Source organism: Megalops cyprinoides, chromosome 23, assembly GCF_013368585.1.
Source record: "Megalops cyprinoides isolate fMegCyp1 chromosome 23, fMegCyp1.pri, whole genome shotgun sequence".
In the NCBI taxonomy this organism is placed as follows: Eukaryota; Metazoa; Chordata; class Actinopteri; order Elopiformes; family Megalopidae; genus Megalops; species Megalops cyprinoides.
In genome coordinates, this window is record NC_050605.1 from 1323345 (window position 1) to 1611702 (window position 288358).

The following is a 288358-nucleotide window of genomic DNA, read 5'->3' on the forward strand; positions in this document are numbered from 1 at the left end:
TATCTACAAGAAAGGAGACCGGACTGAACCAGGAAATTATAGGCCTGTCAGCTTAACTTGTATCGCATGCAAAATACTCGAATCTATCATTAGGGATAATTTGGAATTATTCCTGGAACGAAATGTTGTTTTAAACAATAGCCAACACGGTTTTCGCAGAAGGAGGTCGTGCTTAACAAACCTCCTGGACTTCTTTGAGGAAGCATGTCTGGACTCAAACCAGGCTTATGATATTATCTATTTGACAAAGTTCCGCACAAGAGACTCATATTGAAAATGAAATCTGCAGGAATTACAGGAGCTATCACTGAGTGGGTTCGAAGTTGGTTGTCTAATAGAAAGCAGACTGTAACTGTAGGAGGAAGTGTATCAGAGCAGGGTCCTGTACGAAGTGGATTCCCACAGGGATCGGTGTTGGGGCCTTTGCGATTTCTTATATACATAAATGATCTTGATGCAGAGGTTAGAAGTAAAATGGTAAAATTTGCAGATGACACAAAACTAGGGGGTCTAGCCAACAGTATAGAATCAACTAAGGTAATACAGGAAGACCTAAACAGCACCAAAAGTGGGCAGATACCTGGCAGATGACAATCAATTCAGATAAATGTAAAGTCTTGCATGTGGGAAATAAGAACCTTAGACAAGACTACTTCATGGGTGGAAAAAAACTAGAATGTGCTCAATTTAAAAAAGACTCGGGAGTAATAGTTGACCCAAACTTAACAGGATCTGGGCAGTGTGCTGTAGCAGTACAAAAGGCCAACAGGATGCTGGGATATATAGCCAAAAGTATTGAGTATAAATCTGAAGAGGTTATATTGAAATTATACAATGCCTTAGTCAGACCGCACCTGGAATACTGTGTGCAGTTCTGGGCACCGCACTATAAAAAAGATATCGAAGCTCTAGAAAAGGTTCAAAGAAGGGCAACTAAATTAGTTCCTGGCATGAAATATAAAAGCTACGAGGAAAGACTCAAGTTACTTAACCTATTTAAACTAAGCGAGAGGAGGCTTAGGGGTGATTTAATTGAGGTATTTAAATTTATAAAAGGAATCAATAAGGTTAACTATAATAGATTCTTTAGGGTGAGTTCAATTTGTAAAACAAGAGGACATAAATGGAAACTAGTTAAGAGTAAGTTCTGCACTGATATAAGCAAATATTATTTTACACAAAGAGTTATCAATACATGGAATAGGTTGCCATGTAGTTGAGGAAGAGACCCTTGCTGTGTTCAAGTCTAGACTTGATGCAGTTTTGGATACTCTTTAATTAAGAAATGGCGAGCTTAGTTGGGCCGAATGGCCTGTTCTCATCATCATATGTTCTTATGTTCTTATCTAATGTTAGAGCATAGCCTAGGCAGAACAGTCAACAAATCTGAGTGAATTCTCTGTAGGCCCTATGGTTGTATTCCCCATATAAGACTTATTTCAGCCAATTAGAACTTATTCCTCCGTGATAAGTGACTGTGTTTCTGTCATATCTGATAGTCGGAGGGATAAGAACAATGAGAGCCTACCAGCAGTGAGTAACATTTTAGTGTCTACTAACTAGTGTCCTCTTTTTTGAAAACCAAAATATGACCACTCTAGGTAAATATTAATGTTATATATTTACCATGTTCACATATCTGTTGAACCGGTCTGTTCACTACCTGTGGGACAGCAGCGCTTCTGAATGACATTGTATCATTTTGTATCAACTAAAAGTTTTATAAAAACTGTGTCTGCTGAGAAAAGAGTGGGAGAGAGAGTGGTAGCAGGCAGCTGTCACACATCTCTGAAACAGCTTGCTAGCTTGTAACATTAACCAAACTATAACAACCTCATCAGTAATCACAAGCACAGCACTGGCTGGTACTCTGCTTCTTGTCAATGTGATTTCATCTTACAGCACTGGCTAGCCTCATAATTTTGAAAATTAACGTTACCTGTGCAATGTGGTCCAACAGAGTTACTACATGTTGCTATATCAACTAACATACAGTACTAAAGGTTAGCTAGCTAAGATTGGCTAGCTAATGTTGGTCACCTCGGGCTTTATTAACCCATTTATGCCCATAACAGAAACATCTTTGCTCACAAGAAGGGACTAGCCCACTGATTTTACAGGAATGGTACAAAATGCCTTAAAAGTGAGTTGGTGGTAAGAAAGAAGGGATGTTTGTTTACCCTATATTTTTGGTACAAAATTGCCTATTAGAATGACAAATTTTCCTGGGAAAAAAAGTTTAAAAAGTACAAATGTACAGCTATAAAATAAACCCGCTCTACTTATGCTTCTGGACCTCAGATAAAATTTTGCAAGCACAGTCAGTCAGTCTAACGTGCGAATGATCAAGCATTGACAATAACCAATAGTATTGGCGGCGCCGAGGCGGTGGGGGGCCCCCAAATCAAATTCTGCTTAGGGCCCGATAAAGGCTTGAGCTGACCCTGAGGCAGATCTCAGTCTCAGAAAACCCTGGGAGAAATAATCTTAAGGGTTCTGAAATGATCTCAGACCCTTATCATTAAAAGCATCCTTAAAAGTTAACACAGCCTGATTTGTCTATGGATGATACAGAAATAGTTTATTCTCTTTATGCAAAAGACAACTGCTTCATATGACACAAAGAATTTATTTATTAAAAACTCTGTATCTTTATTTTATGTTATAGCTAGTTTGTAAAGAACCTCCTAAAATAGGGCATGAAAGTGTCTTTTTAGGAGTAACTGTGAAAGGTGTCCAATAGTCCAATGTTTAAGAAGGATAAAAAAGAGCTGGTTCTAATTTGCACCATGGAACCAACTAGCTAAGTATGTTTGTTCAAGATCAGAGGTCTTGATAAGACAAGAAGTGTAATTTGAGATTGGGAAGGATAATCCCCCCATAGCTTTAACTTTGTTGAATGACTTCAGAGTAGATGCGAGGGCACAGAATTGGCTTTCTTTAAAAAGCTTGCAAAAGGAGACATTGGTAACGGGAAATGAAAAATTCCTGTTAGTGTTCATCTTGCTTGTTGATATTCTCCCATGTAGTAATAGACACAATGAGGACCATTATTGCAAATCTTGTTTGACTTTAAATTATTTTACATAGTAAATTAGCCTATATAGATGTGAGAGAGGCAATCACCACATGACCTGTGGAAATCCTGTTCAGTCATATTCATCTGCAGATGGTAGGCTGTAGTGAGACAATGTTCAGTATCCAGGGGCTTCACCACAGTGTTAAATATGCCACTAACAAAAGGAGATATCCCTCAGAGATATAGAGATTAGGCAGCTTGGCACACCATTACATTACATTACATTCATTTAGCAGATGTTCTTATCCAGAGTGACTTCCAGCACAATCCATTCCAGTTGAATGGACAACAGTGTCAGACCAGGCTAACACTCCTGGTCTGACACTCCCAGACCAGTGAGTGTGAGCATAACACTATTCAAGCCCTTCCCTAAAATAACTTGTGCAACCTGACTGGATAAGAGAAGACAAGTACACTGCCATACATCAATCGCTAAATCACAGACAGAAGCAGAGTGTGGAATGGGAGGATGCTCTGGTTGATTGGGGAGCCTCAGTAATGGAGAATAGGGCAGTCTCTGTGGAATGACCGGCTCTGAAGCCAGACTGAAATGGGTCAAGAAGGTTGTTTTGGGAGAGAAAGGAGGATAGTTGGTTGAGCAATAACATCTACAAGGTCGGCGCCCACTGCAATGCTTTCTGTGGCTTCTTTGACAGAACTAGCTTCCAGCCACCTGGTAAAATAATCAATAAAAACAATAATATTGGTATTTTCCAAACATGTATGAGATGGGGGTTAACAAAGTCAACACCCATGTATTCCCAGAAGTACGCTGCATGGATTGGAATCAGAGGCCCTGATGGTTTTCGCTGGCTTGGTATCACCAGCTGGCGTATGTTACAGGACAACACATACATCTTCACATCTCTCATCCCAGACCAGAACAAACATACCTGTAGGCTGCTGAGAGTCTTTGCAAAACCCAGGTGTCCAACAGTTGGGCTGTGGTGTAAGTAGGTGCGCAGGGCTGGGCAAAGATGGACTGGACAGAGTCATAGGAGTTTGAAGGGTTGTAGACCGCTCACTTTGTCATTTTGTCAAGAACACTTTGTCATTTCTCGTAGTGGTACAGTAACTTGTCATGCAGACTGAATATTGAACCATCATCATAGTCCTCTGAATCAATCAGAGAGTCCAGAATTTGCCTCATCTGTGCACTCACAATGAAGCTGTTGAAGCTGCTCATTTCTTTTTGAATCGCCGTTGGCTGCTGCCTGAGGTTCAAATAATGTCAAATCAAATCAAATACATAAATCATTTTACAGCAAATTAAAAAGTTGACAATACAGTGCTTTTTGAAAATATGTGAACCCCTTGTGAAAGTATAGACTTTTTTAGTTTTTACCACGAAACGTTTATTTAAGAAGAACCTGTCTTTTTATGTGACATAACAAGTTTATATTTACAAATTCCAAATTTTGGTTTAGAAGAAATCATATGTGTGGTAGAAAAAACAAAATTAAAAAGGAATTAGTGCAGGTACAAAATAAGTGAACCCCAAGTTGCATTGATTAAATCAAGTAGGTAAGTAGAAACAGGTGAGTAAATAATTAGGTACCAAATTAACCAATCAAAGGAGAGATCTTTAGGAAAGTTTTGGCAGGACTCAATGGTAATAAATGGAAATAATAAACCTGGTCAGTTTGGTGTTACCCATACAGGTAAATCCAAATGTAATCCACCTGGTGTGTGTTCCACCAACGCTGCAGGTATATCTAATGTCTAGGCTCTAAGAGGAGACTGGCGTTAACATAGAGCAGTAAAGTACATGGAACACTTTTAATCCTTCCCACAATAATTCACACCAACAACTGAGTAGTTTGAATTTGTTGTATTGTCTTTGTTGAAATGTTTAAGGGTTGTTTCACTTCTTATTGTATTCACCTTTAAGTTAACAATAGCTTTAAATATGTTCTTTCACTTCAACACACTCTTCATATTTGAAACAAAGACCTTTAACCCGATAACAGCTGGCCATGAACAAAATTCACAAATCTGGCCCCATTGCAAGTTAAATTATTAATAACAACAAATATGGCAACTAAATTATTCAGAATTTGCCATGAAAGTAGCTATACGCTTGTATTCAAACCCAATGTTCAATGTATAATTAAATGCTTGTTGGGACTCAACTGAAATAAAAAAACAAAGCCAAAAAAATAATTGAGATCTCAATGAGTATGTGAGTATGATCTCAGTGAGTATGAGTCAGTCTTTGGTTATTCAACCCAAGTTTGTGAATGTTTCAGTTTATTTTTTGAGTGCACTCAAGTTTCCTACCACCCTGTATGAGAAAGACTGTCCATCCTGGTTGCAGATGAAGGAGGCTGTGAGGTGAGTAGAGGAGATGAGGACTGAAGATGGTGGAGATGATGACTGAAAATCCAGTGAGCAGCGATGAAGGGGAATGATGAGGTGGAAACCAGAGGGCAGCGGGATGGAGGCAGCTTGTGCAACCCAAATTCAGTCTGTAGAACAGCTCAACAAAAAAAAACCCACCCGGGATATTCAAAAGCCACGTCGCTCAGACGGGTCGGCAACTCCGCGGCGTCGGAACGACTTCTCTTTCCACGGTCAAAAAACTCTTCTAATGTAGCCTTGCTACTTTTCTACTTGAGGGACAAGTAGGGAACTCTTATCTCTTGCTGCTAACAGCTTCCTGCTGACGCTGCTTAGCTCGACTCTCCACGCTCGTGTCGGTCTTTCTCTGACTGAAAAACACTCGCCAGTGCAATAATTCCTATCGCTCAGTTACACCAACTAGGCGGCAGCGGCGAACCACCAAAACTGAGAACATAGATATTCTGATACTAGGTAGCGAGTAGAGCGGAATGAAAACAGGAGGTTCGCTGTCCTCACTGCTCCTTCTATCCACCTAATACAGGTGACACATATTTGTTACCGTGGTGCTCAGTCTTGAGACCCGTAACACCATGAAAAGAAATATTCGCGCTACATTGTTTCCTCGTAGGCCTATTGCATATAATTTCCTCCAGGTTAGTACATCAACACCTTTCAATGCCATAATTTCTCAAAAACGGTCTTTGTCCTTTGATCAATGTTTCTGTTATTTTATGCTACGTATGTTTTAATGTTTTTGAGGTCACTTTTGGTGGCCAAAATAATTTATGTTTTATTTGCTCGAAAAAGAGAAGTTTTCACTTGGGAAATGTTGTTGTGGGTAGTTGTGCTCACTGGATATTAACTAATTGGCATTTCTGTAGTTATCTTTCCATACTGTCCTTTTAAACATAGCTTTAATTACCCTGTCATTCTGCACCTGTGCTTGAATCAGCGCGTACACTAGCGAGACGCAATTATAACTGTTTGAATTAGCAACGGTTTTCATTTTCATCGGTTTTTCTCAACGGTAACAACAAGAAGTGACGCGATTGTGTACTTGAAAAGTGTTACCGATTAAACGTAGGTATCATTGTATATTTACAATTTTATACTTTTTGAGAATAATGTCACACAAAATAATCATGTAACCATTTAAATTCACTTTAGTTTATATAGGCTACTTTATGGTATCTTCGTTGATCATGTTCCATAGTGGCATCTCATTAGTAGCAATACTGTTGTAGGCTTTAGTTGTTCAGTCATTGTGAAATGTTATTAAGTATAGTTCTATTTAAGAACCTAGGCTCTATGTGTGTTTTTACCAACATTTCATGGCAGTTATGTCATGTGATGTCTTCACTCCACACCATCATCACTTGTATCGCTCTTTCATTTTTGTATCGTTTGTGACAAACGTAATAGCCTATGTTTTCATCGGATGTTACAGAGGCATCCATAAGTATTAGGACAGTGAAGTAAAAAGTTATTTTTGTTGTGTACTCAAGCAGCTTTCTACAGACAGTATTCTTTTAACGTTATCAATTTGTTAATTGAAAATTATGTAGCCTGTGTAGCCTATGTAGCTGTGTCATCGCAATTTTTCATCCTGCATTTTAGCACCACTGGATTGTTGATCATAGGCATCTCATCACAACTAATGTAAATCTCTCCATTGCACTCTTTGCAGTTGCCTGTGATGTCGAGGTACTTTGATTCAACAAATGGATACACTTTTGCCCTTTTGAATACCAAAGTACAAGAGCTTTTTACTTTCTTCCATATTTCACTGTTAAGGACATGAGTCCAGGTTCCACGTTTCAAAATGGTGTACTCCCGTTTGTGTGTTCCTGAATACTTACTGTTGTATTCAACTGTCTCAAGTGAAAAAAATTCTGTCCATTTCTCAAAAGGAAGTGTGAGGTCAAAGGTCATGACATTCTTCATCCTGCACTGCACAGATGGACCAACACAAGGCTGATAAACAGTGTCATCCCTTTCTTCACTTGTGTTGTCCAGATCATCCCTTGTGCAAGCATTATGTAAGCCTGATGTTTCCCATATATTGTACCGGTTTAATTTTACAAATGTGTACAAAGCCTTGGGAGAAATTTTGCTCTTAAGTTACTGGCTCAATTCTTCCCATACGTTTTCAGAGGGCACTGCTATATACCCATTTTTGATAATATCCTCTCTTGCTGCACTGATGACTTTTATTATATCATCTTTGTCTGTAGCTGGCTTTTTTGGCATCTGATTAAAGAAAGAAAATATATAATCAGGATTTCTTACTTGTATAAATTTGGACATAAATTCATTGTAAGAGGTAACAAGATAACACCCACAGGTCACATATGTGTCTGTGTAAAAGCCATTTTTTGTTGTTTTGTTGTTCTAAGTGTCATTTAGTTCTTGATTATGCTTTTTTTTAACACATGAAATTGTCCTCATGTTGTACAGATGTGCTTTCTTTCAATTTATATGTAAATATAAAGTCATCAAACAGAAAAGATATAAATAAAAGGTAAACTAAACAAGTGGGTGGTAGCCATGAATTATTAGTATGAGATGGTAGTAACTTGTAATTTATGCTTGTCCTTTCCTGACTGTGGAGGTGGTATATGTCCATCTTTGTATATGCCAATTTTACCATATTATTGCACTGTATTAGCATTTGCATTGATTTATCTGGCAGTAAATACAAATACACAAGTAAGATTTTTTTTACTTTCATAATTATGCATTTATGTAGGTGTACTGGAATACCATGTATGTATACATTAATACATACATTAACACTAATAGACTTTTAAGTTAGAAAAGAACTGTGATTGATTCAGCACATTACCTTATCTTCCTGCTGCTAATCATCCAAAACTGTTCAAGATTCAAATAACTGGTTTCCAGGGGACCCTGAAATACCCTCTACACTTATGTTGTGCTCTTCTTCTGAGAAGAAGAACTGATTTAAGAAAAAAAGAATTTGAAAGTGATGTTTAAAGTTTTCAGAATGTCAATGCTATCCCATTGATGTACAGTACACTTTATGTTCTAAACTTCCTTGTTCCCAAAATGCCTTGCAATACATGTGATAAATTTGATACAATATTTTAGCGTTATCTCTGAAGAAAGTCTGCCTGAAGAATTCATGGAGGTTGTATTGATTTACTGATGGTGGTTGTAAAGCAACACTGCAGAAACTTCAATATATGTATTGTCAAAGAACCACACTGCAAAGGCTTAAATTTAGATAATTCTAAATCATTTAATGGTGTAATCGAGGGAAATGCAACACAAAGGTCTGAATTTACAACCGTTTTGAAACCTGATCATGGTATCGATAAAGCTCATCACATTTACATCAGAGTTGCTTTGCAATTTCCAGTTTTATGTGAATGACGTAGCTTGCATCTGCACTTGGAACTTCTCTTTCGGGGAAGGTTTGGATTGCGTGCGGTCCCTCTTGACCTGTAGTGCCGGGATCACCGTCTGAAAGGGAAAGCGCGTTTATTTTTTGTGTGTTTTATTGCCAGCGTTGATGTATTATTTTTACCTAACGTTAATGACACAACGTTAATTACCTTGACGGCTACTACGTAACTAACGTTAACCAGCTAATTAGCAAATGCAGCTCGGGCCTTGTAAGTAATTAGCTGGCTTAAAAAATAGCTACAAGTGCTTGTCATTTTTAAGTGTTGGATGACATGACATGAAATATCCTGTATCTCACATAGGCCTATCAGGAAATAATGTAATGTACGTTTTTTTTCAGGGCACCAACCAGCAAAACGTTGCACAGTAGAAGCCACTTTCTTCGTTATGGAGAAAGCAGCGTTCTGGAAGTTGTTACAGAATTTTTGCCATGAAGTACAGTGTTTATCCAAAGCATGACCGCACAAACGAAAACTGTTATGGCACAAACCAGCACAAACGTAGCACAAACGAACAAGACCATTTTGGAGCAATTCGGAGAAGCTTGGGGTGCTGGGTGACGTCATCGCCAAACGATGCACTGTTTATATCTAAAAAACCATAGCAGCACAAACGAAAAATTTTACGGCACAAACCGGCACAAACGAACGAGACCATTTTGGAGCAATTCGGAGAAGCTTGGGTGCTGGGTGACGTCACAGCACATACAATATAATTTGTTATATCTAAAAAACCATAGCAGCACAAAACGAAAAATTTTACGGCACAAACGAACAGTAATACCATTTCGAACTTTTTAAATACTTGGGGTGCCAATTTCACGCAGGTACTAAGACCCTCTGTGAGAAATCAAAATGAGACGAAACTAAAACAAAATGCAAGCATCAAAGAAAACCTGTAGTTAAGCAAACAAAAACAAGAACACAAACAAGCAATTAACCAACAGCAACAAAATTTAGCAATGGTTTCCAGTAAGAGACAGATTTTCAACAATTTGAACCATGAAATCAAAAAGAAAAAAGAAACAGTAACAAACATAAGAACATATGATGATGAGAACAGGCCATTCGGCCCAACTAAGCTTGCCATATCTTAATTAAAGAGTATCCAAAACTGCATCAAGTCAAGACTTGAACACAGCAAGGGTCTCTTCCTCAACTACATGACCTGGCAACCTATTCCATGTATTGATAACTCTTTGTGTAAAATAATATTTGCTTATATCAGTGCAGAACCTACTCTTAACTAGTTTCCATTTGTGTCCTCTTGTTTTACAGACTGAACTCACCCTAAAGAATCTATTATAGTTAACCTTATTGATTCCTTTTATAAATTTAAATACCTCAATTAAATCACCCCTAAGCCTCCTCTCGCTTAGTTTAAATAGGTTAAGTAACTTGAGTCTTTCCTCATAGCATAGCTTTTATATTTCATGCCAGGAACTAATTTAGTTGCCCTTCTTTGAACCTTTTCTAAAGCTTCGGTATCTTTTTTATAGTGCGGTGCCCAGAACTGCACACAGTATTCCAGGTGCGGTCTGACTAAGGCATTGTATAATTTCAATATAACCTCTTTAGATTTATACTCAATACTTTTGGCTATATATCCCAGCATCCTGTTGGCCTTTTTTACTGCTACAGCACACTGCCTAGATCCTGTTAAGCTTGGGTCAACCATTACTCCCAAGTCTTTTCAAATTGAGCACATTCTAGTACTTTTTTCCACCCATGAAGTAGTCTTGTCTAAGGTTCTTATTTCCTACATGCAAGATTTTACATTTATCTAAATTGAAAGTCATCTGCCAGGTATCTGCCCACTTTTGGATGCTGTTTAGGTCTTCCTGTATTACCTTAGTTGATTCTATACTGTTGGCTAGACCCCCTAGTTTTGTGTCATCTGCAAATTTTACTATTTTACTTCTAACCTCTGCATCAAGATCATTTATGTATATAAGAAATCGCAAAGGCCCCAACACCGATCCCTGCAGGACTCCACTTTGTATAGGACCCTGCTCTGATACAATTCCTCCCACAGTTACAGTCTGCTTTCTATTAGACAGCCAACTTCGAACCCACTCGGTGATAGCTCCTGTAATTCCCGCAGATGTCATTTTCAATATGAGTCTCTCGTGCGGAACTTTGTCAAATGCCTTTTGAAAGTCCAAATAGATAATATCATAAGCCTGGTTTGAGTCCAGGCATGCTGTAGCTTCCTCAAAGAAGTCCGGGAGGTTTGTTAAGCACGACCTCCCTCTGCGAAAACCGTGTTGGCTATCATTTAGAACACCAGTTCGTTCCAGGAATAATTTCAAATTATCCCTAATGATAGATTCGAGTATTTTGCATGCGATACAAGTTAAGCTGACAGGCCTATAATTTCCTGGTTCAGTCCGGTCTCCTTTCTTGTAGATAGGTACTACACTGCCATGTTTCCAGTCATCTGGCATTTCTCCAGTTTTAAGGGATTGCTTAAAAATAACTGTCAGAGGCTTGTAAACCACCTCTGCTAGTTCCCTGAGAACTCTTAGATATATTCCATCACGGCCTGCTGCCTTATTTGTTTTAAGTTTTTGAAGTTTATCTAGTACTTCTGCATCATTTAAATCAATTTCCTCCATAAGACTCTGAGAAATAAATGCACCTGAAGGCGTATGTGAAAACACTTCACTAGTGAAACTCTCCACAAAGTAACTGTTTAGGGTATCGGCAATAGCTTTACTATCATAAACCATAACTCCCTCCTTATTTTTTATACCTCTTATTTCATCCTTAACTATCCTTTTTGACTGTAATATTGAAAAAAGCGCTTAGGGTTGCTCTTAGCATCTAGTGCAATCTGTCTTTCAAAACGCCTTTTAGCTTCCCGTATGTCTTTCTTGACTTGAGCTCGCATATTACTGTATTCAACCTTATTACTCTCTGTGCTGTCCAACTTGTACTTTCTAAATAATTTCCTTTTTTGTTTCAAATTGTCCTGTAATGACTTATTCAGCCACTGTGGATGCTTCTTTTTCAGCTTCCCTTTTCTCACTTGCAGAATGCTTTATATTCAGAATAATTGTTTTAAATATGCTCCACATTTCTTTCACAGTTTCGCCACCTAGAAGAGGTACCCAGTTTATAATCCTTGTATAATCACGCATCTTAATAAAGTCAGCTCGTCTAAAGTTGAAAACTGTAGCATTGGAGAATACAGACTTAACTTGCCAAAAAACTTCAAATGTAATTGCACTATGGTCACTTGCTCCGAGTGGCTCCCCTACCTCAGTACTGCCAATTCTATCAGGATTATTACACAGAACCAGATCTAGAATTGTGTTCTCTCTCGTAGGTTGAGTAACAGACTGTATCAAAAATCAGTCATTTACAACATCCTAAAACTCTTCCTCACATTTACCTTGAACTGACACAGCTTCCAATTAATTGAAGGGTAATTGAAGTCTCCCATTACCATTGTCTCACCCTCCTGACATGCTAGTTTAATCTTATCAAAGAGCATACTGTTAACACTGCTGTCTGAGGCTGGTGGCCAACATACTCCAACATTCAGACACTTTTCATTTTCCCCCAATATTTTAATCCATCTTCACTAACACTTCCAAAATTTTATTTTTTATGCTTCTAGCGTTTAAACAGAGGAATTTCAGGGTACCACATGTGCATTTCCTGTCCTTCCCCTCCACTCCCAACTGCTCAAAACCACCTCTATTACAGTGATGCTCTGACTGATTTGCAATCATGGTTCCCTCACTACTAATAAAATATTTAGCCATGGTGTATTCTATTCTATTCTATCCCCCCCCCCCCCCCCCCCCAGGCCCTAGTTTAAATAATCCTCTGCTACCCTAAGCATACGCTGTCCCACTGCAGCTGTACCCCTCCGGTTCAGGTATAACCCGTCCACCTTGTACGGGTCACCCCTGTTCCAAAAGGAGCCCCAGTGCCCCATTAACCTGTACCCCTCTTTCCTACACCAGGTTTGTAGCCACATGTTAAACCTCCATATAAAGGCTTGGTTCCCTTTGCTTGCACATGGTACTGGTAGAATTCCAGAGAAGACTACTGTGGAGGTTCTGCTCCTAACCTTCCCCGCTAGCTCAATAAATTTGTCCTGCAGAACCCCAAACCTACCCTATGTCATTAGCTCCAACATGGACCATGACCACTGGATCCTCCCCGCCCTGTGTAGGACCTTGTCCGCATGCTCCAGGAGGTCTCCAACCTGGGCACCAGACAGGCAACAGACCATGCGAGACTCCTTGTTGCACGAATACACTATGCTATCTACCCCTCTAATGATTGAGTCCCCCACTATCACTAACTCCCTTTGCTTGGAAGATGAGGCCGCTTGGGTGCCCTGGGGCTCATCAGTCCTCCCACTTTCAGGATCGTGGGCCAACTCCTCCTGCAGTGGCACGAAACGGTTGGTCACCGCGATCTCTGGAGATGCCACCCCTCTTGGAATTGTGCACCCCTTTCTACGTCTACGCCTTACTGTAACCCAGCTCTCTCCCCCTATCTGGTCTGTATCTTCCCCCCTACCTGGCTTGGGTGAGAGCACTATTTCCCTATAGGGCGTATTAATCAGTTCCTGGAACTCTAACAATTCAGGATTACTGTGGAGTCCAGCTAGTTGGGCCTCAAGATCAAGATCAAGATCTTGTTTTCCAAGTGCTCAACGAGTTGGCAACGGTCGCAGATGAACTCATCCTGAAGGTCTCCCTCCAGAAATCAGATCATTCAGCAACTCTTGCACAGTTTTGGCCACATTTTTCTCCCCTAACTAAACAGCTTCTCCTAAATAAAGATTTACTGCCGAGACACAATTATCAGCTAAAAAGTGCTAAAAGCACCGAGGTGACTTAGAACAGCCAAAGGCAGAAATCAAGCACAAGAAATGCCACTTAGCCTAGATACAAAAACACTACGCTTACAGTTCAGCAAAAGCAGACATGCCAAGACAACCAGAATCAGGTTATCCTAAAAGATAACGCTGAAGAACAGTAAAAAAAAAAAAAAAAAACAAAGTAAATAAGCGAACAGGGCTAGCTAAACTACCCGACTAGCTAGCTAAAGTATGTTACTTAAATATTTAAAGATTTGCTCCCGAGAGGGCGAAAAACCACAAAAAAACCCATTGTCAGCTAGAATATGCCAAATTGCTACAGTTGCTAATGAGCTAGCTTGTTGGCCAATGCTTCAACAGAGGAAAAAAGGAAAATTCCCTCTCTGTCCCCTAATGGCAACAACAGATTCAACTTTAGGAGCAGATCGGAACTACCTTATTTAATAGCTAGGTAAATAGCCCCATTTTTTATTTTTATCCTAGTGAATGTGAGAGCACAGAGACCACTCCACACACACAGCACACACACAGCACAAACACAGCGCGAACTTGTCCAGACTAGCAATTGAGCAGGAACAAGAGCAAGGTTTTCAAATGTCAAATGCTTTGCAGAAATCTAAAATCAAAATATAACTATCATCACTGCCAAGATCAGCATAGTCAATAAGGTCTAGCACAAGCCTGATGTTATTAGATATATGTCTATGCTTCATGAAACCAGTTTGGGTTTCATTGATAATTTGGTCCAAGACAGCTGTTATTCTTTTGGCAAAAATCTGAGCTAGGATTTTGTAATCATTATTAAAAAGGAAAATTGGCTGCCAGTTGTCAATGGGATTAGGGTCCTTGAGATAAAGTGGGAGTGGGCTGCCAATGCCTGGAGATTTATTGAGTTTTAGTTTGATGAATGGCAAACAACTTCATCTAAAGCAGGGGTGGCCAAAGTACGGCCCGCGGGGCAAATGCGGCCTGGGGGCAGATTTTAAGTGGCCCGTGGCCTCTCTCCCAAAATATACTGCGAGTGGCCCGCTATGGTACCAGCACTGCAGTGCAATATTAGGCTATGTGGTGAAGATGTGAAATGTGCTATTCAAGTGGCCCACCACACGATGGCAGCACTAACAGTTTGTAGACCTGCAAAATAATGAAGAAGAAATTAAACTTGTCCCTTAATGAACTGATTGGTTATTCAGTCAGTAGCCTACCACTCATTCGCTATGACTGCAAAGAAGCGCAAGGTTGATAGCGAGGGCTGCTGCTTTCAATAGAGATGGAAAACAGAGTACTTTTTCACTGAAAGCTGAAATAATTGCATCTGTCTCATTTGCCAAGAGACTGTCGCTGTTATAAAAGAGTTCAATCATTGTGAAGAGACAATACAAAACTAAGCATTGTTTGTACCAGAAACTGTCCAGCTGTGAAGGGACTAACAAAAAAGTGACGCAACTGGAAGCTAGCTTGGCCTCTCAGCAACAACTCTTCTCACGGGAAAAAGATTCAAAGAAAAAAGGTACCAGAGCTAGCTACGAAGTGGCGATGCTAATTGCAAAGCGCGCTAAACCTTTTGCTGAGAGCGAGTTTGTGAAACACTGTGTAATGAAGATGGTGGATGCCATTTGTCCTGATAAAAAGCAGGAGTTGTCCAATGTTTTCCTGGCTCGAAATACCACGGCACGGAGAATAGAATTATCTACAGACATCAAGAGCCAAGTAAGTGAGAGGGGGGCACGGTTTGACTTTTTTTCACTAGCCTGCAATGAGAGCACTGACCAAACCATTACAATTCAGCTACTTATTTTTTGAGGGGAGTTGATGATGGCATGAACATTACTGAAGAATTACTTGACCTTCAGAGTCTGAAGGGCCATACTAGGGAGGAGGATTTGTTTCAGTCAGTGTCTAAAGATGTCAATGACATAAAACATAAAACTGCCATGGACGAAAATGAGCGAAATTGCTACTGATGGTGCTAGGTGAAAGGAGTGGATTAGCCGCGCTGATACAGAACAGAGTCCGTGAGCATGGGGGCGATGCCATTAAAATTCACAGCATCACTCATCAACAAGTGCTGTGCGCAAAATTTCTGAAATATGAGCACGTTGTGTAGCCAGAGGTTAAAACAATTAACATAATTCATGCAAAAGGTTATTAAACACCTGTGTGTAGCAAAAGTAGGCCTAGCCTGCAAATACATCTACAGTTGATGAATCATCCAAGAGAATCTGGCTGCAGGCTCCACTGGTGGAACATGTCCTACCAGTGGAGGTGGCAGTCAGTGGAGGTGAAAGTGACGTAACCTGACGTGTTTTTTCCGTGTTTTTCATCGGTCAGTCGTATTCTGAGGCTTGAGACTCTTGGTTTGCCTTGTAATAGCCGATATTTTCAATGTTTTTAATCGGAGATGAAGAGTAATTGTGCTTAATTTCTATTGATAGCCTGACTAACCATGTCATGTCTCATATAGTTGCTGGCTAGACATGAAGGATAGTCTCCAATGTTTTTATCGGTTAATTCGTTGAAAAGGAGCATAGTCGCTAGCCTAGCAATGGCTATCGGTAGCCTAGCAAACCTAGCACACAAAAAAACTGCCTGGTTGAGTTTCATGAGTGACAGATGGATGCATATCAGCAGGGGACATTTCTAATACATCCAGTGAGGAGATTCAGCCTGTGTTTCATCACATGAATTATCATTGTATATACACAAAATTAATGATTCACAGACTTCTGTCTTTATCATTTTTGTTTTGTCAGAAAGATCCTGAAATAAAATGAATGAATGAATTAATAAAATATGTTCATGTATAATTATGCCATTGTTAATTACTGAACTATCTTTTACATTGGGAAATCATGAAAAAATATATACCCTCATAGGACGTAGTCATTTATAAATGATGGCACCCCAAAAACAAGGTCAAAGGTCATTTTTGGAAAGTGAGCACAGGAAATTTATTTTATGCCTAAATACACTTAAAATTAAACGTCTTTCTATTTTTTTCAATTAATATCCGTAACAAATCCCATAGAGGCCAGCTCAGATTAGATGTGTCTATGTGGATATTTATTCACATTTACATTTACTATGGCATTGAACACATTTACATTTATACATAGTGACTTACAAGTGAGGTAGAGTATAACACGAGTGAAAAACCATAAGAAGTCAACAATACTGGAAGTACTGCATGACCAGGTTTCAATGGTAAAGTATACGAACTAGCTGGTACAGCTAATGAGTGCATTAAACCATTAGAATACTTTTTTTATTATTTTATTTTATAGTTTAGTAGGAAACAGTTTTGAGACATAAATTCCTTTAGGGGGTAGTGTTTCAGGTGCTCAGGTGAGAGTGGAAGAGCTGTGTCTTCAGATGTTTCTTGAAGACAGAGAGGGACTCGGCACAATGGATGAAGTGTGGAAGTTCATTCCACCACAACTGCAGAGAAAGTGCTGGATGGTAATTTTACGCTGTGATGCGATGGGACCATTTAAGAAGTACAGGTTAGCTGTAGCCAGGTGAATATATATTTATGCAGCTCAGGGAAACTGTAGCCAGGTGGACATTTATTTAATCAGTTCAAGTTAGCTGTGGCTGGGTGGAAATTCATTTAAGCAGAGTTAACTTCCCAGCTCAGAGTCTAAGCTTTTAAAGAGCTTTAAACATGTGCTGTGCAAATTTTCAAAGTTCTACTAATTCTGTGATAAGAACAAGGAACGTTAAAATCCAATTTATGGTCAAATTACCCATTGAATTTTGCTACCGTTCCAAGTTTAGCATCATTGGCTGTATTGGTACAACATGATTTGGTGTGGAATGAAGAATATTCACACCACAAATGAATCCATTCAGATACATCTGTAGAAAGTGTTTGTAGAAAAACTCTAGGTAGTAACAGTCCGATTGTACTGTAGTACAGTGCTGGCTATGGTAATGCACTGTAATATGAACACCACTGAAACAATGCAGGATAACAATGCTAAAACATCAAATCCTGAATGAGGCATTGTCTCCTCTCTCTTTCTGCATGAAGGCCCCTCATGTCATGAGCCTTTGGTCTATAAAGGCCTTTGCACACCAAGTCCGTACTTTTCGTCCGAAATTGTCGCACGTTTAAAAATAAATACGATTTTCCGCGTTTTTTCGCATCCGTGACCATGATATTGTATGTTACAGCGTTTTGAGGCAGTGCCCTAAATATCTGCGGATCCAGTCGAAAGGCTGATCACTTAGCGCGCAGTTTTCCGATGGCACAATTTGGATTGCCTATTAAACTCATTGTGTGTGTGTGTGCGTGTGTGTCCCTACCATACTGCCAGCCGCTGTTCAGGATCATTTGGATTGCGGAAATTGGTGGTCTTTTTAATGTGTGGTTCCAGTATTGCTAGCAGCGTATCAAACTGGACCACTGACATCCTGAAATAGATCTGGAAACGATCAGGATAATTCCGTATCTCTTTTATTAGCAGGTGAAACTCTCCTTTCTCTTGACGCATTCTCAGTATTGGATGGACCCAATATTTTCTTTTTCTACTTTCAAGCAGTGTAAGGACCACAAAATCATCCTCACTGCTTGACAACTCCATTTTGTCTCGTACTGCGAATTTCCGCAACGAATAGAATAATAAAACGCATCGGACTCAGTGTGCAAGGTTTCTGTGCGTAACGATTTTTTTTATCGGATGACGGATTAAAAAAAACGCACACGAAAAATACGGATTTGCTGTGCAAAGGCCTTAAATGTAAACTGGCAAGAAAGGCCTCAGATGTGTCTTTTTTTGAAATTTAGGCTCTTTGTACAGATTTTTATAGAATGATGCAAAGGCATCAGCTATTTCCTTTGGATGAGATACTATTTTTTAAGTATGGGATGAACAATTTTAGGAATGGGGTTGAGCGATATGACCAAAATCTCATATCCCGATAACGATATAGCACATTTTCTGTAAATTCAATGAATAAATAGTTTATATAAAATGACCACATGGAAAGGGCTATTTCTGATTACATTTTGATTTATACCCTAAACAAATAAAAGGTACTTACTCACATTTGATTATTTTTCTCCTTTTATTTAGAACCTTTGTGCAAATTTTCAATTTACGCCTCATTTCCATATAGCTCTGTGTACGTATGCGCGTCAACCGGAAGTCCATTCATTCCTATGGGAACCTCCGTGATCTCCGATGTGTTTGCGAAACTCCTCCTTCCGTTTTTTAGGGAAAGAATTTGCCTTCGAGTGCATTGAAAAAAATGAACTTTTGCGGCGGATTTCGGAGAGACCGTAGGTAGTGTGCCAGGAAGTTAATGGCATTGGAAAAACAAATTAGCTAACGGGCTATTTCTTTCAATTCAGTTGCTTGACTAGTGATCGCAGTTAAATAAAAGTGAGGATTCATTAAACATATTTTGAAGAAAGAATTTGCGTAATCAGGCAACCTTTTGCATCGACATAAAAACTGTGCTTTAACCAGTAATCTTAAGAAATACAGATCATCTTTATCACTTTGATATGAAAACTTTACCTCCCTCCCATTCTACCGCTGATTTCCCTCCATTATATTGCCGCTCATTTGATATATAAATAGAGGTTCCTTAACCGTTGCATTCATTCCATGATGACACCGACGCGAGTGAGAGTTACATTTACATTTATTTATTTAGCAGACGCTTTTATCCAAAGCGACTTATAAAAGTACATACAGCAATTATAGCGACAGTACGGGGACAGGATGTGTACAGTTCCACAATGAGACAGTTCTCAGCTGAGAGCAAGGTCTGTTTGAGGACACAGTACTATTAGATTACAGCCGACAGGGCAACTAATACGATACACTTCCAAACGGCAAACTTCAACAACTTCAAGAAACAATTTAAAGAGCACAGCAATTTACGACAGCACTGATTTGGGGGGGGGGCAGCAATTGTGTGTCCAGGTAGAGTCTGAAGAGGTGCGTCTTCAGGCCCCGTCTGAAGGAATGGGGTGAAGAAGCTGTCCGTAGCGAGACAGGGAGTTCGTTCCACCACTGGGGAGCGATGTAGGTAAAACGCCGATGTCTGGCAGAACGAGCACCTCCTGCCTTGACCATGGAAGGGGTAGGGCATGCTGAGCGCAGGGGTATAGCTGGATGAATACGTTACGTTTTGATCCATCTCCTTTTCCTTGCGTTGAACACTAGAGCGAATATTGCCTATATTATACTGAATTACGGACACTAAACAAAACTGTGGAAACGAGGCGTAACCCTTTCGTGTGTAGCGTAGCCTACAGTCACACCGGTGTGATTTGCGTTTAGAGCGTATGCTAAAACCGGTGCGATTGGAAAAAATTCTAGCTAGCTTCTAGCTTTGTGGAAACAGCCATTTAACGTTAAAGAATATAGCAAATGCTAACTGAAAACTAGGAGAAGCTTAATAACGCTAATGAAAACATAACGAACCATGTAATGTAACACACGCACTACATAGCATAAAAATAAGTTACGTGCGAAAGGGTTAAGCAAGTAACAAAATATAAAAGCGCCGTCCAAATGACGAAATATATTGCCGTAAAGTGTGATTTGCGACACAACAAAATAAACGATAGAGCATAATATGAGACGACAGACGTGTTTCTATCCTCACACGATATATCACGTCATATCGCACAGCCCTACTTAGGAACCACACGATTAGCCTGGGCCTTACGGAGTTGAAAAGCTAACAAGCGACTGGCTCTGTTCCCGATCTCTTAGTCTCTCTGTTTGGAAAATCTTAAGGCTTCTTCTGCTTTATATGTGAGGAGCTTATCGAAGGCCTTCCTAGTTTCTTTTAATTCTAGCAGGATGTTATGTGCTCCTGTAGTTTTATGTTCTATTTCTAATTGCTTTAATTTATTTTCTAGCTTCATTTGCTCTTAAAATCGTATTTTCTTTACTCTTGATGCAATTTGGATCAATTTCCCCCTTATGAATGTTTTAGCCCCCCCCCCCCCCCCCCCCCCCCCCACAGGATTGATGGTGTTACCTCTCCATTATCACTTATCTCAAAGTATTCTTTTAAGTTCTGTTTTAAATCTTGCAATCTTTAAACACCAAACAAACGTCAAGAACGCATGCAGCTTGTAAATGAACATGGATAAGTAAAACGGTCTTCTTTATTCTTCAAAGAGCATGATATGCTTTAGGCAAAATTACAGCTATAATAATAATAATTGGGCTATAGCCTGATTTGGCTTTTTCAAAGTGCAACATAAAAAGGGAACATATATATTGAGTCACTGTCGGTAAGTATGACTAGCCTATAAGTCGGTAACAACAATAACAAAGTACAACATAAAAAATGAACATACATATTTAGTAACTGTCGGTAAGTAGGCTAACCTGTGAGTCGGTACAATAAGTGCTTGTTGTACAACTACTCACTGGGCCGCTAAAGTGAATTGGCATATCCTCCTGGCTTATTTTTCGGTCTTCGTGTTTCTTGCCAGGAAAACCAACATGTTCACTTTGTCCGGTTGAAGGGAGGATCGATCTCAACGGAGTGACAATATTGCAAACGGTTAATTCTGAAATGTGATCTTAGATTAGACGTATTTCCTCGCAAGACGGATACTTTTTTTTCTACAAATGCGGCATATTGCCTCGTCCAAATTCGCCAGCTGCCCCTTTGGCTGGCTCAAAGCCAAAATGTGTCCAAATTGGCGACTTAACATTTGGCTTGGGAACTAGATTCGTGGCCATATCATATCTGCACCTCAAGTGCTCTAACGCCACCAACAGGTCAAAGTTGGACCTGCGTTTACACATGTAACTTTTGAACCGTTTGTCCGATATTCAAAAATGAGGTACCGTTGGAAACCTTGGGTCAAGCCGAGTTCAGCGCACCCTATGACGTCAATTTGGATTTTCTGCCATATTGGATTTTTTCGAAAACACGAAAAAAGTTTCACAGGTCGCACATTTTCTCCAATCTTCACCAAATTTGGCATAAGTGATCTTCAGACCAATGCTCACAAAAGTTATCAAACGGATTTCTAATTTTCGAAAACGTTCGCCTGTTATAGCCAATCGAAATCCATGGCGAAGCCACCAAACAGGAAATGAGCTCATATCTTGGCAACCCTTTCATTTAACAAAACCAAACTTTATATTTTGACTTGACACCCCATTGGGGGCAGACACAAATTTGGTGGCAAGCAAAAATGTACTTTGGCTGATAACTGTTGAATTTTTGGCACTTGAAACATACTAGTTGTGTCTGATAAAACTGTGGTAGGTCACAAGGCTGACACATGCAAGCTTGTGACATCATCCTACTCGATCCTGCGGCCATATTGGATTTAGTCAGAAAAATTAAAGTTTGAGGTCACAAACTTTATCCTTTCTTCACCAAATTTGGCACGCGTGATCTTCACTCCATTCCTCACAAAAGTTATTGAATGATTTTTTCATTTTCGAAAGCGTTCGCCTAACACAGCCAATCAAAATTGGCGGTGAAGCCGCAAAACAGGGAGTGAGCTCATATCTCTGCAACGCTTTCACATATCAAAACCAAACTTAGCACATGGACTCAGGAACCCACTGGGGGGACATATAAGAAATTTGGAGGCATTTGTCCTTTAGGGGGTGCTGCAATTAGCAGAAATGCATTTTGCCTGATAAGTGTTGAAGGACTGGGATTTGAAACATACTAGTTGTGGCTGGTAAAACTTGAACGTCTCAAGGCTGACACATGTCAACTTGTGACGTCAACCTTCTTGGTTCAGCTGCCATATTGGATTTATTCAGAAATGCGAAAAAAGTTTCACAGGTCACAAATTTTGTCCAATCTTCAGAAAATTTGGCACACGTGATCTTCAGACCAATCCTAACAAAAGTTATCAAATGGATTTTTCATTTTTGTGCTCATTCGCCTGTGACAGCTTATTGAAATCAGCGGCAAAGCCGCCAAACAGGAAGTGAGCTCATATCTCTGCAACGCCTGCACATATCAAAAACAAACTTGGTACATGCACTTGGGACCCCATTGGGGGGATGCACACGAAATTTTGTGGTATTTTGTCTCTAGGGGGCGCTGTAATTACCAGAAAAACTATTTTAGCTGATAACTTTATAAGTTGGGATTTATATTTCACATGAAACTGCTTGTGAATGCTTATAGTTATGCGTGACGTAATAACATCACATTGCCATGGCAACTCTGGCCTGCTTCACTGCTTCGCCCCCTCATTGCTGCTTGCAGCTATATGTGTTAGAATTGTTCACTATTATACTTTCTGCCATGGGAGTCTATGGCAGCCGATAGTTCAATTCGTACGATTTTTATGAATTTTTTTGCACACTCATAGAGGACAGTCCCAGCTGTCCATTCACCAATTTTGGGGTCAGTCAATCAAGCCCTCTAGCGCCACCATCAGGTCAAATTTCTGCTGACATTTTTTGCCATAACTCCTGACTCTGTTGGAATTTTTTCAAAATTCTTTTCCCCTAGATTCCTTCGGTCAAGCCGAGTCCAACGCACCCATTGCCGTCAATGTCCACCATATTGGATTTTCCGCCAATGAATTTTTACAAAAACTTTTTTCACTACTCCTACAAATTCTGTCCAATCTTTACCAAATTTGGTACATATCATCTTCAGACCATGCCTCACAAAAGTTATCCAAATATTTGAGATATTCCAAAGCGTTCCACCGTAACATGCAAATGAGTTTGACAGCCAAGACACCAAACAGGAAGTGAGGTCATATCTCGGCAATGCTTTTGTGTCTTCACACCACACTTGGTGTATGGACCTGAGAGTGTCCAAGAAGTTTTGTGTCATTTCACCCCTAGGTGGTGCTATAACTAAAACAATTGAATTTCTGCTCATAACTTTTGATGTCTTTAGTTTAGAATTATGATTCTTTTTTCTTTTGATTCCTGGGGCCATGTCAAGTTGAACAGATGTAAAATTTTCATTTCCACTGTATTTGCTTGTCCGCCCGCCATTTTGAATTTTAATTAAAAAAGTCTTTTTGCTACTCCCCTCACAAGTGTTCTCCAGTCTTCACGAAAATTGAGTCATGCCACACAAAAGTTATCCACGATTCTCTGTTTATGGAAAGCATTCGCTAGTAATGTGCTAACAAAGTCAACAGCGAAGACGCCAAACAGGTAGTGAGGCCATATCTCAGCAATGCTTTTATGTACTGACACCAAATTTGGTGCCTCTGTTTGCGACTATGTCCTGAGGGTGCCCAAGCGGTTTCATGTCATTTGACCACTAGGTGGCGCTATAACTCTTATTGCATATAACATATTATATTTATATTTTAACATATCTTTTGAATTGCATGGCCTAAAATCATAATTCTTTCTTCTGATTCCCTCAGTCATGCCAATTTACACACACATAATGGTTTCAATGTCTGCCATGTTGGATTGACTACCATTTTGAATTTTAATGAAAACATCTTCTTTCTGCTACTCCTTCCACAAATGTTCTCCAGTCTTCACTAAAATTGAGTCAGAGCATAGTGAGACTATGCCTCACAACAGTTATCCATAGATTTTTGATTACTGAAAGAGGTACTGTAGCAAAACAGGCCCTCATTGTGCTTGGCCCCTGTATTGCTGCTTGCAGCTATATTTTTTCATGTTCTCCTTCTGATAGGTGCATTTCCTGTAATAAAGCAATTGAATATTCCAATTTCTTTAGCTGACTATATATCTTTTTTCTTAATAGGATGATTCAATCCATGGACATTATAGGTGGCTCTGATCAGATTGTTCATATGCATATGGCAAAAGTGTATAATGTTGTCCTTCAATCTTGTTCCCAGCCCGAACTTCAACATAATGCACCTGTAAAGTATCTGAGACACAACATACGAAAAATAAGCATCAAATGTAATAAGAACAAAAAAACTTACACATAAGAAGAAACAAGAACTGACTTACAAACACCCAACTGATTGAACAAACATCCTACTAACCAGTTTCTGTAAAGACGGAGAGTTGTGACTAAAATCTCTCGGGGGAGACACACACAGTGCTATCACAACTATCTGACAGCAAAGTTGTTGTGATTAGAGTTGCCTGTATGCTATAGTGAAATAAGACAAAATTAAATTAAATTATCTTAGCCCTTCATCCTCTGAAGGGAGAACCCCTATTGTTTTTTTTCCATTTGTATAAACCAGCTGAAATCTTTGTTACAATAAAAACAAAGAAAGCAAACATATAAGCCTGGTTTATAACCAGGTTATTTAACAGTTTCTTGTCAGTCTACCTACATCTCAAAGTTGTTTGCTATTCATTTTTCACCTTGAACAAAAATCTGCAAGTCTGTGTTCGTCATCGTTGATAAATCTGCTCTATTTGATGTCGATGCCGTGACCCTGGGATTGCGCAACAGTTGCTTCTGGAGATTCTCCCAGTCATCCACCTTTACATGGATTCCCACCTTAAGGGTGAAGGCCGCATCCACGAAGGTCGTGAAGGTCTTCATGCCAGATTCCAGATGGATTTTCAGCTGGGCAGGGAACGGTGATTGAGCTTTCACTTTTTTCTCTTTGTTTTATTACCTCCTGTACCTGCTTGCATTTCTTCTGTACGTCCGATGTGTAGTCCTGATCAAAGAAGACTTTCTGTCCTTGGTATGTCACCCCTCATTTTTTGCAGGCTTATTGAAGTATCTTTTCTTTAACTCTGTAGTCAGAAAACCTGACAATAATGGATCTTGGAGGGGCAGAATCCTTTGGTTTCATAGTCAAGGAGCGATGCGCTCTCTCCACGTACAAATCTAAATCTTCTGGTTATTCAAGCGCATCAAGTTGGTTATAAAGTTAATCATATCGTTCCTTTCCTCCCCCTCTTTCACTCCATATATGTGCAGATTGTTCCCTCTTGCTCTGGACTCAAGGTCTTCACACTTGGCTGATAGTTTTGCTTCTCTATGAAGTAAATAACAAATGGCTCGGAGTACTTTATCCTCCGTATCGCTCACTCTAGCCCCTTTCAGACATGCACTGAAAGCCAGAACTTATCCAGCCATTACCTGGAGGAGCTGTATGTGAGAACGCAAATGTCCGAATCAGTCGGACTGGACATGAGACGGACTTCACTCTGCCAGCTCCCTAGTACAAAGTCCATCTAATGTCAGATTGAGTCCATGTGTGAATAGAAAAGGTCATTTTCCAGAGAATACACAGCGAGCCAGTGGTTGTGTTGATGACGTTTCTATCATGCGACTGGCGCGAAACCAGAAGAATACAAACATCTGCTTCGTGCTCTTTTCTGCTTGCTTGTATATTGCTTTCCACCCTTTCATTGATATTGCAGATACATCCAAATACATGTTATTTTGAGTCCAACAATCATTAAAGAGACGGTTAGCTATAGCTATACTGCCAACACTTGTCTCTTATGATGATTAATAACATTGGTTAGTAGTTTATTATCTGGTTAGTAGCTAGCTAAGGTGTAGCTAAGTAATAGTGATAGGTATAGTGAGATAGGTGAACTAGTGACCTAACAGTACATAGCGGACAACAAAAATTTACCTTCCTGTTATGATAAATGTATAATTAATAATAAATGATGTGTACTGGTAGCACCATTTGGATGGCTATGTGTTATATTTTTTATAGGCTACCCAAAAGTAAAAAAGCTATGTTCCCCTTCTCCTCCTCTGTGCCACATTGTGTGCCTGTATCATCGAACGGTAAGACATTGAAAATAAAAAACCTGAAAATACTTCAACTCGCAAATACTTTTTGTGAACTCGTCTACTTTTCATTCGTGATAATGCAAGTGGTGTCTGACTGGAAAATACCACGAGGAAATCTGGACATTTCTAAACTCGCAATTATTTCATTCGACAATGTAACATACTACAAATGTAATGATTAATGGTTGGATACTGGGTACTACACTGAAAAATAGCATGCAGAACACAGTATATACTTGTGTAGTACACAGTACACAGTATGCAGTGGGTGGTTTTGAATACAGCCACTGTGATTTCTGCAGCGTACTTTTTGCGTCATGTCCTGCCTCCTGCACGCTCTACCCAGGCACCGCCCCTCACCTAAACCAAACAGAATATTTCCAATAGGTGAGAACACGTCTGACACGGACAATCTCCTCTTGTGTGCTACATGTGTGAAAGGGCAATTCCGGATAATGTCCGGACCTGATTCACCGGACATTGTCCGGAGTTCATATGCGAAAACGGCTTCTCTGTTCAACAATCGCAACAAGCACATCACTAAGGGTGGATTCTACCCTGGATAAGGTAGCCTTCGTGTCTTGAGAGGCCTCCATGTGTTCCTTCCATAGGTTGCGCAGTTCTGTAAGCACTGCCGCCATGTTTTCTTCAGCGCCTGTTTCGCCTGTGTGTGAAGACGTGTCCGTTTGGTCTGGTTTATCATCTTTTTTGGTCACTTTGCCTTTCTTTTCTGCACCTTTTTTAGAGTGGACATTGCAGTTTTTGTTTTAAGCAATTTGTATTAATTATTTAGAATTAAATAGTGATTTGGCTAGTTTTTAGGGGTTTCTTCCCGCAGCAAGAGAATCAAGCTGCTACTCCCATCATGATGTCACCGGAAGTCACTAAAAATGTCTTTTAACCCTTAAAGCCCGACAGACACAGCCTGTGTCCAAATTCACATCCCTTCTTCTCGGTTGAATTGCTCACGAAGTATTCATCACTACTGATAGTTGCTTGTCTATGTGACGAAGTGTTGACTAGAAAAATAATTTTTAATTTACATCAAATTTAATCATAGTTACAATCTGCATACAGCTCGGCGTCCATCTCCACACCCATTACTCTTGTTTAAATTACTCATGAACTCATCATTGCATAGATGTGGAATGCATAGCTATCACAGGAGAGAGCAGAACCAGAGCTTTGTAATAATGCCTGTCACATATTTGTACATACCAAAGTCATCACATTACGAATACAGATCACACTTCTGCAAAGTAATATCTTTACTAAATTTCTTCACCCATTTTCACACTCCTGCTTCTCGGTTGAATAAGTCACAAAGTCCCTATCGCTTCACAACATACCGCATATCAAAATAAACAACAGAACTTTCCCTTTCCAATGATACTAGTGTGATACAAAGCGTTGTCGAGTAATCTGGTTTTGAAATCACAGCAAATTTCTGCATTGTCTCCAACATAGGGCATCATTTCCTACTTTGTTTGAAAAATAAACACAAAATAATGTATTTGTTTTTCATTGCAATGATTCAAAAGTTGTGGTCAAAAGACTTGCACAGGTTTTCATAAAATAAAGCACATTCTTCATCCAATGATGCAGTGACAAGACTTAAGTGAATAAAACAATGACATTTATTCCGTTAGGCACTAAGCACATTTTTTTCCAAGTTGCTAAGTCATAGAATATCCTACCATACAATTATTTATTTACTTATTTACTATCCACAACACCCCCCCCTGAAAAAACCTCCTGTATTTTGAAACCTAAATGTTGGCCAGTATGGGTAGGGAGAACCCCCTGATTGCCACCAGGTATTTCGCACACTGGAGATGACATACATACAGTGGATATAAAAAGTCTGCATACCCAAGACAGAAATGACAACAATGTAAATGACTTTTTCCATCTGTAATGTGATCTTCCAACAAACAAAAATGCAGAGAAAAAAAACAAACAGTTAATTATTAGGAACATTTTAAATAAAAAAATCTGCATAAGTCTGCACACCAGTAGTAGCATACACCTGCCATCAATGAAAGTAATTCTGATTAAACTCAGATTAAAGTAGGATTTGTTTGGGGTTGCATCCTACTGGGAGAGCCATGGTCCGAAAAGAGTTGCCAAAAAAACTGCGAGATCGAATTGTTGAAAAGTACCAATCAGGAGAGGGATATAAAGGAATATCGAAGGCACTGGATGTACCATGGAGCACTGTCAAAACCATCATCAATAAGTGGAGAAAATGTGGCACCACAGAGACATTGCAAAGATCAGGACAACCCTCCAAAGTTGATGAGAGGACAAGGAGGAAACTTATCAGGGAGACTACCAAGAGGTCAACAGCAACACAGGATTTTCTGGCAGGTACCGGTCACTCCTTGCATGTGACCACCATCTCTCATATTCTGCACATGTCTGGGCTGGCAAAACGGAAACTTCTTACAAAAAGGAACATCCAAGCCTGCCTAAATTATGCCAAAGGATTCATTCAGTCACCCCAAACCATGTGGGAAAATGTGCTATTGTCTGATGAAACAAAGGTTGAACTTTTCAGTCTAAATTGTAAAAGATATGTTTGGCGCAAAGCCAATAAAGCTCATCATCCAAGGAACCGACTTTGAAGCATGGCGGTGGTAGCATCATGCTTTGGGGCTGCTTCTCTTCAGCTGGGTCAGGGGCTCTTGTCAAGATAGATGGGATAATGAATAACTCCAAATATCAAGATATTTTGGCACTAAACCTGCTGGCCTCTGTCAGAAAGCTGAAGATGAAGAGGAAGTTCACATCCCAACATGACAATGACCCAAAGCACACATCAAAGTCGACCAAAGCATGGCTTCAGAAAAGGAAAATCAAAGTCTTGGAATGGCCCAGTCAGAGCCCAGACCTCAATCCCATCAAAAACCTGTGGAATGACATAAAGAGAGCTGTACACAGGAGATCCCCTTGCAATTTGAAGGGACTTTTTTTTGCAAAGAAGAAAATTCCAAAGTCTAGATGTGCAAAGTTACTAGAGACTTATTCACAAAGACTTGCTGCTATAATAAATGCAAAAGGTGCTTCCACAAAATATTAGTTGGACAGGGTGTGCAGACTTATGCAATCAGGGTATTATAGTTTTTATTTAAAATGTTCCTAATAATTAAGTATTTGTTTTTTTCTCTGGATTTTTTTTGTTGGAATATCACATTACAGATGGAAAGAGTCTGACATTTACATTGTTGTTATTTCTGTTTGTACATTTCAAAAACATTTTCAAAATTACATTTCAAAAACATTTCATAAGGGTGTGTAGACTTTTCATATCCACTGTATATAGATATAGCTATGAATATTTATGGCTAGATATATAGTAATTCAAGTAATGATGACAATTATTTCATACATTTCTTCCTCTACAAGAAGCCTGATATGTGCCTTACAGCTGAAGCAGGTAAATGACCTGTTCTTTCAGGTTTGAAAATAGCTGTACATTTCAATAAAACTTAATTACTATACTTTTAAACTTATGTACTCTGCCAGAACTCGTAAATAAAGTTGTTGAAATGCTGCCTGTTTTTAATTAGGGTTTTACAACATCACATGTAAATAGCTAATTAGTAGTATTGTAGATCACTTAAAAAGACGACATTCTGTTTCAGTACTGCTAACTTACTATCTTTAACAGGACTGCAAGCACCATCATTTACATAAGCAATACTTGACAGTAGTAAAACCTACTTGTTTTTCACTAATAATGTAGAATGAGCCTTACTGGGAGCCAAAAAACGGATCTCCTACATACTTTGAAGCTACCCATGAGGGGCATTTCAGCATTTACCAGGTGTTTTAAGCACTTAACAAGTCTATGAGGTGCATATCAATATTAATCAGATGTTTTAAGCATTTAACAAGTGTGTGAGGGGCAGATACTTTAGGTGCGATTAAACTATTTATCAGAATTTTTACGTGTTTAACTAGGCTTGTTGTGAGGTGCATATCAGTATTTATCAGGTGTTCTTAAGCATTTAACTAGTCTGAATAGCAAATGCATTTCACTATTTGTGACACCATATGTAGCAAAAGGTGAGAGCAGTCACCCCACTCAGCCTCGAACCTGAGTCTGCGGGGTCCAAAACCTGCAGCTTGACCACAACGCCAAAGAGCCAGGCTTGTTGGTAGGGTAGTCAGAGCGCATACTCAACCATAGTGAAGGCACTCTGTCACATTGCCCTCTCCTTCGGGAAGCACGCCCATGCACTTCACGCATGGTGTACCTTGTGCATTCCCCCACTGTACTTCTCCCATCCCAGGGTGCCCCACTCACTCACCCATCTCTGGGGTCCCTCACACTGGGGTCAACCTAACCTGGGGGTCCCTCATACGGCTCACACACTGGGCACGCCTCTGATGGCCTTGCGGCAAGCCATGCCACTCTGACACCATATGTAGCGAAGGGCAAGAGTAGTCACCCCACCCGGCCTCGAACCCAGGTCTGCAGGGTCCCAAAGCTGCAGCTTGAGGCTGGCTCTTTGGCATTGTGGTCAAGCTGCAGGTTTGGTACCCCGCAGATCCGGGTTAAAGGCTGGGTGGGGTGACTGCTCTTGCCCTTCACTACACTCAGGCTTTACTCAAGTCATCCACCCCCCCCCCCCTTTCTGAGAATATTTATCCTTGTTGCTGTTCCTGCTCTGTGAGTGTTTTTCTCTTATTCCACACTCCTGACAGATTACATCAGATGACTGCTCAGTTTCCCTGTCCTTGGAGGCCCAATGACCTTGGTTTGGGTCTGGAATATGAGAGTTGCTATGAATGTTCCATGGACACTCCACAGGGACACATAATGCATTCCATCCATAACCAATAAACCCAGCTCCTCTTACACTAGGATGCATTAGGAGAGTGGGGATGGGTGGTTGTCACTGTGTTTATAACCATGTCTCTAAGAGGCACTATTGTGTGTTAGTAAGTTTTCAGAAGTGGTGATGTCAGGAGTTTCTCCTGACAGCGGTAATTGGTCGCGCTGTACTCCCTGGGAGGGCGAGAGGGATCGGGCGTGCGGCAGGGCTAATTTAGTGACTGAATTATTAGATTTTTGATGGGGTTTGCTGCATGGTGCGTGCTCTGCACCTGCTGCCTATCTGGTTAAGGGGATGCCAGGGCTATTTAGGCAGATGAGTGGGAACAGCACAACAGAGATGCTGACGGAGGGTGAGTACATGGGGGATTTTAGAATGGGAATTACGGTTTGGTTATTTTCTTTTTGCATTTTGTTTGAGCTCCGGGAGTCGCGACCAGGGGTGGATTTTGAAGTTTGTCTGGTTAGTTAATTTCTTTTTCCTTTTTTCCTTTTGGCGTGTGTGGATGAGAGGTTGTTGGTGTGCGACAAGGAAAAGCAGTGACCAGAAGAGCTTACGCGGCGAGTCCCTGAGGGAAGAGGGAAGCAACTAACAGTTCCAGGATGCAGCCTGGACCGAAGACAGCCCTCACCCCATGAAAGTGCGTGCCGGGGAGGTGGATCCCCAGTTGTGAGGGAGGTGACACTGCGAACCAGCAACTGTGTGTGTGAGTCCCCAGCATGGAGTGGGAAGGAGAGGGCTGACCGGCTGTTGAACTGTCTCCCTCAGAGTGATCCTGCAGAGCCGGCGCAAGGTGCTAGCAAGGGAGAACATGTGGGTTGCCACTGGAGCCACCAGCCCATCCACAGGAGTGACAGAGAGGGCTTCATTTTTTTAGTTTTTTTTATTCTGGGACATAGGCGAGGCCCAGCATGGTGGCACGGGCCGAACTACGCCCCCCCCTTAATTCTGTTTTTGTCTTGTGTTTGTCTTGCATGGTGTGCGCGTGTGGAGCCTCCCCCACAGCGGTAGGACACTCCCTAGCAGAGAAAGGATGGTCCTCTCTCTCCCTGTGCCTGGGCGGCAGGGGCGCCAGACTACGGAGTGTTTTGCATTGGGGAACGAGTGCAGAAGGATATTGTGTTGTGTGGGGTTGCGTACCTGGTCATCGGGGTCCGGGGAGGGGAGGAAGGGAATTGGTAGCAGTGCGGGGGAAGGAAATCAGCCGTGGGTTGGAAATGTAACAGTGTCTCTATGTTTTTAATGAAATTTTGTGTGTACTTTATTTTACAAAAAAAAGAGCGTTGTGCTCCTACTCACCTTGTCCTGGTGTCCTTGCGGCGGGCAGATCCCTAAGGGGGGAACGATCCAGTTGGGGTGGGGTTGAGCATTCTGTCCACTCCTGACAGTGACACATAACATCTTTTTCTGATGTTAGCTGGGACTGAGAAATGGTGATCTGGCTAGAAAATATGGATACCTAGTTATTGCTACATTTCATAAATCTGTAATCCCCAACTAAGAAAATTACTTGAACACCAGGTTAGCTTGCATCTAGGGCAAAGTATTTTCCATAAAATGTAACTATATCAATATTGCTACATAACCTTGCTGCTTTACCTAATGAAACTTATGTATTTTGGATATACTGGTACTTGAGAAATGTGCAAGGTTTCCCTTCTTTTGTAAAACAATACCAAACAAAGAAATGTATTATTCTATAAGGCAAATTAGGCCAGAACAGCCAACACAAACTAACCTAGAATCTAGTTAGATATGGAACATGTTTTAAATGTTCCCATATTAACACTTGTACAAAACACACTTTGTAGTGCTCTTAGGCAATGGTGATAAGTAATTGTGATAAGTGTTATAATCACTTTACCCAGAGTTTGACCAGACAAGATAAACCTGTACTCATAGTACAGATGGTTAAGGGAAATATAGTACCTGAAAACTAACAAAACAATCGATTCTTACTCCCTAGCAAAAAGTGTTCACTTTTTGAGTTGCAAAATAAAAACTGCACCAAAAGGTTCTACAAGCACTCTGTCTCTTAGAAGTAGGCCTTGGACCTTGGAGACAGTTTGTAGGTTTGTGATGGAAAGACAATTGGTTTGATATTTTAATTCAGACCCCCTGCACCCAGAGACCAAAGAATAATAATGGGGAAACACAGATGGGCATTTCTCACGCTGTTCCACTGTTTACCTTTTCACCATCTTTGAGGAATCTCTTGACCATCTTTTTGCAGGGTAATTGTATACCTTTCCAGTTTTTTCACAGTTAGCTCTGGATCTTTGGCTTTTGATTCCCTCTGGGAAATACAATAGGTTCAGTGCTTTGTGACAATTTCCATTCTAAAAAATGTATCATAACAAATAAAATGTGATTAACGGACATGTTTTGGCATACGCCATCCTCAGTGCTGACATTTGCTATTTTCTAAATAATAAAAAAAAAAGCTTAGAGGACTGTTGTCCTCCTGTGTAATATCGACTCTGATTTGTCATACCTGCCCCAAACAGCCCACAACTACCCCACACCCGCCCCCGCCAGCCCACAGCTTCTCTACACCTGCCCCAGCAGGAAACAGTAACCCACACCTTCCCCGAACAGCCCACATCTACCCCACACCTGCCTCACACAGCCCATAGATTCACTATTCACTATGGGTATTAGAATTATTACTCAAACGGGTCCTATTAGAGGCCTTGTGCTAGGACGCACTGGTGATTTTTGTAGCATTACTGTAGGTAAACCCAAGCCCAAACCCGCACTGCCCACACAAGACTCGCTGTGGGCTATTTACTGAGAAAATGTACATCAACTCCAGCGCTTTTCATTTTACACACTGTGCAATATGTGTGATTATTTTAAAACTACAAATGTTATTTCCATAATGCTCCCGGGATTACAAGAATTAAAAACAATAAAGACTCATATAGAGAGCTGGCTTTTTGTCTTTGAAAGCAGAAGAAAACTTCACGACCCGAGACAACTTTTCTTACTGAAATGATTCTCCCACGGACTGGATCTGACAGTCTGCTGCCTCATTTCATTACGGAGTGAATCTGAAAGGCGGATCATGGAGGATACAGATTGAATAAAACGAAGGTTTTGTGATTAGCAAAAACGGGGACAGGAGAGGCGGCTGTCTCTGCCAGCTTGTATTGTGGTAATATCCCAGTAAATATTAAACTATGATAGTTTACCACACAGTGTGGTCGTCAGTTTTTTCTAGGTTCTTGACAAACTCAACGTTACAACGTTTTGATTTGTTTTAGTGAGAGCGTATGATTTCACTTACGAATACGAACATGTTTACAGCTGGCTGAATAGCATTCTATCTCGACTTCATTCCATAAAGTCCTAAAATAGACAAGTCTTTAGTGTTTTATAGTACAACATCAATAATGACTAAATTATAGCAGTGCGTTTACGAAGCATTTCAAATTTTATCTGATAATCCATTTTATTTGATACAGCGTCATTTTCTGTTACTGGAGAGCATCACTTAGTCGAATACACAGGAATAGTGTCGTGGGTGTTCAAAGCATTGCCAATTTGGAATCAAGCTTCTTTTAATTCGTTTAAAAGCGTAATACTGGCATGGAACACTTAATTTTCCCGATTATGAGCGAATTATCCGTAACATGTCCTCAAGCGTTCTTTTTTGTCGAATGAGTGTCAAAACCAAGACGTCTACCAGAGAGATTGTTGTTTTTCACCTTTACGGTTGACGGTTTTCCGCATAGAGCTGCAACAGTTAAACGCAATCTTAATTCAAAACCTCGAGCTGTCAATTTCACTGTGTCACTCCGGACTTAGGAAGGTAGCGGATTGGTTTCCTCCAGCTCCTCCTCTGCATAGTCCCTCCTCCTTTTGTAAATTGCTTTGCAGCGTATGATGCAGTCGTGTGTTATTCTGCGCGCTGAGGTCATTGTACGAAGTTGGGAATGAAAACAGTCGAATGACACATTTTTGGCAAAAACAACCAGACAACTGCCAGACAACAAATACGTTTTTCGGTGTCTAATAGGGAATCGAGTTTTATGACATAAAATACTCATCTCTCATCGCTGCAGGAAGAGGAAAAGGCGGTGTGCCTGGGAAGTGAAGCGGTTTGTGGCGTTTATTTTCAAGTACGCATACAGTATGAGGTGCAGTTATGGCAAAAAGAGGTAAGACGGTTGTCAGGACCCTGGAGGATTTAACACTTGATTCCGGTTATGGTGGAGCTGCGGACTCCTTCAGATCGTCCAGCTTGTCATTGTGCTGCTCTGAGGCGCATCTGCCGTATGCGCATGGAGGGAATTGCTGGCATCTGACTGACTCCATGCACAGTCGACACAACAGCTTGGATACGGTCAACACCGTACTGGCCGAAGACACCGAGATCCTGGAGTGCTCCGGCCAGTGTGCCAAGCTGCCCGAGCTCGAGGACGTGCCTTGGAGCGTCGGGGAGGTGGAGAGCGCGCTACAAAAGGAGGAAGAGTTGAGAGTGTGGACCCCATCGCGGGAGATCGTGGCGAAACTGTCGGCACTAGTCAGCCGCGCGCTGGTGCGGATCGCTAAGGAGGCGCAGCGCCTGAGCCTGCGCTACGCTAAGTGTACCAAGTATGAGATCCAAAGTGCCATCAAGGTAGTACTGTCATGGACCCTCTCTGTCAACTGCATCGCGGCGGCACTTAGTGCACTGTCACTGTACAACATGAGCACCGAGGATAAGTTCAGCCGCGGCAAGTCGGCCCGGTGCGGACTCATTTTCTCAGTGGGGAAGTTCTTCAGGTGGATGGTGGATAGCAGGGTGGCGGTGAGGGTGCACGAGCACGCAGCTATCTACTTGACCGCATGCATGGAAAGCCTTTTCCGTGAGGTGTTCTCCCGCGTGCTTCGTAGCGCCGCCGTTGAAAAAGACAACGGGATACCGAAGTTCACCACGGAATCTTTGGAGCAGGCTATCAACAACGATTCTGAGATCTGGGGTCTGTTGCAGCCGTACCAGCATCTCATTTGTGGAAAGAATGCCAGTGGTAAGTTATGCACAAGTCTTTCGGGTTTTTTTTTCAGTGCAGTCCACCGAGGAAGTGTGTGGATCTTAAGTCAATCAGGGAGTAATTATCACTTTAGAAGGAGTCTAAGGGACTTTTACAATCATACGGTACACACCGATGCCTTTTGCGGCACTATACAGCGGCTTATCGCAAGGTTTGTCCTTCTAAATAACAGGATATAGACTACACCACAAACTTCGTTACCTGTCGCAGTTTCTCGGAACTCAGGTGTATTACTGAAATTAACTTATGCAATGCCTAACTTGGGTGATTTATTTAACTGGAAACGCGGACCGTACATAAAGTCAAGTTTCCCTGATCACAGGGGCCTGAAACAGATTTTTATGAAAACATATGACCAGCAATGAGAGCACAACACATTTACGTCAGGAGAGTTTAACTGATATGAATGCAAAAGGTGTTCATTAGCATAACTAATACTGAGAAGAAATGCTCATATTGACACATATTGAGAGAATGTACTTTTATGGCTGCATGGCAGCGAACACAGGTATATTTCAGGTACTCACCTCACTGACGTGATTGAGGTCTACAGTTACTCTTTTGTTTTGCCTGTAAAGAAGCCCGAATATTCTGCAGTTTTGTTAAGAGTCAGAATATTGACTTGACTTGTTGCTCAGAAAAATCCTTCCCACCCAACCCTTATATTAAACACCTTTTCGAGGCGTTTGAACTCGGCCTCATTGGAGTGAAACTTCGAATGAAAACAACTATAAACATTCATCCGTAAAGGGGTGGTGTTCAAATGGACACCAAGAACCAGAAATATGCTTTTTCCATTGAGTATTAATTAAAATGCATGCAGGAGGCAGGACATGACGCAAAAAGTACGCTGCAGAAATCGCAGTGGCTGTATTCGAAACCGCCTACTGCGTACTGTGTACTACACAAGTATATACTGTGTACTACATGGTATTTTTTCAGTGTAGTACACAGTATTCGACCATTAATAATTACATTTGTAGCATGTTACATTGTCGCTTGAAATCATTGCGAGTTTAGAAATGTCCAGATTTCCTCGTGGTATTTTCCAGTTAGACGCCACTTAAATGGAGTTTAAGTATTTTCAGGTTTTTTCTTTTCAATGTTTTACCTTTCGGTGGTACGGGTACATAATGTGGCACGGAGAAGGAGAAGGCGAATATAGCTATTGTACTTTTGGGTAGTCAGACGTAGCCATCCAAATGGTGCTACCGGTACACATAATTTATTATTAATTATACATTTATTATAACAAGAAGGTAAGTTTTTGTTGTTCGCTATGTAATGTTAGGTCACCAGTTCACCTATCTCACTATACCTATCACTATTACTTAGCTACAGCTTAGCTAGCTACTAATCTAACCAACTACTAACCAATCTACTAACCAACGTTATTAATCATCGTAAGAGACAAGTTTTGGCAGTATTGCTATAGCTAACGATCTTTTTAATGATCACTGAACTCAAAACAGCATGTATTTGGAAAGCAACAGGCGGTAAAGTTACTTCCGGTCAACAATGGCTAGCTTCAATGAAGATGTCTGTTTCTCTCTCATTTTCTCCAGATCTTTGGCATATCTGCTAAACTTCCGGCTCTCAAAGGTTGCTGAAACAGTGGATATATATTGCAAAACAAAACGATCCAAACTGGATCGTGGATATAAACTGTTCCATAATCAGTTTATCTTTAATTATGAAGATAATGTCAGCTAGCTACGGAGAGATGGCTAACGTTACATCAAGCCACCTAGCAGCTTGTAAATACACATCAATAAAGCTGTGTAATGAAATGATAGTTTGATATTCATTCATGTTTCTTACGTGCATGTTCTTTTAGGTATAGTGTCCGACGTAGTAGACGGTAATGTCGTAATACGAGCACGGTGCTACAGGTCACTTAAAAAGAACGAGGAGCCACACCAACAAACAAAAGTGAAGGTAACATTGTTAAGGGGCAAAAGGAGCAAGAGCGCTGAGTAAATTATTATTTGCATCGGTCTGTTGAAGGAGATGCTTTGGCTAGCAACGCTAGCAACATCAACGTTTTCTCGACCACAGCAAGGTTTGACTCGACGAACATCAAACCCCAGTCTTTGTCGATCTGTCATAAACTTGACATCCTGGCTGGGGTTCTGTCAAAGACCCATGGAAAAATACAAGGCACCGCATCTTTTTAATTCTGTTTAGACTAGTAGTTGTTGTAAACAGGTCGTCGCTGCGAAAGTGCATGCTACAAACACCGGTGTCATCACAGAAATTAAACAGCTCTTCATGGCTTGAATCCATTCTCTTGCCAGTGGTGTACTGGCCATCGGGCATACCGGGACAAATCTCGGTGGGCCGATGGACTGTCAAAAAATCCACTAAGTTTTTTTTTTTTTTTTTTTACCGGCCCTCTCTGTGTGTCTATCTGATGAAATGGTTCAGTTGGGAGGACTGAGAAATGAACGTTTATTTCAATAACAAGGTACCATAATTTCATGAATGCATTCACTGTTAAGGCATGTTGCACAGCAGTTTTCAATGACACACGTTCGTATGTAATCATTTACTTTGACACTGACCAAGTCACGTCATGGTTAGTTCAAACAGAGCTTTGTTGCGTAAGCTTACCAACAACGCGGTCATCTGTCCTAGGTAGAATATTGCATAGTCACCGCTGTTTTTGTACTAACGCTAAATAAAACGACAAAAGTTTCCAATGTGTGCCGAGCTCGAGGACGTGCCTTGGAGCGTCGGGGAGGTGGAGAGCGCGCTGCAAAAGGAGGAAGAGTTGAGAGTGTGGACCCCGTCGCGGGAGGTCCTGGCGAAACTGTCGGCACTAGTCAGCCGCTAGCTGGCTACCTAGTGGGTTAAAGGGAACTTCAGGACCGCTGATGTCCAAGTTGTACCGAGCTAGCTAGCTAGCTGCATTAAATGTGATAATATAAAACTTGCTACGTGACGTAAAATCATAATAATATAAACGTTTGTAAAGTCCATGCACATTAATTAAGAGGTAGTCTCAGTTGTAGACAGAACTTCAGAATCGTAGCCAAATTTATACTTTAATTCCTTAGCACCCCCCCCGCCCCGATTCGCCAGTAATAGGGAAGATGGCTAACCGGAAGTAAAGATACCCCCTGTTGGCTCAGACTGGAAGGTCCACCATGTTTACGTGAAAAAGGCCCATTGAAGGCGGAACCTTTTCAATGACGCACACCTGCACACTCGCTAGACTGTTCTCCGAATGCTAGGAAGGAGTCTTGCCTAGCCTCGAAAGGACTTGACTTGAAAACACCCAGTGGAATGCAATATACAGGCATGCAGAAAAGAGTACGAGGCAGATGTTTGTATTCTTCCGGTCTCGCGCCAGTCGCATGATAGATACGTCATCAACACGCCCACTCGCTCGCGGTGGATTCTCTGGAATGTTACCTGCTCTATTCACACATGGGCTCACTCCAACATGAGCCGGACTTTGTACTAGGGAGCTTCACATACAGCTCCTCAGGGTAAGGGCCGGATATGTTCTGGCGTCCAGTGCGTGTGAGAAAGGGGCTTAACAGACATATAACGAAAAGGCTTCTGAACCTTCATTTATATAGCTCTGTAAAACTAAAAATCATTATCTTGCTATTAACCATAGTTAGTCAGAGTTAACATCTTTTTAATGAAAATGGAGTGAGTTTGCTGTTTTTATGCTACAGAAATGTTAAAAAAAAACAATCATACAGAGCAATGCAATATTGTCTACAGATAAAATTATGTTCTTTCACAAAACAGGAACGTTACATTTATGTTTGAAATAAAACCCAGCAAAAACAAATGTACACCAACACTACTTTTGGACGTTGAAAGTGTCAGGGCTCAGGCACGGACTCAGACGTGGACCACGAGTGCTCTAATTCCAGGCGTTTATTAACAGAATCGTCAAACAAACAGGCAGTCCAAAACAGGCAGGGTCAAAAAAACAGGCAGGGTCAAAATACCAGGCAGGCAGATTAGGCAATCAGGACAGAAGGGCAGGCAAAGATGATGTCAAGGAACAGGCAAGGCAAAAACTAGAAAATCCAAACAGGGGAAACACAGGCAGGACCAAGACAGACTGAAACAATCTGGCAAACAAGTCAGAGACAAGCAGGGTAGATATAGGGCTGGGCTGATGAGGTGATGGGAAGCAGGTGTGCAGGCAGGCAGGTGGAGACAATCACGTGGGTGGAGACAGGGTGGAGAGCGGAGCAGGGCTAGAACACAAGGAAAACAAAAGCACATGGACAGGGACAAACAAAAACACAACAGCTAGGGGGCGGGAGCCCTGACAGAAAGCCTCTGGAACTACATAGAAGCTTCTGGAACTCTGAAGTCTTCATGAAAGAATATAATTATAAGGAGGTAACACAAGGAAGAAATTCATTTGTAGCATGCGTCCTTATGGTTAAGAATTCACAAAAAGCTGAATCCAACAATTTCCCCTGTAGGAAAATTAAATTTCCATTATAAAGAAAATTAAGGCAACTTGTACAGTGGAAACTCTCCCAGGAAGATGATGTAACATGTATCTTGCTATCATGGGCTGTGAAGCAATTGCCAAATCTGTAAATTCAAAGGCAACAGTTCTTCAAAACAATGTGTCATCTTCATGTTGCCATGCATCAAAAGGTACTTTGGGGGGAGTTATTGTATAATGTTTTGCTTGGCATGTTGATGAAAGCATGCAGGCTATTTCAGGGCTATTTCAGTTTGTTATGAAAACAGAGTTAAGTTGGAAATGAAAAAAATATCCGTAAATCTCTCAGAGTAGCATCAGGGTTAGTTTGTTATATTAAATGGAGTTAAGTTGGAAATGAACAAATTATCCATAAGTCTCTCAGAGTAGCATCCTAGTCTTTGGTTGACACTTGACACAATTGGAACTGACTATTGGAAGTGGATGTTAAAGTTTCTTTCTCCCCGAATGTATCTGCAGCCTTCTTTAAGTGTGGCTGCATATAGGTTTGCAGTTCTTAACTTAAGGCACACTACCTTTGAACCACCAATACCTCAAAACTTGCTGATTTAGCTGATAATTAAAACCTGGAAAGACCAGTAAACTGGAGAGTACTTCTTACATTTTTCAGAAACCACCCTCTTTAAATTACAGGATTTATTTTTCAGTTACATTTCTTCTCTTGGCAGATGTGACGGAGCGCAGCGCGTCCGTCACTGGGATCGGCGGCTTTTCCGCCTCCGCATGAACAATGACATGATGAAACCACAAATAATGCTTTACCATCGGTTTGTATGATGTTAATGTGTTTGCTGGTAGGTCTGGGGTTTAGCTAGAGTCTGAGATAACAATTAAAAGTTGTAATGTAACAGAATCAAGGAAAGACGCAAAACACGGTACATTGTAATTTAGAATCGCAATTTATTTAAAGCGGCTATGTAAGAGTTCTTTTAGTGCGCACATTTAAAATCAGAACACTTGCTAGTTGGCTGTTATTTATGCTGTTTCTAAATGTATGTATCTACTTACTGGTGGTTCCTGTACTCCTGTTGTCTTGTGGGTGTGAGCGAGCAAACTGGGGTGCAGGACGGGGAAGCTTTTTCTGTGCTCTTTTCGCGCTCCGATAAGGAAGCGCTCATTGGTGCAGGGGTGCTCCGTGCAAATTTATTTTAATCGTTAAAGAAGTGTCAAAGGGCATTGATAAAATAAAGACCTGATTGTCTGTAAGTAAGGTGTTTTGCCTACGTGCTTTGATCACTGAAATATTGGGTGTAGTGGTTAATTGATTTATGTCTGTGCAATGGATGACACTGGGGTTTTATATGGTTGCTGTGTAGCTCAGACGAGGAGATGTCTCTGAAGTGAGAGGTCATGCCATGGGACCTTTGTAATAGGGCCTAGTAGAATATGGGTATTGTCTCAGTGTTCTTTTCCCTTTTTGCCAAAGTGTTTTGTTTGTTTGTCTTTAGTGTATGCATGCTTATAACCCTGCCGGTAGCCTAAAGTAAAATAAAAAGTTTTCAAATTGGAAACTTTTGTCTGCAGTTGTCCCTCCTTCAGTCTTTACCACCTCTCCGCTCGGGCACACTCCTTTACATTTGGTGGCAGCGGTGGGATGGCTTGCCGCAAGGCCATCGGAGGCGTGCCCGGTGTGTGAGCCGTATGAGGGACCCCCAGGTTTGGTTGACCCCAGTGTGTGAGGGACCCCAGAGATGGGTGAAGCACAGTGTGAGGGACCCTAGAGATGGGTGAAGCACTGGTGAGTGGGGCATCCTGGGATGGGAGAAGTATGGCAAGAGAATGCGTGAGGGATGCCATGGTGCGTAAAGCGCATGGGCGCGCTTCCTGAAGGGGAGGGCAGTGTGACGGAGTGCCGTCACCACGGTTGAGTATGCGCTCTGACTGCCATACCAACGAGCCTGGCTCTTTGGCGTCACAGTCAAAGTCGCATGTTTGGTACCCCGTAGACCTGGGTTCGAGGCCGGGTGGGGTGACTTCTCTCGCCCTTCGCTACAAATGGTGTTAGGAGTGGGATGGCTTGCCGCGAGGCCATCGGAGGCGTGCCTGGTGTGTGAGCCGTATGAAGGACTCCCAGGTTCAGTTGACCCCGGTGTGTGAGGGACCCCAGAGATGGGTGAAGCATGGTGTGAGGGACCCCAGAGATGGGTGAAGCACTGATGAGTGGGGCACCCTGGGATGGGAGAAGTATGGCAAGAGAATGCGTGAGGGATGCCATGGTGCGTGAAGCGCATGGGCGCGCTTCTCGAAGGGGAGGGCAGTGTGATGGAGTGCCGTCACCACGGATGAGTATGCGCTCTGACTGCCATACCAACGAGCCTGGCTCTTTGGTGTCGCGGTCAAAGTCGCACGTTTGGTACCCCGTAGACCTGGGTTCGAGGCCGGGTGGGGTGACTTCTTTCGCTACAGCAGATGCTTGTTTCCTGGGCAGCTAACAAAGCAAAGGTACATAAGTACATGTAATAAAGTTCCAAAGACATCTAAACATCTAAACAACAATCTAGCACAGTGCTGAAATAACCAGTGCTAACTTGAAAGGGCTGCAATCATGTATGATTTCAACAACAACTAATGCCAATTAATAAAACATAGATATAACAATGTGCATGAATTACTGTATAAAAAGGCAAGGTAGTACAAAGGGGAGATACAGACGATGCATTTGGTAAATGCATTAGTCAGAGGAGATACAGGAGATATAGTAGATACAGTAGACAAAGTAGACAGGAGAGATACAGTAGATATAATAGATAGGGGAGATACCACAGATACAGTAAACAAAGTAGACAGGGAGATACAGTAGAGAGGGGAGATTCAGTACATTGGGGATGGATATTCGGCCTTCGGTAGATGGTAGTCAGTGGCTCTGTTGTGCTGGCTGCCAGATGGAGCTCAAAGAAGATGGAGGTGTGACCTTGCAGGGGGAGGGGCATGTCCTGGTATTGTGAGGTCTCTGAGCAGCGAGGTGTGGCCAGGCATATCAAGTCTGATGATAGTTTCCCCTGGTTAGCACCAGCATTTTGAAAGGGTTACAGGCTTTTACAAGTGGCCAGTGCAGAGAGGTCAACAGGAACGAAATGTGTAAACACTTGAGCCAAACCAGCTGAACTTCAGCTGTGCTGTACAATAAATGAAAAACACATGCTGTTACTACCATAGCGGAAGGAGATTACACTTCTGGAAAATTCAGGACTGACCACAATAGGGCCTGTTCAAACTATTGGGAGTGTATTTCTCCTTGTTTCTTTTGCAAATGAAAAGGCAAATAATACACAGGGAATAATGACAAATGACTAAAAACGTGATACTAAAAACTGTAAAGTAAAGAAAGATCTGGTGAAACCTTTGTTTTTCCCTTTTGTGAGAAAGATCAGGGTGAGTTCTAATCTGAGGATGGATTCCGTAAACTGGATGGATTACTGCAGATAAATGACTACATCTCTCCCATTTTTGCTGTCATGGAGGTCCAGTTTGCAGTCACCCTGCATGGCAGGAATGGCTAGGTTAGTGTGTAGTTTCCCCAGCCATTCTTGCCATGCAGGGAGACTGCAAACTGGAATGTGACCCCTGTTTCTGGGTGTTGCTGATGTGTGTGGTATTGGTGTAACCGTGCCGCGGTAGATCTGATGGATGGGGCCTGTGTTTGCCAACACGCCCCAGGTGAGTGATGGCACGAACAGCTAATCCTGGATCAGCCAAACCAGCTCTCATTCTTACCTTGGCCATTACGTGAAAAAAATTTTAACTGATCCATGCTCAGTGGCTAAATTTATCCTCACTATGAGCTGGTGGCTGAACAGCTGTCCCTGTCTATGTGCAGATAACATCCCAGCAGTGTAATGTTGAAAGAACACGCATCACTCATTTCTCAGAACAATGGTGCAGGAAATATCCAACGTGGGCCTTCATGGCCCTGTAGCCATATCACTGGGAGCTGTCACACTGCTTGGGTTCCCTTGGGACATGATTTTGTGTGTCTGCTCTACCTTCAGTGCGCTCCACTGTTAACTTCAAAATTGTATGGTCTGTTTGTTTATACTGCAGGTCTGTTTGCTTGTTCAGTGGTCATTCTGATAGCAAGCTTGTAGAGCATGATTGTCTGTCTGTTCATCTGTTTGCTCATGTTCACTTTATTCCAGTACTGCATCTAAGGCCTGTTCTATTCCCTATAATCTGGTTTTGTATAGAGTATTAGGCAGTATGACACAGACCCATTCAAAATACTGATTACAAAGAACATTCTAATATTATGTAATTCAAAATAAAAAATGAATGTTACAAAATGAGTCATTTTCATAAATGCAGTTTTATTCATTAATATGTATTTGGACATATATATTTACAATTTAGTGCGTAATATATGCATCCATAGATAGCTATATGAAACTGGTGATATTTTCCCATAGACATTGTGGCTGGTAACATGTACTACTTTTTCCTGAGTTTGTCCTCATATAGTGTTCTCCATGGTGTGGAATATCAGTGAATATGTCTTGAGATGTCTGCTGTTACTTTAATCTATGTAACGGTCCCTTATGGTGTGGCATTAACTGAGCACAGTAAACGAGCACCAGCAATGTTTGATGTCATAATTATTTTATAACTGCAATGTTGCATTTTCAAGCTTGATGATTTGGGCTGTGTTTTTTTCTATATTTGCAGTTTGCACAATTCATTTAACACACTAAGAAGTTTGTTTTGAAGCACCAAATGACTGTGGTGTGAAGAACTGGCTCTTTCAAAGACTTAGTGCAGTCTGCCTCATTAAAGTATTAAAGTATTCCTGCAGCTCCTAGAAGTGGAGTGAAGAGACTGGTTAAAGGCATGGATTGATTCTGTATGAGAGACAGGTGGCCACATTGGTTCAGATCCACTCAGAGCCTTTACTCAGACACAGCTGACATTATACATGAGCTTCAGGTAACTGTGTCCTATATGTGCATCATGTTGAATCAGTATGGCTTTTCCATAAAATGACCCAGGTGTTGATTTCCTGAGCTTCAGGACCTCAGGGTGGTCAGACTGCAAGTTCGGGAGGGGTGCTGCCACTGCACCCATGAGTTAGACATGACTTGCACTGTGTGCAGCTCTACAGATGGATCATACAGTTCAGTCTGTGTAATTCATCCTGATTAAATGAATCTAGAAAGCAAATGGGTAAGACTATTTTCAATAGACTCTCACCAAATGCATTTTGGATAATGCATATTCCACTTTATTGCACAGTATGCAACTGGTCCCATTTTAATGCCACTGATTGGGTTCAGTTATGTGTAGGGTGGGGTATCATTTGAATTTTATTGATTCTGATTCCGATTGTGCTTATCGATTCTGTTTCTTATCGATTCCCCGTTTCAATTCCACAATGGTAAAAAAAAAGAAGTCAGATGTTTAGATAAGCCTTTTAAGCGTTAACTGAACATTCACAAACTAAACAGTATTTACTATTTACTAGTATTTACTAAATACATACAATAAAAATGTATGATCCACAGACATGTGCATTAAAAAAACTTAAATAATAGATAAAGATCAATCTAGAGCAGTTAATTACACTAACTGCTAGTTGTTTTGGAGAGACTATTTTAGTGTTCTGGTGACAAACACATGCATCTTTATTTGTCCTATATTTTACTTAGGATTTAGGGTGTTGGTCATCTCCTTGCAAATACAGATTCAACATAACAGTAACTGTTACTGTACAAGTACCCTATCATCATCAAACTTTTTTTCAACAAACTTTTTTTTTTAACCATGCCTACCTAAATGATGGAGATTTGACAGCTGAGAATGGATGTAGCCCTTTCACCAAAAATGTTATTACCGCTCTGTGACACTCCTCAGTTTTTTCTTTGGTCAGCTTTCCTTTTATTGCCAACGAGAATGGTGTGTCGCAGCTAGCTGTCCCTGGCTCTACTGGAGGTTCTAGTGAGGTGCTACTTGAGGGGGCAGATGACACACTCGGGCTCGGAGACTGCAAGGCATGAAACACGGTACAGTCTTTCAGATCGATGCCATGTCTTAAATGGTCAGATGTGATGTGCAACCTGACTTGCAGCTAATTAGCTTCCCACATGCATTGCACTTAGCCTTGTTGTCATTTTCTTTTCTAAAGTGAAGCCACACTTTTGACCATTTACCGCGGTCCATCTTTCACAACTGTTGTGATGTTAGCCATGCATGCTAGCTCGTATCTAAACAAATGGACCCGCTGTTGCTTTGATGCAGAGGTGGAAAACCCCAGCTTCAGAAAGTAAAAGTCCTGCCACGTATTTGTTCCACCCATGCACTACACCAGCTGAATTTAATTAGCACAACTCTTCAGCCAGGTAGAGGAGCTAATTAGTGAAATCACCTTGTTTCGTGAATGGCTAGAACAAATACATGGTAGGTCTTTTACTCTTTGAAGCCGAGGTTTTCCACCTCTGCTTTGATGTGTGACGTAGTCACATATACACAGGTCCTGGCAGATAGCTACGTACATCCTTGCAGATATGTAGCATTTGTTTGCAATAATAAAGAGTTATCTCGTTTAGGAACCAATAAGCAGAACCGAAATTCAATTTTTTTTACGGGTACCCGGTACTTGGCATTTTGGATTCGGTTCTATTTTGGAACCGAGTTTCGGTTCTCAACCCTTGTTATGTGCATGCTTTGGTTAAGTGCACAGTACCACAGGCATCTAGAGCAGTGTGTCCACAGCATGTGTGTACAGCAGTGTGTTCACAGAGTGTGTGTTCTGTAGTGCTGCAACTAACAACTATTTTGATAGTCGAATAATCTATTGATTATTAAAACGAATAATCGACTATTCGGATTATGAATTTCACAATTACTCAATGGCTCTTATTTATCTATCGGCTTTTAAATTTAGCTTGAAGGGAGGTGGATCTTATGGCTCCGTTCCTTTGTGTATTTGTGCTTTGGAACGTACCCTTCAGGGAAAATATTCTCTCTCTCTCTCTTTCTCTCTTTCTCTCCTGCTCCTTATCCACTATACTACACTGAATGTATTTAGAGCAGGCAGTGAAATTTGGGCGCAACGATAAAAAGAACAGCTCTCAAGTACGGCTTGGATCCCTTCGTTCATACCGGTGACCCATTCAAAAGACTCGGATCCGTCGCGAACGTAACATCACTAGAATGGTTACTAGGACTAATTCAGTGAGGACAGTTGCTTGCTGGATAGTACAAGTCTGCTTCCTTTGAAGAAAGCCATCCATGGAGATCCAACAAACCCGTAACTCATTCGAATTCATTCGAATGCAACCTACATTGGGCATGCACGCATAGACATGAGTTGTAGAAATATTTCGCGATTTATAAAGTATCAAATTCTCCGGTGTTCTCTAAACTTGTGCACTCCGTGCACTGTGCAGCAACACTATCTCCAGCCATAAACGTCGCCATGACAATGATGCAACATTTAAGCAGAGAATTTCTAAATAGCAGACGGGCTCTGGTTTAACATTAAGTTAAAGTTAAAGTTCACATTTGAAATGTGAATAGGATCGTTGTGAATAATAAGTTATTATTTGCTACACTGTATGTTCAACGTCATTGATAATTTATTGATCAAGAGAAAATGTATTTCAAATAGAAAATGTTACAGCTCATAACATGAAGTAACATGGCTTTTAACATTAACATTGGCTGTGCTAGCTAGCTAACTAACTTAACGAGACGAGTCTTCATCATCCAGAGAGCCAACGTGCCACCTGTTCAGATGCTTGAGCATAACTGATGTGCTCCCATGGTCAGGCAAGGTCAATGTTGCCGTTCACAACCTTCTTGGCAGAGTTAACCCTTTCGCCCATACGGTCACACCGGTGTGATTAGCGGTTTAGTGCGTTTGCTAAAACTGGTACAATTATAAAACTAGATTGGAAAAATTTGTGCTAATTTTAGCTTTGAGGAAACAGCGATTTAACATTAAAAATATAGCAAATGCTAACTGAAAACTAGGAGAAACTTTATAATGCTAATGAAAACATAAGAACTATGTAACATAACACACGCGCTACAGAGCATAAAAAATAAGTTACATGCGAAAGGGTTAAGAGTGAAATGCTGCCACACATTTGAGGTCTTTGATCGTGAAGGTGTTGCCATCTCTATTGTTCACTCCAGTGAAGCAACGTAGCTTAGTCTACATGTCTGAGCATTCCGAGTCAGCACGAAAAAAACACGTGATGACGTCACCAACCAATCGACAATTAAATTCGTTGGCAACTAATTTGGTCATCGATTTTAGTCGACTACGCTGATCATTCCTTGCACCCCTAGTGTTCTGCAATGTGTTCACAGAGTGTGTGTTCTGCAGTGTGTTCACAGCTTGTATGTTCTGCAGTGTGTTTCCAGAGTGTGTGTTCTGCAGTGTGTTCACAGCTTGTATGTTCTGCAGTGTTTTTCCAGAGTGTGTGTTCTGCAGTGTGTTCACAGAGTGGGTGTTCTGCAGTGTGTTTACAGCTTGTGTTTTCTGCAGTGTGTTCACAGAGTGTGTGTTCTGCAGTGTGTTCACAGAGTGGGTGTTCTGCAGTGTGTTTACAGCTTGTGTTTTCTGCAGTATGTTCACAGAGTGTGTGTTCTACAGTGTGTTCACAGAGTGTGTGTTCAGCAGTGTGTTCACAGAGTGTGTTTTCTGCAGTGTGTTCACAGAGTGTGTGTTCAGCAGTGTGTTCACAGAGTGTGTGTTCTGCAGTGTATTCACTGCGGTTGTGTTCTGGACTGTGTTTGTAGCAGTTGTGTTCTTCAGTGTGTTCACAGAGTGTTTTCTGCAGTATGTTCGTAGCAGTTGTGTTCTGCAGTGTGTTACTGCTTAGGTCTTGGCTGAGGAACAGCACAAGCTCAGCACCAACCCGTAGTCATTCTCCTACAGGCACAACAAGTTCCTCTAAAGGGCCACTTTCTGAATGCCATAGGCATAAGCACCACATTCAATCAAACAAACGCCCTACTGGGTACACATGTTGCTCTTTATTGACTGTCCCTTTGTTGTGAGTACTTCTGTCAGCTGATCCAGGATCAGCTTTCTTACTCCCAGTCTTAACCCTGCTCATTAAAAAAAAAAAAAAACTTTTTTTGATGACTCTACTGCTGCCTGCTCTGTTACACAGAATTACACTTTGTCTGTCCCTCAGCTCTGCTTTGGGCACTTTATATTCCCGGCAACTGATCCAGGATCAGATTATCCCTCCCCTAATCCTATTCTGAAACCCTCTGTGAAAGCTGGCAACTGATCCAGAATAAGTGTTTGGAGGCAGAAGCTGTTCCTAGCTACATCATTGCCTTTTCTTTCCTGTTACATCAGTGGAGCAGCAGGTGCTGAGCAGTTGCCAGCCCTGTCCCAGCTAATGCTGCAGTCCTGGCAGATGTCACACACACCTTCCCTTCTGAGGGCCAGAGCTGCACACATCCTCTCTGTTAATTGCTTTCGCCTTCAAGCTTCTACAACTGGGCAGTTGTTTGGAAGGCTGGTGTTGAATGTCTGCCGGCTCCCTGCCCACTCTAGGGTTGCTGGGTGGTGGCCAGGTCCACCTGGCCAGTGTTCCGTGGTGTGCAGTTTCACAGATGTCCACCTGAGGGGTTACCAGGGTGTGAAATGGGCTACAAGCTGATTAGTTGCTATTCGTGACACAGCATCTTCTGCTGTCTGAGATACTGCCCAAAGCAGTGATCCTGGATCAGTTTCAGAATAATTTAGACAATGGTTTGACAGCACAGGTTTGGTGCTCACACACCACTGTAAAAAGGGCAGACACAGAAGGGATGTATGATGTCAGAGGGTAACTTTTATGTATAAATAATGATAAGTGCGTACATTAACTCAGACTCCAAGATCAGTGTGAAAATATTATACATACCAACACAAATGGAAGAAAATAACCATGGACACTGGGCACCTTCTTACCTGTGAATAATTCTGTACTGAGGGTATATTATGGTGAGAGGGCAAAATCATTTGTATTGGTTTGGTTGGGTGTCAGGGTTAGCGTGAACTGATCTTGGATCAATAGTTGTCAGCAGTTATGGTGCGTTTCCACCAAGCAGTACAGTACAGTTCGGTACAGTACGGTATGCAATTATTTGTGTTTCCATCATCAAAAGTTGCGAACCATACCAAAATAAGCGTACCGTACTGTACTGGGTTTTGGTACCCTTCTGTTGGGGTACCAAGCACGGTGGTACGGTTTGTAAAGGATAGAGCTACACCCACTGCCGTCCGTTGATTGGTCTACAGAGAGTCGTCACTTCCGTGCGACAACGTGAATACAAAGGGCTGTCAACGTTAACGCGTTAACGCTTGTTCATGATTAATCTGGAAACTTTAACGCGTTAATGTTTTAACGCAAATTAATCATATTATCAAGTCTGACCGCAACTTCCTTCTGTAATTCCAGCGCAGATATTTACCTGGCTGAATTACTGAAAGGCATGGCAAACGCAGATGTGCTGATAATAATGATAATATGATTAATTTGCGTTAAAACATTAACGCGTTAAAGTTTCCAGATTAATCGTGAACGAGTGTTAACGCGTTAACGTTGACAGCCCTAATTACACAAAAGTTCATCAACTGTCTCTGCTGTGTTGCGTTGGCAGTGGAGACACAAGCCGTACCAGGGTTTACCGTACCAAACCATTACGTAACCAACCAAACTGTACTGTACTGCTTGGTGGAAACGCACCATTAGTGGATGGCGCTGCATTGGGGCCTAACGGCTGTATGGTCTGACGTCAATGACGGGCAAGTTGGTGGGTGGGGGTGAGTGGTCCCTGTGCCCACACCACAGCACAGCTCAGTAGCAGCTGAGTCAAAGCACCATCACGGCCATTATCTGTCATTTGCTTATCCTTCCCAGAGGCTGTAGGCCCAGCCAGTGCCAGACAGTGCAGTCCAAATGTGATGCAGGGGAATGCTTATTCAGAGTGTACGTGCTGTCTTAGCAGGCACATATACTCAAGGGAGCTCAATGAGCTGCTTTTCTGTAGTTTTCACTGAAGCAGCTGAGGTTGAGCAGAGGCAGTTTGTTGTAGTGCAGACTTACTTGGTAGAATCATGTCATAACTTCAGTCAGGGCAGGCATTAACTGCTTTTCTTTCCACACTGTCAAAATTGTGCAAATTCTAATTCCATTTGTGTTGACAAAATATACAAAAAGGACAAAGATGAAATTATGTGCATAACAGAGTGAAAATGCAAAAATAAGCAAAAATTACATAAGGAGCAGTGAGCTTGGTCTGGCTACATATATTATATTTCAGGATTGATGCATCGCAAAGGACAGGGTTTTAGTGTTTGCTTGTTTTTGAATATATTACATAAACTTCTAACATAGATTTAAAACTCATTAAACTGGTGAAAATGCTGTGGAAACAGCATGACTGTCACAGCTGATTTATTCACCACCGATACTGAATGTTCCATCTTAATTTGATATTTTTGCTGCCAGCAGCAAATTTGTTCACTAGTAGCAAGACAGCAGTGGAAAAAGGTGGCAGTTGTTATAAGCACATGCAGAGTGTTTCAAATGATTATAAAACATCAAATTCTCAAATATTATGCAAAAAGCTTCATAACAATTTCCCATGTGAGCAATGTGATCTTATGTCACACTGAAGTACTTAACAATAATGAATGAGATCAGCATAACCCTATATTTTGCCAAACATACAATATATCATTATATCTCAGTAACCTTATATCACCATAACCCTCTATCTCACTCACTTTATATCACCATAACGCTGTCTAACCATTACATTGCATTACATTATTGTCATTTAGCAGACATGCTTATCCAGAGCGACTTACATAGTTTACAGTTTTTACGTGCTATCAGTTTGCCAGCTGGATATTTACTGAAACAATTGTAGGTTAAGTACCTTGCCCAAGGGTACAACAGCAGTGCCCCAGCGGGGGAATTGAACCAGCTGGGGATTGGGAATTGAACCAGCAAAACCTCAACCTGTTCCACCCCTGTCCATGAAAACAACCCAGGCTCAGAGCCTGGAGGGGGTCACGCTAGTCCAAGCACAGCCAGCACGCTTCTCAGTTAACAACCGCCCTGCAGCGAAGAGCAGCAGGCATTTTTGTGGCCTGCGGGGATTCGAAGTGGATGAGCTCCCCACTGTCACCCCCTCGCCTCTCTGACAAACACCCATCAGATCAAATTTGAACGTCCTGAAGTGTGTCAGTGTAGCACCTCTTCTCAAGTCAAAATCAGTGACCCATCTCATTGGAGCTTGTAAAGTGCCTTTTGTTTCATGTGGCTGATGATGGTACAGAGGGAGGGAGACCTATCTACTGTATATTTCATGTCCACTAATTTAAGTGGACATGAGTCTCAAGAAAAGTGACATAGTTGCTGTTGTAACAAATCAGGTTCTCATTTAAAGTCACATTCTTTCTATTGTAACGTTGAAGATAAGATCTGGCTTCTTTGCCCTTAAATCTTACCTTATATCACCATAACCCTATATTTCACTAATCGTATGTCATTATAACCCTATATCTAATTAAATTTATATCCCCTATAACCCAATACCTTACTCACCTTGTATCACCATAACCTTGTTTCTCATCATCATACACACAAGATGTAACTGTGACCTATTAGTCTGCCAATAATGCCAATAGTACCAAAATGCCACTGCCTGCATCAGTGTGCTGTGGTGATCAGTGCGGGGTTTTCCAGGGGGGTGCCGAGAAGTTTCTGCTGTCCTGAAACAGGCTGAATGGAGACATGCCTCATCACCAGTGAAAAATGAGAGGAGTTCACTGTCATTTAGCGCCAGAACAGATTGGTCCTTTCGGGCCACTGTGCAAAACAGAGTGAGGTACTGCACATTTCTCTGACATAAGGACAGACTGTAGCTCACCATATGACAACAAATTGGATCAGATTTTACTCCTTTCTAGGGGTTTATGTAATTTCAACGAACCAGGTAGCATGCTGTTAGCATTCTAATCCTGCTTCATGGGCAGGGCAAGATACTTTGAGACTTCCATGATTCAGGGGATTTCTACTAATAAATATTTTTCATTGTTGTATTGCAAATATGCATTTTCTAATTCTCTTCTACAAGCACTGTGATTGGATGAAGGTGTTACTGTGTAAAATAGTGGATCTCTGGGTGATCTCTCTCCATGTTGAAATTGACACCACTGCATGAAGACATTGATTTGTTTAAGAAGTTGTTTTTACTTTTAGCCTTTAAAGGTTATGTTCATATCCTTGTCTATTAATATAAGAGCTCTATTACCAAACAGTGATTGTGAGCACTGTTGTTTTAGGTGTTCAGCAGTAGCGTTTTAACATTTATATTTAAATACATTAATAATTGAATCCAATTCCTTGCCTTTAATTCTAATTTTAACTTGGCTGGCAGTATTTTGCCTTGGAATTTTCATAGGCGATGCCTTCGTTGGCCAAGGCCAAATAATTAGTTCATTAGGAAGTTAACCTAGAGTCATTCAATATCACCCAGTTTGAGAAAAATTTCCCAGGTCACCCTCTCAGATTCCCCTGAAAAAAATTCACAGGTGCTCCTATACCAAACCTATGAAGTAATCCCAAATATTAAGTCTGTATCTCTAATAGTTTTGAAAATATGGTCCAACTTCTGACATTCATAGGTCCTTTGATATGGCATGTACAGCTTTGGAACTCTGTGACTAGGGCTAACTTTTTCTATAGAATTCAAAAATGTAATCAGATCAGGTGTATCTTATGTACTTTTCCTCCTACAAGGAGGCAAACTAGGCAATTTTGAGGAAATTTGAAAATTGAGCACATGTCAAAAAAATATTCTGACACTCTTATAACAGTAATAAATATGGTTACGACATACACATGGCCTAATATGCCATAAATGACAGAAAAAAACTCTTAGTGCTTTATCTAGCATACTGTTTGAGTGAGAAGCTCTCAAAGGGGGTGTCGTTTTGTTATGTTTTGAATTTTTGGCCATGTCCATGGCCATTTCCGCCCTGTAGGAGGAAAAGTACATACTGATCTGATTACATTTTTGAATTGCTAATACGTGATTGGTGATTATTCTGTGAATTATTTGTTTTATTGTTAATCAAGGAGGATAAAGGGGAACAGGCTGAAAGTAATGATAGATGTAAAGGTAATGTTCGGACTTCCCTTGTTTCCAGCTCACCCGCCGCCACTGGTGGTGATAGCATCACAATTTTGCACAATGCAGCCAAACAAGTTAGAGAGATTTTTTTAGCCTCACTGGTCCAGTATCAGTTGTATGTTGCAGTTCAAGCTTTTCATGGACCAGTGCTCGGGACTCTTTCTCTGGAGTTACTAGCCCATGGTGCACAATTGAACTTTTATAGAATGCAGTCAGAAGCATGTGGGTATTTTGTGTTCTTGTGTTTTAACACCGCTTTTTGACAATCTGGATTGTTTGTTGTGCATTATAACAAATAAAATCTTACTAATTAATTATATTCTCTGGTAGGAAAAAAACCACACATTTTCAGTTGTGTTGACCAGGCAGGGGGTCTGTTGGCCTTTTTTGCTGCCTGGCCTATTAAATAGGAGAGAAAACCCTAGTTTGCTTTAATATAAGAGACGTGAAAATGCAGATCAGTTGAAACATATACAGCTCAGTGGGTGAGCTTGTGTCATGCAGTCTGTGAGGTATGAATACCACATGTCCTTGCATCTGTCCTAGAGGATAGTTGGCTGTTGAGACTGTCAGAGCAGAATTTGCACATCCTGTTGCTGATTCTACATGTGTCAGATCCCCACCCCCCAAGTGATCCTTGCTGTGTCCCTGTAGCTCTTGGCTGATGCAGGCCTGCAACATCTTGATTGATGAAGCATAAATTCCAGGTCTCTGTGTACAGTTGGATTTTGTGTCCCTACTGCTTGCCAGTAATAAGGATGAAGGATAACGATATTGGAAAAAAATACCCTTATTTTATAATATTACATTACTTTTCATGGCAGAGGGCATTTTAAGAAGCCATTATAGATGGAATGAAAAGGCCCACAGTCACTTACAATCAAATGCTTTTAGTTCAATAGAGGTTTAATTTAATGGACTGGGAATCTGTGTAAGGGCTATTCGTTATTTTGGTTTATTTAATATTTGACACATTAATATAATATCTCACTTGCAAAGTCCTGCCTTTATTTTTGGTCTGTGACTGTTGTTTGCTTTAAACAATGTCTTTGGTGCATTGTTATGTGAGTAAGGCTTGTCTGTCTGTCTTTCTTCTCATTTGAGAGGAGAGCTTGATAAGGACTCCCTTGGTAGTGGGCCCTTTTTGAATAAGTGTTTTGGATTTTTCTGCAGAGAGAGGTAAGGTGTATTCAGGCATACACTTGAAGTTTCCAACTGCCATGTGACCACTAGAACAGTAGTCATTGTTTAAGGACTGGACAAGGTCTATCTATTAGATTTTTTTTTTCATTTGGAATGCCCAGTTGTATCATACAGATGGTGCTCTTTGCCACAACCCCCACTAACAATCTGGAAGAGCCCAGGCAAACACGTGCTCTCCTCTGAAACACGTGATGCTAAGCATGGCTTCTGCTCACACCGCAGTCCCCATGCCAAGCTTGCATAAACATGAGTCAGAAAAAGACACTTCATGTCCAGCTTTAAAAGGCAGACTTTGGGTACCTGACTGACCAGCAGGGGTGTCTGGTGTGTGATGATTCAGAGAAACCTGTGGCCGACCTACCCGTACCTAGCTTTGGTAGAACAAAGCCAAATTTTTCTGCTGCTGTGGGCCTCCGGTCACCATTGGCTGATGATACAGCCTGGATCGAATCCATACTGTAGAGCTTAGCTTGCATTCAAAGCAGACGCCTTGACTACTGTGCAATCAGGGAGCTGTCTCTAGTAGGTTTTGGAAATATTCCTGTGCATGAACTGTCTGTTTCTGAATTTCTGAACTGTCCCAAATTTTGTCAAAATGTGAAAAGTTATTAAAAGTGAGCTTCCTGCAGAATGGGTAGTGGGCTTAGGCTTACATTAAGAATCAGGGAACCATAACTCTTGAGTTCCTAACAGTCCTTTGCAGTCTGTATAACTACGTCTTGACCACATGCCCAGGGGCGTGTCTAGAATGTTTTTCTTTTGGGGGGGGGGGGGGGGGGGCAGGTAGGGGCACAGACTGTAGAAGGGTGGCACACTGAAATGACCAGTAAAATTTTTTTAAATGTCCTACAGTCTTAGATTTTACATTGTAATAAACGGTAGGCTAAGGTATGAATAACATAACTATTTATTTACACAAATAATACACATCGAACAGTGTAGCATAAAGTGTTTAGACATCCTATCTGACTGAATAAAATGTTTTTTATTTGTTTGTTTGTTTGGGTCGATCTGTGCTCCGGAAGTGTATACTGGTGCATCTAGTACTAGTAACCTAGTAGTAGTAGTTTGAGCATGATAAAGGCTTGTGTTTCTTAGGTATCTAAGCCTACCTCTTTGCTAACTTGCAGAGACAGAAACAACCAGTTGAGTTTGGATATGAATAATTTTATTGCAACTTTTACAAGCAAATGATCTTCTGCAAAGTAGGCTGTATATTAAGAGAATGCTGTTGTTTGTTTCCTACATGAGCAACAGATAGCCTAGTAAAAATACATTATGCATTTAACCAAAGGTCAAGACAAGTGATGACATCATTTCCAAGTAAGGTGTTTATACATTTATGACAACTATGTGTGTGGACACAAAACCTGAGCTAACCTGAACACAAATAGGCATGTGAATAAATCACAGTCTCACTGTACACCATCAAAGAACTAGTCTGTGCCTGTGCCTTTTATGTAAGAATTACATCAAAGTAAAGAGTTACAAGACAGGTTATGTATATTGTCAAATTGGTCTATAATTATTTATAAACATCAAGGATTATGACAGCTGTATATGTCTGTTTCGGTGCTGTTGGGCGAAGCGTTCAACAAAGTCATCTGGGTTCAACGACCTTGCCCTCCTTCTCTCAATACTAAGCACTCCAATATTGCTAAGCCTGTCATCATTCATTGTTGTTTGGAAATGAATTTTTATTAGCTTAAGCGCTGAGAAGCTGCGCTCGCAACTGGAGCTGCTCACTGGCAAGGCTATAGCTGTCCAACACAAGTGAAAAAGCTGATGAAAAACCTCTTCGTACCGTTCAAGGAAAGTTGTAAAATCCAGGATACTGGATAGTATATATATATAGTTTGGTTAGGCTACTTCAAGTCAGAAAATGACTTTCCTTAAACTGAAACACATAGGCTAGATATTACATGCAATTGTATTATCCACTAATGGTATGTTAATGTTACAGTACACCATACACCAACAAAACACAGAACGCACTGAACCGCTGGCATGGCATGTTTGCATTCAGTTAAAGAACGATTTTACCCGGCACAAAGTTCTCAACTAGCAAAACCATCTTGCTGTTGCTAACAAACTACAATCAATCAGCAACTAGCAATCTCCTTAACTCTATACAACTTACTTATCAACTTAATTTCATCATTTGTAAAACATTAAACACTACACACTGCAAACGACTGTTTACTTACCCTTGTTTTCTCGTTTATAGCCCAAAGAGTAGGTGTTCTAATAGTCCAAGAGGGTTCAAGTGCATCCCGTTTGAAAATTCTCTATCCGCCTCAATGCTTTGACCAGCATGTCTGTGACGTCACCCATTCACTTACATTCATTTTCAAAATCAGGAAGTTGTCCTAGGGACGGGAGCAAGCTGGTGCTCAGCGGGATTTTACGTATTCTATGGGAATGCGTAACTCACTGAATGGTTGAGCGAAATATAGTCATCTAGTTGGTTTGGATTAGCTGTAAAATTCACAAACTTTGGCGTTTGGTTGGGTATTTTGTTGCACAAACGTAAGAAAATATATTTTTGAAATTCTAATTGGACAAACTGATTGACAGCTGTGGTGGGGGTGGCCGGGCAGGGTGGCCACCCTGATGGCACATGCCACATAAGCTACAATACTTCAACAGGATTGTGGGGGTGCTGCTGAGCTCCAGGTCCACCCTGGCTGTGTAGCTGCGGGTGAAAATTCTACAGGGAATGTTTAACTCAGTTTCATATTAATCATCTCATAGTACGCCATTTATGTTGAAGTTCTGTTATTCTATGGTTTCTAAGTCAGCTAAACCCTGTGGTGAAAACCTTTAGATTTAGACCTTTAGCTAAATTTTGCGTAACTTAATTTTTTTTATCTTATATGCTAGTACACCCACGGGCTAAAAACTACACGTTCCATGAAACCACGGAGCTTTCTCATTCCCGCTCTCCAGCCTTGCTAGCTAGAGTGTGGCTAATCATCGCTATCAGCTATCACTATAGCAGCTAACTTGCAAGCTCGTCTTTAGCACTCATCACTATCAGCAATAGCAAGCTCATCTTTAGCAGCAATGGTGTCGCTTAGCCATATTCCCCTCTTCTGTAAGGATGAGACCCGAAGTTTTTAACGAGGTGAAAAGCATTATAAATCAGGGCATGTGGAGGAATTCAGTTGTTTTGAGGGCCATGTCAACGGTTTGGTCAGGGTGAGCATGCCAGGTTACCACATCATCACCCATCGAGCTTGCTAAGTGGACTGATTGTTAGCCCACAATTTTGAATGATGAAAAACACCCGAAGCCTTTGAGACATATCTACAGAGTCAGAAACACCTTCATGTTTAAGCAAAAAGAATTCTGCTTACACGTGTAGATTTGGGCACTCGACTTGAATGAAAATGCACATTCAGTTAGCTACATTTGATAGACGTTTCTCTGATGTGCTTACAGAGATAACCTTCACTAAACCATTTTATAATGATTACGGTTGTTTATTAGCCAGCTAACTACCAACTGTCATCATCTTTGCTACTGTGTCTTCCACTAGCAAACCTAGCTGGGTTCACAGCCAACGGTTTTCTAAACCAAAGATTATCGAATGCCCAGATGAGATGGTGGTATCTGATTTGCCAGGATGTTCCCCCCGCATTGCTCTGGAGTAGGTGGAGACAAGATTTGTGGAAGGAGGCTGGGTCTGTGGATAGACACTGGAAGTCTGATGGTGGGCAGGCCTGGGTTTTTGGATGGAGTCTGAATCTGAAGGCTTAGAGGTTTATCAATTAATTAATCAGCTAGTCATATATAATTCTTATATATTTGTTATGTTTACAGTATTTTTTTTATTGACAGATAAACATGTATAACACAAAATTATTGGTAAAAAAAAAACAAACATAACAAACATAACATACAACACAAAACATCACTGGGTCTAATAATCTTCAGTCATCAATCATAATATTAATGATAATAATGATAAATGATAATAATGATAACAACAGCAATAATAATTATAGCAATAATACTAGTTGTAACAGTACATAATCATACATGATGACAATAATAATAACAGTAAAAGTAATAATAATAACCATCATCGTTATCATCAACAACAATAATAATAATAGTAGTGATTTAGTAGTGATTGTGAGTAATAAGTGATAACCGTAACAACAATACTAAGAAAATATCAGTAATAATAATAATGCTTATAAGAATAATAATGTTAATAATATTGTTAATAATAATAGTAATAATAATAATAATAATGATAGCCAATGAATAGTGGTAATGGAGAAAAAAAAGTTAATAGGTAAGGAAGGAGGGAAAGAAAGGAATGCTGGGGGTTCAATTTGTCTGTAAGTTGAGGCTTACAAGGATGGGTTCCCAGGTATCACTGATTGTTTGGATTGTTTATTGTTTTTAGCTGAGATTCATTCCATTGAGATATAGTCTATTAACAGATTAAGCCATTGTGACATTGAGGGTTTGTGCCTGTATTTCCAGTTAAGGAGTGTTGTTTTTTTGGCTATGGTCAACGTGATGAGTATGGCTTTGTGATATTTGTGAAGGTGACTGATGGGTGTGAGATCTGCTAGAAGGCGAAGAGATGGGGATAGTGGAATGGTGTGGCTTAGAAATTTGGAGAGTTCAACTGTTACAGTTCGCCAGAAATTTTGGGTTGGTGTGCATTGCCAAAAAGAGTGATAACAATCTATTGTATTGAGGGTGCATTGTGGGGAGATATCTGTATCGGTGAAGCCAATGAGGTGCATTCTGCGATTGGTGATGTGTGTTCTGTGCATAATCTTATAGTGGATTAGCTGTAGTCGGGAGTTGTTAGACATGGAGTAGATACATATGCTACATATTTGTTTCCAGAAATTGAGATCAGTCTTGATTGTTAAATTTTTTTCCCAGTCTGTAATTGGAATGGATAGTGTTTTTTCTTTTGGTGATGATATGAGTTTATATAGTTTAGATAAAGGTTTCTTAGATGTTGAAATGGATGCTATGTTTTCTATTAATGGTAGTGGTTGCAAATTATTGTTGGATAGTTGTATTTTATTTTTAAGTGCATTCTTAAGTTGGAGATACTGTAAAAAGTTTTCTTGGGTGATGTCATATTTCTGTGTTAGTTCATGGATCATCAAGAATTTATCATTTTGAATAGGTGGTGTATGTGGGTGATTCCTTTACTTTTCCATGAGTTAAATATGAAGGTGGTCTTATTAAGAAATCTGGGTTGTTCCAAATTGGTGTGAGTTTGCAGGGATTACTTGGGTGGTTGGTGATTTTACTGATTTTCCACCAAGCCTCCAGTGTTGTTGAAATGGTGATGGTCTTATAGTAGTTATGTTTTTTGATTGATTGGGACAAGAATGGTAGGTCTTTAATGGTGAGTTCTTCACATAATGACTTTTCTGTTTCAAGCCAGGGGTCTTGTTGCATGTCTGAATATATCCATTTCATTATGTACTGTAACTGATGAGCTAAGAAGTAATGAACAAAGTCTGGGGCATTTAAGCCACCACACAGCTTGCTTTCTTGAAGTACTGAGACTTTAATTCTTGGTTGTTTATTTTTCCAGTAAAATTTTGTGATTATTGAGTTTAGAGTAGAAAACCAATTGGACGTTGGAAAGACAGGAGTTATTGAAAAAAGATTTGAAGAGTTGATTCTTGGTAGGATTTTTACTGCAGGCCAGAGAGTGAGAGTGGTAAATTATTCCATCGGTTTAACTGATTCCCAGTGGTTTTCAGAATTGGCATGAAGTTCAGTTCAAACAACTCTGAAAGATTGGAGGAAATATCAATTCCCAAGATATCGAATGTTACCTGTAGGGATATTAAGTGAGAGATTGGGGGACACAGCATTCCACTGGTCTTGGTTGACTTGGAGAATAATGGATTTTGACCAGTTGTTTGAATATTCCGAGATGGTGGAAAATGTCCCAATCAGATTGAAGATAGCTGGAAGTGATGTTAGAGGATTTTATGTTTTATGTATATAGTAATAGGTCATCTGCATATAGACGTGTTCATGGTGGTGATGCCAGTGATTTTGGTGTCTTGGCGGATGGCAGCTGCTAGAGGTTCAATACACGGGGCAAATAGTAGGGGTGAGAGTGGACATCCTTGTCTTGTACCCCTGTGAAGTGTAAAACGTGAAATTATACCATTTGTGATTACTGATGCTGTGGGTGAGTTGTACAAAATTTTGATCCATTGAATAAATGACTCCCCAAAACCGAATCTTTCTAATGTTTTTACATCTCTTGTGCCTGCGTCTACCTGCCCTATTGTGTGAACTCCTTTACGGGTTCCAATACATAAACTTCTCTGCACCCCTGTCCTGCAGTGGTTGAAGCGTCGGCTCTACAGATGAACAGAAACAGTGGTTGAAGATAGTTTAACGTCACATTTATTGGGTTAAAAATTTGAAGTGTTAACTTTATGAACGGCATTTAATTTAGTTCGATGTAGTTTAGTTTGATGGAGTTTGAATTTAGAAGTTAGATGTAGCTAACTGCGTAGTTAGCTAATGTTAGCCAAGCTGGCAAAAAAAATGCGCAAACAAAAAATATCTTTTTGACTTTTTCTCACTCCCTGCCCGTCCAAACCCAGCCTCATCTACATCAGATGCCGACAATGTCGAGACCAACTCGAACAAGTGGAAGTTCTCAAGTGACATTTGAGTCATCCCAGCCCGATTCAATCAGTGTGCAGTCCTTTACAGATGATGATAACCAAGCGCAGCGAGTGGAGACTTCCTCTCCTGTCCCTGTGGCTCCCATCCCTACAAGACAGTTTAAATCAGCTTGGCTACAAGAGTTTGCCTGGTTACGTTACAAGGGGAAAATGTACTGCACCTTTTGTGCTCAAGTAGGACAACAGATTGCTGGTAAAACAGAGTTCATTACTGGTTCGAGTCATTTTAAAAAAGAAACCGTGAAGAAGCATGGTAACAGTAAAAAACATAAGAACGCCAGGGATTGTGTCATTGCTCGGTCTGCCCCTCGTGCCACCCCAGTAGTGAAAGCAGTGCAACATGCTAGTGATAAAGTCGCAGAAAAAGAGATGAGGGAATTAAAAATAAAATTCAACGCAGCCTACATGATTGCAGTGGAAGAAATACACAAAGTTTAGCTCTCAGATGCTATTGATGAAGAAGAATGGCATGGATGTGTCAAAGACATATGATAATGATATAGCATGTAAAGAGTTTGTAGGTTGCATTGCAGATGAATTGAAAAGCAGTGTGCTGGAAGAGGCTTTGAAGGCAAATTACATCTCTGTTATAACGGATTGTGGAACAGATGTCTCAAGAAAAGACAATGTTATTGTATACTGTAGGTGTCAGTGCTCCGCCTCCTTAGCTGTGGTGTTTTTGTATTCCTTGTCCATGTGCTTTTGTTTTCCTTGTGTTCTAGCCTTGCCCCGCTCCCTGCCCGGTCTCCGCCCGCCTGATTGCCTGCACACCTGCTTCCCATCCCCTTGTCAGCCCTGCCCTATATCTTCCCTGCGTGTCCCTGTCCTGTTGCTAGTTCGTTACAGTGTGTTTTTCCTGTTTCGTCCCCGCCGTTTCTCCTGCCTGTTTTTTTTTTCCTGGTTTCCGATCCTGTCTGTGCCCGACCTGGTTTTCTGCCTGCTGCTTTTGGCCTGTTTGCCTGATTGCCTGCTTGCCTGGTTCCTGACTCTGCCTGACTCCACGATCACCCTCGGACTGCCTGCCTGGTTTAGACCCTGCCTGTTATCGTTTTCGCTACACTGTCATCTTCTTCAAATAAAGTCACACGGAACCTGAAACTTGCATGGTCCGCTCCTGAGTCGTTGCCTGAGCCGTGACAGTAGGCACTTATCTGATGGGACAGCTGTGACCCATCTAGTAAGGTTGGCCGAACTTGATCAAAGTCATGCAGAAGGAACCCTAAATACTATCAAGTTGCTGCTAGAAAATACAGATCCACCCAATTCAAAACTGGTAGGTACACAAAATGAGTGCTTTGGGAGCGGATGGTGCAAGTGTTAACATGGGTGCAACAGGGGGAATAGGGGCACGTTTCAGAGGTGATATAGGTGAACATGTCCTGTCCTTCCACTGTCTACCTCATCGTCTGGCACTGGCAATGCTAAGCACTCAAAGGTCAGTGCCGATGATTGAAAAAGTCTATGACCTTTTGCAGCTTGTGTGGAAAACATATCACTTCAGTCCCAAAAGCAAGCGAGAACTGAAGGTAATAGGTGCAGAATTGGGCTGTACAGTATGAAACCCTTCAGCTGTTAAAACTCAGTGCTGGGTGCCACACATTTATCGGGCACTCTCGGTTTTCCTTCAGTCAAATTATGCAACAGGGCAGGGCAATACACTGCTGTGCATCACCACATGGAGCACCTTGTAGCCACATCCAAAAGCACTGACATAAAGGGAAGGGCCAAGCACATTGTGCTGCAAATGGAAAGCCTGTCTGTTGTTGCCTTCAGTCACTTTTTGGATGATTTTTTCAGAGGTCTCAAAACCCAGCCTCACACTTCAGAGAAATCCTCTCACAACTGGTTGCAGCTGTTGAAGGTAAAGCCACTGAGAGAAGGGAAGCTCCAGGAAATCTTACAGCACATAGGGAAAGATTCTGAAGGTACAGAGAAGCAGGAAGTTCTGCCAGTAATCAAGAGGCGGAGAGCTGCAAGTAACCCCACTGTCGTAACTTTCCAAAATGTCAAACTTGGGGGCCCCCAAAGTCATGCCACATTCACAAATGATCTGAATGCAGTCATTGATAAAACCATTGATATTACTGTTAAAGAAGTAGAGATAAGATTTGGAAACATGCTGATGAATGTTACAGAGAAAGGACATTCAAAGGGATCAGAGGTCATCAGGTCCTTTTCAGTGTTCTGTCATGATACATGGCCAGATGATGTTGTTACCTATGGTGAGGAGCAGATCGACTGTCAGGACTCAGGCACGGACTCAGACGCGGACCACGAGTGCTCCAATTACAGGCGTTTAATAGCAGAATCCTCAAACAAGCAGGCAGTCCAAAAACAGGCAGGGTCAAAATACCAGGTAAGCAGTCCAAGGGCAAAACAGGGATCAAAAACAGAAACAGGCAGGGTCAAACCTTGAAGGCAGGCAGATCAGGCAATCAGGACAGAAGGGCAGGCAAAAACGAAGTCGAGGAACAGGCGAGGCAAAAACCAGCAAAATCCAAACAGGGTAAACAGGCGGGAAACGAGACAGGCAGAAACACTGAAACGATCTGGCAAACAACACAGAGACAAGCAGGGTAGATATAGGGCTGGGCTGATTAGGAGATGGGAAGCAGGTGTGCAGGCAGGCGGGTGGAGACAATCAGGTGGGCGGAGACAGGGCGGAGAGCGGGGCAGGGCTAGAACACAAGGAAAACAAAGGCACATGGACAGGGAAAAACAAAAACACAACAGCTAGGGGGCGGGAGCCCTGACATCGACACATTAGTGAATTGGTACAGAGAGCTCTTGACAAACAGTGGATGTGATGTTACAGCTGTCCAAACGGAACGGAGAATGCTGAAAACATTAGTGAAAGATCAGTTCATGGATAAGACATACACTGAGTTATGGAAAGTGATGCTAAGGAAGGAGCCATTCTGCACAGATTTTAAGAACATTCTTCACTTAGTTGAAATTGTGCTGGTGCTTCCCATATCTGCAGCTCAGAATAGAATCAAGTCAAAAGTGCGCAGTTTCCTAAGTGTTACAACTCTGGAAGACTTAGTGAGGATCAGTACTGAGGGCCTCTCACTTGAGCAGTTTGACTCAGAGCCCAGTGTGAAGCGCTGGTTGTCTACAAGCAAAAGAAAGCACAGACCTAACTACACTGGCTGGCCAAGTGACACTGACATGGTGGTGGTGGGAGATACAGATTCTGAGCCTGAATAAACAGGAAACAACTAATTGTACATAGTTGAATACAAAAATGAAAAAAAATAAAATAAGACTGGACATTTAAGTATTTATGGTAATATGATTGCACATATTGTGTATGTAAAGAATACATTGTATAGACTGTGGAAGGCAGAGCAAACAAAGGCAGACAGTACAGAGGGGAAAGAAAAGGCAATGTGAGGCAGCCCTTTAACAATGTAGCATATGACATCACTATATTTTGGCTCCTGAAAATGTGATTTGGCTCCTAACTATTTTGAGTTTTTTTTTTTTTTTTGCCTGGAGCTCTGAGTTTCCAGAGAAGGTTCAAACTGTGATTGGGAATTTTGATGAGTATGTGACAGTTGACTGAATCCTAGCAGAAATCACTGGCGCCTTACCCTGAAAACCCATTTTGCGCATGGAAACCCTAGTGTTTACTCTCTCCTGGGGTATTTAGTTTTTAATTACACTAGAAAGAGGTATTTTGCCTTGAAAACTGTATAATTATGTTCATTATGCCAGCAAGGACTGTAGAATATGCTGTAATAAGCAGTGCACACAGCTGCTGCTGTACAGCAAACATCAGCAAAGAGCCCACTAGTCCATGTGGCTAGTGACACCCTCTGCTGTGTATCACAGGATATGGCTGTCAGGGTGAGTATCTGCTGAGTATACATATCTGCTGTGTATGCCCTGTAAACACAGCTGTCAGGGTGCATATCTGCTGCTTGTATAGCCTGGAAGTGACAGGACAGAGGTCACACTCAGCCAGACAAGGGGAACAGGTACATGGCAACAGGGGGTGGTGTAGGAAACCCCAATGACTCTAATGTATCACGGCTCAGGCAAGGACTCAATCGCAGACCACGGGAGCTTCGGGGTTCCAGAAAGATTTATTAAATCGCAAGGCAGGATCGAATTCAGGAAGGCAGTCCGTCGGCAGATCCAAGGTCAGAAACGGGAGCAAGCAGGGTCGAGAACCAAGCAGGCAGAATATCGGGCGATCAGGCCAGAGGAGTAGGCAGGAATCAGGACGATGAACGGGTAAGGTCGAACTACGGGAAAAAGCACACAGACGAAAACCGGCGACAAAACAGGTGAGAACACACTGCTACGAACTAGCAACAGGACAGGGACACGCAGGGAAGATATAGGGCAGGGCTGACGAGGGGATGGGAAGCAGGTGTGCAGGCAATCAGGCGGGCGGAGACCGGGCAGGGAGCGGGGCAGGGCTAGAACACGAGGAAAACACAAGCGCATGGACGTGGAAAAACAAAAACACCACAGCTAAAGAGGCGGAGCACTGACACTAATGGACTTGTATTTTTAAACCCCATGAACATGGTCCATTGGTGTGAAATTGTAAGAGTGACAGACACAATGTGTTTTGTAGTGTTGATGAAAAGGTATAAAATGTTCAGAGGTGGGTGTGGGCTACATTGGATCAGACACAGTGGGTGAGTTTTGGGTGTGCTATTGAATCTGTTTAGCAAGTTAAATTTGTACAGTTAACTCAGATTAATCAAATGTTGTTAAAGGTTGTAATGGAACTACTTAAACTGCTACTTAAAAAGCTTAGCTACTTAAGAGTGTTTTCACCCAGCATTAGGATATGCATCAGTTTATAATCCTTTCAAATGAAAATATAAGGTGCAATTAATTGTATAGGTTGTTGTGTAGAGTTCACACTTTATTGCACTAGGAAATTTAGTTTTAAGGTATTTGAAATGCTCAACCTGTTTCTCCATAAAAGGCTTCTCCCAAGGTGAAAACATTTAAAAAATTGGAGGACTTGAACATCCATAGCCCCAGCCTCTACCCAAGGCTTCCCCACAGAGTGTCCATAATATCAGCGACTATCCATGGCTGGCCCGCAGAGTGTCTATAATATCAGCCTCTGGCGGAGGCCACCCCTGCAGAGCGTCCATAATATCAGCCTCTAGCTGAGGCCGCCCCACAGAGCATCCATATTGTCAGCCTCTAGCCGAAGCCGCCCCACAGAGCATCAATAATATCAGCCTCTAGCCAAGGCCGTCCTGCAGAGCGTCCATAATATCAGCCTCTAGCTGAGGCCACCCCACAGAGCATCCATATTATCAGCCTCTAGCCGAAGCCGCCCCACAGAGCATCAATAATATCAGCCTCTAGCCGAGGCCGTCCTGCAGAGCGTCCATAATATCAGCATCTAGCTGAGGCCACCCCACAGAGCATCCATATTATCAGCCTCTAGCTGAGGCCGCCCCACAGAGCATCAATAATATCAGCCTCTAGCTCAGGCCGCCCCACAGAGCATCAATAATATCAGCCTCTAGCCGAGGCCGTCCTGCAGAGCGTCCATCATATCAGCCTCTAGCTGAGGCCACCCCACAGAGCATCAATAATATCAGCCTCTAGCCGAGGCCATCCCGCAGAGCATCCATAATATCAGCCTCTAGCCGAGACCATCCCACAGAGCATCCATAATATCAGTTTTTGGCTGAGGACGCCCCTGTAGGTAGATTTAGGGCTATGGCCCAAGAGCTGGACTCATGATATATACAAGGTTACATTAACACTGTAACATGACGCTGCGTCCCCTCTAACACGACAACACATCCCAGGTAACACACGACACCTCTTTCCCCTGTAACACAGTACTGATTCACCTGTGACAAAACACTGCATCCCCTGTAACATGGCCACAGATGAGTACGACTTGGCTTCTTCCGCTGGGGAAGTCCTCCATTGCTGAATCCTCCTGTAAAGCCTCCAGTGCCATCACGTTACGACTCTGTGCCTATTTAAGATTTCAATCTATCCATTTTCACTCAGTCATTAAGAACATGGATTTAAGAAAATAACGTATTGGTTCTTAATCTTTTCTTCCCTGTAAAATCACCGCGGTAAGCTGTCAGGATCCGAGCCAGTTCCTGTCTCAATTGAGAATGAGCTCATCTGAGCCTGCAGTTTACTTCTGATGTGTGTTTTCCACCTCATGATGAAAATGGCCTCATGTTATGAAAATATAATTCCCATATGATTGGAAAGTTGTCTCAGCATTATCCACATGTTACTAATATGTTGAGAAAATTGAACTTTTTTCCCAAGAGTAATTTGATTGCAGTTTCTTCTCTTCCATTGTGCTGTGGATGATCCCCCCTGTGTGCTGGGGTGTGGAGTCTGACACACGGCCACAATCTTAGACATGCAAGTGTGCACACAAACACACACACGCACACATACACACACATGTGCACTCACACAAATGCGCATACACAGACACACGTAGACACACGGAAAAAAGTAACATGGTGACACGGTGTGAATGGCATAGCTGATGCTGTTTGAAATGTTTTCACAGCAGAGAGTGGTTTGTATTGGGGCAGCTGCTCCAAACATTACAGGAGGCAGTACTCATTATTCACGGCTTCCCTATGTTTTATGGATGCATCTCCATGTACATGCTTTCAACTCATATTCATAAGGTTAATACAGTGGAAATGAAAGTTATGCATAATTTACACAAAGCACATTAATAGTCTGGTCTGGCATAGTCAGGGAAATGCATGTTTTACACCAGGGGATGAGATCATAACTTTAGGTTGTATTTCACCTCAAAACTTTATATTTCACTCCACAATGATGTTGAGCTCTTACTCATTGGCTTAGCTGTAGTGAAAGGTAGGTGTACCTGCCTTTCTCGAGTGAGTAATATTTATCCATCCCTCTGTTGTATGTTGTAGTAATAGATGGGGTTTGAGTAATAGACATACTGAAAGTTGTTGAAGTCCGCCGTTTGAAAGTGTATCGTACTAGTTGCCCTATAGGCTGTAATTGTACAAATCTAATAGTACTGTGTCCTCAAACAGACCTTGCTCTCAGCTGAGAACTGTCTCATTGTGGAACTGTACACATCCTGTCCCCGTACTGTCGCTATACTTGCTGTATGCAGTTTTGTAAGTCGCTTTGGATAAAAGCGTCTGCTAAATAAATAAATGTAAATGTAAATGAAAGTAACTTTTGCTAATCACTGTTTGCGGTCCCCAATGACTAATCCTGGATCAGTTTTCTTGATACCAACTGTATAATCCACTGTGACATGAGTGGAGCTGACACTGATTTGGGGCTGTTGCATTTCTGAGCACTGAACCTTGGATGCTCCTGTGAATGCCCAGCTGTGTAAAAATATTGATGTGAATGATTGAAAATTTAAAGGTAAACTCATGCCTGTCTCCCTGCCTGTCTGATTGCAGCTTGGCTGATTCCCAACCTTTAAAAGTCTTCCGATTACCCCCCTCCTGATCTTGCCACACTGGCGACCAGTAGTTTCCTCATGCTGGTAAAGGTAACTCAGTTCACCTGCTGGGGAGTGAGGGGATGGGCTCTCCCTATATGCATTCTAGACCACTGTGTGTCTCAACCACTAGGCCACTGGTCACTCCACTCTGCAACCTCAGCATGACCAGGGCACTGTGTGTCCCATTCACCCTCCCTAGTGTGGTGGACAGAGCTTCCCATAGCATCCAGGGCAGGTGAGTGCATGTCTCAGAATGTATGGCATCTTACTGGTGTAATGTTTTTTATTAGTAAGGTTTATGTTGTATTGCAGTTTCTGAAAAACATTAGAGTGTGTCAGTATTCACAGAAACACTCAGGAATATGGGCAACTACAATAGTATAACTGGAAGTCTTCTGTAACCGAAATAATAAGGGGGAAGTGACACAATGATGACACAATATTTCATTATTCAAATATTCAGCAGCGATCACTAATCAATTACATGGGACAGTATTTACTTTTTAAATGAATAAGTCCAGATTTGTACTGTTTTTCATCAGTATAGACTACAAGAGGCCCAGACACCTTTGTAAAATAAGGGATGAGTGGTTGATTATTGCTCCCTGAAGGAGTGGGTTACTGTAGACATGCTGGCAGTGAGTCATTATTCATGGCTGCACTTTCTGATAAGGCCTATGGGGAAAGCGTGGTTTGATTGTTCAAATATTTTAATATCGATTGAAAATGCACACTCTTAAGGTTTCCTTTTCACGCAGTTGTTCAGGTACCTGAGGTAAAATATCTCTTGGAAGCTCCCGCTGTCAGGGTTTCAGATTTGACCTAGGAAACAGACAGTGAGTCCCGCTTGACTGACCTGCTGGAGAGAGACAGGAGGGCACCTCCGCTGAATAATACTGACGTTAGTGATGTCATGTGGAAATGACCCACAGGGATCTGTGCACCCTGTGAGGTCTGGGACAGCTGCGGTAAAGAATCCCTAGCAAATTGAACCTACAGAGCTGCGGTCAGGGATGGGGCACAATACCAAAAGGTCATTGGGGTCAAGGGTTCACATTTCTACCTGCCAGGACACGACTTTGATGCAGGAATGATACGCCAAAACCGCAAGCTGACCATTAGAATTATAACAGTGGTAATGATGTCACACGTGGCATGTTTGTGTATAAGCTCTTGAAAGGTGAAGTCAGGTCAGAGTAATGTGTTATGATGTGTGACATGTATGTGTCTACATAACACCATATAAAGTTATTCTGGATACTAGGGGTGTGCAAAAATATTGTTTTTTCGATTAATCATTTTTAACAATTCGTCCGATTTGATATCGATCTGTAAAATTTATGGATCGATCTTTTAGGCAAATATGCATTTTTTTCCGGTTTTCTGGGTTCATTTCCTAAATGGTTAAACATAGTCAGAGAATTAAGTAGACGGGATCTGACATAGCCCCCCCCCATTAGATGTCGCTCTCTCGTTTAACTTTTAACGTTTAACGACCTGCGAACGCATAGAGGAAAACCTGTTACATCTTTTTTTTTTTTTTTTTTTTTTTACTGTGATGCGACCCCTCAGCGTTCACCATGGCTAACCCTACGGTCACACGGACCACACAGGAGAGAGACAAAGCAACTGGCTGCCATTCATTTTCAATGAGAGCTCGCGATTTACAGCGACAAGAGACAAGTGGCCGTTGCAAAACCAACTAGGCGGGGCTAAAATAGACTAGACTCGAGGTCTGTTTTATGCAAATACTGAGCGATGCGACACGGCGAAGGCAGCGTGACACACGTTGCTGAAACAAATGATCCAACATTTTGGTTCCAGTCAAACATGGAGGAGAAGCTTATCGTGGCAGTGCCACAGAGATATAAATAAAAAAATGATGCGTGGAGAAGGGTGTCTGAAATCGTGAAGATACCTGGTATACATATTCATATATATGTGCACTGCAGTCACAGCGTTTTAGCTTTAACTTTCATACAGTGTACAACCACTACCTAACTAGCTAGCTAGCTAAACTGAACAGCAACACTTGCTTACAAATGCTATGTAATTTAGTGCAATTCAAGAGAAACGTAGTTGTTCATGTTCGTTAGCTGGGTAGCTAGCTAGCTAGTTGTTCATATTAGGCTAGCAAGAAAACGTTCACAATTGCAGAGTTGCTACTGGTAGTCAGCTAAGTTTTGTCAGTCATTGTAACTACCTTACAAACCAGCTTTCCCTGAGCTAACTAATGCAAGCACATTGCTGCTTCGTGTCATTAATAAGTAGGCAATGATACAGGTTGGTTTTGTTTTTAAGGAACTATACCCATGTGTTCCTCAAATAAAAAGATTTTGGCATACAGCCATGCGTCGCTTAACGTCCACGATGCATTCTGTGAAATAGGACGTTATGTGATTTGGTCGTTGTGCGAACACCATACCATACACTTAGCAAGCCTATATGGAATAGGCACGAGATTGGATGCTGCTGCTTACGAGGCGAAGCACAGGACACGCTGTTATACGGTAAACTTTTTAATTGTAAGTATGCAAAGTTCACATTAAAACGTCAATAGAAAGTACAGTACAGTACATACATAAAACATTAGCATAGGCGTTTATTATGACTATCAAGACGTTTTATATGGTATACTATGTACTGTACCATTATACGGCTGGCAGCGCAATCGCTTTATTTCCAAGAGACATGAGATACACGTGTTGCGTGCGGGAAGCGTTGCCTTCGCTACGTCAGGTTACGTCCACTACGTCCCGTTCTTCCCGTTAGCTTGTGAATCGGAATCGAATAGGATTGGGGCATCTCTGCCAATACCCAGCCCTACTGGATACAGTTTATGCTGTAGCTGAGGCTCTGGCTCGGGGCTGTAATTACATCATAGGGTTGCTGGGGGTCAGTCACTCTGAAATTTGAACACTCGGTCTTCCTCCACAAGGACTTTGACTGGTTATTTTATTTTACATTTACATTTATGCGGCTCAGATTATGACTTTCCTCTCACTAGCCACATATAATAATATAGTCCTTACACTCACCGTCACACACACACACGCAGTAGGTAGTGCTGTCTACAGTGCTGCTCCCTCCCACATACACACACACACACACACACAAAATAACATGCCCACACGCACACACACACACACACAGTAGGTAGTATTGTCTACAGAAGCAGACCAGGCAGAGAGCATATGTTTGGCAGTATGTTATAACTGCAGTGGTACCATAAAGGATACAAGCAGGGCCAACCCTGACCAATTTGGTGCCCTAGGCAAGAAAATAGCTGGTGCCCCTTGCATCGCAGCCAGTTCCACCACCACGGTTAATTGTGGTTTTAAACTATTCTTTATGGTCAGAACATGACAAACACTTGCCAAACAGCGGAACATTTCACAAATCTGAGGGAGAACATTCAAAACAATTACAATGATAAAATCTTTTTTCAACATCAAAATATGCATGAGTAGAATTAAGTAAAATCCTTTTTCAGTCCTTTTTCCTCAACAAAATAAATATCTTAATAGAAAAATTAACTGCTGCAGTGTGATACAGCACACATGTAAGATGACTCAGACTGCAAAGCTTAAAAGTATTTTAAAGGATAATGTCAATAAATAGACAGAGAAATCGTAATTCTGGTCAGCATGCCAAACCCTTTGTGGAGACGAGTTGAAACATTTTGTAAGTATTTTAGCTGACAAAGTAAACAAAATAAATTGACAAAAGAAAAATCTCAACTGTGCTCAGTATCTTCTGTACAAGTTTTAAACAAGCAAAGCCATTACCCTACAAGTTACGGGCAAGAAAGACAAGTCTGTCTACAGTCTCAGATTTTAAAGCTGCCCTGTGACAGCTGATAAACTTCTTGAATCCCTCATTTTCAACAGTGCTAATGGGAAGCATGTCTTTTGAAATCAATATGCAATTGCATTTGTGATGTCTTTGTGGTTTTTTTTTTGCTGCTGGGTATTCACACTGGGTACTGGGCTGGTGCTTGTCGAGGGTCCACTAACAACACTCATTTGGGACTGTAATTTCTTACTTTCTGCGTGTGCTAACGGGAGACATTGTTTCAAATTATGAAACAGGTTTGTGGTGTTGCCGTCTTTGATGGCACGTGTCTTCGGCACAGTTTGCCGTGCACGCTGCTCTGTTTTTTGTCGGATTGTAAATAGCCAAAATATCTCCAAACTACTGAAGTTGAGTGACCTTTCTTGTCGACGATGTCTTCGTCCTTTGAGCTGGTCATGGGCACCGCTTTTTCTCATTTCGCTTGTTTTGCTTATTCAGCTCCAACTACAAGCTTGTCAGCCACTGTGTCTGTAAACAATACCACATGCTAGCCTGAATTTATACCTCTCACCATGCAACCTAACTTGCGCAATGCATACCTCTATTCCTGCTGGCAGTTCGTGATTCATTTCTGTGCATGCTATCTAAGCATGGAAATTAATTATATCGAACATTTGTTATATTTCTATCGAGGAAAATTATATCATATATCATTATATATGATAATTATCATTTTATCGCCCAGCCCTACAGTTACAACTATTAATTACAAAAGGGGATGGAAAAGGAAAAGCATTTTAATTGACTATTACAAGCAGGGCTAACGTTGGCTAACTAGACTAAGATGTCAATAAATGCATGCTTGGTTTCTTGAGGCAGACAGTGGATGGTTCGTGCAGCACACTTAAAAGAAAAAGTATATTTCTCAAAATTTTGTTGTAGTTTATTCCCCAAACACCTGAATGGTCTTTTCAACTTTCCCTAATGAATTTAAGGTGGGAGTAACTGATGTTAACTCTATTTATTAAATTAGCTAATGTTACTGTCGCTCCAATGATAACTACTATGCAATAAAGCTGCTTTGTGACAACTCATGTTGTAAAAAGCACTGTGTAAGTAAACTGAATTGAATTGAAATATGCAATCCCATTACCTCTGTCTGCTTCCTTTTTCCTCCTCTTCTTCTTTTTCTTCCCTGGGCACCAGAGGAAGGAGGACTAGTTCAGATAACTCGCCCATCCCCCACAATTAGGAAGTCTAACTAAGAGCGGGGGGTGATGCTGTGGGCAGCCCAGAAAATAACGCTACATAGTTATGTTGTTGTAGGCTTTTTTGGTAATGTTTTGAAATAAATTTTAAGTATTAAAATAGTATTAGTAACAAATAGTAAAAGCTAACACAAGACAGAACCAGCAAGTATTCCATTTATCTTGTCAGCTGTACATTTATAAATTACATGGATTTGGAACATTGCTAGACAAAGTGTTTGTTAACAAATGAGTAACTCCAAAGTAGCATGTGCTGCCCTTGTGCATATCCACACAATGTTTGATGTAAATATGATCGCAGTAATAGCATGTTAACTATTGATAGCTGTTGGTTTCTGAAATTCATGGAAGTTTCATCTTTGATGGTTGATCTGAGAGGAATGGGCCAGAGATTCAGTATTGGTGGAGGAACAGAGTATTTTAAAGGAGGGAACATGCAGCAATTGCAATCTAAAAGCAGGGAGCTGAGGTAAAACAGGGCACACTTCCCCATGAGAGGGAAAAGGTTTTTCTCTTCCAAGCTTTACCAGTCATTAATCCCAGACATTTACTCACTGTGGGCTTGGCTCCTCTATGAATTCTGAATACTTACCCAGGGTTCCACTGTCAAGCACATGACTATTCAAATTCTTTTCAAGCTCCAGTCACATATGCATATTAAACAATTATTGAATGGTGAGCCTATTTTTAACAGCACTCCATCATCATTTTAGTCCATGGTGTAGTCCTATTAGTCTCTTAGTCAAAGAAGTACATCTTTAGCATTTGAGAAAGAAAAGTGTCTGGCTTTAAAGCTGGTTTTTGAAGTTTTCCAGCAGAGGAGGGTGTTTGGCTGGTGAAGTAATGCAGTTGAAACATTAGTAAAAGTACTTGGTTTGGTGCACAGAGCTGCACAATGCAGTTGTGAAATTGTTGTTGTGAAATCACTAGCCCTCACCACTGTGAATACTCTGCCCTTTATGGAAGTATGTTGTGTATTGTGAGATTTATGCATGGTATGCAGTTATTATGAGATTATTATGGATGCAGAACATGGCATTGTCTGTGGTGTGCCAGCATTAGGGCTGCAACTAACGACTATTTTGATAGTCGAATAATCTATTGATTATTGAAACGAATAATCAACTATTCGGATTATGAATCGCGCAATTACTCAATGGCTCTTAATTATCTATCGGCTTTTAAATTTAGCTTGAGGTTGTTTTAGGCATATTCTAACTAACAATTAAGAATTAAGAACTAACAATTAAGACAATAAAGATGAGAACTTCATTCAAAAATACATCTTTTAATGAATGGTTACTAGGACTAATTCAGTGAGGGCAGTTGCTTGCTGAGGAGTACAAGTCTACTTCCTTTGAAGAAAGCCATCCATGGTAGCATTATGAGATCCAACAAACCCATAACTCGTTCAAATTAATTTGAATGCAACCTATATTGGGCACGCACGCATAGACACGAGTTGTAGAAATCTTTCACGGTTTAGAAAGTATCAAAGTATCAAATTCTCCTATCAAAGTGTCAAATTCTCCTGTGTTCTCTAAACTTGTGCACTTGGCAGCAACACTATCTTCAGCCATGACCATGACAATGATGCAATGTTGAAGCAGAAAATTTCTAAATAGCAGACAGGTTCTGGTTTAACATTGTAAAATTTGGGCAAATTTGGAATGTGAACAGGATTATTGTGAATAATAGGTTATTATTTGCTACACTGTATGTTCAACATCATTAATAATTTATTGATCAAGAGAAAATGTATTTCAAAATAGAAAACGTTACAACTCATAATGTGAAGCTCAAGCCTGCATGAGTAGAAGTCTTGTGCAGCACTGTGAAATGCATAGTGCACTGATTCTCAATCCTGGTCCTGGGGCCCCCCTGCTCCGCACATTTTCCATCTTTCCCTGCTCTACCTACCTGACTGAACTCATCAGTGGCACTTTTGATTAGCTGAGCGCACCTGATTTAATTAAGAGCATGTTAATCACACAATCAGGTGTGTTTGGAGCAAGGCTAGATAGAAGATATGCAGGACAGGGGGGCTCCAGGAGTGTGATTGAGAAACACTGGGCCATACTGCATAGTGTGTAGCATTTGCCTGCAGAGTGGGTACTCTGAAATTCTGCTTTTGGGCACGCATATATCCAGTCTACAACTGTAGAAGTGCTGGTTTCTCTCTGTTCAGTGGTGAGGTCTAGGGCATATGCACTCTTATTTAGCCTGTTTGCTTTCACGCGGGAAAGTGGGCCAGAGGAAGCACAGAAGCAGAGCTGCCAAAATGACGACGCAGACCTGTGTCTGATAAGCAGTGTGGCAGGGGGACCAGCAGGGAGACAGGATATTAGGCTGTCAGAACAATGTGACACCCCTGAGGATAAGGCCACCCATGAAACAGCCCCAGAGGAAAAGCCAGTCAATGAAATGAGCCCAGGGGATTAGGAAGCCAATGAAGTAGCCCCTGTGGATGAGAGAGCCAATGAAATGGCCATTAACGATAAGTGATCCAGTGAGACATCCACTGAGGATGAGTGACACGGTGAAACATCCACTGAGGATGAGTGAGCCGGTGAAACATCCACTGAGGATGAGTGAGCTGGTGAAACATCTACTGAGGATGAGTGAGCCGGTGAAACATCTACTGAGGATGAGTGAGCCGGTGAAACATCTACTGAGGATGAGTGAGCCAGTAAAACAGCCCCCAGAACATTTTCTAACAAGGCAAGCATTATTGCAAGGTCATCGAAATTAACTTATGCTTTAAATTTACATCCAGACAGTTTTGTCAGTTTAGAGTGCAGCTGCAATGTGTGACAGTGAAATGCTAGCAAACTAGAAAAACAGCCTTTACTAACCAACTTTTACAGCCCCAAAGCTTGTTGTTGTTTTGCTACCTTTTCAAAGAGATTCTTTTCCAACCTTTGGTGAACCTGAGATTTTTCATCTCCATTGTTAACATTATCCTGGTCACATTTAACAGGCTAGAAGACACTGGCTTGTGAAGAAAAAGATGTAAATATGAGATATTCTCTGTTGATAGCTGTGCAGGGGCATAAAGAATGCACCAAGTTAAGATGCTGTGTGTCATTACTGTAGTGGGAAGTGCTGGCTCCAGCAGCAGCACACGCAATATCTGGGCCTCTCAGCAGCACAACAGAATGAGTGTGACTCATCTGCAATGAGGGTGGATTGTGGGAACCTGGCTGTTGAAAGAGAGTGATGTAGCAGGGACACATGAAAGGGAGTATAGCTAAAGGGAGAGATAGCTTTAATACAATGCTTTATAAAAAGGATGTGGAGTTGTGACCCTGTCATTAGATCAAGGTTGGGGGTACTGTTTACATCAAGATCTTGGGATTGTGATTTGGAGGGATTTGGGATGTCTATTTCTGGAGCTGTTTTTTGAAGTCATGCACATTCAACTTTCATATACTTACTTTTGTTTGTTAAACAGTGTGAAATGTTAGGATGGTTAAGTTGCCAGTGGCTCACCTCTATTGCATTACAGTTTCACTAACTGGGAATCTCTGGGTCACTTCCTTGCGCAAGTCCTGCTGGTTTTACAGTTAAATTTAGATTAGCAACCAGTCTTGAAATAAGTTGCTCTCAGTTATACTGTGAACCGCAATTCAACTGCTGATGGTTTTTCAGTGTGAAATTATAAGTAACTTCCCAGGCCTAGATTAAGACCTGGTTGCAATTAATTGATGCCTGGATCGTAGTAATTTCTTACCTCCTGTAAGCAGTCAAAATGGTCGCCATGGACACATGCACATAAGCCTTGTAACACAGTGGACATAAGATGGGAATCAGGACTTCTGTAGATAATTTCAAAATGGAGAAAACAACATTTCTAATGTATGTATCAAGGATAAAAAGCACTGAGGTGAATGTGGAAAGATACATAAAAGGGCATTTTTAACAGAAATAAAACATTGTTCTCTTTCAAGAGCAGTGTAAGCCTAAGGAACGTTCATGTTTTCAACATTAATATATCACTTTCAGGCTTCGTGTGGAGGCGAATCATGACTGTATATGAATTTTAATTTGTTCTAATAAGAAATGACCATACAATGCAATAAAATACCAATATTTAGCATTTTTAAGAAATGATTTTATAAATTTTTTTTCATACTGTATTTTTCATTGTTTGAAGTTATTTTATTCAAAATTGGGATTTCATATCTGATAGAATATTCAAAGACTCATATTTGATAGCACTGGCACTAATGGCCACAAACATATGTTTATATTACTGATTCGAAATAAATCAATTACAATATTCATGTTTGTCAGTGCGCAATTATATTAAAATTTGAAAATTCCATTTACCCGCAATGGAACGTGGTGTGACCAATATGAACAATGGATCAGAACTAACCATTTTATTCTTTGTTTCATAGCACTGCTGAGGACCAGTGGACAGAGTGAGTAAAGAAAATTCCACTCGCATGGTATTTTTGGACAAATATTACATTCAAGCCAGTTTTAATGTAGGTTACGTGATATTTTTATTTTGTGGTATCTTCTCCGGGCCATGGAACATTTTCTCATTTTCTGATTTTGTTAAATTTGATATTATAATATTTTGTCTCATGCCTAGTATTTTGGCTTTTGTATTGTTCCCTCTTGAATGCATAATCTTCTAAGACCTAATGGAGGTGTCTATCAGAAGTAGTAAGTGAAGGAAAATATTCCCTGGTTCCTAGTAGAGGTGTTCACGGAGTGCAGGCGGAGCTTGTGTGGAGGTGTGCTGGGGAGTGTGGGTGGAGTTTGGGTGGAGGTGTGCTGGGGAGTGTGGGTGGAGCTTGGGTGGAGCAGTGCTGAGAAGTGTAGGTAGAGCAGAGTAGAGTGAATGAGAAGCTAGCAGGAGAGACATCTTGCAGGGTAAATGGCAGCATCATGGACCCTAGCCAAGGCATGCTATGCATGTGGCCAAACAGAGGTGAGTGTGAGAGGATGGAAGAGCAGCTTTGATTGGCTGGCAGTGGTAGTGATGTGGAGGGATCAGCAGTGGGATCTCAGTAAGTAGAGAGGGGGCTTTGCTGAGCAGAGCTGAAAGTGACAGGGGCCTTTGGACACACAGACAGTGGGTGGGCCATGTGATGGACCTCATTAGAGCCATGTGGCAGGACTGTGGAAACACACCCATGGCAAACACAGACTGCTAAAACACACTCACACTGAATGCAGACAGGTAAAACACACATGTACCAAATACAAACTGTTAAAAGACACATAACAGTGGAAACACGCATATACACAAAACACAGGCTGTGGAAATATGCATATACTTAACACAGACTGTGGAAACATACAAGACAAGCACAGCTCAATTCAGTTTAAATTGCTTTATTGGCAACAAAGCATCATACATACATAAACAATGATATATCTAAACACACACTGACAATCATAAGCATACAGAGCTTTTTTCACAGTTTCCCTGCTTGTTCCATGAAGAGAGAATGCCTCAGATAAAGGATCCTTAAACACACCAAATGCAGATGAGCACAGGCAGGAAATAAACAGCAGTCCCAGCGTCCCCATGTCCTAGGAGTCCCCATGCCTGTGGCGAGGTGAGTGTAGGGCCAGGCTGTACCCAGGTGCTGAAGAGGAAGGTGTGTGATTGCGAAGTGGAGCAGGAACAGGCCCACAGTTGGCAGATGAGGCCAGGGTGACACACCTCCCTTCGTGTCTTTGGTATGGGAACAAGGCAGCAAAAGAGGACACAGATTCTTGATTGCACAAAGGACATCTTTAGGATGCAGGGTTTTTTTTTTACCTTGACTTTTCAGTGCTGTTTGGAGCCAAATGACAACAAATCCTCCCTTGCTTGGCCCCCATTCAAGCTGAAAAAAGCCCAGAAAAGGGCTACACGAGTGGAAAGTTTGGCGTCTGTGGCATACCGGCATGTGATTTAACATTTTACTTTCACTCTGCTGATACTGTGTCCACAGGTTGTAGTAAATGACATCTCTCACTGCCGAATTGGTTGTGGCAACATGCACATCAGACCTGATCTGGTGGAGCATGGAATCACAGGGGCTGGTGCGGATTCGGGTTCTCAGGGCAAATGAGGCTGTGCAGCAGTGAGGCTGATGGGATATGATTGTGTAGGCGGCCGGGCTGACAAGCATCTAACCGCTGAAACAGAAGTCACTCTGAGCTGTGGCTGGAATGGGGCCCGGGTGGGGATATAAATGGATGTAAATAATATTCATTTCTGTCCAATTCCTGAAAAGGCATTTCCTTTCCTGAAAAGTGAATCTCCCAGCATGCAGCAGGAGCAAACCAGCATGGCCTGAGAGAAAATGGTTCGGTTAGTTTTGCTACATCAGGCTTTGGGCGTAGACATGAAAAAATCATTCTGTTTTTGCACTCTGCAACTAGCACAAACACATGGAGTATGGTATATTACCTCCATCCCCCCAGAGCAACATTGCATGAGAAAAACAAGACACCTCCTCTATTTCCTTTTATCTACATTGGAAGCATGAAGCAATAAACCTCCAAGTCTCTTAAAACAAACACATGCAACATTAATTAGGTAACAGCAGGTAATCATCCTCTACTGCTGGCAAAAATTTTTCCCATGTTGTGAAAGGGCTTGCCTCTGGCTGGGGGCCAGAGGGTCAGGGTTTTAGTGCTTTTGAGCACCATGTACTATCCTTCAAAGGTTACAGCTGTATCCCAGTCTGCCAGAAGATTGGCTGGATGGGGAATGTAGAGAGTCATTATCAGTCATTTTGGGTAAGGCTGGTTGCTAGGCAAATGAACAATGTAAAACAAAGCCAATAAGAAAATCACCCACTTGTACCTGTCTCACTACTTAAACTACTGGGCTCAGCTTGGTTGGGCGGCAGTGTAGCATAGTGGTTAAGGGGCAGAACACGTAACTGAAAGGTTGCAAGTTCAGTCCCCGCTGGGACACTGTTGCTGTACCCTTGGGCAAGGTACTTAACCCACAATTGCCTCAGTAAATATCCAGCTGTATAAATGGATAACATTATAAGGAACTGTAACCTATGTAAGTTGCTTTGGATAAAAGCGTCTGCTAAATGAATAAATGTAAATGTAAGTACTCATGAATCATCAAGGAGCGAATCATTTAGACTGTGTCCATTGTGTATCACTAGTCAAAGAAGGTCACACATACATATGTCATGTGTGTTACACTATTAGGATGTAAACATGTCTGTAATATTTGTAGTTGGATAGTATGCAGTATAAAATGGCAATTATCTCCTGATTCATCAAATTATTCTTAAATTGCAAGGGTAATTATATGTTGTTTTTAAATGTAATGTCACTAATTTATTCCTGTTTTGCAAATACTGATTTTTGCTTTATTGTGCAATTCCTCTGCATGTTTTTAGGAGTCATTTGGTAAAGTGTTCTTTTATTGTGAAGCATTTTGAATGCATTTTAAATATGTTTGAAATGCAGACCATCCAGTCTGGAGATTAGTCTTGCTTTGTTTTGGTTTGTCCTCAATTTTGAGCAAGAAATCAAGAGGAGCTTAACGTCAGTTGTTAAATTCAGTGACTTCCAAACTCAATGATTTATTGCTAATGCAAAATGGTAAGCTTGGACAAGAAACTACAAACATACTGCAGTGCAGTAGATCTAAATGATTAGATGTCATATGTTTTTGAAGGCAAAAGGTGGTGAACATTCACATGTAAATTAACACACATTTATACTGCCGCCCCCTCTTTATCCTGGGGGTCTGTATGTTCTTCTTGCTATAGGGCGAAGAGTTCAGCCATTTCCACGATTCCTCAATCATCAAGACCTTATGCACAGTGGCTTATCTCATGTCGTGGGAGTTTGACATTGTTATACAGGTAGAGATTTGTTACGGCCCGGTCTAGGGTCAGACCGTAACAGGGGAAAAGAGGGGAGACCACGCTCGCGAACACTGGGGAAAGTGTAACAGAGTTTATTACACTTAACATTTAAAGACAAATAAAACATATAACATAAATCAAGTGGGTAACCGGGAAACAAACTCAGGAGTCGACAAGCCAAAATAACAAACAAAACACAAGCTAACTAACGAGAGAGGGAAACTAACTGACCTAACAAAATAAATCTCAAAACAAAAGATACAGTAAAACTTCCCTATCTCCCTTCCTAACGAAACCACGTGAAAAAGAGATGGAAAAGAAAATGGCATCGACTCCCTACTTCCCACACCCAACCACAGTGTTACGAAGACCAAAAAAACAATACTCACAGAAACATAAGGACGAGAACCTAAACATACGCACAACGATGTACAATCAATAATAACAAAATACAGAAACAAGTGGTCTCTTCCCTTGCGCGGACTGAGCCTCTTTGAAGGGAGCGGGCCGGCCAGGAAATGAGGGAAGGCTCCAATCACGGGCGAGGGGAGGAGACACCCAGCGAAGGACACACCTCGGGGAAGGGATGAGACGGACCTGGGGAAAACGTAAAACGACGCACGCACGCAGCCGGAGCAAAACACATATATCGGGGAAAACGAACACACACAAACACAAACAGTAACGACCATGGTCGTAACAAGATTACATAAAGGATTAGGGTTGATTTGTAATTAGATTTAGGGTTATGATGCGGTTATGGGTTTGACTTAGCTGTAATGTTGGTCAAAATTAGAGAAAGGGTTATTCTAATAAGATGACAAACCACACAGATCTGTCCTACTTTTAGTATGGTGTTGCTGCATTGTAACAATGTATTGTTGCCAACTAGCTCCTAAAATAACACCGCTACTTATATGGTTACGCTGGTAAAGGGCAACTTGATATTATGTGCTACCTTGGCTAATGATGAAGTTAATCTCATTAATTTTTTTATTTTTTTTTTACAAAAGTAAAGGTAGAGTCATTTCACCGATCAAATCACCATAACCATAACCTGCACCACTGCAATAGAGTGGACACTACCTGCAGGTCCCTGGCTACACCAGCAGAAGCTATTTCACTGTTGGCTGGCTACATCAACAGAAGCTATTTTATGGGGGGCTGGCTACACCAGCAGCAGCTATTTTACTGGTGGTTTACTATACTGGCAGATGCTGTGAGACTGGTGGCTGGCTACACCAGCAGAAAGTATTTTACTGGTGACAGGCTGCATGGCTCAGAAAGATCCAGACTATGTCATTGGGCTCACAGTCACATATGCTGCACGATCTGATTGGACAGCATGAGAGTGGGCACTGCAACCTTCAGTGAAATGCACATTTATAGACTGACTTTGTGTGTCCTTGTTATGTCCAGAATCAGGGGCGTAAAACACATAAATAAGCCCGCTTACAAAACTAATTCATCAATGTATTCAAAATACTAGCAACGCAGCAAACACCCTCTTATATTAAACTACGTTATGAAACATTTTCATGGCAGTGAATAAGTATCGCTTTTTCCAACGATAAACAGAGTTTAACACAAGATCAGCTGCAGCTGAGTTAAGCGTATTTACTTTCAGTGTTGAACGGAATCTAGCTTGTCAGTCAACTACGTTGGCATTTACAGATACAACGTTATTTCATATTGACAGTCATAATAACATTCGTTCAAACACGTAAACAAGCACATTTTGGATTTACAAATCTAGCTAGGTAGCAAGGGGGCTAAAACACCATTCGCTAGGCGGGGACATTAAAACGATACACGACGAGTACTGAAAAGAACAATGTAATCGTTCGTAAAGTGCAGAAACATTAACTTCGCTAGCTTGCTAGATGCGCGCAGAATGTTAATACAATAATGAGATGATTATAGACACAAGGATGACAACATATTCAACGTCCTATGATGCTAGCATGCCACAATATGTTAGCTGGCTTAGTTGAATTGCAACGAATTGAAATGAATTGCATATTGAGAAGAATGTAATCGTTTCTAAGTAGTTAGCTAGCGTGTACTAATATTTGTTAGAAGAATGGTAATACAGTAATAGTTCATTTCACCTTTCTATCAAGATAACAGTAATAAGAAGAATGTAGGCTAATCGTTTACACATTAGTTAGTTACAAGGTAGCGCAATGACTGGCTACGCGTCGATTCAAAGACTTGCAGTGTGTATTAAGGAGAGGAATGTAATCGTTTGTAAAGTACATTGACGTTAACCTAAGTACTTACCCCAATTGAAGACCGAACTTGAGATTCGTAGCATAATAACCCTAAAAAATCTCCCATTATATTTTACGTGCGCATCTAGCAAGTTAGCTAAGTTAATGTTTCTCTTTGGAAACGATTACATTCTTCTCCGCAATACATTCGTAATATCACCGGCTTAGCCGGTCTTTTTACAGCTTTGGGGCTTGGAAGCATTTGGGGTGGCTTGCGACCTCTAGTTTTTTTAAGTTTTTTTTTTTCTGGCAGGCCAGATGTATAGAAATAAAAGTCCGATTTACACCAAATTTGGTATGCATGTGTGTTATTACATAAACTTGTGCATGGAAACTTTTTTTTTTTTTTGGGGGGGGGGGGGGGGGTGAAGGCCCCCCCAACCCCAATATTTACAAAAACCCTTTTTTTTAGGGTTTTTTTCTAAGTGATAAGCTTAGAAGATGTTATGTTTCCAAAGTTTCTTTCATTATTCACTGCAGTGAAAAGGTTTCAGAATGTAGTTTAATGTCAAAGGGTGTTTGCTGCTTTGGAAGAATTGTGAATACATTGATGAATTAGTTTTGTAAAAACCAAAGCGCACTTGTTTCCGTGTTTGAACGAATCTTATTTTGACTGTCAATATGAAATAACGTTGTACATTGTTCTTTTCAATACTGGTGGTGTAATGTTTTATTATTGCAGGTTGAATTAAATACGCTATGCAAGATGTTATGTTTCCAAAGTTTCTTACGTTATTCACTGCAATGAAAATGTTTCATAATTGTAGTTGAATATAAGAGGGTGTTTCCTGCTTTGCTGGTATTGTGAATAACATTCATGAATGCTTTTTGTAAAACCGAAGCGCGCTTGTTATGTAAGAATGTATTCGAAGAAAGAAGTGCATGCATTACCTGGTTTGCTCGTATTATGAACACATTTATGAATTACTTTTCTAAAACCTAAGCGCGCTTGTTATGGAATAACGTATTTAAAGAAAGGAGCGCATGCATTATCTAAGCAGCGACTTAGTTCACCAGGTGAGTGTCGGGGGCCCAGGCCTAGAAAAATCATTACAGTTGAGCAGCATGAAGAATACAGTATGTAACCCCCCACTCACTCCATTACCTCCCAGCTAGGGTTGGGAACTCGGTTCAAAATTAGAGCCAAATCCAAAATTCCAGGTACTGGGTACCTGTCCAAAAATTGAATTTTGGTTCTGCTTATCGGTTCCTGAACGTGATAACCCTTGATTATTGCAAACAAAGGCTACATATCTGCAAGGACTTGTCTACGTGACTACGTCACGCATCAACACAACAGCATGTTCATTTGTTTAGCCCTTTTGCGCATACGGTCACACTAGTGTGATTAGCCATTTAGCATGTATGCTAAAACCGGTGCGATTAGAACACTAGATTGGAAAAATTCTAGCTAATTTTAGCTTTGAGGAAACAGCGATTTAATGTTAAAAATATAGCAAATTCTGAAAACTAAGAGAAGCTTAATAACGCTGATGAAAATATAACAAACCATGTACCATAGCACGCACGCTATATAGCATAAAAATAAGTTATGTGCGAAACGATTAAATATGAACTAGCATGCATGGCTCACGTGACAACAGTGTCAGGGAGCACAGGCTAGGACTCAATCTCAGACCCAAAAGAGCGTAGGTTTCCGGGCAGATTAACGAAATCACACGGCAGATCGAAACACCAGTTCACAGGCAGGGTCAAAACCAGAGAGGCAGTTCAAGGGAAAATCCAGATACGGGAAAGTCGGAACAGGCAGGGTCGGTCAACGGGCAGGCACAATCGGGCGAACAAAACAAAGCGGCAGGCAAAAACGGATCAAAAAACAGGCAGGTCGAAATCGGCAAACAGCAAAAGACGAAAAACGGCGGGGACGAAACAGTGGGAAACTACTGCTACGAACTAGCAACAACTACACAACAAACAGGGTATATATAGGGACAGTCTGATGAGAGCATGAGATGCAGGTGTGCAGGTAATCAGGCGGAGACAGGGCGGAGAGCAGGGCAGGGCTGAAACACAAGGGGAAAAACAAAAGCACATGGAAAAAAAGAAAAAAACCAAAACACAAGGGCTAGGGGGTGGGAGCACTGACAGTACCCCCCCCCCCCACGAACGCCACCAGGCATAACATTGGGTGAACCAGGGTGCCGGCGGTGGAAGTCCCGGATGAGGGCAGGGTCCAGGATGTCCCTGGCGGGGACCCAACATCTCTCTTCGGGGCCGTAGCCCTCCCAGTCCACCAGGTATTGGAATCCATGTCCCCGGCGCCGAACCTTAAGCAGACGACGCACGGTGTACGCCTCCGCTCCGTCGATCAGATTTTTGTGATCCGTCCACACCAGGAACGGCAGACTTGCCCCCTCCAGCCAGTGCCTCCACTCCTCCAGCGCCAGCTTGATGGCCAACAACTCCCGGTCGCCGATGTCTTAGTTTCGCTCCGTGGGCGAAAGGCGGTGGGAGAAGTAGGCGCAGGGGTGGAGCTTGTTGTCAGCTGATGAGCGTTGCGACAAGACGGCTCCCACTCCCACATCCCAAGCGTCCACCTCCACCACAAACTGCCGGGCAGGGTCTGGCTGAGTCAGAATGGGCGCCAAGGTAAAACGGGACTTCAGGTTGCGGAACGCCCCTTCAGCTTCCGGGGACGGAAGTTAGAGCCGTGAGGGGAGCTGCCACCGTGCTGTAGTCACGAATAAAACGTCGATAAAAGTTTGCGAATCCCAGAAAACGTTGCAGCTCCTGACGGGAGGCGGGATGTGGCCATTCCTCCACCGCCTGGACCTTCTGCTGGTCCATCTGCATGCTCCCTGCCGTGACGATGAAACCCAGGAAGGAGAGTGCTACGGTGGAATTCGCACCTCTCCGCCTTGACGTACAGGTGGTTCTCCAGCAGGCGCTGGAGAACACGACGGACATGTTGGACATGTTCTGACAGGGAGCGGGAAAAAACGAGGATGTCGTCCAGGTAAACGAACACGAACCTATTAAGCATGTCGCAAAGGACGTCGTTAACCAGGGACTGGAACACGGCAGGGGCATTAGTTAAACCGAATGGCATGACGAGATATTCATAGTGCCTGGATGGAGTGTTGAAGGCTGTCTTCCACTCATCCCCCTCTCGGATCCTAACCAGATGGTAGGCGCTGCGAAGATCCAGTTTAGTGAAAACGGTGGCCCCCTGCAACGACTCAAAGGCAGAAGACAGAAGTGGCAGGGGATAGTGGTTCCTCTCCGTGATGGCGTTGAGGCCCCGATAATCAATGCAGGGACGGAGGGAGCCGTCTTTCTTGCCCACAAAGAAAAACCCGGCCCCGGCGGGTGAGGAGGACGGACGAATAATGCCGGCGGCGAGGGATTCCCGGATGTACTTGTTCATTGCCTCGGTCTCCGGTGCAGACAGGGAATACAGGCGCCCCCTAGGAGGTGAGGAACCAGGCAGGAGGTTGATGGCGCAGTCGTAGGGACGATGTGGGGGCAGCGAGGTAGTGCGGGACTTGCTGAAGACAGGTTTGAGATCCACGTATTCCGGCAGCACAGCCGACAGGTCCGGGAACTCCTCAGGAGCTGGGGAAACCGGAGATATGGGGACCAGAGCGTTGCGAAGGCAGTTGGAGTGACAGAATCGACTCCAGCCCAGGATCTTGTTTCCTTCCCAGTCGATGTGGGGGTTGTGCTGGGCCAGCCATGGGTAACCCAGAACCACGGGAGCTTGAGGGGTGTCGATGATGTGCAGCACAATCGCCTCGCGGTGGTTGCCGGAAATGAGGAAATTCACCGGGGGAGTGGCGTGGGTGATGCGAACCAGCGGGGCTCCGGTGATGGCGTGGGCCTCCAGAGGCGAATGCAGCGGGATGCAGGGGAGACGCAGGCGGGTCACCAGGTCGGCGTCAATAAAGCTCCCGTCGGCCCCTGAATCTATCAGGACAGAGACCGCATGAGGCTGATCCCCGACGAGCAGGGAGGCAGAGAACAGGGGGCGGATTTCAGGGGACTGGCAGATAGGGGTAACGCTCACCTGTAATCCCCTCGCCTGGACAGGTCGCCACAAAGTGACCAGGCTGCCCGCAGTACAGGCACGACCTGGTGCTGATTCTCCTCTGACGTTCAGCGGGGGACAGGCGAGTGCAGTCAACCTGCATCGGCTCCGGGGAGGCAGGAAGCGGAGGTGCGGGGCTCGGTGCTGCGGGCGCTAACGGAAGGGCTCGAGAGGGACCAGGCAGTCCACCGGCAGCTCTCTCTTTTCATCGCTGCGTCAGGCGCTGGTCCACACGGATGGCCAGTTCCACCAGAGCGTCGAAGCTGGGGGGTAGCTCCCGGGTGGCCAGCTCATCCTTGATGGGTTCTGCAAGGCCGTGGAGGAGGGTGTCATACTGTGCCTCGGTGTTCCAACTGCTGGTGGCAGCCAGGGTGTGGAAATCGATGGCGTAATCCGACACTGACCGGCGCCCCTGGCGGATCAGCAGCATCTCCCTGGCGGCCTCGCGCCCGTGCCTGGAGCGGTCGAACACCTTTTTCATCTGCTCGGCAAAGGCGGCGTAGACGTGGCAGAAGGGGGCATCGGCATCCCAGACCGCAGTGCCCCACTCCCTGGCTCGGCCTGTCAACAAGGTGATGACGTACGCGATCTTGGCTTGGTCTGTAGGGAACGTGGAGGGCTGGAGCTCGAAGATCAAGGAGCACTGGGACAGAAACGACTGGCAGGTTCCCGGATCTCCTGCGTACGACTCCGGAGGTGGCAATCGGGGCTCCCGGCTCGGGGGCGCGGGCGGGACAGGCGGGGAGGCTGCTGCGGACGGAGGGGAAGAGGAGCGGCTGTCCAGGTTGAGCTGCAGCTGCTGCAGCTGAACAGTAACACCAGCTAGGCTGGTCGCGAAGCTCTCCAGGGATCGACCGATGGCGTCCAGCTGATTCTGATGTCTCCCCAACAACGCACCTTGTAGCTCCAGCGCAGCCTTCAGATGAGGTAGGTCTGCTGGGTCCATGGTGGCTAGTTCGTAATGTCAGGGAGCACAGGCTAGGACTCAATCGCAGACCCAAAAGAGCGTAGGTTTCCGGGCAGATTAACGAAATCACACGGCAGATCGAAACACCAGTTCACAGGCAGGGTCAAAACCAGAGAGGCAGTCCAAGGGAAAATCCAGATACGGGAAAGTCGGAACAAGCAGGGTCGGTCAACGGGCAGGCACAATCGGGCGAACAAAACAAAGTGGCAGGCAAAAACGGATCAAAAAACAGGCAGGTCGAAATCGGCAAACAGCAAAAGACGAAAAACGGCGGGGACGAAACAGTGGGAAACTACTGCTACGAACTAGCAACAACTACACAACAAACAGGGTATATATAGGGACAGTCTGATGAGGGGATGAGATGCAGGTGTGCAGGTAATCAGGCGGAGACAGGGGGGAGAGCAGGGCAGGGCTGAAACACAAGGGGAAAAACAAAAGCACATGGAAAAAAAAGAAAAAAAACCAAAACACAAGGGCTAGGGGGCGGGAGCACTGACACAACAGTGTGAAAGATGGACTGAGTTAAATGATCAAAAGTGTGGCTTCACTTTAGAAAAGAAAACAATGACAAGGCAAAGTGCAATGCATGTGGGAAGCTAATTAGCAAGTCAGGTTGCACATCAAAGGCAGCATGGCGTCGATCTGAAAGACTGTACAGTGTTGCAATAAGCAAGAATAAGCAGAATCGTAATCAGAATCGATAAAATCCAAACCATACCCAACCTTAGATATAATTTTTTTACATTTGCTTGTTTTGAAGGTTAAAATGACCTCTGGACGAGGTGTTTATTTGTTGATAGTGGGGATAGTGTGTGATGTACTTGACTAGTAAAATATAGGACAAGTAAAGATGCATGTGTTTGTCACCAGAACACTAAAATAGTCTCTCCAAAACAACTAGTTTAACTACACTAGATTGATCTTTGTCTATTATTTAAGATTTTTTTTAATGCACGTCTGTGGATCATACGTTTTTATCATATGTAATTAGTAAATACTAGCAAACAATAAATACTATTTACTTTGTGAATGTTCAGTTAACGCTTAAAAGAATAAAGATATTTTTGTTATCTAAACATTTGACCTCTTTTTTACCATTTTGGAATCGAAATGGGGAATCGATAAGAATCGTAATCGATAAGCAGAATCGGAATCGATAAAATTCAAATGATACCCAATCCTACTCCTAGCCTCAGGTCATTGGTGCTCTTTAAATCAATATTTGTTTATTCTGTGTTTGCTTTAAATCCAGTCTCCAAAAATAAGCCACTCAGTAGCTATTCTGGTTGGTAGTGGCAGGGGATGGAGGATGTGGGGGAGGTCAGCATAGTTCATTTATGCGTAGGGTTGCCACCTGTCACGGTTTTCCCAAGATTGTCCTCTTTTTTGAGTGACTGTCCCGGAAAATTAATATACTTTCCCGGGACATGAATTGTCCTGGTTTTTTGGGAAAATTTACTTCTAATTTAGAATTTCATAGTTTCAAATAAAACCTCATTTGCTTTCCTTCTACTGCTATTCTGTTTTCTTCCGGGTTATGTTTATACATCCAAGCCTGTGTCCGTAAATGGGTAAAAAATGGGTAAAACACAGCGACGATTGGTCATGTCTATACTTTTATTTGATTGGTAGCAGAAATATGAACGCTTACCTTATTGCCTAGAAACTGTCGGTCTGCCATGCGCATCCACATCCATGACCCCACCGTGATTTCAGTTGCTAGCTAGAGGTAACGTTAGTTTTTTTTTTTTTAACTTTCTATTTTTTTTGTCAGTTTTGTGAAATGGGGGGTAGGGAAAGACGGATGAGGAGGATGAAAAAACAAAATCGGATGAGTCACCAGTGTCAAAGAACTCAGACTGGGCGAAAAGAGAAAACCTTTATGAATGTGTGTTTTGTGTCCAGCTAAAATTTCAGTTAAATATGAAGGAAAAACAGCGCTGAAAAGTCATGCAAAAACAAAGAAGCACCAGAGTTTCGTATTAAGCAAACGCAAGAAATATAGTCATTGCAACTTTTATGACAAAAAAAGGTGCACCAGAGGAAGACAGGATAGCGGAGCTTAGCAGTGTATACCACAGAGTGCTTCACGGCCACAGCTACTTATCTACGGATTGTGGCAATAAAGTAAGTGCGAAAAAGAGGTGAGAAATGTCAGTGTTAGGTTGCCCAAATTCATTGTTAAATAGTCTATAATTTATTACAATACATCTAATCATGTTTTCATTGCTAAAGGGAGTATGCCTTTGGACATATGATTAGATTTTATAGTCGATTATAATTAAACAGTATATGTTTACATGTTAAAGTAAAAAATCTGTATTTAATGTAGAAAGGAACAGCAACAGACAAAGGAGTCCAGAGTGAGTGCATCCGCGTCAGGGCAAATGTAGGTAAAAGAGGCAATAGAGAGTCCTACAACTGATAACATAGTATTTTTTGCAAATATGGTTTAATCCCCCCCCCCCCCCCCCCCCCAAAAAAAATAAAATAAAATAAATAAATAAAAATACATAAATAAATAAATAAATATTGGTCCAGGTGTCCCGGTTTTTCACAAATCAAAGGTGCCAACCCTACTTATGCGCAATGACTCTGCGCTCAGAGATAGTATTGCCAGATTGCAGTCTCACTGGGACAAGAGTCATGCTCAGAGGCAATTACTGTGTACCATAATCCTGAGCACATGGCTCATAAAAATCCACCTCAGCCCCATGTAGAAAGAGCAGGGGAGCAGGAAAGTCATGCTTATAGTGGACTGCTGCAATTCGTGAGTGTAAATAGTGAGTTATTCTTAGTGTAGATAAGAAACTGACGAACACATTCCAGGTTATGGGTACAGTCACAGTTATGTGTGAAGCTATCATGGATTCATTGGTACATTGGCTTTGGTGCAGTGTCTTATGGTATTTTGTGGGAATTATTTTGTTCTTGGCTGAGGGACTTCTAAGGTTCTGTGATATTTTAATTTGAGCTCTGTGTCTAAATCGAGCTAAACTGATTTTTGAATCATAATGATTTTATATTTTTGGAAAAACTGAACCCTATTGCCAAGGAGATCACGCTGGAAAGAACAGTCCTGATATTTAACTGATGAAAAATCTGAATTCTTGCATGAATCTCATCCTCAGTTCACCTTGAGATAAATGACAGACCCAGCACCATCCTTCTGAAAGATCTTGCACAGTCCTGTACTGCATGGGACCTCTCATGATTCCTTAGCCCAAAACACTGTAAACTGTTTCAGGTGAGTCTCACAAAACACCCAACCAAATGGCATCACCTCTGCTGCATCTAAAATGACATGTTTAACTGGAAACTGGCCCAATGCCACACTGTGGGCACTTTCTGGAATGTTCTTGATTGTTGTAGGCCATGCTGAGAAGTCATCCGAGATTCACAGCCCCATTAATTGTCTCTTGGTTGGATGAGTGGATGACTGGATCTGCTGTCATTAATAAGGGGCTTTTTAAACAGCCCAGCTGTGAGTTTGAGAATGTTGAGATAGTGAAATAAGAAGGTGTTTACAGCCAATGTACTTTATTTAAATATGATATTTATTGTTATATTGTATATGGTATTGTTTATAAATGTGTTGCTTTGGCAGCCTTTATTTTTGGCTATGCCAGTGATCTCTGTTGAGTTGAATAGAACTGAACTGAACTTCTGGCCTCAGGGGCCTTGCCTTTCTGCTGTTTCTAAGTGCTGCCTGGAGAAACCAGGGTCATCAGATATGCTGTCAGGTCACATCAGTGTGAGATTCGCTTACAGCTGATCGATGGAAGGAAGCAATATCCAGGAAGCAAAGGGCTGGGTTACCCCTGGCCATGCTCAGCGGGGCCTGTTCCCCTGGGAGGGGGTTGTGAATAATACCTCACTCTGCCTCTCTCACGGGCCTGTCCTCAGAGGAGTGGGTGGCAGGGGGCTACATGGTGCTACTTCTCTTCCTGTCCTCAGATCAGTGGGCTTTGAGCTTGGAAAAGCCTTTTCTTGCAGTTGTACTCTGGGCTGATGGAAAGAACCATCTGGATGAATGGTGCATGTGAGTCTTGCAGGTGAGATGATGAAACGTCCCTTCCCCTGTCTCACTCTCCATCATATGCCACGGATTACCCAACAAAGACTAGGTACCTGGGAACAGTCAGCTGCTGATTGTAAATAAATCCACAGTAGCCCATTGTCAGGGCACAGGCAAGGACTCAGGCGCGGACCACAAGAGCCCCAAATTCCAAGCTGCTTTATTAAGAATGCAGGGCAGAATCATAATGACAAAACAGGCAGGGTAGAGACCAGGCGGGAAGTCCGAACGCAGGCAGGAATCAAAGATGGGAACAGGCAGGGTCAAACCAGGTAGTCAGGAAGATCAGGTGAACAAGGCAGGGCAGCAGGCAGGAGCAAGGTCGAAGCGCAGGCAGGGTCGATTCGGGGAACAGGATCGGGCAGAAACCACGGCGGGACCGAGACAGGTACGAACACACTGCAACGAACTGGCAACAAGACAGAGACAAGCAGGGTAGATATATGGCTGGGCTGATGAGATGATGGGAAGCAGGTGCGCAGGCAGGCAGGTGGAGACGATCAGGTGATCAGGCGGGCAGAGAGAGGGCGGAGAGCGGGGCAGGGCTGGAACAAGGAAAAACAATAAACAAAAGCACATGGGCCACAATGACAGGTGGGGAGAACACAAAAACAACAGCTAGGAGGCCTGCCAAACTGCACTGATCCACTGATCTTAACTGATCCAAGATCAGTTAGCCTAATGCTAATTGTAAGTCACTTTGCATAAAAGTGTCTGCCAAATGAATAAATGTAAATGTAGTAGAGGCAGAGGCTGTGTGACCAAGTTTGGTATAACTATTTCAGTCAGTCAGTGAGCAATATGCACTGATTTGAACCAATCAAACTGTTTTGTCAGAGGGAGTAATGTCTTTTGATTGGTTCATGCCAGTCAGTGATTGACTGCATTTGGGCGCTCCTCCCATTATGGGGTGTGTGAGGCCAGCCAGCTTTATTGACTAGGATAAGTTAGTGTGCAGGGAGGCCTACAACAAGTGAATGAACAACTAGTGTGAGTAACTGTCATGTCATTCATAACGTCCAGCTTGTTTCATGGACCTGCTTAATGTAGTGCAGTGTCATTATGACTGCAGAATGCCTCCCTTAGGGTTACAGTTTCTTAGGATGGAAGTGATATATCCATTATAAATCCATCCACATTTCCATGTTATTGCTACTCAGGGCTCATCTGCATGAGCATGACTGAGAGAGACAGACAGCCAATCCCATGTCTCCCTGTGGCCTTGAGCAGGACTGACAGAGGTGGGTAACCAGTCACAGTTCTGTCTGTGGCCTTGAACACGCCAGCACGTGCCAATGAAACATCAACATCAAGCGCTTCATAGCGGGGTTGCCAAAGCACACGACTGGTGTAATGTCTGATCTCAGAGAACAAGTTTCTGATAAAGTTACTGCTCCTCAAATCTGTTTGGAATGGTGGTACAAGGTCAGCTGTGGAAAATTTGCTTGTCTGTGATTTTCAGCTCACACTTGTATCAAATTCCAGTTGAGTTTGTCCGCCAGCGCTTTGACCAGTAGCGGTTATTTTTGCCATGAAAGCTGCTGATGGTGATGGCCGAAATACTGATAAAGGGGCTGTTGTTCTTCCTTTCCCGCTGTCACATGACCTGCTGTTCTCTAAGCTCCAGTACTTGTGCGTTCCTGCTACACCATCAGCGTCTAGCAGGGACGTTTCTGCTTGTGAACCGTGCCACCATTTTTTTTTTTTTTTTGAGTATTGCTTCTTTCCATATTCCAAGGTCATTTCCAGGAGAAAGAAATAATGTGAATCAGAAATGACTAAGAGCAGCTTGCCCTGTCACCCAGGGTTACCCTGATGGCTGCAGACCACCTGAATAGTATCAAGCCTCTCAACATTAGCCCCACAGCCCCTCATGTCAATCTGGTAAGTAATCAATCAGTCAGCCCATCTCCTTGTGGTATGAGGCCCTTAGCAATGGTTCCCCTCAGAGCTCTTTGCAAATGCAGCACATACACAACCATAGAGGAGGATATCAACAGATGAAAATAATACATTCGAATTGAAATATAGTTTACTCAATGTAGCATGGCTTGGTAGCAGAGGAGTTTTGTGTATATTATTCGTTGTTCTTGGTCTACAGTAGAATTGTCTGGTTTTAAAATATTACAGGTATTTTTGAAGAGGTGTCAGGTTAGTTTTATTTCATGCTGATACTTTCTTTTCTGTGTTAAACTAGCCTGTAGGTTAGCATGTAAACATCCAGGCTTATTGTCTTGAATTGAATGGATTTTTTTTAGTCTGACTTGCAACACATTTCCACTATCTTGAAAGTGTGTGTATATGTTTATCTGTGTTTACTAATGTAAACAAAACTCTAATTTTGTCATTTTATTACTAATAACATTTAACTACCATATTTATACTTATAATAACCATGTGTTATTAGCCATAATAGAATGTGTTAGCACTAAATCCAAGGCACGCTCAGTGTAATACAATTCCTGACAGACCTCTCTTTTCTCTTGTATGTCTTTTGGCCATCTCTGCTTTGATGTGACTGCTCATCACAGGTGAGTTTCCCTCCTTTTTAAGCTTCCGATCAGAAACAGTCTTCTTTTCTTATCCAGAGCAGTTCACTGCTTTTAACGGGGGAGCTGGAATGGTGGTGGAATGAATATCTGCTCCTTTCAGCCATGGGATTGAAATTCTGACATTCTGCACACAGTCTGTGTGTGCACCTGTGTGCAGGCCTACGTGCATGAGTGTGTGTGCGTGAGTGAGTGAGTGAGTGTTTGTATGCGTGTGTGTGTGTGTGTGTGTCTGTGTGTCAAATTTCTTTCTTCATTACCAGCTGTTGTGTTAATTGTAAAGAAAGGTTAGCTTGCATCCTCAAATAAAAGGGCAGCATTTTTCTTGCAGTCTCAAGTTACTTAACCTATTTAGACTTTTATTTATTTAGACTATTTAGCGAGAGGAGGCTTAGGGGTGATTTGACCGAGGTTTTTAAATTTATAAAAGGACTCAATAAGGTTAACTACAATACATTTTTAGAGTGAGTTCAGTCTGTAGAACAAGAGGACATAAATGGAAACTAGTTAAGAGTAAGTTCCACACTGATATAAGGAAATATTATTTTACACAAAGAGGTATCAATACATGGAATAGGTTGCCAGGTCATGTAGTTGACGCAGAGACCCTTGCTGTGTTTAATTCTAGACTTGATGCAGTTTTGGATACTCTTTAATTGAAATGGCGAGCTTAGTTGGGCCAAATGGCCTATTCTCGGTCATAATATGTTCTTATGTTCTTGTGTCAGAGTGCTCTGAAAGAACACCTCTCTATGGACAAAGATGTTGAGGATAATGACTGTCATTACACCGTGGGACCGTGTTTTTTCTCATTGTTGAACTTCTTTTGCTCACACCCACACCGATTCCTAAAACTTACCACATCTGGTAGGCAGGTAGGGACCTACATCATCCAGCAGCATTATCAGACATATGGTAGCACCATCACAGTCATTTGAAAATCTATTTCAATTAAAAAAAAAAATGTCACATCACAGAGATGTGAAACTTTGCGCACACAAGCCGCTTAGCATGACGTTTCCTTTTTACATTATATGGCTCTGTCAGAATTGGATTTTCTGATATTTGGAATAAATGCCATATTTGCAAAACAAATTCTTTTCATAAACTGCTGATTCAGTTTGAATAAAAAAACTGGGCACACATCATATATGGATACATTCTCTTAGACATCAGTTGTGTTAAATTCAGGTGAAGCAAGATGGCTGCCACAAGTTAGTTTACAGGTAATAGGCCAATGAGTAACCAGTGTCATTCACCATTTTGTCAATCTGTGATTTGGTGTGTAGATAGACTGGGGCAAACTTCATTGGTGTGTCAGATTTGAATGCAGTCCATTGAAAAGTGTCCCCACTACAAGCAATAGATTGTCACTGAAGCACTGAGGAACATCTTCCTATAAGCCACAGTAAATCTGAAGCTTTTAGATAAATAATAGGCAGTTCAGAGAACTTGCCTTTATTCCTGAATCTATGAATCTTTGCACTTTATTTTATTCATAACCAGGAAACTGGGTTCCATGAAATCATTTGATTATATCATAGAGATGGAAGGTGGGGTTTTTATGTTAAATCTGCCGCTGCTGCTAACAGAATGGCACAAAGGAAGAGCTGCCACATTCAATGCATTTATTCAAAAAGGAATCCTTGGATGATGGGCAATCCTTGTTTACATATGTGCGAGTTAATCATGCAAAATGGTCACAACCTAGCCAAGTTTCACAGAAATGCACAAGAGGTGATTCACCCCAGCCAAAGCCTTGCTGCTGACCCCATGATTTTACTGGGAGCTGAGTCTGGAAGTGGCTGAGACACATCTCCCTGAAATGTCAACTTTCATAAACTGGTGAAGCCTTTACCTGTTACATTATTCATTGGGAAGGCATTGGTCTGTGAGCTCTCTCTCACAGTGCTGCAAAGCGCTTAATTACGTAATGGGAATTGTCACAAGGAGGTCAAGTGCTGTGTGGCACTGGAGATGGAGTGGGCTGCACTGAATTTTAGTTTGATAGAAATAAATAGTCCTTACCCCAATGCCTCAGATTGTCTGCCTTTCTGTGTGAAAGTGGAGCAATAAAATGTAATAAAATAAAAAAACTAGCTAGCAGTAAAGCTTCCAATCAAAAATGGTGTGGGTCTGCAGTGTGTGCTTGCTCTCCTTTCGTTTGGCCCCACTCAGCCTGAAATCTCACCTTGATCCCTGGTTGTCTAAAGTGTGCTGGAACTTAAAGTTCTCTTTATTTCTTCCATTTCCTGAATGAGTATCTCCCAAACATGAATTTAAAATACACTAATATCAAAAAGATGAGTAGCAATAGTGTATAAATTAGAGTATAGTCTGTGAGAACTTGAGAAATGAAGTATGCAAAACAGTTTAGGCTGTGAGTACTGGAGGAATGCAGTATGAAACAGAGCGCAGTCTTAGTCTCTTACCAAAAAGACGTACATTAAATCATAAAATCCTAAAAGAGGAGCAATATCATTTTGATATATATTGCAGAATACACAATCACATTAGAAAATATGCTGGTTATGTCAGGGTTTGTAAGGAATGGACCCAGGTGCAGACAATACAGACAGTATAAAATGGCTATTGTTTAATGACAAGTCAAAAAAAAAAAGAAAAAAGCACACACCACACCCCACAAGCTTTCAGAGAACGAATTCAGAGAACTAGGGCTGCCCCCGACCAAAGATTTTCCTAGCTGACTAGTAGTCATTAGTTCAAGGCATTAGTCAACTAGTCGTTGCACGTTTATGATATTAAATCAATTATTTAAACATATATTTTTTGGGACGTCCAGTCCAGAAGTTCCAGGGCCGAGAAAGAATGTTATAAGTAACATTGTTAACACTGTGCTACGTTACAGAGAAATACAAAACTGTAATAATGAGCCTTTAAAACATAAATTTTACAAGCTCACCCACAAAGTGAGCTGCCTGTTAATGACAATGCTAACGGCAAAAGCGGTAATGATTCTGAATGTGTTGGAACAACCAGCAAGGGGAACATTTTTGTTGATTTATTTCAACACAGTATAACATTATGCAACTTATGAACTTGTAACACCAGCACAATAACTTATGAAACAAATGATGAATAAAAAACAGAACATGAAGTTAAACATGCAGTAAGCGAGGTAATTTAGTTTCCCCAGTCCCCATGAACACTTGGATAAGCCTAATAGCGCATATGGCAATATATTTATTTAGATGCATGTAGCCTTAACTTTGCAATTTGTTAATATTAATTAGGCCAATAATTATTTAGCATAATGGAATAACCCTTTCATGCCTATGGTCACACCGGTGTGATTTGTCGTTTAGTGCGTATGCTAAAACTGGTGCGATTAGAACACTAGATTGGAAAAATTCTTGCTAATTTTAGCTTTGAGAAAACAGCGATTTAATGTTAAAAAATATAGCAAATGCTAACTGAAAACTATGAGAAGCTTAATAACGCTAATGAAAACAATGAACCATGTAAAGTAACACGCGCTATATGCAAAAGGGATAATAACGTTAGGCTACTTACGGGAGAGCCAGGACGAAAGTAACACTTTTCAGATAAACGTCATTTTAAAAGATAACGTTACAGACAGAAACTAATTTTCGTTGTGATCAAGGGCGAGAGCAGTCACCCCACCTGGCCCTTCGCTACAAAGTGGTAGTGGTAGTGATGTAGGATGTAGGATGTAGGATGGCTGGCCGCGAGGCCATCAGAGGCGTGCCCAGTTTGTGAGCCATACGAGGGACCCCCAGGTTAGGTTGAGAAAGACCCCAGAGATGGGTGAAGCACTAGTGAGTGGGGCACCCTGGGATGGGAGAAGTACGGCAGGGGAATAAAATATAATGTGGCTCACAGTAACACAAGGGTCAGGATAGAGATGACATTTGGGGTCATCAAAGCACGCTTTGCTTGCCTGCAAGGCTTGTGGGTGCGTCTGGAGTGGGCATGTGAGATGGTGGCAGCATGTGTTCTATGTATCTTCTATGCAGGGTTCTATGTATCTTCTAATATTGTAACATGCTTCAGTTAGGAGTATAGAAAATGTACTGTAGGTGCAATAGAACCCTGGGCACAGTCACCCGTCATAGGCCCTCAGGCCCTCCTGTGTTTCCGTAGCAATACACCATAAACTCCATCCTGCAAAAATGGATAATGCTCTGTAACAGCTCATTGTGAACAAAGTGACCCAGGACAATTTGTTGGATCTTTTATGAGTGCCCTGACCTCCATGCAGACCTCCACACACAAGCTGCTCCACAGAGCTGCTCCCACACTAAGTTACTCCACTAAGGTGCTCCCACACCAAAATGCTCCCACACTAAACTGTTTCCACACCAAGCTACTCCCATGCTAAGCCCCTCCCACACTAAGCTTCTCCCACACTTAAGATGCTCCACTAAGTTGCTCTACTAAGCTGCTCCCACACCAAGCTGCCTGTCATTTCTGTGCCAGACGATTCAATTCAATTCATTTTTATTTGTATAGTGCTTTTTACAACACAAGTTGTCACAAAGCAGCTTTACATTGTTCCCAGGCCTGAGACCCCCTGAGAGCAAGCCTAAGGCAACAGTGGCAAGGAAAAACTCCCTATCAGGAAGAAACCTTGAGCAGAACCGGGCTCATAGGGGGGGCCCATCTGCTTCTGGCCAGCACTGGGCAGATAGAGTTAGAGACAAGTTATGCAATGTACTTTAAGACATTTACGATTGACAGACAATAACAACAGTTATTATATTACCATATCATACCATACCATATCTCACTCTGGAACGAGCGGAGGATTCGTTGTTAATGGAGACAAACTGATATCGTTCTGATAGATAAGACCTAAACCAAGATAGAGCCTGTCCACTTATGCCAACCAGGTTTTTGAAGCGGTCAAGGAGGATACAATGATCGATGGTATCAAAGGCTACACTTAGGTCTAGCAGCACAAGAAGAGAGATACAGCCATTGTTACAGGAGAGTAGAAGGTCGTTGAGCACTTTCAGGAGAGCGGTTTCCGTACTGTGGGGAGGCCTAAATCCGGACTGGAAAACGTCCAAAATGTTGTTAGAGTGTAAAAAGGCACAGAGTTGCTTTGATACTGCTTTTTCCAGAATTTTTGAGAGGAATGGAAGGTTCGAGATGGGCCTATAGTTGGATAAAGCTGTGATGTCAGTGTGCTTCATGTTAGCAGGCTTCATGCTGAGCTGGTGCTTTTCCATTCACCTATCAGCATTACTGCATAACCCTACCAACAGCTAGTGCTGTTCCATTTATCTATCAGGATTACTGCATAACCCTACCAAGAGCTGGTGCTGTTCCATTCATCTATCAGTATTACTGCATAACCCTACCAGAGCTGGTGCTGTTCCATTCACTTGTGGGAGGTTGTTTTTTGTATGTAGAGGTCCAAATCTTTGGTAGATCACTGCTGCTCTACCAGTGGAGCAGTTGTTCCAGTATAAATCCAGCTATTAGCGTTTTAAGATGAGCTTAAAGTCTGCTTAGAATTTGTACATTAAATGTTGGTTGGGTTCTTAAAAAACAACCCTTTTGACATGGCCTTTTTCTTTATGTAACCTCCTCCATTTGTGCGGCTCAGACAGCTAATAAACGGGGCTCATTGACTGGCTGAGAGGGAGCCAGAGATCCAGAGAGCCAGGGTCTTTGTGAATTCTAAAGAAACCTCAGTCTAAACAGAGCTGGCAAAGCAGTGAGCTCCTCAAACATGTCTCTTCATCCCTTAATCTTGTATGACAATGGACAAATTAGCATACCACATCCCCGTCATATTGCTCTTAGCCTGCATAGAGAGCCAATTTGATGTAACAGGAAATGCTGTGTTGGGCGTGGCTGTACTCTCTGTCAGCTCTGCTTTCTGTGTGTGAGCAGAATCACTGGCCATTGTCCAATGCAGACTGAAGACCCACCTTTTTAGACTGCATCTCGGTTTCAGTTTAATCGCCACCCCCAAGCACCTGCAGTTTGCACTAGTGTTATTTGTGGCTTGTTTACTGGTAGTATCACAATGTGTTATGGATACTGTGATCCAGTGACTGTGTGATGTATGGTAGTGTATGTACTTCCCTTAGTTTGTAGTCTGTATAGTTACAGATTAGCATGTTCACCACAAGTTAACGGGTGGCAGTGTTCACTGGTGTTGTGCACACACATGGTGGTCTGGGAGTGTTGTTTGCCTGGTCTGATATGTGCTCATTCAACTTGGTTGGATATGCTTCTGTTTTCTTGTGCTGGAAGTTGCTCTGCATAGGTCAGGGGTGTCAAATTCAAACTTACTGAGGGCCATGCTGAGGCTTGTGAATAAAATCAGGGGCCAGACATTTTTTACAATGATTTTTTTTTATTGAAGAAATATAAGTAGGCTAGTAACTGTATTAAATAAAAAAATATATTGCATGCATTCACAGTTCAAATATTATGGTTTTTCCATGTTTGTGGGTAATTCTTACCAGCAAAACTAATTAATGAAGCAAAATAGTATTTATCAAGTGCTGAACAATGTTTTTGTATGAAATGATAACTGCACAATTAAACAAACCACATTTGCATCACAGTACTTTTGTCTTTAACAAAACAACAAATAAGGTCTTTGTTGCCAGCAAAACTGATAAACTGATAAAGCAAAACCTGTCTGTACTCTCATCTGCAGCCAACGAATACGCAACAAATTCCTTGGTTTTAGTTTTTAGCTGGATCGGAGGCCAGCTCATCCACCCAACTGGCAACAGTATTTCGGGAGAGGCTGATATTCGCATGTCTGCTTCTTGTTGGGGCATACAACATCACATACCTTTTCAATGCAATTTTCAATAAACTCTCCTGTGAACGGCTTGCATGCTCTTGCTATTTCCTCCACTATTATAAAGCTTGCCTTCACAGCTCCCTCGCTCTGACTGTTGATGCAGTTAAACATGTTTTGCTGTTGTTGAAGCTTGCATTTTAATTCTCTGACTTTTTGCAGCTGTTCCATTTCCATGTTTCCATAATGCTCATGCTTCGTTTTGAAATGCCTCCGAAGGTTATACTCTTTGAAAACTGCCAATGACTCTTGACATACAAGACACATCGGCTTTTGTTTGAATTCACAAAATAAATATTCTGTTTCCTATCTTTCTTGAAATTGTCGATATTCATTGTCCACTTTTCTTTTTTGGCCATTGTTTATGCTAGCTACCTTTGGAAAGGCAGATAGCATTTACGTTGTTTGTACTGTAGGCTAATTCTCTGACAAAAGTGTGAGAGTGGAGCGTGGCAGCGCCTCCTGCATTTCAATGTTGTATTGTCATGGACGTAAATTTAAACACCAGAGCACGGATTGATTGTCAGAATTTATTGGCAGGCCTGATTAAAAGTCGTGGAGGGCCGTGTCTGGCCCACGGGCCTTGATATTGACATATGTGGCATAGGTGCTAAATGAATGTAATGTAATGCAGTGAGGTAAGGGATTAAGAAATTGAGGGATTCTCCCATGCTGATTTCTCTGCAGTGGGGAAACAAGTGCAGAGCTGAATATTTCCTGATTACCCACAATCCCCTGCCTCAGTAACAGAACACTGGAATTTTGAACCGCAGAAATACATTTCCCAGCCATCCTCACTCCAGGTGTGTGAATGACCTCAGAGTAGGGTTGTTTGTGCACTAAACTGATAAGTGATCTGGTTCTAACAGAAAGGAAGAATGTTTTGTAATTTTGTGTCAAAAGCTGAAAGAAGCATTTTATTATCACATGATTTCATTAGTAGAAATTCTGTTCAAAATATGCATTTCCTCCATATGTTTTTCTCAATGGCCTTTAAAAGGGGTCAGGACATTGCTCAGTAATTCCCATCCAGTCTCTCTAGACTGGCGCTGTGTACCTGATTGGAAAGTTCATCGGCGGTCACTCAAAGTCGAGTAAGACTGTTCTACTTCTGGGTCCTTGTGGATCTTCAGGTGGGTGTAGAGGCCGATCCTGGAACCGCATATTTTGGGCCAGTGTGGGCAGGGTTCGGAGGAGGAGTTCGAGGATATGGATATGGTTATGGTTTTTTGTAGCTCTCTCCTTCCTGAGTCTGCACTTGTTTTCGCACGGACATGGAGGTCACTGTTGTACAGTGCAGCACCCTTATGGACAAGGATTCTCCAGGCCTTCCTGTTTGCTGTTTGCTCCCAGATGTTAAGGTCGATGTGGAACTTTTTTATGTTTGCCTCGATGTTGTCCTTGTATCTCTTCTTTTGACCTCCAGAGGCACAACGTCCTGTCAGAACCTGGGAATATAAGACTTGTTTTGGAAGGCAAGAATCAGGCATGTGGAGAATATGACCAGTCCATCTGAGTTGATGTGTGATGGTGGCAGTGATGGTGGGCATGTTGGCCTCCTCGAGGATGCTGGTGTTAGTGTGTTTTATCCTCCCAGCTGATCCTGAGGCACCTCTGTTGGTATGTCTCAAGTGCCTTCGGGTGCCTGCTGTATGTGGTCCATGTTTCTGACCCACACAGTAGGGTGGGTAGTACTACCTCTTTGTAGACCAGAATTTTAGTCTAGTCTTCTAGCCTGAAGGTCACAGTTTTCAACGACCCTTTTTCGGAGTCTTGAAAAGGCCCTGCTGGCACAGCTGTAGCAGTTCACTCAAAGTTCACTATATCCAATACTTGTTGATTTATAGGTCATTTAAATGAATGCTCAACCACGTGAAGCACTGCCATCTGCAAATGAAAGAACACAAAGGGACTCAGGCTGGCGGTTTGGATCAGCCAACTTAGCACAAACATGCAGTTTGTGTACAGTATCCCACCACCCTGCATTTTACCTTCCTTGATGACATGTCAGGCGACAGTTGTGCTACAAGCAGAGATAATGTATACAGAAAGACTGGGTGGTCAAAAGCAGCATGTGATTCAGCCGCCCAACTGATGTGCAGTGCTCCCTGTCACAATGTGCTCACATGAAGTGGAGCTCATTGCATCAGGGAGTAGGTAAGGAGCAGTGCTCCTCCCTCTGGCCTGTGCATACCTGTCTCAGTTGAGTGCATGGACTGCACCGGCCCTGCTGAACTGGACAGAGGTGATACACGACTGGTAAGCAGGACTACCCTCCTTTATAATCAGCAGATTCTAGAAGGCCCTCAAGCTGCCTGAAGAAAGTGTTTGTCAGCAAGATACCTGCAGGTCTGATCACTTTGAAAATATGCTTAACTGCTCTTAGTGCCCTAAAAATGTCTGTTTGAACAAATAAACAATAAATGACAGTTATTTGTATGCGCTGGTGTTCAGGCTGGCCCCAGGGCTTACATCCCCCAACGTGAATGCATCAGTGCGATCACCGTGAATCTGCATTAATTTACTGCAAGGATCCCTGGGATGGAGCAGACATGTACTCCGGGCAAATTACTCCGGGCAAATGAGATTCTACCAACATGTTCTGTGCCAACCCATGATGTGAAATTTACCACTTGCACCAATGATGGATAGCTTTAATATTTCCTTTCACAGGCTGGGTATGAATGAGTTCATTTAAAGGATGCAGAGGGTACTACATCTAGATGAAAGTCAGAAATGGCCCAGTTGTTAAAGCAGTTCTACATCTGTTGACTTCACTGTTGAAGGCCTTCACATGTTGTAAGGGCTGCTTTTCAAAGGCTGCTAATGGAGTGATGTAGTGGATGATGCCATATCATCAGTGGTTCAGAGCTGACATGGCAGTCTAGCTTAGTACTTTGGGAGCCTAACTTATAATTAGAGAGCTGCAACTTTGATTCCAGAATGTGCTGTGCTGTAAAGTCGATATATCCTACATTATACCTGCAGAAACCCAGCAGTAATATACAAAATAAAGGTTCTCAACACTTTCCCATGATAATGTGAATATTTGCTTTGGGAGTATGAGACCTAAATTGCTTTTGTGTATAGCAACTCAAAAATTGACTTTCAAAGTTTTGACCACATTGATGATGGAACGCAGATCACTTCAGCCAAGGCACAGAGAATGCCACATAGAGCATGGGAAATGATCCACTCAGAGTGGCAAACTTACCCTGCTGACTCCTCCTCTCTGAGTGTCGTTACTCTGCCAGCTCCTGCTTTCATCCCTGTCCTGTGTTAGCTTTAAAGCTAAAGTCTTCCCCTAAATCCAGCACCTTTGTTGCAGAGTATTTCAGAGCAGACACTCAGTGGCCTGATCCCCTGTTTCATTGAGCTTTGGATGGGAAGGTTGATGGGGAGCACAGACAGTGATTAACAGCAGGAAATGGCCATCTTGTTCTCCATCAGTGTTGACAGATTGCCTTTTGGCTAAATGAAGCCACCTGTATATTTCACATTGTGCAAACGGGTGTTGGGGGTGTCAGATACATTCCGGGTGAGATCATGGCACACAGAGGGCAGGCATGCCGGACTTACGTTTGGATGTAACACTGCCTCATGCTTATATTCAAAGAGATTCAGGTGCACTGAGGGCAAAGTCAGCGTAGTTAACAGTTTCCAATCTTACCAAAAACATTCATATGGTCCTCCCACGTCATTATCAAGTCATTGTGCCCAGTTAAGTCTGTAACCTCCTTGTATGCACTAATCAGGTGGGCCAAATCAGACTAAAAAGGATTATGCTCACATTTTAAAAAGCACAAACCATCGTCAAGCTTTGACAGTTTTACTCAGTAATGCTGTATTGAGACTTTCATTTATATTCTGAGGCTTATTTTAATTTGTACAGAATCTTAGTCTACCAATCATTCTGGAACATGAAAAATAATGTTAGCAGGCTGAATGCCAAAGAGCCACAGTATGTAAACAACTTTTTGGACTGTCACCATTTTCTGTCATTCCCTTCATTAAATTTTTCTTGCTAGAAAAAGTGGATTGTGGAGATTTGAATTACAAAGTCAAAAAATGGCAAAACTTGTATTAATTTTTTTTAAGCTTATTAATCATTGAGACTTTGTCATACTGTCAAGACATCACTTCCTCTGTAGTTTTGTGGTGTGGGTGGTTTTTTAACCCAGTCCTGGATCAGAATCAAAAATCTACTCAATCACACATGGAAACATGGAAAATTTTGAGGTCTCACAGAGATGTTACCCTAATAACACAGGACTGGCCAGGGAGTCTCCACACCCTTTATCAGAATACAGTTTCACATCTGGGAGCACATGTCTGAATAGACAGTATCAGACCAGACTAGTGGAAAGTGTGTTTAATGACAGTTCTGAGCCAAAATAGAGGTTGCAAAACAGTCCAAGGTAAAAAGCCAATAGGGTTGTAACGCACACAACCAAACCAAAAAATGCAAGGCAAAATCAGAATCCTAGTACTGGCAGAGCTCGTCAACAGGAGACCAGAAAGGCAGACAGGAACAATGGGCACAGGCAGGAATTAAAGTCAAAAAGCGGGCAGAATAGTCCGCAACAATCAGGCAGAGAATAATCCAAAAGGCACACAGATACAAGTTTACACAGACTGGACCAAAACTGGCAAATATTTTGTCAATCTGACTGTAAAGGAATGGACGAGAGGGCGCCACTGAGGGCTCCTGGGTCAGGCCAAAAACTCAGAGCGCGAGTGAGTAAGATGGACAAAAAGTCATTTTTATTTTTGGCTTAATGTTAAAACTAAGCAATAAGAGTCCACATTCAAAGTTCAAATAACACAAAAATAGTTTTAAGTAGAAAAAGAAAAGAAAAAAAAAGCAAACAAAAAATAGCAATCTCTGAATGCAAAAAAACTACAAAACAAAGTACAAAATCTGCTAGGTCTCTTTTGAAAAGCAGAGAACAATAATACAGCAGCAGTACTCACAGTCCAACATCCAACACTAGACCAACGTAAACACACACACACGCTGACAGACGCCGATAAGAGCGATCAAGCTCAAGTAAATGCGATGCCGCTATTGACGGACTTAATGTTGTTGCCCACGAAATCGACGTTTTATAATGGTAAATGAAAATGCTAGACAACCTTGTGATTATGCTATAAAACATAGACTAGACAGACAGACATATCCCAGATGACCAGCACCATTCACATAAAGGGGGGGAACATAAAACAATCAATCAACACAAACAACAACATGACACACCCTGATGCAGCATCATAACACCCTACAACATTTAAACAGCAGATTTTAGCAAAAATACAATTCATCTAGATGACACGTGAGGATTAAAACGGAGGCGGCTTGATCAGGGCCGTCTCTGTCCCCCCCCCCCCCCCCCCCCATTTTGTCTGCCTGTCCGGATGTCAGACATTTTAAGGAGAAGTAAACTCGCTCACGCAAGCTTATTTTCTGCTTCAAACATTCTATACAGTTTGTAATAATATCATGCGCATTTGTCCATTCACCATCATCTGTTTTTCCATTAATTCAGATTCATGCATGCCTTAATTCAGAGAGGGTGTTTTGTTTATATCTTGAATCCTGTTGTTACCTACTTTGGTTAAATTTTCATCATAATTATGTACTGTTTCAGTTTGTTTATTTGTTTATTTAAATAATTGATTATTGTTTTGTTCCCTCTTTTTCTGTGCCCTTTGGTTTAGGCTATGGGGAGAAGGTAGCCCATACCTGTGTATATAAAGGGGGGATAGTTTCAGTTCAGGGGTTCTCTCACAGGGGCTAGGTTTGAGCTCGGGTGTACTGTGAGAGGAAGAGAGTTTTGGTCTGGTCATCTTGCGATGTCAGTACTTGGGCCAGTAGGGCCATAGGCTTGAGTTTCCCTTAACTTGTTCTTTTTTTTTTGCTCTTACAAGTGTTTTGTTTGATTTTGTTTTGTCACGTGTGCTAATAAATTTAAGCACTTTCTTGTGAAAATTCTTTTGTGGCTGGTTTACTGCCCCCTACGACTGCAACACCACATTACCTTTTGACAAGGAGTGTGTTCCAGAAAGCAGGATTTGCGAGTTAACCAGATCTTTTAACTCAAAATTCATGGAAATCTGGAATTTTCGATTCCAGATACAAAGATCAGAGTAAGTACAGTTCAGTTACTGTGACAACTTATGCTCTGAAACTAACCTGAAAAATGGCAGGTTTGTTTGAGTTAAACCTGAACACGCCTGCAGTATTTAAGTAGCAGAGAATTCAATCAGACGTTTCTGATCTGTTTTGATAATGTCATGCCCTTTCATTAAAGGTCCAATTGACATGGAGCCTCAAATTATTCGCCGAGCACTTCGCCGAGAACGAGTTATTAGACCTCATTGTGATATTTTGATTTTGATATTTTTTTTGCCAATGACAGCTTTCTATATAACATTGGAGATGCTGAACACATGGGGAAAGCAACAGTGTGCAGATCCATTCAAAACATGTGCCTTCCACTGAAGCACTTTCTGCGCATTTTCGTTGTTTTCTTGGGACATATAGCAGGAAGGGTTATCAAAGAGGAATTCTACAGAATAACAGGTTGGTTAATCTTATGTAAAAAATCTCTATGAAGGGTTTAGGTACTGAGCTGTTTGAACAATGAATAATCACGATCTAACATTTCAGGATTTCCAAATGTAATTGGCTGTGTGGATGGAACACAGATTCCTATTAAAGCTTCAAGTGTGAATGAAGGAGATTATGTGAATAGGAAATCATTTCACAGCATCAATGTGCAGGTAATGACAAAGGTTTAAGTGTCTAAGTCAAATTCAGATAGTAATGCAACTCATTCTCTATTGTCAAGATAATATGTAATGCCACCCACATCATCACAAATATGGAAGCCAAATGGCCAGGGTCTGTATATGATTCAAGGGTGTTTCGTGAGTCCACCTTGTAACTTACCCTGTTCAAACTTGTTGTACCTTTCCAATAGTGATTGATGCTTCAATTCTTACTTTTACGGTTTTGTATGTTAAGTGTATATCCTATGGTTACTTTTGTCATGTGATTATAGGACAGTATGATGGCCCTGTCCTCCTTGGGGACAGAGGCTACCCCTGCCTGCCCTTTCTAATGACCCTCTACCCTGACCCTGAGCCTGGAGCGCAGGGCCATTACAACCTGGCCCACTGCAGGGCAAGAGCCAGGGTGGAGATGACCATTGGCATCCTCAAGGCCCAGTTCCTGTTCCTGTGTGGGCTCAGGGTCACTCCAGAGAGGGCATGTGACATCATCGTGGCAAGTGTGGTGTTACACAATATTGCCACAATAAGTGGAGAAAGATGCTCTCCTGCAATCATAGAACAAGATGATGCACCCCCCTGCCACCTTCCTGACAACCGAGATGGCTGGACTGTGAGGGACACGATTTACAACAACCACTTCAACTAAGTGCAACATCACCCCAACTGCAGTTTTTTTATTCATTTATTTTTTTCATGCATGCTCAATGAAAACAGCAGTTTGTCAGCAGATTTCGCATTTCCTCTTTATGTCCTGCAAATAAAAATGAAAGGACATGCTTTGATTTATTAACACCATGCACACCAATGGAAAAATAAAATTATTATTTTTATACATTAAAAAAAAAATTAAATAAATTATTATTATTCATTCATATTCATTCATTATTATTCATATTATCATTCATTATATAAACCCACCTTTAACTTGTGCTCCAGTATTTCAATTTCAAGTTTTGTTTTTTTTTTGTATGTGGTCCATCTGGAGGTCACATTTTCTTATTTGCTTCTCCAGATGGACATCATATAGATCTTTTATTGGCTTCTGGGAAGAGAGACAACATTTTGTTAGGAAGTTGTAGTGTTCTTCTCATTTTATGATTTCAGTTAGACACATGGGTGATAAAGAGACATATGAAAAGCTATTCTTACTGTGCTAAGATGTTCTCTGGAGTTGAATGGGGATTCCTCCACAGGGAAGGGGAACAGCCAGCTGTGGTCTGACAGGACAATGGCAAGCAAGATTTTAATCTGGGTTACATCTGATTCAAAAACATAAAATGCATTCAGTATGATAGTGTACAGTGCAGGCAAAATTACATCCAAATTCTCAAAAGTTACTTTAAATACTGAATGCAACATAACTACTTTACACAACTTGATAATCTTACGCGTTAACTCGTTAACTATTTGCCGGTAGTCTTGGTATGCTGTCATGACTACTTCTTGCTCTATTGCTGTGAAAAACATTGCATGTGGTTTCTCTCTGTCAGAATCCATCATTTATCACATCTTCAGTGTATGACTGATGATGGCTTTTAAAGTTCACCGCGAACGCGCACAATTCAGACTCAGCCTATCAGAGGTTGAGTGAACTTAATCTCTGGATTTGGAATCATCTATTCTGGAACCAGAAATTCAGCACATGTAGTGTTTCGCTAGCTCAAATCAGAATTTGAGTTAAGTTTTAAGATTTTTCAAACCTTCTTTCCGAAACACACCCCAGGAGGCAGGATGGTGGAGCACATGGTGTCTGTAAACAAAAGCATATGCAAGACAACAACAAAAACACAGACAAACCCATAAGGACAGACAGGGGAAAATGCAGACAGACAGAGAGATTTAGTCCATTAGAAGTCACTTATTCCTGAGGCCAAGATGTCCTTCCATGGTGTAAATGAATCTGATGGATTTTTTGTTACAAGGAAATGGTGTGATAAAAGATTTATGTATTCTACTGCATTTTGTTGTGGGGGAGATAAAGTTGTAAAGATCAGTGAAACTGAGCAGCTGTGCCTTTTGGAGCAGTGAAACTGTGCAGCGTTACCTTTGAAAGCAGTGAAACTGCGCAGATGAATGGCTCATCTTTTTTTCCCAACCAATTAGCCATACATAATCAGTCAGGTTGCTTAATTGGCCATGTGCATTTACACTGATATGCTGCAGTGAGGTGTAAGTGCAGGGCACAAAAGTGCCACGTTCAGTTATAACAGACAATTAAATAAAGTAAAGCTGGAGGTTGCAGAGGTTTGAGTCCTGAGTGGGGTATGGTTGCTGTGCCCCTGAAAACAAGGCACTTAACCAAAAATTGCTTCAGCAAAATGAAGCATATATAGGCCAACAGCCCCAGAATTATCTCTGTGTCCGGAGTATGTTGGTAGACAAAATTGACAATATACGCTTTACAAGAGCAGCAGAGAAGGGCTGCTGCTAAATGAGTAAATGACCTAAAGTAATATAATGTGAATGTATAACAGCATCTAAATTACAATCCAACATTATAGTCTAAAGTAATCTAATGTGAATATACAACAGCATGTAAATTACAATACAGTATCATAACCTAAGGTAATGTAATGTGAATATGCAACAGCATCTAAATTACAATCCAATGTTACAGTCTAAAGTAGAGTAATGTCAATATATAACAGCATCTAAGTAACTTTAGATTTTAGAATTGTAGTCTAAAGTAATGTAAATGTAATGTATTCTGGCACTTGAGCGCGTAGCGGGGGTGATACACTCCAAATATGGGGAGGTACCAACACTCTTCTCCCTCTGCCAATGGCGGAGCCAGCTCTGCATGATCTTGATCGAAGATCCGTTGCTTGAAGGTGACAAAGTGTTGCTTTATCTTGGCCTTTCTTTCAAGAGTACGACAAAGAGTGTTAAAGCGACTCAGGGCTGGCTCTCTGTTGTTAGGCAGATGTGATCTTGACGTGTGGAAGGGGAGTGGGGCTACCCAGCTGTTTCCTTCATCGATGAACATCTCCTTACCCATTAACTCGAAGAACTGCTTATCCTCGATAGAGAAAGCAACCTTGTTGTCATCCTCTGTGCGCTGGAAGATCTTCCTTCCCAAGGAGTCATCTTCAGTGCATGGAGCTGGAACACAGGTGAGCTGTGAGGTTTGCAGATCGTGGGAACTGCGAGACCCTTGACCGTTCACAGTGAGCTTCTCTTTCAGAGTGAGATGGTTCAGACAGGTCGTGAAGTGAGAGTGGCGCCCGTTCTCAAGAATGTGAGTGCGGAACACCCTTGCATCTTTGGGTTTGTGAGCTGTGCCTAGACAGGCTTCCCCGATGATGACCCAGCCGAGATCCAAGCTTTGGGCATACGGCGCGTTATTAGGTCTGTTACGCTGGTCTCTCACCTTGTGGACCTGTAGGACATCATACCCAAGAAGAAGCAGGATCTGAGCCTCTGGGTCGAGTGGAGGAATGTGCTTAGCAATGGAGTTGAGGTTAGTGTGATGCTTTGCCACTTCTGGAGTGGGTATCTCTGACCTCTCTTCAGGGATGTAGTTGCACTCTATGAGGGTTGGGAGATTTATGCTGAGACTCCCATCCAAAGGTTGCGCTATGAAGCTCGTGGCTCTCCTTCCAGACATCTCAGTGAGACCGGCACATGTCCAGAGTGTGTAGAGAGCATTTGTGTCTTTAAGGCCAAAGAGGTTGAAGAACTCAGATCTGGCAAGTGACCGGTTGCTCTGGTCATCAAGAATGGTGTAGAGTCTTACTGACCTCTCTGGTTGTCCGTTAGGATGCACTGTGATGAGGCAGATTTTGGAACAGGAGCATGGGCTGTTATTTTCTCCACACACCTCCGTATACTTGGAGTTAACAGTAGGAGATGACTCACTTCTCCCCGCCATTCTCTGACTCAGGCGTCTGGCTGCACCATGGAGCTGGTCCAGGGTGAAGAGCTGCTATGTGCTTGTCGCTGTTGCACTCTTTACACTGAACCGCGATTTTACAATTTTTGGCGAGATGTTCACTTGAAGAACAACATCTGAAACATATGCCAGCTTCTTTGAGAAACGCCTTGCATTCTTCAATGGTTTTGGTTCTGAAGCCTCTACAGCGTTTAAGGGGGTGAGGCTTTTTGTGGATAGGACACTGCCTACTAACTTCCAGCCTAGCACTGGGGGGTCTCTGGAGTGTCAGAGCCAGACGTAGAAGAGACCTCTGTCTTGTGCTGGGAGATGAAGCTTCTGGAGCCGCTCATCTTCTTCACTGCGTTATCTGCCTTCATTGTTGTAGCAGCTGAAGAGGACAGAGATAAACTTGGGTCGTTGCGGATGCAGGCCTCTCTGCAAACAAAGTTGGCAAAGTAGGCGAATGGGGGGAAATGTACCTTGTAGTGTAGCTTGTAATTACTCCCTTGAGAGATCCATTTTTCTTGGATGCTAAATGGCAACTTCTCCACTATGGGGTTCAGGCCTCTAGCAGTGTCTAGGTAAGTCAGCCCAGGTAGGTTGCTCATGCTGCGCAGATACTAACTCCTGTAGCAGGTCACCAAGCTCTCTGAGCTTCTGGGGATCCTTGTTGCTGATCTTCGGAAACCTCTCCAATCTGTCGAAGAGAGCCTTCTCGATCATCTCTGGCGACCCATAACACTCCTGAAGATGAGTCCATGCCATTCTCAGGCCTAGAGCTGGGTTGTGGACGTGGATGGCTCGAATACTCTTGACGTGTGCTGAAGACTGCGAGCCTAACCACTTAGCTAGCAGATCGAGCTCTTCGCTGCAGGTAAGTCCTGTTCCTCGAATGGAGTTTAGGAAGCTTGATTTCCAAGCCCAGTAGCCTTCAGGGCGATCGTCAAATTTGGTGAGACCAGAGCTCAACAGTTCACGTCGAGCGAGGAATCTTGTGATGTCACCGAACTCTGTGCGGTCAGCAGAGGGAGTATGAGGAGCTTGTTTGCAGGAAGTGGAGTGGCTGACGTAACCTCATGGGGTGCGAGCTGTGAGGGTTACTATCAGGATGTGGCTCTGCTTGCTGGCTGGTTGAGACATATGATCTAGTCCCGTTAAGGCCACTATTGGAGGGGTCTGAAGCGGCACTGTTGAAGGCAGCAGGATTGCGTTGCTGAGGCTGACGATATGCTGGGTTGATGGATGTAGGCTCAGAGGCTGCTTTAGAATGACACTCAATGTACTCGCTGGTCCTTTCTTGTGGAGATTGGAATGGAAGAGCTGCAATGTTTGAGGCTCTGGAGCTCCTCTCCAATTCTGCTACTGTAGACTCGAGAGCTTCAGCCTCTGCTACTGCTGCTGCAATGTCTTTTTCTCGCTTTAGCGTAGCGAGAGCAACATCCATTTGAGCTTTTTCTAATAATAGTTTGTTTTCTTTCTGAACAAAGGCTGTGCAGGCACGCACATCCAACACTTTAGCCTGTGCTTTAGCTGCAGCTAAGCTAGCAGAAGACTTGTTTGAGCTTGAGCTGGAGACGCTAGCTACTGACCTGGTGACAAACGTCTCATCTGCTGACAGAGCTGTCTGCTGTTCTTCTGTGAGTGGAGTAGCGTCCATCTTGTAGCTTTATGGGAGATGAGGCTGGCACAACTGGAACGGCCAATTGAGAGTACTTCTCTTGTTCACGAGGGTGTCTGCTGTGTAGAACCCGCTGTGATGATGTTTTTTCACTATTCTGGCACCTGAGCACGTAGCAAGGCACACATCACCAGATAGCTAAACTCTTGACTGACTTGACTGTAGCGCTAGGTAGCTTCAATGATGAAGGAGCATCAAGTAAGATCTCAGGCACTTGTATGTCCGTATAATGAAGACACAGCACATCCATACAGCCAAGTTTTTGTATTGTGAAACTGTTAATAATATAATAATAATAATATAATAATTCAGATCAGGACTCTGGGCTGGCCATTTCATTATTTCAGTGTTCTTAGCTTCAAGGAAGTGCTTTACCCATTTTGCAGTGTGTCAAGGGGCACTGTCTTGCATAAAAATTGCAGGCTGATTGGGAGATGCTCGCGGGGAAGGAACTGCATGTTGCCGAAGGAGGTTCTGATAAACATTAGCATTCACCTTGCCATGTAGCTGTATAAGAGGCCCCACTCCTGCTGCAGAAAACATCCCCCAAACCATGACGCTTCTTCCTCCAAACTTAACTGACTTCTTCACACACTTTGGGTTCAGTCTTTCCCCAGTTCAACACCGAACATAATGTTCCCCATCTGATCCAACTAAATTAAACTTGCTTTCATCACTGAAGTGAACTTTGGACCAGTTCTCCTCCGTCCACACAACATGCTCCTCAACAAAGGTTAGTCTGGCCTTTTGATTCTTTCTGCTGATGAGAGGCTTGGTCACTGCGGAGTGGGCTTTCAGTCTGAATTCTCTCAGACGGTGAGACACTGTATGCCGAGACAGAACCTTGCCCCATTCAGCGCTGAATTGGTGAGCCATTTCAGCTGCAGTGTTGAACTGATTCCTCAGTCTAAGTCTCCGTATCATCCTGTTCTCTCGTGCATTTGTCTTAAGTAGACAACCAGCATTTTTCGGGGACTTGAATGAATTAGTGTCATTGTAAAGCTTCAATATTCTAGAAATCACGCTCTTGAAACGACCAACTTCACTTGCAGTGGCTGAAAGGGTCATCCCTTCGGCCTTCATCTGAACAACCTGCTGTCGCAGGGTTTCAGTAACCTTGGAGCGGCTCGCCATCTTGCAAAATGATTACGAGTGTTGCCAGATAAATAGGGTTTGTCAAATAATTAAGGAAATTAGCACCAGGTGCCAGATTAGCACCAATAACTGTGAACTGTCCCAAAGTTTTCTATAATTTTGATCACAGTTCTTTTTCAAATTTCTCATTTAAGTTTTTATATTGTGATATAAAATATTTTTAAATTATGAAATACACATCCTACATGAACTACATCCCTTCTATTCATGTTGGGATAACTTGGGATAAGCAGTGACTTTGAAATGTAGGAAAATGTAAGTTGTTCTTTAATTTTGACCTCTACTGTATAACAGCAGTGAATAAAGGGTACCAGGAAGATTTTCACCATACAAAAGGTGAGGGCTTTTGGTCTGGAACACTGTGGTAGTCTGGAATTATGATTTGACGTTTGAAGTAGATACTTGGATTCTGTTTGAATTCTACCTATCAGGAGTGTTGTGTTAAATGTATGGAGGGTGTGTTCTGCATGACTGCAATCCCACCACCCCAGTCTAGTCAGAGCCAAAGCTAGTCTTCAAATAAGACATAGCTGAAGAGATGTTTGGGGAAAGTTTAATTTTCAAATGGCCACATTGAGCACAATCACAGTCCTTCACATCTTGGTATCGTTAATCACTGGGGCTATGTCACTAAATAACACATCATCCTGAATGAGAACAAATTGGCTGAGATGGAAAAAAGGTTCCCTGTTAAATCAGCTCAAATGTGGTTTATATGAGTCTTATAGGGCTAAAATCTTCCCTTTTGAAGTTAAAAGTGCACAGCCAATTGTTCAGTTTTAAATTATGGATCTGGCCTAATTAGAACCCTCTGTATTGACTGGCTGTGACTGTATCGCTAGATAGTTGTGTCAGAGCACTTAGTTTGGATACGGAAGTTCATTCGATTGATGGACAAAGAAAGGATTGGGCTTGTTTGGAGACTAGTTTGTTCTAAACTGGAAAGGCCCTCTTTCTTAAGTAGGAGAAAGAATATGAATTGTTTCAGCACATTTCCAGCCTTATAAATGGATAGTACTGTATGTCAAAGTAAGTTATGTAATTTGCTCAGGATAGGGTTGACATCTAAGGTAATAAATAATGAAATATAGTTCATGTGAGGAGACTTATCACTGACATTTTGCAGTCACTACTTACAGTGCCATGTCAAAAGCAGACATCTTGCAGTCAGATCTACACAGCGATCTGTGTGTATGTGTAACAGCTTCAACCTGTGTGAAAACATGTTCTTCTTTGTGTGTGTGTGTATGTGTGTGTATGTGTGTGTGTGAGAGAGAGAGTGTGTTTGGGAGTGTGCATTTGAGTATGTGTATCCCCCATCCTACAGTGATTGAACAGGACTACAGTTATGAACCGTAAACTTAGAACAGAACCACAGTGATGAACCCTAACCCTGGCACAGAACTGCAGTGATGAACCCTAATCCTGGAACAGGACCACAGTGACAAAACCCTAACTCTGGAACATTTTTAAATTTGGTTGAAACTGAAAGTACTCCATCTCATGTATGTCCTGTCTGCCCCCAAGACCCAGAATGAATTGTGAAGCTCAGTACTTCCAATGGGCGTGTTAGAACAAGACTAGCATGCTGTTAAAATTGACTAAAATTGAAGTTAAAAAAGATTTCATCTTAGTTGCTAAGCCTCTGGAACTGTATGTACTTGTTTAAGTAATAAAGAATGCTATTGTCAGAAAATCTGAGCAGTGCATTCTGGATTTTATAGAGGAAGGGAACAACACATAAAATATTTTCAGTTGGAGGGAATTACCCTGTGCTGTGTTCTCAAACCCAGTGATGAAATAGAATCAAGACTTTGTCCCACATAATGGCTAATGTTTACATTTACATTTTACATTTACATTTATTTATTTAGCAGACGCTTTTATCCAAAGCGACATACAAAAGTGCAAAAGTTTACTTAGAGTTTAGGTGGGAAAAATGTGCTCACTACCGTGTGGTTTTGATTTGTATGTTTTTTATCGTAGGCTTGGCTAACATTATTATTTAATAATGTTCCTTATTTCCTGAGAAATCAGGTTGCACAGCAACTTCTCGTCTGTTCCTTGCCTCACCAACATAGGCTAATGAAAGCACAGTAAAGCACCAATAGGTAGCATAAAGTCTGCCTGCAGACTGCAGAACATGCAGTTGTACATTTAGCTGCACTGATTTGTGATTGCTCTGTGTTGATGTTGGAGTAGGAACACACAGAGCTAACTGCGTGGCCTGGAGCACAGGAGAATACAGGTCACTGGGAGTGTTTTTATGACAGAGCATCATTTCCCAGCCGGGCTTAGTGAAACAGAGTCCATTGTCACACTTGGGTTCACCCCCAGTTTGTCGGCACGCTGCACACCAGACAGGTCCTGCTCAATATCTGTCTGTCAGCCTCCCTGGAGCAGTAAACAGAGGTTACTGAAATGCTTTGTGGGGACAGTCAGAGAAAGAACAGAGAGCGCAGTACATTCTGGCTGGATGGAACATTCTTGCTCTCAGACTGGATATGTGGAAAAATGGGGTTCATAAGCATTCAGCAAGCATGCCTACTGGCTGCAAGGACAGCTCTCGATTTTCATAACCGAATGTAGAGGAGGAGGTTCCAGGGAGAGAAGACTTCCTTTCATTCAGGTCTCCCTCATGTAGAGAATTGCATTGATGCAAGCTCATTGTTGCAATCCACAATAAGTCAGCTCATTTGGATTCTGATTCAAATTTTATTAGCTGTTTCTCTTTAGCACTTGCTGTGTATAAGTTATTTGTGTTAATTTTATGTAATTTTAGGTGGTACTACTTTGCTACTGTAGGGATTGTACAAGTTGCTTTGGGGTGTTCACTTCACAGAGTGTAAGTGGAAGTGTAACAATAACTTCTGAAGCTCTTGCTGAGCACTGTTTCGCCCAGCAGTGTCACTGTATGTGTCTGTCATTATATCATCCTTTTAGCTGACTGAATAACATCTCGTCATTTAACAGCTCTGATTTGACTCCTCTGAACCCACACACTATGGGAGTCATATGGTCACCCCAAAGCATATTCCATTTAGACTCTGAAGTTTCCACCATTCATAAAAAAAAAAAATTAAGCACTATTTCAACAAACTGCACTAGGTCAGAGCAGTGAAGTATGTTCTTGTGATCATTTTGTTGTCTTTCATGTTTAATTGTAGACTTTTCTTTTCACTGTATTAATTTTAGTGCCTTTTATTTCTCTTGCTGAGACCTCTGTGGTGTTTCCATTGCAGAGGCAGTAGTGTCATTGCAGCTGCTATCTCTAACATTGTGTACTCTTTCATATCATTTCCACCATGAGATACTTCTACCCTGTATATAATGCATGTAGCTTTACTTAAATAAGCCTCCATTGCACTGAAATTTTGCCACTACCGTGAATATTACCTCTACATTTTGGTTTTAACTCCTTTCCTTTAACTCAATTCACTGAGACAGACAACAACCAAAATTCAACAGCTAGCCATACCTGAAGTAGCCTAAACTAAAGTTTGTTAATAAAGTGTGTTAAGCACATAAGCTCCTGGGTTGATTTCATACATCCACCCCCAGCAAAGAGCTTAACTCTGTAAGACTGACCATGTCTGTGTGTCCTGTGGTCATAAAGGTCATGGGTATGATCCCTCTCTTTGTCAATGCTATAAATCCGGGGTCAGCAACCTCAGGCACGCTTTCCACCATTGGCACGCGGCAGCGTAATCATTGGCACGCTGGCGATAAGGGCGTGAGAGAAGATTTTAAATTAATGTATTTTTTTTCTAACCCTTTTGCACGTAACTTATTTTTCATGCTATGTGGTGCGCGTGTTATGTTACGTGGTTCATTATGTTTTCATTAGCATTATTAAGCTTCAGTTAGCTCCCGCCGCCACTTTCTTCCGGATAAGATGACGCGCCCCTTAAAACTGATGTTCCACCAATGAGCGGAAAGGGGCAGGGGCGTAGCGAGCGCTGGTTGAATAGGAAATAAAATGCACTAAAGAAGTGCGCATTTGTGATAACCACAGTCGGTCTTTTTGACAGGGTTGCCAGTCTGATTTCAAGTGACGTCACATAAAAAGCTTAAATCGTGTTACACACTTTCAAAACCGATTCCCAACAAGTTTCGCTTTGGAAAAAGCACTAAAACAACACTCTGCCAAGTGTTTACTTTCAATAAACTGCTAACCGTGGAAACAAACCGTGGCTATTTCTGTGCAGGAACGAGTGTTGAAATTGATGGCTAAAATGCATGTTTTATTTTGTTTAGTTTGACCCGATCTCAGTAAGGAAACCAAACTATTGCTATTTCAGTCACACAAGTCAGTGCGAAATCACTACCAATTAGGCAAAATAATTATGCCAAACCTGACAGGTAGCGGATTCTGTTGCGTTTCCGACCAATAAGCTGTTGTTGGTGTTACTAGTTGCTATAAAACGAAATAACCAAATCGTTCCGAGTGACCCTGTGAATGAGAAGCTAATTTTCGTTAATACGTTTTGATATTGTGGCTCATTAGCTACCATATGGGGATATTTTGTGATGATGTGTAACTTAAACGTTGCTGAATGTAAATTTAATATCCAATATTGATTTGTTATTCAGTGCTGTCACAATGATGTTTAACTTTATATTTTTGTCAATTTTTCAAGCTGAAGTCAAATTTCCACTCTTGATCACAAAGATGGACAATACAGCTGTTTTCAACTTTTTTCTAAAGCACCTTGAGTTGCATGCACTTTCTGTCTTTCCTTTTAAATATGTTCATGCTCCCTAAAAGAGGCATATGGATGTTTTATGTTTTTGATAATCATCGCTGCAAATGAATAAAATTACTGTTAAGCAGATTAAAGAGTACTGTTTTTATTATTTTGAAATTTTATTTTAGATTTAGAATGCTAATTTTCTATAAAATATATTACATTTTAATGTAATTTCATATAATATCAACACTTATTTTTGGCCTGCGGCCCTCCATTCAGATTAATTTTTGGCCCTTCATAAGAAAGAATTTGGGCATTTCAAGGGAGCAGGGGAAATTAAACTTTAATTTCTCATAGTTATAATGTCTTATTTAAATTAATGTTCTGTTTAATTGGTTGGGCATTCGTGTGCAATTTGTTCAATAAAAGCATGTTCGAAATAATTTATTTCATTTCTTTATTCAGTGGGCATAGGCTATTCAATGTTTGGGGTCTACGTTAGCAGTGTACCTATTAAAGCAGAAAGACATAGGAACTGCATATAATCATCGCAATATTGAATAGTGTTATCGCACATCACAGATTTTCTGTCATATCGTGCAGGCCTAATGTTAAACTTAATGTTGATATGGCACACTAACTAACAAGAACATTTCAGACTGGCACTTCATGTCAAGTTGCTGACCCCTGCTATAAATCATACGATTATAACATGATTGTAGACAGACTGTAGACAGATCTACATGACTGTAGATTGTTCACATAGCCATGGTAGTGGGTTTAAACACAGCCACGTGTTTGTAGTGATAGACAGCAGGCTAAGTTCCTCAGGTTGGTACCGCAGTAAAACGTATGTTAGTGCACATCTGTACACTGAAAGAAAGGGAGGGGAAGCCTGGGAGCTGCCTGAAGTCTGCGGTGAGGCTCAGAGGGAGAATTTTCCAGCTCAGAAACATGACTGAGCTGCTTTTACAGGGTCTGGGAGGGACTGGCCCAGTTCAGGTTGCTCTTTGTTTGCTGGAGGAGGGTGAAGGTGGGCTCCCTACTGCCCACGCAGAGTCCTGGCGGAGCTCAGGGTGCCAGAATCATCTGCAGTCCAGATGTTCTGTGGGGCTCTGGTAGGTAAGCAGTCAGTTTGGACTGCAGAGTGGGCCACAGGATAAGCTCCATCAAGGCTAGAGACTAGAAAGCTGTCAAGCAAGATGTCTTTCACCAGCCATGGGCCCCTGGGACTCCCATGGGTTTCTCTGTGTTGCTGGAGAAAAAATGGAAGTTCGAACAGGACACCTCTCTTAATATTTGGCCGTGGCTTTTTCTTTGGCTTGTGATATTCCCTCTGCATTGTCCATTTTATTACTAAAATGCAAGTAAATGACTCATAAATTTATGTCAGAAAGTGGTTCCGAACTGGAAAGGCCAGCCAAGAAATTGTCCTCTGATGCAGGCACATACATAGACACATAAGCACACACACACACACACACACACACACACACACACACACACACACACAAACAAACAAACACTGCTGAGAAACTCATAGACAGAAAAATGAAGCAGGTTTTGGGTTCAGCTGTTTCTGCATGTAACATTGACCCATGTCCTGCTCCACCCTGTGCAAACCCTTGGTTTTTAGAGGCTTCATTCCCCCTTTCATAAACATACCCAGCAGCTCCTAGTTTTTCTGGCAGCAGACCCAGTGTTATATGATGAATAGGAATGCTTTATTACCCTGGTAAAATGACGTAAGCTACCGTAAAGGCCCAGGAACAGCAAGTACACAGACGAAAAGAAATGAGAAAACCCATCATTGAGCATAATACCATGACCTTGCTGAAAAAGGCAATTTCAAATCAGGTTTAAAAAAGAAAATGTTTCAATGTTCCTTAATATCAAACCTTCCACAAAGAGCACAGTGCTGGTGTTTTGTAGTCATTTTTAGAGTGAAAACCACACTTTTCAAAATCAACTCTAATGTCATAACTGATTACTGATGTGATCTCATTGAGCTTTTCCAACAGTCTAATTTAAAGCAGGAGCAAGGAGAGTGTGATGTTTATTTGCAAGCTGTGGGGGTGTGGCTCAGAACCTGGGGATAACGTTGTAGCAGTGGTGTCACCCCATGGGAATGTTTTTATGCATTAGATGGGAACCAACGATTGAGCTATGAGGTGCCTCTGTGTACAGTCCGGCATGTTAAAGTGGATCTGATCCAGTTTACACTTGCACTGGCTAACACAGAATCTCCTGCTGTCTGGAGATAGTGGGAGCATTTCCTTACATTTCATTACATTCATACTGCATTCATACTATGTTCATACTCTCCCATACATACGCCGATGAGCCAAAACATTATGACCACCTGCCTAATATGCTTTTGGTCCTCTGTGTGCCACCAAAACAGCACAGACCCGTAGTCGAACCAGCACATCACACAGATGCTCAATCAGATTGAGATCTGGAGAATATGGAGGCCAGGGCAACACCTTGAACACTTCATCATGTTCCCCAAACCATTCTCGAACAATGTGTGGAGTGTGGCAGAGCGCATTATCCTGCTGAAAGAGGCCACTTCCATCAGGGAATACCATTGCCATGAAGGGGTGTACCTGGTCTGCAACAATGTTTAGGTAGGTGGCACGTGTCAAATTGACGTCCACATGAATGGCCAGGCCCAGGGTTTCCCAGCAAAACATTGCCCAGAGCATCACACTCCCTCCACCGGCTTCCCTCCGTCGTCTTCCCACAGTACATCCTGGTGCCATCAGTTCCCCAGGTAAATGGCGCACACGTACACGGCCATCCACGTGATCTAAAAGAAAACAGGACTCATTGGACCAGGTGACCTTCTTCCACTGCTCCAAGGTCCAGTTCCGATGCTTGCGTGCCCGTTGTAGACACTTTCCACAGTGGACAGGGGTCATCATGGACACTCTGACTGGTCTGTGGCTACGCAGCCCCATACACAGCAGGGTGTGATGGACTGGGTGTTAAAACACATTCCTCCTGTAACCACCATTAAAATTTTCTGTGACTTGTGCCACAGTAGACCTTCTGTCGGTTCTCACCAGATGGAATAGCCTTCATTGCCCTCACGCATCGATGAGCCTTGGGCGCCCAACACCCTGTTGCCCTCCTCAGACCACTGTCGGTAGGTACTCACCACTGCTGACCGGGAGCACCCCACAAGCCTTGCCGTTTTAGAGATGCTGTGACCCAATTTGGCACTTGTCAAAGTCGCTCAGGTCTTTACTCCTGCCCATTTCTCCTGCATCCAACACGTTGACTACGAGAACTGATTGTTCGCTTACCATCTAATCTACCCAGACCTTGACATGTGCCCTTGTTTGGAGATGATCAACATTATTCGGTTCACCTGTAAATGGTCATAATGTTTTGGCTCATTGGTGTATATTTCATATACACACATTCCATAATATTACACATTACCAATATTACATATTCTTCATTCAGATGGGAGGATATTTAATGAAGATATTTAGATGATCTTATCATGATAGTATATTTGAACAGGATTTGAGCCTCTCCGGTTCCTTAACCACTCTGTCATGGTGCTGTGTTCTGGGGCTGGACAGAGAGATCTGGTGAGTGTGGTCTCATCACCTCTCATAACACACACTGAGGCAGACTGCAGTGTTGGGTCCGGAGCCACAATGCAGTTACATTCAACTAACGCAATATCACAGTGCCATTGCTCTGGTTCCCAGCTGTGTTCTCTCTGGGGCTTGGGTACATCTGGGCTCTACTGCTAATTAAAAGGGGGGCTAAGAGCAATAGCTGGACATGGAGCATGGTGATGTGACAGTTTGGGTCAGCTGTTCTCTGCCTGGCCTCCACATGCTGGAAGGACACAACCTGATAGCATCACTGGCTCCAGTCCTGTTGGGAAACAGGAGATAATATATGCACAACAATATATGGACTTTCAAAAGATTTGACTGAAGCAGGGTGATGAAAGAGAGTCTTGGAGGGCCCTGCTTGTGCCAGTCCTCATTTCAGCCAATTTCTCTGGCTTAATCAGAGTTATTAGTTAATTAGCCATATACGTTCATACTTCTCCCAGAACAGACTGTTGTATTGTTTCTTAATTGCTTGGCAAAAATACAATCTGCTGCAGTGATGTATCATTTGCAAGTGTTCAAAATGTCAAACTGAATAACTGCCTGGGCCATGTAACTATTTACATAATATATATTATATTAAATATGCATCATCCTGCACTAACTTTTATCTCACCTGCATTTTAGAATAGAAATGAATCACCTGACAGATTTAACACTCAGTCAGTGACCTCAGAATGTCTAAATATGCTGTGTAGTGGGGTTTCCTGAAGTGTTGCCCATATTCAGGCTGCTCAAGCACCTGATTTCACCACTGAAATCAATGAAATGCTGGCTGAGAAGTACTGAGGGAGAAGCCATTCATGCAGTGGCCTTCACCAGCTAAAAGCTAATTACTAAACTGTTCTCAGGGCTCATTTTGTGGGGCCACTCACCCTGCATGCTGCTCTGCTGTCCTTATCACCTGAATGGAACATAGTTATGTGTCAGTACTCCGGCCCCCTAGCTGTTGTTTTGGTGTTCTCCCTCTCTGTCAATGTGGCCCTGTGCTTTTGTTTACTGTTCCCATGTGTTCCAGCCCTGCCCTGCTCTCTGCCCTGTCCCTACCCACCTGATTTCCTTATCACCTCCACCTGCCTGCCTGCCCACCTGCATGCCATCTCCTCGTCAGCCTAGCCCTATATTTACCCTGCTTGTCTCTGTCTTGTTGCCAGTTCGTCTCAATTTCGTCCCAGTTTCGTACCCGCCTGCTTATTCACGTGGTGTTCCTGTCTTGACTTTCGCCTGACCTCTGACTTCGTCCCTGCCTGCCGCCCTGCTTTGGTTACCTGTTCTACCTGCCTGCCCGATTGACCCTGCCTGTTCCTGTTTTTGATCTCTGTTCCTCGTTTGCCCTGCCTTGGACTGCCTTTCTGGTTTTTGACCCTGCCTGTTCTGCCATTCTGAACCTGCCCTGCAAATTCAATAAAACCACTTGGAACCTGAGTATGTCTGGTCTGCATCTGAGTCAGTGCCTGTGCCCTGACAGCTAGGTATCTATCTGCTGTCATTACCTACCAGAATGGAACATAGCTCTGTACTGATCTATCATTACATACTTGAAGGGAACGTAACTCTATACTGATCTGCTGTCATTACGTACCTGAATGGAACATAGGTGTGTACTGATCTGCTGTCTTTATCCACCTGAATGGAAAATAGCTCTGGACTGATCTGCTGTCATTTCCAACTACATGAGATCACACACATGGATTCCTCTGTCAGAGCCATCTGGAGTTAAATGTATTCCTTTAGTGACTGTTGATGTTAATAATAAATTGAATGCAGTGTTATTTTGTCACAGCATGGTCAGAATTGAACACTGAATTAATGCATGAAGAGAGAATTATTTTAGGAGCAGTAGAATCACACCTGCAGGGGCCTTGAATATGTCCATCTGGCTCTGTCAAAATCCTCTGTGTTCTTCACAAGAAGCCATTCCAATAGTGTGCTCTATCTTGCTTTTCTACATCCTTTTTGTCAGAGGTTGTATCCAGATTATTGAATCAAAATTTGACACGTGGAATATCACTCTGATCTGTTCCTCTTCATACTCATCTTGTGCCCCAGCTAGACTCCCTCCCACCGCCAACCACTGTGGGTCTGAGCCCTCAGAAAGGAAAAAGGAATAAAAGTGCTTTGAATGTTGTATTGAAGAAGAGATGCTTAGCGGGGTCACTGTGTGATGTGTGTGATTGAGGCGAGCTCCACAATGATATCAGGCTGTCACTCCGTCATCCCAGGCCAGTTAGCAGTCCTGCAAAGATTTTAACAAAGATCCATTCTCCTAGCCAGTCAGCCAAACAGATGGAACATACACCTCTTTCATGTGTCTGTTGTCTACATATTTCTTTTCTTTTATTTCTTTTAAAGCTGTTTTCAAGGATTGGTTATGTAAACTCATACCCATACATAAGCCAAGTTGTAGAAAAGAGTGTCCTCATACTCATAATGGGGGAGGGATTTAGCAAACAGGTCTCACTTTCATTGACCCAAATTTCTCCAATAATATTTGAGAAAAAAAGTAAAGCTTAAAAATGTTTTGCTGTGCATTTTAATATTTAATATTTTAATATTTAATGAGTGTTCAGTGCAAATAAATATAAATATAGTAGAATGCTTCAGTCTCCCTAAACTAAGCAGCTTTGTTTTTCAAAAGAAAAAAATGTTTCTAAGACTGAATACATGACTGACATGTTTTGGCAAAATGGGAAGTAGGAGTCTAAACTGTACAAATAACACTGGCTCACAGTATCCATTAAGCTGTCAGCTGCATGGACTCTGATAATGACAGAACGTGGGTGTCCTGCTGGGAGTTTGTGTATTAATATCACCACATCTCCTCGGGGGTCTGGGAGGCTGCAAGGTCCTGAGTCATACCCTTTAACCGGGTCTCATTATTTCAGCCTGATCTGCCTCATTTAGGGGTGATCACACAGAGAGGGGCTGTGGTTTGATGGCTAGCAGCCACTGGGGTTCACACAGGGAGGGGTGTGGCCTGAGGGCTAACAGAAACTGGAGTTCACACAGAGAGGGGTGTGGCCTGAGGGCTGACCTGTATTGCCTATTACAGAATGTATTCATGAGTGAACAACCTCACATTGTCCAAGCTTAGCGGAGGGACAGCGATCAACTAATCCACCTTGCCAAACTGACAGGAGAGTGGAACAGACAGAACTACAGCCATAAACAGACCTGTCTGTCAACAGGTCATAAAAGGAGAAATGGTGGGATTTAGGGAAACTTATTTGAAAGGTCAGATCACATGATTCTTATCACATTACACGTACTGATCTATCTGATGACTTACTAGCTACTTCAGGGCTCAGAGGAGGGAAGTGGACATTTTGAAACTGTTAGGTTCTACTTTGTGGAGCAGACAGTGTGATGAATGAGATGAGACCAGTCTGGCAGAGACGAAGTTTATTCCCCAGGAGTCAAGTTACGCATACAAACAGCGCCTTAACTAAAACTGCCTAGGCTCAGATGAACACTCACAGAAACACTGAGGTGTGATTAGGCCACACCTCAACAATTGTTGATTGGGTTTAGACAGAGGCAGTGGACTACAGGCATTGATGTGTTAATGACCCTTTGTTCCCGTAAACAATTTGGTGTTATCTGTCCTGATATGGTGGCGACACTTTGCCAGTTCCTGCAGATGATCTGGTGTCATCTGCCTTGGTATGGTAGTGACATTTTGCGCTGTAGTGACACTTTGCCCTGGAATAGGTCCTGTGGATAATTAGATAAATACAATGTAGATCCTAACAAAACCTAGGGCATAACTGTGGGATAAAAACTTGAAGAAAAGTATTTAACGAATAAACATTGTCTTGCAAAGATTGCCTTTGTTTTTCTTGTTTGTGGGAATCTGATTTAAAGAGCAGTTGTTGTTAAACAGCAGTTTGGGGAATAGTCCTACATTTTCAGGTGTCCTGGAGTAAACTTCAATTTTGTCATTTCCTGTGTAATTGTTTTGAGACATTTTCCCATTGAGTGCTCAGTTAATTCTGTTTCATCCATAATGCTTTGTTGGGATGCAGCCTTTCTTTAATCTAGCCCTCTAAATCTAAAAATCTCTAAATAGCATCATCTTTGCATTTACATCATTTAAATAGACGAAAGTCTGCTGCTTAGAATTGAAATGATCTTTTACCTGCAGTTTATCACGTGAGCATGATGAAGGCAACTGTTTGAGTAGATTATCTGTTAGGGCCTGTTGATTATGTTTAACTTACTGTTGCTTAAGGCTTTTAGCAGCTCCGTATCATTTCCGAGGTAAGTACGGTTGTTCTCAGAGCATTGAGTGTGAACTTATCCTGTCTCTGGCTGGCTTCTGTTTGCTTCCCCCTCTCAGAAACTTCACAAGGTTCTGAGCAGAGAGATGCTGAGGAAATATATTCATTTATAGTCTTTTCAACATTACCTTTAGAGATGGAGCAAAGTTCTGTCCCTGACGCAAATGCTTTGAATGTTTTCGGAAGATGGATGGCATCGGTTAAATGCCTTGAGCCCTGTAAACAGAAGCACATAAGTGCAGATGAAATTTCTCTCCCAGTATGAAGTCTTTGATAGGAGAGATTGTGCTTGTCAAAATTTCCTTAACTTGCAATCAATAACAGAAAGAACTGTTGGATTTGCTTTGATGTTGCTGTACATATTGCTAGGGTTGTCTGCCCTGGTCCTGGAGGGCCACAGTGTCTGCAGGGCTGCTTTGCCGTGGTGCTGGAGGGCTATGATGTCTGTGGGCTTTCCTGTCAGTCGAAAACTCAACCACCAAGTCACGATACTATACAGCATATCAATGTCCATAATGGTAGCAGATGGCTAAGACATTTTTACTCCACGAGCTACAGATGTTGAATGACTTGAAGTCATTGAATGTATTATGGAGATTTCCCCATTGATACTGTATTGCACTCAGTAGAATTAAGAAAGTACAGTAAGTAAGTCTTCTAGATGGTTGTAAAGGCACACCCTAAGCTCTGTACATTGCTGTATGCAGAGAGAGCCAGTGTGGTTAGAAGTTGCTGTCGGACAACCATGAGCTTTCAGGTTCAAATCTCAGGGGAGCACTGCAGAGGGCAAGGTTCTTACTTTGTATTGCTTCAGTACATATCCATCTGTATAAATAGATACCGTATAAATCTGTGCTGTGTAAATCACTCTGGATAAAGCTATCTGCAAACTAATACAGCACCTAATGTGAAAGATTCACCTATCTCTGTGTTTCCATAGGAACTACTTAGTGCTGCACACAGTGTATTCAGTAACATGATGGCAAACCTCTGCATTTTAAAACTGCAGTTAACCTTCTGCATGAGACCGAGCTTTCACTGTCAGTCAGAAACAGCTTTAATATGTATTTTATTTCTGACCATTTGCAGAATGTAAGTTCACATGTTACAAAACCTCAGAAAATTCAGAAAGCTGTTTTAATTTACAGAAATAGAGTCAGTACAAGAAGTCCCCTATATCTGTAATGTCATTGGCTCGTGGACCTGTCACCATGATGACTGCACCAGTGACAGTTCCTCTCATCAGTGTCTCTCCCTCTCTCCCATACAGAGTGGCTTTGGCTGTGTAGGCCCTGAATGTGCACAAATGAGTGCAAAGCTCATACCAGGGCTAAAATGACAGCATGCAGCAGTGCTTTTAATGTATACATAGTGCCAAACCAGTGATCCAAGAGCAGAATCATTCTATCATCATGCTAACGTGCACATAGAGCTTAATCTTTAACTGTCATTGCAAATTTACATTAGACCATAGTTTTTGTACAGAGTCCAACAACGATCTTGAAGAGCAGTATTATACGCAGAATGTACATTTGTGAGATCCCTAGCATTGCTTGTAATGAACATGTCCCCACCCTAGACTTATATGAAGGTTTCTACCCTTTCCAAACAGACCAATTTCACACAGGACTTAACCTCAGACGTACAGTAGCCATAGCTTATTCACTCTGTGGGTAAACTTACTAAGCTGCGAGGCACACAGAGAAATGCTATTTAATACTGTCACTTTGCATGCTACAATGCACCTGTGGGAGTTACAAACTAGGAGCAGTTCCTAGAGAGTATTGTTTTAGTATAACAAAAGCAAAAACAAAAAACTTCCAGTATACCAAAGCTTATTTCAGCTTGCTGCATGAAATCATAGAATGCTAGTTTTATCATTGTTAACTGCTTCTTGATGTGTAAAGAAGTCCTTTCCATTATGTTGCTACAGAGATCAGACCTGGTAGCTGAAATACATCTCAATTATTTGTTGTAAAAATAATGTATTTTTGTTACCGGAAGATACTTTAGTCATGCCTCCTTTTTTTAGACATGCCTCATATTTAGGCACATTTAGGCTCCTTTTTCAAGGCAAGCCTCTTTTTAGGCATGGCTCCTATTTAGAGGCACACCTCTTTTATGGGTTTGCTGTCACTCTTCTAAATGCTGTACCCCTTTTTTTAGATGCTTTTGGATATGGGGCGCCATTTGTAAAAATGTATACTGATTTATCCTGCACAGTTTTTGCACATTTAACATTCTTTTTCAAGGGTAATATTTTTCATTAATGAGAAATATGAAATAATAACTTGTGTAAATATAAGTGTTAAATGTAAATGTTAAATGTTAAATCTAATATGCAAATGTGGAATGACCCTAATGAATATGGTAATTAACCACACCTCCATTGTGTGACATATGTTCTTTCCCATGGAAAAGCTCGGGCATTCACATCAAGCACTGTGGCAATGTAGAAACATGGCAAGTGTAGCAACAGGTGGTGGTAATTTGGCGGACATAATTTTTAAAGTAGACATTTAGCTACGTTATGCTGAACAAACATCGCTAGCAAACAAGCGTTACGTTCCAGCAGATGTTTGTAGCCTAAGTATTGCTGAAAAGTTAGCAAGGTCACCAGACCAGACAGGCTACGAAAGGAGATGAGAAGCGAGTGATGACATTGTCACAGAGGCAAATACAACTTTAGCTAACTAGCTAATGAAATGCAATGTAGTAACCTTACCAAGGTGATAGCTAGCAGCTTGTTTGCAAGTTAACATACTACGAGTTCACCTACTGTGTTTCTGGTCTGTGATAGACGTATGTCATCGCATAACCATCATGTGCTGTATTGTCCTATTACATAGGAGCAAATTTTCATACACCTTTCCAAAAATGTGTCTCTTTATCTCATTAGCCAGAGCTCATTTAGCTCTTGATAACTTTTCAGCATATAGTGTATGCGTGTTATGTGTGTGTGTATGTGTGTGTGTATGTGTGCTATATGTTTAACAGGAAGAGAAAGGAGGATTTCAGTAGGAACATACCTTTAAAACTTCATGTTTCTGCAGATTACACCCTTTATTGAACACATCCTACCCATAATCGTCATCCTCTCCCAACTTCTCAATTCCCTTGCTGTACTGTATCATAGACAGAGTTCTAAGTTATTCCAAATGAACAGAAATGAACTGCTCACACGGCGTTGCGATGTGTGAACAGGCATAGCTGCCCAGCAGTTAACGTTAAACAGCCAAACTGACAGATGGAAACTGGGCAGTTTCTGGCAAAAGCAAATATAGGTAGATCATATTTAATCATCCCAGTCCACTTGGGGTCTGAAAGCTGAGACAGGACTGCTGCTTAGAAGTAATGATGTCATGCAGGTCTGCAGGCTATACTAACTCACATTGATCTACACATGAATACAGTGAGGCTCTAACAGGTTGGCAGTGTCTAGGGAAGTGGACCTTCAATCAGAAAGTTGCTGGGATGAATCCCACACTGGGTGCTGCTGCTGTCTAAGCAGTGCAAAAAATCAGAATTGATTCAGCAAATATTCAGTAAAAACAGATCACGTGTCAAATACAAATTTTGTTACGGCCTGCATTCCAAGCCCTTGCTTTCCCACCCTTAGTACTCAGACCAAAAGCGACCTCCTCCACAAACACACCAGCCTCACGGAAAACATGGGCCTGCCTCTGCACCAAGGACCAGCCTTAAACAGCCAGGTATCCAAAAACAGTTTTGTGTTGGGATACTCTAACACCTCCCAAGATGGAAAACTTGAATAATCAAAGCTGACTTTTTTCCACCAAGCATATGTAAAACTCCTCTGTGTGTAAATAATGACTCACTGCAAGGAGACACGTTGTCTGTCACTTTCAGGCAGTAACTCTATAATATGATTAACTAATTAATCTATTAATATAATTAATTTGAATGAATTAACTTAGCTGCATGTTATATCTTATGTGGGGCTGTAGTAAAACACTGTTTTTTGAAATACTGATTTAAGTAATTGATAGTAAGTAGGGATGAAATTGCTTTGACTCTGTTTGATCTCACACCTGTTAGGCAGCACATTTGAAAGTTGTGAGGAGTAAGAGATAGTCCAGTGTGATTTGGGGCAGCACTGGGCCAGGCCCCATTGCTCACTGTTTGTGAGCTGCCCAACTCCCTGCCTATTAAACAGCAGGTTTTCCCAGTCAGAATGATGAATAGTCAGCAGCGATTAAACAATTACAGAGCAATTGGGAGCCAGCTCACAAATTGATGCCGGCTTCCTAAAGCGATTTGTAAGAGCAATGATTATGGAATGGTTGCCTCAATTAGGGAAATTCACTTTCCAGACAGTGCCTCCCAGACTCTCATCTGTCAGGAACTCTGCTGAGTAAAGAGTAGATGACAAAATGAACATCTTTCTTAGAGCCCCACTCTTCCAGTCCGGCTTCCTGCCTTAGCACTTTGACAATGCGGACAGTAATAGCAGGTGCGCAACACTAGTGACCCGAGCACTGGAGATAGCACAGGACATCTGACATCTGAGTGTATGACTAATACTCTAGTGCCCTATGCAGAAAGAGTGTATGACTAATGCTCTAGTGTCCTATGCAGAGAGAGTGAATGGCTAATACTGTACTGCCCTATGCAGAGAGAGTTTATGGCTAATTCTCTAGTGCTCTGTTTTGGATGCATAACTCCAGTCTCTTGATGTTGGTGTTCAGTGTCCCTGAACTATCCTCGGCCTGTCTCAGGGGACACTCCAGGTGAATGGAGTCATTAATCAGAAAGTTCCCATGATTCTCTGCAGTGCCATTGAGTCCACCTGTTACCTTCAGAACAGTGCCGCATGAGAGGAACTTGACATTCTCTTTCCCTGTGTCAGGTGAAGGATTGGGCTGCTTGAAAGTAATTAGTCTGCATGTGAAAAATGCTTGTGAAATCTTTACAGTGTCACATTGTTATGAACACAACAAAACCCACTAGAAATGTTTCAGTTACAGTATGCCCATACATCTGGCATCACCTAGCAACTGATAAGCAACATGCATGAACGCAGAAGATGTTGAGTTAAAAAAATTAAGAGTCTCTGAGGAGTTCCTAGGTATTTTCTTTTGTCCTGCTGCTGCTCTGCGGCACAGGTATTCACCCGTAAAGGACAACAAGAACAAGTTTGCACTTAAAGATTTAGTGATGATGCTCAATAGCCTATAACCTAAGGTATGGTGTAGGGCAGTGGTTCTCAACGTACACTGGTGTGCCGTGAGGCAAAGTGAAGTGTGCTGGGGAATTTTGAGGAACCCAATGCGCTTAGTGTACAGGCTCATGAAATAGTAAAATACACCAATGACACTGCTTCTTAATTAAAAACATTTGTAGGTAGTCACTTATTTACAACTTTTACAATTATTATTATTTTTTTTATCTAAATGGCATTTAGTCCCATTCTCAGTTTGATTTCTAAAATAAATTTAGGTCCGGGGAGGAAGATTATTATTGTATCGACTGGAGAAGGCGGTCGCTCTAATTGTCAGTTCCACGTTGCTCAAAGGCTCATGGGACTCTTAATGTTTAAGCTTAAACTGTTGTTCAGAGAGTGTTACGGGCTAAATAGCAATGAGCCACCACGGCCAAGCCTCCTGCAGTAATTGATCACCTCCGGCCAGTATTCATGATAGGCATACATTATGTAGTGAAATAAAACAGCTTCTCCTAGATCCGTGCGATGTACGGTGCACGGGAGATTTCATGAGAAACTGAGAACTCCGCCTCGCGACTCCTTCTTCCACGCAAGCTCGCCACATTAGTTCACTACCTATGAACACGTTGCACACGTCGCATAATCACAGTCGCCTGCTTTTACATTTTGAGTTGACAGAATGGAGAGATTTCTTTCACAGCTACCCCAACCCGCAAAAGAACAGGTAGAAGGTCCACCGACAGTTTAAAAAAAAACAAAAACCTTAAACAGACGTTATAATGAGAGCTGCCTCGCATTTGGCTTTACCTGGACTGGCAATGCCAATTGCCAACAACCTGAGTGTGTCATCTGCCAGGAGAAGTTGGTTAATGCTAACATGGTGCCAAGTAAACTAAAGAGGCACTTAGACATGAAGTATCCCCACTTGAAATACAAAGATTTGTCATTCTTCAAACGGCCAAGAGACCAAAATCATCATCAGCAGGATCGTATGATGAACTGTGAAGGTATCTGATACAGCGCAGGAGGCTAGTAACTTAGTGGCGGAGCTTGTTTCCAAACAGAAAAAAACCTCACTATTGCTGAGACGCTGATCCTGCCTGCATGTCAGAAAATCGTACATGTGATGCTTGGTGAAAATGCCGCAAAAACGATATCAAAAGTCCCTTCTTCTGACAGTACAATTAAAAGAAGGATAGATGAAATGTCTGATGACACTGAGGAAATTTTGGCGGAAAAGTTAAAAGCCAGTCGTACGTTCTCTTTGCAAATAGATGAGTCCACTGACATCAGCGGAGCGGCTCAACTGCTGGCAAATGTAAGATACATTGATTGTGATCATATTCAGGACACCTTTCTTTTTTGTAAGGAACTAGAAAGCCATACTATAGGAGAGGAGATTTTTAGGGCGACAGATAACTACTTGAGGGAGAGGGAAATCTATCTTGGGATATGTGTTTAGTATGTTGCTGTTCATGATGCCACACTATGTCGGACAAGTTCTTGCTCCGATGAACTTCAATGCATTTTTAATAAATTATACAATTGCCTGTCTGACTTAACTGTATGTTTGGTAATTATTTGACAGTCTGCTGTAGTGCAATATGGGTCAAATCTCGCTAATGACATTATAGCATATTGTGTGTGACATTCTTCATAATCGATAACCAACTTTAAGTTGGTGTGCCTCGACGTTCTGGTTTGACCTTTGATGTGCCTTAGCCCAAAAAAGGTTGAAAACCTCTTGTGTAGGGTATAGCCTGAACCAAAGCTTAGGCTGTAACCCTGTGTCTACTCTTTGAATAGCACAGAGCTCCTGACAGGTGAGAGTCTTGGAGGAATCGGTTAGGAACTTTAGCCGAGTTAAACTGTCTCTCTGGTTTTGTGAAACACTTTGTACCTCTCCAAAATTCTCCCAAATTCCCATTGGCTACTACTTTGACCGTGCCTCTCCAAAATTCTCCCAAATTCCCATTGGCTACTACTTTGACCGCGTCACAGTCACATGGTTGGTACCCCATAGACCCGGGTTCAAGGCCGGGTGGGGTGACTGCTCTCTTTTTTCACAAATCTTTTTTCACATAAAGTGCAAGAAGCCTTTCACTATGCAACAGCCCATTCCTGTGCAGTAGCCACTTACAAGGGAAATGACTGAATTTATGCATAGACATAATGGTTATGAATGTGCTAGGCATCTCTAGATGGTGTGGATGTGTGTGTGTGTGTGTGTGTGTGTGTGTGTGTGTGTGTGTGTGTGTGTGTGTGTGTGTGTGTGTGTGTGTGTGTGTGTGCGTGCGTGCGTGTGTCTTTCTGTATTCACATGCATTGTCTGCAATTTCATTGTATGTTATAGATTACATAGCCTGCAGTTTCAGTGTACTGTGTAGATATATGGCCTGCAGTTTCAGTGTGCTCTGTCTATTACATAGCCTACAGTTTTGCAGTTTCAGTGTGCTCTGTCTATTACATAGCCTGCAGTTTCAGTGTGGTCTGTTGATTATATAGCTTGCAGGTTCAGTGTGCTCTGCAAATATATAGCCTGCAGTTTCAGTGTGTTGTTCTGTAGATAATAAACACTAGTCAAATTCTTTAACCAGTCCTGCATAGTCACTGTTATTATTGTTAATGGCATGTGTGTGAAAAAGTCTTTTTTCCTTTCTCAGTGGCCAGGGACAGGTGTTTAGACTTGGGGCTGCATAGTGTTAATGTTTAATGTTTACAGATCTTCCGGTGGTAATTTTATATGGTCATCAGTGTTGTGTAGTGGAAGGAACATTAAGGTTCACTGCAGCTTTTAGTATAAGTAGGTTAGTGTCCCACTAGCAGGGAGATTCCACTCACTACACTCTCCTGCTCGCAGTAAAACTTGAAATGGCTCAAACTGCTCTGCACAAGGAGTGTTGTTTCCACGCCTGACTCACACAGAGATTTGCACTTCCTGTTTGAGCTTAATGCTTTGTTGACAGCTGTAAATAGAGAGAAACGTAGCTGTAGATGAGGGTGGCTTGCCTTTGTAACCAACGGCAGTGTAGTCTTATTGTAGATAATTGGAGCATTCGTCTTATCATGCCAGCCATTCAGGGCTGAAACAGAGAAGGTTCCGCCCCTGTATATGCAGCCAACGAGTGGGAAACAGCAAGAAGCAGCATCTCCCACAGTGCATCATTAATTACAGATAATTCCAGGTGCCCTCTCTTGCTGGTTGGCATAATATTAACCAATGACACATGATTTCCATATTCTGACACCATGCAAAGGTGATGCTGTAAATCCTTTGCAGTCTACAGTATTGTGCTGACCTGTGTGAGTTGAACTCTACGGTGCAGTGTTGAGTACAGCATGTGTGAGCTGGACATGTGCTTGAGACTGAAAATGGATTTATTTTGGAAGGTCATTATTTTAAGAACAGGCCAAGATAGAACCAAGAAATCCATTCTCACCTGTCAGCAAGCAGTATTAGTATTACTTCAATATTTCCTTATACTGACACAGCGGCTATGCTGGATGCTGTATCTCCTACAGAATAAAAACAGTACAGTATACTCCTATGCTACTAATGAATTATGCGAGACTGTTACACCTGCTATTTGCAGGGAACAGCATTGTATGTGTGATTAAATCACTGCAAATGTAGCTGGTATCCTGTAGAAGGGAAATGCTATCCTGTGTGACAGGCTCAGAGATTGGCAGGTTAGCAGTGCCACAGCCACCTCTGTGACATCATACATTGACATGCACAATGCCCTGGGGCAGCCCATGATGACATTGACTGGCAGATTGGGGGGATGCTCAAACTCAAACCAGCCGGCCAGCTGATCCACTGTTACTCTGACTCAGCAAAGACTGTCATTATCATCAACCCCTCCAGAACCCTAGTCACTGTACTCTCTGCTGCATGCCTGCCCGGTCACTCCCCAGGATTAATGCCACAGCACCAGGAAGAAGCTGTCCTGCTTTTGTCCACCTCAGCTTTTCTAAGCCTCCACTGTCATCAAACACACAAAAGCCCCATGATCCTAATGCTAACCAGGAAAGGAACACAGTGGCCTTTGTTTAAAATATTAGAAAAGCTCTAAGATGAAGTCACTACACTGAACTTTATGTGTGTGTTTTGACACACAGTCTGTGTAGAATCGAAGGGCTTTGAGATGAACCAAATGAAAGGGGCTCCTGACATTGTGGGATTGAAGTCTTGTTGGTCACGAGACTGACTTCAGAGCTGATCTGTCCTCACCAGCGCACACACACACACATAAACATACACTCACACACACACTACAGAAATGCCTCAGTCTGAGTACAGATAAAGATTAAACAGATAAATATGAAGAATAAAGGGCACTGTAAGGATGTAGAGGAGAGAAGCAGTTCTTTAGAGCCAGTTCAAAGATGTGGCTGGCTCTGTTTCTCCTCTCTCTGCTTCTCCCACCCAGGAAACAGCAAGCAGGGAGCTGGCATTTCATTGGCGGAGGACGTATATTTTTGAGTCTGTTTTTGCACTAGCGTATGCACATACTAATATTGAAAGCTGCCATGTGATTCAGTGGTTAGAAAACTAGTTTCAACCAGATAGTAACAGCTGAGATGTACACTGAGCACTGTATAACACTGAGCTGTACAAATGGATAGTATACACTGAGCTGTATAAATAGAATACACTGAGTTGTATAAATGACAAATGAACCCCTACAGAAAGGGCGCAAATCAAAGTATATACTGAACTGTATAAATGGATAGTATATATAGAGCTGTAGGAATGGGTATTAATCAGAATGGAAGCTGAAGCAATAGCTGTGAGTGAGAATATCTCCTTAGTCACCATGAGGTGTTATGTAATCTCCTGCATTTTGGAAGTTCCAGGTCTCTCCTCTCTAATGAGATGCACACTGCTTTTCTCAGCAAAGCTGATGGAATGATCTGATTAATGTGGATAAGAGTGAAGGCATTTGAGTGGTGCACTCAGTCTGAAGCAGAAGATCTTCTGCCCTCTTCTGGTCTCAATCAGCCAGGTTGGATCAGGCCATGTCCCAAGGCCCCTGGCCATGAGAATAAGCAGGCACTGAGCTGTCCAGCTCACCCCTCCCAGTGTGAAAGCCCTGGGAAAAAAAAAAATCCTTATTTCCAATTTTTTATACGTCTGAAAATGTATTACATATACTGAAACAAATATTGTCCCTGTGTATATGTGATATATTATACATTGTAACTGTAACGTGCCACATATTATGAGGTGTATTTGATTATATAAGCATATATTTTGTACCTTTGTATGCAAGTGGTATAACCTATATTTTGCAGCACATTTTGTTGTGGATGAAAAAATTCCTTATATTGTAGATGTGTTTCACCACATAGAGAGATGTGTTGGTCTTTCCTAAAGCCTAAGGCAGAGGTAATGACATATAAGACCACACCTGAAACCAAGCAGAAATCCGTATTTCACATAGCCAGTGAGGGAGAGGTGTTAGTTTTGGACAGGACCAGGCCTGTGACACAGACAGCAGCAGTGGGTAATGAGTTCTCCACTTCTGCAAGGGGTGTGGGGCTTTAGGGACAGGAACATGCCTCCACATTCCAGAACACCTGCACTGTACGCCTGGGTGTTTCTACATTTTGTGAAGTAATTCACCTTGGAACAATTTCAAAATTGTTATACTTTGGTGAATGTTTGCTTAAAATGCCTTGAGCAATGCAGAGTAGTATTAGGACTTCAGGGCCCATAATCAGAACTTTGCTGTTATGCATTTGTGCAATGTACTTAACTAAACTTACTGTTGAGTATATATCCATTTATATTATGTTGTGCCAGGTGAATCCCACTAAGATTACATGATAATAATAAAATAGTAATGGTAACAGTCATTATTTACAACAATAGTAGTAGTAGTAATCATCATCATCATCATCATCATCATCATCATGACAGTCATCATTTAATGCAGTTTTTTCAGTGGATGCAATACTCCCTCTTGGAGGGAGGGGGCATGGGTCTACATGATTGCCAAGGTGACTGTTTGGCTCCATTGTTCTCAGGTCTGGTCCCCAGCCAACAGAGGGATTGTCATCATCCAATCCATGTGCAGGAGAGAACAGCAAGGCCTCAATCAGCAGCCTCATCCACAGCAGTGCAGCACTTCTCAGAGAGGTATTCCTCTGAGCTGTAGCACTCTCCCAAGATTCACAAAGGCTGCAAAGAAGTGCTATCCCTCTCAAACTGATGAGGAAAAAGTGGGTCTGCAAGCAATGCCTTCCAGAGAACTGTGCAGGTCCTTAGGTCTGATGTATGCAGGTAGTTACCTGGTGACATTCCTCTGCCACACAGCATGGCAGAAAGAGGTCGGTATAGATTAAAAACATAACAAGGGAAAATAACAAGTAGAAGAACTGTAACAGGCAGAGGCTGTAAACAGATGGCACTGGAACATAACTGTACCAGAGAGAGAGGATTGGAATGAGCCATAAACAAATGGCACTGGGACATAACTGTACCAGAGAGAGAGGATTGGTATGAGCCATAAACAAATGGCACTGGGACATAACTAAGACAGAGAGGATTGATATGGGCTGTAAACACATGACACTGGAACACAAAGGTAACAGACAGGATTGGTATGGACTGTTAACATGGCAGAGGAATATAACCAATAAAGAACAGAATAACAGAGTTTCTTAGGGAGAAAGATGAAAATAATTCTGAGGATTCTGGGAGAGTAGAAACAGGGTGTGAGAAACTGGATGTGTTTGTGTGGGCATAGTTGGTCTGCTGGTGTGGAAAGTGCATGTATGCATGTGCTTATATGTTTGTGTGTGTGTTTGTTTGTGTGTGTGTATGTGTGTGTGTGTGTGTGAGCTCTGCCCTTGGGTGTGCTTTGAAGCCCATTCTCCTTCCTGGGCGTAGTGCTGTGTTACGGAGGCCTGGTTTATAGGGTTGGGCGCATTGGGAGTAATAAGCACATTAAACAGACTACCTTGTGTGCACTTTCCTTTTCACATGAGGCCACACCCAGGCCCAGAGCATATCCATTCAATAAAGCTGTGCTGTCTTGGGGCCAGTGCTGAACCTCATTCCTGTACTCCGTTTCCTCTGCTTTCCCCCAGAGATATGCACCCCTGCTTTTGCAGTGTTCATCTTCCAGAGAATGTGCAGCTTCGTTCCTCCAAACCCAAGAGTGTCAGAGGGGCGTTACCTCTCCTGAAAACCAGCCACACAGCATCTCGACATCTCCCCTTGCAGGCGGTGCTGCTCCTGCCAAGCCCTGCTCCCCCGCAGTGACAGCGTCTGCTTGCCAGTTCCATGGGTGGGGCACATAGATGCCAGGGTGTAGTTTTGATGAATCAATTCAACATGTTTTGCAGTTTGTGAGAAAAGGAGAGAAGCAGTTCATTCTAATGTAGTGGTTGTTTATAAAGATGATATCATCAGGAAAATCAGGCCCTACCTATCTAAGCATGCTGCGCGGCTCCTTGTCCAGGCACTGGTCATCTCAAGACTGGACTACTGCAATGCGGCTGCATGTCTGGTCTTCAACCAACCAAAAAGGGCTCATGTTATACCTCCCTTAGTCTCACTCCACTGGCTCCCTGTAGCTGCCCGCATCATGTTCAAGGCCTTGATGCTCACGTATAGGGTGACCAACAAAACTGCACCTAAGTACCTGAACTCACTGCTGCAACCCTATGTTCCCTCCCGACTGCTACGCTCTGCCACCGAATGGTGCCTGGTGGTCCCGTCGCATCGTAGCGTTAAATCACTATCCAGGACTTTCCCCGCCGTTGTCGGTGGAATGATCTTCCATACCTCATCCGTTCTGCTGAGTCCCTCTCTGTCTTCAAGAAACATCTGAAGACACAGCTCTTCCGCTCTCACCTGAGCACCTGAAACACTCCCCCCATCTCTTAGTAAACTATAAAAAAAAAGTAATGGTTTGGTTGTAATAGTTTAACGTAATGGTTTGGTTGTAATGGTTTAACGTAATGGTTTGGTTGTAATGGTTTAACACACTCGTTGGCTTTACCTGCTAGTTTGTACCTTGCCTGGCCAACCTTTGGAACTTTTTCATGCAGTACTTCTAATGTCGTTGACTTATTATGGTTTTTCGCTTGTGTTGTATTGTACCTCACTTGCAAGTCGTTTTGGATAAAAGCGTCTACCAAATGAATAAATTTAAATGTAATGATCTACAATCTGCCTAATTTGACAGGATTTTGCTACGACAATAAAAAGGATTTAAGTGGGAATATTTTGTTAATATTATACACAAGATGTATTCTGTACAATATATAAAAATGATTATTAATATTCACTTTGATTTTACCTCATTTTGTAACATGAACATTTTCTTCTGGAAATACTGCGCTGGCTAAAGCTTGTTCCAAATTGTTTTGTTTTTTTAATTTTTTAATTTTGTTTCATGGGCTGTCCTCTGGTGACTTGTGACACCCATAATAACCATGCCGTTCAGACCTGTGGAAGGAGAAAGTCTCTGCTACCTCCCTCTTACTGGACTTTTTATTTGTAACTGAGACCTGGCTTAACGTTGGTGATATCACCTCACTTGGTGATCTCTGTCCTCCCTATTGCAGTTTCTTAAATTCCCCAAGGTCTACTGGTCATGGAGGTGGATTAGCCACCATTTTTAAAAACTGTTAAATGCAGATTTATGCCTGTCTACTCTACTTTTGAGGTGCAGCTTTTAAAGATTAATGTCACTACCCCTGTCCTATGTGCATTGGTGTACAGACCACCTAAGACTAACAGTAATTTCATTCAGGAGTTTTCTGATCTTTTATCATTTATAGCCTCTCGCTCTGATAAACTGTTGATTGTAGGGGATTTTAACATTCATATATGTTGCCCATCCAAACCTATGGTCAACGAGTTCTTATGCCTTGTGGACTCTTTTAATCTTATTCAGTCAGTATAGGATCCTACACATCAGAAAGATCACACACTAGATCTTGTCTTATCATCTGGTTTCTCTGTCTCTAACCTTGAAATTGTTGATACTGGTGTCTCTGACCATCTTATGGTTTTGTTTGAATTCTCTTTGTCTTGCCCCCTTCCCACCCCCTCCCAGCTCCACTCCCTTGTCCAATCTATAAACTCAGCCACAGCCACACACTTCTCCAACACATTTATGCTCATTCACTTACCTCGCATTTCAGATGCCCTTCCCTCCTGCACCGACACTGAGGAGCTAGTCACTCTCTTCAACACATCCTGCTCTGACGCTCTGGACTGTGTAGCTCCTTTAAAACTAAAAAGGCCCAAGGCTAACACTGCTGGTACCCCCTGGCTGAATGACTCCACCTGTGCTCTTAGATGAGCTTGTAGAAGGGCAGAGTGCAAATGGAAAAAAGACAAACTCCAGGTCTTATACGAAATATTAAGGGGTTGTTTAGAGCTTTACCAAAGCTCTGTTAAGTCAGCTAAGGCTCAATATTATGCTGAACTAATTAATGATAATGCCCACAGACAAAATACTGTTCAGCACAATTAACTCTATCCTAAATCCTGTTGCTGCTGCTGTTGCTAGTCCTGCTTCCACTACTGAAACCTGTGAGAAGTTTCTGAATTTCTTCATTGACAAAATTGACAATATAAGATCTCTCATCTCACCTCCAGACTATGATCCCTCAGATACCACATTATCCAGTCAGCCGCCTCTAGCAGTTTCAACCTGTGTCGTCCTCCCAGCTGTCTGAGGTGGTCTCTCTCATGAATCCTACCTACTGTCCCTTAGACATTATACCATCACACCTCTTCAAGGAAGTTTTCGCCACAATCTGCCCCCTTATTTTGGCTATAATTAATAGCTCTTTAACAAATGGAGTCGTCCCTTCTAGTTTTAAACATGCAACCCCTACTAAAGAAACCTAGCCTAGACCCCAGTGACCATAAAAACTACAGGTCCATCTCCAAATTAACATTTATTTCTAAGATTCTAAGTTGTCTTCTCCCAAGTCTCCTCCTACTTGAACACATTCAATATCTTTGTCAAATTCCAATCTGGTTTTAGAGATCTGCATAGTACAGAGTCCGCTCTGCTGAAGGTATATAATGACATCCTTCTCTCTGTCGATTCTGGTTCATGTGCCTTTTTAGTCTTTCTTGATCTCAGCGCAGCATTTGATACAGTCGACCATGACATTCTTTTAAAATGCTGGGAGGGTGAAGTTGGTCTGCAGGGCCCAGTGTTAAAATGGTTTACCTCCTACCTTACAGAAAAAATCTTTTCAGTCAGACTAGGAAACTGTTTTTCATCCCCTGCTCCTATTAAATGTGGTATCCCCCAAGGTTCAATTTTAGGGCCTCTTTTATTCTCAATATACATGCTTCCCCTTGGCTCTGTCTTTGAAAAATACAACATTCTGTATCACTGTTATGCAGATGATACACAGTCCTACCTACCTGTTACACCTGGCAGCGTTTGTTCACTGAAGAACCTATTTAGTTGTCTTGAAGACATCAAATGCTGGATAATGACATTGTATTCAAATACATATACTTTAATATGGAGTTGGTCCCCCTTTTGCAGCTATAACAGCTTCCACTCTTCTTGGAAGGCTTTCCACAAGATTTTGGAGTGTTTCTGTGGGAATTTGTGCCCATTCATTCTGTAGAGCATTTATGAGATGAGGCACTGATGTTGGACAAGAAGGCCTGGCTCGCAATCTCCGTTCCAGTTCATCCCAAAGGTGCTCAATGGGGTTGAGGTCAGGGCTCTGTGCGGGCCAGTCAAGTTCTTCCACACTGAACTCATCAAACCATGTCTTTATAGTCCTTGCTTTGTGCACTGGGGCACAGTCATGTTGGTATATAGTGTATTTGGTCCTCCTAGCTCTGTCGCTAGCCTAAGCAATGCTCTTGGTCCCCTGTCTGCAAAGTTGCACAACATAGAAATCTTGGTGTCTTTTTCGACACGTATTTGAACTTTAACAAACAAGTCAGTAGTGTTGTGAGGGGCAGTTTTTATCATCTTAGAACAATAGCCAAATTAATGCCGTTTTTATCATAAGGACCTGGAAACAGTCATCCATGCTTTTATCACCTCTCGGCTGGATTACTGTAATTCCTTGTACATGGGGTTGACCCATTCCACCCTGTCTCAACTACAGCTGGTGCAAAATGCAGCTGCTAGACTTTTAACTGGAACAAAGAAAAGACAACACATCACTCCTGTTCTGGCTCACTTGCATTGGTTACCAGTGAAATTGGTTTTTATTTTTTATCAAGTTTTTGTTTTCTATGTTTTTTTCTGTTCTTGTGGTTTATTATTATTATTATTATTATTAATAATAATAATAATAATATTGATATCATTTACTTATTTATTTATTTTATGTGATGTATGATATATGATTTCTTAATCCTGCTTTTACTTGTACTCTTTATTCATTTTATTTATGTATACTTGTATTGGTTTTCATCTGTCTTGATTGGAAAGCACTTTGGGTCAACTTCTGTTGTTTTTAAATGTGCTGTATAAATAAAAGTGACTTGACTACTCTCACTCACAGTGGCACTTTGTACTCATATTTCGTGTTCCCCAGACATATGGCTACATATGGCTACCATCTACCCTCTCCCTGTGATGTCACAGCCCTGATCTGGCTGCTGCGAGAGGCCTGTGCCCAGGCTTAACCCATTAGCACCACCACACCTCCTCTCTAGTAGTATGTGGCCTGTGCTTACAACTAAGACTGTAGGATCATACACCTGGGTTGGACACAGCTATTGTATCCACAAGCATTGTACTGAAACCAACTTTATATCAGGAAAAATCTAGATGTTTAAATGAAAATTGTGGAAAATGTGAACTCTGTTATACTACCCTGGACAATACAGAAAAAGAGTCATGAAGAATTTACAGAGAAACAGCGGCATAGGAGACAGTTAGTCATCAGCAGCAGGGATAGCCACCCTGGAGCCAGGAATGTGGCAGATCCCAGGAATGTGGCCGGGTTCTGCCATCCCGTCAATACCTGGACCGCCGCCAGGCATCTGGCGGGACACGCGTTAGCCGGTTTCTAATCAACATTTGCAGTGGTTGCAGATGACCTTCAAACTCAGCCACAGGATGTTGACGGATAGCAGCTGAGCTGAACATCTTGTCCCGCACACCAGTGTGCAGGTCATCTGGTCCTAAGCCGTGGCATGCCTCCCTCAGGGGCTTATGCAAGCAGAGGAAGTTCATGCAAAGAAATCCACACCAGAGGAATTCTAAAGGAGAAGAAAGAGTGCTCAGAATCAGCAGTTTTATATGATGTGTCACATATATTAGATTACATTATTACATTACTGTCATTTAGCAGATGCTCTTATCCAGTGCAACTCACATTGGTTACGGTTTTTTACAGTTTTTACAATGTTATCCATTTATACAGCTGGTTATTTACTGAGACAATTGTGAGCTAAGTACCTTGCCCAAGGGTACAGCAGCAGTGTCAGCAGGGAATCAAACTGGCAACCTTTTGGGTATGATTCCTTGTCCTTAACCACTATGCTACACTGCCACCCCATTAGATCCATGTTAAAGGACCAGTTTGAAGCACCATGTAACTTATAGAGCTGAGTCTTCTCCTAATGATGAAACCCAGTCTATCTGTGCCTCATGACTCCCTTGCAGACTATGTAGAGACTGATGTGCAGAGGAGAGGTGTATTGGTTTCTGCAGTAAAAATATTTCTCTCTTGGCATTTTTCAGAAGTGTTAATGACTATTTGGGCCAGAAAAAATGTCTCCAGATTGCTTAATTACTGCTTAATTAATAATACTTGCATTATTATTGGGCATCCTGGTGTGATAATCACAAAATATGTTCGATACTGTTTCAAACATGTAAACCACTGCTAATGCTATGAACTGCACATGTGCATGGCAATGGGCTGACAGTGTGGACAGAGACTGAGACTGTCAGGGTTCAGAGACTGCTACCAGAGAAAAACCAGCAGGTGTCCTCATGACAGTCTGCTGCTTCCTCGAGATTCCGCCAGAGGTCCTGTCTTCCTGTTTGCACCTTGCCCAATCTAGTTAATCACTCCCACCTGTGTCTTGTTAATTTGATGATGTCTTTTCGTGCCCTATGTAAGTCCTGCCTGTTTCTTTGTCCTCAGTCTTGAGCTACCCTGCCTTGTGTCTTTTGTTATAATCTATCTGTGGTCTGCGTGATCTCTGCAAGTCTAGAGTGCTCACCTGTTACAGAGGCAGATGTATTCCTGACATGGAGCTGAAGCAGAAAGGACACCAAATCACTAAATTAGACTTAAATGCAGGGTGAGAGCACAGGGCAGGTCTGGCATGTCCAGATGCCTGCAAATTGAGGACCAACTGCGCAGCCTCAGGGGGGCATACGACTTCATTTGTGTTATAGATATACAGTATAATGTCCTGAATACCTTTTGCATCTTAAAGTTAGGAGCGAACTCACCTACACAGATGTGACTTCATGGACACTGCCCCTTCTAGTAGGGAGTAGTGTGATGCCTCATAGATTTGAACCAATCATTGTATTGCTATTGAGAACAAAGTCTTTGATTGACAGCACACAGCTGAGCCACCCAGTTTGGGTTCATGAAGCCTCTCTCTCTCCTGTCAGTACATCATCACTAGTCCATATGAATGTCACCAGTCATTAATACCAGGATCCATATAATCCCATTTCTATTAGGGTTCTCTCATATCAGTTTAATTGCAATATGACGGATGGGTATTGGTTTACTCTTTATTTGTTTTAATGGCATTGTTACAGCTCTTTTATACTGTCCAGTGCACATACTTTGATTTGCTCCCTTTCTGTAGGGGTGCATTTGTTATCATGGGAGCTGCTGTACGTGGTACATCTCCTTTCGTAGGAACGCCATGCTTGAGGTAATATGACAGTTTCAAGCAAAGGCCACACACACACATGCACACACACACACACGTGATTGCGCACACACCTACACACACATTCTTCTTGCTTTTTATTCCACTACATTAATCAATAACAGCTGCAAATACTAGTTACTTTTAGTAAAGGGTTTTACACGCAAAACATGCAGACAGTTCATACAAATGATGTACTTTTTTAGTCAGCCAATCTAAAGAGGAAGCCATCACAGTAACTATAACCAGCCCACAAATCCTTTTAGCTCCACTTAGAGGTTAATGCATCAAAAATGGAATACCTCTTTGTACTAAATCATGAGAGGACATGATATTAAGTTTTTACTTTTCTTATTTCAAGTAAACGGTACCTGTAAATCAGCCTTCTCAGAAAAAATCTCCTCAGCAGTCCCTGAATGAAATATTTATGTGAAGATGACTGGTAGAAGGCTGTATGGAGAGTATAGCTTTATTTACATTCATATGATCGATATGACATTTGAAAAGTGCGATAAACTATAAAGCTAAAAAGCCATCCCTCAAGTTACGTTTTCTGTAGCCCATGCAAACTTAGCTAACGTTAACTACCGTCTCCACTGAACTGAATAACGCTAACTAACCGAAGCCTACTCCCCATGAAAGTCGGAGCAAACTTACAAATTAGCTGTTTCTTATATAAAATAAGTAAATATTCTGCAACTATACTGCCCATTTCCCGTCACATTTTTTTGGGGGGGCTGATTTACAGGTACCTTTTACTTGAAATAAGAAAAGTAAAAACTTACAGGTGAGCACAATACCTTGGGCCCAGCTCATCTAAGCAGTGATATGACAACACTGGCATTATCAGCGCAACATTTGATAAACTTTTGTTTGTACCTCAAAACTGTACGTAAAACAACTTACATTAAGTTACTTTTCATCCTTATACAGCCAACCCCACCCCTGGTCAATCAACCACTTAGCTAGCAAGATACTTTGTTCATTTTAAAGGCAATTCACGTGACTGTTTGGCTTAGGGCACAACATAACAGTTGTGATGTTAAATAACATTTTAGTACTCATCCTACCACGAGTAAAATGACAAACATGAGTTTTGAGTTCATCCTTAACTTTATTATATGAACAAAGTAGCAGCCTATACTATGACAAAACACAAATGTAATACACAAGCACAATAAAACAAAAGTTTATCAAATGTTGCGCTGATAATGCCAGTGTTGTCATATCACTGCTTAGATGAGCTGGGCCCAGGGTATTGTGCAATAGCAGGTATGCAAGTACACGTAGCATCTCAACCTCTGATAGGTGCGTCCTCCGTCCTCACGATCTTGCAAGAACGTTCTCGGCAAGGACGCTTGGCAAGAATGTTCTTCTCAAGAACACAGGTACGTTCTTGCGTTCTTAGAATTGATAAACAGCCAATATTTGGGCTCAGATATAGTGCTGGTGGCTCCCACCATGTATCTGTGTATACTGTGCACCTGTTTTAATGAATGCATATATATCATGCAACTACACCACAGAAATTGTTCATCACCAGCCTGTAGCCCAGTCACACTGGCTGGGAAATGGACCTATGACCCAAGGGTCCAGAGACCTCTAACCCACTGTGAGGTTTAATTTTTGTGTTCACTTTTGCAAGTTAGATGTCCTTACCCTTTAAATTGCTTCCCTTAAGTTTTCAATATCCACTTATTCATGTATATATCACAGTGCCCACCAGTCACTCATAAATGGCTATACCAAATGCTGCAATGTACAAGTACAAAGGAACGTGGCCAGTGGTGGTTCTAGCTTGTATGGCGCCCTAGGTGAACCCCCACTTCAGTGCCCAGTGCCCCCCCCCTCCCCCTGACAACAACAACAAAAAAGCACCATTCTGCACTAACACTGTAATTTTTATTCAGACATTTGGAACAATGAGTCCAAAATATTTCAGAAGTGCCCCTGAATTTTCATTGAAATACAGTATATGAGTCTGACAACCTAAATACACTTGTTGCACAATTAAATATACATGTCATTATGCACAATTTATCAAACTTTAAGAATAGGAACCAAATATCAGCATAATAGAGACATCTTTTAAGTTAGCCTACAACATTGGAAATTCCCCTTACTGAGCTCAAGACCTAGTCAATACAATCGCAGAAAACCTTTATGATGTCACCTCAATGAAAGTTAACCAAATCAATAATGTGCTAGTTAGGCTGTAATTGTTTTGCTGCAGGCTACACACATTATCATGATGAAACTGTGTGAAATTATATCCAATGTTATGTTAGCTAGTTGGACAGAAAATGGAATCTTGTCGTCCTATGCATAATAGCATAGCAAGTGTAACGGGTATAGACTGCGCTGTGTATATTAACTAGATGTTGCGTAGGTCAGGGAGGGAGGGAGTTTCAAACCTAGGTTCTCACTGCTCACCGGCAACCCCTTACGGCCAGTGTCATTGCCAGTTGAGCTAAAGACAAATTGCCCATAGCCTGTCAGCAACAAAGCTAGTTAACTAGGTCTCAGGGAGTGATGTACCGCTGCCTTAACCTTTCACTTCATGGCCCACTGGTCATGCATTACGCTGGAAAAATATACAAAAAACATAATAGCAATGCCATGTTTACAGTCAAGCCGATACGACTAGATGTTAAAATCCCTGAGTAATCGGCAGTCTTGAGGTGTTGAGTGGGGGGATCAGGGGTAAAAACGTCATTGGGGTCATCAGGTGGGCACCCTCTTTCCTTAATGTTTTGTTGATTTGCCCACAACATCTCTAGAGAGCTCAACAGTGAACCTTGCAGCCACAGGTCACCCCCCCTCTGCTTTTACCCCTTTTTCTGTCGGTCAGCATGCAACCCAGATATTATCCTTTATTTTTAGCCATAGCCAGTTTCTGCTTCTCTCTGCAGCTTCAGAAAGGCATCTGATAGCCTGCTGTAGGGTGCGTCCTCGGGCTCCCATTTGTTTCAGTAGCCTGGTGGTGGAAATAACTACAAACCCCCTGCAGCCCATCTCAACTAGGAATACGTGCATTTTCCAGCCTTTTGTCTTGCCTCCTCTGCAAGGTCTGTGTACTTGAGCTTCTTGCGTTCATAGGCTCCCACAGCTGCATCCTCCCATGGCACAGTCAGCTCGAAAATATATAGGAGCCTGCATGAGCTGGATCACAGGATCAAGTCTGGTCTGAGCTTGGTGGAGAGGATCTCTGGTGGGAAAATGAGTTTCCGATCCAGATCTACTTGCAGTTTCCAGTCTCGGGCTGGGTGCAGGCTTGACTCCCCTGTTCTTGGTGGGCTGTTGGTACGTTGCCCAGCTTATATGAATGCCACAGTGTGTATTTGGGATGGCTTACAGGGGGTAAGGCATTGGTGGTAGTCCGCCTTTCTTCCAAAACGGAGGTTAGCTGCCAAAGGACTTGGCTGTGTCTCCAAGTGAAGTGCCCTTGTGTGAAGCTGGTTGGGCATGCACTCAGGATGTGTTTAAGTGCTGCTAGAGTTTTGCAAAGGGGGTATGATGGATCTCCTCCCATCCACTGGTTGAGGGTGCTTTCACACCTGCAGCCTTTAATCCATTTGAATTGAATCGTAGCGCATTTGACCCCTTGGTCCGGTTCGTTTGCGTGGGTCAGAACGCAATAATCGCACTCATGTCCGCACCAAAATAATCGGCCCGAGACCCCCAAAGAGAGGTGGTCTCAATCTGCATCATCTGGTGAACTCTCGTGCGGTCCCACTGGTGAGAAAGGAACCCGAACCAACCAGGACCAAAACTATCCAGTAGCTATGAATCATGGGAAGTGAATTAGGTTGTGTTGAAGACCAGAGGCATACCTGATGGATCTTCGGAAATATTTTCAGCTGATGAGCATGTCGCAGTTCGGGAGGATTAAAGCGCGCCTCCTCCTGAACTGTCTTGATATGTGCCTTTGGCGACTCCAGTGCATCAACACATTTGGCGACTCCAGTGCATCAATTGGCGACTCCAGTGCATCGACACATTATTTTCCAGCCGCAGCCTGATGTCTCTGTGTCTGAGAGCAAATTTTGCACTCTCTACCGCCTCAGATGGAGTCCACTTTCTTCCTGATGACAAGCAGGGTGTCACTGCTCTTGACGCTGCATCAGCAGATTCAGTAAGTGTCATTACTAGCCTTGCCTTAGGACATTTGTATTCCTCCACTAGACTTGAAATGGGTAGTGCCAGAGGGGTCTTCCTGTACAATAGGGGTGGCCAATGTGCGGCCCGGGGGCAGATTTTAAATGGCCCGTGGCCTCTCTCCCAAAATATACCGCGAGTGGCCCGCCATGGTGCCAGCACTGCAGTACAATATTAGGCTATGTGGTGAGAATGTGAAATGTGCTATTCAAGTGGCCCACCAACACGATGGCAGTACTAACAGTTTGCAGACCTGCAAAATATTGAAGAAGAAATTAAACTTGTCCCTGAATAACAAACTAATTGATTATTCCGTCAGTAGCCTACCACTCATTCGCTATGGCTGCAAAGAAGCGCAAAGTTCATAGCAAGGGCCGCTACTTTCAATAGAGATGGAAAACGGAGTACTTTTTCACTGAAAGCGGAAATATTTGTGTCTGTCTCATTTGCCAAGAGACTGTCACTGTTATGAAGGAATTCAATGTGAAGACACATTACGAAACTAAGCATAGTTTGTACCAAAAACTGTTTAGCTGTGACAAGATTAACAAAGTGAAGCAACTGGAAGCTAGCTTGGCCTCTGAGCAACAACTCTTCTCGCAGGCAAAAGAAAAAAAGAAAAAAGGTACCAGAGCTAGCTACGAAGTGGCGATGCTAATTGTAAACCACTCTGAACCTTTTGCTGAGGGTGAGTTTGTGAAAGACTGTGTAATGAAGATGGTGGATGCTATTTGTCCTGAGAAAAAGCAGGAGTTTTCCAATGTTTTTGCCTGGCTCGAACTACCATGGCATGGAGAATAGACAAATTATCTACAGACATTAAGAGACAAGTGAGTGAGAGGGGGGCACGATTTGACTTTTTTTTACTAGCCTGCAATGAGAGCACTGATCAAACCAATACAATTCAGCTACTTCTTTTTTGAGGGGAGTTGATGATGACAAGAACATTACTGAAGAGTTACTTGACCTTCAGAGTCCGAAGGGCCATACTAGGGAGGAGGATTTGTTTCAGTCCGTGTCTAAAGTTGTCAATGACATAAAACTGCCATGGGAAAAAATGAGCGGAATTGCTACTGATGGTGTGCCTTCTATGCTAGGTGAAAGACGTGGATTAGCGCGCTGATACAGAACGGAGTCCTTGAGCATGGGGGCGATGCCATTAAAATTCACTGCATCATTCATCAACAAGTGCTGTGCGCAAAATTTCTGAAATTTCAGCATGTTGTGTAGCCAGTGGTTAAAACCATCAAGCTCATTCATGCAAAAGCTTATTAAACACCTGTGTGTAGCAACGGTAGGCCTAGCCTGCAAACACATCTGTAGTTGGTGAATCATCAGCCGAATCTATTTGTACTTTGAAATGCGTTGTATTGCAATGATGTCTTATTAGGCCTGTTTTATATTCATATTTCATTTAGACCAGTCCAGAATTAACTTTGATTAAAGCTAAAGGCACTATAAATAAATAAAAAGTCTGAATTAAAGACTTGTATAGTAGGCACCTACATACACTACTAACTATGTTAATGGATTTGAATAAAACTTAATTGATTTGTATTTTGAAGATTTTACATAAGGAATATTTTGAATATAATACAATATAAATAAAAATAAAAATAAAAATACAGTATTAGCCTCTCTCCATTGCCTATCAAATACCGCATTGATTTCAAAATACTTCTCCTTACATTTAAAGCTCTAAATGGGCTTGCCCCTCCCTATCTTAAGGACCTTCTCTGCCCATATACTCCAAAACGAGAGTAGAGCAGTAGAGCCTTTTCGTACCGAGCTCCTCTTTTATGGAACAGTCTACCCACCGAGGTTCGGGGAGCAGACTCTCTCTCCGCCTTTAAGTCTAGGCTAAAAACGTATCTTGATTTCAAATCCTTTAGTTGAGGGACATGGCACGGTGCTAACATTGATCGTTGAGTCTTTGGTGGACTAAGTGGTCATTGCTGTCACTACATCATGGCCCGGGTACTCTGTGTTCAGCTGATCCGGCTGTGGTCTGGTGTTGACTGCCTTAGGGTCACCCTCATGATTGTGCTGGCCCCTTGCCTCTCGTCCCCTAGGTATGCTGCCATAGTCCTTATCACCCAGGACTTTTCCTTATTACGCACATGCATCCCTCTTCCCCCCTCTGTCCCCCCTTTGCCTTTAGTTTCCATTCCCACACTTAACATCCACTAATCACTGTTTTCTATTTGTTTCCTATCCCTGCTCTGGGCTCCTGCCTGGAGATGTAGCCCAAGCGTCACATCCCGATTTCCAGTCCTGCTACCTTGCTGCCCTGCCCATCAAGCCAACTGCGTGCCAAGAACCGGATGTCAGGGCTAAGGCACGGACTCAGATGCGGACCACGAGTGCTCTAATTCAAGGCGTTTATTAACAGAATCGTCAAACAAGCAGGCAGTCCAAAACAGGCAGGGTTAAAATACCAGGCAGGCAGTCCAAGGCAAACAAGGATCAAAACAGCAACAGGCAGGGTCAAACCGTGAAGGCAGGCAGATCAGGACAGAAGGGCAGGCAAAGACAATGTCGAGGAACAGGCGAGGCAAAAACCAGAAAATCCAAACAGGGAAACACAGGCGGGAACGAGACAGGCAGAAACTATCTGAAACTATCTGGCAAACAAGACAGAGACAAGCAGGGTAGATATAGGGCTGGGCTGATGAGGTGATGGGAAGCAAGTGTGCAGGTAGGCAGGTGGAGACAATCACGTGGGTGGAGACAGGGCGGAGAGCAGGGCAGGGCTAGAACACAAGGAAAACAAAAGTACATGGACAGGGAAAAACAAAAACACAACAGCTAGGGGGTGGGAGCCCTGACACGGACATTCTAGGATAGATTTTATAATTACTCTGTCATTAATTACTGCTGTCTATCAAACTATCAAACTGTCTTAAAGTACACTATATGGACAAAAGTGTTTGGACACCTGACCATTACATTGTAATGACATTGTATTCAAATACATATACTTTAATATGGATGTTGGTCCCCCTTTTGCAGCTATAACAGCTTCCACTCTTCTTGGAAGGCTTTCCACAAGATTTTGGAGTGTTTCTGTGGGAATTTGTGCCCATTCATTCTGTAGAGCATTTATGAGGTGAGGCACTGATGTTGGACGAGAAGGCCTGGCTCGCAGTCTCCGTTCCAGTTCATCCCAAAGGTGCTCGATGGGGTTGAGGTCAGTGCTCTGTGCAGGCCAGTCAAGTTCTTCCACACCGAACTCATCAAACCATGCACTGGGGCACAGTCATGTTGGAATAGAAAAGGGCCTTCCCCAAACTGTTGCCACAAAGTTGGAAGCATAGCATTGTCCAAAATGTCTTGGTATGCTGAAGCATTAAGATTGCCCTTCACTGGAGATAAGGGGCCTAGCCCAAACCCTGAAAAACAGGTGTGGCCAAATACTTTTGTCCATTTAGTGTACATTGTACAACTTTAAGTTTCTCTCTAATTCTATCTGCCCAGTGCCGGCCAGAAGCAGATGGGCTCCCCCCTCTGGTTCTGCTCAAGGTTTCTTCCTGTTAATTGGGTAGTTTTTTCATTGCCACTGTTGCCTTAGGCTTGCTCTCAGGGGGTCTCAGGCCTGGGAGCAATGTAAAGCTGCTTTGTGACAGCTTGTGTTGTAAAAAGTGCTATACAAATAAAATTGAATTGAATTGAATTGAGGGTCTTATTAATGCGGGCCAAGCTATTGATGGTTTCTTCTCCTAGATGTTTACTCTGCTCAGCATCCTTGAGGCTTGCATTGTACCAACGTCCAAGCTCTTGACAGGAAGGTCTGACACCGTTGGAATTGGTTTACCTTGGATGTGAAATTTCTGGTTGGTGAGTTTTCCTTTGATGATAGAGATGCTTCTGGATTTGCTGGGTTTGATGTTCATGCGTGCCCATGAGATGTTGGCGTGGAGTTTGTTCAATAATTGCCTTGTGCAAGGAACAGTTGAGGTCAGGGTAGTCATGTCGTCCATTTAGGCACAGATTGGGGGTAAACATTGACCAGATCTTAAGCGCTCTCCTCCCCCTACCCATTGGGACCCTCTGATGATCAGTTCCATTGCTAGAGTAAAGGCCAGCGGGGAGATGGAACACCCAGCCATTATTCCTATCTCTACTGTTTGCCATGATGTTGTAAACTCAGGTGTTGTAACACAAAACTGTAAGTCTTGGAAATAGTTCTTCAGCAGGTTGTTGATGGTCATTGGCACTTGGAAGAACTCGAAGGTTGTCCATAGGAGGGAGTGTGGAACAGATCCAAATGCATTGGCTAGGTCTAGGAGCAAGACGTGTAAATCTCTTCCTTCCCTTTTTGCTGCTTGGATTTGATGCCAAATCATGCTGGAATGTTCTAAGCATCCAGAGAATCCTGGTATGCCCGCTTTTTGTACCGACGTGTCTATCATTTTGTTTTGCTGTAGATAAGGTGTCAACCTTTGTACAACGATGCAAAAGAAAAGCTTGCCTTCAACATTTAGCAAGTTGATCTGCCAGAATTGATCGATGTTTGTGGCATTCTTTTCTTTTGGAATGAACACTCTCCCTGCCCTATGCCATGCTTTTGGGATGTTTTGTGTCTTCCAAGTGATCTTCAGTAGTTTCCACAAGACCTTTAGCATGTCTGGAGTGATTTTGTACAGGTGATATGGCACACCGTTGGGGCCTGGAGCAGAAGATGTTGCCTTCTTTACAGCTTCTTCAAGTTCACTCGGTTTGGGGGGGCTGATGGTGGCAAATGGGTAGCACAGTTGAGACATTAGTGGCATGTCTGAAGGTAAGACTCGCTTTCGTGCCTGTGATCATCTGTGTGGGTCTTTTTCAGGTGTTCCTCCAGTTCCTGCTTTGATGTTTTTAGTGATCCATTCTTTTCTTTTGTGAAAAGTCCCTTCACAAATCTGAATGGATCCTTGTAGAAAAAAGTTCTTGTCCTTTCTTTCTTCTTTCGTTAGGCTCTGAGATTTTCTGCCTGCTGCAGTTTTCCTAGGCCCTCTTTTATGTCCTCCTGGAGGATGTTGATCCCCTCTGTCTCCTCTGATGTTGCCCTCCTCCATTGCTTTCTCAGGTGTCTTTTCTCCTTAATGAGGCATTCTATTTTTTTTGCTGTCTGGACTTTGGGGGTGTTATTATGTTCTTCTTTTTTGGTTCTGTTGTTCCAAACCTTTCCGCCCCATAGGTGTAGAGTAGATCACCCATTTTTTCCAATTTGCTCTCAGCTGTCCCTAGAAGACTTCCAGCAACTTGCTTAGGTCTGCATTGACTGATTCCCACTTGTTCTTATTGCAGGACTTAGGACACTTCACATTTGGTCTACATCCTTGGAGTTTCCTCTCCCTTGTTGGTCTCCCTGGAAGGGCTCAGGATTCACAGATGTAATGTCTGAGGTGGTCGTTGGGGTATTGATGCCCTGTGGACTGTGGGGTTCATCCTGCCACTGAGCTTCAGTTGACTGACTTGACTGTTCCCTCTGAAAAGAGCGTGCAATGTGATGCCCCATCCTACCCTCCTTGAAGCATTTCTTCAGCCCTTGATGTATCCTTAGGCCCCGAACAGATGTAATCTTGGACCTGCCACAATTGCATGTTTGGAGCTGATGTCCAGCAGATGTATTCTCAGAAGCTATGCCTATTATCTTATTCGTCATCATATCCATGCCTGGGTCAGTTACCGGGATGTCAGCCGATGAGTCATCTTGCGCCCCCTCTCTCGCTGACTCTGAGGTTGTTCTTCTTTTTGATTTTTTTTGTAGCCAGAAAAAAGCCTGCCAAGGTGACATTGTGGTGAGTTCCCACCTCTTACCCACTCACAGAGGCTGGACTACTCTAAGCTCTGTACTTTCAGAGTGCTGTGGTCTTATGGCTTTGTTGTCGGGCAGCCTGCTCTGCAGGATGAGTCATGCTTGAATAGTAAGTGCTTGCACTTGCACAATTACTAGGGTGACCTCAGCAGATATCGAGTTGTATAAATGGGTTGATAAAACCATTGAAGTGACCCTATCTGAGGATCTTCAGAGGCAAATTATGTGATCTGAAATCAGAGAGCTGCAATTGCCATGTTTGCTGTGTGAAAATGTTCAGACTCACAAAATCCAGTCTCTGCATTTCAGTGAAATGCTTTGACACCCCCCAAAAAACCCACATTAATTCAATTCCGGTCTTGTTTTACACATCGGCTCACGCTAATGATGCAGTTTCTCTGGTTTGCTGAGTTTTCATATTAACTCCAACACACTGTGAAACGTACATACGAGCAGTCACCATGCCTGTAATGCCTTTTTATTTGTGTCCATGTTTATTGGGATTTTTCTCTCTCACTAACTCAAAACAAATGGCCTGAATTCTCTCAATGGTGTTATGGGTTGTTCTCATTCATGAGTAAACCCAAAGTGAGAGAGAGCCAAGCTCCAGCTGAGCTGTCTGTCACTTGGCGTTGTGGACTGCTCTTTCTCAAATCCCTCTCTGCTCAGCACAGAGAGAGAATGAGTATGTTATGTCTTACTGCTACATTCAGCATTCAGCAGCCAGTCACATTCCAGGACCCCTTGTCAGGGCTCAGGTACCATGGTAGATGCCTTCAGATTGATTTAGATAAGCAACGTCCAATTTGTAATCTTGAGAATGGATACTTTCACCCTCAGTAACAACTTATGATGACTTACTGTCCTAAGCCTAGCTCAGGCCTTATGTACCGAGTCCTGACAGCTTTCCTATGGGCTCTCAGTTTATACAAGCATTGAATCTCATAAAAGCCTGGCATGTTTGATTTATTATGCCATTGAAACACTATTTGGATACCCAAGTCTCGTGCACCATCCCTCAGTTGAGCCACTGTTTTAATCAATTCATAAAACTTTATTTTTTCAAGGACATCTTTGCAATTTCATTGCTACAGATGCAGCTGTCTGTGCCAATTTCTCCCTTGGAGAACCACCAGTCCCCTATTCAGCTGTCATTAGTATCCATTCATTGCTTCAGTCATCCTGAGACCCTGATCTAACTGTTGACCCCAGTTGCCCTGTTAAATATCCCTCAACCTGGAGAGCAAAAAGCTTATAGCTCAACAAGCTAATTTCCTAAATATTACATACATTTTAATGAATGCATCTAAAGGTTTGTGTGAACCCAGGATAAGATGATGATGCAGCTCTTCATCTCAGTCCTGTTCTCATGTGTTACATCTACAGCTTATAGCAAATGTCTTCATCCAGGGTGTCCTCCAGCACATAACATACAAATACATGAATGCAAAACTAATAGTTACTCAGTGGAGGGGAAGATGAGGTATTTGGTTCATCCAGCTAATAAGATTCAGGGCTATTGTGTAAACATGTCCACTGGTGTTTTCAGTGCTACCTTCTCATTTTGTTGTGTCAGAGTTATGGATGGCACATGTCTGAGCTTTCAAGCTGTGGTGTCATGGAACATTGTGCTGACATGGCATTTTTAAAGAATTGGCTAATGTTTGCGATGTGGTTAATCCTTGCCAAATTCATGGGTGTTTCCGAGTGCTGAGATGCACTGGTCTTTCCAGCGGATGTTACAGGGGCAATTCAGTTGCATCCATGAAATCTGATCTCGTGCAGTGGTGTGTTCAATAAGACTACCATTAGGCTGTACAGTTACCCACTGAAAACAGCTTCCTATGAAGCTGGACTATGACCTGAAGGAGTGTGTTGTGTGCTGAGATCTCATTGGATCTCATTGGAAATGGAGATGTGTAATGAAGCCAATGAAGCAATCAGTTTTATTAAGCCCACTAAGCCTTGTGTGATCATGTAACATCTTCAAATTATAGGTAGACAGAGTGAACAGGATTGCGGTGTAGACCAACAGCACGGCTGGATGGCTTGTATCCATTGCCATAGCCACTGCACTTAGCATTCCTGTTGAGTTTCTCTTTGAGGTGATGAGAAAGGGGACTAAACACACATAACAATGACAACCCATCAGCCATCTCATAATGTCCTCCCCCAATTGAGGGACATATAATTGGGTCTGGCGTGCAAGGGGGATTCCACTCCAACCACTAGTCTTAATTTCTTAATTTTCCAAGGAATTTGGATAAGGAAAGGAATTTGGATTGGATTTTTAAAACACATTTTGGTGCACATATTACATCTGAGGACTACAGCCTGTAGACAGGTATTTTACCACAGTGTGTTTGGAGAACTTTAGCAGTGTAAATGTATATAGCTATACAATTAATTATATAACTAAGCTTAACTAAGGGTAATTAATTCGGATAGAAACCAAGTTCTAGGCCCTGTTGTAATGTGAGAGTAACACTTTGTTGGATTGGATTAGGGTTAGGGTTATGGTTATGGTTATGGTTATAGTTATGGTTAGGGTTAGGGTTAGAGTTATGGTTATGGTTAGGGTTAGGACTGAGCTGATGTAGCAGGAGCTGCAAAGCGCCAAAGTGAGTCTGCAGCTCATTAAGCAGTAAACAGAGAGATTCCCTTTAATGCACCATGTTACGTGTTCATACACACACTCACACACACACACACACACACACACACACAGTATATTTAGTCAGAATATTCCTTTTAATTAGAGAGGCTTCAATTAAGGTCTTGTGATGTTAGAAGAAAATGAAATGTGAGATCATTTGAAGCATGATTACACTGTAATGAGTCTATCCAGAGCTGATCATCGTATAATTCAAAATAGTGCTTAATCATCTTCTGTTCAATTTGTCCTCCATCTGTTTGTGCAGCAGATGTTATTTTTCAGTTACATAACCATGAGACATAACCAATTAGTGAAGGCCAGAAACATTGTGAAAAATCCCCAAACTTGATTTTTCAAGCCCCTCACCAGAAGCAGCTGTCTTGTTTATTCATCTGTTGTCAGAGCTCAGACAGGGACTTGCAGACAGTAGAATAGGGTGCACAAAGCGTGTAGTTTATTTAAGCCGACACGGGGATCCAGAAAACATAGTCAAAACAGGCAAAGTCAGAAAACCAGGAAAGCATGGCTAACAATACCAAAAAATCAGATCCAAAAACATGGTCAAGAAAACAGGCAAGAGAACATTAAAACAGCAGGCAGGCAGAACAGGAAAAACGGCTTGTAGCGACACAGACGAACTAGCAATGAGACATGAAACAAACGGGGAATATATAGGGCAAGGCTGATGACAAGATGGGGTTCAAGGTGTGCAGGTAGGCGGGTGGAGCCAGTCAGGTGACCAGGTGGGCGGAGACAGGGCGGAGAGCAGGGCAGGGCTGGAACACAGGGAAAAACAAAAGCACATGGACAGGGAAAACAAAAACAAAAACAAACCCGGCTAAGGAGCCGCAGTCCTGACATCTGTCCATTTCTGTCAGTGTCACATAATCTCTTAAGAATAAGACATATGTTTCTAAATCTGTATGACACAACAAGGAAAAAAGCATTCCAAAATTCCTCAAACTTGGTTTTCAGATTTCCCAGTAGAACTATGTCATTAATTCACATCTCCAAACTTTCAGTTTCAGTTGGTAACTTAAATTCAATGTCCAGAAGCAAATCTGTTAAAGTTTATCCTATCCTTCTTCCTTTCAGATTACCATAGGTTTTTCCATTATGTGGAAACATTTGAACCACTGGTTTACTAGGCCAGACTTCTCTGAACCTCCAGTCTCCAGATGTATTCAAAATTATGGCATAAAAGGGAAGCTACATTCAATTCCTCATTTCTCCTGGATGCCACCAGCACTTAGGAGACAATACTGAAAAAATGAACACAATGACATGGCCATTGAAGCCATGTTGATCAATACCAACATTAGGGGTACTGAAAGGTGAAGACATACATGTACAGTTCAGATCATTTGTTTTGAGCATTGTAAATATGAAGGGGTTGAGCCACTGTGAAACTGCTGTAGGCCAGTGGAATGCATACTCACTGTTGTGAGGAATACTCAGGGCCTTAGTGGAGTTCACAGACATTCATGTGTCTTTAAAAACAATTGAAGTGAATTCTGTAGAAGAGAAGAGAGTTCAGAGTGATGCTTTCATTTTTTCCCAGGGTCTCTCTCAGCTGTGATGTCCCTGGCTGGAGTTATTTATTGTGCCAGGGAAAGTCTATGGTGCATGCAGTATTGATTTCTACCTGTTCTCAGCCATTTCAGTTCTTGACCCAGTCATGGCTGACCCCTGGGGAATGGGAAGCAGCGGGCCACCCGCCTCCTCCTTTGAAGTCTGAAGTCTTTTCAGCAGAACTGTGATTTGGAACATCATGCTCATTTTGATACCTTGTCTTAAATTTTGGCCAAGGTTACTGTCCCTTTTGATGTTCATATGCTTTAACAGAAAAATGTATATTCTGCATGTCTTCAGGTGCTCATCTAGTCTGATTCTTGGTTTTGAGTTTGAAGTTGATGTTGAGTGTTCTGCACTGTTAACCACTCCAGATAAGGGTCTCTGCTAAATGGGAGAATAAGTGTAAACTGACTGTCCATCTGGGTGTCGCTTTGAACCCCCTCTTGTTTTTTGTCAGCACTGTGTGTCTCTTGGAAACAGTGGAAGAAGCCTGGAGCAAAAGCCATCCAATCAGATTGCTTCCTCATAGTTCAGTTTATATGGGCATTATATCTGCACACAAAGGATTCATGATGTGTAGAATGTAATGAGCAAAGAGCAACCAACCATAGCCTGTACTCTTCTAACTTTAAAGAAATGGACTAATCAAAAACATGTATATACAGTACAGGGTGGTTATATGAAAAGTACAGTATGTTCATTACAGACATACAGTATGTTCACATTATGGAATTTGGATGAGTCAATTTATTTTCTTGTGAGGGGCTGTGATCAGGGAAGTTATTTTAAGTAATTCCTCTCTTATACTGTTACCTTCCTAAGAAGGTGAAGTTGGTAGTTTCACATTATTTGATTCAGTTGATTCACACTAATTCATCCACTAGAAGTGGGCATGGCTTCATGCTAGCTGGTGCTAACATTGATACCGCTGTGAGAAAATCACTCTGCAATGAGTAATAGGACACAAGAAGTGAAATTACATTTTTAAATATATAAAAAGAACTTGTCTGGTTCATCCGTCTCATAATCAACATGGGGTTCACAGTTTTCAGTGTTTCAACTTTTTCTCAGCACTTCCTCTCTGAATGTATTTGAGTCTCTTTGGATGCTGCCCAATAAACCAGGGGTCTGTCCCTCTACAGGATGATATTGGGTACAAAGGAATGTCCACATAGAATCAGCTGGGGAGAGGCTGATAAGGGCAAGCGCTGACGGGATGGCGGTTCTGGCTGTCTTGTCGATTTGCGGCTGTAGCCTGCCCCCTTGTGGTCTGCGACAAGCAATTACACAGTTGCGAATCGATGAGAAACAAGAAGGCATTGTTCTCGCCTGTAATTACCTCCCTTTCAGAAACACAATACACCATTATTCCCGGTCACCCTGGACACATGCTCGTCAGAGTGGGTAGGTGGCTGGGATGTGGGTTCCATGCCTCATCTGTTGTGCCCTGTGACTCCAGAGTGAGCTGCCCTGACGCAGCAGGTGATTTGATTTGTGTGGTCTGTCTGCCACAATAAAGGCAGTGTTAGGGGGTGGTGGCAGAGTTTCAGAATGCAAGTGCTATTGGACTATTCCTGCATTTAAAATCTGTAGTGTCTATAGCCTAGGGACAGGTAACAGTGCAGACATGGACCTCGGACATACAGTATGTTCTTTGTAAAGTTTTTATCCCAAATACCACTTATCCAGAACAGAGTGGGTAGAGATCTGTTTTGAATGTGTATGTGTGGTGGAGCAAGTGTAGACTTGAGATTGTAAACAGTTTATGTGTATGAATCCAGTTTGTATGCTGGTTTGAAGAGGATATCAATGTAGTAAACAACTACTGTGTCACCAGAATATATTTAAGTTGATTTTGAAGAGGGTTTCTCATTAGTGTGTATATATTTATGTTCTCTTCATTTACACACTTTGTAGGAAATCATTGTGAAGGATAGTGTGACAGATGTCATTTACTCATTACTTTCATCAATGTTTTTGTTTTGTATGTGAGTGTGGAACGTGAGTCGACTATGATTTTCCACACTGTATTGAGGACAACGGCTGAACGTGTAGCACTGAACATGACCGCTGACCACTGACCACTGACCACTGACTGTGCTCCACATTTTTCCCCTTGCAGGAGTCCTCAGTCTGCCCGACAGTTTGAACCTGCACCGGGACCAGCAGAGGGCCAGCAAGACTGGGGATGCCCACGTTTTCAGCCAATCAGAGCTGCGCACTATCGAGCAGTCCCTGCTCGCCACACGCGTGGGGAGCATCGCTGAGCTCAGTGAGTACTAATCCATTTCCCATAATTCCCCTGCCTGCACCATCTCTCACCCAAAGGTTCAAATCCAGCTGTCTTCATGCAACAGGTTGGGTTCGAATTAGTGTCACACAAGCCGGTCCTGGAGCAGGTGTTAGGGCCATCTGGGGTAGATGACACTGTGGAGGTGCTGATCCAGGAACAGGGAGCTCTAGCTGTGATCCCAGACTCCGCTGATTCAGAGTCCATGCCTGGAGGAGCTGCCATTCCTAGGCATTGAAATACACAGAGGGCCCACAACAGCAGCTTGACTGGGGTGTTAAACCTCCACTTTTATGTGCTGACCTCTGTTACATTGTAACAAGAAATTCATTGTTACATTGTAACAATAAATTCATTTATCGTAATTCGATGTTCATCGTCCGTCTTACTTGCTGCAGCTGATCACTGTACAGTAAGAGAACTGCTATTTCCACGCTCATAGAATCATTATGATATTGGTATACTCCGTAGTCCCTCGCCTATACAACTAGTGTCATTTTAGGTCGAGCTCAGGCCATAGGCATGTATGGATCTCCATGAGAGACTGCAACCCGGTTGTGTTAGCGCGTCTGCGCGTCTGCTGAACTGTAAACGTAGTTTTATTGTATTAGGCTAAGTGGCATTTCTTGCGCTTGATTTCTGCCTTCTGACTGTTCTGAGCCACCTCGGTGCTTTTAGCACTTTTTTAGCTGGTAATTCTGTCTCGGCAGTAAATCCTTATTTAGGGAAAGCGTTTACAGTTAGGGGAAAAAATGTGGCCAAAACTGTGCGAGAGTTGCCGGATGATCGGATTTCTGGAGGGAGACCTCCAGAATGACTTGTTGAGCACTTGGAGAACAAGATTCTTGATCTCGAGGCCCAACTAGCTGGACTCCACAGTAATCCTGAATTGTTAGAGTTCCAGGAACTGATTAGTACGCCCTATAGAGAGATAGTGTGCTCACCCAAGCCGGGTAGGGGGGAAGATACAGACCAGATAAGGCGAGAGAGCTGGGTTACAGTAGGGCGTAAACGTAGAAAGGGGCACAAAATTCCAAGAGGGGCAGTATCTCCAGAGATTGTTGTGACCAACTGTTTTGCGCCACTGCAGGACGAGTTGACCCACGATCCTGAGAGTGGGAGGACTGAAGAGCCCCAGGGCACCCAAGTGGCCTCATCCTCCAAGAAAAGGGAGTTGGTGTGAGTGGGGGATTCAGTCATTAGAGGGGTAGATAGCATAGTGTGTTCGCGCGACAAGGAGTCTCGCATGGTCTGTTGCCTGCCTGGTGCCCAGGTTGGAGACCTCCTGGAGAGCGCGGACAAGCTCCTGGCCAGAGCGGGGGAGGATCCGGTGGTCATGGTCCATCTTGGAACCAATGACATAGGAAAGGGTAGGTTCGGGGTTCTGCAAGAAAAATTTATTGAGCTAGCGGGGAAGATTAGGAGCAGAACCTCCACGGTAGTCTTCTCTGGAATTCTACCAGTACCACGTGCAAGCAAAGGGAAGCAAGCCTTTATATGGAGGTTTAACACGTGGTTACAAACCTGGTGTAGGAAAGAGGGGTACAGATTTATGGGGCACTGGGGCTCCTTTTGGAACAGGGGTGACCTGTACAAGCGGGACGGGTTGCACCTGAACCGGAGGGGTACAGCTGCACTGGGCCAGCGTATGCTTAGGGTAGCAGAGGGTTATTTAAACTAGGGTCTGGGGGGGCAGGGAGTTTATACAGTCAGATGGGTAGGGATAGACAGACTGCTGGAATAGAACACACCATGGCTAAATATCTTATTAGTAGAGAGGAAACGATGCTTGTAAATCAGTCAGAGCAGCACTGTAATAGAGGTGGTTCTGAGCAGTTGGGGGCGGGGGTGGAGGGCAGGAGAGGCACACGTGGTACCCTGAAATTTCTCTGTTCAAATGCTAGAAGCATAAAAAATAAAATTCTCGATCTGGAAACCATTATGTGTAATAGTAACTTTGATGTTGTTGGGATTACAGAGACGTGGCTTGGTCCAGGGGATGGGGATGAGTACAACGTAGAGGGATACAAGCTGCTAAGAAAAGATAGAATCAATAGAAGAGGAGGAGGCGTAGCTCTCTATGTAAAGGATAATCTTAATACTCAGGAAATACCAGGAATGGAGACCCTTGGTGTTAGTGAAGACATATGGATTAAGATATTGGGGGAAAATGAAAAAGGCCTGAATGTTGGAGTATGCTATAGGCCACCAGCCTCAGATAGCAATGTCAGTAGTACTCTCTTTGATAACATTAAACTAGCATGTCAGGAGGGTGAGACAATAGTAATGGGGGACTTCAATTACCCTTCAATTAATTGGGAAGCTGTGTCAGGCCAAGGTAAATGTGAGGAAGAGTTTTTGGATGTTGTAAATGACTGTTTTTTGATACAGTCTGTTACTCAACCCACAAGAGAGAACACAATCCTAGATCTGGTTCTGTGTAATAATCCTGATAGAATCGGCAGTATTGAGGTAGGGGAACCGCTCAGTACAAGTGACCATAGTTCAATTACATTTGAAGTTTTTTGGCAAGTTAAGTCTGCATTCTCCAATGCTAGAGTATTCAACTTTAGGCAAGCTGACTTTATTAAGATGCGTGATTATACAAGGAATATAAACTGGGTACCCCTTCTAGGTGGTAAAACTGTCAAAGAAATGTGGTGCACATTTAAAACGATTATTCTGGATGTACAGCGTAAATTCATTCCGCAAGTGAGAAAAGGAAAACTGAAAAAGAAGCATCCACAGTGGATGAATAAGTCACTGCGGAACAGTTTGAAACAAAAAAGGAAATTATTTAGAAAATACAAGTTGGAGAGCTCAGATAGTAATAAGATTGAATACAGTAATATGCGAGCCCAAGTTAAGAAAAAAATAAGGGAAGCCAAAAGGTGTTATGAAAGACAAATTGCACTAGATGCAAAGAGCAACTCTAAACGAATTTTTCAATATTATGGTCAAAAAAGGATAGTTAAGGATGAAATAAGAGGTATAAAAAATAAGGATGGGGTTATGGTTTACGATAACAAAGCTATTGCTGATACACTAAACAGTTACTTTGTGGAGAGTTTCACTAGTGAAGTGTTTTTGCATATGCCTTCAGGTGCAGTCAGTTCTCAGAGACTTATAGAGGAAATTGATTTAAATGATGCAGAAGTACTAGATAAACTTCAAAAACTTAAAACAAATAAGGCAGCAGGCCCTGATGGAATATATCCAAGAGTTCTCAGAGAACTAGCAGAGGTGGTTTACAAGCCTCTGACAGTTATTTTTAAGCAATCCCTTAAAACTGGAGAAATACCAGATGACTGGAAACATGGCAGTGTAGTACCCATCTACAAGAAAGGAGACCGGACTGAACCAGGAAATTATAGGCCTGTCAGCTTAACTTGTATCGCATGCAAAATACTCGAATCTATCATTAGGGATAATTTGGAATTATTCCTGGAACGAACTGGTGTTCTAAATGATAGCCAACACGGTTTTCGCAGAGGGAGGTCGTGCTTAACAAACCTCCTGGACTTCTTTGAGGAAGCTACAGCATGCCTGGACTCAAACCAGGCTTATGATATTATCTATTTGGACTTTCAAAAGGCATTTGACAAAGTTCCGCATGAGAGACTCATATTGAAAATGACATCTGCGGGAATTACAGGAGCTATCACCGAGTGGGTTCGAAGTTGGCTGTCTAATAGAAAGCAGACTGTAACTGTGGGAGGAATTGTATCAGAGCAGGGTCCTATACAAAGTGGAGTCCTGCAGGGATCGGTGTTGGGGCCTTTGCGATTTCTTATATACATAAATGATCTTGATGCAGAGGTTAGAAGTAAAATAGTAAAATTTGCAGATGACACAAAACTAGGGGGTCTAGCCAACAGTATAGAATCAACTAAGGTAATACAGGAAGACCTAAACAGCATCCAAAAGTGGGCAGATACCTGGCAGATGACTTTCAATTTAGATAAATGTAAAATCTTGCATGTAGGAAATAAGAACCTTAGACTACTTCATGGGTGGAAAAAAGTACTAGAATGTGCTCAATTTGAAAAGACTTGGGAGTAATAGTTGACCCAAGCTTAACAGGATCTAGGCAGTGTGCTGTAGCAGTAAAAAAGGCCAACAGGATGCTGGGATATATAGCCAAAAGTATTGAGTATAAATCTAAAGAGGTTATATTGAAATTATACAATGCCTTAGTCAGACCGCACCTGGAATACTGTGTGCAGTTCTGGGCACCGCACTATAAAAAAGATACCGAAGCTTTAGAAAAGGTTCAAAGAAGGGCAACTAAATTAGTTCCTGGCATGAAATATAAATGCTATGAGGAAAGACTCAAGTTACTTAACCTATTTAGATTAAGCGAGAGGAGGCTTAGGGGTGATTTAATTGAGGTATTTAAATTTATAAAAGGAATCAATAAGGTTAACTATAATAGATTCTTTAGGGTGAGTTCAGTCTGTAAAACAAGAGGACATAAATGGAAACTAGTTAAGAGTAAGTTCCGCACTGATGTAAGGAAATATTATTTTACACAAAGAGTTATCAATACAGAATAGAGACCCTTGCTGTGTTCAAGTCTAGACTTGATGCAGTTTTGGATACTCTTTAATTAAGAAATGGTGAGCTTAGTTGGGCCGAATGGCCTGTTCTCGTCATCATATGTTCTTATGTTCTTAAAAAAGCCTTCTTGGACGAAAATGATGCGCCATACTGTTTCTGCCATTTTGAATTTTTTTGGAACCGTCTCCTCCTAGACAGTTTGTCTGATTTGCTCCAAATTTGGTACTCAGCATCTTCAGACCAAGTTCTTTAATCCCAGTATAAAGAAAGTTGCTATGTTAAAAGATGTGGCCGCAGTAAGCCAATGAAGATTTTGGGCGTACAGCCATCACTGTGCAGCTCTGTCTCTCTGTAAACTTGTTCAGCCATCTCTGCATTACTGTTACTGCCCACCCATGTTACTCATGTTCTCTGGGGCACACCCAAGGTTATGTAGTTCATCTTAGGGGCCACCATGAATCATTCTGCAATAATGAAAAATGATGGGAAATTTCTCTCTTTGGGTCAGCTCCCTACATTTCAGCCTGTCATAAACCAATCAGTACATCAGGCTGATGTGAGACATGGGCCATTTTAAAAGCTGGGGCAGAGAGTCTAGAACAGGAGTGAGCTTCTAGAGCAGGGGTTTCTGTGAGCGTCTAGACTGGGACTTCCTGTGATAGTCTAGAGCAGGACATCCTGTGAGAGTCTAGAGCAAGGGTTCCTGTGAGAGTCTAGAGCAAGGGTTCCTGTGAGAGTCATCCAAACATTACATGGGAAGCTAAAGAGCTCTTCTCTTGTCCTCCTGAGGGAGCAGAAAGGGTGAGAGCTATTCTCCTAGGGGAGCAGGAAGATGGAGAGGTCTTCTCCTGTCCCCCTGGGGGAGCAGGAATGGGGAGAGCTCTTCTCCTGTTCCCCTGTACGAGCAGGAATGGGGAGAGCTCTTCTCCTGTTCCCCTGTACGAGCAGGAAGGGAGAGAGTTCTCCTGTAGGAGCGGGAAGGGGGAGAGCTCTTTTCATGGGGGAGCAGGAAGGAGGAGAGCTCTTCTCCTGTCCCCCTGGAGGAACAGGAAGGGAGTGAACTCTTCTCCTGGAGGAGGGGGAAGGGGAAGAGCTGTTCTCCTGTAGGAGGGGGAAGGGAGTGAGTTCTTCACCTATAGGAGGGTGAAGTGGGAGAGCTTGTCTCCTGTAGGATTGGGAAGGGAGTGAGCTCTTCTCCTGTAGGAGGGGGAAGGGAGTGAGTTCTTCACCTGTAGGAGGGGGAAGTGGGAGGGCTCGTCTCCTGCAGGATTGGGAAGGGAGCGAGCTCTTCTCCTGTAGGAGGGGGAAGGGGGAGAGATCTTCTCCTGTCCCCCCTGTGGGAGGGGGTAGAGAGATTGCCCATAATGGTTGAATAACTCCTCCGTAGGCAATTCATTATCATTCATCATCATGCTTTTTGTGGTGATAGTCTAGTCTTACCCTCCATTAAGGTGGGCTGAGGGGCAGGCATTCTAAAATGGGCATGCACACTTAGCCTGCTCTCTCGAGTTCCTTTTCTTTGGAAGAATTCTGCGGAAACAGCAGTGCTGTAGACTCTGCTCAGCTCTGAGTGAGATGTTCTACTGAGCGTTGTGTGTCAGTATATTTTGAAAAAAATTGAATAGTGCCAAAAAATGATGAGAACATTTTCAGATGGTGGTGGGGTTGAGAAGTCCCTGCCAGTGTAAGGCCATCCTGCAAGCTGATGGCATTTTGGTTTGTTCTGGAAGTGAGGAAACTGCAAAATTGAAATTCCATAGAATATGTTTCGTGCCACACTGCATGCCTGGTTAAATGATGTACCAGATAAACGCTATTCAGGTAACATTAGTCTTAAATGGCAGCTATAGCTGCCTACGTCCTATCGGAGCCAGTTCCAGGAGCACTTTCTCCACAGAGCATTCACCAGCTGGGCTTGCATTAGTAATGTTGTATCATAGGATTTAATTTACTAGCTTAAAAAAAAACCTGGAACATCAAACAGGAAAATGACAGCGTTGTCTGTTGTACATGTAAATTAAGCTGTAATTCAGACAACTACATCAGGAAAAAAATCACAGGTCAAAAGTGTTGATATGTGATTGAAAGATTACAACTTCATCAGAATGCTGCTGTCAGAATTTTAACCAGAACCAGAAAGAGAGCACATTGACCCTGTCCTCCCAGTTGCTCCCAGTGTCATTCAGGATTCATTTTAAGGAAATTTCTTGTTTTTAAAACTCTTAATAGTCTAGCACCTACACACACTTTAGAATGCCTGTCTGGTTGTGTTCCTGCTTGTCCCTTTAGATCTTAAAATGCTACCCTACTTGACATCCCAAAGTTCACAGATAGAAAAGGTGGTGCGGCAGCTTTCTTACACTGATAGTGTGGAACAAATTGTCTAAAGAAATCAGACAGGCTGACTGTGTGTAGAGTTTTACAAAGCAGTCAAAGACATTTAAATTTTATTTTATTTTATTCTTCATTTTATCTTCCTTTAATTTTATGTCTGTATTATTTATTATTTTAACATGTTTTTAATGGTTGCATACATATATTTTCCTGTCATATTGCCATACAAATGTGTCCTTAGGTAAATAATCTAAATTTAAATACTACAAAAAGCACTCTGTCTTGTTTTATAGTAGTAGAGAAGTATAGTAGCTTGAAGGCAACGGGCTTACGGACACACAGACAAACAGAGCTCTGGAAAGTGATTCAGCCCTGTGAGTGAGCAAGAGAAACATTCAGTCCTTAAAGATGCAATTAACCAGCTCATATGTGTGACAGATAAGAGTGGTCCACTGCCATGATGTAATGAATCAGGAAGTCACCAGCAGCATAGTAGAGCTTTCTTACATAAATGAAAGAAAAGAACGGATAAAATCTGTCTAATGGGTTACGGTTGCCCCCGTGTGCTTTGTATTTTATAAACATGGTTAATTACATTTGATAAGGAAATGAGCTTTTACCAAAGGGATCCAGGTTCACTTCTCCGATAGCTCATTTAACCTTCAAGCAAGGTTCACAGGCTGAATAGCTGAATGGCATCAGTAAATATCCAGCCATACAAATGGATAATGTGCAAAAATAACTGAGTTACCTTGGCTAAGCCTGTCTGGAAAGCAAATAAATGTTGATGGCAAACAACAGAACATTTTAGAAAAAGCTAGCTAGGTCTCTGTGGCCTTTTGGAGGCTAACCAGACCTCCTTGAAAGTCATCTGCTGTTTTGAAAATGCTGTGCTCAGACTCATTGCTTAAAGTGTGATTCTTTACTACTTATAAGCTAACACTGACAGGAAGGGTTTTAACTCAGATTTGAGGACTTTAGGGCTCTTTTTACACAGGAGGGAATATGCTGTATCCACTGGCATTTTTCTCAGCTGAAATTATAGCTGCAGAGAGTCTGGAATCTGCTGCTTACCATGTGCATCTTGTGTGGCAAACCCAATCAGAATGCGCACTGTTTAGCACACCACAAGGCCTACAGTCCAACACCACCCGTTACCCTGCATGAAAGCTTTGGAAGCTGTCACCTGCAGTGTTGTCTTGTAATGACATTGGGTGCTTTTGCTGAAGAAATGTATCCAAATTCATGGCTTTTGTTCACCAATTAAACAGCGCTTTGGGGTGGGCCAAACCAGCTGGGTCATTACATTGCATTTAGAGGTGTATCAATCTCCTAGCCAGCCTTCAGTAGATCCTGCAGAATCTCACCTAGCTGTGGCAGTTATATTCAGCAAGGACAGGTTTTCATTGTGAAACATTTTCCTCCTTTTGGCTCTAATGCAGGAACAGTCACCCAGAAGTGAGAGAGAAAAAAAAACACGTTTGACTGGAAGAATCACCTTTGGCTCAGTCAAAATGCTTGCATCATAGGTAACTACTCAGTGGGCCTCTCAGAGAGCTGCTGCATGAGACAGGTGGTTTAGTCAGACAGCCCCCCACAGGTTTGAATGAGATGATCAGTGGTACCCTCCCCCATCATCTACACCATTAGGGTCAGAAAACGGTTACATCAGGTTGACAGTTCTTTGCAGATCCTTGCATGCATTTAAAAGAAAGAACAATTCAATCAGTGTTAAAATAACAGCTGTTCTCCCCTATTTTTGTTGTAGCAGATGGATGACCATTTCTCCGTTTCATTCTGGGGAAAAAAAATATTACCCCCTCCTCTCCACCCCTGTTTGCTGTTATTAAAGTTGTATTTAACAATACAAGAGGAACACTACTTCCATTGGCGCTGCTCTGTTGCGACCCAGGCTGCCATGCTGCTGTCTTGTTAATGTTTGTTATCGCTAAATGTAATGCGTTTTTAGCTTTGTTTGAGTTTGAGTACATGATGAGGGTCCTTTTGATAGTATTGCTGCTGAGTTTAATTATAACATAATGCCGCTCGACTCCAGCCTGTCGGGAAAGCAACCCGGCATTTCCACACTACACCAGAGACCAACTCCTCCTGCTCCACCCCAACCACTCACCTGCTCCCCACCTACCAAGAGAACTGTGAGCTCAGACCCCATGTGAACTGGTATGACCGCGGAAGAGAGGAAAGCATGGAGGGGTGAGATAGCGACTACATCGAAGAGCAAACAGGCCACCTCTACCTTCCATGATTCTCTGCAATGCCCGTTCCTTGAAGAGCAAAGTTGACGAACCACGAGTCAACACCAGAGTCAGACACGAGTATCGAGATTCGTGCCTGCTTGTATTCACCGAAACCTGGTTACACAGGGATGTGCCCGACTCGCTCGTTGCCCTGGATGGCTTCTCTCTGGTGTGCTCTGACAGGAATGACAACTCAGGCAAGAGGAAGGGAGGAGGCATCTGTGTCTTTGTCAACCAAAAGTGGTCCTCCCAAATTACACAGAGGGAGTCTGTTTGCACCCCTGACATTGAGCTGGTATGTCTAAGTCTCAGACCCTTTTATCTCAGAGAATTCGGGAATATTTTATTATGATCTGTTTATATCCCTCCGAGTGGAAACGCTGTAAAGGCGGCCACCTTAATCGCAGATTGTGTGCACAGACAATTGTTATGCACTCCAGAAGCCCCTTGTTTTATTGTTGGTGATTTTAACCACTGCAAGCTTGAAGCTGCGCTACCTGGATTTAAGCAATATGTGGACTGTAAAACTTGCGGCAACGGAATTCGATAAATGTTACAGCAACATTAAAGAAGCTTACACAGCCAAGGCTAAACCCCCTCTAGCCACCTCTGACCATAATGTTGTTCATTTAATTCCCACCTACAAGTCCCTGCTTAAAAGCAGTAAACCACAAGTAAAAACTGTATGTCTGGGACAATGATGGCATTGAAACTCTGAAAGGTTGCTTTTCTTGTACTGACTGGGATCTCTTTCACAGCCTGGACTTAGAAGAGGCAACTGACACCATTACAGACTATATTAAATTCTGCAGGGACAATGTCCTAACTCAGAAGAAAATAACCATGTACTAGGGGTGGAGCCGAATCCGAATACGGTATTCGGCAAAGCACAAATAATGGGTTTTTATGAATATTTATTTCGTACAAATATTTTAAAAATTATTTGTTTTCGGAAAGAAAAAAAAAGTCAAATAGATGGTGTGAGACATGGTGAAAAAGGTGTAATAATATAACGATTAGGAATTATTTGTTTAAGACAGGTATAGCAGAGAACGGGAGAGTTTGCTCCGTTAGGTAAGTTTTAATCCTCAGTTTTGCGATACAAATAAAGACTCGCACCCTGATTTACTAAGGTAGGTGCAAACCAGGTAGGTAAATTAGGTAAATAATTTTTATGTTTGCGCCTAAATTAAAATGTGCTTTCACTGGGCGGTAAAGTGTGATTAAATAAGATGTTTTTCCTTTAAATTGGGCACAAGGAGCTAAAATAATAATTACAATAAACCCATCCTTCATTTTTGTGCTCTCTGGCTGACACTCCTTGAAATACATAGCCTATTCATCAGTTTTACGGCTCAAGTTGATCCCCGGGAAATCTCCGCAAATAAGTAATAAATATATATTTTTCTATGTTATAGCAGAGACACTGGAATTATAGTGTGTGTGTGGCAGGGTGCGCCGTGATGTCTGTCAGCCATTGGAGATGGACGATGGCATCATCCATCGGCCCAACCCTACTTGACATGGATTGAGATATTTGCATAGCCTGTTAGGCTACTCTCCTATTTTCAGACAGCAAGATCAGGCTCAAGAACACTTATATTAACACTTTAATATCCTAAAATTAGAAGTGTAATAAAAACAAAAACAGGACTGTTACGCCTATTTCCGCTTTTATTAGAATACAAATACAAATACAGATAATTTTGCTGCCTCAACAAATACAGATACAAATACAAATACTGGGATCTCTGCACATGCCTATCATGTACCCAAACAACAAACACTATATTTCCAAGGAAATTAAAAAGTGCATAGTCCAAAAAAAAAAGCATTTAAGCGTGGAGACCTTGTGGAAATGAAGAATATTCAGAGAGAACTTAATCAAAATTTAAGGAAGGCCAGGAGGAAAGAGAAAGAGAAATTTGAAACTCACTGCTCATCAATGAATACCAAAAAACTGTGGGTTTCTATGAAATCTATGATGAACATGGTCCCAGCTAAAAAGTGTTCTAAACGAGGCTGTGAAGGCCAATGAACTAAATGACTTATGCAAGGTTTGAAACAGCAGATTTCTCGCAAGAGCAAAAAGTGGCTCTAGATATATTACTTGCATCTGACTGTCCAAAAATCACCATTGACCAGAATGTAGTACAGAGACTCTTCTCACGCACCTGCCCTAGGAAGGCTTCTGGTCCAGATGGCATCCCCGGGTTCCTGTTGAAGTCATGCAGTGAAGAGATGGCAGAGGCCTGGTGCCCCATCTACCAGAAGTCTTTGGACTTACATACTGTTCCTTCCATCTGGAAAAATTCTATTATTATTCCCGTTCCCAAAAAAGCATGCTGTAAGGAAAATAACGACCACTAACCAGTTGCTCTGACTTCTGTAGTTATGAAATGTTTTGCGAAAATCATCATCATCCTAGTGAAAACAGAAGTCATCTGTTCACTAGATCCATTTCAGTTTGTTTACAGGTGTAATAGAGGTACAGACGATGCTGTCACAGCCATGGTACATTTTATATCTAAGCACTTAGAGGATTCTGCTTCTTATGTATGTCTTTTATTTGTAGATTTTAGTTCAGCTTTTAATACTATACAGCCACATCAATTAGGTAGGAAGTTGGATGAGCTGAAGGTCCACCCTCTAATTATTAGATGGTACTACTCGTTCTTGACCAACCATAAGCGCAACAGGCCAATGTTAATGGTACACTGAACTCATTGTCATGTTCCTGGAAGGGACGTGGACATGTGCTTTGTGGCATGGTGCGTTATCCTGCTGGAAGTAGCCATTAGAAGATGGGTAGACCGTGTTCATAAAGGGGTGGTCAGCAACAATACTCAGGTAGGCTGTGGCATTTAAACAATGCTCAATTGGTATTAAGGTGCCTAGTGTGTGCCAAGAAAATGTTCCCCACACCATTACACCACCACCTCCAGCCTGAATCATTGACACAAGGCAGGATGGATCCATGGATTCATGTTCTTTACGCCAAACTCTTACCCTACCATCTGCATGTCACAGCAGAAATTGAGATTTGTCAGACCAGGCAATGTTTTTCCCAATCATCTACCATCCAGTTTTGGTGAGCCTGTGCCCACTGTAACCTCAGTTTCCTGTTCTTAGTTGACAGGAGTGGTACTCAGAGGGGCCCATCCACCTCAATGTTTGATGTGTTGTATGTTCAAAAATGCTTTTCTGCATAGCACTGATTGTTGTAACATGTGGTTATTTGGGTTACTGTTGCCTTCCTGTCAGCTTGGACCAGTCAGGCCATTCTCCTCTGACCTCTGTTGTTAACAAGGCATTTTCGCCCATAGAACTGCCGCTCGATGGATGTTGTGTTTTGTACCATTCTCTATACACTGTAGAGACTTGTGTCCCAGGAGATCAGCAGTTTCTGAGATATTCAAAAAACCTTGTCTGGCACCAACAATCATCCCACAGTCAAAGTCACTTAAATCAGATTTCCTACCCATTCTGATGTTTGGTCTGAACAGCAACTGAACCTCTTGAATATGTCTTCATGATTTTATGCATTGAGTTTCTGCCAGATGATTGGCTGATTAGATATTTGCATCATTAACAGATATTTAAAATGAGGTGATGGATGAAAAGGAGATATATCATTTTATTTTAAGTAAAAAATGAAGAAAATGACCCACTTAACAAAATGCCAAATCTACTGAAATAAATAAAGTGATTAAAAGATTTGAAATGCAATGATGGACCACAGACGTGCCAAATGGTTTAACCACTACAGCACACCTCCTCCTCAGCATCCATTATGGTGGAATATCAGACTGTATCTGTGATCAGCAGCACCCCCACCCCCTTTACAAAGACGATATGTACAGCATGCTTCTGACAAGCTGGAACCAGGAAGTCTATGCTGGGTTGTGTGCAACAGGACAGTTGCTGTCAGATGGTAATCTGCAAGCTCCAGTCAGGTGGTCCATGGAAAAGATATATGCAGTGCCTTGAAAAAGTATTCAGCCCCAAATACTGTTTCACAATTTGTCTCAGATTCCACATTTAAAATATATTAAAGTAATTTTTTTTCCACCTGGTCTGCACAGTGATGTACATCTTGACAAATTGAAAGAGACATCCAAAACTTTTCAAAGAATACAAGAAAAATTTCAAAGGCACTGAACATACCTCAGAGCTCAGTGCAGTCCATTATACAGAAATGGAAGAAATATGGAATTACAGCCACACTGCCTAGGGCAGGCCACCCCCACAAGCTTAGTCACTGAACAAGAATGGCACTTCTCAGAGAGGCTACTGTGATGCCAACTGTCACTCACTGAGCTACAGAAGTCAGTGGCTGCAACTGAAAATGATGTCTATCAGTCAACAATCTCTCAGCTATTGCACAAAAAGGGTGTTTATGGAAGAGTGGCAAGGAAGAAGCCCTTGCTGAAAAAAAAAAAAAACACATGCTTGCTCATAAAGACTTTGCAAAATGTCACTTGGTTGTGGAAATCATTTATGTGAGAGAAGGGTTGGGGGCAGAATACTTTTAAGGCACGGTAACTATGGAGATGCTTTACAAAAGCAAGCTCCCACTTACTCAGCTGCTGTGGAACTGAAAGTGGAACTTTTTGGCTCAGACACTAAGCAGTATGTGTGGCATAAAGATAACACTGCACATCAGCCAGGAAACACCATCCCCACAGTGAAATACACAGGTGGTAGCATCATGTTATGGGGGTGCTTTTCAGCAGCAGGGACTGGCAGTCTGGTCAAGATTGATGGGAAGATGAATGCTGCAAAATACATGGAGATTCTGGATAAAAACCTACTCCCCTCTGCTAGAAAGTGTAAACTAGGGAGGAAAGTTGTGTTTCAGTAGGACAACGACCCAAAGCACACTGCCAAAGCAACACTGGATTGGTTTAAAATGAAGAAAACTGACATTCTTGAATGGCCCAGTCAGAGTCTTGACCTTAACCCCATTGAACATCTGTTGAAAGACCTCAAAATTGCTGTCCACCGCTGCTCCCCAAAGAACCTGGTACAGCTAGAGCTGTTTTGCAAAGAGGAACAGACTAATATTGCTCCACCATGTTGTGCAATATTAATACAGACTTATCCAAAAAGACTGAAGGCTGAAATAGCCGCAAAAGGTGGTTCAGTAAAGTACTAAAGAATGGGGATGAACAATGATGTCGTTTGGTCCGATCATTCTATGCTACAGCCCCGAATATTGTAGACAAGCCCCAGGCAAACTTGGCTTAGCCCCAGATCTTTTCAATAGCTAGAAACGTCCCTGGGGATGAATACTTAAAATGTTGACATGTTAGTTCTTGATTTTTTTTATTCTTTAATGGTTTATGATTTTATTTCTTTTTTGAGCTGCACTGTTACAGAGTTAAGTGATTCACCAATAAAAAAAAAATTCCATCCAATTAGTCAAAATCTCTGGTTGTGGAAATCATTTGTGTGAAAAAGGTTTGGGGGCTGAATACTTTTTCCAGACACTGTATCTATGGAGATGCTTTACAAAAGTTCCCACCTACTCAGCTGCTGATGAATGTGTCCTCAATGCATGTATGTGCAAATGGGAAATTTCTCAAAGCTGAAAAGTTTGTTAAAATTCTGGTAATGTCTATTGAATACTTACCGACCCAGCTTGATCCAAACACAGTGCCATGAAGTGTCACGGGAGTGACCGGGACACAAACGCGGATGACGCGATCCTCAGGTTCAGGGCGTTTATTTGAACGGCAGGCAGTAGAGCGGTCAGAGACAGGCAGGGTTCAAAGCACAGAGAAGCAGTCCGGGGGCAAATCCAAAGTCGGTGTCTCGGGGCAGACAGGGTCAGGTACCAGGCAGGCGCGAAATCAGGCAATCGAATCCAGGCGGCAGGCAGAATCGTAGTCAGGATGCAGGCAGGAAAAGCGATAACAGCAGAACAAAACTACGGCAGGGACGAAACAGGTTGGTAACACTGAAACGAACTAGCAACAAGACAGAGACATGCAGGGAAGATATAGGGCTGGGGTGATGAGGAGATGGGATGCAGGTGGGCAGGCAGGCAGGTGAAGGCAATGAGGAAATCAGGTGGGCGGGGACCAGGCGGGGAGTGGGGCGGGGCGGGGCTGGAACACAAGGAAAACAAGAGCACATGGACAGGGGAAAACAAAACACCACAGCTAAGGGGGCGGAGCCCTGACAATGAAGTATCAGTACACAGCGGTGTTTTTTCTCCTGTCTTTTTATAACCCTGTCCAAGCAAAGCTCTGAAAATGTAACACTACATCCCTCTAAGCTTGAGATAAGCACCCATCTCCTCCAGTGCCCAATGGGAACCCTGGAAGATGGCAGGAGATATAGGGAACCAATAAAATCCCCCCCTCTCCAGATGACTGTCTCATTAGATTGGTCTCTGCTGTTCAGTGGTCCAGTTGCCTGGAAAGGGATTTATAAATAAACCCCAGAGAATAATTGGATCAACAGCATTTTATTTTACTTTGAGTGCATAGCATTGTTGCACACTGTGTGGTGATACTGAATTAAACCACAATGATATATATTCATAGGGGCAGCTTGGATGAAACAAAGAAGTTAATCATCCAATGACGCAAGCACGTTGAATATTAGTCTTTCATGTGCTTTAAAGCAAATACTAATAAACAATACAGGCTATGTTTTGTGATTGACTACAGCAGCCTTATCTTAATCTCCTGAGAGAGTGGAGATCCTTTTTGAGGATCCTCTGTTTGAGCAAGATGTAGGGTACAGCCTGATAAGGCATTGCACAGTTCAGGTCCTACAAAGCAGTCTTGTCCTATACCACACTGCATGGTATAATCCTAAACCACACTGCAGAGTAGCGCTCTATACCACACTCAGTACAGAGTACAGCCCTATACTACACTGTCCTATAGTGCACTGTCATATACTGTCATATAACACTGTGAAGTACAGTCCTGTGCCACACTGCAGAGTACAGTCCTATAACACACTGTCCTATATTGTGTATGTGTTTTAGCTACAGGAGTGTGTAACATTACGGGTGTCTTAGAGACTGTTTAAGAAATGTTACTGTGTTTGAGTTTTAACTAGCTGACTCTGTAATCAGCACAGATGTCTGAGAGACTGTGTAAGAGGTGTTATTGTGTATGGGTTTTAGCTACAGCATGTGTTGTCATCCTGCAGGTGACCTGGTGACCAGGGCAATGCTCCACCTCCAGCCCCTGCACATTAAAAACCACAGCAATGGGACCCCACTGCACCAGAGGGCGAGCTCCATCCACTGGCAGCCTGAGGCCCTCTACACCCTCTGCTACTTCATGCACTGCCCACAGATGGAGTGGGAGAATCCCAATGTGGAGCCCTCCAAGGTCACCCTGCACACAGAGAGGTACAGTGAGAGACCCCGTTCAACTCCCAACCTTACCCAAACACCCATACCATGGCCAGGCCCTAGACCAGCTCCAGGAAAGACCAGGAAATATCACCGTAAAATATGTGTTTATGACAGAATGAAGGAAATATCACCGTGACATGTGTGTTTATGACAGAGTGAGGGAAATATCACTGTGAAATGTGTAGTTATGACAGAGTGAGGGAAATATCACTGTGAGAGAGTGAGTAAGAGCTGGTGATGCTACACGCCCCACATGATGGAGTGTCTTGTGCATGTGCAGATTTGATTGTGGTGGCTGTCACGTCTGTCCTCCTCTGACAGTGGACAGAGAGGCCAGCAGACATTCATACGGTCCCAGAGATACGTAAGGGTTACCATTTTGAGCCATACCTTTATAGTGGTGTCCTGACACTGCTGCATGGTGCATTCATATCTCACCCTTTGTCTCATAAATGCAGTAAGTAGCTCTTCTACATGCTTTGTATCTCTGATCTTTTTAATGTTTATATATTTTTATGTTTTAAAGGGGTTTACATTATGGTGAGTTAAGTATGTGAAGTGATATGGAACCCAGCTGATATGTGATGGACACGGCATGTTTTTGATGAATAATCTTGGCATATACTTTTATATATTTTAAAATATTTAACAGCTTCATGGCAGGTCTCCATTGGCTGGCTCAGCGGTCTTTGCGTGTTTGTGTTAAACTCACATGCCTCCTGGTCCATGTGACACACATCCTGTCTGGGTGACCCCTGTGAGATCAGCACAGGAGAAGGGACCTGCTGACATATGTGCTCATATGTGGTACCTCTGACTCTGCTGTTTTCACAGTGAGAGTGGACTCCACATGCATTAGATCTGTGACAGGCTTTCAGAGGCACTTCACACTAAAAAGCAAAGAAAATGAGGAGAAAACACTGGGGTACATTTACCTTAACACCAATCCTCTAATGAAAAGCAGTGTCAGTGCCATAGATTTCAACAGTCACAGACACTTCCATTAAAGATAAAAAATACTTTTGGATGTGTTCAAATATTCTCCATCCAATGACTTAACTACGTGCCTTTTGCACATATTTAACTGTATATTTAATGATTACTGTGCCGCTGGATGTGATTGTGTGATGGAAAGCCTGACAGCTTTCAAGGGAATAGGCTGGAAATGCTGGGAGGGGACAGAAAACAGGAAGTAGGATGCAGGCCTATTTTCTGATGAGTCCTGCGAGTTCACCATGTTGCTGATTGCAGAGTCCGTAGGAGCACATTTGTCAAATAGCGGAGCTGCGAAGGACACCACTATTTGTTTTCTTTGAGCTGGAAGTCTTTGCAGACTTAGTAGCTTTATGGAGAAACCTGCTATTGGGTAGTTACTGAGAATGAAAACAAATATGAGTAAACTTTGAACTCTAAGAGCATCTTTTTTAATTCATATTTTTATTGCTGTTTTCAAACTGGGTGCAATGTAGCAAGCCTGCTTAAGTTATCCTGCTTAACACCAGGCACTTGCTGTGAGCCCAATCCATGCACTATTGTAGCCACTTCATGCATTCATATCCCTAATACACTGTAACAAAAAGAATAAAAGACTAAAGAAACAAAAGTGCACTATCAGTATTTTATTGCACTTGTAAGTACAAATGACTTTAATTTTAATTTAACTTTTTATTTTAATATTCCTAAAACTACACAGAGCACCGTAATATATTTTTATGTTTCTCAAAGGAGCACAAGCATCAGTTTTATTCATATCTTATAATAATCAAAAAATAAAATCCTACAAAAGTAATCATGCATCATGTTTCCATTGTTCCATGTGTCCAAGATCTGTCCCTGGGTACAAAAGGAGTTGACAGAAGAAGTCAAACAGCTCCACACAAATTCCAGAGAAATTACATGGTAATTTACCTCTTCAGGCCAGCTGATATGTATAAAATATTGAAATGATAGTGAACCGACTGTGCATTGCTAGGAGCCCAAGAAATTCAAGGGCAACAACTGGAGATTGTGTCTTTTTCAAGATAGTCTGGAATCTTCCTGATACAAGGTTTTACAAACTAGCACTGTATGGTGCTACATAACAGTGTTCATGCTAGAGCTGCAAGCAGGAAGCCTTTTCTGAAGTCACAACAGGTAAAGAAGTGGTATCAATGTACCTGGCTGCATCTTAATGACAAGTCTGTGGGACCCTGTTTGATGATTAGATGAAACAAGTTTATATTTACAAACCTGCTGACCATGTTTCTTTTATGTCAAAAAGGATGAAGCTCATGTTTAGCAGGACTTCATCCCCTCTGTGGGAGATCTTTGAAGGACATTGTCTCTTCTGTGAGAGATATATGAAGAACACTATCCTCTGTGAGAGATATATGAAGGAAAGTGTCCTCTCTGTTAGAGATCTGGGAAGGATCTTGTACTCTACTTCTCCTAATGCTTTGGTTAGATTATGGTGGGGGGATTCAAATTTATGTCATGACATTTTTTGGGCAACTGGGATTCTAATAATCTAAAAGTCCAAAACAGGGCTGCATAAAAAAGAGAAAAGCATTCAAAAAGAGTGTGAAAAAATTAGATCATTGGCATTTTGTGAAATATGTGGCTGCCATCCATCCATTTCCTCTGTTAAATCTTATCTTTATTATAGTTCATCTTGAGAGCATTTGGAGTCCATTGTAATGTATCATGTGGTTATCACTTACTGTGTATAGGGAACTGGTGCCTGAAAGTAATTTGAAGCTTTCTGGGTAACTGATAGAAATATTATAATATGATACATATTTGAAAATGAACCCCAGGTAGTGTTTTTCTGTAAGTGCACAGAGAGTAAATGAGCCATTGAAGGCTTTATTAAGATTTATGAACATTTGGTGCATCCAGCCAAACACTCCCTCAAGTCTTATTTTCACACAAGGTCCCATTTAACCTTTGCATAAATCCTTATCGGCGTCTCTCTGAGGAAATGTAATGTATTTTTGCATCCATTTATACAATCAAGGTTCACAGGTAATGAATCACAAAAGATTTTATGAAAAAGGGTAAGGTTCCCTTTAATGCCTAGTGTATAATGACTTTCCTTGGTAATGAGCTGTGAAACACTAGAGGGCAATAGGGAGGCACTGCTGTGTGTCTGAGAGTCACATTAGAGGGCTAATAATACTAATACTGCATTATGTTAGCTACTGGACACTCTCCTATATGAAAGAGGGTTAGGGTTAGGGTTAGGGGAAAGAATTTATTTTAGAAGAATGTACTTATTGGAAGGAAGAATTTATCAGAATTTACATGAATATCTGGTGAAGTATGAAAGCCCTAGTGTAGGTTTAATGCATTACCATCACATGTGGCATGTTTTTAAAAATGTATCAGTTATTAGCACTTTTATGTATGCAATTTGGTTTACATGTTGTATAACATGTTTTTCAACACTATGCATTTGAAATTTAAAACATGACTTTATGTGAAGTAATAGTGCCTTGTCACTCTTCACTCAACTCATGGCTTCCACAATCTTTTTCTAAAATAATGAGGTTTGAGAAAAGAAGTTTTGGGGAAAAAAAATACCACTGGCACAGAGAACAGAAAAGGTTCTCGCATAAAGACATAAAGCTTGTTTTCAAGATGGACCATAAATAAATTTAAAGTAATTAAAGCAGGAATAATCCCACTGCAGATATCTACGTGCTTGAGGCAGGAAGAAATGCTTGACAAGGATGTCTTTCACAGTCAATTTAAGATCTGAGCAGGAGAATCTGATAGTGTTATAATGTTTCCCCACTTCTGAATTTACAGTTTTTTTCAATTGCTTAAGCACAATTTTGAAAACAGGGCCCGGTTTTTCAAAACACTTCACACAATTAGCACAACACTACACCCAAGTAGCACAACACCTCAGATCATTTGCAAAATGGAACACTTAAGTCAAAACTATACAATTTCTTATAAAAACCCTATTTTCTTGTCATAACATAAACACATCCATCATATGGTCTGATTCTGTTTGAATCAGTTAAACACTCCTGCTCTCAACCTAAAACACTTTTAGCATTTACACAGAGAAAGTGTAAAAATAAATTCAACACTACATGACACCAATTGTGCAGACCAATGAAAAAATTTATTTATTTTCATATACTCAAGTCAGTGAATACTGAACATTTCTACAAAACATTCATAACAAAACATTTTCCAGTTTTCATACAGTATTACTGAACGTACCATTGCACTGTAAGCTTACAGTAGTACTGTAACATAAATTACATGTCCAGTTCAGTACTGACAAAAAGAAAACTAAACATGATCTCTCCGCCTAGCTGGATCTGGCCACAGGGCCTTGTCAACATCACAGGCTATATTTTCATTTGCAAGGCAACGTGGGAAGAATCTTTTGGAGTGACAAATCCACCCTAGTATTGATGCTGCATCAATTTGATCACATGCTTCCTCCATAGCTTGAATGAGGGGCATCTTCCACCGCCATGCTGAGAAGAACTCCTCGATGGGGAGTTCTTCTCCTGTGTGAATATGGGGCCCCTCCCTCCTTGGTGTTCTCGACGTTCAATCCTATGTAGGCCAAACAAAATACATGTAGCTTACCGTAAAATGATACAGGAATAGGTACCAAAACTGTTGATATAGTACATGCAGTAAGCTATGTATTTTCTGTTGACAGAAGATAAGTTTCTCACCTGTGCTCTTGATGAAATGTCCGAACTATTGATGCCACCGTGTACCTGCTTAGGTTAGGCTGTACTCTCAGTCCAGCCTCCCTCAGTGTTAGTCCGTGGTTTATTACATGGTCCACAAGTGTAGCACGAATTTCATTAGACAGATTTGGTTGTCTTCTTCTTTGTGCACATCCTACCCCTCCTCCAGGTATTCCTCTCCCTCTACCTCTTCCTCTTCCTCTACCTCTACCTTGGCCTCTTCCTCCACCTTGTTCTCTCCGGATTCCCCCTCTCATCCGCACTCTCCCTCTTCCTCTGACACCGTCCATTTTTGTTGAAGACAGGTGAACTTACCTGTTGCCTTTTTATAGTGCTTAAAGCTGATTGGTGTGTCTACAATTAAGCACCTGTGTGTGTGCACACCTGGTGGCTGTGTTTAACCAATTGGTTCATGGGTGTGTTCATTGGAAAGCCTTTGCTTTGAAATTGCAAGGAAATGGCATCATGATAAATTTCTGACAATGTGCTTACAGTTGTGCAAATCTGGGCTGGTGTTTTGCTCCTTGAGTGTAAGGTTTTGCTAATTGTGGGAAAGTTTTAATTTTAGTGTGTAAGCAATCGTAAAAAACTGTAAGTGAAAGACGGATTTGTGATCTATCCATTAACGTTTGCACTCAGTAGGCACAGAATCACATTTTCTTCACCCACTCTGAATTTTGAATGACTTGCCCTCAGTAACATCATTTAATGTGCATGACTTATTGCTGCCCATGACTGCAGTGGGTTGATAACCATTAACACAGTTCTGTGAGATGTGTTGTATTCTATGAGCTCTCATATTCCATTCTATAAGATCTCTCAGTACAGCTGTGAATGCAGTAGGTTTCTGGCAAAGAAGCACTTTAAGCTTTTATTGGTAATATGTGTGAGCTCTTGGAATAAGGGGAATGCAGTCAGGACAACTTCAGTTAATCATACTGTACACAGCCTTGCCTGTCAGCGCCACAGTGGAGACTGGATTCGTATTATTACAGCTGGTCACGTTTTGGCTTGCTGCTGACTGGAAAATAATATGATTTCAGTGCAGCAACATTCTGTGGGCATGTAACAAACAAGAAGTTTTATATTTAACATTTTCATATTTATGACTGTGATGATGATGAACCCCCCCCCCCCCCCCCCCGCCATATTGAAGCCTGTACTATTATCCACCAATTCCTACTCCCAACATAAATCACACACAAACTCACACAGATCTGCACAGTCACTTTACTTGTATAACAGTCTACATCATATCCTGTGGAATTTATATTTGTATTTTTATATTTATATTTTTATATTTCTAAGCCTACCATGTGCCTTGATGCCCTTGCTGTAAATATTTGTAGCTTGTTCTGTCTCTAATGTCACACATTTTTATTTATGTCTGTGGTATTGAGCCGTTTGTGTTGATTGTATATCTGTGAAAATTCTTGTTCTTGTCTCTCAGTGTCACTGTGTTACGTCGAACTGTTGTATTGTCACCGTGGGCCTGAGAGAAACGTAATTTCAATCCCCCGTATGTCCTGTGCATATTGGAGAATTGATAATAAAGCTGACTTTGGCTTTGACTTTTGACTTTGATGATGTTTTTGGTACCTTGGGAATACAGGCAGTGATCCTCTGGCTGTAGCCTCAATGAATGGTCCCAGCTGAGTCTGATGGTGAATGAAGTGTGGTGCAATTGTGAAACACTGCAATCTGTCTCTCTCTGTAGGCCATTCCTGGTACTGCCACCCCTCATGGAGTGGATCCGGGTGGCAGTGGCGCATGCAGAGCACCGACGCAGCTTCTCGGTGGACAGCGATGACGTGCGGCAGGCGGCACGGCTTCTTCTGCCCGGGGTGGACTGCGAGCCACGCCAGATCAGGTACAGCACGGCGTGGGCATGGCTGACCAGGGCCACACACACACACTTACACACACACATGTATGTGCACATGCTATTAGAACTGCAGTTAGGTGTGCCTCACCAGTGCAATATTAGATTTGTGCCCCTTGTGCCCCTCTCCAGTTGTGCCTAAATCCAGGATCACACTGAAGCTTCAGTCCCTTCCTCTCCACAGTGAGATATTTTAAACATTTCAGATGCAGTACATTTTAGTTGTATATCGATTACAGTTTTGTTCAATTGCTTAAGCACAATTTTGAAAACAGGGCCCGGTTTTTCAAAACACTTCACACAATTAGCACAACACTACACCCAAGTAGCACAACACCTCAGATCATTTGCAAAATGGAACACTTAAGTCAAAACTATACAATTTCTTATAAAAACCCTATTTTCTTGTCATAACAAACACATCCATCATATGGTCTGATTCTGTTTGAATCAGTTAAACACTCCTGCTCTCAACCTAAAACACTTTTAGCATTTACACAGAGAAAGTGTAAAAATAAATTCAACACTACATGACACCAATTGTGCAGACCAATGAAAAAATTTATTTATTTTCATATACTCAAGTCAGTGAATACTGAACATTTCTACAAAACATTCATAACAAAACATTTTCCAGTTTTCATACAGTATTACTGAACGTACCATTGCACTGTAAGCTTACAGTAGTACTGTAACATAAATTACATGTCCAGTTCAGTACTGACAAAAAAAGAAAACTAAACATGATCTCTCCGCCTAGCTGGATCTGGCCACAGGGCCTTGTCAACATCACAGGCTATATTTTCATTTGCAAGGCAACGTGGGAAGAATCTTTTGGAGTGACAAATCCACCCTTGTATTGATGCTGCATCAATTTGATCACATGCTTCCTCCATAGCTTGAATGAGGGGCATCTGGACATAGGGCTGGAGATCATAAACCTTCCACCGCCATGCTGAGAAGAACTCCTCGATGGGGTTTAGGAAAGGGGAGTATGGTGGAAGGTATTGAACTGTAAATTGTGGGTGTTGATGAAACCAGTTTTGGACCAGAGCAGAACGATGGAAGGATACATTGTCCCAGACGACAATGTATTGCATCTGGTCCCTTTGGTTTGCTGCTGTGATAATATTGTGTAATCTGTCTAAAAATGTAAGAATGAGGTCAGTGTTGTAAGGACCCAAGTTGGCATGGCGGTAGTGGACCCCATTCTATGTAATGGCAGCACAAAGGGTAATGTTACCCCGACGTTGCCCTGGTACATTGGCAATAGCCCTGTGGCCAATGATGTTTCTTCCCCTTCTTCTCACTGTTGTCAGGTTAAATCCAGCCTAATCAATGTATATAAACTCATGCGGGACTTCCTCCTCTTCCATTTGCAAAACTCTCTGAAATACAGCAAAAGATCACATTCTGTAGATCAATATACTGTAGGTCTGCTATACAGTAAAATTACATGCACAGTAAAAAGGTTGTGTGCGCAGTACACAATACTACAGTCAGTGAACAAAACTTACCTTCACATATTCACGCCGCAGGACTTTCACCCTGTCTGAATTTCTTTCAAATGGCACTCTATACAGTTGTTTCATCAGAACTTGATGTTTTTTAAGGATACGGGCTATTGTTGACAGAGAGACCTGTTGGATATTACTGAAAATTGTGTGATCATTGACAATATGGGTTTGAATTTCTCTAAGTCTGATTGCATTATTGGCCAAAACGAGGTTTATGATCTCTTTTGCTCCTGTGTGAATATGGGGCCCCTCCCTCCTTGGTGTTCTCGACGTTCAATCCTATGTAGGCCAAACAAAATACATGTAGCTTACCGTAAAATGATACAGGAATAGGTACCAAAACTGTTGATATAGTACATGCAGTAAGCTATGTATTTTCTGTTGACAGAAGATAAGTTTCTCACCTGTGCTCTTGATGAAATGTCCAAACTATTGATGCCACCGTGTACCTGCTTAGGTTAGGCTGTACTCTCAGTCCAGCCTCCCTCAGTGTTAGTCCGTGGTTTATTACATGGTCCACAAGTGTAGCACGAATTTCATTAGACAGATTTGGTTGTCTTCTTCTTTGTGCACATCCTACCCCTCCTCCAGGTCTTCCTCTCCCTCTACCTCTTCCTCTTCCTCTACCTTGGCCTCTTCCTCCACCTTGTTCTCTCCGGATTCCCCCTCTCATCTGCACTCTCCCTCTTCCTCTGACACCGTCCATTTTTGTTGAAGACAGGTGAACTTACCTGTTGCCTTTTTATAGTGCTTAAAGCTGATTGGTGTGTCTACAATTAAGCACCTGTGTGTGTGCACACCTGGTGGCTGTGTTTAACCAATTGGTTCATGGGTGTGTTCATTTGAAAGCCTTTGCTTTGAAATTGCAAGGAAATGGCATCATGATAAATTTCTGTGTCAAATGTATACAAGTGTGTTTAGTGTTTTGCAAATCACTGTGTGTAGTGTTTTGCAAAAAGTGTGAAGCTGACAATGTGCTTACAGTTGTGCAAATCTGGGCCAGTGTTTTGCTCCTTGAGTGTAAGGTTTTGCTAATTGTGGGAAAGTTTTCATTTTAGTGTGTAAGCAATCGTAAAAAACTGTAAGAGATGGTGATTCCAGGTCATGCTTAGTTAAAGTAAACCTGCTTATCAATAAAAGTATATACTTGAGATAAGAGATGAGAACTGCTTTTTTCTGTCCACACAAAAAACATAAAACAAACTGGATTCTTGATCCAGTTAGTTTGATGTTTTTTTATTAAAATAATTACTGTCCATTTATCTCAGCTTGTTAGCATGAAAATACTAATTATGTATTGTATTTATGCCAGAATGTGAGTCATTTAGTTTATTGATGGTTGAGTTATTAAGAATACAGTTAGGAGATATAGATAGATAGATAGACAATACTGTATTGATCCAAAACGGAAATTGCCTTGACAACAGTCAAGCATGTTGGGAACAGAGGTACACAACATAAATAAACATAAAACAATGGGACAATAAATAGACCAATAAATACTGCAACTGCAACTGCACCATTAAAGTAACAAATTGCAGAAGTTCAGTAATGTCCATAAGTGAGCTTCTTGCACATATTGCACTTCAATATATTGCACTTACATATATGTCTGTGGAACGATCCACATGTGCTTTGTATCTTTGCATAGCTGAGTGTTGCAAAGACCAATGCATAAATTTGTAATGCATTCAGACAAGGACTCGATATTGCAATGCTTCCTTTTTTCTTTCCGGAAAAATCTTTTCTTGTCTGCTAAGTGTCGTAAGATGGAATTGAGTGTGCAGGGACCAGGGGAGGTAATCTCACTTGTTTTGCCACCCAGGACGGACGACTGCTTCTGCGCCTCCCACAAGCTGGATGCGGTCTCTACAGAGGCCCGGTTCCTGCAGGATCTGGGTTTCCGCATGCTCAACTGCGGCCGCACTGACCTAGTCAAGCAGGCCCTCAACTTGCTGGGTCCAGGAGGCATCAACAGCATGAGTGAGCAGGTCAGAGACACACCTATGCCCACATCAGTGACCATGCCCCTCACCAGACCCCTGCACCAGGGCACCCAGAACTCTTACTGAACACTTACAACACAAGCACAGATACACACACTTCAATACACCAGTACAGAGCTGCAGCGTGTAGCTACATTACTGAACACTTCAACACACCAGCATACATTTGATCTACTGTGAAGCTCAGAGCTCCAAAACATTTCTGCATTACTGCTGAACATAACAACATGGAGATTTTAATTTGTTCAAATACCACAAAATAGTTGGATCTGTATCCTCCCCTTAGAATTGCAGGTATCATTGAAGATTTTCTGTGTGCTCTGCAAGTGCTGTCTTCTGACTCTGGCCGCTCTATTAGAAGAAACTCAAATCCCAAGCCCAGATCCTCAAGATTTTCTCAGTAATCTGCTCTAAGATGGAGTTTACCACAAGGATCTTTTATGTAGTGAATGAGTTATGCAGTGGATTTAGAACAAAGCCTGCATTAAAACAGATATTTCTAATGAAGCCATGTATTGTATTTGATTCAGGACTGCTAATTTCCTAATGAAATGGAACCCCGTCTCATTTTGGCCTCCTTTCCCAGGGTTCCTTGTGTGAATCCTCACCTTATTTGAGCCATTCTTTTTGCTGCTCTCTCTTCTAGAAGTGCCACAGCAGGTGGATAATGAGGTTTTAGGGTGAACCTATGAATGGCTTTTCAGCACTTGCAGGCTAGCCACCATCAGCTGAGAACAATACTGTAAACTAAAAGTATAGACCCAATACAGACAGACATGCAGGGATAGACAAAGAGAGACTGACAGAGATTAAAACATGCAGAGATGCCCTAGCACAGATAGGAGTAGAAGAAATTTCATCTTGGAACCTATAGATGAAATACACTTACTGCATATATTAGATTGATTAACAGGGTGGTTTTGTTTAATTTTGTTTTTGGGAGCTCCCCTTTGCTGCTCTGCATATTTCCTGTGTGACTGTCATTTTGTCCTAGAGGTGAGAAGCTGTATGTCCCACAAATCAGAGAGGGTTGGGGGGAGTCTTATCTTAATATTACCACTTAGCTTCTGCTTCTGTGCTATATCAATGGATGTGTGACAGAGAGGTGTGATGTTCCTTTCACTTGGGCTCCTAAATCAAGGTCACATGCTAGTGTGTTGAATCCTCTTTTATAAACGTCCAATGACATATGTTGACATATATGGTAGTGGGTCCCACTGGGTCAGCATATGTGTGCTTGTGTATGTTTTGTGTGGGAGTATGTGACATAGCCTGTGTCAGTGTTTACCCCATCATGCTTTCAGCCTGTGGGTGCCTGTGGTGTGGGGAAGGGGTTTGGAACTCTCTACTCCGATGCCTGCTTTCTTTTAGCAGATTTTGGGGTGGGCAAAGCTTGATAGAATGGCTTTTAAGGTAGCTGAGACTGAATGGTTTGGACACTGCTGTTCAACATGAGGAACACGTGGAAAGCAAACACTGAGTTTATAGTGTAGAGTCTGGTGCATACTTTACTCCTATTCACATATTTTACAGTTGACAACATCAGCAGTATTTACTGTAGAAACAGAGAGGCCTATTACAATATTGACTGTAGAAACAGACAGGCCTGTTACAGTACTGACTGCAGAAACAGTCAGGTCTGTTACAGTATTAACTGTAGAACCAGGCAGGCCTGTTACAGTACTGACTACTGAAACAGAGGTTTCAGCAGTCAGTAGAACCTGTTACATGACTGCAGTGTAGACATGCTGTATCCCCACATGTGTGGTAAGTCACCCTGCTGAGTAGATGCTGTGACGTGTAGCAAGTTGTCTCTCTCACTGTGTCATCTCGCATCCAGGGCATGACCCCACTCATGTACGCCTGCATCCGTGGGGATGAAGCCATGGTCCAGATGCTGCTAGACGCTGGAGCTGACATCAACAGTGAGGTACAGTAGGTCCTGACCAACCATGGGGGGCAACACATCCTCCTCGCTATCAGTGTGGAACCAGTCTTATAGGTCCGTCACTTTGGTGTAAGACGGGAGAAAACCCCAAATTGAGTTGTCCCTTGTCTCTCCCACCCCCTCCCTGCCTGTCAGCATGTCATGTGACTGGTCAGGGTCCATAAAACGCTGACCACCATGCAGTCCCTCCCAGCCCAGCAAGAGACTCATCACATAGGCAGCAGTATGGAGTGGACTCTGCCAGATGGTTTTGAGTTTGTGCATATTCAGAATGCTGCTTGACCAAGAGGTACTGGAATCAATTTTGTCTGTTTGCCTGTGTGTGCAGAGCTTTGCTCCTCATGATAGCAGTGTCTGCTAAGAGAATCACAACCAAGTGAGTGCTCAACAGAACATTCATTTGAAAGTCCAATGGGACTGCTTCATGGTTAATGGGATTTTCCTCTTGAAACATGAAAAGGCACAAAGGTATTATGGTGGAAAATGCTTCATGGATCTGACCCAATTAGCAACCCCTGTATTGACTTGTTGTGACTGTCTCACTTGTCAGCTGTTGTGTCAGAGCACTTAATTTGGATGTGGAAGTTCAGGGTTGATTCTAGAAAGCACCACAAGCATTTTAGAAGTGGCATGACCAAGCAAGACCTGCTAGCAGTTTACAAAACATGTGCTTGAAATGTCACGGTTGGCTGTAGGGGTCAGAACTAGCTGTAAATGTTAGAATTCCATTCAAATCAATGTGAAAATGGATAATCAACAGTTAGCAAGTGGTAGCTTCACTTGTGATGAGTCTCCAGTTGCTGGCTTGCAGTAGAGCACTTCTCAGAACATGCTCAAATGGATCATGTTACCAGTTACCTCTTTCTACCCATATGCCATGGCAGCCTAGGTACTGGTATAAAGTAGCTTTAACTCCCTGAGCCAGCAGTAAATGACACAGTTTGGAAGAAGGGAGAGAAGTGTGCTGCCTTTGTTCATGACTCACCACGCAGTCACACAACATTGTTAGGTCTCGCAGATTATTCATGCTGCCCCTTTAGCTTGTGATAAGAACTGAGATGAGACAGAGGGCATTGAGACAATATGCAGTGGTTTGGAGAAGTGATGGCTAGGGAGCAAAGAGGAGTGCAGCTCAGTTCCCAAACGAGGCAGGCTGCCCAGTGTTCAGGTCTGTGCCCCAACACCAGTGTGTTCAGTATTGCCCGCTGGTCATCCCAGCCTCCTTCTTACACCCCCGCCCCCCACCCCCCCTGCACTTGCTTTTGCTGAGTAGACTGGCGGTATTAATTGCTGTATTTCTCTCCTGAACCTTACCTATGACTTCCCAGGTGCCAAACACAGTACACAAGCACCCCTCAGTTTATCCTGAATCGCGCCAGGGGACTCCACTAACTTTCGCTGTGTTACATGGACACATCCCTGTTGTGCAGGTAGTGATGTTTTGAACTGTGATTCTACTAACTTGCCATCTATAGGCACTGTACATTAATGGGTTATTATGATGCAATATCATAATAATGGCAAAATATGTCAATTTTCTCCTTGGTCTTTTTGTGTAAACATTGAATGTTGATGTGGGATTTATTTAACCTGAGCTGGGCTCACCACATAAAGCACACTGCAGAGTCATGCTCAAATTGTGCAGCATTTGCCATTAAATGGAATTGTTTAGCTTTAAACTCCACAGCGCAGAACATCAGCCTTTATGATCATTACATACCCAAATGCTTTCTGAGTGCCAAACAATGAGTCATGAGCTTGACAATCTAAACAGCCCACAGAATCAACACCAGGCCCACACTGATAGGAGGAATCTAACTTGAAGATACATATAGACACTGACATATTTGTGTGCATACATGCATTTGCATCTGCTGCTGAAGAAGAAATCTCTGAAACCTTTACTCATCAGGGATGCAGATGAAAGCCAGTGTCCAGGTATGGCTGAGTACACTGGTGAAGATCTGAGACAGGGTCATGTGAATCACACTAAAAACCAGAAGAAGTTGATGAGATTTCCACATGGCTCTTCTCGTGTTGAGAAGTTTGAATTCAGTATGGATTCTTCAGCCTTCCATTCCTTCTCCTTCTGTGCCTAGTGGAAATTCCTGGAGAGAGGAAGTGACCTCACAAGATCAGCGAGTGTCAAAAGTGAGACCCCCCAGTAGAAACAGTTCCACTACAGTTCAATACTCAGCAATAACCCCCATAGCTGTGTCATGGGTAGCACATTGTGGTGACAGGAAAGCTGGGTTTATGCTGTGTCAGATTTAATCTGGATCAGGGGTGGGATTCCTGATCACTTGGGCTCCCACCCCTTGAAGCTGGTACTGAGAATTGTTTGTCCTCCCCACCTCTAGCTCCTGCTGGATGCGCAAGCCAATGTTGAAGGCTCCCTGCAGGATGGAATGGAGAATTACACCGAAACTCCACTGCAGCTGGCCTCAGCCGCAGGTATGGTGGCACTGTGTCATATGCACAATCATGTTCTGTGAAGCTCCCAGCTGAATGGACAAATAGTGTAGGTGAAATGCACCTTTCCTGTACCTGTGAAGAGAAAGTGAAGAGGCCTGTGATATGCAGACTTACATGTGCTACAGTTTGCTTTGTTTGTTCTGGTGAAGTTTGGCGTGTGGTTGAAACATTGACCAGCATAATTTAAATGAGTCAGAAATAATATAGTAAATGGCAACAGAAAGTGGTCCATGGATCAAAACAGTCCAGAATAACTTTTCCAATATCAGTGTGTTCATTATTTTGTATGATTTATTCATTATATGATTTATTTTCTTCTTCTGGTGGCAGGAGTACAGTAAGAGTGGCAGTCATTGTCAGATAATATCAAAATATTGTTTTTCAATATTTATAGACGGAACAGTGTAAATATACCCAGTGCTGCTCACTGTAGACTGTAAAAATACCCAGTGCTCTGAGCAGAGTGTAGACTGTAGGAACATAAGAACATAGAAGCATTGTGAAAACAGGAAAAAATGCTATGGACATAAGAACATGAGAACATAGGCACACATGAGTACACAACACAGGACCATGCTCCATGCTAATTATGAAACCATACTATAAGAACAGGATACAAGATTCTATGCAAATAAGAACATAATAACAATTTAAGAACATAGGACATAAAAAACATTAGGATATAAAAATACGCAAGGAACACTTGGTGTGTTTGAGGGATAAACATCTGATCCACACTAGCTTCTAAAAATCAACTTGAAGAAACTGAGATGTAACAAAAATGTCCTCATGCTTACAGTGACATGAAAAATCATTTAAGTATGTGTCATTATAATCCATTAAATAACACCTGGGTCACACAAACCTCATCAGCTAAATCTACCAAAACACATTTCCACGCTCTATTTGCAATGCAGTCACTCATCACTTGTGCTGAAACTGAGTGAGTGTGTACAGGGTTTCTTGCTTGCCAGATGCAGGGAAAAAACAGCTCCTGCCTCATTGTCTCTGACTGTGTTGATGTTGCTAATTAAACAGGATATACTCTCAAACACAAAAAGAAAACAGTCAGTGGTCATAATAATTGTGAATCTGCAGGCTGATGTGTGAAGGAAGTGGAAATAATTTGATGTGGCCCCAGAACACTGATCGTAGCTGTAATGGCTTGGAGTAAGGATCTCAGACTTATGGCCCGCGGGTCATTTTCACAGCTTTCCAAAGTGTTTAGTCGAGTAATGTGTCTTTTTGGAAGCACATATCTTTGTGAGAAACTTTTCTCCACTATGTACTTTAATAAATGCAACTACAGATCTAGGCTTAGTGATGCCCATCTTGAAGCTTTACTCAGGGTTTCAACTGTGACTTCCATCAGGGCAAATGTAACTAATTTGTGTGAAAAGAAACGCTGTCAGGTGTCTGGCAAAAAATAAAGTACAAATGTGCAGTGCAGGTTTTCAATAAATTGAACTTAGAATATAAAAGTTAGAAAATGCACTAAGGAAACATATTTGCACTTGAACTGTATATGAATGTTGTCAAGACTTGCAAAATATAGTTATGTTAATAACTATATATAGAAATAAAAAATACATTTTCAGAAATAATGCAATTTGTTGTCAGTTAAATGTTGAAATGGCCCTCCTGTGACATGACAGTACCTGTAGTGGCCCCAGGCCAATTTGAGTTTGAGACCCTTGGCTTGGAGTATTGGGGGGTTGGGTAAACTGACCCAGAATCAGTTTCAACTTAATTCACATAATGCTCTGGAGTGAGGTAATGGGTTGGGTTTGCTGATCCAGCATTAGGTTTAGTTTTATTCTCAGAAATATATGGAATACAATTAGGTGTTGGGTAAGCTTTCTGTGGATCACCATCAGTATTTTGCACGTATTTGGGAGAGGAAAAAGAATATCCCTCAGGTGGACTGATCTGATGTGTTTTAGCCTATTTAAAAGCATCATTTGTATAAAGGGTAAGGGCTGTGTTGGCTTATTATGGAACTGAATTTTGGGGCCCTGTCTTCCTGGAGGGACTGGTGTGTCGCTGATTGGTATGTGAAGATGTGGTTTTCATGTGGAGACAGTAACAGTTTGGGGTTCAAGTGTATACCTGTAAAAGTGAGATTGAGTAATTCAGGTGTACACCTTTAAAAGCAACACTGAATAAGTCAAGTGTACACCATTGATAGTGAGTGTGGGGTTTAGGTGGACACTGTGGGGGTGATAGTGTGGGATACAGGTGTAGACCATGAGGGTCAGTGTGGGGTTAAGGTATAGACTGGGGGGGGGGTGTTAGTATGGGGTTCAGGTGTAGACTAAGGGTGACAGTGTGCAGTTCAGGTATAGACTGTGGGGGTGACAGTATGGGGTTCAGTATAGATTTGGGGGGTCAGTACGGAGTTCAGGTATATGTATGGGATTCAGACAGTGTAGAGAGGTGTGGGGGAAGTGGATACAGATGTAGACCATGACTCCCTTGGTTTGGGTTTTCCACAGGGAACTTTGAGCTGGTGAGTCTGCTGTTGGAGAGGGGGGCGGACCCCATGATCGGGACCACGTATCGCAACGGCATCTCCTCGGCCCCTCAGGGAGACATGAACTCCTACAGCCTGGCTGCAGCACATGGCCACAGGTACACACTCCACACACTACACATACACTCTACCCACACACACACACACACATACACACACACACAGACACACACACACTACACATACAATCTACACACTCACTACACACGCATTACCCACACTGCACACTCTACACATATACTGTACACACAACACACACTCTACACACACCCTTCACACACACACTACACATATTCTCTACACACACACACACTACACACTCTACACATACACTGTACACACACTACACACACACACTACACATATACTACACACTCTACACACTCTGTACATATTCTATGCATACATTTACATTTATTCACTTTTAGCCAAAGAGAGTTATAAGTGAGGCGACATACAACATAAGCAAAAAGTCATATCAGGAGTCAACAATAGTAGAAGTGCTTCATGACCAAGTTTCAATAGTTGGCCAGACAAGGTACAAGCTAGCTGGTAGAGGTATGAGTTCATCAAACCCTAGACTTGAATTTTTATTAGGAAAACAAAGTTTAAGATGTAAAAAATTGCTTAGATGGTAGTGTATCAGGTGTTCAGTTGAGCATGGAAGAGCTGTGTCTTCAATAGTTTCTTGAAGAGGGACTCGGCATTACGGATGAAGTGTGGAAGGTCGTTCTACCATCGGAGGACAACGGCGTAGAAAGTTCCGGATAGTGATTTTGTGCCGTGATGTGACAGGACCACCAGATGTTCAGAAAGCTGGTGATTACTATGTTCATTTATGGAACTGCTGATTATTAGGATCTGGTTAGATTTTATCTGGGCCTATGTATGTACAAGGCTAAGCTTTAAAGTCCTACTTACCTTCAGCAGTCTGGTGAAACTCATGAAGGATTTAAACTGGTGTAATCTGCACAGGGCTAGGAACATTCTTACATAAAACAATGCCTACTTGTTGCAAAGGACAACTCAATTTGCTGAACACACCCTCACACTTACAAGACTTATCCAGAGGAAAAGATGACATCATGTATATCTTTTCAATCTTTTAGATATGTCAATATGCTTTTGTCATGTGGACTGGTTAATAAAATCCATCAAGGTCCTCCTTGCAATTAGCTATCACTATGATGTTTAGTCACCTAGGTAAAGTGAACTTGTTGTGATTTGATTTTCCAAATGCTAGAAACTTCACTGTTTCACTGTGCATGGGTACTTCCATCCCCTTTTCCCAGGAATGTCTTCCGCAAGCTGCTGTCCCACACAGAGAAGGGCAAGAGTGATGTGCTGTCCTTGGAGGAGATTCTGGCAGAGGGCTCAGAGCTAGGGGAGAAGCCACCAGACCCATCCAGCACTGGCAAGGCCCGGCTCAAAGCCCTGAGAGAGGCCATGTACCACAGTGCAGAGCACGGCCACGTGGACATTACCATTGACATCCGTAGCCTTGGTCAGTCCCTGCCATTGTTATTGCCATTGACATCTGTAGCCTTAGTCAGTGTCTGCCTTCATTATCATCACTGACATCCATAGCCTTGGTCATTATCACCATGGACACATTCAGCCTTATTCAGTCCCTGCCTTTGTGAAACAGCCAAAAATGTAATATTCTTAAAATAATTACTCCAATAGCTCATAAGTTAATTGATCAAATTAAGGTAATATTGACTTGCTACAGTGCTGTAATTAGGAGATAATTAAAGATTAGAATAGATTATAATATTTACAATGCTACCATAATTACCCTCAAAACATTAAATGTTACTTTGATATCTATCTTGTAGCTATTACCAAATTGTTATGAGTTTTATACTATAAATTACATCTGATTTAGCATTATTAAATTTTGATTTCAGCACGGTCTCTTTCTAAAATCAAAGCAAATAATCCAACAGTAACATAATGTGCAACAAAATTTGCAAAAGGCTCTACAATGTAACAGATTTCTTGAATATCTCAGATGTCTTGGCTCTGTTTGCAGCTGAAGCATTGTTATATCATCTTTTTGGCCTGCATTTTAGTTTTGTGAAATACTCTAAGAAGGTGAGGCAGGTTTCTGGTGGTCATACTCTGTGGGGTTTTCTGTGGAAGTGTGTCTAAAATAACACACATAGGTCATTAAAAGACTCATATTGTTTGGTTTATCTGAAAAGAAGGGATTCCCTGTGTGCAACTGTATGGAAAATTTCCATGAATATGTACATTGCACAGATGGAAATGACTATATATGACTATACATATTTTATTATAATTACCATTACCAAATACAAAGAATACATGCAAAATAATGTATAGTATTACAGTCTTTTTACTGTTTTTCAGCATATAGAAGTAGAAGCAGGACGTTCATGGGACTATTGCTAAATATGAAATATTATAATAACTAAAGATTTTCCTTTTCCCCTCAAGCTGCGGTTCAGCTCTTCTTCTGAGAGATCCATTGTTTTCCCACATCCTATTTCATATTAGTTGATTCTGGTTTAATTTCTGCAGGTGTCCTGCAGTCTGACGAAGTCAAATTGTTTATATAAAGCAGAGGGCTTACAAGGGTTGAATCCAAAATCTCAACTCTAAGACTGATATAGCTTCTCTGTAATGGTGTAGTGTTTACTCTAGATTAAAACTGGCATAGCTTTAAGATAAGAGTATGATTGAGGCAGGGGCAGCTTCAGTGTAAGAATGTGATTAATGCTCTTATAACTTCAGTTTGAGAGTGCACACTTTTGTGTGTGGTATGTGCACAGGTGTGCCCTGGACACTGCATACGTGGCTGGAGTCCCTGCGCACCTGCTTCCAGCAGCACCGCCGGCCACTGATCCAGGGTCTGCTGAAGGAGTTCAGCTGCATCCAGGAGGAGGAGTACACCGAGGAGCTGATCAGCCATGGCCTGCCACTGCTTTTCCAGATCCTGCGAGCCAGCAAGGTGACCAAGCCCAGTCACTTTCCAATATAATTATACCCCCTTTACTTGCAGGCTAGCAAGGTGACCAAGCCACGCCCTTTTCCAATATAACTGCACCCCCTATACCTGCAGGCCAGCTAGGGGACTCAGTGACTACAGTACTTTTTGACCTGTGACAGCTTTTTGAGCACAGCATTCACTGTGTGTAATACATATCTGAATGAATGATAAACGACTCCAAAGAGAGCAGCATCAGTTTTCTGTTGGCCGTGAACACTGTCTGTTTCTCAGTGTGCTGTCTGTGGTGACATGCTGAAGGATTTGTGCTAATATCTTACCTGAACCCCAATAACATGTCTGCCTGTGTATCTCACAGACATTAGAGAGGTTAGAGGTTGAGATTAGCCCCTAGATGATGAGATTCAATCAAAGAGCCAAGGTTCTGCAATCTGCATTAGGATTTGGGGGTGTTGTGACTAGGTGTATTGAAATAGCTGCATAAATATGTTACAGAGAGTCTGGCGGTTGAAATAGTTATATGAATATGTTACAGAGAGTGTTGCATTAGAAACAGTCAAGTATGGGTATGTGTGTGTGTGTGTGTGTGAGAGAGTGAGAGAGAGAGAGAGAGAGAGAGAGAGAGAGAGAGAGAGAGCATTAGTACATGTATGTATTTATGGTATTTTATGGTATTTTTGAGACATCTGTAATAGGTAACTAACTTTTTTGCCTGTTTGTATGTGTGTGTGTGTGTGTGTGTGTGTGTGTGTGCACGCATGTGTGTGTGCATGTGTGTACAGAATGAAGTGATCAGCCAGCAGCTGTCAGTCATCTTCACCCAGTGCTATGGCCCCTTTCCCATCCCCAAACTGACAGAGATCAAGAAGAAACAGACATCACGTTTAGGTGAGTTACACCTGTTCAAGTCTGTGCCTGATTCTACAGCAGAATCTGCCAGTGAGGCAAAGAATACATTCTCTAGTTATTATATGCACTAGGGATACACTTGGTATCCAAGCCTTCCTATACTTCTCTCAGATAGATACTAGACCATAACATATAAGATATCAGATAATTCTAGTGGATGGAAGGGTATCTAAAAGACTATCTGTCTAACTGCAGTGGCTCAAAGAGCATTTGGTACTGTAATATCAGCACTGTTAGTCACATATGAGCACATCAGTGGAAGATCCTGGGAAGATCCAAGAAAATGCATTATTACAGAAGAAAGGCCATTAGTGGAACATGAGTGTCATCTAGGGAAGAAACAACTCCTTGTCTGAAGCTCTATTTTATCATATTTAGGTGTTAGAATTACTGAACAAACAGAAGAAATAATCAGTTTTTGAAATCTGAATAATCAAGTTAGCAACACATTTTAGATTGTTTACTCACCATTAGTGACTCATTTACTTGCTGTCAGAATCAGTCTATTATAGAATGTTTTATGTATATTTTATAAAATGACACCTGTTGCAATATCTTTTCATGGGAAATGGGATTTGACCACTGAATTTACATTTTCTTTCAAGGTTTGAACCCAGACAACCTCATGTCTTCTCCAGACAGATGCAGTCCCTGTCTAAGCATTGCATTGTCCAAGCTATGCAATGCACTAAGCTGTGCTATGCACTTCCCACACGTACTTTACTGATAGATGTGCTGACTGACACAACTACATTGGAGGCTGGACTGTTTGCCTGTCATTCACACGTCCTGTTTCTGTCCTCTGACAGACCCTCACTTCCTCAATAATCAGGAGATGTCTGATGTAACATTCCTGGTGGAGGGAAAGCCCTTCTACGCCCACAAAGTTCTGCTCTTCACTGCCTCCAACAGGTCAGGCTGCAGCACAGAGACCCTGCACACACACACAAACACACACACACTCACACAGATAAAACAGTATAAAACAACATCATGTAATAGGTGAATGTTATCTCCTTGGTATTGCTCACAATGGTCTGTACACAGTTATCATCCATTCAGTAGCGGAGCGAGCAGGGTGTGGTGGGTGGGGGGGCGGCTACCCCGGGCCCACGGTTCTGCCCAGTAACAAAGGGGCCCACCTTGGGCCCAATCTGCCTGACTGAACATGCATTTTTGTTGTTTAGTTTAATATTTTTAATAAAGTTTGTTTGTGTGTCTTGATTGCCGCAAAAAAATAAACAGTCAGACTGAGGGCGTAATGGTTTCGACCGACCTCTAGCTAAGTTATGCCTAGTAAGTTAAGCTAACTATCTCGCCGCGTTATTTATTTTGAATGAGCAGAGACACAATAAAGTTACAGAAAACTTTATTCGCTGTCCAGTATCCTTGTGTAAGTGTACAAACAGAAAAATTACGCCCTCTGTTCGAGTCCCAAAGTAGGAGCTAGGCGATCGCCGGCTGTCTTGTTTTATTCCCATCGCCGTCACTGGAGCCGCAGTATTTAAAAATGGTCCACGAGAAGTAGCACACCTCATTGTAATCCGCATTTGTCTCCGTAAGTTTCTCCTTGGATCTGTCTTGCATCTCCATACAGCCTATAATAAAGGCTATGCACTGACGGGTTTCCTGACATTTATATGTACTTGATTTCGACGCTGGGGAAATACACAAAGCAAAGTCTGAAGGCATAAAAAAGTCGGGACATTCTAAAACGCTTAACGTGCCGTAATGTCCCAAGACAGCGATCAGTGATCACCAAATTTGTCTGACATCTCACATGTCATAAACACTATCTCCTATCAAGAGAGAGTGATTATTGGAACATTAAGCCACCTCAAGCCTTTTCCTTAGCCTATAGCCTAATGGGCGTCAATGGAGAGGAAAGTGCTTAATGTAAGAATTTCCATACTCATAGGATTTTGGTTTTGATTTTTTGACAGGTTTTTTACAGGTGTTTATGACAAGAGATGTCTGAGAGAAATTTGGTGATCACTGATCGCTGTTTTGGAACATTTAGCCACGTTAAGCCGTTTCACGTTAAGCGTTTTAGAATGTCCGCAAAAGCTTGGTCGTACTTGGGATTTGTTGACGAAATTAAAGCGACGAGGAAACTAATGGATATTCTGGTTGTATGTGGACACGTTTGTACAAATATTTTTATTTTATTACAACTTTTATTTGGAAAGCCGTAAGCTTCAAGTTTCGGTGCCTGGATTGCAGTTGTTTCTGCGAATTGCAGCGATCCATTTGCTTCTCTTTTCTTTAGCTTTCGGCAGTCTGTAAAAAGATTTCTTGTTGAATCTATTTGTACAGTCAATCGCACAATAGCTCTTTACCATTTTAGATGTGTTTTTTGTGTCTTCGCAGCATTCCAGCTGAACGCTAACGCTGCCACTCAGTGAGTCTTTCTGCCACTCAGTGGGTGTAACTTGCAGTGATTGTGGCGTCACGCGTATAACTGGTATAAGGGCCCACTACAGGTCCTCGTCCCCTCTGCAATGAGCCATCGGCTCCGCCCCTGCATCCATTAGATAGCTAACTGTAACCTTACTCCAGTTAATTGGTTTATGCCATAATCTCCCACTTTCTAGAACTCTTTGGAAGCATAGAGGAATGTGAGGTTCCTCTCTGGGTTTTATTCTTCAGACAAGACATTTTCTTTACAAACTGCACATGGTTCTTCAGGCTCTCTTCCACAGGAACTGTAACCCCTTCTTCAGGAGTTAGTTTCAGTTTGTTTCTCCCTTGAACACAAATCTTCATAGTATTCTCCAAACTGAACACAATGTCCTCATTCTTAAAGACTTTTCTCTTACATAAACACATCTGACTTTGGAGGATGAAAGAAAAATTGTATTTGATGATTCATTTCAAGACAGTTCCTGGATTCCTGCATGAAGAATGACTGAAGTGTTTGTCTCTTTCTCTCCTGCAGGTTTAAGTGTCTGCTCTCCAACAGACCAGCTGCAGAAAACACTTGCATTGAGATCACCAATGTCAAGTACAATATATTCCAGGTCATGTGGGGTTAAGGGGTGAATCTGTTTAGTATTATGAATGACAGTGCTGTGGGTGAATTCTGACATTATGAAACCAGACCTCTGGTCTGTTCACTTTGTTAGCAAGTTGGAAAGAGTAAGCCATTGGTAAAAAAAACTAAAGATTCTTGATTCGATTGTTGCATAAACCTGCTTTGTATCAGTCATGTTTCAGGAATGACTCCAGAATTGATCTTTGGTTCAGTGCAGCATTGACAGAAATTTACTGTAGCACAGCCAGTGGTTCTTTCTGTTATTCCTATTATTCCTTCTGTTATTTCTTTTTCTTCTTTTTACTCCATTTGATTTTCTGTATGTAACATACAATCTTTCAGCTATACTACAAAACTTGGCCAATACCTTAAGCTGGTATGGGATTGCATTGCTTGTGCTTTTCATGCCAATATCTACAATATTTTACGAGATACACTTTTAAAATGTCCCATTGACTGACCTGGACAGAACTTTCAGAATCTGAACGTTTTAACACATGTGGCTCACGTCAGAATGGACCTGCTATAGTCGCCACAGATACAGACTGTCTCTTGGTCAGAGTTTGTAACTACTAGCTATTACCATGCTAGCATTTTCAGGACAACTTAACTTAGCACTGTGTGAGGAGTTGATGTATGTTTGGTTGTGGTCTGTTGTGTTGTGTATGTATCATTCCTGCAACTGTGTCAGATGCTTCTTTGTACTCTTCCTTTGTAAATCTTTCAAGATAAGATGATCTGCTAAGTGACAAAATGCAGTTCTAAGTGAAAATTAATCATGCACAACTTTAAAGTCAACACAATGCATGTCAGAGGTGAACTGATGTAACAAAATATAGGTTTAGCCAACATTATGAACTGAATCTGTGTAAAAGTGCAGTTTCTAGAAAATTACCATTTATTATTAATTTTATTTTTATTATTGTTGTTGTTACTCTTGTTCATGATGTGGCTACTGTTACAACTGCTAGTAGTATTAATCATAATAATGGTAAGTCTTTGCTTTGTGTTGCAGCTGGTGATGCAGTACCTGTATTATGGTGGAACAGAGTCTCTTCACATCAGGAACACAGAGATCATGGAGGTAAGGCCCTTATTATAGGGAGGGTGGAGGTAAAGCACAGAGAGGGTGGAGGTAAGGCCTTAAGAATAGAGAAGGTGAAAGTAAGGCACAGAGAGAGTAGAGGTAAGGCCCTTATTATAGAGAGGGTGGAGGTTAGGTACAGAGAGGGTAGAGGTAACGCACTGAGAGGGTGGAGGTAAGGCCTTTATTATAGAGAGGGTGGAGGTAAGGCACAGAGAGGGTAGAATTTGATCAAAAGCCTAGAAATGAGTGCTGGGTGCAGAATTTCCAGGCACTCAATCCAAAGACAACCCCATCCAAACTTACATCCGTAGACGTGACCCTGGCTAATTCAGTTAAAAACAGGGATTGGTTTTGGTTTGAGGTGATGATTAGTGTTATAGACCTTACAGGATGTCTCTGAATGTAGCTGCCTTACTGACTTTTAGCACATATATGTAGCACATACAATGCTAATTTTGGTTCGTCCTAACACAAAACATTGAGGATTGAACCTGCAATATTAGGGAGACAAGGACTGCTCTCTTAACCACTCCTCCGCTCATCACTGGCCGTGCTTAACCACTCCACCATTCCTCATTGGCACTGCTTAACCATGCCCCAATTCATCATTGGCCCTGCTTCACCACTCCCCTATTCATCACTGATACGGCTCTGTTTCTGCTCCGGAGCTTCTTTCTGCTGCAAAATTCTTCCAGCTGGAGGCCCTCCAACGACACTGTGAGATCATCTGTTCCAAGAATATCAACACAGAAACCTGTGTGGAAATCTACAACCACGCTAAGGTGAGTCCTGGCCCTGCATGCCAGGGGTCCAGTGAACCAAGGCTGTGTTATCTAGATGTCTAGCTCATCACATAGGCTTCTTGCAGTAGTTTGCAATGAAGCAGCTCAGCACAGAGAAGCTTTCTGCAGTAGTTTGAAATGAAGCAGCTCAGCTCAGTGGTGTCCTGCAGTAGTTTGCAATGAAGCAGATCAGCTCAGAGAAGCTTTCTGCAGTAGTTTGCAATGAAGCAGCTCAGCACAGAGGTGTCCTGCAGTAGTTTGTAACAAAGCTGCTCATCAAAGAGAATCTTCCTGCTGTAGTTTGCAATGAAGCAGCTCAGCTCAGAGAAGCTTCCTGCCGTATATTGCAATGAAGCAGCTCAGCTCAGAGAGGCTTCCTTTGGCAGTTTGTAATAAAGCAGCTCAGCACAGAGAATTTTCTGCAGTAGTTTGTAATGAAGCAGCTCAGCACAGAAAAGCTTCCTTCATTAGTTTGTAATGAAGCAGCTCAGCACAGAGGCTTCCTGTGGTAGTTTGCAATGACGCAGCTCAGCACGGAGTGGCTTCCTGCAGCAGTTTGCAATGAAGCAACTCAGCACGTAGAAGCTTCCTGCAGCAGTTTGCAATGAAGCAGCTCAGCACAGAGGTGTCCTCCGGCAGTTTGGAATGAATCAGGTCAGCACAGAGAAGCTTCCTGCAGTAGTTTGCAAAGAAGCAGCTCAGCTCAGATAAGCTTCCTGTGGTCAATTTGTAATGAAGTAGCTCAGCACAGAGGTGTCCTGCACTAATTTGTAATGAAGCAGCTCAGCTCAGAGAAACTTCCTGCGGCAGTTTGCAATGAACCAACTCAGCACAGAGAACCTTCCTGCAGTAGTACGTAATGAAGCAGCTCAGCTCAGAGCAGAAAACTTCCTGCAGTAGTTTGTAATGATGCAGCTCAGCACAGAGGTGTCCTGCAGCAGTCTGTAATGAAGCAGCTCAGCACAGACAAGCTTCCTGCAGTAGTTTGTAATGAAGCAGCTCAGCACAGAGGCTTCCTGCAGCATTTTGCAATGAAGCAGCTCAGCACATAGGTGTCCTGCAGTAGTCTGCAATGAAGCAGCTCATCTCTGAGACGCTCCCTGCAATAGTTTTTAATGCAGCAGTTCAGCTCAGAGAGGCTTCTTGCGGCATTTTGTAATGAAGCAGCTCAGCACAGAGAAGCTTTCTGCGGAAGTTTGCAATGACGCAGCTCAGCACATAGGTGTCCTGCAGTAGTTTGCAATGAAGCAGCTCAGCTCAGAGAAGCTTCCTGCAGTAGTTTGCAATGAATCAGCTCAGCAAAGAGGCTTCCTGTAGTAGGTTGCAATGAAGCAGCTTTGCACGGAAGCTTCTTGCAGTAGTTTGCAATGAAGCAGCTCAGGTCAGAGGTGTCCTGCAGTAGTTTATAATGAAGCAGCTCAGCACAGAGAAGCTTCCTGTGGCAATTTGCACTGAAGCAGCTCTAAGAGGCTCCCTGCAGCAGTTTAGAATGTAGCAGTTCAGTTCAGATGGATACTCTGTAGGTTTGTAAGGTAATAAAATTCATGACTATTTATTTACATTGCACACATGGAGCTGGCTTTTATCTGCTTCTGATGGTCCTATGAGTCATTATATCTTATATTATATATAAGATATATATCTTATTATATATATATATATATATGTCAAGGTGTGTGTGTGTGTGTGTGTGTGTGTGTGTGTGTGTGTGTGTGTGTGTGTGAGCATGAATAATGACGGTAATGGAAAAACCTGCATTTTTAGAAACAGTGTTTTTGGTTTGCGCCACATCATAGACTATAAAATCAACATTAATCATTGTCATAAAGATTTGGATTAGATTATTTAATTTTAGCAAATAATTTGATCACTCAAAGCACGTTTAACATATATACCAAGCATAATCTACTACACAACTTTCCACTATAGAACAGCCATATAATAATACCACTCTGTAACTAGGTAAATATTTCCCTCCCTCTCCACCTAAACTGATGTGTGATGAGCGTTCTGCCTCAGTGGGTGCTACACATTGGTGGAGTTTGAGTCATCCCTCCTTATTGTAAAGAGGTGTCAGATTCTATTTGAAGGATGAAAGGCTATGTTGAAATGCAGTTATTTCATTTATTCAATTAATAACTTGATGCCCTCAGTACCAGTGCACCTCAATCCGCATTTTGGAGCACTTCACATGCACTTGCCCTCACACTGTTCCCCCTTCCTCTGGGCAGTTCCTGGGCGTGCCAGAGCTCTCGGCCTACATTGAGGGCTACTTTCTGAAGAACATGGTGGTGCTGATTGAGGTGGAGGCCTTCAAGCAGCTGCTGTACGACAGGCCAGCGGAGAGCCCCACTGGGGATGTGCTGCAAAACCTGGAGAAGACGTTGGCCATGCGAATCCACTCCATCCACCTCTCTTCCTCCAAGGGCTCCATCGTGTGAGAGCCAAGGCTGGGAGTGTTGCTGACCCATAAGGTTCTCACAACGCTGCCGCAATGCTGCCAGAATGATCCACCCACTCTAAAGACTCCCATCATTTTATGATCCTGGAATCAAAAGCCAGGAGCCCTGCTCATTCATAACACTTTCACAACACAGCTGTGATGTTCTTGTAATCCCGTTCCAACACATGGTTTCCTTTAAGGGCTCCACTGATTAAAGGCTGCAGAGTACTTGTCCAGCAGCCTGTTTGTGGAGAGGTGTTCTCACAACATTGCAGGAACATTACATGTTTGCTGAGAACAAAGTAGCAGCTCCAGCATAGTTTACTGTAATCCCTAGGATCCCCTGTAGCTGGCAGTAGATATGATATTGCCTCTTTATCCACTGGCTTCCTTGACCGGGACCTGTTGTATTGCCAAGGGATGCTTTTCAGATGCACATAAGTGCTAGACTGTAACATCAACAGCAAGCATGGGTGCACTCATGGACACTGAGACATGGTGCACCACCATGGCTGTAGGATTCATCCATTTTTAGGCTTTTGGACTTTGCCTCTTTGTTACATAGAATATTTCCACCTCTGTGAACTATATAATCCATCCCATACCTGTCTTCATCTTCTCTATCTCCATTCCCCATGTGATATCTTGCGACACCTACCAAAACTGTAGGGTCAAATTCTTCTTTTATTGTAACTTTTTCAATGGTACTGGACCATCTGGAGTTGAATCCAGAAGACTTATATGCATTACTGACTGTCCATTTAAAGCAATGACATCAATGTGTATATTTTACCAGATGAAGAGTTATAGCAGAATCATTGTACTTCATCTCATAGTGTAGATGGGTGTTTTTTATATTGCTGAATAGAATATTTGGGTCCTTCCTACCACTGGAGTCCTCCATGTAATCCTGAATATGTAATGGTTCATAAAGGTTATTGGAGTAGTGATTTGTCCTCAGGTTGTGCTCCAGGCAAGTGATGGCCACGTTTAAGCCTTTGGACCGTGTTCTGCTGTATTTTTTTCTGGACTAAACAGTTAACTCAAGCATTCTGTGACCTGTCCCAGGTTCCCCTAGTACGAGTTTGCTTGTAGCCCCTTGTCGTGAATGCTATGATTCTCCTACTGTGAGGTGAATAGATACATAGACTTTATTTTTGCTTTATTTTGCCATCCTCAAGGCCTGAGCAGACCAAGCTTTTAAGCAAAGATAGAAATCAGTCATTCTACAGCAGTTAAGGCAGGAGACATCTAATTTATGCCACCTAGTGGTGGTCTGTAATTAATTTTACCAGTCAGCAGGTAAAATAGTTCAAACTGTCATCCAACAGGAGTCAAAGCTCAGTCTCCACATTGGTGTCCTGTTAATTCCTGATATCGATGCATCATTTCTGTTTGGCTGCTGCCTCTCTCATCAATGTTGCCCCTTGCTGAGGGAAACCAGACCATATCTAAGGAGAAGTGTAAATATTTTATGTACACCAGAAGGAGTATGATTCCTGGCCCTGTAAACTAATATATATATATATATATATATATATATATATATATATATATATATATACAAATCTGATTTATTGCATCTTATCTGTATTACTTTCATGGGCTGTGACTTTACAGACATTGCTGTTTTAGGTGCGCAATTGTTCTAATGCTAATTTGCATGTTTTCCTGTGACTGCTTTTATTTCTGTCTGTCCGTTTGTTTAGGTCTGGGTGTTATGCAGCCCTATGACTTCTGTGGAGGGGGGTAGGATACTCTGTGAAAATAAAGAGGGAATGCTACCAGATTTGTCTTTGCCAGACATGTGACTGCAGCTTCATTCAATGTGACAGCTTAGTGAGGCTCAGTAAGGCACAGAAATCAAGAGTGACCCAAATAACCAAAAAGTTTATGACATCCAAGTGTTTGTAACCATGTGTAGATACTTGTATGGAATGTATGTATCTTCCTTATAAAGATCCCATCTAGTTACATCTATAGCAAAACCCCAGACTGTCCAAAAATTGTGTGGACTTTGTTGCAGTCCAAGTATAAGTAAAGTTTTGATTAACATTTGAGCACATTATGTTGATTATATTCTCTTGAAAATGTGCCTTTCAGACTTGTGGTTTTCCTCAACAGTACAACATCAAACCTTTCAACAACAGAAATCAGAACCATGGACACTGACTACACTGTACCACATTACTGCACCCTTGTTATAGCTTTTATTAGGCAACCCAGTAAGAGTGAAATGGACAGCTGTTCAGAAATAAGCCTGTCCAGAAACTGGGGCAAGACTACTCTACCCTGGTCCTGGAAGGCTGCAGTGTCTGCAGGGCTACTCTACCCCAGTTCTGGAGGGCCTCAGTGTCTGCAGGGCTACCCCACCCTGGTCCTGGAGAGTTACAGTGTCTACAGGGCTACTCTACCTTGGTTCTGGAGGGCCTCAATGTCTGCAGGGCTACCCCACCCTGATCCTGGAGAGTCATAGTGTCTGCAGCGCTACTCTGCCCTAGTCTTAAACCACCCAGTCAACTACTAATCACTACCTAAACTGCACCTGATTATGTCTGTCTCTGGATTATTTCTTTAAAAAGTTCTGTAATCCCTACTGGGCTACAGTTCATCCAGGCTAATTTAGGGTGGTTCTTTGAGTGTATTTTACATGTGTAAAGCTGATTTATGAGGGCTGTTGCCTTTGGGGTAGCTCAGTATGTACAGCTGAAGACTTTCCCTAGTAACACTAACTATTGATGGTCAATAAAAGGCAAAATTATATTACATTACTGGCATTTAGCTGACACTCTTATCCAGAGTGACTTACAGCAGTTAGTTTTTTTTTTTTTATGTTATCCATTTATACAGCTGGATAATTACTGAAGCAATTGTGGGTTAATTACCTTGCCTAGGGGTACGGCAGCAGTGCCCCAGTGGGGAATCAAACCAGCAACCTTTCAGTTACAAGTCTTGCGCCTTAACCACTATGCTACACTGCTACAAAAAAATCATTATCTGAATATGTTTCAAATTACAATCCCTTCTCCTGGTGGCAGAGACTCTGAAGTCAGATTCCAGACAAACCCTGAAATATTTACTGAAAATGTCAAACTGTAAAACTTTGAAGGTGACTGATGTCATGTTTTATTGCAAGTTTCCCCATATGTGGACATTGCAAAGAGCAGGTCTTACCAAGCCCATTTTCCTGAGAAATTAAAGAAGTTTTAGATAAATATTCATAGTCAGTTTATGTATCATGTCTTAAATATAATCCATTTCAAACACACTGCATGATATTTTGAATCGAAGATGAAGTTAAGCGTGGAGCTGTCTTAGTACCATCCATGCCATAGTGACATCTGGGCTCGCTACCTGCTTCCTGTTCCTGCTTCCTGAACGACAGACACAGACGCCGATCAGCTAGGACCCAGCCAGGACCCAAACGTGGAGTGTTAGCTGGAAGGCAACGCCGGTGTTCATCCTGGCTTGAACAGATAAGTGGCCTCTGTATTAAATAATGAGCCAGCTGCTATCAGTTTGCCCCCACACAGCATGATTTTGCTAACTGTTGATTTTCTTGTTGCTTTCTCCCCCTTCTTTCATGTGATGCAGAAATTCATGGCGGAGAGACAATCTTTCACAGAAGCCGAAGTCGCTGATCTTGAGTCGATCGCTGATGCATCTACTGCCCCCTCTGTCAGGACTCAGGCACGGACTCAGACGCGGACCACAAGTGCTCCAATTACAGGCGTTTATTAGCAGAATCCTCAAACAAGCAGGCAGTCCAAAAACAGGCAGGGTCAAAATACCAGGTAAGCAGTCCAAGGGCAAAACAGGGATCAAAAACCGAAACAGGCAGGGTCAAACCTTGAAGGCAGGCAGATCAGGCAATCAGGACAGAAGGGCAGGCAAAAACGAAGTCGAGGAACAGGCGAGGCAAAAACCAGCAAAAATCCAAACAGGGTAAACAGGCGGGAAACGAGACAAGCAGAAACACTGAAACGATCTGGCAAACAACACAGAGACAAGCAGGGTAGATATAGGGCTGGGCTGATTAGGAGATGGGAAGCAGGTGTGCAGGCAGGCGGGTGGAGACAATCAGGTGGGCGGAGACAGGGCGGAGAGCGGGGCAGGGCTAGAACACAAGGAAAACAAAGGCACATGGACAGGGAAAAACAAAAACACAACAGCTAGGGGGCGGGAGCCCTGACACCCTCACTCACAGAAGAGATCGGACCAGTCTCTTCAACTTAACCTCTTCTTGTAGTGCCTCCAGTTCTCGGTCCGTCTCTCCTAGAAACAAGCATCTTCGAGTATCTGCCCCTACTGTAGAACCCAGAAAGCCCAGAGACGCCTCCACTTCAGCATCCAGCACTCTTGCAGCTGTCATCCTCCCTGTTTCTCCTGCCTCATCGCCGCCATCGAATCAGGAGATCACTCCCCCGGCTCAAAATGGGCCTGCTAGCATAGCTAGCATGATGGCTGCCAGTCAGTCGCCTCCTCCACGTCTCTCCATAAACAACAGCGGCTGCGACGGCATGGATCCTGAGATTCTGTGCGTGGGTGACTCCATCATCAGATTCGTCAATTTTCCCGGTGCCATTACTTACAGTCTTTCTGGTGGTAAAGTATGGAATTTTATCAAACTCATTCCAATGCTTGTTGATCTTCACCCCTCTGTTCACACCGTGATTGTGCATGTAGGAAAAATGATGTCATGTCCAGACAGTCAATGAAATTGCACACTGAGTTTGAGTGTCTAACCTCATCTATAGAGAACCTGGGCAAAAGTTGTGTTCTGTCTGGCCCTATTCCAACTTTGAGAAACAGAACTGAAGGCTTCAGTTGCCTCTTCAGTTTGTATCATTGGCTCCAAAATGTCTGTACAGCAACTGGTTATAGATACACCAGCCACTTTGATTCTTTCTGGTCTAAATGTGAATTGTTTAAATTAGATGGTCTCCACCCTAACAGGAAAGGGACCAAGCATCTGATTTCTAACCTTATCCAGTGTATTGCATCTATTTTACCGTCAAAGCACGATTGACAAGTATGCGATTATGACAGTGTTAGTTTACATACTTGTATCACTTTTACTATTCCTGTTTTAATCTCTGACAAACCTTCATTTTGTAATACAGATGTTTCAGATAAGATCCATGCTCCTTTACAGGCTGCCTTCCATAATCCCAATCTTATTACTATCCCATGTGTAAAAGATAAAAGTAGTAAAAGATACTAGGGACCCATGTCACTGGCTTAATTATAAGCAACTTAGAAATAAGTGCACATCCTGTGTGAGGAAAGCTAAATCTGATTATTACTTAAGTTTAATTTCTAGTTCTTACACAAACCCAGCTAAATACTGAAAGGCAGTGAATATTGCTACAAAGAAAAATGCTACTTCCCTACCTACGCATATTAAATCAGATGACTGTTTGCTATCTGAAAATAAGGAGATTTGCTCAGTTTTCAACAAACATTTTGCTGCAGCTGGCCACCTTTTCGAGAATAAGCATAAAGGGCCCACTCATATTAATGATAACAATATGCATTCTGAGTTTCATGCTCCTCAGTTTACCCTACATTCCTTTTCTGTTGGTGTAGTTTCTGATGCACTCCAAACAATTGATCCCAGGAAATCAACTGGAGAGGATAAATTAGATTCTTTCTTTCTTCGACTGTCCTCTCCATTAATCACAGAGCAAATAACATATTTTTAACCTTTCTGTTTTTTTCTGGGATAATTCCTAGTGTATGGAAATCTGCTCATGTTTTTCCATTGTAAAAGGGAGAAGATATGTCGATAATTGTTGACATTACTTCTATCTCCAAACTGAGTTGTCTGGCTAAAATCCTAGAATCTTTGGTAAATAACCAATTCAAGGAATTTCTTTCTAGGTACGCAGTTCTAAAGCCATACCAATCTGGCTTCAGGGTGGAGCATAGCACCATCACAGCTACTACGTTGGTTGTGAACGATATTGTGTCTGGCATAGACAGGAGGAAACACAGCTCTTTTGCTGCTCTTTTCGTTGATCTGTCGAAGGCATTCAGTACAGTCGATCTTCTATTACAAAGATTACACAGTATTGGTTTTGATGCTAAAACTTGTGGATGGTTTCAGCATTACTTATCTGGGAGACATCAATGTGTAAAAATGGAGAATGTCCAATCTGAGTTTTTGCCATTAACAAAAGCTGTGCCACAAGGCTCCATATTGGGTCCAATTTTATTTTCTATCTATATTAATGATATTACCTCATCCTTAACTGGCTGTCATGTCCACCTTTATGCAAATAATACTATTGTGTATTGTCTTGCAGACTCTGTTCAAGCAGCTGTTACGAACCTGCAAATTTTCTTTAATGCTCTGCAAGATATGCTTATGGATCTAAAATTAGTTTTGAATGCACATAAAACAAAGTTTATGTTGTTTACTAGAGCCAGTAATATAGGCAACGGTAACCTATGTATTTCCATTGTAGGTGGTTCCAGAATTGAGAGTAACAGAATATAAATATCTTGGCATCTGGCTAGATGAAAAGCTTATATTTAAATATCATCTAGACAATCTTGTGACAAAACTACGACAGAAGATTGGGTTCCTGTATAGAAATAGAGCCAACTTCCCTCTGTTTTGTAGAAAAAGGATTATTGAAGCAGTATTCATGTCAGTTTTAGATTATGGGGTTGTGATTTATGGGCATGCAGCTTCTTCTATGCTCAAACTTCTGAATTCAGTATATCATTCTGCCCTCCGCTTTATTACTGGTGATGTTTATGGCATGCATCATTGCATCCTGTGTGAGAAGGTTGGTTGGTCCTCTCTTTCGGAGAGACATGATAGGCACTGATATTTATTTATTTACAAAGCCCTTATTGGCAAATTACCGTCTTATATTACATCTCTTCTGGACAGATCAGTAGGGACTTACCAAACTCAGGCACATGATTGGCTCACACCCCATGTACCTAAAGTGAATTCTGAACTTGGAAAGACCGTATTTAGATTTTACGCTCCATACACATGGAACAAGCTACAGAGCACTTTATCAACAATTTAGAAGCAAGATTTTAAACCTTCCCAAAACAGAATGCAATTGTTTGCATGCAATTGGGGGCGACAGTGGCTCAGGAGATAGAGCAGTCGACTGGGGATTAGAAGGTCCCTGGTTCGAATCTGGCTCATCCTAGCAGAGTGTCGAAGTGTCCTTGAGCAAGACACTGAACCCCCAACAGTGGCCAGATGGTAAGCCTGTATAGCAGCCTCTGCCACTGGTAGGTAGATGTGAGGCATATAACTGTAAAGCGCTTTGAGTACTCAAATGAGTAGAAAAGCGCTATATAAATGCAGTCCATTTACCATTTAAACTGTTTTTAAATAGTTTTAATTGATGAGGTTTATGTCCTCATTTTCATTACATAAAGAAGATAAGAACCGGACATTATAGGATAGATTTTATAATACTCTGGGCCATATGTATCAACAGTGCATATGCACTAAAATTGTGCTGAGCGCTTTTTTGCACATAAAACGGTATTTATGAAAAGATACTTGCCGGGAAAACTTGCATACCTCTGCGCATGGTCTCGAGGTGGCGTACGTATAAAATTTCTAATTTGCAGATTAGCGACACCAAGAGGAACTAACAGTGATGCAAGTAAATGGGTCTTGTGTCAATCATTTATGAGTGTTATCGTGCCAGGTCCCGGTGCCAGGATGAAGTGACTGAGGGGGCAGTTAAAAATGCAGAGAGATCAAATCTTTTTATCTAATAAAACAGTAGATTATCATCCTGCTATTGCCTATTGCTGCATTTTTTTCATCCTGCGGATGGCAATATAGTGGCGATTTGACTAGATGCGAACAATTCCCTACCTTACCTTTTCCATGTGTTTGTGCGTCATGGCCATAATATGAAAATTTGGGGCAGATTGCCAGGTCACCACCTAAAATCGTTCTGGTGGTAGGTTTAATGAAATTCATTGATTTTAGCATGCAATAGCTCCATGAAGTTAGCTCTGGAAATAGGAAAATAGCACAAACAACAAAAATATTGGAAATGTTGGAATACTCATTGTTCTCATTGGAAACGACACAGGGAAGAAAAGTTTCAGTCAACGAGAGAGAGGGAAAGAGAGAGAGAGAGAGAGAGAGAGCTGCATGGCTTGAGCGGAAAGACAGACAAAACGATATCTTTGTTTTTTTTTTTTTTTACTTAATGACCCTGACACTGTTGGCTATTATTTTGTTGATTGTAGCAGTCATCTCTCAATGGTTAGAATCGTTCATAAATTCTATTATTTTGCATCTTGTAGACCTACGTTCTGAGTACTCCGATTCTCTAAATGGTGCGAGGACACTCAGGTTTAAAATCCGACCACTTCTTTGTCTTCTCCTCCATGGTACGCACCTCTGGTGAAACTGCATTCATAGCAGTGACCACTTTGAGCCACTCCGTCGATTTGAAATGTCGCTAGTCTGGCCTCCAAAAAGGGAATTTTTTCTCCCCCCTACCTCATCAACCATCACCTCTATCTCTGTGTCCAAATAATTTCTTTTCTTACGTCCTGCCATTGATTCTCAACATCAATCTCTGTATTTCACTCAGATTTACCTGGGATATGCTAATTAGACAAATTAAAGGCGTATCACGGTCCATATAAGAACAATTGTGGGAGTGAACATTAAGCACGTTCATGTGCACATAATCTCACGATGATTTGATTTACGCTCAGATTTATTAAGGCAATCAGAAGTACGTGGTGTTTGATAACTGACGAAAAACCTCCATACACAAATTGTGAGATTGTGCGTACGCATGGTCCTACGGCAAGTTGTACACAAAGATTGATACATATGGCCCTCTGTTGTTAATTACTGCTGTCTATGAAACTCAAATATCTTAAAGTACATTGTACAACTTTAAATCTCTCTCTAATTCTATCTGCCCAGTGCCGACCAGAAGTAGATGGGCTCCCCCTCTGAGCCCGGTTCTGCTCAAGGTTTCTTCCTGTTAATTTAGGGAGTTTTTCCCTGCCACTGTTGCCTTAGGCTTGCTCACAGGGGGTCTCAGGCCTGGGAACAATGTAAAGCTGCTTTGTGACAACTTGTGTTGTAAAAAGCGCTATACATATAAAATTTAATTGAATTGAATAGATAAATGGCTGGTGCTTTTAATTTAGCATTTTATGTGTTTTAAATTTCCTATATGCGTCATTTCATCACAATATTGCATTTTTCTATTGTCATTTGTTAACTAATTCATACTGTAAATTATTTTGAGATTATTTGTCCATGAATGTTTTTATTTAGATTTTATGTACATCGGGGGTGTTTCAGAAAGCAGATTTAGTGAAAACTCAGAGTTAGTTGACTCAGAGTTGTCGGTTTCACAAAGCCAGTTCAGCCACATGGCAACATACTCCGTGAAGCTAACCTGCTCGCTAGCAGGTTTTCTTCAACTAACTGAGTTTCCCCTCCTCCCCAGCTGAAGCCGGCAGACTGAAGGCGGTGTGAGACATGGCGTGTTCGTTCCTCAAAGAGCCAATTGATATCGAAGCATAAATACTTCATAGATATCTCCGTTGGGGGGAGAGGGTGATCAGACCCCGCCTGGATGTTACATCTTTCCCTGATGATTATCCGTCCGAGCGTTACCGTTTTTCAGCACAGTCGATCATTTATCTCAATCTTCTCAGCCCTCACATCGCTCATATGACACACCGTGGACATGCTCTGAGTTCGGAGCAAATTCTTTGTGTTGCACTCCGTTTTTATGCCAGCGGGTTTTCTATACAACATCGGTGACGCTGAGCATATTTCTAAAGCAACCTTCTGTCGGGCTGTCAGAAATGTGACTCTTGCATTGAAACGGTTACTATACACCTTTGTGGTGTTCCCAAGTCACAGACCCACAAGACTCATCAAAGAATTCCACAGAATTGCAGGTATCAGTCTAAGCAAAAAGTAATTTATTTAGTATGAAGCTTTGAGACTTGAAGCGCTAATCAGTTAATGATATATTTTAGGGTTTCCAGGTGTGCTTGGCTGCATAGATGGCACTCATATTCCTATCACAGCTCCTTCAGTAACTGAAGGAGATTATGTGAATAGGAAGTCTTTCCACAGCATCAATGTGCAGGTAGGCCCAAATAGTAGCCTTTTGCATTCCAAATGAAAGATAATTCACAATACAGCCACTGCAGCTAATCACTGTGAAGATCATATGTGATGCAGCCCACATCATCAACAATGTGGAAGCAAAGTGGCCTGGGTCTGTGCATGACTTGTGAATTTTTCATGAGTGTACATTGAGTGCTAAATTTGCCCGTGGTGAGTATATACATACAGCCATATCCTATTATAATCAATATTTTGTTTCCGCCTATTGCAACTGATAATTTAAACTGTATCCTCGTATTATCATAGGAGAATTTGATGGTTACCTGCTTGGTGACAGAGAGTACCCCTTGCCAGCCCTATTTGCTGACCCCTTACCCTTATCCTGAGCCCAGCCCGCAGCTACATTATAACTTGGCTCACTGCAGGACACGAGCCAGGGTAGAGATGACCATTGGGATTCTCAAGACGCAGTTCCAGTGCCTTCGTTGGCTCAGGGTCACCCCGGAAAGGGCATGTGACATTATTGTGGCATGTGTGATTCTCTACAACATTGCCACAATTAGAGGAGAATAATGTCCCACTCAACCAGCGAACGATCCTGATATCGATACTGACCACCCTGCTGATGCACGAGATGTTAGAGCATTGAGAGACACAATCTGCTACCATCATTTCTGATTGACCCATCACCTCCCCAGTGACAAATAAAGACAATATGCCTCTCTTTTTATGAAGTCTTCTTTATTTCCTGCAAGTACAAATGCAGTACAGTAGTTAATATCTTTTATGTTGTTCAAACAAGTAAAAACATCCACCTGTGGGCACCTCACCCACCTTTAACTGATGTTTCCAGCATTGTATTTCCATTTTTGTCTTTTGCATCTGCAGCCTTATGTGGTCCATTTCTAAATTGATTTTTCAATTTGTTTCTCCAAGTACACCTTGCACAGCTGTTTCACAGGGAGCTATAGGAACACAAAAAATGACATTGAATATCACAGTGCCAGGTCTACATCATGGGCCAATTCTGAACATCATCTTACTGAGGTACGTAGTGCTGTGGAGGTGGATGGACCCTCTTCCTCATTGTAATTTCCAGCATTGCTCTGTTAGAGGAAAAGAAGGTCAAGTATTATTATGGTACAACACTATCATCAACTGTTAGATGTTATTTTCAAGGTGTAAACCTCAATAGGCCTCTCTGTATCTTCCCTCTCCGTGGCAGCTGACAAGGTTTCCTCATGACCCTCCTGTAATGAAAATGAACAATTTTTGTGTTCTACTATAACCCATTATGATAAATCTGTGGAGTATTGAAAGTACTTACAAGTGCATGGAGGTCTGTTATGGCAGAAGGCTCCACCAGACAGATTACACCATCAGTAACTGGTAGAAGATGTAGAAGACTAGACAGTTAAATTATAACTTTACCCAGAAAAGTGCCCCACCTAATTTGACTTTTGTTTCTATAATAGCGTGCAGGCCACATCACAGTTTTTCAAATATATAACTCTGAGTCACCATGAAATAGATTATGATGTCTGAAGGACAACTAAGAATTTGGAAAAGTAACAGCAGTCAATTACAAAGAATTGTAACGCTACAAGAAATCTGTGTGCCATGTTGTGTCTAGTATGGATGGGCCCACACTGGCAAACGGATGAATGTGCATATATCATTAATTTGAATGACTTACCTCTTATGTAGGCCCTTGTGTCCTGGGGGTGGCTGGGTCAGATGAGCTTCCTCCAGGCATGCCATCAGCAATAGGTCACCCAGTGTTTTGACTGAGGGCCATCTCTTCAGCCTCTGTGAGTGGTGGTGGTGGTGGACCCCCACCTGTTTTTCAGCCCTCAGCCTTTTTTCTATTGGCTATAATGGAGGTCAAATTTGAACACATCCAGTTAACACAAATTTGGAGACTTGTATGTATAAAGTTGTATGTTGCTTTCAAATAGACAACATGAAATACTGGCAGTGTTGGGATGGTTGAACAATTTACTTTTTTTTTGCTTAGGAAATTTCAGTAGCTACTTACATACATGACATGACCACTGAATGCTGTTTAATTAGGTAGGGTAGGGTAAACAACATCACAATTGGTTGTAATGATATTATACCTTCCCTGTTTGAACCAAATTTTTGTATTTCATCTTCAGTTGCTGCCAAGTACATTTTGTGCCTGTTGGGTTGCACCTGCATGTATATTTAACATGCACATGCACACACACACATGTAAAATAAAATTGTCTAATAAGTGGAAAACTCGGAATAAAACTTTTTTTTTTCAATTATAACTCACGCATTGACTGTGTTAGCAATTTTCTGCCACGCCAGCTCACATTCTTTTGCTGCTGCTACTGTATTTTTTTCTTTTTTTCTAAATGTATGCTCATATTCTGTATACGCATTCATTAGTATTTCTGACTCCACTGGGGAGAAGTAGGAGGATTGAGTCCTTTTTTCACCCGTTGCCATGTTGATTCATGTTATCTGCGTTCCATTGATAAGGGCTTTTTATCTCCTCGTGCACGTGCTTTACTCAGGGTTAACTTAACTCAGAGTTGATTGAACTAAATGTTATCACCTGTTCTGAAACCGAAAACTCTGAGTTTGACAGAATTCAGGTTTGAACTCAAGAGTTTGTTAAATCTGCTTGCGGGGTGTTTCAGAAAGCGGGTGTTTGGCACGCGGCAGCGTAATCAATGTTACATGGTTCATTGTTTTTCATTAGCGTTATTAAGCTTCAGTTAGCTCCCACCGCCACGTTCTTCCGGATAAGCTGACGCGCCCTTTAAAGCTGACCTTCCACCAATGAGTGGAAAGGGGCAGGAGCGTAGCGAGCGCTGGTTGAATAGGAAATAAAGTGCACTAAAGAAGCGCGCATTTGTGATAACCACAGTCAGTCTTTTCGACAGGGTTGTCAGTCTGATTTCAAGTGACGTCACATAAAAGGCTTAAATCGTGTTACACACTGTCTAAACGATTCCCAACAAGTTTCGCTTTGGAAAAAGCACTAAAACAACACTCTGCCAAGTGTTTACTTACAATAAACTGCTAACCGTGGAAACAAACCGTGGCTATTTCTGTGCAGGAACGAGTGTTGAAATTGATGGCTAAAATGCATGTTTTATTTTGTTTAGTTTGACCCGATCTCAGTAAGGAAACCAAACTATTGCTATTTCAGTCACACAAGTCAGTGCGAAATCACTACCAATTAGGCAAAATAATTATGCCAAACCTGGCAGCCCGGGTAGCGGATTTTGTCGCGTTTCCGACCAATAAGCTGGGGGAGCAGGGGAAATTAAACTTTAATTTCTCATAGTTATAATGTCTTATTTAAATTAATGTTCTGTTTAATTGTTTGCCCATTCGTGTGCATTTTGTTCAATAAAAGCATGTTCGAAATAATTTATTTCATTTCTTTATTCAGTGGGCATAGGCTATTCAATGTTTGGGGTCTACGCTAGCAGTGTACCTATTAAAGCAGAAAGACATAGGAACTGCATATCATCATCGCAATATTGAATAGTGTTATCGCACATCACAGATTTTCTGTCATATCGTGCAGGCCTAATGTTAAACTTAATGTTGATATGGCACACTAATTAACAAGAACATTTCAGACTGGCACTTCATGTCAAAAAAGTTGCCGACCCTTGCTCTACACTTACAAACAATACAGCACATCCAAAATACATGGCATCAACAGCTACATTTCCTGTGCTGTAAGACTATGTAAGGAGAATTAAATGAATGAATATGGATGCTTCACCACTTTGAATACTCTTTTTGGTGTACCTGGAAAAGTTTATTTTTTATGCCTGTTAATGGCAACCAGCTGGCAGATGAATAACTGAAGTACCTTATGATCACACAGACTATGTCTTAATATGAAGAGTAAAATGAATAACAGATGTTGGGTATTTCAATATACAAATAATATTGATCATATGTGTTTTCACATCACCATTATTTTTACTAATTTATTTAATTTAATTTATCCATTCTAAAACACTCACACAGGTCATGACGTTCACTACTTCATGCATGGATTTATGGCAGGGAGTTATGGCAAGCTGTTTTAACATTTAATTGTCCGATGTCACTACTTAAATGGTTAACTAAGGACACTCCTTCTGCCATCTCGCTAGTGGCAATTCGGTTCAGCGACTTTGCTGTACTCAAGTCCAAGTCATGTAACCTCAAGTCAATTCAAGTCTTGAGTCACCAGTAATCTGGTCCAGGTCAAACTCCAAGTCACTTCACATAACCTCAAGAGCCTAGTCCAGTTTCAAGTCAACAGTGAGCAAGTTAAAGTCCAGGAATGAGGAATGAAAAAAAAAAACCCACTATCAAAGATGAAAAAGTCAAAGACAGACATATTGAATGAAAATTAAATCTTTCTTTTTTAATATCTGGATTCAGTAGCATGAGTGGATTGGGTAGTATGAATATGGGTGTGTCATTAAACACAAATGTACAGATGATTTTAGTTGGAAAAAATCCATCAGATTTAATTATTGATTATTGATTATTTTGATTATTGATTATAGATTTAATTATTATTATTAGTTTTTCCTTGCCACTGTTGCCTTAGGCTTGCTCTCAGGGGTCTCAGGCCTGGGAACAATGTAAAGCTGCTTTGTGACAACTTGTGCTGTAAAAAGCGCTATACAAATAAAAATTAATTGAATTGAATTATGACAATGTAACACCACATAAAAATGTAAAATTTAAGAGATTCTACATTTTCAGATATTACGGTTCCTCTTTTCCAAAGTCTTCTATGATTTAAAAGAAATACCTACAATGAATTTGTAATTTCTTTAATGTTATTTGCTTTACAAAATAGCCATGTATTGTACAGCTAATTCCTGTTTACTATAGGGAGAGGAGAAACAGAAAAACATACCAACATACCAGCTAATGGCAGAAAACATCTCAAATACAGCAGTTAACTTTTATTGATTCTTTCCAGGGATACAACTAATTAACAACTAATTACATTTCTCTGCAATGGACTTAAGTTAATGGTTATAATTTACAATTTACAGTTTGGCATTTCGCAGACGCTTTAAACCAAAGTCTTATTACAATTAGTGCATCAATCAGGTTTATTCACAGTACCATGCTCCTGTATATCCTGCAACAATAAAACAGAAATCTGCAAACAAAACCTGCAACATAGAGACAGGGTTAGTACAAAAGATTTTTTTTATAGAAACCTAACAGAAAGGTTACACAATAGGGGACAGGAGGATTCTGAAAAGGGGTTTTCAGGCTCCTGCGGAAGATTGCGAGTGATTCTGCAGTTCTGATTGGGTGAGGAAGGTCATTCCACTTACGTGGAACAAGGGCAGAAAAAAGACGTGGCGGAGTGGAGCGGCTGCCAGGTTCCTGAAGTAAGGGGACCGCCAGCTGCCCAAAGGAGGTTGAGCGGAGAGATCTGGTTGGAGTGTATGGAGTGATCAGAGACTGAAGGTAGGACGGGGCAGAGCCTCTTGTGGCCTGGTAAGCCAGCCGGTAAGTCGTTGCAGCAGTCAAGGCTGGTGATGACTAGTGCTTGAGCTAGGAGCTGGGTTGCTTGTTGGGTAAGGAAAGGGCAGATCCTCCTGATGTTGTAGAGGGAGAATCTGCAGGACTGGGTGACCGCCACGATGTGGCTTGAGAAGGTTAACTGGTAGTCCAGGGTCACACCCAGATTTTTGGCTGACCTGGAGGGGGCCACAACAGAACCCTCAATGGTGATCAGAGCATCGATCGTTGGGGAGTTCTTTGCTGGAAAAAAAAGAAGCTCAGTCTTCTCCAGTTTAAGATGGTTAGCGGACATCCTAGAGGCAATGTTGGCTAGGCAGGCTGCAATGCGTGGCTGGACCTGAGAGTCGGAAGGGGAGAAAGAGAAGAACAACTGTGTGTCATTTGCATAGCAGTGGTAGGAAAGACCGTGGGCAGAGATTACCTGTCCAAGTGATTTAGTGTAAAGGAAGAAAAGGAGTGGGCCAAGTACAGAACCTTGTGGGACCCTGGTCTGGAAAGGGCGGGGGCAGGAGACTGATTCCCTCCAAGATACCTGATAGGAACAGTCAGACAGGTAGGATTCAAACCATGTGAGCGCAGATCCTGAGAAGCCCATCGCAGCAAGGGACGAGAGAAGAGTCTGGTAGTTTACAGTGTCGAACACTATGTTGGTTAGGTTGCACAGGACAGACTGGATGACCTGCAGCGGATATGGCAATGTTCTAGAATCTAGATAAATGAGGTCACTGATTAAAAAAGCTTAGCTCATTTGTTTTGGCAGGCTTACCCTTTCTTTATTAATTCCTAAATAGCGGTTGACAAATTTTGTCCCACTCACATATATCATATACAACACTGTATCACTCTTCCTTAGTGCAACTATAAATAACAAGTATCATTCACACCTGAGGGCACCTGAAAAAGATGTGTGATTTAGTGTTGGCAGTGTGGGGAAATAAAAAGGCCACTTTGTTCTAGTGATGAGGAAAATGAACCTTTTCAACACAATGAACTCTTTGAATCAAATGTTTTAATATAGACTCACTGTGTCAAGCTGCTCGAACCTTCAATGCCACAGTGACAACCACTGGTATATAAAAGGCAGGGCAACCAGCCCTTTCCTTCTGAACAATGGATGTCTGTAGTTTTGTGTCTCCATAACCTGTGACATCTTCACTTCATAAATGCTGTCATTACTATTGTAGAGAGATTGCATCAGTATACTGCATGCTTTCATATGTTTCTGCTCCACTGAATAACAATTAAGGTATAATTCTGAGATTTTACACATGATCAAAGTTAATTACTTTCAACATACAAATCACAATGAGTAACCGTTTCTACCTCATTATTAGTTTACTAAGTTACATTGTAGATTCAAAATACTCATGCTAACTGTATTAAATACAAATGTGATCTGTGTAAGTCGTTCTGGATAGGAGTGTCTGATAAATGACAATAATGTAGTGTAAATACAGATCCTGTATGCTTAAGTTAAAGGAATGATGTTTTTTTCTTAATGTGGAATGAGAAGGGAAACATTAAAGCTTTCAGCTTGAGGCATAAAAATCATAATGCGCATAGCTGCTTTTTCATATTTAGGCTATTAACTGAAGAACATATTTTCAATGCTGACTCTACTGGTTGATGAGTTTTATGATGCCTGTGTATGATTATGTGAAAGAAGTGACCCCGAACCCCCAGGAGAAACTCTCTTTATCACAACACAATCATTGAACACACCATCGCCATAAAAAAAAGACTTTGGACTTGTTTCTGTTGTTTGCAATAGAGGTTTCTGACATCAAAGTCTCCTGAGGGTGCAGATGTGGGTTAGAACCATAGCAGGTGTGAGCACAGCTGGCATGTCTGAATCCGCAGACACAGGTACTAGGTTGAGCATTCCCTGTGGCCTCGGTGAGGACTTTGTGTGAGAGACAAGTGGAATCCACTTTGAGCTGCATGACATTGTGGATGTGACAAGCGACTCCTATCATTCTTTCCCATACTCTATACTTTTGTGATGAATGGGGAGGATTGAAGGTCCAGTTACAGCCTTGGACCTGAAGGTAAGTTGTCAGTTCTCAGTCTTCTGTGATGATTGTTAGCTCTTTACAGGCCCTCATTAGAATGAAGCTGTCTCACAGGTCCTCTAATTAAGATGAATTCTCTTAAAGCATTAATGAATCTTGAAGATGACATAGACTGTGCTACCTCTTTGTGCACTGCTGTTGTACTCAGGCAGGTGAACGTGACAGCCCAGTGTCTGCTGTGTGTGGCCTTCTCTGGTCCTGTGGGAAGTGATGGTTTCTAGCCCAAATACATCCAAATTTACTGAGGCAAGTGTGGGTTAAGTACCTTGCCCAAGGGTACAGCAGCAGCGTCCCAGCGGGGATCGACCCGGCAACCTTTTCGGTTACGAGTCCTGCTCCTTAACCACTAAGCTACACTGCCGCCCCTAACCTAACCCACATAAAAGGAGGATCTGGGGTAAGCTGATCTGCAATCAAGTCTGACATTTTCTGATCTTCCATTTTTCCAGTTAGTCTTCTTTAGATTACACACTCATATATGGCACTGGACACCAGTGTCTTACTTACCATGATCCACAGCCTAGCTGATCTGGATGAGCCTTCTGTGAAATGTTGACCTTAGTGTGCAGCTGGTTTGTGGTAATATCTTACCAGTAGAGTGGCGATGCAGTGATTCTTGGGAATGATGATGGGGTATATCTCTGCCCACGTGTCCTCTAAAAATGTATGGCCCCTGACTCTCATCACACCATCTGCGTCTACAATGGATTCAATTTCTTGAGAGAACTGTGTTTTGAAATCTCTTCCCCTGTAGAGATGCACTTGATTTCTTCCTTAAAGATTTCTTGTTGCACACTTTTGATGATTGTTGTTTTTTCTTGTATGAGTTCACTGAGTTGTGCGAGTGGACTTCCTGATGCACGTCACTCTGTTTGCAACATATACAAGCAAACATATACACATCTTCTTGATGTGTTCAGAATGTGTCCTAGTATAAGCTACAGTGAAATTCCGCATAGAATTTCACTGTGTTAATTTCATTGCCCATTTCATCCAGTATCAGTTCTGCTACCTCAACTGCTAAGATGGAAGCACAAATCTCCTAATGAGGGACAGTATGGGAAGGGTGTGGAACAAGTTTGGATTTTCCCATGATGAACTTAACATAGATATGTCCCTTCATAGGCTACTGTTTATATAACCATGTTGGATGCATCTGAAAAGATGCAAAGTTCTCTGTGTTGGGTGGACAGCAGGGATAAAGGAAACATGGGATCTTTGGATCTGAAAGAGCTCAGGTTCTTCAAGTAAGTCTGTCCACATTTGTGTCTCTTTGTCAGTACTGCGGCTTCGTAGCTGGTTTGTTTTTGATTTCCCCGGCCATGTGCTTCACTGCTCTCGTTTGTCTGCCCCGCCCCTTGTTTCTCCACCTGTGGCTTGATTGTTCATCTGTTTCACCTGCCCGCTTGTTCACCTGTGTCTCGTTTGCTTGTTAGCGTGTGCATTTATACCCCCTCTGTTTCCTAGCTCATTGTCAGTTTGTCTCAGTTAATCTGTGTCGCAACTAGCATTCGCCCGTCTTGTTGTTCTGCCTGCCTGTTTTTTGATCTTGCCTGTTTCCCGACCACACGTTTTCTTGGATCTGATTCTGTACCGTCTGCTGTGCTTTCCTGGTTTTTGACATTGCCTGTTTGGACCCCTTTTTCTGGATTCTCCCTGATGATTGTAATAAATCCCTTGTACATCCTCCACCCCTGTCTGCGCCTGAGTCCCTGCCTGAGTCCTAACACTCTTTGTCCTCTGGTAGTTGACTGTTCCATTCACATTGTTCAGTGTAGACAGTTTTCTTAGAAAAGCCTTGCCTCACATGCTTTGCTTTGTACTATGAATCCTAAGGGATCATACAGGAATGTTGACAGTTGACAAAATGCTCCTTTCTGTGAACGGCTTATCCAATTGAGACACACAGAAGAAGAAGCCGTCAGTCTGTAGCTTCCAGAGACCCAGGCTATGCTGGAGGGGTAAGGGGATCTACTACTAGACGTAGGTTCTTAACCCTTTCACACATGACTTATTTTATGCTATGTAGCATGCATGTTACATGGTGCATGGTACATGGTTCATTATGTTTTTTATTAGCGTCATTAAGCTTCTCATAGTGTTCACCGCCGCATTTGCTATACTTTGTAACGTTAAAGCACTGTTTCCTCAAAGCTAACGTTAGCTAGAATTTTTCCAATCCAGTGTTGTAATCACACCAGTTTGACGGTATGTGTGGAAGGGCTAATCACTCCAGTGTGGTCATACGCGTGAAAGGTTTAAGATCTTTGGATCCATCTTCTGGAGGAAATGCTTCTATGCCTGTGCTGTTGCTGGAGGCTATTTTGTGCATGCCTGATGCTCAGCTAACACCTCTCTTGTTCTTTTCAAGGTGTCAATGGTTTCATTGGAGGAGGGAAATGAGGGAGGTCCATCATCTACAAGTTTCAAGTTTATTGTCATATACTTGGTAACAATACAACATCATTACCAGTATTGAAATTCTTCGCCTCAGAGCCAACTCCACTTTACATAATAAATAAATAAAGTAAAATAAGTAAAAATAAAGATAAAAAATAGAATAAGTAAAAAAAGTAGGATAGTAACAAGTAACAACGTAGCAGTGTAAAAACATTGCAGTGCAATATTGATATAATTAAAGTGTCTAGTGGTGAATAATCTAAACGGTGTAAACATTGTCTTCTTAAAGTGGCCAATGTGTGAGGTAAGGGTCCATTCACTGTGGTGATTGTATGCCATGTGTATGGTGTGTCTGCAAGTATTAGTGTCAGCAGTTCAGGCGCGTGATGGCTTGTGGGTAAAAACTGTCTCTGAACCTGCTGGTTTGGGTCCGGATGCTCCTGTACCGCCTACCAGATGGCAGAAGCATGAAAAGTCTGTGGCTCGGATGGCTGGGGTCAGAGAGGATCCGCTGTGCTTTCCTCCTGCAGCACTGGCTGTGGAGGTCCTGGATGGCTGGAAGCTCAGTCCTGGTGATGCATTATGCTGATTTGACCACCCTCTGTAGAGCTTTGCGGTCAAGGGTGGTGTAGCTGCCGTACCAGGCCATGATGCTGCCAGTCAGGATACTCTCGATGGTACACCTGTAGAAGTTTGTCAGTATCCTGGAGTCCATGCCGAACCTCCTCAGCCATCAGAGGAAGAAGAGCCGCTGCCTCGCTGCCTGCACGACCACACCCGTGCGGTGTGACCAGCTCAGATCCTCACTGATATTTATACCCAAGGAATCTGAAGCAGCTGACCCTCTCCACTGCTGTTCCCTCGATGTGGGTGGGGATGTGCCCCCCTCCCTGCAGCCTCCTGTAGTCCACAGTCAGCTCCTTGGTCTTGTTGACATTGAGCAGGAGGTTGTTGTCCTGACACCATGATGTAAGGGCTCTCACCTCTGCTCTATAGGCAGACTTGTCTCCATCTGTGATGCAGCAGATGATGGTGGTGTCATCAGCAAACTTTATCACAGTGTTGGAGCTGTGTGTGGCCATGCAGTCGTGGGTGATCAAGGAGAACAACAGGGGGCTGAACACACATCCCTGGGGGTCACCGGTGCTGAGTGTCAGTGTGCAGGAGGTAGTGTTGCCAATCGGCACCACCTGAGGGCTGCCCGTCAGGAAGTCCAGGATCCAGCTGCACAGGGAGGGACTGATGCGCCTGAAGTCTCTGAGCTTCATGACGAGTCTGCACAGCACCATGGTATTAAAAGCAGAGCTGTAGTTGATGAACAGCATCCGCACGTAAGTGTTTTCCTGGTCCAGGTGGGAGAGGGCAGTGTGCAGTGCAAATGCTATCGCATCATCTGTGGATCTGTTTGGCCTATAGGCGAACTGGAGTGGGTCTAGTGTCGTGGGCAGGGAGGATGTTATGTAGGTTTTGACAATCCGTTCAAAGCACTTCATGACAATGGAGGTGAGTGCTACTGGGCGACAGTCATTTAGGCAGCTCGTATTTTGTTTCTTCGGGACTGGGATGATGGCGGTCTTCTTGAAACATGTGGGGACTACAGACTGTAGCAGGAAAAGGCTGAAGATGTCTGTGAAGACATCTGCCAGTTCGTAGGTACAGGCTTTGAGAGCACGGCCCGGGATATTGTCTGGTCCAAGAGCTTTGTGTGTGTTTACCTTTTTGAAGGATTTACACACGTCTGCCCGAGACATTTCAAGAGGGCAGTTGTCCTGTTCTGGCAGAAACTCCAGCTTTGTGTGTTTCTCAAACTGAGCGTAGAAGGAGTTCAGCTCCTCTGGAAGAGAAGCAGGCACCTCCCCCACGGCGCAGTGCTTTCCCTTGTAGTCTGTGATGGTCCTTAGCCCACATGTGCCTGGTGTTGGAGCCACTGTAACATGACTCCATCTTTTCCCTGTATTGTCCCTTGGTCGTTTTTATTGCCTTTCTGAGCTCTTACCGGGCCTTCCTGTACTCGCCTGGGTCTCTGGAGTGGAAGGCTACTGTCCGTGCTCTGAGCGCCGAGCAGACCTCTCTGTTAACCCACGGCTTCTGGTTAGGATAAGTCCGTACAGTCACCCACGGTACAACGTTGTCGATACATTTATTCATGTACCCGTTGCGTACTCGGTGTAATCGTTGATGTTGTTGTCAACAGCAATCCGGAAAATGTCCCAGTCTGTAGTGCGGAAGCAGTGATGCAGGGTGGCATCTGATTGGTCCCTCCAGCGCTGTACTGTGCACATCACAGGCTGCTCCTGTTTCAGTCTCTGCCTATAGGCTGGCAGCAGCAGGACCGAGGCGTGATCTGATTTGTCAAAGGCTAGGAGGTGGAGGGCTTTGTAGGCTTGTCCGTACAGAGTGTAAACATCGTCCAGGATGTTTTCACCTCGTGTTGGAAAAAGTACATGTTGGTGGTATTTCAGCAGAACTTTCTTCAGGTTGGCTTTGTTAAAGTCGCCAGCCACGATGAAAGCAGCCTCCAGGTGTAGAGTTTCTTGCCGGTCGATAACTCCTAGAATTCGTCCAGCGCCCGTGTGTTGTCGGCGTGTGGGGGGATATAAACAGCGATGAAAAACACTGCTGTGAACTCTCTGGGCAGATAAAATGGTCTGTATTTGATCATGAGGTGTTCAAGATCAGGAGAGCACCCCATCCATATTGTTTGTACATCCACCCTCCACCGGTTGTTGACCATGATACACACACCACCACCCTTCCACCCTTACCCTTACCCGATTCCATTGTTCTGTCCCAGTGATGAATGGAGAAGTCCTTGGGTAGAATGGCCGAGTCAGGGACCGAGGGATCCAGCCATGTCTCCGTGAAAACAAAGACGCTACAGTTCTTAATGTCCCGATGGAGGCCAGTCTGGTTCTTAGCTCATCCAGCTTATTGTCCAGAGATTGAACATTTGCTAGGAGAAAGCTAGGAAGCGGGGAGTGGTATTGTCTACTCCTCAGCCTGACCAGGACCCCGGCTCTTTTCCTCCGGTGGCGCTTCCGCCCAGCTAACCAAGGTGAGTCGAACCCAACCAAAGGAAAGTCTGTTGGTGTAGTTCCAGGTTGCGAATTTAGTCTAAAAGTTCCAGATTGCGAATTTAATCTAATATCTAGAAGAGTCTGTCTGTCGTACTTGATTAGCACGTTACAGGTTATTAAAAAGCTAGAAAGTAGCATTAAAAAAACAAGAAAAACGCAAAGTTGAGGAGGACACCGAGCGACAGCAGCCATCCACGCCAGCGCCATCTTTTCCGACTACAGGGAAGTTTCTCATTATGAACTGTTTTGTATACTGTATATGCTGTTGACTTTCTCTCCCTGCAGCACTGTTTTTCTGAGGCAATATATAGCCAAAGTTGGGGAAGGCTGTTGCCGAATTCGGCTGTTGCCGAATACATGGACTTTCATGTGATACTTGGTGACATCTTTGTTGAGGTTACCGTCTCTGTACCACAGGAACCTGAGGAAGTCACAGTGGCCTTCACGGACAATGAACCAGTAGATTATCTGTTGCACATCTGCACTAATAGCCACAGACTCCTTGTAGAAAAGAATGAGGACTCCTAATAGTGTGTTGATCAGGGCTGGTCCGCTCAGGAGGACGTCATTGAGGGAAATGCCTACATGCTTGGCACTGGAGTCAAAAACCACTCAAATTTGATTTGGTTTCTGTGGGTGGTAGACACCAAATATTGGTAAGTACAAGCACTCTTGTTCTGTCTTCATTAGCAGAGCAGGCTCTGTATGATCTGAGATGAAGATCTTCTGCATGAAGCTAAGAAAATTGTCTTTCATGTCTGCCCTTCTTTCCAAAATGTGGGGCAGCGATGAGAGATTTTTGCTGCTTGCTCTTGACTGTTTGAAAGGTTGCACCTTGGAGAGCAAAAGGATAAGGGATATACCAATCTGTCTAAGTAGGCATTACATTACAGGCATTTAGCAGACTCTCACTCTATCCAGAGTGACTTACATCAATTATAGGTTTTTACAATGTTATCTGTTTATACAGCTAGATACTTACTGAGGCAAATGTGGGTTAAGTACCTTGCCCAAGGGTACAGCAGCAGTATCCCTGTGGAGAATCAAAAAGAAAACTTTTCAGTCACAATGCTTGGAAGATTGTGGCGTGGCATTGTGCTATCAAACTTCTCTTTGACATGGGTGCTGTTGGTTCAGGGTATGAGGAAGGATGCACGACCGTTGCTGAACACTTTTGTTAGACTCTGATGCTTACTGGTTTGTGAGCTCCTCTGAGGCACACTTCTCCTATTATTACCCAGCCAAGGTCGAGATGCTATACATATGGTGCATTCTGGGGTCCATTACACTGTTCCTGTACTTTGTGCACTTGCAGTATGTCTCTGCTAAGAAGAAGGATGATATCTCAGTCAAGATCTTATCCAGCACTAGCTTGGGATGTGGGTAATGTGGGTCAGGTGAGGGGATTTCTGACCTGTCAGGCATCATGTCACATTCAATGAGCATGGGGAGAGAGATTTTTGTTATACTGTCCATTCACTCCACAATGTAGTTTCTGACTTGTCACGCTGTTGTCTCCACAATCCCAGAGCATGCCTTCACGATGTATGGTGCTACACCTGCTCTAATGCCAAAGAGGTCAAGGAACTGTGTTCTTACAGGGGACTTACTGCTTTGCTCATCAATGATAGCATAGGCTTTGATGGCCTTCTTTCTGTGACCTGCTGGATATACTCTGACCAGGCATATTTTGGAGCATGATCTAGAGCTGGCTGCATCCCCACAGATCTCTGCACTTGGACAGTACTGCTTGAGTGGAGTTCTCCTTCTGCTCCCCACCTTGATCTTCTGTTACTTCAGGGCTCTCAGATTTCCATGTGGGGGACCCCAGGTGTAGTGCAAAGGGATCTTTGTCACTTTTGCAGTCCTTAAACTGTTTTTCACTGACACTGGCACTCAGATGTTTGGCTTTCCAAATGTCTCTGCTTTGAGGTTGGTTGGACCACTGACCATAAGAGGGGCAAAGCTTGGATTGTTGTGAGCCTTAGCTTGTCCACAGAAGAACCTGATAAGGAAAGAGAATGGTGGGTAGGAAACCCAGTGGTCTCCCTTGTAACTTGACCTGAGGGAGATCCACTTCTCTTGCAGATGGTATGGGAGCTTCTGGACAAGCTGTGTTCAGATATGTGAGGCCAAGAACATATTCATCCTCTCTGGTTGCTTCTAGCTCTAAAAGAATGTCTCCAAGCTCTCACGGCTTTGGATAGTCTTTGTTTTTGATCTTTGGAAAGTTCTCAGCTTTCCTCAACAATTTTTTATTATGTCAGGGGGTCAGCAGTCACATTGCAGATGTGCACTACTGTGATTCACTCTGGGCCAAGCCATTTGTACAGAAAATTGAATTTCTTACTGTCTTTCAGGCTCAGTAATTGCCTGGATGATCATCAAACTTCAGTAGTCCTGAGCTCACCATTTCTCATCGTATCAGGTATTTGGCTAGATCTGATGTGGCTGATGGACTGGATGCAGGAGCTCTGTGTGTTGAAGTGGGATGATGCTGGAGGGATGGGAAGTCATTGCTTGACTGCATTTCATTGCATGGTTGATCTCTATGGCTAAGAGATCTCTTGTACGGTTTGCAGTATATGTGATGATGGGAGATTTTACCAGTGATCAGTATGTACGATGACCTGACAGGAGGTTTGTGGAACATCGCTGGTTACACCCAACTGCAGATCACCATAATTCATATTGTGTAGAGCTCTCTCAGTGCTGTTCATGGCTGGCTGGCAGATTGGTACAGAGGTATGTCATGGCAGCTTTCAGTCTGGAAATGTATGTTGGACCAAGTTCTCAACCGATTGATGTTGACATATTCACTGGTGCACTGAACTGCATTGGGCAGCTTGTACCAGACAATGCAGCACTCTCTTTTCCAGTGGCTGCCTCAGCAGAAGCTTTCTGCAGTGTTAGAGCAAGACAGGCTAACAGGTCCTTAGGATAAAACAATAATCTTTATTGCTATTTTAAAGTACATGTAAAATGTCCAATACAACAATGGCGTACCCTAGATTCACACATTGTAAGCTAAATGCAACTTCATATTACTACTGAACAATGAGTTCAAAAAGCAGCAGTACGTACATGAACGTTTAGTGTAGATGTGTTTAAATAATAGTCTCACTGTAGTATCAGTGAATCAGTAGTCTACGCTGAATAACAAGCAGACTCCTCTTTATGTCATGACACTTTTGAATTTCTGGTCCTTAGGCGTGAAACAGTGGGGGTGACAGTGGCTCAGGAGATAGAGCAGTTGACTGGGGATTGGAAGGTCCCTGGTTCGAATCTGGCTCATCCTGGCAGAGTGTTGAAGTGTCCTTGAGCAAGACACTGAACCCCCAACAGCTCCCAGTGGCCAGTTGGTAAGCCTGTATAGCAGCCTCTGCCACTGGTAGGTAGATGTGAGGCATATAACTGTAAAGTGCTTTGAGTACTCAAATGAGTAGAAAAGCACTATATAAATGCAGTCCATTTAAACAGTACTAAGGAACCTTGGCTGTGTCATGACACCTTTGACCTTCCTGTCACATGGCTGTCAGTGATACAGTGAACTAATAAGAAGATTGTCCTTGGCTGTTTCATGACACCACACATGCACGAATAAGCATGTTTAGCATGAGTGTTAACACGTATTAAAATGTAATGTGGGTTTAAGAATGTATGTGAGCAGTATCACTATAACAGATCTTAGATCTGTATGGTTTTATTTGAACAATACTACACCCCAGGGAGTACGATCCAGATTTCTCAGAGAAACTACATAGCATAACTGTCTTTTACAAGGCACAATAAATTAGCACAATTATATCTGTTTATTCTGCTGTTGTAAGTAGCAGTACTGATGGTAGTATTATAAACGATTTTAATAATGTAGACAATTTTGATATCAGTATTGCTCTTAATTTAAGATCTTGAATAAATATTATCCTATGATCATATTTTGAATGAAAGTGTTGCACTTATCTGTCTTTTAGCCAGTTATTTGTCTTGGTTATTTTATCTTTTTTTCTTGCAATTTTACAGCATATGACGCACAGGTATATTGTAGAAAACAAATAAAGGTATTTCAAAATCATGAGATCTAACAGCACCTGCATGGGCATTTGGACATGGTCACTACTAGTTTAAATTAGTGCATCACCAGCTCCATTCAGAAATTTGATATTATTCAGTTGTGCGACACTGAAAAATGGACAGTGTTGAGATATGACAAATTGACTTATAGGAGGAAGTGCTCAAATATAATTTGTTTGAATACTTGAACCTTCAGCTTTGTTACATTTGTGGTTTAAAAGGCTCAACATTGATTCAAACCTTGAGATGGATCCTCCCATCACCAGCTCCACTGACAATTACAACCTGTGAGGGAAAGAACATAACAGGTTAAACCATAGAGTGACTGGCTGAGAGGGAAAGAACAGGGTGGGTTAAACTGGCAGAGCAGTGCCAAGGGTGGAGCACAGCAGCACTGATTGTTAATATTCTCCCATACAGTATAGGACACTGTCCACCAAAGGGCTTAATAATGCAAGACTGTTCTGCTGATGGGCTGCTTCCCTAGTAGTATGCAGTTCCTGCCAGCAGGGGGGAGAAGACAGTGGGGCTGCCCAGAGTGGAGATATAGGACCATGGTGGCAGACCAATGTGTGAGATTGCAATGTTTTTTGTTTTTATATTTACATTTTGAGTGATTGTGTGTGGGTGGTTGTGTGTGGGCTCCCTGGTTGCTGTACCTTACCCTACCCACAGGTGATTGTAATGGAAGGGGGAGTCACATGGTGTTTTCTATCTTAAGGGAGTATGGAAAAACCTGGCTGAGTGCAAATTCCACAAACAGCAGTGTGATCATTATGTATGGTGTTCTGGGTCTGTATGGGGGAGTTGGACTTGGATTTCTGTGAACCAAAATAGAACCTGGTAAATGTCTTGGGAAGAGGAGTAGTCCATCCCTAGTAACACTAGAAAGTATTTTATCCATGACATGTTTTCTCATTAGTGATGTCTTTTGTCCTTTTGTGCTTTGCATTTTCTTACTAGTAGCAGTTTTGTGTGTGTTTTCACTGCTGCTCCACTGGTCCATGAGCACCAGGCAAATGCAATATGGCTAAATAGCTTGCTAGCCAGCTACCTATGGTTAGATTAACCACAAAAAATGGTTAGATATGTAGAGTGTGGGAAAACTAGCCTACTGCTTAGCTCATCTGGGATTCCACAAAGCGGAATTGTCATATAATTTTTTAAATGGTCCAAACCATTATGAATCAAAATATGATTGGCTAATTTACCTGTCACTCCAAAAAACACTGTCCAAGTAGCAATAAACAAGAGTCAATTTAAAAATGGATAAAATAGCACCTCTTTTTTATGTTAAGGTTTTACTTGCACATGAAGCACAGAATTGTGACACAAAAGTTCATCACAACAACACAAAAAGATCTCACAAAAGGTATGGGGTGCATTATGCAAATTTTAGATTAATTAAATGATTTATTTATTTATTTCTGCAATAGCTGTGCTATGTGTCTATATGGTTACAATGAACTTCCCAGCACTAGGTGATATAAGTTATTTTCTCACACCCAGGCCCCATGTATTAGCAAGAGATGTAGCTGAAAGGGAAATTGCATAGTGGAGGAACAGATTATGTTTTAAATGGAGAGATGACCCACAGTCCCACGAAGGTATGCAAGATTATGGCTGTGTGTGAAATATGCTGCAAGATGTGGCACTATTATAGACATTACAAAACTATGAGATTGTCTCAGCAACACATATCCTTGTCAAGCCTGTCCAAATTATCTTCGATTTTAAATTGTATGTACATTTCTTTTTACCAGTGATCTACCCTGATTAAAAGTAAGGAATTTTCCCATTTGTAGCTAACTATACATCTGATTTTACTTTCTTGCAAAACTTGTACCACTTTTAATGGCGGTACTGTATATCACTATGATAACCTGTTCTGTGCCCTATGTTCTAAGAATTGGATACAATAAATAGCTTAACTACTGCATTCAATTCTAACATGTAATAAACAGAGAAGTGGGCTAAACTGACTTAAAAGTATACTTTGACCTTCGGAGTAGGATAAGTAATTCAATATCAATCTAACACAGAGTTGTAGTTAGAGGGTTACTTTAGCTTATAGTTCGTGTTGGTGCACAGATTAAACAAACATGATCGAATGAGTTAATCAGTTAGCATGTATTTTAGAATTTTGGACAGAACCAGGCTGGATTGTTAACTCTTGCTTCCATTCTTTATGCTAAACTGAACTTATCTCCTCCTTGCTCCAGGTCTGTACTTAACAAAAAGACATGAAATTAAAACTTATCATGTAACTCTCAAAAAGACAACAAATAAGTATACATCCCCAAATAACTGCTGACAGAGTACCAAGCATAGTCATTTTCCTACCATTGATGATTATTATTTAATATATACAACATACGAAAGAAAAAGAAAAAATACTCTTTTTAATTAATAATAACAGCAATAATAACAGCTCGGGTATCATTTTTCTTTTTTGTTTTTATTTGTAGTGTTGATTTTGATAACTTTTCTAGTTATCAGTTATCAAGACTATCTTATGGAGTGTATATCAACCCACCTTGCAGGTGTAGATCAGCTCTGTGTCTGTCAGTGCTCCGCCCCCTTAGCTGTGGTGTTTTTGTTTTTCCTTGTCCATGTGCTTTTGTTTTCCTTGTGTTCTAGCCCTGCCCTGCTCCCCGCCCGGTCTCCGCCCGCCTGATTGCCTCATCGCCTTCACCTGTCTGCCTGCACACCTGGTTCCCATTCCTTTGTGTGCCCTGCCCTATATGTTCCCTGCGTGTCCCTGTCCTGTTGCTAGTTCGTAGCAGTGTGCATTTTCGCCTGTTTCGTCCCCACCGGTTTTCGTCAGTGTGCCGTTCCCGTGTTTCGACCTGCCTGTTCTTCGACTTGATTCCTGCCTGCCACTCTGCCCTGATCGCTCCATATCCTGCCTACCTGATGCTCGACCCTGCCTGTTCCTGGATCTGCCCACGGACTGCCTTTCTGGTTTTGACCCTGCCTGTTACAGTTTGCAATCTTGCCTAGCGATTTAATAAAACCCGTCTGGAACCCAAAGCTCCCGTGGTCTGCGACTGAGTCTTTGCCTGAGTCGTGACAGTGTTGTCTTCTTGTAGTAGTGCTGGTAGACACCGAAGGACTGCAGTACGGTACGTTGTCTTGTGTTTGCCGCAGCGAAAGGAAAGGGAGAACAAATATGCTATAATACTTGTTTTCCCTTGATTTACTAGGATGTCCCAATTAACTTTGGGGGTTAAATCCCAATCCCTGTTCTTGCCAGTGCTAATACTTATATGTATTTAAATTTTGATTAAATATATGACACAGAAATAATGCAACTGTAGCCTACTCAATTTTACACACTTTATATGGCACAAGCATCTGGATCCAAAAGCCAAAGGTCTTGATTCAAAACCATAAAGGTGACAGGCTTAATTGTTAATAGGAAATTAATGAATATTTAACTGGGAAAATGTGATTCTGAGACTGAAATGAATAGAACCGCTCAATAGCTCAATCTATTGGAGTTCTGGGAACTATGTAAACACTCCAACAAACAGTCCAATCGTGACCGTAAAGGTGTTACAGGGTGAAGCCTCTTCCCTCACATGTCATCTTTGGCTGTGTACAGAAAAACTGACAACAGAAAAGTTTACTTTTACTTTTGGCATGTTCTGAAGTGACTCGCTCATACTGTATGTCCAGCCAAAATTAGCAGCATATTGGCTTTACAGTACAGCCCATCATGACAGGTCACATATTTGCCATCTTCTTGTACAGATAACTGCAATATCTGCTCTAAGACATCCCTTTTTTCATCAGCTCCTGCAACATGGAGAGGATAGGGACATATATAGTTGAATACTTTGCACCAGCAGCACGATACTCAATTGGTTTCATCCCCGGGGAAATGTTGCTCATAGTACGATTTTCTTCTTTTTGTTGTTGACAAAGCCCCATCTCTGGAAGTGCAGCTTCTAAGCACATCATTGGTGACAACTGCATCAAAAATTTCAGTCACAACCTCCCTGCTGACATTACTCTTGTGTTGGTGTAGCGTCTGAGCCACTGTATCTTCAAGTACTGAACTGGAGAGTGACCGCAAATGATCCAAGCCCTGTAACATTTCTTGAGTAGCACTCTCTGAGACATGAAGGACAGTTTGTGTTTTCAGGAGGAGAGAAGCCAAGTTGTGTTCAAACTGTTATTTCAGAGAATTTATGTTTCCATTTTTTTCATTTCGCTCATGGTTGCTGCTACAATCTAGATTGCTCTGAAACGAACTGACATCATCATGGAACTGTGTTGCTCTTACAACTGTGTCCCTGAAATCATTTATCCCAAATGATTTATGATTTCTTGACTTATGAGAATCAAATGTTGCGCTGACATTTGTCTGGAATGAACAGTGTTTAAATGGACATTGTACCATCTCATGTTTCTTTAAATGTTGTCTTAAATGTGACAGAATTTCCGGCCCATAAGGCTGAATAAAAGTGCAGTTAGTACAGTGGAAGGCCAGATGTGGGTCATTTGCAGGCTTTGGTCCTGGCTCTGTGTGTGTTCTGCTAATATGAATTTTTAGCGCATTTTCAGAGGCAAAGGTGCACACACAGCTATCATATACACATGGGAAGGGGCTGATTCTATTGTGCAGACTATGAACAAGATGATAATGATGGAGAAGACTGTTTTTTGATTGACAGTGGAAATTGCAAAGTTTACAAGTCCATGTCATTTTGAAACTTTGGCATAATCTGCAAAAATACAGATGGAAAAATGATTACATTCAATTACATTATATTGTTCCCTGTGGTCTACATGGCTGCATAACTTCTATAACTGCTCTGCAGTCTTCAAATATATTGTTCCAAGAATCCAGAGACTCAAGATGTTACAGGGTCACTTACCACTTGTTGGCATACGTCTCTGATGAAGCTTTGAAGAACTGCAGGTTTACTAAAAAGAGATGACAGGGAAAAATTAACATTATGTAGTATGTCTCTTAAGCTACCACTGACATATTTTAAAGAAACACTAATTATGATTAAAGAAATTTGCTGAGGGAGTGTTACTTGTGCCATGTGTAATGCCATGACACATGCCACTATTCAGACACAGCAAACCAAATGCTATGCAGTCATGCACTGGTAGAACCAAGGAATTTGCTAGCACTGGTGCTACCAGTGAAAAAGTTGAAAACTTTAGGAGCACATGAAGAACTTCAGGGGCACAATGACAATTTATCCAATATCTTTTTCCTCAATTTGGGGTTTGGAGGAACATTAACTAGCAGAATTGTTTAATTTATTTGAACACAAAGTACATTAGCTTTATAATTATTTCTTTCTGTTTTTACGCAATGATAATGTAATTACGACAGTCATCTTGATATTGATACTAAGAGAATATTCAAGGTCTGTAGCTGGCATACAAACTGACAACAGCGGAGTGTAAATAAGGCTTGACAATTAGTTAATGCTGATACTTAAAATGTCAGTCTAGTTACTGTTGCATGCAATTGTTAAGTTTGTTCGCTTGCTAGCAAATTCTTACAAGAAGTGTTAGACAGTAGTCAGGCACAGTATCAAACGGGGAAATAAATTATTATATAAATTGTTATAAATTTACTGTTGTACTTTAATTAAAATGTATTACTTGACTATACTTGACTTGAATTTGCTTGACTCATTTAGTAATTGACACAAATTAGATACAATGATTTTGTATTTTTAGGTGTATCAACTTGCTTGCTATGAATCATGAACCACAAATGGCCTGTTGAAGATAAATCTGAAACTTGTCCATTATAGCAATGTGTACATTTTATGTTGATCATAATATCCGCACCACAGAAAACAAAACCCAGCTACTTACATCAGAGGTAGGCTACAGTACACAAAAGGTGTGATGTATCTTCCATTCCCAATTTAATCATATTTCTGTAAGTGGTGCTTGGGCTTTGTTGAATAAACAGTGAATTTTGGAGCCATCCTTACATTTTGTACAACCCAGGGCTGCTTCCAGCATGTTGGTCATACCCAGAATGAAAAATCAAAAGACAGGTGACCAGCTGTTATCAACAGCCTTAACGTCTGCTTCTTATGAATCACAACAATATGGTAGTCCTGCTGGAGACACCCAGGACCTATATTCCCATGGGTGTTTTGCAACACCTGGAATATACTCACTAATTTAAAAAAAATATTTTTTAAAAATGACATAACTTTTATCTAATATATGTGTATATTCACTACTTTGCCATTGCAAAGAGTTTGTGCTGTTTGTTATTGTCAACAATGGTACAAAAATAATAATAATAAAAATAACTCCTATCTGACCCTGAATGGCTAAAGAGGAGGATGTTATCAGTGCCCATAGATTTTGATCAATCGTGCTCACTTGCAGCCACAGCAGATAATTGTTATTTGTGTAGTAACACAAATGTTTCTTTGAACGGCACATAGCAAGACAAACGTAGCACAAACGATTGAGCCCACTTTGGAGCAATTTGGACAATGATGGGGGGCTGAGTGACGTTACTGGCCAGAAAATGTAAAGTTTAATTACTTAAAACCCTTAACAGCACAAACGATGATTTTTACGGCACAAACCAGCACAAACGTAGCACAAACAAACAGTGATAGTTTAATTTTCTGATGACATGGGGGGCTAGCTTCACAGAGGCGGCTGGCCTATCGTATGTACAATAATCATATAGATTTTTTAAAATCCAAATCTTGTCGATAGATACCAGTGTTGTGGTAGCTACTTTGAAAGCATAGCTTTGCAAGCTACCAATTACTTCACACTGGAAGAAGTTGAACTACAGCAAAGCAACCCTAGGGAGAAATCTAGTTTGGTTAACTAAAGCTACATAGAAAAAGTAGTTCAAACTACTTTGCGAAAAAATTATTAAATTGACAATGTACATGTGATACGAAATTATAACAAAATATAATACAAATCACATGCCAGCAAAAAAGCCACTCAATCGAGTTTATTCCAAAAAGTGCCCACTTGTTCACAGGTCATACATAAACAAAAAAAAAAAAACCACTATTCATGGGAAAGTGCAAGGAATGTCAGCTTTTTATGACCCAAAATTATTTGTAGAGTCAGTAGTTAACTACACGAAAATGGCAAAAAGTAATTTAACTACTATGCAAATATGAATGTAGATGAACTAAAAGCAAGCCATTGCAAAATGTAGTTAAACTACTAGTTTAATTACATGTAGTTCACTACTCCCCAACACTGATAGATACACTGCGATGTTTTTACACTGTTTTTATTATAAAAGTGAAAGTGCATCATATTTAAGGTTCATATAATGTAAACAGTAACGACTGAGTAGTAAATAATATTTACTATTTTATTCCACAGTCCACAGTAGTCAGAGCTACTCACTCCAACCCCCCCCCCCCACGGTTCCTTATTTCCATTTCAGGAAGTTGGCAACCCTAACAAGCAAGGGATGTTAGCATGACAAGAACAACTGTCATCCATTGTCTTCCTGTGCTGCTTGGTGAGAGTGACTCTGAAGTGTTCAAAGTTTTCAAGGTGAGTTCTGAAGTAAGGACACAAAAATATCAAAAATTCTGTTTTCACAATGCATTGTGAAGTCTTGATTGTAAAATGATGAAAGATAGAGTACTGTTTCCTGATGTAAGTAGAGACTAGATAGTGACATTAAGGAAGTTAAGACACAATAATATACTGCTTTTCAATAACACACATCTAAAAAAATCATGTCATGTGAAAACCTTAACATGAATGCTGCTCTTTATCACAGTAAGATAATGCAGACATGGTGATTGCATAGCAGTAGTTTCCCATTCAGTAATGAGAACAGGCTAAGGCTCCATACCATAAAATGAATAAAAGAATGAAAACAGTTACTGTTGAGATTCACATTAAAGCATGATATGGCCTGGTCATGTGTGATATATCCATCTAGTGTAGCAGTGGCAGCATCAACAGGTGAAATCTCTCTCTAAACTATTGAACAAAACCAACACCTTATGTATTAAACCCACGCATGAAATAGGGTTGGGTGATATGACACAATATTTCATCATGATGAACTGCATGTAGACACAGGTTTAATAATAATTACGTAACTGCAGTCCATTCACACTCATGCTTCAATTTACTGCTGTAACATGGCTTCTCACAGCCACCCGGTTTCTTGGATCTATGATAATCAGTCTAACAGAATACAGTGGTGAGGGGATGAAAAGAATGGTGGGGATCCAGATGGATATGAAGAGGGGCGGGCTTCTGGTGAAGTTAGACCTGGACTCTGGAAGTGATGAAACCGGAGGTGAATGGGATCAAGGAGGGTCGTGATGATTCACACTGAAATGATGGCTTACTGCAGTAGGGAGGAGAACAGATATGAAGTTTGACAGCAGCGTATAATTGGCTGATTGAAATTGTGGCAAAATCTGGTTGGCTTACCAGAGAGAGTAAATATTCTATCACAATAAATAATTTTATATCATGCCAAATCACAGGCACACAGAGAGGGCCAGCGAAGAGATAAGCAGGGAGGGTAAAAACTCCTATGAACTTTTTCATTAACTTTATTTTTTCATGATCCACTTACTTACCCACTGATATAGGGCACTACCATGAGTTCTCCTGGTAGTCTTGATGGCCAGTCCAACTGTCTTTGTGTTTGTGAGAGAGAGCAAGCAAGTGAGAGCAGGGCAAGGAGGAGCTGAGTGAATCAATGCGCTGCGCACATCTTTACAATGAAATAAGGTTTTACCCATTTGAAATAGTAAAAAAAAAAAAGAATATGTGCTGGGCCACTACAAATAGATTGTGTGAGAACATGATAGGCAGTCCTGCTGTGTAGATAATATTAACTTACAAGGCAGTGTACAAATATACCATGGAAATGATCTTGTTTGTTCCATAAGAAGTATAAAAAAGTTAATTTATTCTGTTAAAAATTTGGTAATGAATTTCTCAATGCTGTCTTTTTCCAGGAAGGACAACCAGGAACTTTGGAAAACAGTGACAGCCCAATCTGCATACGGTCCATTGTCCCTAATGATGAAGAGGGAAACGCAGCCTTCCTGCAGCCATGTCAAGTCAGCATAATCCTTGAAGACAGTCTTGACTTCATCCCTCCATTCCTGGCCTGATGCCTTCATATATCTGTTTGGGCTTATTTATGCTTTGCACCTTAACTACCCAAAATCTATGTTGAACACCTTTCTTTTCATTCAGCAAGTACTCTTGCACATTGATGGAGACAAAATGAAACCCAAAATCTTGGCCTTGAGCAAGAAACTTTAGCTGCTTTCCATCAGCCCAGGTTGGTACGCTTTTGCCATGTGGCACTGTGTCAACATGCACTTCCATGACAGCCTGAAGGGGATAGCCATGCTGCACCTGCTGTTGTGGTGGTCCTGTTTGCTGGCATAGCCAACCCATGATGCTCTCCTCCCCTGAATTGTGTCCTCAGCATCTGAATTCTCTGTCTGTGCTGGAGACCAGAGATACAACCTCAGAGTGTCAGGATCGGAGATCGGGACACAAACGCGGACCACAGGGTATACGGATCCAAGCGTTTAATCGGAATCGTCAGGCAGTTCGTGGTACAGGGACAGGCAGGGTTCGAAAACACGGGGAAGCAGTCCGGGGGCAGATCCAGGATCGGTAGTCGGGGCGGGCAGAGTCAGGAACCAGGCAGGCGAATAGCGTCAAACAGATCCGAATCGGCAGGCAGAAAACGAAGTCAGGAATCAGGCAGGAACGGCGACAGCAAACAAATCACGGGAACTAATGCGGGGATGAGACAGGAAAAATCACTGAAACGAACTAGCAACAAGACACGCAGGGAAGATATAGGGCTGGGGTAACGAGGCAATTGGATGCAGGTGAGCAGGCAGGCAGGTGCAGGTAATGAGGAGATCAGGTGTCCGTGGACCAGGCAGGGAGCGGGGCGGGGCTGGAACACAAGGGAAACAAAAGCACAGGTACGGGGAAAAACAAAAACACCGCGGCTTAAGGGGGCGGAGCCCTGACACAGAGTCTCTCTGTGGTTTTGTTTCCTTCCTCTTTTCCTGTTGGTACTTTCAGATATCAGCCTCATTTTACTGTTTATTGGTTTCTTTTAGTCATATTGATGACAAAGATGGTAATTTATGACAAATGCTACCATTTAAAGTGTTGAACCAAAAAGTTGCTGGTAAAGAGGGATAAAAATGTTTAATGTGTTAAGATGATGCAAGTATCTTATTCTAATTGTAATACTTAAAATAACATTTTAAAGATGCCAAATGCTCATTGAGCTTTACAATATATTACTGATTGTTTAGGTCATAAACTGATATTTAGGTCATATTGATGTAAATTGTAACACAAATTCAGGTTTTGTTTCAATTGAAAAATTTCAAGTTCATGAACAAAAACAATGGAATTGGGTTGATGCAAACAACACAAATTTTGTCAGTGCTCCTGCCCCCTAGCTGTTGTGTTTTTGTTTTTCCCTGTCCATGTGCTTTTGTTTTCCTTGTGTTCTAGCCCTGCCCCACTCTCTGCCCTGTCTCCGCCCACCTGATCATCTCCACCTGCCTGCCTGCTAAATGAGTGCATATTTTTACACCCCTTTGCAAGTTCAAACAACTATGAAAATGTATAAATAGTGTAGAATATCTATGCTGTCCATTGAGTGTAACAATATATGCCATATTAACATTAAGGTTTTGTTTCTACTCAAATAATTTAGGTTATGCAAACAAAGAAATGTAAGCTGTACTCAAACTTTAATGTTACTTTGACAATTTTTTATTACATTATACTACAAAATAACTTTTTTTTGGGGGAGGGGGGACTCAAAATTATTAGTTTTATGTTAAGACAAACCATTTTTGTGTTCAGAATAACTCTGCAACTCTTGTAATTGCATGTTTTTGTTATGTAAAGTGAACACAAAATTTTTGTTTTATTGAACAAGAAATTGACTGTCATGTGGACATGAAAAAATTAAGTACATATTTTTACAACTATTTTTGTAGTTCACACCAAAATACATTGTCCACTTAGCATATATGAGTTGCCAATTGGCCCTGAACTAATTAGGCTGTATTGACTTTATAAATTTAAGTAAAATGATCTCAAAAATCAAAAAATGTCAACTTAACATAAAAAAAATGTCAAGCTAATCAGGAATGAGTGTTTGTGTCAAGTGAACATAAAGTTCATTTTGACAGTCCTGAACATTTCTGTGGACATTTTGTGTCATGAATGGATTGGGGTTTACAGTGTACCCACTGGAGTGGCACAAGGCACATTACCATAAGAGAGCTGATAAAATCGTGATCAGTTAGAGTTTGCCTGCTGTATGTGGTTGATCATATAATAACACAGCGAAGTACTGTAAGTGGAATAGAAAATTGTCAGGGAAGGAGACAAGAGGAACTAAAAGAGATTATGTGGGTTTTCAGACACCTTAAAAGAAAAATCACAATCAAATCATTCAATTAACTAATTAGCATACTTTTTGGGCATAAACAGACAATACATAGTGGCAGACTATTTGACTGTTGTGACTAATCAAAAACTGAGGAAATTACTGACAACATAGAGACTCAAGCCCCTTTCAGACATGCACTGCAACCATGAAGTTATCTAGACATTACCCGGATGAGCTGTATGTGAGAATGCAAATGTCCGAATCAGTTGGACCGGACATTAAACAGACTTTGCCCTGCCAGCTCCTTAGTGCGAAGTCCGTGTAATGTCCGATTGAGTCGATGTGTGAATAGAGCAGGTCATTTTCTGGAGAATTCACAGGGAGCGAGTGGGCGTTTTGATAACATTTCTATCATGCGACTGGCGCGAAACCAGAAGAATACAAACATCTGCTTTGTACTCTTTTCTGCTTGCCTGTATATTACTTTCCACTCTTTCATTGATATTGTGGATATGTCCAAATATATGTTATTTTGAGTCCAATGATCGTTAAAGAGATAGCTACACTGCCAAAACTTGTCTCTTACGATGATTAATAACATTGGTTAGTACTTTATTATGTGGTTAGTAGCTAGCTAAGCTGTAGCTAAGTAATAGTGATAGGTATATTGAGATAGGTGAACTGGTGACCTAACATTACATAGCGAACAACAAAAACGTACCTTCCTGTTATAATAAATGTATAATTAATAACAAATTATGTGTACCAGTAGCACCACTTGGATGGCTATGTGTGATATTTTTTTACAGGCTATGTGTGTAGATCCTAACATCAACAATGTAAATGTATTATTATTTACTCACATGTGGTGCGTCACTGTGGACGAGGGCGTACTCACTCTAGGCACGTGCTCGGGCACAGTACAAGGCAACCGGGCCTAGAGTGAGTACGCCCTCGTCCACAGTGACACACCACATGTGAGTAAATAATAATACATTTACATTGTTGATGTTAGGATCTACGCTGTATTTATCTAATTATCCACAGGAACTGTCCCAGGACAGTGTCACTCTAGGACAAAGTGTTACTACCATACCAAGGAAGATGACACCAAGTTGTCTGCGGGAACTGACACAGAACAAAGTGTCACTACCATACCAAGGCAGATAACACCAAATTGTCTATGGGAACTGTCCTAGAACAAAGGGTCATCAACACATCAATGCCTGTAATCCATTGCCTCTGTCTAAACCCAAACAACACCTGTTGAGGTGTGGCCTAATCACACCTAGGTATTTCTGTGAGTGCTCAACTGAAACTAGGCAGTCTTAGTTTGGGCACTGTTTGCATGCGTAACTTCTGCTCCTGGGGAATAAACCTTGTCTCTGCAAGACCAATCTCATCTCATTCATCACACTGCCCATTCCACAAAGTAGAACCTAACATTGACATCCAGGAAATGCTCTTACCCAAAGCAACTCCAGACGTCGAGCACAAAGTGCATTCAACAAAACCACATGAAACGTTATTCAAACAAGGGCACCACCATCCACATGCAGGAGCCAGAGACAAATACACAAGGCTGAGACCACAAATACGCATCTCACGCAAGCTGCGGGTGCAACACAACATATCTGACGGGGCGGGTATCATTCCAGCACAATACCCACACATACCCAGGGCCTCCCCCAGTGGCCTAAGTCATTGGACTCCCATAAATAGTACCCTTATCTTTGGAATGACACTTCTGCTTCTGTTGCTGTGTCAATACAGGCATGCCCAATAAAGGCCCTGTTCAGTTAATAATCAAATGAGAGGGTGCAGCATAAAGTTGTCAGTACGGCGGTTTCGTAGCCGGCTTTGTTTTCGCTCTCCATGTGCTCATGTTTACTGTTTTCCCCTGTGTTCCAGCCTTGCCCTGGTCTCCGTCTGATCACCTGCCTACCTGCACACCTGCATCTCATCCCCTCATCAGACTCTCCCTATATATACCCTGTTTGTTGTGTGATCGTTGCTAGTTCGTCTCAGTTTACCTGTTTCGCTACCAAGCCTTTCTTTGTTCTGTTTAGCCTGCCCGTTTTGCGACCCTGCCTGTTCTTGTTACTTCGATTTTTGTATTTTGCCCTTCGGATTTGTTTGCTGTGATTTCTCTGGTTTTGGACTGTGCCTGTTCTGACGTCGTTTTTGGATTACGACTTGGCTTCAGTAAACTCGTTGTTTCATCGTGCCTTCCTGTCTGCGCCTGAGTCCTTGCTTGAGCCCTGTGACAAAAGTACACTAAAACACAATAGTTTTTTTTGTATCGAGTTTTTAGTGTTCATGCAAGTGATGCACCTCCCTACACATACCATTAATGAATAGTGAATTCTTCACAGAATTAAGAGAAACTACCTCGAAACTACAGTACTAGATATTAAGCAGAGATAACGAAAATAAAACAATGAAGCAATCATACATATAGCAGGACGAACAAAAACACAAAGCCAAGCAATAAAGGAACAAATAAATTATAGCCATATATTTATGTATGATGTATACATTTTGAAATATATGCCAACTAAAATCTGATAACATAAAAAAGAAAGCAGTACATGGAAAAAGTGGGGTCAGGAAAAAATAAAGAAAAGAGAGAATGTTATTGTTAGTGTAGCAGGCCGGACCTGGTAGGGCACTAGTACTGAGAACTTGTCAACAGTACATCAGGTCAGTAGGGGGGGGTTTAGAGTCTTCGTAGTCACCGGATCTTTTGCATTGTCACACATTGTCAGCATAGTCAGAGAATCTTTCGGGTCTGAAGGAACTGTTGTACTGAGAACTTGTCAACAGCACATCAGGTCATTCAGTACACAGTACACAGTGGGGGTATTTCAAGTCTTCCAGAGTCAGACACATGCTGTAGTCACCATGGTCAACATAGTCACTGAGCCGCTGTGCCGAGATGGCCAGTGGGAGGTGCTTTGATTGTTTTAGCATTTCAGCCATTGGCTAGTTGTTGTCATGAATGTACTGCTGATACAGTTTTGTGACAGGCTGCTTCGTGGACAGACCGCATATCTAATATCCACTGGAGGGAGTCTTATAGCTGTTAAGCCAGCTAATCAGCGTGCATGTTTGCAAAGAGGAAGGAACAAATCTTTTAGAATAGCAACTAAGTACACTCACTACAACTCAAAGATTCATTCAAAAAGATTTGTTCGTTCACGTACTGCACATCACTAGTTCCAAACCAGCATAACCGAGAACGTCACAGTAGGTGGAGTCACTGCAGGTTACACCCACTGAGTGGCAGAAAGACTACTGAGTGGCAGAGTTAGCATTCAGCTTGAATGCTGCGAAAACACAAAAAAAAACAAATCTAAAATGTGAAAGAGGTGCTGTGCGATTGACTGTACAAATAGATTCAACAAGAAATCGGAGCTCTCTTTTTACAGACTGCCGAAAGCTAAAGAATAGAGAAGCAAATGGATCGCTGCAATTCACAGAAACAACTGGAATCCAGGCACCGAAACATGTAGCTTACAGCTTTCCAAAAAAAGTTATAATAAAATAAAAATATTTGTACAAACCTGTCCACATACAACCAGAATATCCATTGGTGTCCTTGTCACTTAAATTTTGCCAACAAATACCACCTTGAAGTATGACCAAGCATCAAGGCTTTTACAGACATTCTAAACTGCTTAACGTGGCTTAATGTTCCAAAACAGCAATCAATGATCACCAAATTTCTCTCGGACATCTCTTGTCATAAACACTTCCACCTGTCAAAAAATCAAAACTGAAATCCTATTAGTATGGACGTTATCTTACATTAAGCATTTTCCTCTCCATTGACACCCATAAGGAAAAGGCTTGAGGTGGCTTAATGTTCCAAAATAGCGTCTACTGATCTCCAAATTTGTCTGACATCTTTCATGTCATAAAAACCATCTCCTATCAAAAAAGCAAAACTAAAATCCAAAGAATATGGTAATTAGGCCGATGTTATGTTAAGTTCTGTCCTCTCAGTTTTGCTTTTTTATTAGTTGATGCTGTTTGGAAACTTAAGCTATGAAGCGTTTTCCTTATAATGGGCATCAATGGAGGGTTTTGCTTTTTTGATAGGAGATAGTGTTTATGACATGTGAGACATCAGAAAAATTTGTTGATCATTGATCACTGTTTCGGGGGATTAAGCCATATTTCTTTGGTTTTTGACTCTATAAAATTCATTGCTGCATCCAGGGGCAATACAAAAGTAACCCCCTTGCATCGCTTTTTAGTTTAACTTTTCTAGTTTTCCATTGAATCAGTGATCGTCAGTGCTGTCACTAGTTAGCTAATGTGAACTAATGTAGAATGTCCAAGACAACCAACCTCATGACGTCATATTCTACGCTAAAACAAGATGGCACTACACTTGTTTCAAAAATGTAACTTAGATTACTTATTATTGTTAATCCAGTTTCACTGACAGTGTTAAACCTATAAGGATTTTTAGAGTGGGAATCCATCTTGTAAATTATGCTAACTACATCTAATGTTTCATGTCCACTTTAATATTGTTATATTAATAATTAATGTTATTATAATAGGCTAAGCCAAAGTTAACTTGTGACTGCATTACTAGCTACAAAAATATTTGACGCTATTTAACTGACACCGACTGCCCAGTAGCAGGTTGAAATTAGGCTCACTGAATTAACAATTACTGTTATGCAGATGACACACAGTTGTTCTACTCTTTCTCCCCTTCTGACTCTCAGGTCCAGCCACGCATTGCAGCCTGCCTAGCCTACATTGCCTCTTGGATGTCCGCTAACCATCTTAAACTCAATCTGGAGAAGACTGAGCTTCTCTTTTTTCCAGCAAAGAACTCCCCAACGATCAATGCTCTGATCACCATTGAGGGTTCTGTGGTGGCTCCCTCCAGGTCAGCCAAAAACCTAGGCATGACCCTGGACGACAAGTTAACTTTCTCAAGTCACATCGCAGTGGTCACACAGTCCTGCAGATTCTCCCTTTACAACATCAAGAGGATCTGCCCTTTCCTTACCCAACAAGCAACCCAGCTCCTAGTTCAAGCACTAGTCATCTCCCGCCTTGACTACTGCAATGGCTTACAGGCCTGCGCTATCAGGCCGCTTCAGCTGGTTCAGAATGCTGCTGCACACCTGGCATTCAACCTCCCAAAACACTTTCATTAGGTCTCAGTGCCCAGGGTATCCTAGGGACGGGGCATCTGCTGGAGTGGCACTTGTGACGCCGGCGACTACGCCCTCACGTGGGTGTGAGTCAGAGAAGTAAGTAGTGCTTGCTAAAACCTCTCCTAATGTTTATGATGCTTTTATCTCCTAAGGTAGTGTGTCAGTGACTGAAGGTGGCAAGGAGGTGCCAATTAGGATTCTGAAGGACACGGGTGCAGCTCAGTCACTGCGTTTAGCAGAGACTATTGATCTGCCTGTCCCTACCTCTCCCAGTAAGGGAGTCCTTCTGGTGGGCCTAGGAGGAGAATTTGGGATGGTCCCCTTGCGTGATGTGTATTTGCGGTCTGACTTGGTTGTCGGCTCAGTTACAGTAGGTATAGTGCCATCCCTCTGTGTTGAGGGTGTTGCCTTATTGTTGGATAATGACTTTGCTCGTGCCCAGGTAGGGGCAAACCCAGTTGTGTCGAATGTCCCATGTGAAGAGGTGGAGACAAAATTGCTAGAACAGAGGTTCCCCGAAGTTTTTACGGCTTGTGTGTTGACTCAAGCTCAAGCGAAAGTCGACCAGGTCCTGCCTCCTCGGGATGTGGTTGAGCTGCTAACAGGCTTGTCAGAAACTTTCATTACTGTGCTCTGGGAGGTACAGGAAAATCCTCAATTAACTCAAGAAGCGTTAGTGGGAGCCCAGCAGGCAGACCCTAAGAAGACCCTTGAAGGAAGCATTCACCTTAGCAGAAGCTCAGAAGAAGAAGGCCCTTACCTAACCTTACCAGACCCTGAAGGTAATGGCAACCAGTTCCCTGGCAAGTGGGATGTGGCCATGCCCTTTTTGATGTATGCAGTACAAGACTCAGTGAACGTGTCAACCAGATTTACCCCCTTTGAACTGGTTTATGGCCATGAGGTCCGTGGACCTTTGCACCTGATGAAGGAGCGTTTGGTAGGGAGTCAGGGCACTGAGGACACTTTGCGGTACGTTGCACGGTTTACGGATAGGTTGCAGGCTGCTTGTGAGATTGCTTGGAGTAACCTTGCTGCTGCTAAGGCCCGGATGAAACATCATTATGGTGAGAGGGCTAAGCCTCGTTCCTTTGAGGTGGGAGACCAAGTGCTGGTATTGTTATTGATGGGCATTGAGAAACTGGGTGTACATTTTGAAGGACCCTACACTGAAACAGGCGGGACTCTGCAACTATGTGGTCAGTACCCCCGGAGTGAAGTCACATTAATGTCATGTGAACTTATTGAAGCAATATGAGGGGCGTGCTCCAATGGCTCCTGTGTGTGTTGTGGCCCCACCCAATCCTGATGGGGAGGGTGAGGGGATTGGGTCCTCGCTGCCTGAGCCAGTGAATGCAAAGCTCCAAAATAATGTGGCTCAGAGAGTGCCGCAGGAGCAGTTAAATTATTTGGAACCGTCTCAGGCCGACAACATGGTGTGACTGGTGGAGTCTGTGTGAGTGTCTGCCCTTGATGAATTTAGTCTGGTCCAGGTGGATTAGCTGGGTGATTACTGAATCAAGTCTAAGAGAGAGTGCTTTACAAAACAATTTAAAGTTGTAGGTGAGGAGTGAGAGAGTTCTATGGCTGGAGCAGTTTTTCGTCCTTATCATTGTTAAGAATAGGAGAAAATAAGTGCATCTGATATGGACAGATTTTACTTATTACATTAAAAAGTAGCAGAGATATCAAATGCCAGAAGGTTTTGTAAAATTCTGCATGAAATACATCCAGACCACGAGGCCTACAGTTGGGCATGTGTGATAGCGCATGGATGAGATCATTGAGAGAAACCTTTCAATGGAGAGTTTTAGGAGGGTGATGTTTTTCAAGAATTTGTTTCCTTTCGATCACCAATTTTATTAGGTGTGTGAAGTCTTTGATAGAACTGTCTGAATATGCAGGGCTGGCCCGATGCATAAGCGAACTAAGAGCCTGCTTAGGGCCCCCGTGGCCACCAGAGGACCCCCAAGGGAGCTTGAAATGTTTTTTTATATTATATTAATATATTATATTTAGGGTTGTCAAAATAATGTGTTAATTTTGATTAATTAATTATATAGATTAATCACACTCTGTGATGCCCCTTGACCCCATACGTCACTGTGCATTTAAGCAATATCAAATGAGAGGGAGTGCTGTTATACTGAACATCAGCAGGGCTGTGATTCTGTCGTAGGTACGAGGTCGCAAGCTGAGTGCCGAGGATAATCACAGCCCTGCCAGTATTCAGTATAACGGAATGACCTCAAATGTGATAGCTAGCTGTTGTTTATCATAGCCAACTGCAGGCTAGCTAGGTTCTTTTATATCATACACGGAAACGTATCCACATTATATACTATATATATCCACCACATATTACTGTTGATCTATGTTGCCTAACTAATTTTAGTTTAGTTTTTCTGGCACTTTTAAAAATGGTCTCACAGACTTCCGGAAGCAGAGAAAAGCTCAGTAGCACACAGCTAGCATCCTCTCAGGATGAGAAACCTACCTAGAGGTCAGTCGAAACCATTAGGCCTTCCGTTCAAGTCCCGAAGCACAAGCTCAGCGATCACTGGCTACTTTTTATTACCCATTGCCGTCTCTGCTTACGGAGCCACAATATTTATTTTGAACTAGACAATTGTGGGCTGTCTTGTTTTAAGGAGTGACAGCAATGGGCAATAAAAGAAGACAGCTGGCAATTGCCTAGTTCCTACTTTGGGACTTGAACAGAGGGTGTAATTTTTCTGTTTGTACACTCAGACCTACACAAAGATACTGGAGAGCAAATAAAATTTTCTGTAACTCTATTATGTCTATGCTCATTCAAAATAAATATCACAGCTCCATCAGCAGAGATGGCGATGGGAAATAAAAAGTAGCCTGCGATCGCCGAGCTTGTGGTTTGGGACTCGAACAGAGGGCATACTGGTTTCAACCGACTCCTAGCTAAATTTCTCACCCTGGGTGGATGCTAGCTGTGTGCTGTTAAGCTTGTCTCGGCTTCTGGAGGGGAGTGACGCCATTTTTTTGACGGTGATGGGAAATAAAAAGTAGCCGGTGTTCATTGTGTGTTCACACTGCTGGCTGCTTCTTTATTGAGTCAGGTTACTGCTTTCCTTGCACAAAATACTCAGGCGCCCTCGGCAGGATACATGTGAAGTGTCCTTGGAAGAATACAACTAGCTGACGTGGCACATTATAGCAATTTGTATACAGCGGTGCAGACAAGAAAAGAAGTCCCAAAGTTTTTTTTCCCATTTTCAACCAAACCTTAACTTCTGAACACCAAACTAATTTACAATCACTACACTCTCCCCCACTTAATTGAATATCTCCTGACATAGACACATTTTAAGCCATAATCAACATTTGCCCATGACAACAACCAGACTGACCCTGCAGGACTGTTTTTACTCCTGGTCCCATGTACCGTAAAATGGCTGACCAAGGGCAGCCTCTCTCTCCCTACCAATACTCTGTCACCTGGCTCAAGAGTAGCACCTCAGACACCCTGGTCATAATGTTTCCTCCCTTTGGCTGAAGATTTCTGGCTGTTCTCAGAAGCAATTTGGTATGCCTCCTGCATCCTAGTTGCCCACTTTTCTGCAAACTGTGGTGAGTCACTACTTGGTCTTGTTGACTGAGATTAAAAATCAAATCAATTGGCAGTCTGGGGGATCTACCATAAAGAAGGAAAAATGGTGAGTAACCAGTTTCGTCGTGTCGGGTACTATTATAGGCATGTACAATGTGTGGTAAATGATCTTTCCATTCATTTTTTTTCATGCAGGGTGTGGAGCATCTGAAGGAGTGTCCTGTTAAGCCACTCACCTAAGTTACTGAGGATGACATGGAGTTGTCCTAGACTGAGCAATTCCTGCCAGCTGCTGCAATCTGAGGAAAAGGCTATTTTCAAATTCCTTCCCTTGGTCGTGATGGAGCTGTCCTGGGTACCCAAAGCGAGGGATTAAGTCATTAAAGATTTTCTCCACTGCTATCTTTCCAGATTTGTTTTTTGTCACATATGCCTGTGCAAATCTTGTAAAGTGGTTGATTAAAACCAGAATATGCTCATACCCTCCCTTACTAGGCTCTAAGTGAGGGTAGTCGATTGAAAGCAGCTGAAAAGGTGTGTTGGTTGTGATAGAACCTATCGGTGCCTTTTGTGGAACATTTGGGTGTTTTTGCTTGATACATGAGCATTTCTTAATGACATATGCCTCTACATCACGTTGCATGCCAGCCAGTAAAAACATTCTCTTACCAGGTGTATGACTTTGTCGACCCCTACATGACCCATGTTATCATGCAACTGCTTCAACACACCATCTTTGAATTTTCCTGGCAGAACCAATTGTTTCCTGTCCCCAATCTTTCTATAGAGGACCCACCCTCTAACACTAACTTTTTCCACTCATCCAACAATTTCTTGACATCCTTATCCATGAGCTTGTGACCCCTTTCATATGGACTCCATCCCCTGTTCTTTAAGGAAATCTCCTTTCCAATTATCAGATCTTCATTTTGTGCTGTCTCTACATTGTCCATTGGTGCTCCCAGCATCCACTCTCCCAGCGGTGGGTTGTCTTTGGTAGACTGAAACGTCAGCAGTCCCAGGGGACATCATCCTCAGCAGCAGCTTTGCTTCCTCGCCAAACTGCAGAGATAACTTCAGGTGACACAGTTTCAACATAGTCATTTATGTGGTGTTCCAGGGCTACTGTATTTCACAACAGTGTCAGCATCTATATTTGATTTACCAAGACAGTACTTAATCTCAAAATGAAAATCAGCCAATTCACCAATCCAGCAATGCCCAACAGCATTCAGCCTAGCTGTGCTCAATACATACGTCAGGGGGTTGTTGTCAGTGTATACAGTGAATGTTGGGGTGTTCATTAACCCAAAAGGTAATCGAACCCAGTCATATAGCCCCCAGGGGGTGTTAAATGCAATGAAGTGTCTGGAGTCTTCATCTACAAAGCCTTGGTGATAAGCAAAGCCCTGGTCAAGAATGGAAAACCATGAATAACCCCCCAGATTATCCAACAAATCCTGTATTCGGGGCAACGGGTGGTGATCTAGGACAGTTTTACATTTACATTTATTCATTTGGCAGACACTTTTATCCAAAGTAACTTACATAGGTTACAGTTCTTTACAATGTTATCCATTTATACAGCTGGATATTTACCGAGGCAATTGTGGGTTAAGTACCTTGCCCAAGGGTACAGCAGCAGTGTTCCAGCGGGGAATAAACCAGCAACCTTTCGATTACAAGTCCTGCTCCTTAACCACTACGTTACACTGCCGCCTCTAAAATAAATACACAGGAGAAGACTACCATCTTTTTTTTTGGACACAAACCACCAGCGAGGAATAGGAAGATTTAGAATGCCTTATCCAACCCTTTTCAAGCAGGTTGTGTACATAATCTTTTACTTCCTGATAAAGTGGTTTCAGGACAGAAATATGTGACCGCATGCATGATTTAGGGGCACATTTGCAAAATTGGGCATTTTTGTTTTATCACAAGATAATAAAGTACAGATTCAGAGCTACAAAATGAAGCATCACTTGCCAGGATTGACCAAATATTTTGGCCGTAATGCTCAATAGAACATCATGACTTTGCAAACCACACTTCTGAGAAATCAGCCCTTTTCTCTTCTGCTGTCATTCTCACCTACCCAGCTGTGACAGACAAGCTATCCCAGTATGCCATTGACTATGAAAGGCTGGAGGACTAATGGCTGCTGATGGTTGGAAAGTCCTTGCCATTGTTCATTGTGGGTGTTCATTTGCATTTGAATACCTTTTATTGAAATGCTAAAACACAGTAGTACATCCATACAGTACAATAGTATACTGAGTCCACTGATGCTTTCTCTTGGTGGCAATTCGTTTGTTGTCGTTCATCATGTCACTCCTTCTCCCGTTACTGAAAAGTTGTCCCAGGATGAACATGTCCTTTTCCGACTGTGACAGCGCGCTGATCATACTGCGTAGTTCGTATATGTGTTCGAAAGGCAGTTTCTTTGTACAGGATTCGTATCCGAGTTTTGAGTTTTCTTTTCGCCTTCGACCGCTACCGCAGTTGAAATTGAGGATTGCCTCCATTTTTTGGTCACACTCAGAGTCAATGAAGTCAACAAACCTGATGGCATCTTCAGCTTCATCAGTCACAACCGCAAACGGTACATCCTCTGATGGTTCTTCGAAATCCGCTTTGTGATAACTTTCACAATCTATACTTTTGTCCAAGTCTGGAATGCTTTCTTCGTCATTGCTGTCCTCATCTTCCGAGTCAGACAGGACAAGGTGCATCTGATCCCCCTCAAGAACCAATGAATGCTCAGCATTGTGTTATGACACCACAAAAGAAGAAAGCAATCGAAACTCCCACCACAGAAGAAGAAAGTATCGAAACTCACACCACAGAAGAAGAAAGCTGTCAACATTCCCACCATAGAAGAAGGCCATTCCTTCTGGTTTCAGTCATAAATCCAGTATTGTTTAAATTACATTTTTATAAAAATGTAATTTAAATTGACACCTCAGTGAATGTGAGAGGGTGATCTTGAATTGCATGACTGTATTAAAAGACGGAAGCATACGATATGCCAGCGCTTGTTTTAATAATGCAACATAATAGGAAATTGATGACATTTTCTCCCCTGTCAGTTCTCGGAGGACCAACTTGCCTTGATATTTATTGTTTTTTTTTCATATTTACAGATCACTTTCAGTTTCAAAAAGATGGGGGATGATAGATAAGCTCCACTGGGGTCCAGTTCCTTGTGATTTCCCCTTATGAGTTCTTCAATAACATTGAATCAAAACAATGGACAGTCCACACAACTATGACTGACCAACACTGGCACTTGGATACCAATTTTTCCATTTTGAACACTTTTGATTTCTAAGAGTACATCTATCCACCCCTCAGATGCCACAGTGCCATTAGCAGCAGTTACTTGAAGTGGACAGTCAGCTAACAAACTCTCGAGGGCTTGGATTTTGATATCTGGCAAGTACTTCTCCACCCAACCCCTTTTCCACCTACTAACCTGAGCCCCCGTATCCAGTAGTGCCTGAGAATATGCCCCATTGATCAAACAGGAGAGCAAACACCGATGGACGATCAGTTGGGCTACCCGTTTCACTTTAGGGGAGTATGACTTTGAGCTTTCCTTGAAAATGTGGTGCAAATGTATGGTATCTGCTGTTAGAGTTTACAGTAAGTTGGGACCCTCTATCTCCTGTGGTCACTGGCTGTCCCCCACCAGTGACCTCACTTCGCCAGGCTCAAATCTGAAAGATATGTCTTCAGATCACTTCTAATATTATCAGATTTCTCATTCAGACCCTGATACAATGTATGAAGGAAAACACCTTGGACCAGTTTCCTATCGTAGTTAAATTCAGATCCGCTTTGCAACAGTACATGTTGCTTTAAAGCCATAACTCTGTATACAAATTGCTGAGGGGTCTCTCAGTCTAGCTGTTTAGCGTTACTCAATTCCTGAAACAATTCAGTACTACTTTTGTCTCTGAGATGGGATCATAAAAAGCGTTTGAGCTCTGCCACCATGAGATCCTCTTTGTTAGTTAGCATTTCCCGAAATGTGCCAGGCTTAATGATCTTTAACACCATTCTGATAATTTCTCATTCTGCATATTTTTCTCTTAACTCTTCATCATTCTGTTTACTTATACTGCTAAAACTCACATCTGAGCCTGTATCTGATATCTGCCCACCATGTATTTTGAACTCTCTTTGAAGTACTAGTGCAGCTACATCAGTAACTGTCATCAACCCAGTAGCTGGATCAGGTAGCACGTGCTTTATCATCTTGGGCTCCCTGCTGGGACTTTCAGTCGACAGTTCACCACTCCTGTTCTCTTGTAAGCTGGTGATATTGTCCTGCAAGATGAAAAAGCGTAACATACCCTTGTCTTCCAGGCTGCACAATGATTCACTTTTCATGTATTCAAAAATATAGTCATACAGTTCCGAGTTCACTCTTCCCAGTTACCGCTGGAACTTCCTTGTCCATTTCCTCTTCTATTGACTTCTACTGCCAACCTATGAAGCTGCTCTTCATTCAGCTGATGAAGTTATTTTTGGCCCATACAAGGATTCTATGTGGATCTGACGTTGCCATATTGTCCGGAGGCCTGTGGTCATCAGCTCCCCACCATTGAGGAATGCCACCTTCAAAGCCAAAGTCTTTAGATCGATCTCCCGCAGTTATTCTTGGACCAGCAACCACTCTCACTTGTGGTGCTGATCCTGGACAAGCCCACAAAATGTGTTACCAGTTTCAGACTGAGAGCTGAACACTGTTGCTGTGAATAAAGAAGGAAAACAGTTTTGTGTGTTCACACTGCTGGCTGCTTCTTTTTTGAGTCAGGTTACTGCTTTTCATTCTGTCCTACTGATAACCAAATGTGTCTGCAGTACACATTTTTCAACTTACAAATTTTTCCTTCAAACTCAATCTTCATGCAGAATGTGCTCACAGTTATATTCCCCTGTTCTTTTCAACCAGAGGATAGCATATTGCCTATGTTTCCCATAGGAATCAATTGCATTAACAGTTATTCATTAAACAAACACCAAACCAATTAAAGTAAAACCGAAACTTCCAGTCCTGGAAATACTGTTGACACTGGCCACCATATCGACTCAGATTTTCACCACAGCATCTACCATACACGTACCTCGCCACTTTAGCCACATGTTTTTCTGAAACCATGAAATAATGGACCAAGACCAAAACGTACTCTTCCTTTAAGGCATACATAAAAATGCACTGGTTACATAGCCAGTAACTTATCATGACTACATACAGTATCTGTATTAGAGCATATAAACATATTTTTAAGCTTCTGTGCATTGTGCATTGTTACCTTTGACCCCGTCAGTAGGGACAAAAGTAACACAACAGTATAAATTTGAATTTAGGGTTAGGGTTAGGATATAGGATGATAACCACCCCACACCGGTTATTTTGGAATACCTTTTTGTCAGAAGATCACAGAGAGTTGGAACCAGTTCCTATGGGGGGTTTTTGGGGACAACTGGACCACCACTTTCTGCAACCACTGGAAGTGGGTGTAATCGGCAAAATGCAAAATAACCAGTGAGCTTTTTTCGAATAACTTTTTTCTGAAGGTGGTAGAGACTTGGAATTCCTGTGTGTGCATTGTCAGGTCTTCTGCATCCAACGGTACCAAGGTCGTCTTTCTACGACCACCGGAAGTGGTAGTAACCAACATCCGGAAGTGGTTTTTCTTGAATAACTTCGGGGTGGGGGGTCCCAGGGGCATGTAATTTGGTGTATGGACGTATCCTCTTCCCCTTCATATTACCTGAAAGTTTCAAGTGTTCTTGGGTTCTTGCGTTCCAGAGTTGTAACAAAATATCTCAAGAATTGCATTATACTTTATTGCATTAGGGTTGGAGTTAGGGATATAGGATGATAACCACCCCGACACCGGTTATTTTGGAATATCTTTTCATCAGAAGGTCACAGAGAGTTGGAACCAGTTCCTGTGGGGAGCTTTTGGGTTAGGGTTAAGGTTAGGGTTAGTGTTTAGGGCTAGGGTTACGGTTAGGGTTAGGGTTTAGGGTTAGGGTTAGGATATAGGATGATAAAAAATTATAGGATGTTATGGGATGATAAAAAATGTCTCAAGAATTGCATTATAGTGTATTGCATTAAGGTTAGCATTAGGTTTAGGATATAGGATGATAGAAAGTTAGGGTTGGGGTTTAGGGCTAGGGTTAGGGTTAAGGGTCAGGGTTAGGGTTAGGGTTTGGATATATGATGATAAAAAATAGGGTCAGAGTTAGGGTTAGGGTTAGGTTATAGGATGATAACCACATTGACACTGGTTATGTTAGAATAGCTTTTTGTCAGAAGGTCGCAGAGAGTTGGAACCAGTTCCAATGGGGGGTTTTCGGGGACGCCCGATCAATTGGTACCACCCCCGTCCTTCTGCGACCACTGGAAGTGTGGTCGCAGAACGAAATTCAAATAACTTTTTTTGTGACAAAAGTTAATCCCATGGTGTTGCAAATGCATTCATTCAGCTCTTTCAAAGCCTTGCCACAGGCTCAGACTGAACCTAATGTTTCCTGATAATGTGGTGATATGTTGAGTTGCAGGATAGTATGTGTCTGTATCTCTACCCCAGGGTTTACTTAAGAATCATTGTGTCCAGTTTGAAGATCCTAAGGAGCAGTGCCAAAACTGGAAATGGATGGAGGAAAACAGAGGAAGGGAACATATAGGAACATATAGAAAACATATAGGAACAGCTTTTGTCTAACAGATCTTGTATGGCATGAGCTTGGGAACTGAGTGCTCCACAACACGCAGAGCCCATTTCAAATCTCAGTGTTCTTGGACCCATCCAGATGGAACTGCGAGAGGCCTAGGAGCCTTCGGGCTGAAGGCTCATTGGTCTATGGGTATGATTCTCGGTTTAGGTGCGAGAGATCCTATTTCAAATCCCAGACAAACCCAGCATATTTTGTCAGCTTGATACAGAATGGAATCCATCACGATGTTTGCTCAACACCTCAACAGACAGTAGTCAAACAGGTAATGTTGGAACTGTAAGCTGAAGAGCAAGATAGCTGTTTCCTTCCCTCCTAGTGATTTTAGTACACAGCTCATTTGTAGTGCACTGTAATCTTATATGCACAGTTTGAAGTCGTAACTTTGACTGCTCACTCCCAGTACCAGTGATACCAAAAACATGTTACTCAAAAATGATCTTTCTGGGGAGCTTTTTTACTCAACAAAGTCATCTTTTTCCCTTTAAGGTCATTGACATGGTGAGAGAAGACATGGTGGTAGCTGGTGAGAGAAAGCAGAGGGATAGCTTTTTGCAGACTCGAAATATCCAGGTCATGCTCATGTATAGGTTGAGTTGAATGAATGGACCACCAGGCAAACAGGAATCCATTTGCTAAAAGACGGTCATGACTATTCTCAAGGGTGTTGAATCTACCGATGGTCTGTGATGTCTGATGGAAAGTAAATGATTTCACGGAGCACATTGTGAAGGACAAAAGGCTCAAATCCGATTTGTTTCCACTCATTGAGAAATACAGCTAAAAGTGAGGAATCATTCTGATTTATGACTCTAGACATTGTTTCCTACATTCCCACCACCTAAAATGTGATCAGCTTCATGTTTTCATTGTCACAGATATCAAAAGTGTTTCATGTCCAAAAGATTGACAGTCTTTGTTTTTCAGGCCATGTCTTATTATTTATTTTGAAATAAATTTGTCAACAAAAGAAAGAAAATCTTTGTCTTTCCCACTGAAAAACCAAACTAAGAATTGTCCTGATGGGCGTGAATGATCCCCAATATTCAAATCTGCACAATTGTGGAAGGTTCATAGCCATGGCCTAGTAGATATAACAAGCGGTCCAATTTCAATGCACAGCTATTAAATTTCAAACCTCGGCATGGTTTCAGATATTCTCACCTGAAAGAACTGCTCCTTCCTTGTGGCCTCGCATCACTTCTCCGTTCACAACATCCTGGTTTCCACTCCACAAGGTTTAGCCGCCACCGTTGAGGCAGAATGACTGGCTCACAACTGCACACATGATCTGCTTCTTTTCTGCTAGTCAAGGATCTACACCTCATGAGTGGAAGAGATTCTTGTCCATGTTGCTATCTCTGTGCTTTCTTCTCTCTTATTGCTCTTTCAAACTGTAGTAGCTGTGCTCTAACCTCGTGTACGCATTTGTTATTCCCATCCAACAGTCTCAGCTTTCAGATGGCTGTCTGCATACAGACGTCCCGCTGACCTGAGCCCTGAGGTGCGAGTCTCCTCTACTTTAAAGATGTCCAGTTGCCAGCATCTGATTAGTGCCGAGCAATGCTGAGATGAAAAAAGTCAACCTGACAGTGAAGACCACTGCAGATCTGAGACGTTCAATGTCCACATGCCAGGAGCTTATCCTGAAAACCATCTTACCGACAAACAAGACGACTGACGACTATGACCTTGCAGAAGTTTGACTCCATCGTTTCTTTGCTTGGGGACTAAGAATCAACTTAGGCTTAAACAGGCTCGGTCCTTTGACTTTCCCTGTTTTTGTATTTGACGCCATCTGGAAAAGCTGGGTTGTACACTGTAATATATTAATTTGATGGCCTTGATATGCACATATGACCTGAGCCTTTCGGCAGTCTGCCGCATCTGCACATTTTCGAAGGACAGCAGACAAAACTTCAGCAGTCTCAGGTTGTAGAGGGCTCAAATGTATAGCGCTCTTTACTCTGATTCAGGCAGTCCTCAGATTCTTGAGAGAAGGCAGCTACCTCTGAGACCCTTGTTTTTTCCGTAACAGTGACTCAACAGCCGGTCATGACAGAGCGACATTGTACTATAGTCTCAGCTACTTCTCTCAAGAAGACCAGGGTCCGTGTTATGCGGGCATCTCTTCATTTCAGTCCATATCGGCCCAGAATGGTAAACTGTTCTCGGAATTGACGGCAGTTTCCGCCTTCATGGCCAACCGCAGTTTCCACAGAACAGACAGACATTAGAGGCAAGCTACCGGTGGTCCCATGGTGTAATGGTTAGCACTCTGGACTCTGAATCCAGCGATCCGAGTTCAAATCTCGGTGGGACCTTGGTAGCAATTTTGTGCTGTGCTTTCAGGTTTGCAAGAAAACTTTGACTTTGTCCAAGTCTTTCCCCAGCTCATCAAGGTTTGGCCTGGCTTAGCCTGACGTAAGTGGCCAAGCGTCTTGCTCTGGGCCGGTTAGCTCAGTTGGTTAGAGCGTGGTGCTAATAACGCCAAGGTCACGGGTTCGATCCCCGTACGGGCCATGTCTTTTTAATAAATTTGTCAGCAAAAGAAAGAAAATCTTTGTCTTTCCCACTGAAAAACCAAACTAAGAATTGTCCTGATGGGCGTGAATGTTCCCCAATATTCAAATCTGCACAATTGTGGAAGGTTCATAGCCATGGCCTAGTAGATATAACCAGCGGTCCAATTTCAAAGTTCGGCATGGTTTCGGGTCTTCTCACCTGAAAGAACTGCTCCTTCCTTGTCCCCTCGCACCACTTCTCCGTTCACAACATCCTGGACATTTGGTACTTCCTGAAATATCAAGAAATTCAGCGGAGACTAGAGCCGTCTCCTATGAAGTCTGACTTGTGTGTAATAATCTGGCCAAGTACATCCGGAATTCAATCTCCTTTTCAACAATTCTGTCCAGGATAAAAAGTCACCTATTTACTCTGTGCTGATAATAACTGTAGTCTAAGGGCAGACTTGGAGAAGGGTGTACCTGTGGAAACATTGGATGCCACAAATCGTTTTTGGTATCACTCCACAAGGTTTAGCCGCCACCGTTGAGGCAGAATGACTGGCTCACAACTGCACACATGATCTGCTTCTTTTCTGCTAGTCAAGGATCTACACCTCATGAGTGGAAGAGATTCTTGTCCATGTTGCTATCTCTGTGCTTTCTTCTCTCTTATTGCTCTTTCAAACTGTAGTAGCTGTGCTCTAACCTCGTGTACGCATTTGTTATTCCCATCCAACAGTCTCAGCTTTCAGATGGCTGTCTGCATACAGACGTCCCGCTGACCTGAGCCCTGAGGTGCGAGTCTCCTCTACTTTAAAGATGTCCAGTTGCCAGCATCTGATTAGTGCCGAGCAATGCTGAGATGAAAAAAGTCAACCTGACAGTGAAGACCACTGCAGATCTGAGACGTTCAATGTCCACATGCCAGGAGCTTATCCTGAAAACCATCTTACCGACAAACAAGACGACTGACGACTATGACCTTGCAGAAGTTTGACTCCATCGTTTCTTTGCTTGGGGACTAAGAATCAACTTAGGCTTAAACAGGCTCGGTCCTTTGACTTTCCCTGTTTTTGTATTTGACGCCATCTGGAAAAGCTGGGTTGTACACTGTAATATATTAATTTGATGGCCTTGATATGCACATATGACCTGAGCCTTTCGGCAGTCTGCCGCATCTGCACATTTTCGAAGGACAACAGACAAAACTTCAGCAGGCTCAGGTTGTAGGGGGGATCAAATGTATAGCGCTCTTTACTCTGATTCAGGCAGTCCTCAGATTCTTGAGAGTAGGCAGCTACCTCTGAGACCCTTGTTTTTTCCGTAACAGTGACTCAGCAGCCGGTCATGACAGAGCGACATTGTACTATAGTCTCAGCTACTTCTCTCAAGAAGACCAGGGTCCGTGTTATGCGGGCATCTCTTCATTTCAGTCCATATCGGCCCAGAATGGTAAACTGTTCTCGGAATTGACGGCAGTTTCCGCCTTCATGGCCAACCGCAGTTTCCACAGAACAGACAGACATTAGAGACATGCTACCGGTGGTCCCATGGTGTAATGGTTAGCACTCTGGACTCTGAATCCAGCGATCCGAGTTCAAATCTCGGTGGGACCTTGGTAGCAATTTTGTGCTGTGCTTTCAGGTTTGCAAGCAAACTTTGACTTTGTCCAAGTCTTTCCCCAGCTCATCAAGGTTTGGCCTGGCTTAGCCTGACGTAAGTGGCCAAGCGTCTTGCTCTGGGCCGGTTAGCTCAGTTGGTTAGAGCGTGGTGCTAATAACGCCAAGGTCACGGGTTCGATCCCCGTACGGGCCATGTCTTTTTAATAAATTTGTCAGCAAAAGAAAGAAAATCTTTGTCTTTCCCACTGAAAAACCAAACTAAGAATTGTCCTGATGGGCGTGAATGTTCCCCAATATTCAAATCTGCACAATTGTGGAAGGTTCATAGCCATGGCCTAGTAGATATAACCAGCGGTCCAATTTCAAAGTTCGGCATGGTTTCGGGTCTTCTCACCTGAAAGAACTGCTCCTTCCTTGTCCCCTCGCACCACTTCTCCGTTCACAACATCCTGGACATTTGGTACTTCCTGAAATATCAAGAAATTCAGCGGAGACTAGAGCCGTCTCCTATGAAGTCTGACTTGTGTGTAATAATCTGGCCAAGTACATCCGGAATTCAATCTCCTTTTCAACAATTCTGTCCAGGATAAAAAGTCACCTATTTACTCTGTGCTGATAATAACTGTAGTCTAAGGGCAGACTTGGAGAAGGGTGTACCTGTGGAAACATTGGATGCCACAAATCGTTTTTGGTATCACTCCACAAGGTTTAGCCGCCACCGTTGAGGCAGAATGACTGGCTCACAACTGCACACATGATCTGCTTCTTTTCTGCTAGTCAAGGATCTACACCTCATGAGTGGAAGAGATTCTTGTCCATGTTGCTATCTCTGTGCTTTCTTCTCTCTTATTGCTCTTTCAAACTGTAGTAGCTGTGCTCTAACCTCGTGTACGCATTTGTTATTCCCATCCAACAGTCTCAGCTTTCAGATGGCTGTCTGCATACAGACGTCCCGCTGACCTGAGCCCTGAGGTGCGAGTCTCCTCTACTTTAAAGATGTCCAGTTGCCAGCATCTGATTAGTGCCGAGCAATGCTGAGATGAAAAAAGTCAACCTGACAGTGAAGACCACTGCAGATCTGAGACGTTCAATGTCCACATGCCAGGAGCTTATCCTGAAAACCATCTTACCGACAAACAAGACGACTGACGACTATGACCTTGCAGAAGTTTGACTCCATCGTTTCTTTGCTTGGGGACTAAGAATCAACTTAGGCTTAAACAGGCTCGGTCCTTTGACTTTCCCTGTTTTTGTATTTGACGCCATCTGGAAAAGCTGGGTTGTACACTGTAATATATTAATTTGATGGCCTTGATATGCACATATGACCTGAGCCTTTCGGCAGTCTGCCGCATCTGCACATTTTCGAAGGACAGCAGACAAAACTTCAGCAGTCTCAGGTTGTAGAGGGCTCAAATGTATAGCGCTCTTTACTCTGATTCAGGCAGTCCTCAGATTGTTGAGAGTAGGCAGCTACCTCTGAGACCCTTGTTTTTTCCGTAACAGTGACTCAAGCAGCCGGTCATGACAGAGCGACATTGTACTATAGTCTCAGCTACTTCTCTCAAGAAGACCAGGGTCCGTGTTATGCGGGCATCTCTTCATTTCAGTCCATATCGGCCCAGAATGGTAAACTGTTCTCGGAATTGACGGCAGTTTCCGCCTTCATGGCCAACCGCAGTTTCCACAGAACAGACAGACATTAGAGGCATTGCTACCGGTGGTCCCATGGTGTAATGGTTAGCACTCTGGACTCTGAATCCAGCGATCCGAGTTCAAATCTCGGTGGGACCTTGGTAGCAATTTTGTGCTGTGCTTTCAGGTTTGCAAGCAAACTTTGACTTTGTCCAAGTCTTTCCCCAGCTCATCAAGGTTTGGCCTGGCTTAGCCTGACGTAAGTGGCCAAGCGTCTTGCTCTGGGCCGGTTAGCTCAGTTGGTTAGAGCGTGGTGCTAATAACGCCAAGGTCACGGGTTCGATCCCCGTACGGGCCATGTCTTTTTAATAAATTTGTCAGCAAAAGAAAGAAAATCTTTGTCTTTCCCACTGAAAAACCAAACTAAGAATTGTCCTGATGGGCGTGAATGTTCCCCAATATTCAAATCTGCACAATTGTGGAAGGTTCATAGCCATGGCCTAGTAGATATAACCAGCGGTCCAATTTCAAAGTTCGGCATGGTTTCGGGTCTTCTCACCTGAAAGAACTGCTCCTTCCTTGTCCCCTCGCACCACTTCTCCGTTCACAACATCCTGGACATTTGGTACTTCCTGAAATATCAAGAAATTCAGCGGAGACTAGAGCCGTCTCCTATGAAGTCTGACTTGTGTGTAATAATCTGGCCAAGTACATCCGGAATTCAATCTCCTTTTCAACAATTCTGTCCAGGATAAAAAGTCACCTATTTACTCTGTGCTGATAATAACTGTAGTCTAAGGGCAGACTTGGAGAAGGGTGTACCTGTGGAAACATTGGATGCCACAAATCGTTTTTGGTATCACTCCACAAGGTTTAGCCGCCACCGTTGAGGCAGAATGACTGGCTCACAACTGCACACATGATCTGCTTCTTTTCTGCTAGTCAAGGATCTACACCTCATGAGTGGAAGAGATTCTTGTCCATGTTGCTATCTCTGTGCTTTCTTCTCTCTTATTGCTCTTTCAAACTGTAGTAGCTGTGCTCTAACCTCGTGTACGCATTTGTTATTCCCATCCAACAGTCTCAGCTTTCAGATGGCTGTCTGCATACAGACGTCCCGCTGACCTGAGCCCTGAGGTGCGAGTCTCCTCTACTTTAAAGATGTCCAGTTGCCAGCATCTGATTAGTGCCGAGCAATGCTGAGATGAAAAAAGTCAACCTGACAGTGAAGACCACTGCAGATCTGAGACGTTCAATGTCCACATGCCAGGAGCTTATCCTGAAAACCATCTTACCGACAAACAAGACGACTGACGACTATGACCTTGCAGAAGTTTGACTCCATCGTTTCTTTGCTTGGGGACTAAGAATCAACTTAGGCTTAAACAGGCTCGGTCCTTTGACTTTCCCTGTTTTTGTATTTGACGCCATCTGGAAAAGCTGGGTTGTACACTGTAATATATTAATTTGATGGCCTTGATATGCACATATGACCTGAGCCTTTCGGCAGTCTGCCGCATCTGCACATTTTCGAAGGACAGCAGACAAAACTTCAGCAGTCTCAGGTTGTAGAGGGCTCAAATGTATAGCGCTCTTTACTCTGATTCAGGCAGTCCTCAGATTCTTGAGAGTAGGCAGCTACCTCTGAGACCCTTGTTTTTTCCGTAACAGTGACTCAGCAGCCGGTCATGACAGAGCGACATTGTACTATAGTCTCAGCTACTTCTCTCAAGATTGAAAACTGAAAAACTGAGTCTTCCTACCATTTTACAACAGTTTCAAATGAACATGCTGAGTTTGAATTTCATCAAATGCTAGTTGCAAACCCTGAAAGACATTCTCAATCTTTGAAGCACCAGAATAAATTACAGTGTCATCAGCATATTTAAATTCCAGCTTGTGTGTCTTAGATGCTGTTCCGCTGAAATTTGTCCATTGGAGCAAAGGAATTTCTTGCACCTGAAGGTTTGTAAAAAAAAATGCATTGATTTTATATACAGTAATGTGTAAAATGTCCTCATGTGATATCTGTTTGTATATTATGTGTATATCTGTGTATTTCATGCATAATGAGCCGAAAAAAGTTCTAAAATGTAAAGGATACAAAAATCCTTAGTGTAAAAAAGAAATCTTCACAGTTTGTTTTCCTTTTCAAGGTGGGACACCTCCTTAGGTTTTCATGGGCCAAGTGTAGGCTGAGAAACCCAATTTCCTTCATCAGTAACCATTAGAATTTTCAGTAATTTTTAGAAGCGGTCTTTCTTTTTCCTGCTATCTCAACTGGCTTCCAGGTGATTGTCTACTCTGCAAAACTTTTCTCTGTCAATATTTTTCATGCTAAGTAATATATCCATTGACATAAGGAAAGATACCCTGTGTAGGTTTCCAATGATTGAAGACTTAGCTTGACGCTCTAACGGCTCCCCTTATCTGAATTCACATAAAGAAAATCCACAGGACCACTTGGTAAAGTTGAGCTGTTTAATTTGACACAAGAAATGTTTGGTACAGAACGATTGTCCATTAGCGAGAATAGTTAATGAGAAAGAGAGACTGAGAGACTGAAAAAAACCGTGTGGCTCCACCCTCTCCTTGCTTCACTTCCCCGATTCACCCCAACTATGCTCGTGAGAGTATCAAAAGGCAATTCAAGATGCGTGCAGCTACTAGGAAGCCACAATCGTAGTCACCTATTCCCAAATATTACAAAAGTAACATAAATGAGATCTTATGCATTACTGTAAATATGAACTATAAATAAATCAACCTGTAAATACTGTAAATATTCCTTCCAATTCCTTCTAAATCAATGAACCATGTAAATTACAGTTGTTTTACATATGAACTTAAATTATTGCATGCTAATTTATCAAATACTTACATTTTATATTTTATCAATGAACTGCATTTAGGCTCCTACACATTGTATTCATATTTTAAATCTTTCTTTCATTAACTATGCATTAAGTACTGTATTATGTTATGTGAGCTCAAATTGATTCCTGTAAGCAGACTGCTTGATCTTTACAACCAGTGTTAGTATAGGAATGATTCTGTCCAAGTGTTTAATGTAAAACAAGATTGATTGTATCAGTATTTCTTAAAGGTGAATATTGTTTCTCACCTTTTTTCTTTCAGATTGTCAACATGACCACAGTGAAGTGCAGACAGCTCGCAAAAGTGTTTAGACATGGTGCACAACCTTTGATAAAAGAGGACTTCCCTGGAATTTTATCAGTTATTGATACTGCCTGCAGGATCAATCCAGATTGTTTAGAAACCTCAGACATTGAGAGTATAATACATCTCATAAAAACAGCAAAACATGAAACAAAAGAGGCTGAAGAGGCTGCCCACAGAATAGTTGAAAAACTGAATGATGCATGCCTGCAGATAATTGTCAGTCAGAAAGGATGAAATAAAATACAAAGAAAAATTACAGGAAAAAGATACGTTACTTGAGACCAAGCAAGACATTAAACATCATAATTGTGACCTGGAGAACAAAAAAATCAATGTTTAAGAAAACAAGAGGAGATATAAAAAAAGCTCAGGCAGACTATTATGTAGCTGATGTAGCAACTACAGGGAGCCTTGTTGGTATGATAATTTCACCAATCGGAAGTATGTGTACATTTATCACTTCTATGCAAATGGTAAAACAAAATCTGTCTTTTCCCCCTTACTATTCTCAGTTTGCTCTTGGATTTTAGCATGCCTACAGTATTTCTGTGGGGGCCTAATCAGACACAAAAATCAATGACCAAGAGCGAAGTGCCAGTGTGTGTAACACAGTTTGGGGGAGGAGAAATCTAAAATTCAGTAATTAGATGCCATTGGTGTTATGTGTTACTCTACAGCAAAGGAGCACAAAGCTGATGCCATCACTAAATAGGTTGGGTCACATGACATTACCGCCTGCGAGTGTGGTGCCAGGATGATTAATTCTCTCCCCCTCTCTCATATTTCCTCTTTATTGCTTTCAGGATGGAAGAGGGTCTTGTTTGACTAAGTTTAGTCAGGTAGCGTCACTGCAGAGGAAATGGGTGATCTTGAAGAGCAGCCATGGCACAGTGAGAATACGCATTTACATACACATGGTAGTCTGAGAAGTGGTCCTTGTCCTGGGTAAACATCAGAAGCTGTTTATGCTGGATGTAGCCTGAAACACAACTACAAATAATATTCCATTAAAATGCCTTCAAAGTATCCCAAAGCCCTGTAAAGCTTCAGTTTTCAACCCCCAGTCTGCTGACTGGTGTCCATCTATGAGAAGTTTCTGACTGGTCCCACAGTTTCGTTATAAAGATGTAAAATGAGAAAAGCGTTTTAAAACATGCAAGAAGAGATACTGAGTGGGAATTTTCAAGATACTGATGATGTCACTGCATTTTCATTCAGTTTTATGTATGGGAGCCCTGATGGGTCCCAAGTGGCTCAGTGGCAAAGGCACACAAGCTGATTGCTACAGCCCATATGTTATCCCTGTTGTGTCATTAGCTGATGATGACTGGGAGCCTACAGAGGTGGAACAAACTGTGACTGATAAGAAAAGTGACATGTTTATTGAAAATACTTTACAATACTCAAACTAACAGTTATTGAGTATGAAAGGTTGAATGAGGGATAAAGAGTACGCACCACTGGGATAAGATATCTCCAATTAAAAACACGTTAAAAGTGGGTGAAGAGCTGTCTGGGGGAAGGTATACTACTCACCTCTAAGGATTCCACCTGTGTGAACAATATTCACCGCTCCGTGCGCAGCCCCACCCAGTCAACACAGCAATCGTGAATTTCAATGTGCTGGTGCAGATCACTAGACATGCAAGTGAAGAGAGACTCCACTACAAACTAAACCCCCACCACCAGACAGCCTGAGCCCACTGCATTCGGGTGCGCTACCCTAATCGAAAAAGATTTAAAACACGCTAAAACCAGTTAGTTTGGTCACACATCACAATCACATACAGAAAAAGGCATTTATAATCCTATGGGCTAGCCAGACTGTTTTAACTACCATGCCATACTGCTAGCTTAAAATAAGAATTACAAATAAGAAAATACAAATAGTCAATCAGTACAGATATATGCATATTACCCGGAATTACTACAATTACCTCGATTCGCCATAGCTGCAATCCTACAGTACCACAAAATGAGTTTACCTGATCTAACCACACGGAATATCAGACGATTCCGGTTGAGTAGCCCTCAGAACCAACAGCACTATCCCGGCCTACAAACACCTTTAAAATCAAAGCAAAGCCAGGTTAGTGCCGTATTGCCAGGCCAGAATCACAAACTCACAATTAATGCACATACCTGCAATCAGCGAGCGCAACACGAGTTACCTCAGCCGAACCGGTTTTTGTTTTAAAATACGGGAAGCACTGGCGATCTGTCCATAAAATGTCAAAATTAACCCAAACAGATAAACCACAGTTTAAAAATACACACACGTACCACTGGCCAAACAGGAAGCAGGAACAAGGGAGGAGGCGGACTGGGAGGCGGAAAACGTGTATCATGACAGGTACGAGGGGTTTAAATAGAAAAGAACGTAGCAGGCTGTAATCACCTGGGCGGCAACCATCACACCCCCAATTATCTGAACCCTATGGAAAGCGAGGTAACCTGTCCTGTCACACTCCCTTAAGCAAATGGTTTGGTATTCCAAACAATAAGGTGCGTTTGCACTATCTACCCTCCAAAATTATAATTTTACAGCGCAAACACAAATAATTAGAATTGAACTGAATTATAATTGCCCCGCTAAACGGATGATTGGAATGGGCAATGGAAGAGTGTTCAATGTCAACTTTAGGTTTTGGTGCAAAAGGGATTTAATTCCAACAAAGATTTAACAAAGATTTAATTCCAACTAAGTAGGACCTGATTTTTAGTATTATGGGTACAGGAGGGAGATTTTTTGAATAAATTTGAGGAGATACACTATATCTTTTAAACACTTACAACAAAATATGATCTCCCCCATGCGTGTTGCTGTTTACATCTCCAAGTGTGAAATTACATCAACAGCCAAAAACAAACAACAACTGAAGATCCTCACCCACTACTTGTTTTTTATAACTCAAAGTAAAACACCAAACAGCAGAGGTGTATAACACCTTTGAAAATTGGTGTAAATAAGATCTTATGTCTTATGTGAATAAGAAAAAAGATCAAGACTACAATGGTGGAACCAGAAACACACAAAGTGAGTAGAAGAGGGAGAGTAGAATTAGAATTACACAAATCAGTAGACTGGCAAACAAGACTGAAAAGACTTGAATGTTAATGTGCACAAAAGAACAAGCTCACACTTTTTTTCATCAATTCAAAAAGCTAAATAAAACACTCAAATTGTATTTTAAAAGGGTCTGATTTGACTCCTGCTGTTGGCCAGTATTTCTGTTAACCTAATCTCTTAATGTTATTTTATCTCGGTAAACTGCAAATGTAATGGGGGCAAAATGGTGTCAACAATATGACCAATTTAGAGTTAGACAAAATGGCACACAGCCAGAATTACTATGAACAGGTCACAAGCTGTGAGGATTGTGGATCTTGCGGACCAGAACAGCAGACATGCGCTTGTGAGTCATTACAGAAAATATTTTCTCAATAGTGAACTAAGCACAGATTTGGCCAGATCCACTATACATGTGCACAAATGTTTTGGTGCATATAGCATACCTATGATCAAAATAACAAACATATTGGAATCAGTGGTGGCTGGTGAGCTGGAGACAGGGGAACATTACCTTTAAATCTATCATTTCAATCTGTTCCCCTTTATCCTCCTTGATTAAAAATAAAACAAATAATTCACAGGAGGAGGACTGAGAACACTGAATAGCCTATTTCCCATTATCAGCTGGCTCCGTTACTTCTTGTAGGGACATGTTGATAACAAGCTCCTATGTGTCATGAACTACCTGGATTAGCTTGGTTACATTGTTCAGTCTAGTTTCCATATTAGAGCGCTACACAACCCCACACCATCAATACAAAACTGTTTTACTGAATACGCCCTTTCTCTGGTCTCCACTGATGCAGTGATGGTGTGTGTGGACGATTGTGAGCGTGAAGAGGCATTTCCAAGGCCAAGCCGCAGTTCAAATTATTTTTGAGGAGTTGGGGGGTTAGCTAACCGTAAGGGAAGACACAAAACACGAAAAGCCCTAAGCATTGCTGCTCATCCTTATATAGTGAAAAGTTAACAGCAAAATTCAATGTGACAGTCACCATATACAACAACTGATGTGTGTGGATACACTTTCAACTTCATTCTGGGGAAATAGTACCGAGACATTGGATTACATCGTAAAAGGGAGTTAACGTTAGCTAGCACGCTAGCTGATGTGTTTTTAAACTAACTTTGGTAGAAAAAAAAGTGTGATGAGGGACCGGTTGGCCGACTTGACAGCCGTAACTGAAGATATATTTTTCCTCTTTAAATTGCATAGCATTACTACTTTGTCAGCTAAGAAACGTTAGCTAACTTATCTCAGTTAAGTCGATGCCCTGTTTTCATCAACCAATTATAGCTAGCCAAGTAGCTGGCTAGCTAGTTTATCCTACAGTTGTTACATCTTTATGGCGGTCAGCTGTCCGATAATAACATAACTAAGTAAGTCATCAAATTAACCATAAAGCAAGTTATTAAAATGAACGTCTGCAAGTTTAAGAATTGTGCAACGTAATGGTGTAAATTCGCGAGCTAGCCATTAGCTAGCTAGTACCACCAGGGTGTTGGTCTGGAGCTACGTTCAGGGTGGTCAGGGAAAAGACTAGGTAACGTTAGTTAAGTAATTGCTAACAGGAACCAACGATGAATTCAAGCTGAGACTGTGATGCTTTAACCACTTTCTGTTTTTTGGATAATGTTAGGTAGATAATCTTTTGTTTAAATGCATAATCACACAGAATACTAGTGATATAATTGTAAAGTACCTTTCAATTTAGACAATTTTGTAAGTAGGAGCTACCTAGCTAAGTTTGCTAACTACTCAACTTAAGATAGCTACTTATATGAAACAACAGTCTCTGCCATTCAAATAGTTTAGTCAGCGTTACTTACTGAAATTGAATTGGACAGGTCTCATTTCCTGGGACGACTGAGAAAGAGAAGTTGTGCGCATTTCTTCACCGCAAGTTTACCCTCATTCATTTGATAAGTGCCACCACGAGGAGTCATGAAGTAGTGACTCTGGTAAGTCAAATTGGAGGGGGAATCCGTTTAGAGTGCCTGCATGTTTTAATAAAAATATCGATATTTGGTGCCAGTGTATCGATAACGTATCGCAAGAGGAAGTAATACGATATCTTCCTGTATCGATATTTTATCCCACCCCTATTTCAAACAATGTACAAAACCAAACACAATTTTTACTGAGCACCTCAAACAAATTTCCACATTTGAAATCAGAATTCAGTTTCAGAATTCAGTTTGGCCTCATGTCACATTATCATGTCTTTTACTCAATTTTCGTCATATTGATGTCAGTTTGGTTATAAAAGTATTCAGCTCAGAAGGCGCCTAGAGCTAAATTGTTCACTCACCAATCAGCACATGATTATGTATCAAGAAATTCAGTCAAAGGGACTGCTAAACATTCTGATAAACATGGTAACACTAGTACAGACAAACAGTATCTGATCTCCTTAACAGGTGACATATTTTTAGAGTTTTGCAAAGTGCTAATTCTGTTTAGACAGCTGTGTTATAACTGTTTAGAGAACATGGATCTTAGTTTGGCAGAATGTGGCAAATTAGATTAGATTAGACTAGATTAGATTAGATTAGATTAGATTAGATTAGATTAGATTCAACTTCATTGTCATTGTGCAGAGTACAGGTACAAAGCCAATGAAATGCAGTTAGCATCTAACCAGAAGTACAAAAGAATAGTATTATTTACAGAAAGTGCAGTTAAGAGTAATTACTCCAGTATAAGTGATGCTATATTTTACAGTATGTACAGTGTTAACAGATTATTAAATATGTATAATATATTAATGTGGTATACATAGGGGGTGAAGTGGGCAGAGTTGGAAAGGGGAGTGAATATATAAGGGTTGTATGTACAGTATAGACAAGATATGTACAGATGATTGTATGTGCAGCAGTGCAATTATAAAAGTACAAAAGTAGTATAAAAGTACTGAGACAGTGCAGTAATGAGTGCAACAATGCTTAGCGCTGTGGTGTGGAGTTCAGCAGGGTCACAGCCTCAGGGAAGAAGCTCTTCCTGAGCCTGCTGGTATGGGAGCGGAGGCTCCTGTAACGCCTGCCTGATGGGAGGAGAGTAAAAAGTCCCTGGTTAGGGTGGGATGCATCCTTGATAATACTTTTTGCCCTGCCCAGCGTTTGTGATAAATGTTCTCAATGGTGGGCGATTGGGTGCCAGTGATCCGTTGGGCAGTTTTCACCACCCGCTGGAGTGCTTTGTGGTCTGATGCGGAGCAATTGCTGTACCAGACTGAGATGCAGTTGGTGAGTATGCTCTCAATGGTACAGCGGTAAAAGTCCACCAGTATCCTAGGACGCAGGTGTGCTTTCTTAAGGCTCCGCAGGAAGTAAAGGCGCTGCTGCGCCTTTTTGATCAGAATGGAGGAGTTCAGGAATCAAGTGAGATCGTTGGAGATGTGGATGCCAAGGAATATGAAGCTTGATACATGCTCCACTACAACTCCGTTGATGCAGATGGGGGCGTGTGCGTATAGCTCACCTTAAGTCCACAATGTACCACCAATCCTTGGTCTTCTGGGTGTTAAGGGCCAGGTTGTTGTCGGCACACCACGCAGTCAAGTGCTGGACCTCATCCTTGTAGGCCGTCTTGTTGTCCCCTCTGATCAGGCCTACCACCACGGTGTCGTCTGCAAACTTGATTATGGTGTTAGAATCATGGACAGGAGTGCAGTTGTGGGTGAAGAGGGAGTACAGAAGAGGGCTCAGCACACAGCCTTGTGGCATGCCAGCGTTCAGGGTGAGAGTGGAGAAGAAGATGTTGTCTAACTTAACAGACTGGAGTCTGTTAGTCAGAAAGTACAAAGTCCAGTTGCAGAGGGATGTGCTTATACCAAGCTGGCTAAGCTTGGAGATGAGCTTGGAGGGGAACACAATGTTGAATGCTGAGCTGAAGTCAATGAACAGCGTTCTGACATAAGAGTTGGGACTGTCCAGATGGGTCAGGGCAGAGTGGAGTGCTGTGGAGATGGAGTCCTCTGTTGACCTGTTGGTGCGGTAGGCAAACTGATGGGGGTCCAGGGTAGTGGGCAGACAGGATTTCAGTTGTGATAAGACCAGTCTCTCAAAGCACTTTGCAATGATGGGGATGAGTGCAACCAGGCAAAAGTCATTCAGGGCCGTAGCAGTAGAGTGCTTCAGCACTGGCACAATGGTGGCGGTCTTGAAGCTTGTGGGGACAACTGCCTGGGCCAGAGACAGATTAAAAATGTCCATGAAGACCCCGGCCAGCTGCACTGCACAGACTCTGAGCACACGGCCAGGTATTCCATCCGAGCCAGCTGCCTTCTGTGCATTCACCTTGCTCAGGGTGGCACATACATCAGAGATGGAAAGTGAGAGAGGCAGTTCACCAGGTGGGAGATCCACTTTGTAGGTGACCCCCTAGTTTCCCCGGTCAAAGCGGGCGTAGAAGTGGTTGTCAAGAAGGGAGGCAGAGCTGGATGGGGGCACAATACTGGGTGGTTTGAAGTCTGTGATGGTCTGTATGCCTTGCCACATGCGCCGGGGGTCTGAGGAGTTGAAGTGCTCTTTGATCCTCTGTTGTATGTGTGTTTAGCGTGGGAGCTTCCCCTCTTCAGGTTGGCCCTGATGGAGATGTAAGCCTCCTGGTCTCCAGACATGGAGACCAGACAAGGCTGCATCCCTGGCTTTGAGCAGGGATGTTCATCCAGGGTTTCTGATTGGGGAAAGATTTTATTTGTTTTTGCGTTGTCACGCTGTCCACACACCTGTTGATGTGATCCAGGACAGAGTTAGTGTATGAGTCAATATTAATCTGAGAGTCTGTGGTGGCATGGGTAGCAAACACACTCCAGTCTGTTAGCTGAAATTGGTGCTGAAGAGGAGAGTCAGCACCCTCCAGCCAGATCTTGATGGTCCTCATTGTGGGTTTCACATGTTTAATGACTGGGCTATACTTGGGAAGCAGGAACAATGATGATCAGACTGTCCCAGGTGGGGAAGGGGAGTGACTTTGTTGGTGTCAGCCAGATTTGTATAGATGTGATCCAAGGTTTTATGTCCCCTTGTGGTGCATGACACATTTTGGTAAAATCTTGGAAGCACAGTACATAGGTTGCAGTGATTGAAGTCCCCAGCAACAATAAAGGACCCGTCTGGATACAACATCTGCAGCTTGCTAATAGCGGCACTGAGGTCTTTCATGGCAACTTTAGCATTTGTATCTGGTGGTACATAAACTGTGGCAGCAATGATGCTTGTAAACTCTCACGGTAGATAAAAGGGTCTGCACTTAATAATCAGGTATTCCAGATCAGCAGAGCAATAAGTTTCAGCAATGGTAGAGTCAGTGCACCATGATTTATTCACAAAGATGCATAAACCACCGCCCCTGCTTTTACCTGTTGCTGCTGCAGCTCTGTCAGCCCTGAAGACCGTGCGCCCCTCTAGTTCCACCGCGTCGTTTGTGACATCATTGTTTAGCCATTTTTCCGTAAAAAACATGAAGCTGTAGTCCATAAGCCCTGTCTGTGTGAGGGTCCAAGTACTGTTACGGCCAGACTCCTACCAAAGGTGACTACAGGCAGTCACAGGGCAGTTGGCTGGACAAATACTCCGCACATAATAATACAACAACCCGGCTACTCACTCTTCCGAGTTTGGTCCAGCCAGGCAGAAGACGCAGCGGCGAGTGCTTCGCAGTTGAACAGGTTGAACAGTATTTATACAGATTGGAGAACAGATAGTTGGAGAGATAGCAGTGCACTGGAGTTTTAGAAAGAGTGGTTTGAGAGTGGGAAGAAAGTAATGTGGAGTAAAGAAAAGTATGGAGATCTGGAGATCGGTGCGCAAAAGAATGAAATAAAACAGTGGGGACCGGCCAGTCTGCAATCCACCGTCCTATCCAAAACAACCAAAACAAAACTAGAAAATAAACTCGACAAAAAAATGCATCACCGTCTCACGAACTTTACACATAAAGCTGCTTTTAAACACGAAGTGAGACAACAACTAAATTCGCACAATATAGTACGCTGGTACTCACTCAAATTCCCCGACTGTGCTTGCCGCCATAGACGTTTAAATTACCCGAGGTGCACAAGTTCGTGCACCCGTGACCCTGACGTCATGTGACCCCTAACCCTTACTTCCGTGCACCCTTTTCCTGACGTCATGTGGCATACCCGTAACAGTACATTGTTGAGGAAGATGCTGGGTAGCGCTAGCCGGTGTGGATTTAGCCTTCGCTTAGGCTGCAGACCTCCGGACTTCCCCCGTCTTTGTTTACCGTCTCAACACCGGCGAACTATGTTGGTGCACTGATAGTTAATGTCCAAAAGTGTCTGTGTGATGCTGTTATGTCCCAGATGGGTAATGGCGCGTCCAGGGGTACATATGCGGGACGCAACACAAAAGGAAACAACCAGCCCCAACTGGCTTGGACAGTGCAGGGGGGGCAAAGAAAGCACAGACACGGGAGCAATGTAGGGGAGCACGATATATTTACAGTATTTACAAGACAATATACAATGACAAACATTCACAGGAAAAGGGGGGGAGGGAGGACAACAGACGGTGCCAAAGAAAAGAACAAAACGAAACAAAAACCAACCCTACATACCTATACAAATCCAACTGAATACAAAAAAAACAAAAAGGATGGCAGAGCCAAACAAAAACCTACCTACTCTAACTAACTTAACCAAAAATACACAGAAGCAGCACCTGCCTCTAGCCTAACCCTAACACAGCGAACCCTCACAAGGGGATCCCCCAGCTTACCTGTCCTCCTCCCACGACAACCGAATGCAACCAAAACCGTGACAAGATCCACAATCGAGATGCAGGTGACCCAAACTCCAACACCCCCACCCATAAGAACAAACTTGCCCCGCAAGCAAATAGAGCACACCAAGTCAGGGCTCCACACTAAAGAAATGCATTATGTTTGAAACAACGCGTCCCTAAAAACGTTCTCGCAACCCTTTTTGTAGCGGATCTCGAGATTGTAGTTCTGCACAATCAGTGACCAGTGCATAAGGCGCTGGTTCTGGTTCTGCATGCAGGCCAGGAACACAATCGGGTTATGGTCGGTATACACCACAACCGGGAGGGAACATAAAGTGCTGCAACACCAGCAAGAGGGCCAGGCATTCCTTTTCGATGGTGGCATAGTTGCACTGATGTTTATCGAACTTCTTCGAGAAGTAGCTAATGGGGTGATCAATGCCATCATCATCCTCCTGCAACAACACTGCTCCGGCACCGGTGGCACTGGCATCCACCTCCAGCTTGAAAGGTCTGCTGTAATCAGGAGCAGTGTGAACAGGTGCGTGGCATAAAAGCAACTTCATGCATTCAAAAGACGCCTGGCACTCAAGCATCCAGACAAACACACGTGAAGGGCTTAAAAGAATGGTGAGAGGGGCAACCACAGTGGATAAATTCCAGCAGAAGCACCGATAACCCACCATGCCCAGGAAACGCCAGAGTTGACGCCTCGTATCGGGCACGGGAAACAGCGGATAGATTCCACTTTTGCATCCACGGGACGCACCTGAACTTGGCCAGCGATCTTACCCAGGTAAGTTACTGTGGCCTTAGCGAGCTCACACTTAGCCAGGTTAAGGGTCAGGGAGGCCCCACTCAAGCGGTTAAAGACTAAGCTAAGTGTTTCCATATGCAACGGCCAATCGGCGGAATACACAACGAGATCGTCTAGGTAGGCTTCGCAGTTAGGTACCCCCTCCAAAATGATAGACATGAGCCTTTGAAATGTAGCGGGAGCATTTCGCATCCCGAATGCCATAAGTGAGTATTGGAGGAAATGGTCAGGTGTAATAAAGGCGGAGATCTCAGCAGCATGTGACGTTAACGGGACCTGCCAATACCCTTTTAACAGGTCGAGTTTGCTGACAAACTTCGCTGACCCAACTCGGTCGATACAATCCTCCATACGCGGCAAAGGGAAGGAATCGGGCACGGTCACTGTGTTAAACAAAGAGGGGTACGCTTGTACTAACTGAAGCATGTCCGCTTGCTGCAGGGCATCTAAGTGAGTGAGGTGACGGGGGAACTCCTGTAAAGCGGCAGAATTCTGCAGCCTGGTACACTGCTCCGGGGTGTTCCACAGCACGAGACCATCCCCGTCCTCGCCGACAGCCAACACCGGAACAGCTACTGCAGAGGGGACAGAAGCTTCCACATCACGGAGATACCGGAGCCTGGCCACACACGTGATAGGGCTTCAACATGTTGAGGTGGCACACACGAGTCTGGCGCTTTTGGTCAGGCGTCCAAATTACATAGTTTGTTTCAGAGAGCTTACGGTCCACCACATAAGGGCCAGAAAAACAGGTTTGCAAAGCCGAACCGGGGATTGGCAACAATACCAGCACTCGGTCCCCTGGGCCGAAACATCATGGCACCGCTCTCTGGTCGTAGCAGGCTTTCATGGCTGCCCGCGAAGAGGACAAGGATTTATTAGTGTACGTGCAGGCAGAGTGAAGCCGCTCTCTAAACTCGCTAACGTAGTCCAGCAAATAAACATAGTCCAGCAAATAAACGAGATGCCAGTGTCCCACTCTTTTTCATGTTCTACGCAGTACACCCGTAGCATGGACTTCTGGGTCTGATGAAACCGCTCTAAAGCTCCCTGTGACTCTGGATGATACGCACTCGAAACCTTATGGTTGATGGAGAGCGTTTGCATAACCTGCGCAAAACCCTTGGACAAAAAGTTCATGCCTTGATCAGTTTGCACAGTCTTAGGCAAGCCAAAGGTAAAAAACTGCACTAGTGCCCTAACTACGACGGGGGCCATAATCGTACGGAGAGGAAAAGCATCGGGGTATCGGGTAGCAGCACACATTACTGTCAACAACTGCTGATTACTGGACTTGGTTTTAGGTAGGGGGCCCACGCAATCAACCAGCACACGCTCAAATGGTTCCCCTATCACCGGTATAGGGTATAGCGGTGCAGGGGGAATAGTCTGATTCGGTTTTCCCGCAACCTGGCAAACAGGGCAGGTTCTACAGTGGGCAACCACCACAAACTTAATACCAGGCCAAAAGAAGTGCTGTAGCATACAGTGGTAAGTTTTAGTCACTCCTAAGTGTCCCGCAAGAGGGTGATCATGCGCTAACAGTAGGACATACTGTCGGTACTCTGCCGGTACCACAATCACAATCCACAAAATAAGCACTCGGTCTGCCCCAGATAGACTCAGTCTCCCCAGCCGCGGACAGACAGAAAGCGAGAGAAGGATCAGCACCGCTAGGAGCTGCTCATGGGTGACCAGCAGCATAAACCCTTCGTCCCTTCTGGTATCAGACTCGGCATTGACTGGACGCTTCATCGCGGAGTCTGCAACTGGTGATGCCGCCGAAGCTGTGTCTTGGTCAGAGGAGGCGAGAAATGAATTGGACAGATCCACAGTATCCCCATATCTATGGGACTGGGCACGAGTCAGTACACAGGCAGGAAACACGGAAGGAAACTCATGAGCAAGCCCATCATCTTGGGGCTGCTCCACGGGCATAGCAGTCACTTCTGGTAACGGCAGCACCCTACCGCCCGCTAGGTCATTCCACAAAAGTAAGGCAACCCCTTTCACCGGCAGTGAGGGTCTTACCCCTACTTTAATAAAACCATTCACCAGGTCAGACTGCAAGTGGATGGTGTGCAGCGGAACCCTCAAGCAGCCCATCTCAAAACCCTGCACAAGGACATATGACCCAGCGAAGGTATCATCAGCGAAATCTAACGTATCGGAGCAAATAAATGACTGCGCCACACCAGTATCACGCAGCATGATTACGGTTTTCTGTTTCTCTCAGTTGCCAGATCTTGACACTAACCCTTCCAACAGGAAAGGAGCATAGCTAGGGTCAGGTGTGGGTTTAACAACGACAGGACTTTTAGACGACCCAAAGACCGTCTGAACCAGACCCACGCCCTTCGACTGGTCCGGCTGTTGTCGTTGCTGTTTGCTTTTGAGACTCGGACAGTCAGCAATTACATGACCTACTCTATGGCAACAAAAGCATTTCCACTCAGCCTTGGAACGGAACGAGGTAGGGCCAAACTGCTGAGGTTTGGTGACTGTGGGGGTTCTCTCACCACACTGAGTCAGGGCACGAGCGGGCCCGAATACATTCTTGTGTGTCAAACTAAACTCATCCACCAGCACAGCTGCTCGAGACAATGACTGCACCTTCTGTTCATTCAGGTACAAAGCCATATGCTCAGGCAGACAGTTCTTAAACTCCTCCAAGAGAATTAACTCATGAAGAGTCGCAAAATCAGACACGTTACTGGATGCACACCATTTATCGAAGAGAATCCTCTTTTCCCTCACAAACTCAACGAATGTTTGACTCAAGGACTTCTGATGGTTCCTAAACTGCTGCCGATAAGCTTCGGGCACCAATTCATACGCGCGCAGTACAGCTGCCTTGACTGTATCGTACTGCAGGCTCTCGGCCAGCGACAGTGCAGAGCATACCTCCTGTGCCTTTCCAACAAATTTGCACTGCAGCAATAAGGGCCAGACCTCTTTAGGCCATTGCAGTGACGCTGCAATGCGCTCAAAGGCACTGAAAGAAGAATCCACCTCGGTCTCACGGAAAGGTGGCACCAAACTAATGTTCCTGCTGACGTCAAACCCGGTCTGGGGACCCACTGCTGCCTCCCCCACCCACAGAGTCCGCGGTGGGGGAGGCAGCAGGAGCGGACTGCGCAACAGGAGCCACAGCTTCTAGCTTGCTGCCGGATTTTAATCTCCTTCTCTACCTCCAACTCCATCCGGCGAGCCTCTAGCCGCCAGTTAAGCTCTGCTTGGAGGGCATGCTTCTTTTCCTCCAATTTGTGCTGCAGACGCGCCAAACGCACTCATAGCCGAGGAGCGCATCCACCGGACAGGGAGCCTTCGCTCTCGGACATTCGGACACAGTGGACACGAAGGGTGGCAGCGTAACTTTGGCCTCGGCCTCCGCAGCAGCCCCAGTCTGCGCCACTCCCCGAACCTCAGACTTCCCAGCTGCGGAAGCAGGCGTACCCGGCACAAACACTCCCCACTCCACCAGTCCTTCAAACACAGGCAGCTTAATGACTTTCTTCAGTGCCTGCCTCCCAACCGTGATGCCAAAATGCTCCGCCAGCAACAAGAGGTCATCCTTCCGACACGCATCTAGCCGTTCCACAGTAGGGTTACTAAGGAATTCCCCAATTGCTCCCCCTACTAACACACCGTCCACAAGCACAAACACCGTCCACACCACCCAAACACAAAAAAAATAAGGAGACACAAACAGTCCCGCAAAAAAAATATCCTGGACCAGCCCCCAATTTATTTGTGTTGCGTCCCGCATATGTACCCCTGGACGCCATTACCCATCTGGGACGTAACATAAATTGGGGTGCGAGAGGTCCTGGGTTCAAATCCCAGATGAGCCCCCAATTTATGTTACGTCCCAGATGGGTAATGGCATCCAGGGGTACGCATGCGGGATGCAACACAAAAGGAAACAACCAGCCCTTTTCTGTTAAATGGTCATTTTGTGTTACGATTTCTGTTATTGTACTGCCACCTACTGGCAATTTGTGGCGCTGTTGCATACATTAGTGAGGGACAATCAGTTTTGTCTTCAGTTCATAGCAAGTTGGCTTATGCCGGCCTTACACCTAACGACTTTCAAGCGATTTCAGTTGCAGACAAATTTCCAAAGTCAGAATAAAATAATAAATAATA

The 288358-nt window shown here is 42.3% G+C and overlaps 1 protein-coding gene, 1 long non-coding RNA gene, 6 other non-coding genes and 1 pseudogene across 11 annotated transcripts; 8 read left to right on the plus strand and 1 right to left on the minus strand.

Moving 5' to 3' along the window:
- Positions 1-8850: 8850 nt before the first annotated feature.
- On the minus strand, positions 8851-37030 carry LOC118770394. Of its 2 annotated transcripts, none has more exons than XR_005004555.1 (3): positions 36800-37030; positions 32533-32675; positions 8851-8908 (listed from the first exon to the last, which is right to left on the minus strand). It is a non-coding gene; the product is annotated as an uncharacterized LOC118770394 (long non-coding RNA). The 2 variants fall into 2 exon arrangements; XR_005004556.1 differs by lacking the exon at positions 36800-37030 and adding an exon at positions 33424-33516.
- LOC118770393 (ankyrin repeat and BTB/POZ domain-containing protein BTBD11-A-like) lies at positions 35143-213999 on the plus strand. 3 transcript variants are annotated; one of them, XM_036518038.1, is made up of 18 exons: positions 35143-36248; positions 79754-79777; positions 165413-165562; positions 181906-182110; positions 188537-188689; positions 192044-192209; positions 194065-194154; positions 195501-195602; positions 196533-196626; positions 199143-199278; positions 200473-200684; positions 201979-202157; positions 202937-203042; positions 203873-203975; positions 206002-206083; positions 207113-207181; positions 207853-207966; positions 213795-213999. In XM_036518038.1, the coding sequence occupies exons 1-18, from the start codon at positions 35384-35386 to the stop codon at positions 213813-213815; spliced, it is 2871 nt and encodes a 956-aa protein (XP_036373931.1). In that variant the 5' UTR covers positions 35143-35383; the 3' UTR covers positions 213816-213999. The 3 variants fall into 3 exon arrangements, with proteins under 3 accessions (XP_036373931.1, XP_036373928.1, XP_036373929.1); XM_036518035.1 differs by lacking the exon at positions 213795-213999 and adding an exon at positions 210198-211907; XM_036518036.1 differs by lacking the exons at positions 79754-79777; positions 213795-213999 and adding an exon at positions 210198-211907.
- A 5728-nt stretch (positions 214000-219727) lies between these two features.
- On the plus strand, positions 219728-221270 carry LOC118770085 (annotated as a pseudogene).
- A 45604-nt stretch (positions 221271-266874) lies between these two features.
- trnaq-cug lies at positions 266875-266946 on the plus strand. The gene has a single exon. It is a non-coding gene; the product is annotated as a tRNA-Gln (tRNA).
- Positions 266947-267071: 125 nt separating this feature from the next.
- On the plus strand, positions 267072-267145 carry trnai-aau. The gene has a single exon. It is a non-coding gene; the product is annotated as a tRNA-Ile (tRNA).
- A 1528-nt stretch (positions 267146-268673) lies between these two features.
- Positions 268674-268745, plus strand: trnaq-cug. The gene has a single exon. It is a non-coding gene; the product is annotated as a tRNA-Gln (tRNA).
- A 125-nt stretch (positions 268746-268870) lies between these two features.
- Positions 268871-268944, plus strand: trnai-aau. Its single transcript has one exon. It is a non-coding gene; the product is annotated as a tRNA-Ile (tRNA).
- Positions 268945-270473: 1529 nt separating this feature from the next.
- Positions 270474-270545, plus strand: trnaq-cug. The gene has a single exon. It is a non-coding gene; the product is annotated as a tRNA-Gln (tRNA).
- Positions 270546-270670: 125 nt separating this feature from the next.
- trnai-aau lies at positions 270671-270744 on the plus strand. The gene has a single exon. It is a non-coding gene; the product is annotated as a tRNA-Ile (tRNA).
- The last annotated feature ends 17614 nt before the right edge of the window (positions 270745-288358 follow it).

What these genes read in the sequence shown, in the direction of transcription:
- LOC118770393 (XM_036518035.1), top strand. Translation starts at nt 35,384, where the DNA reads ATGGCAAAAAGAGGTAAGACGGTTGTCAGGACCCTGGAGGATTTAACA. An exon ending in TTGTGGAAAGAATGCCAGTG is followed by an intron (nt 36,249 to 79,753) that starts GTAAGTTATGCA and finishes TTTGTTTCATAG; the next exon opens with CACTGCTGAGGACCAGTGGA. An exon ending in GGAACACAGAGATCATGGAG is followed by an intron (nt 207,182 to 207,852) that starts GTAAGGCCCTTA and finishes TCTGCTCCGGAG; the next exon opens with CTTCTTTCTGCTGCAAAATT.